This window comes from Mobula hypostoma, chromosome 11, assembly GCF_963921235.1.
Source record: "Mobula hypostoma chromosome 11, sMobHyp1.1, whole genome shotgun sequence".
NCBI classification, from domain to species: domain Eukaryota; kingdom Metazoa; phylum Chordata; class Chondrichthyes; order Myliobatiformes; family Myliobatidae; genus Mobula; species Mobula hypostoma.
In genome coordinates this window covers 57,314,847-57,603,204 of record NC_086107.1, presented here as the reverse complement: position 1 = coordinate 57,603,204, position 288,358 = coordinate 57,314,847, and the positions used below count along the sequence as shown (strand labels likewise).

The following is a 288,358-nucleotide window of genomic DNA, read 5'->3' as shown; positions in this document are numbered from 1 at the left end:
TTCCCAGTTTACACACCCATGTTCCTGCCTAATAGCATCATAATTCCCAAACTCTCCACCTCTGTGGGTCAGCCAGCTCCAGCTCTGTTTCCCTAACAGTCTGTAAGAAGCTCTGCTGGATGCACTTCACACAGATGTGGTTGTCAGGGAGATGGGGGTGGGGGGGTGTGGTCTCCCAGAGTTCCTACACTCAACATGAAGAACACACCACTCACCCTGGACCCATTCTCATTACACCAGCTATGCAATAATAGATGGAGAAAGAAACAAACATACCATAAAACTACCTTAACCTCCACCTCTTTTCTCCAAAGCCTCAAGCCCTCCATTCTAACTCTGTCCACTCACACAATGGCTGCTCCAATTAAAACTTGCTTCTTTTTATAAATCTTTTCTATAAGTCTTTGCCAAGTGCCCAATAAATTGCAATCTTTCCCGCTAAAGAGCTCGGAAAGTCCTCCATCGCTTCTTAGATTTTGCACTCACTCTCCTCTCCCAAAATGCGACTCACCGCTTAATCTACTGAACCACCCAATCAATGAACTTGCAACCTCCAAATCTGCCTTGTGGTAGGTAAGGTAAACTCAGTGAAAGCATTGCAACTGGCCTGCAGTCTTACAGTTATTAAGGTTTATGTTCTGATCACAGAGCAACGATTCTGCTGGAAAATGGCTTGCCCATTGAAGACAGTAGTGATAGAAGTGTGTTATTCCAACAGTAAATTCATGATTAGTGGTGTTCTACAAGAACCAAAGGTGGGGCTCTATTGTTTCTGATATATACAAATGACTTGATGAAAATAGGTGGGTGGATTAGTAAAGTTACAGATGACACAAAGATTGTTGGAGTTGTGGCTGTAAAAAGGATACTACAAAATAAAAATCTATTACAGAAATTGGCAGAGGAATGACAGATCGAGTTAATCCACGCAAGTGTGAGTTGTTGTGCTTTGGGAGGTCTAATGTAATGTTAAAAGTATACAATTAATGGCAGGGCTTTTAACAGCATTGATGTGTAGAGAGACCTCAGGGTCTAAAACCATAGCTCTCTGAAAGTGGCCACACAATTAAATAGGTTGGCAAAGAGGGCATGTGGCATGCTTGCCTTCATTGGTTGGGCATTGTTTTAATAGTCAAGCTGCCATTTTGCACTTGTATAAAATTTTGGTTAGACTACTCTGGGGCATTGTGTGCAGTTGCAGTTACCCCATGACAGGAAGAATGTAGAGGCTTTGGAAAGGGTGCTGAAGAGATTTACCAGGATGTTGCCCAGATTCGAGAGTATAAACTACAAGGAGACATTGTACAAACTTGAGTTGTCTTCTCTGGAGTAGATGATGAAGGGAGACCTGAAAGAAGTTCAGAAAACTATGTTGAGTCAGAGAAAGGGTAGACAATCAGAGTCTTTTTGCCAACATAGAAATGACTAGAATTCAATCCAAAAGTCCCCAACCAAGAATCCCAGCAACTGAGCTGAACGTGGCAAGGCCCACATGACAGGAGGTCCAGGATATCATCAAGATAGCAGTCATCTGTTGCCCAAGATCATGGCATACCTTACAAGGTATATAAGAAATGCCCAAAATTCCTCCGGAAATTATGGAAGATAATGAGGAAGAATTAGACCAAAGGCTTTATCGCACCAAGCTTGAAAATGGCTGAAGGGTGCTTTGTTCCCAAGGAAGAAGATTCCTCCACAATCTTCCTCCTTAGCATAGAGTGCAAGATAGCCTTCTCGATGCTTGTGAGAAGACTGACTGATCTCTTACTTAATGGAGAACCACTATATAAACACATCCACCCAGAAAGGTGGCATCCCAGGTTTTTCTGGGTGCCTTCAACACACCTCAATAATCAGCCTGTTGATCCGCGAGGCCAGGCTGAAGAAAGGTGACCCAACTGTCATCTGGTTAGACCTTGCAAATGCCTATGGATCAATTGCACACGTCCTCATCCAGATTGGCCTGGACCACAACAATATCCTGCCAGAAATGCAAGACATGATCACCAGGAACCTAGGATGATTCAAGCTATGCTTCACTTCAGCCCACTTTACAATCAGGTGACAAGACCACCAAAAAATGGAATCCAACTGGCTGTACCATCTCCCCCATCTTGTTTGTCATGGATATGAAATTCTTCATAACAGCAACAGCAGATGTAACTCGAGGCCAAATGTTGGAGCCCAGCATATGGCAACCTGCAATACGGGGTTCATGGATGACATCACAGTAACCACTGTAACCCATGTCTAAGCAAGATGGGCATTGGAAACCCTGGACAATGTAGCTATCTGGACTATATAACCTTCAAGTTCAGAAAGTCCAGATGCATGGTCATCAAAAAGGGCAAGGTTACTAGCAAGCAGGTCTTTAAGTACAGGGAGAAATCACTTCATCCATAGAGGACAACCCAATAAAGTGTCTTGGAAAGTGGTTTAATGCAGAAATATTAGACAGTGCTAACATCACTGACACTGTCAAGCAGACTGAAGAGTAACTGAAGAAGATCGACAAAACTGGACTCCCTAGTAAATTTAAGACATGGTTGTACCAACCTAGCCTTCTACAAAGGCTGCTCTAGCTTTTCACGGTGTACAATTTCCTCATGACCAATGCAGAAGGCATCAAGAGTAAAATCAACAAGCACCCACAAAGCTGGCTGGGGATTCTCCCCCTGTTTATTCTTCAGTGGGGCTCTACATAAGATTAGGCCAGCTACAGCTCCCGTTGTCATCAGTAGTGGAAGAGTTCAAGGTGGTAAAGTGTAGTTGTGTTAACACTGAGAACGTTCAATGACCAGCTAATAAATCAAGTAGAAGTCACAACAAGATCAGGAGGAAAATGGGCCACCAACTTGGCCATAGACCAGGCAGTGAGCTCCCTGCAATTGAGAGACATCATTGGCAACCCATACCTGGGACGTCAAGGCCTTTGTTCTGCACACTTCCAACAATGGCAGAGTGCAAGTGCAAGGATCATGGACCAGGCAGAGGTATGAAACCGTGAGGACAAAAGGCAGGTATCAATGGCAGTGGGTTTGGGGGGGGGCGGTCACAGGACACCTGGATGAAATGGGATTTTCCCAAGTGCAAGATCACTTGGGCAAAGCTTTGAAGACTGGAGCCCTTCTGCATTTTTTCCTCCTATGGTCCATGTATGACACTCTCCCTACATCATCACAGCTGCACACATGGGGGTTAAGAGAGCATCCTAACTGCAATCATTGTGGTCAGTGGGGTTCACTGGCACGCACTGTCAGGATGCGAAACAGCTTTAATACAAGGATGGTATAGGTGGTGCCACATCAAGGTCCTGCTGTTCCTTGCTGACACACCGGAGCAGGAGAAGTGTGAAAAGAGACCAGCTGGTAGAAAAGCAAACAGGGCAGTCATTTTCATCAAGGAGAGGGCCACACTAGTTATATCAAAGAGGCCTAAATCCAATCTGCTGCAAACTGCCAAACCATGGGAGATGAGGTTTGATGAAGGGAGGAAGCTGCATTTCCTGGAGGTGGTGCAAACCACACTTTGACCAAATTGTGATCCAACAAAGACAACAAAACCATCCTGGTGGAGCTCACAGTACCATGGGAGGAAGGATGTGAGGAGGGTCTTGACAGGAAGGCACTGAAGTACCAACCTTAGTCCAGGAGTGCAGGGACAAAGGATGGTAGACATGACTATTCCCTGTGGAGATTGGCTGTAGAGGGTTCTTGGCAGGGTCAGCAAAGAGGCTGCTGTATGTGCAGGGTCTCAATGAAAAGAGCAAGAACCAAGCAGCTCACAGGACAGGGGAGGAAGCAGAAAAAGCCTCTTGCTGGATATGGAGCAGGCAAGAGGACTTCAGCTGGAAGTCAAGAACAGATGAGCAGTGGCTTGGACACCACTGCTGACTCACCAACTGGAGAGTGTAGGGGTTAAGGGTCGAAACACTCCATGAAGGTTGGGCAATACCTGACGTCATCTGCTCCTGGCCAAAGGTTACGGTTATCTCATCGGGTAACTGTAGAGAGCACCCTGGTGTATGATGCAAACAAGCTTGAAGAAATTTTTTTTTTACATTTTAGTAATTAATTCTGAAGGTCAGTAATAAACCTTCATGTAGAAAGTCAAGAACCAGGAACAATCAACATGGATTTGTTGAGCCAAGGTAATGACTGAATAACTCAACTGGATTTTTTCAGGATATATCATAAGAGTGTCAATGAGGGCAGAAGACATAAATTTCAGCAAGGCTTCTGAAAAGGTCTCATATGACAAGCTGGTTAAAAAGTAAACATAAATGGGTTCCAAAGGTGAGTAGCCAAATTAATCCAAAACTGGCCAGGCAGCACGAAACACAGGTAATAATTAACAGATGTTTTCATGACTAGAGAATTATTATCATGATGCAGGACTCAAGCTTTTATTCCTTCTTGTATTTATTAATGAATTAGACAAGTATAGGGAACGTGGTAATAACGTTTGCCAACAGGACACAGATTAACATTACGGTTGAGAGGAAGGAGGGAAGCTTTTATTTCAGATCATTATCTGGTCAGTTTAGTAGAAATATGGTAATGGAATTTAATCCAAAGGAATATGAAGTACAAATAGACAAGGGAAATTATTTTAAATTATATCAAATACGAGGGCAATGGAAGGGAAACGGGAGTTTTGGATTACATGTCTATGGATCCTTTAAGAATTCAAAACAAGGACAAAAAGAAATCGGAAACACAAATACAATACTTACAGAATGTAAAAGCAGGTTGTGGGGGGGAGGGGTGTTATGTTTTCCTTGTAAATAATGCTTCTTTGAAGGGTAAATTTACAGTCCTCTCCTTCCAAGGCCAAAATATTTTCCCTAAGGTGTCATGATCAGAACTACCTTAGCCCTCATATGTACTTTGTGTAATCACAGCATAACTTCTATCCCGAGCACTCCATTCGCGCAGATGAAAATACAGGGTTCTATTAGCCTTTTTGATTACTTACTGTACTTTTCCCCTTGTTTAGATAAGGATCCCCAAGTTGCTTTTCACCACTGATACTTCATGATTTTCTTTAGAAAGTACTCTGACAATTTTATTAATCTAAAGTAAATATCTTCACATTTGGCTCCACTGAAATTCATTTGCCACTACTATTAATACTTCTTTGTAATTTAATACTTTCATTGACATTGTGAGCAGAACCTTTAACTTTTCATCATAGATAAACTGAGAGGGATGACTTTCTATGGCTTCTTCTAAGTCATTTATAAATATTATGAGTGGTTACAACCTCAACACAAATCCTTGGGGAACACCATCGTGCCTATTTGACTATTGTCAATACCACCCTCTATCTCTAGCCATTCAGTCTAAGTTTTTTTTAGCTAGATACAGTTAGTGGTATGTTAATGAGCAATCCCTAAGGCTACTAGCGCAGTGGCAGGATATGGTATATGAAAAAGCACTCACTGATCCAAAATAAGACTTGTCATGAGACCTCTATCCAGATCCTCAGAGTGTGAGCTTCCATCCAGATGCTCAGAGTGTGACACCTGACATTGTCCACCATGACTTTGAAAATGATCACCCACAAACATTGCATCCCTCTATGGCTTTTTCTCTTCCTCCTCATGGGGTCTCCTATACAAAATCAATGAGGACCATTTCTTAACGTATGCCGTTTGTTCCAAATTGGGGGTTGTGTGACAAACCACATTTGGTTACGGAGCTTAAGTTAAAAGAACTCTTAGGAGACAATGATCATAATATGACAACATTCACCCTACAGTTTGAGAAGCAGAAACTAAAATCAGATCTATCATGATTACAATGGAGTAAAGGGAATTACAGAGACATGAGAGAGGAGCTGGCCAAAGTTGATTGGAAGGGGGCACTTGCAGGGATGACAACTGAAAAACAATGGCTGGAGTTTCTGAGAGCAATTCGAAAGGCGCAGGATAGATTCTTCTTGGAGAAAAAGAACTATTCTAAGGGAGGATTAGGCAACCGTGGCTGCCAAGAGAAGTTGAAAACAATATAAAAGCAAAAGAGGGGGCATATAATATTGCAAAAATTAATGGGAAATTGGAGGATCAGGAAGCTTTAAAACCAACAAAAGGCAACTCAAAAGCAATAAAGAAAGAAAAAATGCAATACGAATTTAAGCTAGTCAATAATATAAAAGAGGATACAAAAAGTTTTTTCAAATATATAAAGAGTAAGAGATGTGATTGGATATTGGACCTCTGGAAATTGACTCTGGCGAGGTAGCAAAGGGGGACAAAAAATGGCAGATGTACTTAATAAGTATTTTGCATCAGTATTCACTAGCAGAATGACAGAAATGCAAGAGTATCAGGGTGCAGAAATGAGAGTCATTGCTATTACTAAGGAGAAGGTACTTGGGAAGCTGAAAGGTCTGAAGGTAGACAAGTCACTTGGACCAGATGGACTACACCTCAGGGTTCTGAAAGAGGGAGCTGAACAGATCGTGGAGGCATTAGTAATGATCTTTCAAGAATCATTAGATTCTGGAATGGTTCCGGAGGACTGGAAAATTGCAAAGGTCATTCCACTCTTCAAGAAGGGAGTGAGGAAGAAGAACGAAGACCAGTTAGCCTGACATCAGTCATTGGAAGGATGTTGGAATCTATTATTCAGTATGAGATTTCGGGGCACTTACAGACATCTGATAAAATGGGCTAAAGTCAGCAGGAATACAAAAGCAAGGATCTAATGCTTTATAGGGCATTGATCAGACTGCACTTGGAGTACTGTGAGCAGTTTTGGGCCCCTGATAAAAAAAAAACGATGTGCTAGCATTTGAGAAGGCCCAGACGATGTTCAGGAGAATGATCCCAAGAGTGGAAGGATTAACATATGAGGAGCACTTGATGCGCTAGACCTGTACTCATTGGAGTTTAGGATAACAGGAGATCTCATTGAAACCTATCAAATATTGAAAGGCCTAGATCAGGGTTTCTCAACCGGGCTTCCGCGAGAGATCGTGATTTAAAAAAAAATTGTTTTTTGAACTTCGTGTGATGCTAGCACTTGCAGTGGTGGGCAGTGACCAAGTAGTCCCGTTAGCAACCTCGTTAGACGTTTCTCAACCCAGTAGGACCATGTTTATTTGCTTGAGACCATTCTCAGTTTTTGACGCGAGATAGGGGAGGACAGTAGGTTGATAATTGGTGAGTGATGTAATGCACGGAGGGGAGGACCATAAGCTGCTAATTGGTGAGTGCTGTGTTGCACATTGAGGGAGGTAGACTGATAATTGGCATGAAGTGCGTTTTCCAAGCATTGAATTGGTGGTGATGTCAGCCTCCTCCCCCACCCCCAACCCCCCAACTTGCCCTCGTGTGCCGCCGACTGACTTATGGGAGCAAACAAACTACCGGTGGAGTAGAAAATTGGAGGGAAATTTTCATTCTAGAGACAGTCCAGTGTGGTGATCTCTGAAGAGGAGATGCAAGAGGAGGATTCTAGGCCTAGGCCTATGGACAATTCTGATAAGGTTAATGACAAAGAATTACAATCTTCTGTGCCATTTCATTACACTATTGCAACAACGGACATAAAAAAGTCTTTTTTTTACAAAGCTAAGTTTATTTACACAACAAATACCGGTACACAAAGTATAAACATTAAGAGTGATATAAGATAGTGAATAAATTCATATTAAAATGATTACGACTGCCTATAAAACAGTCAATTCCCTGGGGGCGGGGGGTACCGTTCACGTTGTGACTTCATTCTCCCGCTCCAAGGACATCCAGGCATGGAAGAGGAGTAGGCTGTCGGCCCGGTCAAAGCCCTCAAACTTCCACCTAGAACAGTGAATGGCCTTAGCCAGGCCTAGGAGCAGATTCTCCTCGCGACCTGCCCCTCCATACTGGGTGCCCGTATACAAGGAGCGCAGGGCTGAACTGCAACCAGACCCTGAGCAGCAGCCCCTTCAGATACTCATAAAGGGACTGCATCCTCTCACACTCCATATAAGTGTGGTACAGTGACTCCTCCCAGTCACAGGATGGACAGGTGGATGGGGTGTCAGTGAACGTGTTACACGGTACTGCCCGAGGCAACGCCTTCCACTCCAGGTTCTCAATGTACAGGGGAATGACCCCTGCATAAACAGATTTCCACTGGGGACCTCCTCCGCTGCTAGATGGTAAAACTGGCCCCCAAGGCCAGTCTGCAAGGCAGACCAAGTGCAAGAGTAGCTCGTAGAAGAAACGCTTTGGAGCGGTACAGTGGACATCTCCGTGGGACACTCATGTTATGCGTGAGCCTGTCTCCTGAAGCCGGTGTCCAATGAGCACATCCGGCCCATCAGGTGGTGGTGCAGCCTGAACTCCCCCACTTTCCTGAGCCCCCTCGGCACCCACCGTGATAGGATGGGGACCAGCCCCTCTCGCAGCCAGAGCACCGGCTCCACTGGTGCAGATGCAGCCTGTCTGGATGAGACTAGACCCATACCCTCACCAGCTCTCGGCAAAAGTGCTGTGCTGCATCTGATGCTATCCGCTGGAGCTCGCAAGCCATTTCGGAGGATGGTCAACTGTACAGGTTCCTGACGCGGGGAGCCACCAGCTGGGTGCACACACAAAAAAAAACCCTCCCGATCGGAAGACCCAGGACCATAATAGAGACCCAATACCTCCTGTTGCCCCAGAAGTAGTCCATCGGCCTCTTCTAGGTCCTGGAGATAAAAAGCAGTGGGTGGGACTAAAGTACTCAGCTACCATAAGTAGCTTCCATATCTTTACAACGGAAGCTACTTAACAGTGGGTTTTACAATGGACTGGTGATCCAAGTTATACTTGTGTCTAGTCTGTGGCAAACAACTTACAAATGTAGCAATGGCTCTAGCCAATGACACTACACAGATCACAGCCATATGACACGTAAATGTACTGATGATTTTAAATGACTATCGGAATCTCAAAACAAACATTAAAGCTTTTGAAAACAACGTCACAGTCAGCAGAAGGACTCAGGAAGCAAGTTATTTAGTAGCTTTAAGATCAGTTCACTTGAAAATGTTTTAAAAAACTGTAAAAACCTGGACAAAGAGCACACCAATCTCCTCCTGCTACATATAGAAATCCGGTGCTTTAGCAGAGGAGCAGAGGAAGAGTTCTCCAGATGGTGTTTGGGCTGAAAGGTAAATTGCAGGAGTACTTTCAAGAAAATAGTAGGCCAGATTTTGCTAAGTGCTTTGAAGATGAGGAATGGCTGCAGAAACTAGCCTACTGAACGGACATTTTTCATCATGTGAACCAGTTGAACAAGTCTCTGCGAGGCCCTGGAGAAAATGTTTTGACTTCAAGTGACAAGATTCTTGGATTTAAAAGAAAAACAAATCTCTGGAAAAATCATGCTGCAAAAGGAAATCTTGAAATGTTTCACCTGCTGCTAGGGCTTAAAAGTGAGGAAGGAGATCAGAAAGTCTCGACTCTTATTAAAAATCACCTGGAAGAAATGCAGGACAAAATTGAACAGTATTTTCCTCCTTTTCAAAACATCTGTATGACTGGGTGAGGAACCCTTTCTCTGAATCTTCTGCTGAGCCTGAGAACTTGACTTTGAGAGAAGAGGAAGAATTATGAGCTACACTCTGATCATGCACTCAAGATGAGATGTACTAATCCGCCCCTGGGCAAGTTCTGGATTTCTGTGAAAGAAGAGTATCCTGCCATTCATAGGAAAGAAATGAACATTTTCCTGCAGTTTTCAACTTCTTACATGTGTGAGCAAGCTTTTTTCTTGTTTAACAAGCATCAAGAGCAAGGATAGAAATCTGTGTGTGTTTATCTCAAGTTTGACCCAAAATTGAAAAAAAACAATTGTTTTTTAAAACTTATGAATGAGAAAGAAAGAGTAATTTCAAGAAAGGTAAGCTAAGTTTAACTGTCCTTTTTTTTGGAAGAAAAGTTGGCTAAAAGATTATTCTCCACTCAAAGAGCATTGACAATTATTTTTGGATTATTATATCTCCACACTGATCATGCTAAAGTACTGTGAGCTCTAGATATAATTATTTTTATGAGTGGTTCAATGAGACCTGAAAATTATTTCAAGGGTCCTTTCAGGGCAAAAAGGTTGAGAAAGCCTAGATAGTGTGGATATAGTTGGCCTAGATAGTGTGGATATAGAAACATAGAAATATAGAAAACCTACAGCACAATACAGGCCCTTCGGCCCACAAAGTTGTGCCGAACATATCCCTACCTTAGAAATTACTAGGGTTATCCAGAGTCCTCTATTTTTCTGAGCTCCATGTACCTATCCAGGAGTCTCTTAAAATACCTTACCGTATCCGCCTCCATCACCATTGCTGGCAGCCCATTCCACGCACTCTCCACTCTCTGAGTAAAAAAAAACTTACCCCTGACATCTCCTCTGTACCAACTCCCAAGCACCTTAAACTGTGCCCTCTTGTGTTAGCCATATCGACCCTAGGAAAAAGCCTCTGATGATCCACATGATCAGTGCCTCTCATCATCTTATACACTTCTATCAGGTCACATCTCATCCTCCATCGCCCCAAGGAGAAAAGGCTGAGTTCACTCAACCTGTTTTCATAAGGCACGCTCCCCTATCCAGGCAACATCCTTGTAGATCTCCTCTACACCCTTTCTATAATTTCCACATCCTTCCTGTAGTGAGGCGACCAGAACTGAGCACAGTGCTCCAAGTGCTGTGTCCTACCAGCGTCCTATATAGCTGCAACATTACCTCCTGGCTCCTAAATTCAATTCCATGATTGATGAAGGTCAATATCGTATGCCTTCTTAACCACAGCGACAACCTGCGCAGCTGCTTTGAGCGTCCTATGGACTCAGACCCCAAGATCCCTCTGATCCTCCACACTGCCAAGAGTCTTACCATTAATACAATATTCTGTCATCATATTTGACCTATCAAATGAACCTCCACACTTATCTGGGTTTAAATCCATCTGTTTTGCGTCCTATCAATGTCCCGCTATTACCTCTGACAGCCCTCCACACTATCCACAATACCTCCAACCTTTGTGTCATCAGCAAACTTACTAACCCATCCCGCCACTTTCTCATCCTGTCATGGTCCGGTCCGTTAAGTCTGCATCCCGGTTTATGGTCTGGTCCGCGGACTCCGGGTCTTCCGGCTGTCCCAAGCCGCGAGGCCTTGATCACAGAGAGGACTAGGTCTCGAGCCACAGAGCCTTGGTCACAGAGAGGACTAGGTCTCGAGCCACAGGGCCTCGGTCGCAGAGAGAACTAGGTCTCGAGCTGCAGATTCAGGTGCAACCTGTCTGGATGAGACTAGACCAATACCCTCACCAGCTCTTGGCAAAAGTACTGCATCTGATGCTGTCCACTGGAGCTCGCAAGCCATCTCAGATTGTGTTTTACTGCTATCTTGTATGTGCCGTGTGGTTTCAGTTGTAGAAAGCACTAGGCCTCGGGCTGGGGTGTTGCATGTTTGTGGCCAGCCAGAGGAGAGGAATTGAAGTTGGTGCTGCCCTCCCGTGTTCACTTGGCAGAAGACAATCTGTATTGTGCTCCACCGCAGACTGCTACAACACACATGGACTCAGAGACTTGGACTATCTTTTTCTTTGTGACTGTATTTTTTTGCTATCTTATATGTGCCGTGAGCTGTGTATGACTGTTGGTAGTGTTTTGCACTTTGGCCCCGAGGTAACACTGAATCATTTGGCTGTATTTGCGGGTAATCATGTACAGTTGAGTGACAATTATACTTGAATTTCTTCAGCCAGAGGCTGGTGAATCTGTGGAACTCATTGCCACAGACAGCTGTAGAGGCCAAGTCACTGGTAATATTTAAAGCAGAGGTTGATAGGTTTTTTATTAGTAAGGACATCAAAGATTACAGGGTGAAGGCAGGAGAATAGGGCTGAGAGGGATAATAAATCAACCATGATGGAATGTCAGAGCAATCTCGATGGCCTCATTCTGCTCCTATGTCTTATGGTCCTATGGTCAAGTTCAAGAACACAACTGCAGATTACAATAATACAGTTTAAAACACCATTTGTGACCAACTTCAACTGTATACCTGAATCAGAATATTAAATGGTGCCTTGTGCAGTTTTTATAATTGAACACTGCAGCTTTACTCTTGCCCTAGATCTCTACGTAATGCAAATTTGATATGTCTATTAAGGCCCTTATATCCAATTAAAGTGTTTAACACATAAGAAATTTGGCATTGAATTGTTTTAAAGGAATTGTCTTTACTTGCACATTTTACATGGAGCAGAAATACTGTATTTCGTTCTTTGGAGCTGGAAGGTTTGAAGAGACAATTGTCCATTATTAAGTTGAACAAGTTAATCAGCATTTTTGTAAGGGCACATCCTAGACTCCATCTTCTATAGCAAGTTTCTTAAGTCCATAACATGCAAAACCTTTGCACATCTCTACAAATTGAGTCAAGATTTCAAGAGAGACTGTACACCAAATGGATTGAATAATGCTATTAATGTGTACATGATTAGAGGCCTGGAGTTCGGGTCCTGGGTGGATACCAAAGATTGAAGCCTGTAGCTTGTCCAGACGTACAGCTTAAAGCCCAAAGGCCCAATGTCCAGAACCCCGAGTCTGCTGGAGGCTGAAGACAGTCTGTCCTGTGGTTAGAGGACTATGTACGTGCACTGGGAGAACGACACAGGGGTTGTTTTGCTGGTACTGCTTTGTCTCTAGGTATGTTCTGTATTTTTGTGTTCTGTGTTCTATGGAGCATGGTGAGCACATTATTTTGGCATGAGTATGTGTGGCAACACTTGCAGGCTACCCCCAGCACGTTTGGGCATGTTGGCTGTTAACACAAATGACACATTTCATTGTATGTTTTGATGTACATGTGATAAATGAATCTAAATCTAGCTTCAACCTGCAATGTGTGACATCCACTGAGAGGGTCTAGGTACTCATCAGAACGTCATCAATCACACATGACAAAGTCTCAAGCTTCGTCACTTACAAGGGCAAGGGCTGCAATTATTTATGTCCTGTAACACATGCAAGGTAGAGTTAAAGACATACATACTCCACATGCGAAATACATTACTATTTCGTCAATGGTTCCTCACTCACAAGATTAAATCTGCAACATGCATTAAAACATTCATCATCACTGGCTACATCAAGAAGGAATTTATCTGAATCCTCAATGGGATTTAAGGGTTATCATTAGACAATAACCAGACCAGCTTTTCTGACATCATATAAATCTATAAATAATAGTGCCTCATTAACATTACGTATGCAACTGGCTTAGTAAAAAAGTGTCAACATGAATAATCATGCTTCTCAAACCTAGATTAGAATTTCCCACTGTGAAATTCAAATTTAAGATACTGTATATACAGAAATATTACCTCAAATTAAATACCTGAAGGTTTGTCTCAAGTGTTTCAATGCCCAGAATACAAGTGACAATCATTATTGAGAAGATGATAATTTTAAAAAGCTGAATTGAGAAACAAGGTTTATCCTGGGCCTTATAAAAGAGGGCATCAGAAAACTGTTTTAAAGTGAAAATCTGTAATGTTCCATTTGAGTTGCTAATGGTTCCATGCTAAGTTCATTTGCCCTCACACTGTGTTAGAGTTCACCCACTGAATTCATAAAGCATTGAATTCAGGTGGAAGCAGTAACAGAACTGTACAGACAAAGTGAGAATTATCATTCTGAAACCTCCATTCCTATTCCAACAAAAAAGCATACATTAGTCAATGTTACCTTTCCACCGACACATAACTGTAGATGTGGAAGGGAACTTAATCAACATCAGGCTAATTTAAACAGTAGAGATTCTGCAGATGCTGGAAGTGTAGGTAGAATATACTGTGATTAGTGTAAAAGCATATTTGATGGTTGTCATGCACTTGGTGGACAAGAGGATTCAGAATGTTGTTGTAGTACTAATCACTTTATTAATTATTGAGAATATTGCATTGCTGATAATAAACCGTAGATTAGTATTTATAAGATCACCAAAGTTCTTGCGCTTGATTTTGCACTACCTCCCAAACCCATGGTGTTAGGTTTTATATGAGTCTTTTTATAATTACCATTTGGTTTCAGTCTTTTAAAGTTTCTGAAATGGAAACAACAGCTGAATGAAGTTAGTCCAGTGCTCAATGTGAATATCACCCAATCAGACTCTTTATGAAATCAAACACTCAGCAAATGTAAAAGGCGGAACCCCACAACAACCACTATCCATTTGCCAAATTATATTACAAATACTGTTGGTCTTTTCAAGGATGGTCATCATCTTTAGTATTAACTGATGTAGGGAAAATGTGCATACAGGTAGATGTCAAATGCAAATCAGCAATAATGACAGTGCCCACTGACCAACAAGACTGGGTAATTGTGTGTGCAGAGTATACAAAGTATGTGAATGGTAATGAATTTACGTTCATTTTACATTCCTAAAAAATGGCTCCTCATTCTTGTGCTTTAGGAGTGGGCTGTTTCAGTGCTGTTAAGATGGCTTTCAAAATGGCAGCGAAGGCCACAGCACCTGGGTCAGGTCGGGTGAGCTGGGCTGAAGAAATATAACTGGCCCGTCCTGCCTTTGCCTTCATATTTTTCGTAGATTCTGCAGCTGCTTCAGCTTTCTGGAAACAGAAAGAAGAAATGAAAAGACAACAATCTGCAATCTACAATGTAGTCTCTACGTACATTGCTCAACATAGTCTTGGGATCAGTGTAACTGGCCTGCATCAAATCACACTCAGAAAATTTTGCCTTCCATACATCATGTACTGTGTTGACCACTGGTCTGTCCACTTACATTCAAATAATTACAAGCCATCCTTGGGTTATAAACACATAGTTTATAGACAATCGTATATATGAATGGATCCCATAGTACTCAATTCAATAGCCTGACATACGTGTATATGAACAGCAGACATAGTTCCCTTTCTCTCTCTCTCTCTCCACTTATAGCATTCTGATCAGTCTTATGTGCTGTTGATGTCAGTTATTACAATACTGTGGAAATATGGTGACCATATCAAGTAATTTTAATCAATGATTCAATTTAATATCAGAGAATGCATACCAGTATACAGCCTAAAGTCCTTACTCTTTGCAGATGTCCGCAAAACAAAGAAACCCAAATGAATGGCAGAAAATGTTAGAACTTCAAAATGCCCTGCTCCCCTCCCATGCACAATGATCAACCCTACCCGTCCTCCTCCCCCCACCTGCTCCAGCAAAAGCATCAACCCCCACCGTCCACCAATAGCAAAGCCCCCAGAGACCGTGATCTAGACTCCATCAAAACTACTGTCCATCCCAACACTTCAACATCTTACAGGCTCCCTCTCTCTCACACAAATTAAGAGTGTCTGTAAAAAAATAGAACCTGCTCTTTACCCAAAGATGGAAACTACATGTTTTATGTTAGAAATGTGAACATCAGGATTATATTATTTCATCATGGAGCAAAAACAATGAGATTCAAAGGGGAAAATGAAGTTACAGTTGAAAACTATTATTATATCCTTTCAGAGCACATCTTAGATGTACATAAATATTAATACAATGCTAATGACTAAAAGGTATTAATGTATTAGAGGAGAGGGAGAAAGAAAAAGGAAGAAAGAAAGGTGGGGGGGGGGGAGAAAAAGAAAACCTGCATTATTTAACTTCTGATGGTGAAAATTTAGCCCCAATAACCACCTTTCTCATTTTGCCCTGAGTGGTGGAAGACCAGTCAAATGTAGTGAATGTTAACAGGTTCTAAATTGGGGCAAGACGAATTATGAAGGTATTAGATAGAAACTTGCACAGGTTATTGGGATAGGCTGTTTGCAGGTAAAGGGATGTCTGTCAAGTGGGAGGTTTTTATAAAAGTAATACAAAGAGCTCAGACAGCGTGCTCCCACTAGAGTGAAAGGCAAATCTGGCTGTGTTATAGAACCCTGATTTACAAGAATATTGAGACTCTGGTCTGATAAAGGGAAGTGTAAAGTATAGACAGCTGAGATCAATTGAATCCTATGAGTACAAGAGACGTAGGAGAACACACAAGAGGGGAATAAGGAGGGCAAAAAATGGACATGAGAGAGCTTTAGCAGTTAAGGCAGAGAAGTATGTTCAGAGATTCTATAAGTTATTAAGAGCATAAGTGTTACCAGGCAACTACCATTAAAAAGTAATGTGGATGGGTGAGTGTTAAATGAAAATTTCTCTTCTCTATTTACTGTGAAGAAGACCATGGAGGCTCAGGAATTAAGGGAAACAAATAATAAAGTACTGGAACTTTTCCACATTTCAAGAGTGCTGGTGCTCTTAAGGTGGATAAATGCACGGAGCCTAATCAATTGCATCCCAGGACATCAAGGGAAGCCAGGGAAGAAGTAGCAGAGACATTTGCATTATCCTTAACCATAAGTGAGATACTGAAAAATCGGTGGGTGGCTAATTCAATGCCTTTATTTAAGAAAGGTTGCAAGGAAAGCCAGGGACCTCAGGCCAGTGAGCCCAACATCAGAGATAGAAACGCTACTATAATGTGGTTCTAAGCGATCAGATCTATCAAAACTCTGGAAGGGAAAGGACTGATCAGGAATAGTCAGCATAGCTGCGTGCATGGGAAGTTGTGTCTCATGAACATGAATAGGCTTTTTTCTGAAGAGGTGACTAAGAGAATTGACGAGAGCATGATGGTAGATACTATCAATGCAGACAAAAGCAGGGCCTTGCATGATTGGCTGATCTGGAAGGCTAGATCACATGAGATCTAGAGTGATTTAGCCAACCGGTACAAAATAGGCTTAGTGGAAGGACTCAGAGAGTTGTTATTCAGATTAGACGCCTGTGAGCAGTGGTGTGCCACAAAGATCAGTGCTCGGCCCTCTGTCATATGTCATTTACATCAATGATTTGAATGACAATGTTGTTAACATGGTCAGTAAATTTGCAGATGGAAACTGGTAGTGGTCAGAGAAGAAGGTTATCTAAGATTAGAACAAGATCTAGGTGAACAGAGCAAGCAAACCAATGAGTAGCAGATGGAATTTAACTCAGGTAAATGTTAGATACTGCATTTTGGTCAATTAAACAAGGGCAAGATTTATGGAATAAATGGTAAGACCTGGACAGTAGAACAGAAAGAACTAGGCTTAGGGAATCAGGGAACACAGCTCCCTGATAGTAGTGCTGTTAGACAAGATGGTGTAGAAATTGTCTGGCACACTTGATTTCACTAGTCAAGGCAGAATACAGAAGTTGGGACATCCCGTTACAACTGTACAAGTCAGAGTATTATGAGCAATGCTTGTTTATAGGAAGGATGTCATTAAGCTGCAAACAGTGCAAAAAAGATTCATGAGGATGTTACTGGGAATGGAGGACTCAAGTTATAAGGTGAGACTGGGACATTTTTCCCCTGGAGAACGGGAGGTTAAGAGGCAACGTACAGAGGTATATATAATGAGGTGCACACTTAGGGTGGATGGTCACAGTCTTTTTCCCCCGAGTATAGGGGAGCACAGGAAATTATAGAGCACAGAAGGCAACAGGAGGAAAAAGTTTGAAGGAACATGAGGGGAAATTAGACTACAAAACACTGAACAGAATTAGGACATTTGGCTCATTGAGTCTGCTTCACCATTCAATCATGGCTGATTTATTTTCGTTCTCAACCCCATCCTCCTGCCTTCTCCCCATAACCTTTGACAACCTTTCTAACTAGGTGCCTATTAACCCTCGCTTTCAATGCTTCAAAACCCAATGATTTGACCTACATGGCCATCTATGACAATCAATTGCACAGATTCACCACCCACTGGCTAAAAAAATTCTCCTCATCTCTGTTCCAAAGGGATGTCCGAGTATTCTGATGCAATGCCCTCTAGTCCTAGAATATTAGAAACATTCTCTGCGTGTCCACTCTATCTAGATCTTTCAATATTTGGTAGGTTTCAATGAGATCTCCCTCTCATTCTTTTAGATTCCAGCAAGTACAGGCCTAGAGCCATCAGACACTCCTCATACATTAACCCCTTCATTTCCAGGATCATTCTTGTGAACCTCATCTAGACCCTCTGCAATGCCAACAGGTCCTTTCTTAGACAATGGGCCCAAAACTGCTCACAATACTCCAAGTGTGATCTGACCAATGCCTTATAAAGCCTCAGTATTACTGTGGTAAACCATGTATATATGTTGTAACTGGGTTAACTGTCTGGACACGCCCCTCTGCTGGCTCCTCCCACAGAGTCCTGTATAAAGGTTTTCGCCTTGCCCCTTCCCCTCAGTCCGGGGTCAGACACTCACTGTGGAGGTCGTATTGTACAGCGAAGAAAAGCCTTTCAGTATTTTACCAAACCGCAGTATTTTGGAGTTATTGAAGGTGCTTCAATTACACCCTTGCTTTTATATCCCAGTTAATTCCAGCATTGCATTTGCCTCCCTTACTACTGCTTTAACCTGTTGCATCATCCTCCTTCAAAATACTTCTTTATCTTTGGATGGTATCTATCATGTACCTTCTGAATTGCTCCCAGAAACTCCAGCCATTGCTGTTCTGCTGTCATCCCTGCTAACAACCCCTTCCAATCAACTTTGGTCAGCTCTTCTCTCCTGTCTCTGTAACTCCATTTCCTCCACCGTAATATTGAAACATCTGACCAAAGGGTTCCTTTACCTTGAGCTCTCTAAACAAATACTTATTCATATAGAGGGTTGTTAGTGGGTGGAACAAATTGCCAGAGGAAGTGATTGAGGAAGGTATAATAACAACATTTAAAAGACATTTGGACAATCAAATGGATAAAAGGGACCTATAAGAATATGGGTCACATTGAAATAAAAGGCACTAGCTCAGATAAACATTTTAGTCAGCATGTAAAAATTGGACCTAAAGGCTTATTTCCATGCTGCATGACTCAACGAAATCCAAACAAGTCCTTACCTGATACACATGTAGATATTCTCTAGCAAGTGAACCTGATATTGGTCATAACTGGAGCCGCAACTGCTATTTGCTTCCTTAACAAGTATGAGAACAGGTTGTCTCTTACCTGCACAGCCTCAGCTAAAACTTGCAGTACATTGTCACCTTCATCTGTCATATTGCGTAGTATGTCTGCAGCAGCACACATTGGGTCAAGCTAACACAGAGGGGAAAATGAAACATCATTTGGAATACAAGCAAAAATTAAGCCCGTGTGCAGCAAACTCTCGAAGGTTTGGTGTGACCCTTTCGATTCTTTAACCACCAATGTAGTAGTGGTTTAAGTAGAACATTCTTGGTATTTTGGTTCAGACAATTCTTGCTATTTTGGTTCAGACATAATCAACTGCAAAAACCTTGAAAGAGAATTGAGTGCACATATTAGTAGTAAGTTTTCACCTTCAGCAAATATGCTCCACCTATCTGGAGAATTAAACCACTCACTGAGAGAACTAAGGTATCAGTTGCACTTTATGACAGTGAAATATATTCACAGCAGGAACGCTGAATGAACAGCTTTCATCTTCATTGTCTTCGATATACTGCATCTTTGATCTAACTTGGGACCAGCATGTTACCAGCAACCGAATATATGCTCCAGAAAATCTTTCGTGCTGGTATGATGACTTTGATTGGGGGATGTTGAACAAGTACCTTAAAACTGTACACTCAAGGGTTTGCTCTAGGAGCAAATGAAGGATTAAATTTGGTTCTGAAATCTCAAAGCTTTTTTTGACTGACAAATGTAAAACAAAGGCTGTAGAAGCCTAACATTCCCCCTTGATGATTAGAATCAACTCTCTGATAAGCATCTAGATTTAATCAGCAGAACTTAAGCTGGTACAGTGAATGCTACAAATCATGACAGTATACAGGTTTTGCAGACAAACCTGAAAGAAGGCTGTGCTTATTACAACTGGATGTGGTATTCACTGTGGGGAAAACAGCCATTTTTGACTTAGGTTTTTCTCTCACACCAAAGCTTGGTGACTTTGTGTCAAGAACCATAATTTGCCAGTATGTTGGTAGCCGTCACCTTAGCCTTGAAGAAATGTCCAGAAAATTAACAATGTAAATCAATCATGAAATCTAAAATCAGCTCTTCTCAATAATTCAACTTTAATTTCAGGGACATGTTTTTATTTTGGAAGAACCTATAATCACTGTTTGCAAATATTTACTTTAGTATAGGTCATTGACAATGAGATTTACAGGAAGATGTTGTTTCCTGCTTCGCATTGCTGCCTGCCACACCTCCGACAGTGCCCTTAGGTCAGCTGGGGACCACTGCTCATTGATGTTTAACTCCTTAGCCCTGGTACAGCTTCCAATGGGGTTCGTCAGTTCCCCAATCCTTCCTCCTCAGCCACAGCCAAAAGAACAAAAATTAAAGAATGAAATTAAGAAAGGCAAGTTACTGAAAAAGGTAGGTTTTAGAGAGGATATTAGCATGAAGAGCCAAGGGCGGCACAACAAGGCCTGAAATGGAAGTAAGCAAGTAGAAGAATAAACGGTGAAAGGGCTGGAGGAGGTTGTATTTTTGAAAGACGAAGTTATGGAGGCATTTGATCACAAAAATAATTTTAAAAACAAAATCGTTATGCTTTATAAACTTTTGGACCCTTCTCTCCATGAAATAAAAATACTTAAAAAAAATCTTTGTAATAAATTAAATCCTCTTGGCAACTTTAGTTGCATTAAATACACTGGACAAAGATTTTGCTTCCTGAATACTTCTGAGTGTATCTTACGGAATTTGACTGCTGATCATGAAAATCACGAGGTTTCCCTATCATGCACCATTTTAAAAATTGCCTATATTTATTATTTCATTTCATAATTCAAGTCAATTAAAGTGTTGCCCACAATGTAAGCTGGTAAGTTTTTATCTTGGGCAGGCATGCCTGGGCAGGACAGATGCTGCATGACAGGACAGGTTTTAGAAAAAGGTACAAAAACATCACACACAGCATTCAATGCATTGCATTTACATGTATATTGGTTTCTGGTCATGCTGGTGCACATGCTCTACGGTGCATAGCATAGTGTGTATACTCATTATAATAAAGTAATTGTCTTTTCAGGAGTATCTCTGATAGCAAAATGTCTCACCAGTGTTGAAACAGGCATTATACTTTGTTATATTTGTGGCAAGTATACACTAAAATCTCAAAGACGGAGCATGACTTCTTTTATTAAGAAAGCCTACGGGCTCTATTTTGGGTGTAAAATTGGTGACCAAGACAAAGCCTAGGCTCCTCACATTTGTTGCACAACATGCACTGTCAATCTTAGAGTTTGAATCAGAGGTACTCTGAAGTTATTGCCATTTGCAGTCCTGATGATATGGTGAGAGCAGAACGATCATGTGACAGCTCCTTCTGTCTGACCAGTGTATCTGGTTTCTCTTCTAAAAACAAGAAATCAATTGAATACCCCAATCTTCCTTCAACCATGAGACCTGTGCCGCATGATAATAGTCTTCCAGTACCAAAGTCATCAGAGACATGGTGTCTAGAGGAGACAGACAAAGATGCCATAATGCATGAACCAAAATAGAAAATTACACTGACGCTGACACAGATTTTGAACCCTCTATAACGTATGAGCCTCATCTGGTAATTCAATTTGAGTTAAGTGAGTTAAACGAGTTTGCCAAAGGAAAAAGCATAATTACTGGGTTCGAGGCCGCAAGGATGGAATTTGCTGTAACCAGGCACAAAGATTTCCGTGAAGGATTTCAGTATATGAGACTGATGTTTCCTAGATTCCAAGATTAAAGGAGGCATTTTTGTCGGTCTACAAATCAAACAGGACATCAATCACAGGAATTCAAAGAACATCAAGAAGGACTAGAGAAAATCACATGAAGCCATTCGAGGATGTTGCTGAAAAATTTCTTGACAGCTACAGAGCACCAAACTACACGCAGCTGGTTGACTACATGCTTCAAGAATACAAATCCACAAAGTACAACATATCACTAAAGATTCATTTTCTGCATTTTCGATCAGACTTCTTCCCTGCAAATCTTGGCACTGTCAGTGATGAGCATGGTGAAAGGTTTCACCAGGACATTGTACTCATGGAGAAGTGGTCTCAGGGCAACTGGAATCCATCAGTGCTGGATGATTACCGTTGGACACTTAAGTGAGAAGCGTCAGACACCGAATACACATGAAAATCATCAATAAGACATTTCTAGCATTAGCACCATTATGCAATAAAAGTTAATTTCTTGTTTCTCCAAATTCATGTGATAAAAGTAGCCTGAAATTATATTTGTGTTCAGCTTCAAGTGGTCTACCATAACCACAAAAAATTCTGAAGAAGCAACACTTCGAAAAAAATTGCTGTCCAGTGATATCACCTCATATTTATTTTGTCTGGGTTTTTGCACAACGGGGATGGAGAATCAATGTTTGGGGGAAGTTTCTCCACATACCAGGTGTTGTACATGAAGTGTTAACGGGAAAAGAACCTCTATCATCATGCATTCTATGACACCAGACTGAGTGAACCCCAAAATCAATACCATAAAGGATTATTAAACCTGGTGGCTTCCAGGTCTGCACGACTCAGAAACAAGAAAAAATCTGCAGATGCTGAAAATCAAAGCAACACACACAAAATGCTGGAGGAACTCAGCAGGCCAGGCAGCATCTATGGAAAAGAGCATAGTCAACGTTTCGAACGAGATCCTCCAACAGAACTGGAGAAAAAAGGATGAGGAGTCAGAGTTAGAAGGTGGGGGAAGGGGAGGAAGAGACACAAGGTAATAGGTGAAACCAGGAGGTGGGGAGAGGGACGGGTGAAATAAAGAGCTGGGAAGTTGAATGGTGAAGGAGATAAAGGACTAGAGAAGGGGGAATCTAGAAGGAGAGGACAGAAGGCCATGCAAGAAAGAAAAGGGGGTGGAGAAAAGGAGGGAGGTGATGGACAGATAAGGTGAGAGAGGGAAAAGGGAGTGGGGAATGGTGAAGTGGGGGGTGCGTTACTGGAAGTTTGAGAAATTGATGTTCATGCCATCCAGTTGGCGGCTACCAGATGGAATATAAGGTGTGGCTCCTCAAACCTGAGTGTAGCCTCATCATGCCAGTGGAGGCGGCCATGGACTGACATGTCGGAATGGGAATGGGAAATGAAATTAAAGTAGTGTACAACTCAGTGTAGGCAACCCTCACATTACTGCCATTCAAGTAACAGAAATTCAGTCTTATAGAATTCACAAATCACAACTCAGAAATATGAGGCATGAAATAACATTCAGCCTCTTAGAATTTGTACAAAGCATAGTACATTAATCAACAATTTTTTTCCAATTTACATTTCTTGATGCATGCACAAATGAAGAAGCTTCACTTTATGTAAAATCATGATACAAACCACTTTCTAGGAATGTGCTCCCTCCATGGCAGTTGCCTGTACTTACAGTCATTGATTTATCTGACAACAAAGCCACTAGGACTAAGAGGCAGAATATCCCTCTAAGGTCAACATAAAACCAATGGTCTAGATTAAATATCCTTACTGTCTGCTGTAATATCTGTTATTCTCAGTATTTCCCTTTAATTGGATGTCTTCATGTATAAATTACAGAACTCACCATGGTCCTGTCTCCTAGCTCTGCACCTCCATACCTGCCCAGAAATAAAAATATTAGGCATTTTGGACAAGTATTACAGTCACATCAGCAATCCAGAAAGAGGAGTCAAGCCAGAAAACATTTAATCCCAAGCAAAATCCGAAAATAATTCAGCACTACAAGAAGATCTAGAATCTTCAGACCAGGACTGTTTGCTGAATACTAAAATTGAAAAGGTGTTATATTGGTATACACATATTAAAATTCTTGCAGAGGAAATTTTGTTTTTCCATATTTAGTCCCCAAGACTTCATGAATGTTACTTTATTTTATTTTGACAGAAGATTTTAAAGATTCTGTATCAGCATTTCTGCTTTAGGAGACAAAACATTATTTTAAAAAGTAAATAACATTTGTAAAAAAAAATCTCTAATATATTTATGTACTTTAAGGAAAGTGTTAATTAATGCAAAAACAGTTAGCACTGGGTATCCTAAAATAAAGTATTTTACCTAAGAAATACAGTACTGAGCAAAAGTCATAGGCATATATACGCATAGTATATAGCTAGGGTGCTTAAAACTTTTGCACAGTACTGTATTTGTCAATGTGGAGCAGAGAGAGCGCATTTGCAAATCTGGCGGGAGCAAAGGATGTTGTGAATGGTGAGAGTGTAGCACCACGGGAGGGGTGTGAGACAGATAGCAGAGAAGGGGTGCCAGGAATGGGAGGGGGAGGGGGGGAATGCCATTTATGCACACACATCCAGCCCTGAGACACCCAGGCAAGGTTATTTGTTTCCAAACAATTGTATAATTGATCATTACAGTATGTTTTTCCATTTCCCCCCCCCCACCCCATTCCCCTTTTTCCAACCATGATTCCCCTCTTCCTGCCCACTTCCCACTCTCAGGCCACAATAGAAACCCATATCAGAATCAGGGCTATCAGTACTCACATATGTCATGAAATGTGTTTTTGTTTTATGGTAGCAGTACAGTACATAAAAATATTATAGCATTGTGCAAAAGTCTTGGACACCCTAGCTATTTGTACTTTAATGTATATACTCTAGACTTTTGAACAGTACTATAATGGATTGTGTTGTGCCCGTTTTTCCAATACTATGTGATTCAGTTGTAATTTATGATCATAGTCATTGTGAGCTGAGTTCATGTCAGGTGACACTGTATCCTGCACTTCCATCCACAATCCAGTGTGGAGTTTCATGACAGCCATAGAATAGCCTCAGTAGAATAAAATCTTGTTTTGCTTTCCTTAGTATTTCTAAGGACACTCAGTGGCATCAGGAGACCTGACTGCAGAATGTTCAAACACCTTCCACAATCTACAAAGTGTGGTGCAAATAATATTGAGTGTCTTCCCCTCCCCCCCCCCGCCCCCGAATCTATTGCAATATGCATTCAGTCGAAACGAGCAGTGTTGAACGACTGGAGATGCTGTAATGGCGATGGCTGGGTAAACCAAGGTGGACCTAGGACCTCAAGGAAGGAGACATGGACATATGTATGAATTCCTACAAGGATATATCAGTCATTGCTACACCATCAGATAAATCCAATTAAAGACATTCATTCAGCTACTAATATTCCATTCCTATTGAAATGACACCAGAGTTTCTGACGCTAATACTCTATCCACAAGCCCTCCCATGAAGTATCTATACATTGGGAATATCAGCCTAAAATTGCCTAAATAGGTTTTTGCTTCTGGTGCTTAATGGTTCAATATTTGCTTGGTTTTGTTGACCGTTAAAAGTTCCTCCAGCCTGGAGGAGACATTAAGTTTGGAATCCTAAAACTCTTAACTTCATCCTCAGCTACAAAAGCAATATTCACAGTTGCAAAATTTGAAATTATCATCAAATTACAGGTATGCCACCATATACAACCCTAAGATTCATTTTCTTGTGGGTAATCATAGTAAATAGAAGAAACACAAGAGAATCAATAAAAGACCACACCCAACGGCACACACATGCAAAAACAAAACCAAACTCTGCAAGTACAAAAAAAAGAAAATATTAATATTTTTTTATCAGCTCAAGCTGTTAAAACCTGAGGTACGGGCATAGCAAAGGACATTCGTTTCTCAATTGCTAAGAACTTTTGGGCTATTCTAGTGGTTTTAGTATTGTGGCTTTCTGAAGATTTACATAGATACTACTGTGTAGCCCTAATTATTTAATGCCATCGTGTAGTGCCTTTGGGATTATACCATTTGTGCATATTACTATCGGAACAATGTATATATACCCTGTTCACGTTCCAAAGTCTTTCAATTTCCTCTTTCAATTCAGCATATTTCTGGTGTTTTTCATTCATTGATTTCCGTATGTTATGTGTGTTTGGTACGGCTCTATCTATTAAGTAAGTTATTCTTGCTTACTTATCCTGTATTATTATATCTGGATGGTTATTATGAATTATCTTATCTGTAATAATTGATCAGTTGTAACTTGTGGGACTCTGACTAAAACTATAATAATACATAAATAAATAAGCAATAAATATTGATAACATGAAATAAAGAGTCCTTGAAAGTGAGTCCATGGGTTCTAAGAACAGTTCAGTGAAAGTTGTCCCCTCTGGTTCAACAGCCTGGTAGTTGAGGGGTAATAACTGCTTCTGAATTTGGTGCTGAGTCCTGAGGGTCCCCCACCTTCCTCCTGATGGCAGCAACAAGAAGAGAGCATGGTCTGGATGGCAGGTGTCCTTGATGATGGTTGCTGCTTTTTAGTGATAGCATTCCGTATACATAGGCTCAAGTGTGGGGAGTGCTTTACCCATGATGAACTGGGCCGTATCAACTACTTTTTGTAGTCTTTTCTGCACAAGGCCACTGATGTTTCCATACCAGTCTATAACGCAACCAGTCAATATAGCATTCAAACCCTGCCAAAGCTGTCAAGCATCCTTTGGTGATTCAAGTATGGTCCAGAATTGCCAGTCTGTTCAGGAGATGGTTTTCTACCTAGACCTCTTGTACTTAAATTGGTCACCCAACCTGAATGCCACTGATTTAGCCCTCAGCAGACTGCAGATCTCATCGTTCATTCAGGGCTTCTGAATAATTTTCTGCAGACATACTCACCTATGACTGTTTTTTTTTATGGAGTGCATGACAACGTTCAATCAGATCCTCTGAAGAGTCATCGAACACAGCCCAGTCTACCGACTCAAAGCAATCCTGTAGTCGCGCCTCAGCTCCTGCAACCACCTCCTTGTTGTCATTCTCTCTGGAGTTTGTTTTTCAGCCTCTATTTGTATGCAGGTAGGAAGAGGACAGCTGGGTGATCAGACTTCTCAAAATGCAGTCCAGACATGGAACAGTAGTCATTCCTAACATAATGTGACAATGGTTGAGTATGTTGGGACCTCTGCTGCTGCGGGTGATTACGTTGATAGTTGGGCAGAGACTTCTTCAAACAAGCTTGACTGAAGTCTCTGACTATGATTTGAAAGGTATCGGGGTGGGCAGTTTGTTTGCTAATCATGGCATTCAATACATTTGGTGCTTGTTTAACACCCGCTTTTGGCGATATGTAAACTGTGGTGAGGATCACGGAGAAGAACTCTCTTGATAAGTAGAATGGTCAAGAACTTAAGCATCAGATGATCCAGGATGGGAGAACAAGAGTGCGACAAGGCTGTTATGTCCAAGCACAACAGGGAGTTTATCATGAAGTACAAACCCCCACCGTCTGCCTTCTCCGAATCGGCAGTCTGTTCCATCTAGTGAAATCCAGTTGCCATTCCTTAGCCCATCTCCCTGATGCTCAGGATTTGTTTACAATTCATTGTAACCTACTTCACTGTTTACTTCCCAAATTTAGTATTATCAACAGACTTGGCAAAAGAAATGTAGATTTTTATTAACGACCTGGATGTGGGGGTAGAAGGGTGGGTTGGCAAGTTTGCAGATGACACAAAGGTTGGTGGTGTTGTAGATAGTGTAGAGGATTGTCAAAGATTGCAGAGAGACACTGATAGGATGCAGAAATGGGCTGAGAAGTGGCAGATTGAGTTCAACCCGGAGAAGTGTGAGATGGTACACTTTGGAAGGACAAACTCCAAGGCAGAGTACAAAGTAAATGGCAGGATACTTGGTAGTGTGGAGGAGCAGGGAGATCTGGGGGTACATGTCCACAGATCCCTGAAAGTTGCCTCACAGGTGGATAGGGTAGTTAAGAAAGCTTATGGGTGTTAGCTTTCATAAGTCGAGGGATAGAATTTAAGAGTCGCGATGTAATGATGCAGCTCTATAAAACTCTGGTTAGGCCACACTTGGAGCACTGTGTCCAGTTCTGGTTGCCACACTATAGGAAGGATGTGGAAGCATTGAAAAGGGTACAGAGGAGATTTACCAGGATGCTGCCTGGTTTAGAGAGTATGCATTATGATCAGAGATTAAGGGAGCTAGGGATTTACTCCTTGGAGAGAAGGAGGATGAGTGGAGACATGATAGAGGTGTACAAGATAATAAGAGGAATAGATAGAGTGGATAGCCAGCGCCTCTTCCCCAGGGCACCACTGCTCAATACAAGAGGACATGGCTTTAAGGTAAGGGGTGGAAAGTTCAAGGGGGATATTAGAGGAAGGTTTTTTTACTCAGAGAGTGGTTGGTGTGTGGAATGCACTGCCTGAGTCAGTGGTGGAGGCAGATACACTAGTGAAGTTTAAGAGACTACTAGACAGGTATATGTTGGAATTTAAGGTGGGGGCTTATATGGGAAGCAGGGTTTGAGGGTTGGCACAACATTGTGGGCCGAAGGGCCTGTACTGTGCTGTACTTTTCTATGTTTTTTACACAGAAGGCATAACTGATTGCATCATGGCCTAAGCATGAAAATTCCAATGCAGAGGAACACAAGGGGTTGCAGAGAGCCCCTTCGACGAGAGGCGATGTCTCTGGATGGTATCACCTATCATCAGGGTCCCCCAACATCCAGGCCGTGCCTTCTTCTTGATGCTGCCACCAGCCAAAAGCCTAAGGATCCACACCTTAAGGTTCATTAACAGCTTCACCCCTGCTGCCATCAGGTTCCAGAAATAAAATTAAAAATCTGACCACCACCTTGGACTCTCTTAACTATGCACTAACATCATTGTTTATGCTGTTTATTTTGCACACGTGTAAGTGATACATACAAATATACACTTACGTTTGTCCTCATTTTGTACTATGCTGCTGCAGCAAAAAGCTAATTTTCAAGGCATTTTTTTCCTGTATACGTATGCCTATGACAATAATAAACTTGAACTTCAAAACTAATCATTTTACTCCGTTCATAATTTGATACAATGGAACTAGCGAGTCTATGTGCGGGATTTCCTAAAGGTTAACTTACAGGTTGAAATGGCGCTAAGGAAAGTAAATGCAATGTTAGCATTCATTTTGAGAGGACTAGAATATAAAAGCAAGGATGTAATGTTGAGGCTTTATAAGTGCAGTTTTGTGAACAGTTTTGGGCCCCCTATGCACAATAGGATGTGTTGGCATCAGAGAGGGTCTAGAAGAGGTTCATGAGAATGATGCTGGGAATGAAAGGGTTCACATATGAGGACTGCTTGATAGATCTGGGTCTGTACTTGCTAGAGTTTAAAAGAATGAGGGGGGAACCTCATTGAAACTTATTGAATGTTGAAGGTCTAGATAGATGTGGATAGATATGGAGAGGATGTGTACTATAGTGGGGGAGTCTAGGATCAGAGGGCACAGATTCGGAATAGAAAGACGTCCCTTTAGAACAGAAATTAGGAGTAATTTCTTTAGTCAGAGTGGTGAATCTGTGGAATTCATTGCCATAGATGGCTGTGGTGGCCAAGTCATTGGGTAAATTTAAAGCAGAGGTTGATAGGTTTTTATAAATTCCAGATGTATATAAATTCTTCAGCTGCTTTGCTATTTGCCAGTGTGCATTTATTCCCTCATAATAATTATCAACACTTCACAAATATTCCCCAATTTGTTTTTAAGCCCAAGTAAGTCTCAACACAAACTAACCTCTTCAGTGCTCTAATGCCAGAATCCAGTGCCGCAGACCAGTTAGAAGGATTGTTGTTATCTTTGAGATTTTGTGCTGCAGCAATTAAGGAAATACTGTACAGCTACAACAGAAAGGGTATCACATTATAGATGTACTTCCAAATCAAAGTTCAAAATTCAAAGTAAATTTATTATCAAAGTACATACATGTCACAATATACATTCCTGAGATTCATTTTCTTGTGGGCATACTCAATAAAATATAGAATAACCATGACAGAATTAATGAAAGACCATCTAACTAGGGTGTTTAACCAGAGTGCAGAAAATACAAAACTGTGCAAATACAAAAAGAAGAAACACCAATAATGAATAAATAAACAATAAATATTAAGAAAATGAGATGAAGAGATCTTGAAAATGTGTCCATTGGTTCTGGGAACTTTTCAATGATGGTGCAAGTGAAGTTGAGTGAAGTTTTCCCCCTTGGTTTAAGAGCCTGATGGATGAGGGTAATGATTGTTCCTGCACCTGGTGGTGTGAGCCTTGAGGCTCCTCTACCTTTGTCCTTATGGCAGCAGCGAGAAGAGAGTATGTCCTCAGTGGTGTGGGTCCTACGACAGCGTTTTGTATAATTGTGCTCAATGGTTCAATATCAGAGTGCTGAAAATATCATCTCATTCTTAGAAAGTGGAACCGAGTGACCTTTTACATGGGGTGAAATTAATGGTCAATTCAACAAATAATGTTAATTTGCAGAAACAGTGTAAAAGGATGTGCAGATTCTCAATATCTGGAACCCAACTCTAAAGGCAAATTTCAGTTCTCAAATGTTTCCAACATTTGTCCTTTACTGTTCATTCATCACTTTGTGTGGTAGAAGACCTGCCAACTTTGGGGTGTTTACCGACTGTTATCTTTCCATTCTCAGGATCAAGTGTCAAAAAGTCTAAACGATCTAAATTATTCAACAAGAAGTTTCCTTTCTGCTGGACAAAGGGCTGGCCCTAATCCCAGAAGATTAGTTAAATATATCAAGGCACGAGGAGAAAGTTGCCTGTGCTAGATTGGGAAAAGGTACTAATAGATATAATGGCTGACAAGTCATGGTTAGCATTTAACGAAAAAATGCAAGCTGCAGAGAAAAATATACACCCTTGAATTAAAGAAAACAAGGAAAGTGATTCATCAGTAAACAAAAAAGGAAATTAAAGATAATGTGAAAACCAAGGAGGAAGCTTATAAAGTTACCACAAATATCATTAGGTCTGAGAATTAAGAGCATTTAGAAGTCAATACAAAGGGACCACAAATTTGATTTTTTTTTAAAAAATGCAGGATACAATATATGAACAGATTGGCAAGAAACAAAAACCGACTAAGATTGTTTATAAATACAAGTGTGCATTCTTAGAATAAGACACTGGAATTGTAAAATGTGGAATAAAGAAATATTATTGGAATTAAATCAGTATTTTGCATTTGTATTCATAGAAGAAAACTACTAGACATAATGGAGAATAAACAGTCCAAAGAGAATGAAAACTGAATGGAACAAAGTATTCGTCACAAAATTGTTCCGGAAAAGTCAGTGAATTTGAAAACCAAGCAGTCCCAAGAACACACATAAAAAATGCTGGTGAATGCAGCAAGCCAGGCAGCATCTACAGGAAATGGTACAGTCAACGTCTCGGGATGAGATCCTTACATATTGATCTATAAGTTCAGAATTTTGAAAGAAGACATTGAATACCCTATCATCTTCTAAATTTCTACAGATTCTGGAACTGTTAGTCACGGAACTACTGACCTACTGGATTTATTAAAGAAAAACCACGTTGGATTAATCTAGAATTGTTTGAGGAAGTTACTTCTAATAGAAACGGAGGAAATTTAGAAAATATAGAAAATATGGTACATTTGCATTTTCAGAAGATTGCAAACGGTCAATTGGTCAACAATTGGTCAAAGAGGACAGAAATGAGAACTGTAGAGAGGTGGATGAGCTTAGAGCATGGATTGATACCTGGAAATATGATGATGTAGCTATTAGTGAAACGTGGTTGCAGGAGGGGTGTGATTGGCAACTAAATATTTCAGGATTTCGTTGCTTCAGGTGTGATAGAATAGGAGGGGCAAGAGGGGGAGGTGTTGCATTGCTTGTCAGAGAATATATAACAGCGGTGCTCTGGCAGGATAGATTAGCAGACTCGTCTGAGGAGGCTATTTGGGTGGAATTGAGGAATAGGAAAGGGGTTGTGATGCTTATAGGGGTGTATTATAGACCACCTAATGGGGACCGAGAACTGGAGGAGCAAATTTGGAAGGAGACAGCAGATATTTGTAGTAAGCACAAGGTTGTGATTGTGGGAGATTTTAATTTTCCAAACATAGAATGGAAAGCCCATTCTATAAAAGGGCTGGATGGTTTGGAGTTTGTCAAATGTGTGCAAGATAGTTTTTTGCAGCAATACATAGAGGTACCAACTTGAGAAGGGGCAGTGTTGGATCTCCTGTTAGGGAATAAGATAGGGCAGGTGATGGAGGTATGTGTTGGGGAGCACTTCGGGTCCAGTGATCACAATACCATTAGTTTCAGTGTAATTATGCAGAAGGCTAGGACTGGACCTAGGATTGAGATTTTTGATTGGAGAAAGGCTAACTTTGAGGAGATGCAAAAGGATTTAGAAGGAGTGGATTGGGACAATTTGTTTTATGGGAAGGATGTAACAGAGAAATGGAGGTCATTTAAAGGTGAAATTTTGAGGGGTCAGAATCTTTATGTTCCTGTTAGGTTGAAAGGAAAGGTTAAAAGTTTGAGAGAGCCGTGGTTTTCAAGAGATATTGGAAACTTGGTTCGGAAAAAGAGAGGGATCTTCAATAAATATAGGCAGCTTGGAGTTAATGAGGTACTCGAGGAATATAAAGAATGTAAAAAGAATCTTAAGAAAGAAATTCAAAAAGCTAAATGAAAATACGAGGCTGCTTTGGCAAATAAGGTGAAAATAAATCCAAAGGGTTTCTACAGTTATGCTAGCGGCAAAAGGATAGTGAGGGATAAAATTGGTCCCTTAGAGAATCAGAGTGGATGGCTATGTGCAGAGCCAAAAGAGATAGGGGAGATTTTGAACTATTTCTTTTCTTCGGTATTCACTAAGGACAAGGATATTTAATTGTGCAAGGTAAAGGAAACAAGAAGGGTAGTTATGGAAAGTATGACAATTAAAGAAGAGGAAGTACTGGCGCTTTTAAGGAATATAAAAGTGGATAAGTCTCCAGGTCCAGACAAGGTATTCCCTAGGACCTTGAGGGAAGTTAGTGTAGAAATAGCAGGGGCTCTGACAGACATATGTCAAATGTCATTAGAAACGGGGATGGTGCCGGAGGATTGGCGTATTGCTCATGTCGTTCCATTGTTTAAAAAGGGTTCTAAGAGTAAACCTGGCAATTATCGGCCTGTGAGTTTGACATCAGTGGTGGGTAAATTGATAGGAAGTATTCTTAGAGATGGTATATATATATTATCTGAATAGACAGAGTCTGATTAGGAACAGTCAACATGGATTTGTGCGTGGAAGGTCATGTTTGACAAATCTTATTGAATTTTTTGATGAGGTTACTAAGAAAGTTGACGAGGGTAAAGCGATGGATGTTGTCTATATGGACTTCAGTAAGGCCTCTGACAAGGTTCCACACGGAAGGTTAGTTAGGAAGGTTCAATCGTTAGGCATTAATATGGAAGTAGTAAAATGGATTCAGCAGTGGCTAGATGGGAGACGCCAGAGAGTAATGGTGGATAACTGTGTATCAGATTGGAGGACGGTGTGTAGCGGTGTGCCTCAGGGATCTGTACTGGGTCCAATGTTGTTTGTCATATATATTAATGATCTGGATGATGGGGTGGTAAATTGGATTAGTAAGTATGCAGATGATACTAAGACAGGTGGTGCTGTGGATGATGAGGTAGGTTTTCAAAGCTTGCAGAGAGATTTAAGAGTGAGCTGAAAGATGGCAGATGGAGTTTAATGCTGAAAAGTGTGAGGTGCTACATTTTGGTAGGACTAATCAAAATAGGACATACATGGTAAATGGTAGGGCATTGAAGAATGTTGTAGAACAGAGGGATCTAGGAATAATGGTGCATAGTTCCCTGAAGGTGGAATCTCATGTGGATAGAGTGGTGAAAAAAGCTTTTGGTATGCTGGCCTTTATTAATCAGAGCATTGAGTATAGGAGTTGGGATGTAATGTTGAAATTGTATACGGCATTGGTAAGGCCAAATTTGGAGTATTGTGTACAGTTCTGGTCACCGAATTATAGGAAAGATGTCAATAAAATTGAAAGAGTACAGAGGAAGTTTACTAAAATGTTGCCTGGGTTTCATCTCCTAAGTTACAGAGAAAGGTTGAACAAGTTAGTTCTTTATTCTTTGGAGCACAGAATGTTGAGGGGGGACTTGATAGAGGTGTTTAAAATTATGAGGGGGATTGATAGAGTTGACGTGGATAGGCTTTTTCCATTGAGAGTGGGAAGATTCAAACAAGAAGACATGAGTTGAGAGTTAAAGGACAAAAATTTAGGGGTAACATGAGGGAGAACTTCTTTACTCAGAGAGTGCTAGCTGTGTAGAATTGAGCTTCCAGCAGAAGTGGCTGAGGCAGGTACGATGTTGTCGTTTAAAGTTAAATTGGATAAATATATGAACAGGAAAGGAATGGAGGGTTATGGGCTGAGTGCAGGTTGGTGGGACTAGGTGGGAGTAAGAGTTCGGCACGGACTAGAAGGGCCTAGATAGCCTGCTTCCGTGCTGTAATTGTTATACGGTTATAGAGCGACAGGGATTAAGAAAGGATTATCAGACTGAAACCAAACCATGAGAATAAACAGATCAAATACAAGTTTTCCACCTTGCAATTCACATGGCAGCAAACTAATGGCAATGTCAACATAATGGCGGGAGGAGAGTGCAGCGCGCCGCACGTGCGCAGCCCTCTGGTGAAAAATGATATCGTATCTGTTAAATAGGGGCCGTGGACAATTCTGATTTGATGGAGACAGACGTGAAAGCACAGAGGAACATCTGTAGAAATTTCTGAAACGCCCGTTCGCTGCTGTCGTTACTGCGCAATCGTGAATCTTCCGGAGGGAAGGCCTCAAAAGCCCGGCTTAGCCTGCTGTTGGCGACCGAGATTGAGGTCGAATCGCTCTGATAGAGATGGTGCTCGGTACTCAGTGTCGGAGAGCTGATCAGAGGCTCGAAGTTTTCAGACAACTCAGAGTCGGACTGTGGTCAGGCATGGCAGGGAGAGTTTTTCTTCCTTCTCCCGTCTGCGTGAAATGTGGGACATTTGAGAGACTTTGAACTTTTTACCGTGCTCATGGACTGTTGTTCATCAAGTTATGGTATTGTTGCACTATTGTAACTATATGTTATAATTATGTGGTTTTGTTAGTTCTTTCAGTCTTGGTCTGTCCTGTGTTTTGTGATATCACACCAGAGGAAATATTGTATCATTTCTTAATGCATGCATTACTAAATGACAATAAAAGAGGATTGCGTGTCTTCATAATCATATCATATTTTCAAATGTCCAGCGATCAAAAATATATCAAATAAACTCTGATATATTTATGTACATTTATGCTGTAAACTAAAGGAAAACTCTGGAAATTCTGCTGGAATTCTCTGGAAATAACATGAAGTGAATGTCATTAGCAAGTTAAATGAAAGCTTTAATTGTGTAGAAGGGAGATCACAATAGTCAAATTTTGTCTGCAGAAAGAATACATTGCAGCAGTAGAAACTATGATAATGATGATGTAATGTCTAGATTTCAAGATACGCAAGGCTGCAGGAAGAAAAGGACTGTGGTAACACGTTCATAATTTAAAGTGAACAGATGAACTGTATATACTTTCATAATTATGCCAAATGTTTGGGTGTGTTGCCTGACTTAATGGCGGCAGACAAAATTAATCAATCTCTGTGCTTTTATCTTAGCCTCAGGTCATTTTTTGCTACTGCATTTTTTTCCTTCATTAGCTGGTTAGAAATAGAATTACCATTTATTCTTACCGCTCCTGAAGATCCACCCATTTGGTCTCTAATCACTCTGCCTAAGCACAGAAGAAGCTGATGACCATTGCCAGGAACTGCACCTGATGTCAGCAAGTCCTTAATGGCTGAAAGCAATAAAGTGTCTCAGTTACTGACTGAGAAATTCTTTTTAGCACAGTGTTTTGTGCACTAAAAAATAACTCACGATACTCATATTTATGATAAGCTGAGACACTGAGGTACCCAGAAACGTTCAGATGTCAAGCAGCATCCAATACAGATTTTGAGGTCAGTTGTGTAACATTCCATTGTTCACACAGACCACTCACATAACACTAGCATTTCGAAGGTAGGTGAACAAGTACACAAATGAATAGCTTTCAGTCTGATTTTGTTCACACCATGTAGTCCAATATACAAATCTTTCTCTTGTAGATCCACAAATCTTGTTACTCACACTTCATTCCCAATTTCAATTCCTGAGCTCACCATTACAAGATAGTTTTTTCATGCCCATTTATGTACAAAGCCCAGTCTATTGCTCATCACAATGGGAGCCTCAAACTTAGCAGAATATTGGTCAATGTTGTTTTGCCCACTACTTCCTCTCCAGCACTGCTCACTGGACATGCCGTTTGAGAAGCAGAATCATTTCTGGATCACTGATGTTAATTAACAAGCTTTCATATTTTCAACACAAGTAGATTTACAGTATGTTGTATCACTTATTGTAAGATAAATATTTTCCATATCTTCACCTCGTTATGACCTGACATAGCTTATCTTCATTGATATTTACCCCTCAATCCATTTAATCTCTCTTTATCAACAAAACATAATTGTCCTTTCCATTGTCCCAGATGAAACCCATCTAATCAAAAGGAGAATGTACCACTGTCACACAGAAGTCAGGATTGAACCTGTTCTGCTGGAGCTGAGGCTGTTCTTTGGAATCTCTTCCTCAGGTCTAAAGCTTCCCCCTTTACTGTCAGCAACATAGCCTATCTTTGCTCTTTCTCATGTGCTCAGCATTTAAGACTAAATCATGCACAATCAAACATACATGGGATTACTCTATCCTTTTGGCCAACGGTGGTATCTGCAAAACAGTCATTAATTGCATCCTGCCATTGAATCAATTTCAAATCCAATCTGAAATCCTTCTTTGGATCCCACAAGGATTTAATTTTCTTAAAAATAAGCCTGCCCTGTAGGACATTGTCAAAAACATTGCTAAAATCTATGCAGCTACATCCAATGCAATAGCCTCTTTAATCCCACTTTGTACCTTCTTAAAAGAATTCACTTTTGTCATAGTACGAGAACCTACCCTTAACAAATCCATACTGAGTAATCTTTCAAATGAAGGGTTCTACTGTCACTAAAAAGCAATTCCTTTAATTTGTCTACTATCTGCAAATGCTTTGATAATCTCCCTTTCTAAACAATGCTATATTAATAGTCTTACAATCCCCAGAAATAATTTAGGCAGACTGAGGACTTAAAAGTTATACTTGGAATCTCCATAATCTCATCCTTTGTTTCTTCATAATTCACTCATTTTTCAAGGATGCCGAACAACTTTTCCTACTACTGTGATTATCTCAATCACTATTTCAGACATTTCCTTCTTAAGCAAGACTTCTAATATGCATGTGACATCAATTCAGTTAGATGACAGAAACAACACAAGGACCCTTCCTGTAATTCTGAAGGAGGGTCTGAACCAAATTATGTACAAGTATCTTTCTAAATGAGTCGATCAGGGCCATTAAGAAATATCTTACTAAATTGTCTGGCTTAAATTGAGTTGACGGTACAAACTATTGAAGCTTTAGTCATTCAATCACTAGCCATCCAACTAGTACAACGTTTATCTTCAAATTCCCAAGTTACAGACTTTCAGAAACTGACCGCGAGCTGCCCTTGCATGCGTAGTGCCACAGTCACCATCTCCTGCTTCCCGATCCAGTTCATTCAGCTCTCCTTCCATTTGAAGCAAAGTGGTGGAAACTGTATTCAGGACTGAATGTACCTTATCAACAAAAGGACCTGTAGAGCAGTTGAAATTAAATGCTTCATTAACAGACAGCACCATGCTTCAGCTACCAACACAATGAAAAATGTAATTACTTATTTCAGATTATCTACAAACTCCATTTCCAGAAAAGTTGGGATATTTTCCAAAATGCAATAAAAACAAAAATCTGTGATCACGTGAACCTTTATTTAAATGACAAAAGTGCAAGGAAAAGATTTTCAATAGTTTTACTGACCAACTTAATTGTATTTTGTAAATATACACAAATTTAGAATTTGATGGCTGCAACACACTCAACAAAAGTTGGGACAGAGTTAAAATAAGATTGAAAAGTGCACAGAATATTCAAGTAACACTGATTTGGAAGACTCCACATTAAGCAGGCTAATTGGTAGCAGGTGAGGTATCATGACTGGGTATAAAAATAGCGTCCATCAAAGGCTCAGTCTTTGCAAGCAAGGATGGGTCGTGGCTCACCCCTTTGTGCCAAAATTCATGGGAGAATTGTTAGTCAGTTCAAAAGGAACATTTCTCAATGCAAGATCGGGAGTACTTCCGAAAACCATTGTCACTCAACACAGTCCGTCGCTGCACCCAGAAATGCAACTTGAAACTGTATTAACGCAAGGAGGAAGCCATACATCAACTCCATGCAGAAACGCCGGCGAGTTCTCTGGGCCCGAGCTCATCTCAGATGGACCGAAATTCTGTGGAACCGTGTGCTGTGGTCAGATGAGTCCACATTTCAGCTAGTTTTCGGAAAAAACCGGCGTCAAGTTCTCCATGCCAAAGATGGAAATGACCATCCAGATTGTTATCAGCGAAAGGTGCAAAAGCCAGCATCTGTGATGGTATGGGGGTGCATCAGTGCCCATGGCATGGGTGAGTTGCATGTATGTGAAGGTACCATTGACTCTGAGGTGTATATTAGGATTTTAGAGAGACATATGTTGCCATCAAGGCGACGTCTCTTCCCGGGACATCCATGCTTATATCAGCAGGACAATGCCAGACCACATTCTGTACAGGCTACAACAGCGTGGCTTTGTAGACACAGAGTGCATGTGTTTGACTGGCCTGCTGCCAGTCCAGATCTATCTCCTAATGAAAATGTATGGCGCATCATGAAGAGGAGAACCAGACAATGGAGACCACGGACTATTGACCAGCTGAAGTCTTATATCAAGCAAGAATGGACAAAATTTCCAATTGCAAATCTACTACAATTAGTATCCTCAGTTCCAAAACGATTAAAAAGTGTTACTAAAAGGAAAGGTGAATGGTAAACATGCCTCTGTCCCAACTTTTGTTGAGTGTGTTACAGCCATCAAATTCTAAATTTGTGTATGTTTACAAAATACAATTAAGTTGGTCAGTAAAACTATTGAAAATCTTTTCTTTGTACTTTTGTCAGTTAAATAAAGGTTCATGTGAATTAGCATATCACAGATTTTTGTTTTTATTGCATTTTGGAAAAAATCCCAACTTTTCTGGAAATAGAGTTTGTACATTTGAGCTCAAAAATCTGGATTTCTCACATTCTCAGTTTATAAACTCAGATTTCCAACTACCCCAGTATTTTGCTTCAGTATAGCACATCATTTTCATCACTGTGTGTACAATGTAGCTTTGTGAATTATTAAAAAAATGGAGGGAAGGCTTTGGCTAGAGGTCTTTATCAACTGTGAGCAACTGATGCTGAACCTCCAGACTAACAGGGAGAGGCTGGTGGGAGAGGGGGTTGTTGCAAATGGGGACAAAGGCTAGAGATCCAGAATAAGGCGTACTTTAAGGACTATACTTCATATGTGCTAAAATGCTCCTTGAAGACTCCTGGAGGCCTATAGGCCACTAAACAGTGATGTAAGGTAAATGGAAGAACTTGCTCTGATAAGCATTTGAACCCCACAGTGCTGTCTCCTCTAATATCCAGAGATCACTGTCAGCTTGAATATCTCCCTACCTTCGGCATCACGCATAGGTAAGAGTCCAAATAAAAAGTCATATTATTGTTTATGTCCAGCAGACTAATTCTTCTAATTGCCTCACATCCCTGTCCGAAGCCCCAACTGACCCCTAACTCCCTTCACTGTCCCCAAAACCATCCCCACAAACCCAAAAAAAATCACTACTAAACAACTAAAACTGAGTCGCAATCTTAATTGAGGTCAAGCTTGGTGTTACTTTCAGTATTAAACTAGTATAGGTATCTGGGAAAAATCAAAGGCCTCATTTTAAATACAGCCGTTAAATTCATAAAGCCATGTACTTGAGTTTCCATTTCCATTTCCTTCCTAAATTGGGGTATTAAGCTGCTGCTATAGAGATTCTTTTGCAATTGAACCACATACTACCATTTCTAAAAGCCTGAAAGCATGAAACTGAGTTTGGTAGCACCCACTGATTGAACACCCACAGGGAATCTTTCGGGAGAAAATGATACCCATGGTGCTCATGCAATTTCAATGTAGATTTGAAAGCTGCAACTATGAAACTCAAAACTCAAGATGATGGTTTCTCTTCACGATGGAATACAAGTTAAATATCAGAAAGAAGCCTCACATCACTTCCAACTCAGCATTTTAAGGAATTATAAACAACAGACTGCTAATCTGAAAATACTTCCATAAATACCCTCCTTTGTGTTTCTATCCTTTACCCAGTCTTCATGCCAAGTGACAAATTATCCTGACCGCAATGAGCATTTATTTTATGTATCAACCTCTTGACAATCTAGTGGTTCTTCCTTACCTACACATTCAGTTACATGCCCAGAAAAGCCTTTTAAAATGTTAAAAAAAAACATGATTTTCCCTTCATAAAAACATTTGTCTTTGCCAAATCACACTCTACTTTTTTTTTTAAATGCCCTTGTACTATGTCTTTAATGATGAACTCCAGCAGTTTGTCAGCAACAGACATTAGGCTAACCGTTCCTTTTAGCTCCTCATTTTTCCTAGTCTTCATTTCTTAAAACAATGCTATTAAGCTTGCTACTTTTCAATGTTCCAGAAACCAAGCAATTTTGGAAGGATCTATGGAATTTTGAATGTAACTAGGGTCGTTTAGCAAACATGCACTACATGAAACAATCCTGAATCTTAATTCGCTCAACATGCTTCACAGAAGAGGTGGACGACCTTTTGACTAATATTTAAAGTGCAGTCACTATCCTTTTGAAAAAAAGTTCCCTTAAACAGAGTATGATAAATTGGTGAATAATCTGCGATAGTGTTGGTATTAGTCAAGGGAGGATTGTGAACCAAGACCCCAGGAGAAATCCTCATTTTTCTCCACATCCTTTACATTGACTGAATGCACACATTATGTCTAATTTACCATTTAACATAAATGTACATTCTCCAACACTAGAACGGCCTCATAATTGCCTTTATTATATGCTTAAAACAATTGTGGCAACTTTTATACTCTAACCTTTGAGTTGTGTATCTGACTCAAAGGATAGAATATAGCAGTTGGTACCGCTGAATTCCTAGGTTTTATTATCAGTGCAAGAGGATTGTGGTTTCTCCAGAATTTAAAGGTGACGGCATTGCTTGGTGGACTGAGTTAGGCTTTTATTGCTTGAACAAGCATGGGCTGCTTTATTAGGCACATTTAACATTTTAATTTTTTTTCATGGATTGTTAATTTTAATATTTGTTGCTTTCTCGGTTTTATTTTTGGTTGTGTATTGTCAATTAACTTTTCACTGCATATGTCGTAATCTACTTACCTGGTTATTAAACTTATCTGATACTTCCAAAGTAAAATTCCATTCACAACTAAGATGTCATAGTCATAGTCATACTTTATTGATCCCGGGGGAAATTGGTTTTCGTTGCAGTTGCACCACTAATTCCCTCAAAATGAAGCAAATTACATAGGTGTCCAATGGTGACAAATATTTATGTTATTACAGAGGAAACAGACTTGACATGTACTAAAGACTGCCATCAAAGCCTAGATACACATCAATGATATCTTGAAAAGGTTACTTTCTGCACTAACCCTGTGTTACTTAATTTGAATGATGCAAAGTATTTATAGTACTTCTTTGTTTACTTTTGATCTCCTACTGTGTAAGCATTCTTCCTCTCTCTTTCCAATTACTCCAGATCTCACTAACTTTACTCTTTCTTTCTCTCAGTCACTGTGTTATTACCCTTTGTTATCTATTTTTAAGTCATTTTTGGATTCTATTGAATATTGCTTTGTCTCTCCAGGAACACCTCGCATGCTATATAAACAATATGAACCGCATCTACCTGATCCAGGAAGTATATCTGTATTCTCAGGTTCCAGATGAGGAATATTTCGGGTCCTGCATCTTTTTGCCAAGGTGCTCGTTGATACATTAGGCCAGCCAGAAGCTGAAGTAGGTGAGTCTGTTGAAACAGAATAGTGCAGAATCCTGCTACATCAAAACAGAATTACAAACATGCAATAGAACTCCAGATTCAATAAACTGCAAAGGTGCATGACAATCAGATATCACAAAGCGAGTCTGTTAAAAAAAATGGACGACAATCTTCAAAAATTCCGTTGCACAGGGATAAACCACACAGACCAAAAGGATTTAATGTCTCTGCTTTAGCTAATTGTTTTCAAGAGTATAATGGAGTTGCCACAAAAAACTGCCTGACCTGGTGCCTTTTGCTTTTCAAAGTAAGCAAATGGAGATTCTTGGTGATATTGAAGAATCAGGCTGCTAACGGTGCCATGTTCCTACCCTACAGTTCCCTTAGACACTTTAGGTTCAAAATGAAAAATACCCTTGTGAATGCTGTTCCAGACTGTTCAGCTAACCATGTGCCTTAATGAAAAGAAGAGCAAAAGGAGAAATTACTTCAGGAGAATAAAGTCTATAAATGACAAGTAATATTTAATCACAATGAATTATAGATCTTGGTTCAGCTGCACCCTACAGTAGCACCTGGACTAATTAAGATGTGATGATTTGAGGCGGCTTGGTAGCATATTGTTAACGTAATGTTATTACAGCACCAGTGACCTACGTTCAATTCTACTGCTGTCTATAGGAGTTTGTTCATTCTCCCCAGAATGGAATTCCTCAGGGTGCTCAAGTTCCCTCCCACATTCCAAGACACACGGGTTAGTAGAGTAATTGGTCACGTGAGCTCACTGGGCTCCAAGTGTCTGTTACCATTCTGTTCTCTAAATAAAAATAAAAATAAATGGAGAGGGATGTGATAAGTGTTTAAAAAGGTACAATATTCATGATCAGAGGCCTTTGAAAGCTCCGGGCGTTTGTGAGAATGATCATCTATTAACATTGTCTTCTAAAACACAGCAATGACATCCCTGATCAACAGAAACCCAATTTAGTGGCTTTCCACTCTATCTTGTACAGGTAGTCAAATCAACTGATCAATTTTTCACTAACAAGTAGCAATGATGGACAGAGGCTACTACACAGGACATATACTTTCATTTCATAATCCCAAAATACAGACAGTATGAATGACAGTGCCCACAACTAATGCAGTTGTCAATGCTGTTGCACAGAGTAATCTGGAAGTAAATATTCAGAAAAGCAACTGAAGAAAGGAAATGCCTCAACGTAACAGATGTAGAATAGTAACAAGAGATATGAGAAAGAAGATGCTGTTTTGAAAACAGATGCAAAGATTCTGATGCAGCAAAGTTCTAAATTGTGTTGGAGAAAACAAGTGATGCAGATAAGCTAGGCTGGACTCCAAGACATAGGTAGGTATTTTGAGATGGAATCTTTGCTGCACCTCCTCAGGTCTTAGACCATTAAATGCAAATAAACCCTCCCCAAGATACCAGCAAAGTTTTTCTCCTCTTGAGGATCAGAGGACTGGTTCCAAAACTGACTGTAGAACAGCACCCCTAGAATTTCAGCTAATGAACATATAAACTTCTCTCTGTGAGAGAACAGTCTGGAATAATTAATGCACCTGAAACAACCTAGCAAGAGGGTCAGAAATGCATACGTTATAGAGAAAATGTCACCCAAAAGCACTCACCCAGGAACTGCAGTTGTTCAGAATCAACATGCATCATTGTTAGGGAAGTTCCTCCCATTTCCAAGGCTGTCATAAAGGATCCAACATAAGCTCTTTCAATAATAACCTCCTTACTCTCTGAAAGAAATATCCAAAACAACGATGTTACAATATAATTCTGCAAAGATAAATGCTTAAAGAACCCCTTTGATACAATACCTCCATCTAGCACTGCATTTGGCAAATTTGTTTGAGATTACAAAGCATACAACAATACCACAAAATAAAGAAAGCAGGGAACAAAAGTAAATTGGTGATAGGGATGTACCTTTATGACCTTGTTACTTATTGCTTCATTTTTATGGAATTTGATATTGCCATACATGTCCTTTTATTTCTTAGGGCTGGATTTAATCAAATATGTGACAGAAAACAAAGCTACATAAAAGAAAACAAAAAAGACTATATGTGCTGAATCTGTTCAATAAACACAGGAGGAACCCAGCAGATTAGGCAGCATTTATGGAAAATGAACAGTCAACATTTCAGGTTAAGACCATTCATTTGGATAAAAATGATTTGAATATGCTATTGGTCAATCCTGAACTGCAGTTTATTCGGGAAAGTAGGTTAACAAAAACATAGGAACACTGGTAAACCACTGTTGTTCAATTCATATCTGATTTGTACTTCAACCTTACTTCATCCTGAGGAACTGAAGTCCAATAAAAATCAAACAAATTTGGTCCAAAGACATTGAGGAGAAAATTGTTGGAGATTTCTAACTTTAATGTATAGCAACGCTTCTTGATTTTTAATTGGTCTCTCTCTTATATTAAGACACATTTTTTCTGAAATCCCTTACTGAGGAAATTGTTTCTCTGTGGTTACTACAATAACTTGTCTGTTCATATGCAGTCTGACCAACATAGTATTCTAAACTCATAGCTATATGGTTGACACATAACTGCTCTCTGAAAGAACCTAATATATTGTTCCATTGTCACCACCGTCTTCTTTCTCAAAGATAAAGTGTTATCCAGCTGCTTCAGAGCTATCAAGAAATTCAGAAAATACTTTATGCATGGGAAAATAATGAAAAAGAACATTGAGTGACTTTTAAAAATTTCAACTCAAATCATAATGTGCTCAACTTGAAAGTTATGCTTATCAAGCTATTTTTAAAAATTAAAAAAAAATTAGTTGTTGAGGGTAAGATTGGGCAAGATGTTTTTTGAGATTTGGAGTTCTGATTTGATCTCTTTTGGTGCTCATATTTGAAGCCAACAAGGCTGATGGGAGTAAACATTTTTCCCCCTGTAACAGTTCAATGTGAATTAAAACTGGAAAGTCTCAATTTAGTTCCTAACTGAGTTCAAGAATTAGGATAAATTAGTGTAAGTGTGTTTGTAGGGAGCTTGGGGAAGCAATTAAGAGGAACTTGGAAAAGTTTCAGCTAATACAGGACAGCTGGCTAGCATGGATTTGTTGAAAATAACATGTTTGACTGAGATGATTGTTTTTTTTAATAATAGAGAAGCGTGTGCAGAGAATGTCTTCATTAATTTTTAGGAGACGTTTAATGTTATGACCATAAGACCATACGAAATAGAGCAGAATTAGGCCATTTGGCCCATCGAATCTGCTCTATTTCATCATGGCTGATCCAATTTTCCTCTCAGCCCTAATCTCCTGCCTTCTCCCAATATTCCTTAACGCCCTGACCAATCTATCACCCTCTGCCTTAAAAATACATAAAGAGTTGCCTCCCATAGCTGCTTGTGGCAAAGTCATCCACAGATTCACCACTCTCTGGCTAAAGAAATTCCTCCTCAACTCTGTTCTAAAACGATGCCCCCCCAATTCTGACACTATGTCCTCTTGTCTTAGACTCTCCCATCATAGGAAACAACCTCTCCACACCCACTCTATCAAGGCCTTTCACAATTCAATAGGTTTCAATGAGGTCACCCCTCATTCTTCTGAATTCCAGTGAATACAGACCCAGAGCCATCAAGCACTCTTCATATGACAAGCTTTTCAATCCTGGAATCATTTCTGTGAACCTCTTTTGAACCCTTGCCAGTTTCAGTACACAAAAATCCCAGTGAGGCCTCACCAGTGCTTTATAAAGTCTCAACATTACATCCTTGCTTTTATATTCCAGTCCAAATGAAATTAATGCTAGCATCGCATTTTCCTTCCTCACCACGGACTCAACCTGCAAATTAACCTTTAGGGAAACGTGCAGAAAGACTCCCAAGTCCCTTCGCCCCTCAGTTTTTTTGAATTTTCTACCAAAGTTCATAACCATATATTTCCTGACACTATGATCCACCTGCCATTTCTTTGCCCATTCCCCTAATCTGTCTAAGTCCTTTTGTAGTCTATTTCCTCAAAACTACCTGCCCATCCCTTATTTTCATATCATCAGCAAACTTTGCAACAAAAACATCAATCCCATCATCCAAATCATTGATATATAACATAAAAAGAATCGATCCCAACACAGACCCCTGAGGAACACCACTAGTCACTGGCAGCCAACCAGAAAAGGCTCCTTTTATTCCCACTCTTTATCTCCTGCCAACCAACCACTGCTTTCTCCATGCTAGAATCTTTCCTGTAATACCATGGGCTCATAGCTTGTTAAGCAGCATCATGTGTGGCACCTTGTCAAAAGCCTTCTGAAAATCCAAGTACACATTATCATCCGGTTCTCCTTTGTCCATCCTGTTTGTTATATTTTCAAATAATTCCAACAGATTTGTCAGGCAAGAAGTTCCCTTGATGAAACCATGCTGACTATGGCCTATTTTATCATGCGCATTCAAGTACCCGAGCCACCATCTTGATAATCAACTCCAACATATTCCAACCCACTGAGGCAGACTACCCAGCCTACAGTTTCCTTTCTTCTGCCCCTCTCCCTTCTTGAAGAGTGGAGTGACAATTGCAATTTTCCAGCCTTCCGGAACCACTCCCAAATCTAGTGATTGTTGAAGAGTGATTACTAATGTCTCCAGAATCTCTTCAGCCACCTCTTTCAGATGCCTAAGTTGTACACCATCTGGTCCAGGAGATTTATCTACCTTCAGACCTTTCAGTTTCCCTAGAACCTTCTCTCTAGTAATGGTAACTTCACATACTTCATGACCCCAACACCTAGAACTTCTGCCATACTGGTAGTGTCTTCCACAATGAAGACTGATACAAAATACTTTTTCAGTTCATCTGCCATATCCTAGTCCCCATAACTACCCGCTCCAGCACAGTTTTCCAGCGGTCCGATATCTACTCTCACCTCTCTTTTACACTTTAAAGTATCTGAAGAAACTTCTAGTATCCTCCTTAACAAAATTGGCAAGCTTACTTTTGTATTCCATCTGTACTTAATGACTTTTTTAGTTGCCTTCTGTTGGTTTTTAAAAGCTTCCCAATCCTATAACTTCCCACTAAGTTCTTGCTCTATTATATGCCTTCTCTTTGGCTTTTATGTTGGCTTTGACTTCCCTTGTTAACAATGGTTGTGTCATCTTTCCTTTAGAATACCTCTTCCTCTTCGGGGTGTATATACAGGTGTTCCCCTGCTTTTCGAACGTTCACCTTACGAAACCTCACTGTTACGAAAGACCTACATTAGTACCCTGTTTTCACTTTCAGAAGGTGTTTTCACTGTTACGAAAAAAAAGCAGAGCGCAATAAAAAAATCAGCATGCGATAAAAGGCAGTGCGCGCCCCGAGCAGCCACTCTCTCCCGGATTCGGAACGGCATTCTCACTGACATTGCTGAAACACGTGGCTGTGAGCAGTCGTTTGCAAGATGAGTTCTAAGGTATTGGAAAAGCCTGAAAGAGCTCGTAAGGGTGTTACACTTAGCGTAAAACTAGACATAATTAAGTGCTTTGATCGTGGTGAATGAAGTAAGGACAATGTGAGTTTGGCTTGTGGAAGCTGACGAACATGATGTTGAACAGGTTTTGGCATCCCATGACCAAGAACTGATAGATGAAGAGCTGATGCAATTGGAAGAGAAAAGGATAACAATCGAAACCGAATGAGTAATGATAATTTTGACTTCAATTTTGAAAGGGTACATCGGTTTAGGAGATATTTGCAGTATGGTTTGAGTCCTTACAAAGAACTGTGTAATAGAAAAATGCGCGAGGCTCAGCAGTCAAGCAAGCCTTCCACATCAGCCACAGCAGGCGACAAACCTCGACTTTCGACATCGAGACGGGCAGAGATAGAAGATGAGCTGCCTGCTCTAATGGAAACAGACGATGACGAGATGACACCCCAGTGTCCCACCACCCCAACCCCCAGGCCATGGACAGATACTGTATCGATTCGCGGAGAATGTAACAGTAGCCGGGAGGCACACAGCACATCTTTAAGAAAAAAGCCTAAATAAACATGCTAATTAATTAGGTGCCGCCGACACGTAATTGTTAGCCCAGATCAGAGGTGATGCAATTCGAAATCAGCACTGATCTGGGCTGACAATTATGTGTCGGGTGGCACCTAATTAATTAGCTTGTTTATTTCGGCTTTTTTCTTAAAGATGTGCTGTGCACCTCCCAGCTACCGCTGCATTCCTGCATGCTTCGCAGCAATGTATCGCTCAGTGGCCTGGAGGGTGGGGGCCACTGCACCATCCCAACCTGCGACGACTCAGTCTAACACACCATCATCAGTGTGCTCGGCAAGCTAACCTCCCGATTCCCGTAAGTGATACTACACTGAACATTATTTCTACTTTATATAGGCTGTGTATTTTTACGTGTTATTTGGTATGATTTGGCAGCTTCATAGCTTAAAGGTTACTGGAGAGAGTGTTCCTGCCAACAGCGCTTGCGTGAGATTTTCTGCCGATGGCGCTTGCGTGAGATTTTCGCTACGGAGAACAGTTCAGTAATGATTGTGGAAAAGTATTTCTACTTTATATAGGCTGTGTATTTATCATATCATTCCTGCTTTTACTATATGTTACTGTTATTTTAGGTTTTATGTGTTAATTGGCATGATTTGGTAGGTTATTTTTGGGTCTGCGAATGCTCACAAAATTTTCCCATATAGATAAATGGTAATTGGTTCTTCGCTTTACAACATTTCGGCTTACGAACCGTTTCATAGGAATTCTCTACCTTCGGGTGGCAGGGGAAACCTGTATCCTGTGCTTTCTGAATTGCTTCCAGAAATTCCAGCCATTGCTGCTCTGCTGTCATCCCTGCCAATGTTCTTGTCCGATCAATTCTGACCAACTCCTCTCTCATGCCTCTGTAATTCCCTTTACTCCACTGTAAAATGATACAACTGATTTTAGCTTCTCCTTCTCAAATTTCAGGATGAATTCAATCGTATTATGATCACTTGCCCCTAAGGGTTCTTTTACCTTTTGGTCTCCAATCAATTCCAGTTCTTTACACAACACCCTATCTAGAATAGCTGATCCCCCAGTGGGTTCAACCTTGAGATACCCTAAAAAGCCACCTCATAGGGACTCTAGAAATTACTCCCAATCTACCTGCATATTGAAATCTCCCATGACTATTTTAATATTGCCCTTTTGACATGCATTTTCTATCTCCCATTGTAATTTGTAAACAAAATCCTTACTACTGTTTGGAGGTCCATATACAGCTTCCATCAGGGTCTTTTCACCCTTGCAGTTCCTTAGCAATGATACTTCGTGCACTGAAATATACAAAGCTCAGGACACTAGTCACACCGTGCTCAACCTCTCGATTCCTAACTTTGTCTGAGGACTTACCAACATCATCCTCCACATCCTCTCCACTAACTGTTCTGACACTCTGGTTCACATCCCCCTGCAACTCTAGTTTAAACCCTACCATGCAGCATTAACAAGTCTTCCTGCTAGGATACTAGGCCCCCTCCAGTTCAGATGCAAACTGTCCCTTCTGTATAGGTCCCACCTTCCCTGGAAGAGAGCCCAATGAAGCATTATGCCCTCCCTCCTACACCAACTCCTTAGTCATGTATTAAATTGTACAATCTTCCTAGTTCTGGCCTCACTAGCAGTGGCACGGGTAGCAATCATGAGATCACAGCCCTGGAGGTTCTATCCTTTAACTTAGCACCTAACTCCCTGAGCTCTTCACTCATCGTATCCATGTCATTGGTACCTGCATGGAGCATGGCCAGGCTGTTCACTCTACCACTTAAGAATGCTGAAAATTCAATTGAAGTATCTCAGATACTGGCACCCGGGAGGCAACATACCATCCAAAAATGGTGTTCTTGCCCACGGAACTTCCCGTCCATTCCTCTAACTAATAAATCCCCTATCACCTCAGCATGCCTCTTCTCCCCTTTTCCTTCTGAGTCACAGAGGCCAACTCAGTGCCAGAGACCTGACCACTCTCGACTCTCCTGTTAGGTCAACACCCCCAAATAGTATCCAAAGTAAATATACCTATTGTTCAGGGGGATGGCCACAGGGGTACTCTGCACTGGCTCCTTATTCCCTTTCCCCTTCCTCGGTGTCACCCAATTTCCTGTGTCCTGCACCGTGGGTGTAACTACCGTTTTATATGTCCTATCTATCACCCCTTCAGCCTCCCGAATGAACCAGAATTCATCCAGCTCCAGCTCCAACTCTAATGTGGATTGTTAGAAGCTGCAGCTGGATGCAGTTCTCACAACTGTGGAAGAGATTAGCAGTGTGCCAGAGGTCTGTGACTGTTAGGGAGCAGGAGTGAGTGCCATTACTACTACAAAGGAGAAAGTGTGAGGCAAACTCAAACGTCTTAAGATGGATAAGTCACCTGGGCCAGAGAAATTACATCCCAGAGTCCTGGAGAGATTGCTGAAGAGATAATGGATGCATTGGCCACAATCTTTCAACAATCAAAAGGGCGGAGCTTCGGATGACGGCACCTAACAGCGACTCCTCTGCTTGCACCTTCGGAAGCAGCTCTACTTCTATCTTTGATATCCCTTTTTTTCCCTTTCAAGGTTCTTTTGAAGACCCTGACCTGGAGTTACACGCTGACTTCGGTTCTTTGTGGAAATAGGACTGCTTTTTGATATGCCAAGGATGTGGCCTGGAAGACTGGCGTGCGCTCAGGGAGCTGGATTTTTGTGGCTCTGGAGTCGAGCTGGTGCCATCGACTGATGCATTGTGGGAGTACATGGAAGATCAGAAGCAGTAAGCTTGCTGCTGGTTGTGTGCCCAGAGACAGGGCTCGGAAGAAGCGACGCAGCAGACTTTTAACACCATAAATCAGCAAGTTGTTTTGTTAAGTCTCCCCTCTCGCTGTGAAATGGGGACACCCCTTTTTCTCTTAAAAAAGAGAGAGCCTGTGGTATGTCAAACTAGTGGGTGAACAAGTTGTCTCTGGGGTACTGCAAGTCTGCGTCTTTCTTGATTGCTGCAATGCTGGAGTGCTCCGTGGAGGGTGCCGATACTTTTTTGCTTGTGGGGGGGGGATCATTGCTTTGCTGCTGCTTGTGCATGGGAGGAGGAGCTGGACAGATGGACTTTGGGGTTCTAACATTTAACTGTCATTCATTCTTTGGGGCACTCCTCTGTTTTCATGGAAGTTTGCAAAGAAAAAGAATTTCAGGATCTATATTGTATACATTTCTCTGACATTAAATGTACCGATTGAAACCAATTGAAACAATCACTTGATTCTGATATGGTCCCAGAGGACTGGAAGATTGCAAATACCACCCCACTCTTTAAGAAGTGAGGAAGGCAAAAGAAACTAAATTATAGACCAGTTAGCCTAACCTCAGTGGTTGGAAAAGTGCTGGAGTCTATTAAGGATGAGGTTTCGAGGTACTTGGAGACGAATGATAAAATAAGTCAAAGTCAGCATGGTTTTGTATAAGGGAAATCTTGCCTGACAAATCTGTTAGAGTTCTGTGAGGAAGTAACAAGCAGGGCGGACAAAGGAGAGGCGGTGGATGTCATTTACTTGGATTTTCAGAAGGCTTTTGATAAGGTGACACACATAAGGCTGCTTAACAAGATAAAATCCTATGGCATTACTTGAAAGATACTGGCATGGATAGAGGAACGGCTTACAGACAGGGAATAAGAGGGGCCTTTTCTGGTTGGCTGCCAGTGACTAGTGGTGTTTCTCCAGGGTCATTACTGGGACCACTGCTTTTCACATTGTTTGTCAATGATTTAAATAATGGAATTGATGGCTTTGTGGCAAAGTTTGTGGAGGTATTGTCATTGGAGAGAGTCCAGAGGAAGTTCACGAGGATGATTCCGGGAATGAAGGGGTTAATATACAAGTGTTTGGCAGCTTTGGGCCTGTACTCACTGGAATTTAGAAGAATATGGGGTGGGGGAGGAATCTCACTGAAACCTACCGAATGTTGAAAGGACTAGATACGGTGGATGTGGAGAGGATGTTTCCTATGGTGGAAGTATTCAGAACTGGAGGGCACAGCCTCAAAATTGAGAGATGACCCTTTAGAACAGAGGTAAGGAGGAATTTTTTTTAGCCAGAGAGTAGTAAATTTGTGGAATGCTCTGCCACAGACTGTGGTGGAGGCCAAGTCTATACGTATATTTAAGGCAGAAGTTGATAGTTCCCTGATTGGTTAGGGCAGCGGTCCCCAAACACCGGGCCGCAAAGCATGTGCTACTGGGCCGTGAGGAAATGATATGAGTCAGCTGCACTTTTCCTCATTCCCTGTCACGTACTGTTGAACTTGAACATAGGGTTGCCAACTGTCCCATATTTGCTGGGACATCTCATATATTGGGCTAAATTGGTTTGCCCCACACGGGACCGCCCTTGTCCCGTATTTCCCCCGCTAAGGTAGAGCATTCCTATGAAACCTTTCATGCCAAAATGGCGTAAAGCGAAGAAGCAATTACCATTCATGTATATGGGAAAAATTTTTTGAGCGTTCCCAGACCCAAAAAATAACTTACCAAATCATGCCAAATAACACATAAAACCAAGAATAACACTAACATATAGTAAAAGCAGGAATGATATGATAAATACACAAATAGAAATAATGTATGTATAGTATAGTCGGGAAGATTAAGCCAAAACCGATTTGTGGAGAGAGAGAGAGAGAAAAAAAATCGGCACGTACGCGCATGCCCACGTCATGCATGTGCACACAGGTGCCCGCGCAAGGCTTTACGGTCATGGTAGTCTTTCCTGGGGTAAATACAAGTTTCCCGGGATTTGACTGCTACTTTTGTCCCTTATTTGGGAGTGTGAAAGTTGGCAACACTAACTGTAAAAGACATGTTGAGGTGAGTTTAATCCTACTTGAACACCCCCTCCCCACCCCACACCGGTCCACAAGAATATTGTCAATATTAAACCGGTCTACGGTGCAAAAAAGGTTGGGGACCCCTGGGTTAGGGCAGCAAAGGATATGGCGAGAAGGTAGGTGTATCAGGTCAAGTGAGATCCGGGATCAGTCATGATGGAATGGCAGAGCAAACTCAATGGGCTAAATGGCCTAATTCTGGTCCTCTGTCTTACGATCTTACCAAAATATATATACCATATACAGCCTGAGTTTCATATTAGAGATCACCACATCTGAGGAGTACAAAAAAAAAATGCCCTTTTAACATCCTGATTAGATCACACTACAAATTTCAAATTTTGGAATTGTTTTGGTATACACTGAACTTTCCTCAAAGTCAAAACATATCAGTATTTCCTGAGTGCAGATGGAATATAATTAGGTTCTGCATTTCTTATGAACCTTTGAATGCCAATCTCCTTAAGAAAAAGACCCTATCATTATTTTTTTAAAAATACAGTACTTTTTGCTCCTTTTCAAAAATTTTTAATGATTTATGCATATTAACATCTAAAACCAATTTCTTTCATAGATCCTAGAAACAGCACAAAAAAAATTGATTTCGACAATCCAAACTGGATATCTCAAAACTATTTTCCTATTTTTCAGTTCTATTCTTCCTGAAAGGAATCGCCAATTTCTTTGCATCTTATGGCATGTTATTTGTGTTACTATTTATTAATGTCTTCTAAATAAGCATAACCATACATCACTTCATATTTATTATACTGAAATATGTATGCCATTTCTTCAACTTTATTAATATAATTTTGTATTTTCTTGGTCTTCATCAGAATTAATCAAGCAAACAGTTTAACGTCATCTGCAAATTTTAAAATTGTACTTCAGCTTCCAAGTAATTAATGTAAATAGCAATCAACAGTGGTCCCAATATTAGATTATTAGATAGAATAGTACATGCCACCGTGCATCAGTTTGAATAACTACTCTTATAACATAATCACTGCTTTCTCACTGTTGTCCAGAGTGCTAATCATCATCCTTTTGTTTGTTCTTTGTTCATTTCTGTTTTAACCTCAGACAAGAGTCTCAGATGAAAATCCTTAGTAAACTTACCCAGATACTTAATTGCAGAATTGGCCACAATATTCAGCTCCAAGCAGGACAGTCCTCCAAGATTGTTCACAATCAGTACAATATGATCTCCTAGAGGCACAGAGGAAAATGAAATGCCGTATAAGGAAAGCATACCAACAAGTTATGATGGGTATAGATAGAGTGAATGCAAGCAGGCTTTTTCCACTGAGGCAAGGGGTGGAAAAAAACCAGAGGACATGGGTTAAGGGTGAAAGGGGAAGGGGGAAAAGTTTAAAGGGAACATTGGGGGAGTTTCTTCACACAGAGAGTGGTGGGAGTGTGGAATGAGCTGCCAGACGAGGTGGTAAATGCAGGTTCTTTTTTAATATTTAAGAATAAATTGGACAGATACATGGATGGGAGGTGTATGGAGGGATATGGTCAGTGGGACTAGGCAGAAAATGGTTTGGCACAGCCAAGAAGGGCCAAAAGGCCTGTTTCAGTGCTGTAGTTTTTCTATGGTTTCTATAGTTTCTAAGTTCAGCTGAAACTTGTGAAGCAAATAAAGACTACTAAAACCTCTCATAATCCAGGTAGGAACATCAGCTTTAAAGCACTAAACAGCTCAGGGCAAAGCCTGTAACACCAAACTTTAGAATTTAGGAACTAATTCGGTACTTAGTATAACTCTGAAAATAAAACGGTAAAAATTTGTTTATATTCTTTTAACTATTTCCACACAGCATTTCAATGACTGGTATGAATGCTTCAGTAAAGAAACAATTTGTTCCAGTCAAGCTACAGATATTCAACATGCATTCAAGATTTTACAACACAAAATTGCCTCCATCATCTTTCAAGTAAACATTGTCTTTAAATATTAAAACTCATACTTTTTAGAATGTGAACATGAAATCTGGAAAATGAAATTACTTTAGTCTCTCCCCATTTATCCTCCAAGGAAATATTCATATATTGTGCATAATAGTTCCCCAGTTTTCCCCCCAGAGGGACACCTGGACACTGACCAGAGCCCTTCCTTTTCCTCAGACTTATATCTGTAACCAGCAAATAAACACCTTCTTCACTATTACATTTTATATTTTGAATTAAAGTGTGGTTAATTCATGGAAGCAAATATTTTCTATGGAATTTGGCTGAATTTGCAATGCATCAATTCAGAACCATTACTCAGAATCTGTAAAATTGGATTTGTAAACTTGCAAAACAGCATGAGAAGGCTGTGAGCTATTTACCAGAAAGTTCTTAGAAGTTACTATTTTTTTCTGGGTTCAGGTGTTGCTTCTTGGTGACTTCCATACTTTTCAGTAGTGATGAAGGTGAGTAAAATTGTATCTAGAACGATGTACAATACATTAAGGACTAGCACAGATTCACCCCTTCACATAGGATTGGAGGAGTACTTACCTGCTTTCAAACTCAAATGAGATTCATTACAGGGACTTAGCATGTGATCAATAACTTTTTGTATAACTTCATCAGCTGATACCATCTGCAGGAAGAGATAACAGGTGAATATTTGAACAATCTAGGGAATTGAGTGAGAAGTCATTAGCAATACAGAAACAAATGGCTGTACTTTGAAAGAGTTAGGTGAAAAGTAACAATAACAGAGAAGAAAAACAAACCAGTTTGCTTATAGCAAATCCCTCAAATAACACGCAATAACATTAATTGATTTTACTGGTTTAAAGTTCTTGGTTAAAAGTGCTATACCCACCCATACACCTCCTCCCTCACCTCCATTCAGGGCCCCGGGCAGTCCTTCCAGGTAAGGCAACACTTCACCTGTGAAGCTGCTGGGGTCGTCTATTGTATCAGGTACTCCCGATGCGGTGTCGTCTGCATTAGTGAGACCCATCCTAAATTGGGGAACCACTTCGTCAAGCATCTCTGCACCACTGACTAAACATTTAATTCCCATTCTGACATGTTAGTCCATGGCATCCTCTTGTGCCAAAATGAGGCCACCCTTAGGTGAGCAAAGGTATTTTACAGAGATCTTTTCACATTTTGTTTCTTGTACTTTACACCAAACCTCAGAAATGAGGCTTCCTTCCCCAACTGTAGTTCACTATTTAAAGCTCTCTTACCTTTATCCGCTCAACACCAGCTTCTCCATGGATACCTAAATAAAGAATTAACATGGCCTCAGAATAATTGCTGTATTTATTTGAGCATTTCTATTTTCTCAATAAAATGTTGAGTTTTGTTACACAGAATTGCACAACGTTCATTCATCTTCGAATACCTCAATCTTTACATGCCCGAGTAGTGAGTGCTCAATTTAATCAGAAGGGCAGAATCTAAGCCCAGCCCAGTCCACCTTGTTCCATCCACTGTCTGCAGCAATTCACTTCCCAATGAAAATTAAAATTAGATCACAGTTGATAGTTGTCTTTCTAATACTGAGCCTAATATTAGAGAGAAGAAGAAGAATCCATAGATGCTCTGGTCTCACACAAGATGGAAATCTAGTAACTTGACACATAAAACACAGGAAAAAAAATGTTCTATATTGACCCACTCAGCCAAAGTCTGATAGGGAAAGTACTCAAACAGACAACCTAAATCATTCTTACAATAACCAAATCACCGAAACAATATATATCGGAGTACAAATAAGTGAATTGGCTTTCCATTACACAATGCCCAATTATTTTACTCCAGTATCATTTAACTTAAAAATTTCCTATTAGTATTTAGTCCCATACAAGAATGGGATTAAAAGCAATTATGCCAGCTTTTTCTCTACTGATAAATGATTTTAGCTTAGTACTTAGTAAATTTAGATTATTGGAAGACAAATTATATTTAATAAATCTATTTGATTTTTTCACTTATAATTAGCAGAGTAGATAGAGGGCAAACAATTATTGTGGTCTTTCAGAAGTTCTTTGATAAAGTACCACCTGAAACTAGACCACATGGTATTGTAGGTAATGTATTAACATAAATCAGAGATAGATTAATGGACAGAAACCCAAGACTAAAAGGAAAGTAAACAGCTTTACATTGGAAAGCTTTGACAGGGAATCATGCTGGTGCCCAGCAGTTCACAGATTTGGAGAAAGGGATTGAAGATCATATTTCCAAGTAAGCTGATGATCCAAAGCTCAGTGGCCTTATGAGCTGTAAGAAGATACAAAGAGGCTACAGGAGGATATAAATAGGCTAAGTGAATGAATAAGGGCATGGAGAATGAATGATTCGTTGGAACTGTGAGCTTTTGCTGAATAAATAGGAAACAGATGATACTGGTACTCAAAGGAATTTGGTTTTCCTTAGGAAAGTTAACATGCAGGTACAGCAAGCAATTATGAAATTAAACAGTATGTTTACACATTTTGCAGCAGAATCTGAATACAATGGCAGTGGCTTCCATCTCCAATAAGTTGGAGCAATTGTGGGATAGGATCTTGGCACTGGTCTGGTTTTTATCCATAGAAGGATACACTTGTGATAATTCCAGGAATGAATAGTTTGTCATTTGAAGAAAGATTAAGGAGACTAACTTTATATCTCTAGAAGAATGAGAGGTGATCTTACTGAAAGGTGCATATTTCTTGATGAGCTTCAGAAGAAAAATGTGATTTTGATGTTTCCCTGGCTGAAACATAAGTCACAATCTCAAATAAGGAATTGGTTTATATTTGTATCCTGTATGATTAGGAGGTTTAATACCCATGGGTTTATGATTAAATATGTTCATTATAACAATGTAATCCCAATAACTTTGTATCAATATTATGTTATGTTTACTATTATGAAACCAATAAAAAGATTGAAAATGAAAAAAGAAGGGAATTGGTCATTCAGAAGAGGGAGAAGCAATTTCTTCACTCAGAGCAGACTGAATCTTTGGAATTCTCTACCCAACAAGTCTACAGAGATTCAGTCTTAAGGTATATTCAGAAAAGGGATCAATACCTTTTTAGGTATGAAAGGAATCAAGGGATATGGAGATAAGTGCATGAAAGTGGTGCTAAGTTGAAAGGTTCATTGATGATCTAACAGAACAGTGGAGCAATATCAAGTAATAACCTAGTTATGTGTCTATTTTATCATTGATTTCCTAGGTCCAGCTCCACAACTAGTATCCTACAAAGATATCTTTTTGCGACCAAATTTACTGTACTACAGTATGTGATGAATTAACAACACAAAACTTTGTTCTATGAACAATCTCTTACCCAGTCCAAGTTCCAGTTCATCTGTATCCAAATGGAAGGTTGGCCTGGATCCAGGGACACTACAAGGTGACAAACAAATTCCCATTGTACCTAAGGGCAAAAAAAAAATCAACAGAATATGCACATGACTCTGCTGCCAATGGATGCATAACACAGTGACATATATTCAAGTTGAAGTTAAGCAATAGCAGCTGTTCAACCCAGAAACACATTAGAGTGCTAAAGATTTATAGGAATTGAGGATTATAGGAAATTGCATGAAAATAGACTTCAGACCAAAGACTGGATCAGTCACAATAATATTGTATGATAGAACAGATTTAAGAATCTTAATGACATATATTCTAGCTCTTGATTTGTTGGATTAATCTGCCTTCAATATGCTCTACAAGCAAGGTCCAAGTCAGTCCAAGAGATAACTGAGCAGTGCATCATTAGGATGACAGTACACAAGCAGAAAATATGGTTTATAACTGCCCTCTATATTGTCACAGACGAATATCACCCTTGGCAGATATTCATCTGTGGTCTGCATCCTTCCACACCCACCATCCGTGAATGGTATCTGGATGCAAAGTCAGAACACCAACAATGTTGAAATAAGGGATAAATAGCAACCTTTCAATTTCTATAAGAATACATATGTGATAGATAAATTAATTCCATGTTCATTCCTTCAATGCCCTTCTTTTGAAGCAGTTACCACCACCCACTTTAGACAATATTATCCACACTGAATCTGCTCTATAGTTCTGCTTGGCAAATACGCATATCTCACCAATCTGCGTGGCAGATTATTCAAACCAACTGTTTTTTTAAAGTGTAACGTAAACTTCAACAATCGCACAGAAATGCTTTCCACACTGTGCACCACGTAAGCATCATTAGAGGTAGCAGTGAAGTAAAAAACAATTACAGAATCAGGAAGTCTGAAGAAAAAGTACAAAATGCTGGAAATACTCAATAATTAGGCTGCATCTGCAGAGGTGGATCATTTTGATAAAGGGTCATGAACCCGAAAAGTTAACTGTTTCTATAAACTGTTTGGTTTCCACTTACCTAATTTACTTAAAGTGGTATTCAGTTTCTCTAAAATTTCATTGAGTGACTTTCCCATTTCAGACATGGCCCCAGCTATCTGTCAACAGCAAAGATTGGTCAATTAAAAAGAGCCAACGTGGACTTAAACTTAAATACCTAAACATTTTAAATATTTTCTGAAAATATTTGTTTCCCTGATAGAGAAAAACTTTCAAAGGTTTTATCAATACTTCTCTCAAGTCATTACTTTATGATCAGAGGCAATCTCAAAAGACAACAGCAGTTGGCCCGCTATTCACTAACCAATTACTATTGCATTCTTTCACAAGGAAGTATCCAATTATGAAGGTACCTGGCAGCGTTTTGTTTAATTTAAAGAGTCACAAGACAAGGAAGAATAGCTGTGCAACTTGTGACTTGTGGTGTGATGCCCGAGGAGAACATCACTGTCTGATTTGAATAGTTATTGCCACATTTTCAAATTTCAATCTCTAGTTTCAGTCCTTTTTCAGTACAACAAATCCCAACATGCAACTTTTTAAAATCGCAAAGGAAATGCTTTAAACTCATTTTCAAAGCACAAAATTCCCACTCACTGCATTATTATCATTTCCATTTCATAACTTTTACTGGTATCCATTATATACCATCGGCTCATTTTCACCTGTCATCATCAAATACAACACCTTCCATTTTACCATCATTTCCAATGTTACTGCCACTGATTGCCATTCATGTACACCTATTTTGTAATAGTTACTACTTGTAGCAACTATGTAAAGGATACAACCAAAGCCGGATATAAAGGTTGTTCTGAGACAGGAGTTGAGAGAGAAAACAGACCTGAAACAAAAGGCTTCTATTTTAACTTCATGCAATGCATTTATAAATAAAAATCATGGAAATTGAACTGGATTCCAATGAAGTTATTTCATATGTCTGGAACCTTCCATGGGTCATAGCTTCAGGTAAATGGAATACCTAGATACCCACATGATGTCTCCAATTTTCATGAATAACATTTTTCTTAGAAATTCAATAGCCATTAGGCCAAGATATTTACCAGAGCTAAATCAAAGATCAGTTAATTATAACCTATCTCAACCCATTCTTAACAGAAGTATAATATTCATCAGTTTTAGTCCTTTGCCACAATTCTGGTTTCCAAAGAAAGTCAGAAAGTTCCTGGTGATGTATTGGACTGGGTAGAATACATCATTTTGTAGAAATTTCCAGTCCCATTATGTGCCATTGATCTCTTGATATATCAACAAGGCTTCAGACTTAAAACATTCCACCACATGTTCAAATGTTTATCTGCCTCTATCTTCAAGGTATTCAAAGGCTCTGCTTTAATAATACTTTGAAGAGTTTTGGCAAATAGACTTACTTTATGGATAAGTACTGTGCCACACAAACCCCTCCTCCCAGTTTTCTTCTGCTTGGTAAAGGCACAATCATCAGCCACAATAACCATCTCCACAGGAATTCCCTTCATTTTTGTCTCTTCTAGAGCTAAACCGAAATTTAGCCGATCCCCTGTGTAGTTCTTGACAATCAGCAGTACACCAGCTGGATAGAAAATACAGATAAAAAGGTCGCTAAAATGTCTTCTTAATCATCATAACTCCACAGCCAACCAACTAAATCAACTCCCTTCAGATAATTCTTGTAGTTATTAATGAATACAGAACCTGTTATGCAAATAACAAGTAATGTCCCAAAGCATTTCACAGAAGCATTATCAAAAAATAGAGATTACACTGTTTAGAGATAGTTGATTCTGGTTAATTGGGCCATCAGTCAACCAGGGCAGCTGCTTATTTTAGAAAACTCTTAAGAACAAAAACAAATGGAGAAAATAGCAGGGATTCCCTTCATTTCTTTGGGACACTATACTGCTTAATAGGGACAGGAAACTGTAGCCAAACAGCTTCTAACTCGTGTGGACTTTCAAGGCTGTTTAGATACCACACCATGCATCATGGTAAGCTTTTAAATAGCACGAATTGCATGAGCTGACCTTTAGAAAACAAGGCTCAAAGTAAATTTATGATCAAAGTACATATATGTTACCATATACATCCTTGAGATTTGTTTACACAGTAAATCCAAAAACAATCAATAATAAAATCAATGAAAGACCACACCCAATAGGGCAGACAAATGACCAATGTGCAAAAGACACCATACTGTGCAAATACAAAAGCAAAAAGAAATAATAACAACAAATAAATAAGCAATAAATATTAAGAACATGAAATGAAGAGTCCTTGAAAGTTAGTCCATAGGTTGTGGGAACAGTGCAGTGATGGGGCAAATCCTCACTGTTTCAAGAGCCCGATGGTTGAGCAGTAATAACTGTTCCTGAACCTGGTGAAGAGAGTCCTGAGGCTCCTGTACCTTCTTCCTGCTGGCAGCTGTGAGAAGAAAGCATGCCCTGGGTGGTGGAGATCCCTCATAATAGAAGCTGCTCTCCTGCAACAGCGCTCTCTGTAGATGTGCTCAATGGTGGGAAGGACTTCAGCTGAAAAGGACTGGGCCGCATCCATTACTTTTTGTGGGATTTTCTGTTCCATACTAAGCTGAGGTACAACCTGTCAATATACTCTCCACTACACATTTATACAAGTTTGTCAAAGTTTTAGATGTCATGCTGAATCTTCACAAACTTCTAAGTAGAGGCACTGCAGTACTTTTTCTTCAGAATTGCACTTAAGTGCTGGGCCCAAGACAGATCCTTGGATATAATGACACCGATGAATTTGTTGACCCTCTCCGCCTCTGATCCCCCAATGAGGACTCTGGTTTCCTTCTCCTGGAGTCAATAATCAGCTCCTTGGTCTTGCTGACATTGAGAGATATGGCACAACTCAGCCAGGTTTACAATCTCTCTTTGATGTATATGCTAATTCATCACCACCTTTGTTTCGGATAACAGTGGTATCATTAGCAAACTTAAATATGGCATATGAGCTGTCCTTAGCCACAGAGTCGAAAATATGAAGCAAGTGGAGCAGGGGGCTAAGCAATGGCTTTGTGGTGCAGCTGTAATGATGGAAGTTGTGGAGATGTTGGAGCAGCAATTTTTGTCACTGATAGTTGATGAGAATTAAGCAGTAAGACAATTCCGATCTGTTCTTATCACCATGGTTTCAAGTATTCAGGTTTGGAGGTGTCAGAAATTACCAGGAGTGAAAATGGAACCATTTCACTACTTCAACAAATTAGAAACTACGGAGAATTTGGAAGTATCAATAATCATCTTGAGTGTTACAATGAAAATGAAGATTTGGAGGATGCAATAGTTGACAGCAGTTCATCATCTGCACTCTGTGAATGCACTGATTTTGTTCATTTATAATCAAAAGAATGCGACGCAGATGAATTCCTCTGTCGGTAAGCATTAGAAACTATCACACAGCTTAATAGTACTGTACTAGATTTGGTAGTGTTCTAATTTGTTCTTTATTTTATTTGAATACATAATTTTCTATGTCATGTGTATTTTTTCTATACCTTTATAACTATTTCCATGAAACCGGCTAATTGGGGTACTGCTTAACTAAGCCAAGACGTACTGATCCCAATATGTCCCAATTAACCACTGTATTAGAAAATGCCAGTAGGGAGCAGTTGATGTTATATCAGAAGGAAATGGATATATAAAAACCTTATAAAAGACCATAATCATGTTTGGAGCTGGCTACAAATTTCCTTGCAGAAGGTAGCTGTTCTCAGCTGATCATGAAGAAAATTCTTCTGTTTCTACAAAATATGTTTCCACAGACCTCAGCTACCATAATAGATGATGATCTCCCTGGTTGTTTTAATTTTAACCAAAAAATCTAATTATGGCCTTTTGAAAATCAACCTCTATCATTTCCAACTTTAACACACCTTCAACTCTGTTCCCACCCACCCACAGTAATCTTCCATCACATTATCAAGTGTCTGTATACCTTTGTCTTGAAAATATTCAACAGTCTGTTTTACTAATGGTTTGAAGAGAGGTATAGTACATAAATTTACTTTATGCATAAGTACTGTGCCACAAACTCCCTCCTCCTGGAAGAGGTGGCAAGGCAGAGGGGGTCTTAGCAGCAGATTTTAAGCAAAGGAGAACAGAGAAGCAGTGAGTGTAGTACCAAAGAAGCTATGAGGAAGCAGCAAGAAGTAAACATTTGCCTTAAAATATGGTTAAAAATATCAGTGTCTGGTGCTAAAAGGGATAACAGAGCATCAAAGCACAGCTTACATCAGATACACAGAGCTCAGTACAGAAGAAACCCTAGAGGATTCTGGTTAATCCCAGGGTAAAACAAAACAAACAATTAGAAAGGAATAGATATGGTATGAAAATATACTGTCAAGTAAAATTTAAAAAAAATCCAAAGCTGTTTTGTAAGAGGAAAAAAAACCACTGAAACCGGAGAGGGTTCAAAGGAGCTTCACGAAAATGATTCCAGGAATGAATGGCTTGTCATATGAAGAGTGTTTGATGGCTTTGGGCCTGTATTCACTAGAATTCAGAAGAATACGGGGTGACCTCATTGAAAACTATCAAATGGTGAAAGGCCTTAATAGAGTGGATGTGAAGAGGATGCTTCTAAGACTAGAGAACACAGCCTCAGGGTAAGGGATGTCCTTTAAGAAAAGAGATGAGGAAGAAGTTCTTTAGCCAGAGAGTGGTGAATCTGTAGAATTCTTTGCCACATGCAGCTGTGGAGGCCACATATTTACATTAATTTAAAGCAGAGGTTGATATATTCTTGACTGGTCAGACAATAAAGGAATACTAGGAGAAGGCATGTGACTGAGAGAAAAATTGGATCAGCCATGATGAAATGGCAGAGCAGACTCGATAGGCCAAATGGCCTAAATCTGCTCCTGTATCTTATGGTCTTAAGATAACTAGAGAAACAGTGAGGCACTTAAGACTATATGACATAGGTGCAGAATAGGGCCTCTTGACCCAGAGTCTGCTTCGTCATTATATCATGGTTGTTTTGTTATCCCTCTTAATCCCATTATCCCCAGTTCTCCCTGTAACCCTTGTCATCCTTACTAATCAAGAACCTTATCAACCTCCATTTTACATATACCCAATGTCTTGGTCTCCACAGCTGTCTATGGCTGTCTATGAATTCCACAAATTCACCATCTTCTTGCTGAAGAAATTCCTCCTCACTTCTGTTCTAAAGGGACATCTTTGTACTCTGAGGATTTCCCGCTGGTCCTAGACTACCCTAATATAGGAAACATGCTCTCCACGTCCACTCTATCGAGGCCTTTTAATATTCAATAGGGTTCAGTGAGATTCCACACACCCCCACCCTATTCTTCTAAACTCCAGCAAGTATAGGCTCACAGCCATCAAACACTCATTGTACGTTAATCTTTTCATTCTTATGAACCTTCTCCGGACGCTCTCCAATGCTAATATATCCGTTCTTTGATAAGAGCCCGAAACTGCTCTCAATACTAAGTATTGTCCGACCAATGCCATATAAAGCGTCAGTATTACATCCTTGCTTTTACATGAGAACTGAAAAGGTAACCTGTACACACACAAAATGTAGGCAAGACATTTGCAGAGTATTTTGCACGTGTTAACCAAAGACGGAGATAATGCTGATACCATAGTTAAGTCAATGTTTGTAAAATATCAAGTGAAATATTTACGTAAGATGGGATGTATTAAGGAGTTATCATCTTTGAAAATGGATAAGTCTCACGACATTAAAAGATAAAGGTAGGTAATCAAAATAACAACTTCATTAGTGGCTATCCCATAAATATTCCAGGTATTTGTTTGTTTTTTTCTGGAGCTGTAGCATGTCACTGTATTAATGAATAACTTTTATAAAATAATACATATAAATCTAATTATGATACCAAATTTAGTAATAAACATCTCCAACTTGTTGATGAGATAGACTGACTTACAGAATTTTGTTTTGCATAACTGCAATCAGTTCTTTCTATATAGTAGCCCTCAAAAGGGCATCTTGTTGACTTCACTATTTCATTGTGTACATACCTGCTCCTGCTCTGACCACAGTTTGAATCGCTGCTAAAATACTTCCAGTTGGAGGAGAAGTGAAAACATCTCCAGCAATAGCAGCAGTCAACATTCCTGCTCCAACATAGCCTGAAAAAAAAAGAAATTTCCAAAATCCAATGACAGCCTCGAATATAAGAGCCAGAACTCTCAATTTTATTTCTTCTTTATAACTTGCTCTGCTTGGATTTTAACAGTTGAGGTGCATTTTCATATCCAGTGGCCACTTTATGAAGTAGATCTGCAGGTAATCAGCCAATTGTGTGGTAGCAGCTCAATGCATAAAAGCATACAGATGTGGTTAAGAGATTCAGTTATTGCTCAAACCAAACAATGTGATCTAAGTGACTTTGATCGTGGAACGATTGCCGGTGCCAGGCAGGTACATCAGAACCTGTTGATCTCCTTGGATTTTCACACATAATATTCCCTAGAGTTTGCAGAGAATGGTGTGGAAAAACAAAAAAAACCAGAGTGGCAGTTCTATGGGCAAACACACCTTATTAATGAGGGAGGCCAGAGGAGAATGGCCAAACTGGTTCAAGCAGGCAAGAAGACAACAGTAACTCAAATAACCAAGCGTTACAATAGTGCTGTGCAGAGGAGCATCTCTGAACGCACAACGCATCAAAACTTGAAGTGGATGGGCTACAGCAGCAGAAGACTGCATCAGGTTCCAATCCTATTCCTATTAAAGTGGCCACTGAGTGTATACATCTGCAGCCCCAGTGTGTTAAACAATTCCACCACCGGAATTGCTCTGAAGGAATCCATTTTAGAAAAACATTTCTAATGTATATACAATATTTGCTTAATTTTCATTCAAATGAGTATATTTACATAATCTATGGATTAAAAAATTGTCACCTGTGAAAGAGTCCTGCAGTGTTCAGCAACACAGGTCCTGCGAGTTTGTAGTGCTCTGTTATATTTAATTCAATTTTCAAGTTTTGAAGGCTCAGACCAAGGCAATAACTGGAGAAAAGGTGGCAACAATGCCTACATTTTCTGAACTAATTCATCAGATAGGACTAGCAGTAAACAAACCTCCAATTCCTCATTCAAACAGTCCACATTTTGTCTTTCATAAGTTGCTGATCATCATACTTGGCCAGAATGCCAAAGTAAAATTAAACAAAAATCAACAACCCAACCCAAATCAAATCCTGTCAAATACCATACAAACATCGACTATACACAAGGCATTGACTTAGTGTCTGTCTAAACTACACCTGTACTGCTGCTTCTGTCCAATGCTAACCCGCTGAATGAAGCATGGCTGATGTACAATCAATGACCTAACATTTGATCCTTTAGGATGATCTTCAGCAGTAATGGGTCTACCAACAGAGGATATGTATTACATACTTATCTTCAACTGAACAGCAGAACCTGTCACCACTTTGGTGTGATATTCCATTTCTGAAAGAACTTTGAACCACATTTTAACCACATCAATATTGCCCAATTATCATCTCTGTAACATTATCCTATGATCCACATCTTAGCCCTTCTTACCTCCTGATCTGTGGTTTTATTCCTTCTAGCCTTGAACTGTTTAAATGCTCTCCTGGCTGGCTTCCTTAGTGCTCTCACCCATTAATTTGGCTGATGACAGGATGGGGAAGTCACCTGCTCCACAGCCTGTAAAGGCCTATATTCACAGCTGATTCGCTGAGCTATACTGACAGCACAATAAATTTAAAATTTTCATCCGGCTTCCAAATCCATATTATGCCTTTATCCACCTCTGTAATCTTGTCCAATTACTCATAAAATATAAGACCATAAGACATAGGAGCAGAATTAGGCCATCTGACCCATCGAGTCTGCTCCACTATTTCATCATGGCTGATCCAATTTTCCTCTCAGCCCCAATTTCTTGCCTTCTCCCCGTATCCCTTCATATTCTGACTGATCAAGGATCTATCAACCACTTCCTTAACTATACATAAAGACTTGACCTCCACAGCTAACTGTGGCAAAGAATTCTACAGATTCACCACTCTCTGGCTAAAAAAAAAATTCCTCATCTCCATTCTAAAACAACGCCCCTCTATTCTGAAGCTGTGTCCTCTTGTCTTAGACTCTCCCATCAGAGGAAACATCCTCTCCACATCCACTGTATCAAGGCCTTTCACCATTCGATAGGTTTCAATTAGGTCACCTCATTCTTCTAAATTCTAGTGAATACAAGCCTTTAGGATGATCCATTCAATGCTGGAATTATTTTTGTGAACCGCGAATCCCCTCCAGTTTCACCACATCTTTTCTAAGATAAGCGGCCCAAAAAATGCTCACAAACTCCAAGTGAGGTCTCACCAGTGCTTTATAAAGTCTCAACGTTACATCCTTGTATGTATGTTCAAAATACACATTCTTGATGATCACACTTAAATTTAAATGTATAGCTATTTACAGATATTTTATAAAGTCCTGAATAAAAAACTTGATTAGCAAACAAGGTCTGCATAGTAAAGGAGGACAATGCATTTGTGGGACAACACATAAAATACAAATGGCAAAGAGTTAAGATGGTTGTTCACCCCCCCCCCACCCCCCCCATCCCCAAAGAGTGAAGGATCTTGAAGGAAACAAGTCCCAGCACCACTGCTCTTTTGGACATTTTATTAATTACTTATCTATTGGCTCACCAAAATCACCAGATTGTTTCAACACACCTCAAAAGGCAACCAAGAGTTTAAGTTAATATCTCATGTAGAAGATGTTGCTTTAACAAAGCAGCAGTTTTCAAGTATTTGAAATGTGGGATTGTATATTGAGTTCAAAACTACCTAACTCAAAAGTGAAACCATTATCAACTGAAGCAACTGAACTGATTGTACCTGCATGATCCATTATTAGTAAAAGGTTTAAGATCTTATGGAGATTTACTAAGATCAACATTTTAAAATTGATACCTGCATGAGCTGGTTCGTGTCCAGAACCGCCTCCAGACAGCAATGCCACTTTGCCTTTAATGTTCTTTAAGTCTGACCTGATAACGATACGATATCCCTGCACCAGCTGCATTCCTATATTCCAGGCCACAAGTCCTTCCAAAGCATCATCCACACAATGTTCCACAGAGTTTGTCAGCTTCTTTGAATGCTAAAGCAAGATGATAAATTAATTTCTCACTCAAAAGATTGAATATCAGCTTTCTAAGCCATTCAATTTGCATGTTGTGGTGTGTAATCTTCTATCCAACAAAACTCATTTTAGTTTCACTACTCTCAACACAAGAATGAAAATCTGGGGAATTTATTTTCAATCATCCAGCATCCAACACCACCCCAGATGACTCCTAATTTCACCCCTGGGAGCAACCTATTTTCCTCTGCAGATTTGCAAATATACCTCCGAGAAGACCACAACCTTGTCATTGGGTTTGGAGACTTGCACGCCTCAATGACCTGGAGAGCTATGTCAGCTAGAGTCAGGACCTTGTATTTTGGTTTCTGGTAGGATCACCTATGCTAAACAGGTCAAAAGATAGAGGCCAGTTAAAGAGTGGTCCACCAGTCCTCCAGGTTTGGGGGTTCAGCACAGGGCTAACAACCCTGACCGGTTAAAAAAAATTGTTACAGTAACAACAAAGAAACCTTCTATATCTGTGTGCGATGATATAGACAGACAGAGATGGAGTACCTTCATTGCTGCCCTGAACACCAATGGCGTAAGGGACACTAAGTAAGTTGCAAATACAGAGATTGCAGATGAAATTCTTTCACAGAATTCAAACATGCAAGGCCCAATCAGGTCTGATGTCCTCTGCAGCTACAATCAACTTCCAGATTTAGTGAATTTTGCATTCCCTTTAGAGGTGCAGGTGCCAGCATTGTCTGAAATCGGCTGGCTAACAGGAAGCAGATAGTGATCATAAATTAGTTTTTTTCTAGTTGGTAATGGCAAAGGGTATACCACAGGGCCTCGATTTTTTTTTCACAATTTATGTGAACAGCTTAGATGCAGATAGATTCTACAAGGAGGCAATGGAGGAAGATGGAAATGTAGAGTTTAGGTTACTAATAGATCTGCCTTGATCTTCTTGAATGAAGGAATAGACTTGAAGAATTGAGTGGCCTATTTTCTGTTTGTTCATTTGCCTATCATTTTACAAATGCAATAATATAATTGCAAAATAGATTCTTAGTAGAAAATAGTTACTTCACAATAGAAAAAAAAGCTTTTATGTGATACTACTCAAATCCAAAAGGACACTCAGAGAAATCCATGGCCAACAATAGCTTCTGAAAGATACCATTTTTGCAAAGAGAGAGTTGGAAATCATGTTAATCACAGGTTACATCCTAAAGCAACCACCTGTAAAGGGGTTATAGTTAAATAAATGTTGACAGTAACAGCAGAACTGGCTACATTTTATCAAATAGCACCAAAATATATCTAATGTACATCTGAATAGGTTGATAGAGGATTCACTTTGGAATTTCACAGAGCAAGCAGTCAGAAAGTACAGCACTCTCTCAGCATTGCAGTGAAATGTTCATGTAGGCTACCTGATGCCTGAGGCCTGAGGCCTGAACACCTGTTGGCTCAAAAAATTAATCTGTAAGACTGACATTAAAATATTCACTGTTTTGCTCCATGTCACTGTTACTAAAATTTTCACATACTGTACACCCATGACTTAAACATGAAAATCATTATGCCATTATCAATGATATAACCCTCTGCAGCAGGCTATGGAATTTTGCAACGCCGTAAGTTGTTTTTCAGAAGCTACACACGCTGCAATGGAATAACTGTCCAAGTTACTGTAAACTGTTGAAATTAAGAGGGGAATCACCTCAGGAAATGGCAGGTGGATTGGGAATCACACTGCCCCTTTGAGGAACAGTTCTTTGGCCTCTAGGATATAGCAGACCAGGGGAACCTGGTGATTACTCTTCCTAGGTTAGTCAGCATGGAGACCCCCTTTATAGTTGTAATCATTAAGATAGTGATGGTTGCAAAAGAGCTCCCTTAAACCACAAGCAAAAGTCAAAGTTGACGTATTGAAAGGCTTCAAAATGGAAAGTGCTTTTAGCAACGGGCAACACAACAGACGGATGTGGTTTCTAAAATGTACTCTTTAACTTGTCACTTTAATATAGTTTTTCAAAGCCCATGTATTGCAGGTGGTTCCCTTCAAAGGTCCTCTCTAATGTTACCACAATCGTCAGGCGGCGTTCGCCACGGCGGCCGTGCCCTGCAATCAATACCGGCTGGAAGGCCCCACTCTCCCGGTCAGGAGGGCGGCCGCTCCATTTAACCCATCTTCCCCCGGATGCTTACGGGCATCGCTCAGCTTGGTAGAGAGAGATCCCGGGCCGCTGCTTGAAATCAAACGCACTGACAGAGCAATGCACTGCAGACTTTGGTCGAGGGAAGGCAGATTAAAGCAGCGGCGACGTGAGGAGGTGGAGCTCGGGCCCTGCAGGGGTGGAGCTGGAGGCCGAGGCCCGGCGGGGAGCCCGCCTCCCTCGCTCTGGAACTGCTGGACGGTTGGTGGCAGAACCAATTCCGCCGCCAGTGCTGCGGTGCTTTGAAGTTCGGTCAAATCGAGAGTTACCGGCTCTCATCAAACCTCAATAATCTGATCGGACAATCGGTGGGGAAAAATTCATTGGGTATCAACTCAGACATCCCAACCTGCAAAAACTCATTTCAGGGAGGTAGCACCACCACCCCCGCCAACCCCATATCCCTCCCACCGGTCGACCTCCAAGAGTGTATGAATACAGGATATTTGATTCTGAAAGAACACAACAATTTATTTGATCACATATTGAAACCATTTACACACATATTATTTTGTTGGCAGTCTCAATGCTAATGCAAATAGTTTTTCTATTTATTTTGCAAACTTTCCTTGTACTGTGATGTGACAATAGCTGCTGTCTTGGTTGATGAGCAGGCATAGTTTTTTTGCTATTTCTGAATCGGGAAACATTTTCCTGAATCGCTTGCCTGTGTGCTTACACACCTGGAATAGCAGGTTATGCTCAACGATGAAAGATGTAAAGTACACCTCTGCTCTTGTGACCTTCTCTGTCAGACTTTGGTTTTATGCTGAAAAGAATTGTGAAATACCTGAGCAGCCTTCCCTGCACTTAGCCTCCCTAATATGTTGTGGTCCCTAAAATAAATAAAAGCATAAGGTGTATCCTTATCATATTGTCTTATGTAGTACTGAGCCAGCTAGTCTAAATAACATTAGCTATGCTAGTGAACGGATGACACCTGTTAAACTCACCTCAATATGTCTTTTACAGTCATTTAACCCACAAGGGGCAAGAAAAAAATCACTGTTGCAAACAGTACAGCGAGCAACACTGTCATTATTTTTGACCCCTTTTGGACATCAAAAGAAGAATAGGGATGGCAAAAGACACCTTTATGAGAATGAAGAGTATACTGACCAATACTAAACTAGGCATGACAACCCACCTCAGAGTACTGAAATGTTATGTTTATCCAGTTATGTTATGTGGCTCAGAATGTTGGACAATATCTAGTAACATCAGAAAACGAATTGTAGTAGCAGAAATGTGGTTTTTGAGGAGGATGCAAAGAATATCATGGATGAAACGAATAGCTAACGAGGATGTCATGAACAGAGCAAACACAAAAAGAGAAATGAAAGATCATGAAAAGGCAACATAACTTCGTTGGACATGTGATTAGGAAAGAGGAGTTAGAATGCACAGTAATTATGGGAAAGATCGAAGGGAAGAAAGCAAGAGGAAGACAAAGACAAATGATGTTGGAGACAGCAACCAGAGAATTGGAAATGAATACCAATGGATTGATCCACTTGACACAAAACAGGAGTGTGTGGGCCATGGCAGTCAAAGCTCAAACTGGGCATGGCACCTGATGATGATGATAATGATGATTAGGCAGGGGTACACTTTAATGTAGTCTGGGGTGAAGCACGTTTTATATTTTCTTTTTTTTGGAACACTCTGCCATGGCGCTGCAGGACACTAAACTGAACTGATGGACAATGAAAGAGAAAGAGAGGTCAACTGTAAAGCCAGCCCACAGAGGAAACTGATAGATCTACTTAGCACAAAGAGAGACCAACCAGGATTCTCTCCCTCTCTCATTCTCTCTCTCTCTCCCTCTCCCTCTCCCAGTCCCACTCCCACTGTCCCTCTCATTCACTCGCTCTCAAAAAATCGATTTCCGGGATATTGTATATAATTTGGGGGCATCAGGGAGCCACTACCAATATGCGCGAGACTCCCAGAACTTCCAGGAGAGTTGGGATGTCTGTCAACTTGTCCAAAAGCTTGGTGGCATCTCTCAACGGTGGCAGCTCTGCCGATCTTCGCCAGCGGAGAGGTTGTCTCATCGTTTCTTTCCGTCACTGGGCAGTCTCGACCATGGGTAGACCAGCTCCTCTGTGAGGGTTGCTGTCAACACCTTGTGTGAAATAATGGGCTTACTGCATTGATCCCATAAGAGGATCAAGAGCAGGCCATTTGACATTGCTCATCTTTCTTCAATATTTTGTTCCCACCTTCTCCCCATATCCCAATCAACATTCAGAAATGTATCTCCCTACATGAAAAAAATGAATAACTAGGCTGCCATTGCCTTCTATGGTAGAGAATTCATAGTCCTTGCACAGCTTTCACTGAAAGCAACTGTACAGGAAGTAGACAGGAAAAGGAAAACAAATGGCCTTCATTGTAACTTGATTTGAGTACAGGATGGAGGGCATCTTGTGGCAGCTTGTGAGACACCCCATCTTAAAATTAATATGCAGTCTTACTTGTTCTTGCCGTGGAGAGAGCACAATGAAGGTTTATTAGACTGATTATTGGATGAGATGAGGAGAGATTTGGTGGATTCAGCATATATACACTTAAGTATAGAGGACTGTAAGGAGATCTCATGGAGACCTATAAAATTCCAACGGGTAGAGAGGCTAAATACAGGAAAGATGTTTGTGATAGCTGAGGTCCATAACTAGAGATCACAACTTCCTGATACTTAGTAACCAGTTTATACTGAGGATGCTAAGATGAGTACAAATTTTTCATTCAAATGGTGAGCACATGAGATTCTCTACACTGCAGTCTAGAAGCTGGGTACAATTTGTCAAAAGATATTCAGGAGAAACTGGATGGGCCTTATTTTCTGTTACTTGTTAACATATACCATGATGAAGAGTTTAGCAGTACAGAGATTAAGGAGATCTAGAGTCACAGAATGTAAGACAGTTGGCCAGATGTTTGCTATGGACACAGTGCATAGACAACATTGTTTCAGGCCAATGTTTCTACCTATGGTGAGATTTTTAAAAAATAAAAGATTAAAGATGAACTCTATTTGTCGAAATATCCAGTGAAATGCATTGTTTCCATCACAGTCCTGAATATGTGCTGGGGGGGGGCGGGTTGTAAGTGTCTCCATGCATCCAATGTCAACATAGCATGCCTACAATTTACTAACCCGTATGTCTTTGGAATGTGGTAGAAAATTGGAGCACTCAAAGGAAACTCATGCAGTCAAAGGGAGAACAGAGAATTTCCTTACAAATTTCAACTTTGCTTGCTGATGCTGTAAAGTGTTTCGCCAATAGCTTTGCTATCAAACCAGCAGTCGTTTCTCATATTGAAATCTTTTAAAAAATTTTGAATAACAATGTTTTATTTTCCCAGTGTATTAATACTGAAATTGGTGAAATGTGCTCAGATAATCTTTTTTTTGGTTAAGATTCTTGCTGCTGCATTTTGAACAAACTGCAGCCAATTTACATTTCTTGGGCAATTCTGAAAAGAGTGCATTACAGTAGTCTAATTGGCTAAAAACAAGACTGTAGATAAATTTTTCTGCACCTTCTGATGTTGTAAGAAATCAAACTCTTGCAATGTTCCTTAAGTGAAAGAACACAGTCTAAACAGTATGATTAATATGTGATTTGAAATTCTGTTTAAAGTCAATAATAGTGCATAAAATCTTTACCTCTGGTTTGATTTGTAAGGCCTAATGATCAGGTTTATTTCTAGGATTTACACTTCTTTAATTGCTTCCAAACTTTCTGGGTTTTTTTCTTATTTAGTTTAAGGAAATTCAAATTCATCCATTCCAAGCTAAAAGACTAGGATCTATATCACAACTCTCTCACATTGGTTTGGAAGGAGAATATCGCATGAAGTTTAAAAGGTTCTGATATGAAAGCAAGAGTTATATATCAAAATATTGTCTAGAGTTTGATGGAAGTCATGCTAACTTTCTGGTACTTAATCCCTAGCCTGTAAAATTATTTCATTTAAATATTTTTTCACCCTACTTCTTCCCTTTTAAGATTCTTAAAATCTACATCCATAATCAGACCTTTAAACATCTGTCCAAATATTTTGTCGTATAATTACAAATTTTTATCTGAGTTTCATTTGATAGTACTTCTTTCAAACACCTGGAATATTTTATGTTGTTAACACTGAATGAGTTTGGGATACGTACCCACCCTTGATCCTGAGATATTTGTCCAGCCATCTCAAATTAGTGAACTTCATCTAGAGCTCTGCCAAACCCTCAGTGCTCCTAAATGACCAGGCACATTTTCTTGTTTTCACATCCTGATATCATCGTAATGCCATCCTCTAGAAATACCAAACTTCATGCCCATAATAAGTGCCTTGCACTTTCCTTTGCTGCGAGGCTCAGTATTCCCATAAATGCAGTTTAGTACCGTACCACAAATACTTCCCTCCATCTTAAAATTAATCCCTTTGCAGAGAAAGGCTTTGAAGAAGAAGGTAATTTTTTTCTTTTTTTTTGACTAGAAAACATTGTCAAGGGTAACATTTCAGATTGCTTCTTCAGAAGATCATAGTGATTTACCTGCAACGCAGTAGCCTGCTGGCTGATTTAAGTGTCAGGACAGATAAGGAAAGCAGATTTCTTTCCCAGATGGTCATTATTGTTAAAATTAGTTGTTTTTCTCCCTCAAATTCCAGATTATTAAATGAATTTGCACCCACAGCAGCCATATTGTAACTTGTATTTAGGTGTCTGGATTGTCAGTCTAGCTTCTGGATTGTTAGTGCAGTAATTTAACCACTATGCCACCAATAGGAATGATCTCTGTCTGATGAGTGTAAGCAATTCCATGCGTCTACAATTCTGAAGTGTTGTCTCCAAATTACTTGTTCTGTTCTATTGACCAGCTAGTTTACAGACAAGAAGGACCTGTTTTTATATAGCACCTCTCGTGTTATTAAAAATGTCCTTTGGTTCCTCAACAAACTAACATTATTTTTTTTAAATAAGCCTAATCGTGCTTATCTTATGAAGCTAATGTTATAAAAGTAAGCCAGGGCAGGTGTGCAGGTTCTGAAGTTTCAGGTGACAATTGAGAAAAGATTATCAAACAAAGTATCAGTTTCACATCTGAGATAGTTCCTATCATTTTAGCCTTGGAATGGTTGAAGATTATGTGCCTTTCTGCTCTGAATTGTTCTCAGTCTTCACATTTATTATAACAGGTATTTCAAATTTCTGACGTTCTTCTTGAGATTGGACAACATCTGTTGAGGCTGCAGGGTCTAGGCTTGTGTATGCATTTCATTTGGGTTCTTGCCCATGTTGGGCTTGAAGGAAATAAGGTGGCAGACTTCTTGCCAAGCAGTCACTTAAAATTAAGGATATAAATATAGTGGTGCCCTGGCACAAAGGGGAGATGAAAACCATAATTTAAAAAGTCTATTCAATCACTGTGAAAACAAGGTTAGGATAATGATCTCGATGATAACGTGGTTTACTAGATCAGAAATTTGCAGATGACACCATGATTGGGGTGTAGTGGACAGTGAGGAAGGCTATCATGGGTTGCATAAGGATCTGCGTCAGCTGGAAAAATGGGCTTACAAATGGCAGAAGGAACTTAATGTAGACAAGGGCAAGGTTTTGCACTTCGGTAGGACTAAGCAGTGTAGGTCTTACGCGGCACTGAGGAGTGTGGTAGCACAAATAGATCCAAGAATACAGGTTCATAATTCATTGAAAGTGACATCACAGGTAGATAGGGTCATACAAAAAGTTTTTGGCACATTGGTCTTCATAGCTCAGTCTATTGGTACAGGAATGGTATGTTATCTTGAAGCTGCATAAGACATTGGAAAGGCCTAATCTGGAGTATTATGTGCAGTTTTTGTCATCTCCCTAAAGGAAAAATGTAAATAAGATTGAAAGAGAGTAGAGAAAATTTACAAGTATGTTGCCGGATCTGGAGGACCAGAGTTATAAGGAAAGATTGAATAGGTTTTGGATCTCATTCCTTAGAACCTAGAAGATTGAGAGGAGATTTGATAGAGGTATATAAAATTGTCAGGGTAAATGCAAGCAGGCTTTTTCCACTGAGGTTGGGTGGGATGACAATCAGGTCATGGGTTAAGGGTGAAAAGATTAAAGGGAACATGAGGGGAAATTTCTTCTATCATAGGGTGGTGAGAGCGTGGAATGAGCCGCCAGCCCAGGTGGTGCATGTGAGCTCAATTTCAACATGTAAGAGAAGTTTGGATAGGTACATGGATAGTTGGGGTGTGGAGGGCTATGGTCTTGGTGCATGTTTATCAAAGTAGGCAGCTTAAATTATGTCAGCACGGACTAGATGGGCTGAAGGCCCTGTTTCTGTGCTGTACTTCTCTATGACTGAAAGGAAAGGATGACATTTACATAAAATTAAGAGGATGGTGGACACTCAACTGGGAGATGTTTATAAAAGGAGGGAATAAGTTATACTTACATGTTTACTTATTGGACATACTATTGAATTATTCCTTGTTCCGAATTAATATGCATGATGTGGACACTTGTAGGAAATAAACTTACCAGGAAACAGTACAACAAAAATTGTTTGAATGCAAAGGAAATATCTGATTGCTAAATTGAGATCTTTGGGACACAGTTTAAGATGGAAAATTTGTTAGGAAATCACTACCATTGTATTGTACATAAGTGTATATTTACGTTTCTGAAAAACATCAGGCTTCTTGATATTATTTGAGTTTTCTTTTTGGGAGTGAGGAAATCTAGTGAGTATACTTCCCGTCTCTTTGCTCCACGCTTCAACTCGGTAGATGGTGTTAATGCACCTTGCGTTGGCCTACCAACCACCATTAAACTTTACAAGAAAAGGTAGAACAGGACAGGTTTGTTCTAGTCAGACGAAGAACAAGGATGGCAAGGTAAGAGAGCTTTGGATGTCAAGGGAGGTAATGAACTTAGTTAAGAAAAAGGAAAAGTATGTAAAGCTTAGGAAGCTATAATCCCCCGAAGATTATAAAGAAACCAGAAAAGAGGGAAAAGGGAAGTAGGAAAGCCAGGAGGGGCCATGAAAACTCCTTGGCAACTAGGATTAAAAAGAATCCCAATGCATTCTATACATCAGGAGCAAAAGGATAACCAGGGTGAGGGTGGGACCACTCAAGATAAAGGGACATTTGCTTGTATGCGAAGGATATGGGTGAGGTCCTTAATGAATACTTTACATCAGTATTTGCCAAGGAGAAGGACGTGGAGGACAGGGAGATCAGTGCTGAGAATATTAATGTGCTAGGACATTTTGAAGTAAAGGAGGAGGGAGTGTTGGGTCTCTTAAAAAAACATTAAGGCAGATAAGTCACCAAGGCCTGATGGGATATACCTCATGTTATTGATAGAGGCAAGTGAAGAGATTGCTAGGGTCCTGATTGATATCTTTGTGTTCTCCCTAGACACATAAGTGTCCCAGAAGACTAGTGAGTAGCTAAGATTGTTCCATTAGTCAAGAAGGGAACCAGGGATAATCTTGGAAACTATGGACAGTGTAGAGAAGTTACTGGAGGGAAGTCTTAGGGGTAGGAATTATGAACATTTTGAAAAGCATGGCCTAATTAGAGAAAATTCTAAAGGGTTCACAAACTTTCTAGCACCACTGTAGAGTCTGTTTCCCTGGATTGAAATATCTAATACTGGGGGACATGCATTTAAGGTCAAATGAGGTCATTTTAACAGAGATGTGAGGAGCAAGTTGTTTAACAAAGTGAGTGGTGGGTACCTGGAATATGCTGCCTGGGGCAGATATACTAGGGGCTTTTAAGAGACTTTTAAGAGCATGTGAATGTGAAGAAAATGGACGGATATGGACATTATGTAGGCAGAAAGGATTAGCTTAGCTGGCCATTTTATTATTAGTTGGTTCAGCACAACTTTGTGGGCTGAAGGGCCTGTAACTCTGCTGTACTTTTCTATGTCCTATGTTATAAAAAAAAGATAAAATCAAGCAATTATTTTCTTGGCTACAGATGTTAATAAGGTGATGGAAATTCAGGTAAGCCAACACATTCTTTAATTTTATTAAAATTCATAAACACCTTCATCACATTTTAATCAAAAAAATACATCAAACCATTTAACAGTGTATAATATTGAACAAATTATCTTAAACGCTGTAACATTATCTCAGTCATTTGTAAACTAAGTTTGAAAAAACAAGACCAAGGTCTTATTTATTCTTATTAAACACTTAACATGCTATACAAACATCTCAGTAAATTAGTTTCATGTTTCTCAGTTCAGATTCAAATCAAGTCAAATTAGATAACTTTAAGTTTACATAAAATTTTTTAATGTCAGTTTGTATGGAGATAGGCTCTTTACAAACTAAATGTTGCGCTTTTAGCACAATTAGGATTTAATCATTTTATTTCCTAAAATATGAGCGAAGAAATACATCTACGATGTTCTTATGTGGCCATTATTTTTTGTATTTACTTATTTTTACATTATAAGTGTATTCAGAGCAAATTTTGATTTCATAGATATATTTGGGAACAAGTCAGCTTCTTTGAGTCAGAGGAAGTCTGCCTCTGCAGCTCAACGGCTGTGGAGAGGAGGTATTAAAAAGTTGAAAATTGATTTTTTACTTTTACGTAAAAAGAGATACAAGAAGTCGAGATGCAGAGATGTGGAGAGGGAAAATTCCCACTATTGGACTCTCTTGTTCCAAACAGATGCATCATTGACGTTCTGCTAATGCTTCAGGATTACCATCATTTGTCTCTTGCCAGACCTTGAGGTTAGATCAACCAGATTGTCAGTCTTATCTCCCTATCATCAATTATAGAAAGTTAGGTTGCAAAGTGGGAGACAGTGTCTTTCTCTGCTGAGACTGATGATCAAGGTTTGAATTGCCCTGCTGAGACTGATGAAAGGTTTGAATTCAGACACAGGTACAATGTACTGGTGGTGGAAACCCCACCTTAGAGTGCCACAGTTTAATGGAATTGCAAGTATTATGTACCAAGTTTTACTATGAAATATACTTATATACAATACTTCTATGTAGTCTGATCCTGAGCTTTTTATTCATAAAGCCTCCTCTTAAATTATTCACAATTTTGTGTAGATCTCTTTGAAACTGCTTATTTGCACAGCAAGAAGTGCTTCATCTGCAATTTTCTAATGATATTCTAATCTCCTCTTATATATTAACAAATCTCCTTGTATATTAACAATAGGTTAGTTAATTTTATACTTTATTATCAGGCTCTGAACTCAAAGTCTTAGTAAATAACACTCTATATTAACGCTGATTAGCTGCCGGCCAGAGTTCAGCTAATATTTGCTCTTTAAACTAGAGGGACACCTCCACTGTAGCTACTTTCTCGAGGCGATCATTTTTCTAATTTGATTTGAACGACCCTTTGAAGGAAGGACAAAAAGAAGCTGAGATTCCCAACATGCAGCTTTGTCTACCTAGTAGACTAGTGACTGAAAAAACAGAAATTAATTTGCTCAGAATGATTTTTCCACTCACATGTAATTACAAACAGATCATATATAAACAAGCAAGATGAGGCAAATACTAGAATGCCCAGTATGTGACCAGTTGTAAGAATGCATCTGGGTAAACTACACTAAGTACAAAAATAATTTGTTACTGTTTAAAATAGTCTTTTTGTGTTTGCTTTTGTGAAAATTGTACTATGCAGTTTCAACAGATTTAGGATTAAGAGTTCAAAACCACTCAAACCCTTAAGATCCTTGAAGATATCGGGGGGGGGCTAGGGGGGCTGATTCCAAACATAAATTGAACAGCGTATCCAGTGGTGGGAGGCTTAGAGACAAGTAGACGGATATAAATAAGATCTGTGTCTTGCTGTATTTCAATTACATCCTCTAACTTTTTTTTGACAAAGGCTGATAATAATATATACTTCTAAGTGTGAGATAATTTGCATTTGCTTATCACTTTGTCACATCCTTGGGAGTCCAACAATACTGATAACAAATTAATTTTGATTCTTGAAGTGTACACTTATTCAATATAGACAGACACATTAGTTGTTCGTGGCAAGGTGACGCACAATAAATGTAAGGAATGACCAGTTCATCTGGTTTTGCCTGACAAAAATAATTTTAGTCAGGACTTGAAGACAATTAGCACTTGGGATCTTTTGTATCTGTAGAATACATAGAGTGATCTCAGCTTTAAAAAAATTTCCAAATATAATGTGAGAGTTGGACTCTCCTCTTACAATTATACTTGGCCAGGTTCTCCATCTTCACCTCCCACTCCAACCCTTTCTTCTCTTATTCACTTACCTTCTCTGCCCTGACAATGCTACTCCAATCCTCTTTTTATACCCTCTGAAGAATGAAGTAATCTCAGTTGAAACATACAAGATTTTGAGAGAGAGATTGAGACCTTAGGTTCCTCAAACTAATGAATCTGAAATTTGGAGGCAAAGTCTCCAAATAGGGGATGGACCATCTTGGACTGAGAAATATCTTTGATCAAGGAGTTGGAACTCTGCCTTTGAAAATTCTGTCATTCAGTATATTAAAAGCTCGGACTTGTAGATTTAGATAGAAAGGGAATCAAAATATAGAACATGAGCAGGAAAGTTGAGTTGAGGAGGGAAAGGATCAGAATGATCTTATTGGATATCAGAGAAAGCTTGAAGAGCCAAACAACATGTTCTTGCATTTTTAAAATATTTGTTGTTGACACAGTAAAATATATTGTTTGCAGAAATGTTCTTAAAGATAGATCTCATGCTATTGATACATTTAAAATTCACTTAAAACTCTGGTCATGCCCTTCTTGAATATTCTTCTTAAAATGAACTTTTGGCAGAATTTAGTCTTTTCAATTGTAGTTAATGATGCTGTAGTGTATTTAATATTTTAGTAATATTTGAGTAATATAGTAAATATATTGTTTAATTAAGCATACTTGTTTACATAATTTCTTATGGGTCATATGCAAGAAGTACATGAATGGCATACATTGTTAATCCACCACATCATATGTCAACGTCTCACTAAAATGAAAAACTAAGTAGACAAATATCCTGACTCTTGTATTTTTCTTTTGATTAGTTTCTGGAGTTAAAAAAAGTAACAGTGGCAATGAGATCAGTTTAAAATGAACCCTGGACAACTATCTACATGTTGAAGTGCAGCATGTTTTCTTCAGAAGGGGAGAGAGACATTCAAGTTTTTTTAAAAAAGCACAGTATGTTTTTCTTTGGAAGTGTAGAGAGAGAGAGAGAGAGAGAGATGTTCAAGTTAAAAAAAAGACAGAAAAGAACAAAATTAATAAGCAACGTGTATGTTCATAAACACTGAGTAGTGGACGTTGATGATAAAATATTTTAAAAAGCAGAAATGGCTGGCTGCATTGGAAAGATAGATGTGTTCAATTGCACAACAGATAACTGTATGATGTATACCAAATGAATTGAACAGTATTTTGAAGCAAATGAAATAGCTGATAAAAAATGAGTGCCAGTGCTGCTGAGTGCAATAGGTGGAAAAGTATACAGCTTGCTTAGAAGTTTAACTGTTCCACCCAAACCAACCAAAATGAGCTTTACTGATATTGTAATAAAATGAGGAACAATTAGATCCAAAACCATTGTTGATTGCTGAATGCTTTGTTTCATAAGTAGAATCAAAAGTAAGAGGAGTCCATTTTAGCTTGTGTACCTGATTTGAAGAAAATGTTTGAACATTGTCATTTCTGTGATGGGCTCAATTTGATATTGTTTAGTTTGTGGAATCTTCCAAGAAAGCATTCAAAAACAGCTCCTAACTGAAGCACAACTCACATTTTAAAGAGTAGTTGAAACCACTGTATTAAGTGAAACAGCATCCAGAGACACAATTGAGTTGCAGTCAGGAATGAAAGTGAATATAAACAAAACTGCAATATCCAAGTGGAAACCTGGCTGGCTGAACAAATTGTGTTACTCTTGTTGCAGGGGCTCACATACATCAAATCCATGTGGGTTTAAAGGCAAAACTTGCAGAAAGTGCAATAGAATAGGACTTGTATAAAGAGCATGAGCAGGAGGGGAAACAAAAGAGCTACACGTGGACAAGAAAAAGACAAAAAGTCAAATTGTTTCAAAAAGAGTACTAATCCGCATGCTATTGATGTAAAATCTGGTAATGATGAAACTGACACAGGACTACGTAGCCTTTAGATTTACAATTTGAAAACTAATAAAAGACAAACATTGTCTGTTTGTCCATGATTTTGATAATTCACATCATTTGACAATGATTTGGATAATGGAATCGATAGCTTTGTATGATACGAAGTTGGGGGAGGGGGAGGTGGTGCCGAGGAAGGCAAAGTGATTGTAGCAGGACTTAGGCAAAACGGAAGAGTGGACAAAAAAGTGTCAGATGGAATACAATGTTGGGAAATGTATGATAATGTATTTTGATAGAAGGAATAATAGTGCACACTATTATCGAAATGGGGAGAAGGTCCAAATATCTGAGGTGCAGAGGGACTTGGGAGTCCTGGTGCAAGACTCCCAGAAGGTTAATTTACAGGTTGAGTCTGTGGTAAAGAAGGTAAATGCAATGTTGGCATTTATTTCAAGGGGAATAAAATATAAAAGCAAGGAGATAATACTGAGGCTTTATAAGACACTAGTCAGGCCACACTTGGAGTGTTGTCAACAGTTTTAGGCCCTGCATTTCAGAAAGAACATGTTGTCATTAGAGACAGTCTAGAAGAGGTTCACAAGAATGATTCCAGGAATGAAGGAGTTAACATGTGAGGAGTATTTGGCAACTTTAGGCCTGTACTCACTGGAATTTAAAAGCATGCAGGGGCATCTCATTGAAACCTACAGAATGTTAAAAGGACTAGAAAGGGTGGATGTAGAGAGGATGTAGGGCCATCTAGAACTAGAGGACACAGCCTCAAAAATGAGGGGTGACCTTTTAGGACAGAGTTAAGGAGGAATTGTTTTAAAAGGAGAGTACTGAATCTGTGGAATGCTCTGCTGCAGCCTGCAGTGGAGGCCAAGTCCGTGGGTATATTTAAGTTGGAAGTTGATAGTTTCCTTATCAGTCAGGGCATCAAAGAATATGGCAAGAAGGCAGGTGTATGGGGTTGAGTGGGATCTGGGATCAGCCAGGATTGAATGACGGAGCAGTCTCAATGGGCTGAATGGCCTAGTTCTGCTCCTTTGTCTTATGGTCTAAACAATATAGCCTACGTCAGAATTGAATGGCAAATGAATTAAAATGGAATTGGACACTGCCAAAGCTTTTTCAGTCATTCCACAAAATTAGTTTGAATGACATTTCAAAAGATACCCAACTGAAGCCTGCGATATCCAAATAAGCACTTATGCTGGAGAAAAGATAACTCCTGTGGGAATGACATTTGCAACAGGAAAATACAAAAATAACAAGCCACTTTAAGCTTGTCTGTGGTAATAACAGGAGGGCTAGCATTATGGGGCTGTGATTGGCTGAGACAATTATAACTTGATTGGAGGTCCATCCTCCATTTGCATGCCACATACCTGTAGAAGAGTCAACTGAAAGCAAATTAAGAAAGGTACTGGATGATGCCACGGCAGTGTTCAATGATGGCATTAGAAATCTCAAACGTATCAAAGGTAAAATAGTGTTAAACAAAAATGTCACACCAAGTTTTAAAAAGACCATCCGATTCCTTATACCATCCGTAATAAAGAAGCCAGTGAGCTAGTTTGCATTGAGGCTGAAGGAATTCTTCCGAAGGTTGAGTGGAGCCCATGGGCCATGTCAGTGGACCCAGTAACCAAGAAGAATGGGTCTGTCAGGATCTCTGGTGGTTTTAATGGCACCATCAACCCTGTATTGCAGGTAAATCAATACCCTCTGCCCAGGACAGAGAATATCTTTGCAAACCTTTCTGGAGGGAAACACTTAATCAAAGTGGATTTGACTGAGGCCTACTTACAGGTGGAGATGGAAGAAGAGTCCAAAGTGCTTCTCACCATAAATACTCACAAAGGCTTCTTTTCGGAGCAGCACCTGCACCTGCACTCTGGCAGCTATGGACCAGGTGCTTCAAGGCTACCCCGCACTCAGTGTTACTGGTGAGGAGAATGTAGAACATCTCCAAAATCTCAAGACTGTGTTAAAAAGATTAGAAAATTATGGGCTCAGAGCACAACGCAACAAGGGTGAACTCTTTAAACCAAGCATCACTTAGTAGATGGAGCTTAGGAGGATGATGGCGCCTAATGGTGACTCCTTTGCTTCCATCTTCAGAAGTAGCTCTATTTCTATCTTTAATATCTCTATTTTTCCCTTTCAGGGTTCTTTTGAAGACCCTGACTTGGAGTTACAAGCTGACTTCCGTTCTTTGCGGGAATGGGACTACTCCCGGGGTCTCACGACTGGCCATCATTCAATATACGAAGGACACGGCCTAGAAGACCAGCATGCCTTCAGGGTTCCGGGATTTCGTTGCTCTGGAGGTGGGCAAACTCGAGGTCGGTGCCTCGCAGGAAATCAATGTGCCCTGGGAGACAGAAGATCGAAAGCAGCAAGCTGGCTGCTGGCTGCTGGCTGTGTGCCCAGAGACTGGAGATCGTTGAGCACAGAGCTTAGAAAAAGCAACGCAACAGACTTTTAACATCATAAATCAGCGAGTTGGTTCATTATGTCTCCCTTCTCACTGTGAAACGGGGACACCTCTTTTTCCCTTATTAGGAAGAGAGAGAGCCTGTGGTATGTTGAATTATTGGGTGAACGAGTAGTCTTTGGGGTACTGCAAGTCTTTATTGATGCCTTGCTGTATGCTTGAGTGCTCGGTGGGGGTCGCTGATGCTTTTTTGCTGGTGGGGGAGAGGGGATCATTGCTTTGCTGCTGCTTATGTGTGGGAGGGGGAGATGTGGAAGTGGACTTTAGGGTTCTAATATTTAACTGTCATTCATTCTTTGGGGCACTCCTCTGTTTTCGTGGTTGTTGCGAAGAAAAAGAATTTCAGGTTGTATATTGTATAAATTTCTCTGATATTAAATGTACCTTTGAAACTTACTGTGCTTACACCATTGACACACAAAGATTACACAAGCATGCAGAGAAACTTCAAGTAGTGGTGGATGGTCCAAGGCCAAAGAATGTGTCACAGTTTTGGTCCTTTTTAGGATTTGTCAATTACTATAACAGGTTCCTGCCAAACCTGGCTACTGTGTTCTACCCTTTGACCTCATTACTACAGATCGGGAAGAAATGGCAATGGACAAAGCAATGTGAAGTGCCTTTCTGAGAGGTAAAGGAAATGGTGACATCATACACTATTCACACATTATGATCCACATCGTCCAGAGAAGTTTGCCTGTGATACCTCACCCTGTGTTATGTCTCATGTCATGAGTCACAGAAGTCAATGCCCCACAGCCTTTGTGTTACGCTCCCTTACCACTGCAGAGAGAAATTATGCACAGATTGACAGAGAGGCCTTGAGTCTGGTTTGGTAAAACGTTTCAACCAACACTTGTGTGGGAGAAAGTTTACCCTGTTTGCTGATCATCAACCACTGGAGTCTGTTTTCAATCCACAGAAGGGTGTTTCACTAACAGCAACAGCAGAAATGCATGGATGTCCTTTGTTTCTTGGAGAACACAATTGCAAGGTTGTATTCAAGAGGATAACTACCCATGGAAATGCTGATAAGTTGTCCCTTTTACACTTGGAAAAAGAAATACCTGAAAAATTTACAAAGGAGGGCATACCATTTTACATATTCCCCCTAATGCAAATCAGATTCTCACTATTATGCAAAGATGATCCCAAGGGAAACAAGAAAAAGACCCAGTCTACCTCAGGTCTACATGGCAACCCAGATGGCTGGAAAGTGCAGCAGAAGTACCAGTTCTCCCAATTTTACCAGTGCTGGAATGAACTTGCCCTTGACGGGGGTTGCCTTATGTGGGGATTGAGAGTTGTTGTACCACCCAAGCTGAGAACTGAAGTGTTGGACGAGCTACATGCTGGTCACCTAGGCATGGTCAAAATGAAACCATTGGCTTGAAGCTTTGTCCGGTGGCCTGGATATTAGATTAGATTAGATTATGAGAACACTCAGTCCTCTTTTTATTGTCATTTAGAAATGCATACATGCATTAAGAAATGATACAATGTTTCTCCGGAGTGATATCACAGAAAACAGGACAAACCAAGGACTAACACTGACAGAACCACATAATTGTAACACATAGTTACAGCAGTGCAAAGCAATACCATAATTTGATGAAGAACAGACCATGGGCACAGTAAAAATGTCTCAAAGTTCCGAGTCGATCAACTCCCGAGTTCCCAATAGCAGGCGGCAAAAGGGAGAAACACCCTGCCATAAACCTCCAGGCACTGTCAACTTGCTGATGCCCTGGAAGCAGCCGACCACAGCCGACACTGTCCATCTGTCCGAAAACTTCGAGCTTCCGACCAGCCACTCCAATACAGCCTCCCAAGCGCCATCCTCTGTCGAGCGCCTTCGACCTCTCCCTGGCTGCTGAAACACGCAAAGCCGAGGACTTCGGGGCCTTCAGCTCTGGAGATTCCGGTTACCACACAGTAGCAGTGGCAGAGAAGCAGGCATTTCAGTTTTCCAGATGTTCCTCCGTGCTCTCATGTCTGTCTCCATCAAATCAGAATTGTGCACGGTCCCCTACTTGACAGATAACAGATATCATCGCCGAAGTGGCCACATGTGCTGCCGTCGCGCTGCCATCTTCTCCTCCCTCCCGGGAGCAGATTGAGCAGTTTGCTATGCACTGTTTGGGATGCCAACATATCCAGAGGATGCCGAGAACAACACCTTTCCATCCCTGAGAATGGCTTGCATTGTCCTGGCAGAGGATTCATGTGAATTTTGCCATAGGCACAAAATTCTTGCCAGTAATGGATGCAGCTACAAAGTAGCCAGGAGTTCAAAATAGCCTCAACTCTAGCCTCGCACACTACTGACGTGTTGAGCAGACTGGTGTTCCAGGGCACCTATTGACAATGGATCACAGTTTGTTGTGGAATGGTTTCAGTCATTCCCGAAGATGAATGGAATAAGACAGATTATGTCTGCACTGTACCATCCGGCTACAAGGAGCTAGGTGGAAAGGTTTGTCTAGAGTCTAAGAAACTGTAAGCAAAGTCAGCAGCACACACTACACTGACACTGAATCAGAAGCTCACCAATTTCCTCTTTGCATGTCGCAATGTAGCACACTCCACAAGCAACGACTCTCCAGCTATGCTGTTCCTGGATCTTTCTATGTGCTCATGCTTGCCACTCCTCAAACCCAGTTTCAGTTGTATGCAGGACACACAGCTGAGACAAGTTGAGGTCTCCTCAAACAAGGAGGTTACGATGTTTCACTCCTGGAACTGCTATCCAGGCGAGGGACTACAGAGGTAATTATTAGAGAAGAAAGGCATTCCAGAGCTATTAGAACTACTTCCTGCGGTCCCAGAGTCAACTTCAACAACCGCCCCAGAACCTGAGATTGTTTCACAGCCACAAGTCTCACCCGAAAAGCAGCATGACTCCCTTGTCAGGAAAGCCATTGTCCTAATAGAGAAAGAAATCCTCCACAGCGATTAAATCTCTAGGCCTGAATGGGACAATATAAAATTAACTCTGCTGTGGATGTGTATATTGTAGCAGTATTACATCGTGTACTGTGTATATAAGATAACTAGAGAGCAATACATTACATAATGGAGTTGAGATGCATTCTATATTGAGTTAGTGTTTATAGTTAAGCAGGGAGGAGTGTTGTGTACTTAATATTACAGTAATATTTTACTAATATTGTAAATATATTGTTTGATTAAGCTTGCTTTGTTTGTTTACATAATTCATTATTGATTATATGTAAAAGTACGTGAATGGCATACGTCATTTTGCCACCATGTCATATGTGAGCACCTCACTAAAAAGAAAAACTAAGTAGACAAATATCCCAACTCCTGTGTTTTCCTTTCAATTAGTTTCTGGAGTTACAAAACAGAACAGATGCAAACTAAATCAAGTATGCTATTTAATGAAAATGGCTGCAAAGGATCAAATTTCAATTAATTTACATTTTACAGCCTGCAGTTGCAGCTCAGAAGATCTGTTTCATTTAACTATTGTTTATTCATACTAAAATCTGTTACATTCACTTACTTCAGCTAGATTCTTTGTAAGAACTACAAATATTTTTGGCAAAGCATTGTTTTCTTTTTGATTATCCAATATAATATGTACCATCCATAAAGCTGAAAGGGTCCATTTTACCTCAAGAATGCCACAGCATTTGTTATGTTCCAATACCTTCTTCTTGATGACCATGCATTCTTTTAAAAAGAGTTTGTAATGGTTTTCTTAATTTACTGGAAAACATTCTGTTACTTAAGTACTGGCATTAGGTAGCATTTCTTCGTATTGACTTTCTCTGTAAGAATTAAAAAAAGATTTAGCAGACTCCCCTATACTTAGCAACAATTAAGGATGATAATCTGTTCTGTTAGCAACACATCTTTTTCATGCTAAAGCTCAAGATGAGCTCCATTACTGCTGAAAAATGAAATAATGTCAAACTTTTCTTCAAAACACTGACCTCAGCTTTCCCCAGCCCAGATACACCATGTGTAAAAGCAGATTATATCTTCCCATATTGATATTCAGTTGCACCCTACTCTAACATGAGAAGATTGCCCCCTACTGGTAAGCCAAACACTTAAATGTCTAATTAATCTAATTGAGAACATTTTATGCTGTTACAATATGTCTCTTCGGCATTAGACTGAAAATTCTGAATTGTATTGTGTTTTGAGAAAAACCTTAAATAAAGCTTTTGTTCCCTTAATCTTGAGTTTGAAACTGAATTATACATAAAATATGGTCATTATATGTGAAAACTTAATCTAACAAAGGCTGCATTCTACTTTTTTCTGCATTGTAGTATGCTCTGTTCTTGATATGTTGTAAATCTTTTATGATATTATTACCAAGGGTAATTGTCTGCAAATCATTACCTGGAATTTCAAAGTGATCACATTTTTGTTGTAAATTTCAGTACAACTTTTCATTCCTTGACACTACACATATTGATTCCTGTGTTTGTTCTGAGACATTCAAGTCATTCCAAATTTGGGATCAAATAGCTTATCCTTCCCTTGAAACAAAAATGGGTTCCTATCCACTCACGAAGCTTTAGAAATACTATAATTACTTCAATTTTCAATCACAATTAAAATTAACAGGGATGTTTTAAATTGTCTGCTATATAAAAGCTCTACTCTTGAGGAAGAGAGGGCAAGGTTTAATCTACCAACAGACTCCACACAATTGATATTAGGTGTGGACACCTGTTAAGAGCAAGAACACCAAATTTCCTGCTAAATGGTATACAGATCCCCAGGAATGAAATTCTTTCACCTCCACCATGATAAGTCTACACTGATATGTCAGATTAGAGTTCATCATACTTAGGTCTTTGCGATATTTTATATTAGATAAATTGCATTCTGCTCTTTTCTGTGCATTTTAATTGTTTCATTGAATTGCCATAACATCAAGTGCTACAGGGAGTTAACATTGTCGTGCAACAACTAAGAAAGTTGCAGTCAGCAAAGATAGTTTATAGCTGTGTATCACAACAAATGGCTTCCTTTATAATTAAAACATGGTTTGGGAAATTTCAGCTGTTCTGGAATGAGTAGATAATTTCTTCAGTTTGTGCTTGTTCCTACATACTAGGCTACATTTATTTCAACTATGAGAGTAGGAGGGGAAGTGGGGTACTATATATAGTTTCAAAAAATGTTAGCTGGCAGTAATCTTAAATTCTATATTATTTTGGTGCAGATTCTGAACATAGGAGTTTGTAAAAGACACGTATTCCACATTGTGCAATCATTCATGTTTCAATAGATAAAAATGAACAATAATTGCATCCTGTTACTGCCAATTCCCAAATAACATTTTTAGAGACCCTAGAGATGGTCTGCTGAACCTCCAGGCCAAAGTTGTCATTGGGCTCAAAAATAAATAAAAAAGTTACTTTCATAACAAAATAAATAAATAAATATTTAAAATATACATGTATAAAACACATTTCATCAGTCCTTACAATACAGCACAATGTAAATATATTAAATAATTTTCTTAATTATATTCTTGGAAAAGTAATAATTGTTTCCTGTTTTGATATGAATAGATCTGTACTTACTGATTGTGAATACAATTGGTGCTGAAGGAAAGAAAATAATATATACCGAGCACCATTTGTTTTTCCACAGGAGTATCGTAAAAATGTATGGCAATGTCTTCCAAACAACTTTCAGAATTGTTTTTGGTAAGAATTTTTGCGGAAGGAACATTGAACAGGAGAATTGTAAAGCAGTTTGATGGGAATTTAATAGCTGAATGGCTCATTTGATGGGATAACATCATTGATCCTGGCAACATCACTTTAGAAACTGAAATGAAACACCTGCATCTCATATGATGTGAAAATATCTAGTTAGACACAAAATCTTTATGCACTCAACAGTACACTGGTATCTTGCTTAGTGCTGCCCTGCAGAGTGTTGAAATATTTGAACACTTTTGTACTCCAGTCTGAACATACACAGGCGTGTTCAACCCTCTTCTTCCTGCCAGAAATCTGGGCATATTCCTACTTCCACAGGCATTTTTTCCTCACTGTTACACTCGTGGCATAGTGTGGAGAGGGTACTGGTGAGGCCTGGATGTCGTGGGGAAACCAAAGTGAGTGTTGCAGCCATTTGCCACTGAGGAGTGGGGCTCAAGGCTGCTTCCTAGGCAGCACAGTGAGCACAGGCTGGTTCTGAGGAAAGGCAGCGTTACTCTAAGTTCTGACAGAGTATTTACATCTTACTGTCTCATCATCTCCTCTTTGATATGATAGAAGCTTGAGCCCACCAATCAAATTGGCTGGGCAAGCTCAAAGGCCAAAAACCACCGCTGAGCTTGTTACCATAAAGAAGCCTCTGGCCTGGAGAGAGACTGTGCTGCTGAATAATCAGAGGCAAAGGTCATCAGTTTCCCTCATATCCAAAACATGGTGTTGGTGAGAGAGATGGTAGGATCTGGACAGTCTAACAATGGTCTGCCCTCACTGTCCCAAATGAGCCACAGTCCTGAATCCAACATCTCAATGCTCAATGGCCACCACGCTCACTATAGCCCACTCAACATCACCAACCCCTCCCCACACCCCACCATCTCCTTCCTCCAAAGGCAGCCTCCACATATTGGTTAATTGCTGGATTCACTCCAAGTTCCTAGCAGTCAGTTTCCAAGCACAGCAGCACCTGGATGCAGGGAGTGTGGAGGTTGCTCCAGTTTTCTGGCACAGCGACATTTTGAATTAGAAATGAACGGTCCATAATGGTCCATTTTAGTAGAAATTCTATTTGTCCTCTTATTCCTATTCCTCGCAACACATTCTGAGAGCTAAGTGAGGTACCAGTGTATCTGATCTCTTAACTCCTGCACAATTGATAAACTGTAAAACTGTTCTCTAAGCGTATGAAGGCTAGGGTATTGCAAGTCAAGATCGCCAACACAGAAACATTATGGTTGAGAACCATACTCACACACACATGTACACATCAGCATCATTTGTCTGATGAATAACGTAAAACTATGATTATAAAATAGTCAACAAGACTGTTTCTGTCACTTTGGTCCACGGCTGGATCCCTGTCACTCATTCTTCTGCTTGTTGGGATAACTGTCTTTCACACAAGCTCAGGGCATGGTGCACAAACTGATACTGTTCACATGTCTGGATCATACCTCCCCTACAAAAGAATACATCGTCAATATCAACTGCAGTTCCTGTAAAACCGCAAAATATTTAAATTTATTTCAAACATCAAAGAAATCTGGAAATTCTATGGTAGCTAATAATGTTTGGTGCAAGAATCATGAAAATTAATACTAGGAGATTCAAGGATTATTGAATATCACAGTTTTCTACTGGAAACTTTCAAATGCACTCTCTGAACTCAACTGTTTTGCAATTCACTCTTACATTTGCCAAGGAATTGATTAAATTGCACAACCATTCTCCATCAACACATCTGACACTCTTCTTCCCATTTGGTGCATGAAAATATGAAGTTGTAAATATTTGATGTCGTGGCATATTATCCCATTACTTCGGCAAAATGGACAAATCTATTTGAAGGGAATTTACCACTAAAATTCCAAAAATTGAAATTAATATGGAGATATAAGAAACATCAGCTGATGAAAACAGGATCAACACAAAATGTGCTAGAGGAACTGGGCATGCAGTTACAGCAGGTGGTGAAAAAGGCGAATGGTATTCTGGCATTCATAGCAAGAGGTTTCAAGTACAGGAGCAGGGAGGTACTACTGCAGTTGTACAAGGCCTTGGTGAGAGCACACCTGGAGTATTGTGTCCCCTAATCTGAGGAAAGACATTCTTGCCATACAGGGAGTACAAAGAAGGTTCACCAGATTGATTAAAGACTGGATTGACTAGGTTTATACTATACGTTGGTATTTAGAAGGTTGAGGGGGGATCTTATTGAAACGTATAAAATCCTAAAGGGATTGGACAGGCTAGATGCAGGAAAATTGTTCCCGATGTTGGGGGAAGTCCAGAACGAGGGGTCACAGTTTGAGGATAAAGGGGAAGCCTTTTAGGACCGAGATTAGGAAAAACTTCTTCACACAGAGAGTGGTGAATCTGTGGAATTCTCTGCCACAGGAAACAGTTGAGGCCAGTTCATTGGCTATATTTAAGAGGGAGTTAGATATGGCCCTTGTGGCTAAAGGGATCAGGGGGTGTGAAGGGAAGGCAGGTACAGAGTTCTGAGTTGGATGATCAGCCATGATCATACTGAATGGTGGTACAGGCTCGAAGGGCCGAATGGCCTACTTCTGCCCCTATTTTCTATGTTTCTATGTTTCTAAGTCAGACAGCATCTATGAAGGGAAATTGATTGTCAACTTTTCAGCTCGAGGTCCTTCAATCTAGACTGCTATGACTTAAATATCCTATTTATCCTATCTATGACATAATATCCAATTTAAGTCACAGATCTAGTTAAATTTCAGAATAGCACTAGATGGAGCTTGAATGATGGATGATGATTGCCAAAATCAATTGTTAAACTCATAAGTTGGAACCTGGAGAAGCAAATGAATGACTATGAAAAACTGAGGTTGGAGAGGAAGTAAATAAATGATGAGGAAAGGGTGGAAGTGTGATGGATATTCACTTCCTGGGCCAGTGGGCCTCTTGGTTTTGTTTGCCAAGCTCAGCTTTCTAAACACAGAAGCTGCCCCTTGTAAGATCAGTTAAACTTTCAACTATATGCTTTGTTTAGCTTCTGGTTGTAAATAGGAGTCAGTCTTCAGTTCTTAAAATGTAAATGGCAAGCAGTAATTAGCTTGAAGTTAAAAACACAACTTTGCAAATGAAGCAATATCTGTGGTGCAGACTGCCAGCTCGCAACATCTGTCTTATTGCTCAAGAGGTGCAGTGTAGGATAATGGGTTATTTGATTTAGCTTGTTTCAAACAAACAAATTGACTAATTTGCTTAGTTCAAGGAAGCTTGCAGACGGATGGATAGTATCATTTAGTACATCAATAACTTGTAGCTTATAGATGGAGGTTTATGTACTGAGAGAAGTTAGCTTAACAGCATTAATTGTGGATAGCTAGGAACTGTGTCTCCAAGAGTCTTTTAGACCTTTTGCATAAAATGGGTATCTGAAGAAATATCAAATATGTATGAAGTCACCCACGTGGCAAAGAAACTGAATAAATGTAAAGAGCAGTTCAGGCTTATGAGGTATGGGGTAAATAACATCAAGAAAAATGAAGGAAGCACGGGGTGGACTGGAGTCCACTCCTCTGGCTTCAATTTCTGCAACAGATATTTTGTTTGTCTGTATCATTGATGTGTCTTTTGAGTTCATAGGAATGCTACCTGTGTTTTGGAAATCCTTTGTGTTTTGGAAATGGTTTGTAATTTGGAAATGTTTAAGATAAAATTCCTCTGCGAAATTTAAATGTGTTTTAAGAATATTCTTTGGATTTAAACATGTATCACTGAAAATAGATGTACTGTGTTTTAAACTACTTTGTTAGCTAGGGAGGGGGGCATCCACCGATCAAATAATGGTTGCTATCAGCCTAACTCGCCATGAAGAATAAACAGGGAAGTTAAAAAGCTTTTGAAGGTTGGGTAGTTATAGTATAATTTCCCTTTACAATCATAAAGTCATAGAGGTACAGCACAGAAACTGGCCCTTCAGTCCATCTAGTCCATGCTGAAACCAGTTAGACTGCCTACTCCCATCGACCTGCACCAGGACCATAGTCCTCCACATTGCAACTACCCATATACCTATCCAAACTTATGTTAAACATTGAAATCGAGCTCACATGCACCACTTGTACTGGTGTCTCATTCCACACTCTCATGACCCTCTGAGTGAAGAAGTTTCTCCTTATGTCCCCCTTAAATTTCTTACCTTTCACTCTTAACTGATATCCTCAGGTTGTAGTCCCACCCAACCTCAGTGGAAAAAAGCCTGTTTGCATTTACCCTTTCTATACCCCCCATAATTATGTATACTCTATCAAATCACCTTTCAATCTTCTACATTCTAAAGAATACAGTCTGAACCTAATCAATCTTTCCTTATAGCTTAGGTCCTCCAGTCCTGGCAATGTACTTGTAAAATTTCATTTTTGAATTCCTCCCACTTATCAAGTACACCTTTGCCAGAAAACAGCATGTCCCAATCCAATTTAGAATCTCAACCCATGGACCAGACCTATTTTTTTGTATATTTACTTTGAAATTAATGGCATTGTGATCACTGGATGCAAAGTGTTTCCCTACACAAACTTCTGTCACCTGCCCTGTCTCAATCCCTAATAACAGATTCAGTATTGCATGCTCTCTCATTGGAACTTCTACGTACTGATTAAGGAGACGTTCCTGAACACATTTGACAAATTCTTTCCCATTTAGTCCATTTAAATTATGGGATTCTCAGTCAATATGTGGAAAGTTAAAATCACCTACTACAGCAACCTTGTCATTTCCTACAACAATTTGCAATCTGTTGATCTGTTTACAAATTTGTTCCTCTAAACCCTAGGGCTATTGGATGGTCTGTAATATAGCCCCATTGACGTAGTCATACTTTTCTCATTTCTCAGTTCCACCCATAGTACCTCACTAGTTGAGTTCTCCAGTCTGATCTGACTGAGCACTGCCGTGACATTTTCCCTGGCCAGTAATGCCACCCCTCCTCCTTTAATCCCTCCTGCTCTGTAATGTCTAAAACAATGGAAGATTGAGCTGTCAGTCCTGCCCTCCTGCAACCAAATCTGATTACTGACTACAACACTTGGAGTATTGTGTCCAGTTCTGGTCACCTCACTGTAGGAAGGATGTGGAAGCATTGGAAAGGGTACAGAGGAGATTTACCAGGATCCACATCTTTTGGTTTTTTCTCATAATACATTTGTGCTCAGAATATGTGCATGCATGACCCCTGCTGTATTCATTTATGACCAAGGAAAGTAATCATATATTTATGGTGATCTTGTTGGCTTCTGGATTACCCTCCTCCCTAAAAATACAAAGTTTAGCTGGCAAAGGATTTTTATATCCCTTTCAGATCATTTTCAAATTATTTGTGAACACATTCAGAAATATTCTTATTCCAAGCAGTTATAATACAAGTTCTCAATCAGACTAAAAGCATTGTACAGAATAATTACTATTGTATTCTTCAATGAACAAATCACACTGCTCTTCTTATCATTTCTTTGTCAAAAAGCAAATTGTGTTTAACTAGTTTGCTGGAGTTGATACTGTTAACAAGGTCAGTGCAGTTAAAGTGTATATGGACTTTTGATAAAGTGTAATATGATAGGTTCCCAGCAGGGTTGAAGGCCATGGACTAAAAGAGGCAATATAGATAAGAAATTGGCCTGGGGACAGAAAACAGAGTCAAGGTGAACAGTTAATCACAAACATGAGAAAGCCTGCAGATGCTGGAAATCTAAAGCGGCACACACAAGACGCTGGAGGAGCTCAGCATGTCAGGTGGTATCTATGGAAATGAATAAACAGTTGACATTTCAGGCCAAGACCCTTCTTTAGAACTGTAGAGGAAGGAGGGAAGCAATAGAATAAAAAGGTGGGGGAAGGGGAGGAAGTTAGCTAGAAAGTGATAGGTGAAGCCAGGTGGGTAGGAAGGATAAAGGGCTGGAGAAGAAGGAATCTGATAGGAGAAGAGGTGGACCATAGAAGAAAGGGCAGGGGGAGGGGACCCAAGGGGAGGTGATTGCCAGGTGAGAAGAGATAAGAGGCCAGAGTGGGGAATAGAAGAAGAGGGGAGAGGGAAGGAATATTTTTATGCAGACGGAAAGAAAATCGATATTCATGCCATCAGGTTGGAAGCTACTCAGACAGAATATAAGGTGTTTCTCCTCCACACTGAAGGTGACCTCATTGTGGCACAAGAGGAGTCTATGGGCTGACATGTCGGAACAGGAATAGAAATTGGAATTAAAATGTTTGGCCACCAGGACGTTCCGCTTTTGGTGGATGGAGCAGAGGTGCTCAATGAAGCAGTCCCCCAATTAGCGACAGGTCTCACCAGTGGAGGGAAGGCCTCATCGGTCATACCAGACACAATAGACAATCCCTGCAGATTTACAGGTGAAGCATTGCCTCACCTGGAAGGACTGTTTGGGGTCCTGAATGGAGATGAATTGGCAAGTGTAGTATCACTTTGTCTGCTTGCAGGGATAAGGGTCACGAGGGAGATTAGTGGGGCGGGACAAAAGGACAAGGGAATCATGGAGGGCGCAAACACTGTGGAAAGCGGGGGGTTCTGGAAATGGAGAAGGTGAGTGTGAGGGCAACATCAATGCTGGAGGAAGGAAAAGCGTGTTCATTGAAGAAGGGGGGGGATATCTTTGATGTCCTGGAAATGTAAACTGCATCCTGGGAACAGATGTGGTGGAGATGAAGGAAAAAGGGAAAAATCTCCCTTTTGGAAGTAACAAAAGGGAATAGCATTTTTACAGGAGACAGGGTGGGATGGGGTATTGCCAAGGCCCTCCCCCATTCTTTCTCCCTTGGCCTCCCGTCCGTCCCATGATCCTCTCATATCCCTTTTGCCAATCAACTTTCCAGCTCTCAGTTCCATCCCTTCCCCCTCCTGTCTTCTCCTATCATTTTGGATCTCCCCCTTCCCCTCCCACTTTCAAATCTCTTACTATCTCTTCTTTCAGTTAGTCCTGACGAAGGGTCTCGGCCCGAAATGTCGACTGTACCTCTTCCTATAGATGCAGCTTGGTCTGCTGCATTCACCAGCAATTTTTATGTGTGTTGCTTGAAATTCCAGCATCGCAGATTTCCTCGTGTTTGTGTTTTTAAACTATGGGAATCAGGTTTATAAAAGATGTCGGTTGACAGTTTGTCTCCAGAGATGGAGGCAGACAGATCGAGGAAGGAGAAGGAGATATCAGAAATGGACCAAGTGAGTTTAAGGGTAGGGTAGAAGGCAGAGGCAAAATTGATGTAATTTACGAGCTCTGTCTGGGTGCACGAAGCAGCACCAATGGAGTCATCAATGCAGCGGAGGACGATTTGGGGAGCATTACTAGGGTTGTTGTTTTTCAAATTAAAGTCACTGCTGTTCTCAAGAAAGCATTGCTGGGAGGACTGTTTTTCATGATATGTATTAATAACTTAAATTTGGTTGCATAGAAATAAGTTTCAAAATGTGAAGGCAACATAAAACATTGAAAATTTGTGAACAATGAAGAGTATAATGTTGGCATTAGGTGAATGTACCGAAAATGAAATTTAACACAGAAAATTGGTGGTATATTTTGGTAGGAAGACGTGAAGGAAGGCAAAGTAAGTATAATAGTGCAGGAACAGAGACACCAATGGGTAAAAGTGCATTTACCTTGAAGATGGCAGGACAGGTTGCTAACCTGATTAATGTAGAATACAATAAGATTTCATAGTGTTGGCGTGAGGACAAGTGGTTAAGGCGTTGGTCTAGTGATCTGAATGTCGCTAGTTCGAGCTTCAGCTGAGGCAGCATGTTGTGTCCTTGAGCAAGGAACAACCACACATTGCTCTGCGACGGCACCAGTGCCAAGCTGTATCGGCCCTAGTGCCCTTCCCTTGGACAACATTGGTGGCGAGGAGAGGGGAGACTTGTGGCATGAGCAACTGCCAGTCTTCCATACAACCCTGCCCAGGCCTGTGCCCTGGAAACCTTCCAAGGTGCAAATCCATGGTCTCACGAGACTAACGGATGCCTATATAGAAGATTTCATAAAATGCTTACTGGCCAAAATTTGATCCAATTCTTTAGAGCAAAGAAAGTTAGGATGTGAAGTGTTCGAAATAAAAAAATAATTCCAGAGGACAAAAAGAAACTGTTTCTAAAGAACACAGGTTTAAAGTGGAAATATAGATATAAAGAACTAAAGGCAACATATGGAAATACTTTATACAAAACAATACAGCGCAAATGGTTAGCATTTGAAAAGGACTGCAGAGAGGTTGTTGGAGGGTGATTTGTTCATAGGTCTCAAAGGGAAATTGGATAAGAATGAAAAAGAAGTAGTGAGATGTGGATAATTGACTCTTAGTTTAGCCATCATTTAATCCAATACTTGTAATAGTAGTTACTCTCCATCTTATTTTCAAACTGTTTGAACAGGCATAGTGCCAAAGCCATTAGATGAATTATGTTGAGGCATGATAAGAATTTCTACAAAATAAATTCATTAATCAATGGTATTTTGTACTTGCAGTCTTTGCTTATGTTCAACAAAATTTTTGCAGTGCGTTGATGAATACAATGAGGCATTTATACATTTGTTTTATTCTGTATGCACCATTATTGCAAATCTTTTTTCATATTCTGTTTTATCTTCCAAAACTTTTAATGCCTACAATTATCTTTCACAATTACCTGTCTATCCTGAGCTGACAAGTTGTCCTCAGTACATCAACCATGCCAGCATACTTGAGCTCTCGGTAACAGATGCTGGTGGCAATGAAACAACCTGTTCTCCCTATGCCCGCACTGAAAAACAAAAACAAGTAAACCAAATAAAGAGCTTATTCCATATCAATTGATGGCACTCTAGATTTTGCACTGCTAAGACAACAAGTATGTGAAGCAAAATGAAGAATTTGTTAAGAGCATCTGTTTTTATAGGCATCTCACTAAGGTAATCATTCTAGAGCTTGCTTTAATGACAGAGAAGTACGGCGAAGAACCATGTCAACCAAATCTTAGATTACCACGAAAAAAGGAAGAATAAGCAAATCAAGAAGCCAAAATTAAATGACTTCACATGTTAATGTTTAAATCTCCCAGGTGAAGGTGTTGGAATTCTAAGAACGAAGTTCATGGGAAAGATTAGGTCTGGAAAAATACAGTGAGGTTCCACCTCTGAAATCGTATAAATATTTTCATTCTACCTGCAGTGGACTATAACTGGTCCACTGTTGTCCTTCTTTGCTTGCATTCTGGCTTCTTCCACTTCTTGCACTAGTTGTAAAAGTGGTCGAGCATTGTCTGGTGTCTTCTGATCTGGCCAGGATGTGTACCAGTAGTGCTTTAAATGTCGTTCCTCAAAACCATCCTAAAACCAAAAAAAAGTTTGAAAACTATTGTTTGGAAAAAGTTAGCCTGTCAGCCTATGGGGTGTGATAATTAAATTTCGTTATGTTAAATGGTTATAGGATTAAATCCATAATTAGGGATATATTTGTACATGAGAGAGTGTATGTAAATTATAGCAGCAGAAAGAAGAATAATTTATAGAAATTCTGAAAGGAATGCACCATATAATTATTCAAGTGAGAGGTGAATGTTCTGCACAAAAATTAATTTTGTGTTTATTTATGTTTTTTTTAATTTATGGTATAAAATTCTACAAATTTCCCTATTAATTTGTTATTTGCCAGAAAGAAAGTTGTATTCAACTTTATTCCCTGATTTCTTTGAATATGATTAACCATATTCTTCATTCTATGAAAACTATTTCACTTCATTCCTTTCCCAGTGTATAAAAATAACTTCAATTTAGAATTTTGTATAGAAAACTGTTATCATGAAGAGGCACTAGTTGTTTAGATTCAAGGAATGTGGATTTGGTTGTGTTTATACTGGGGGATATACAGGTCCATGACTACAACACATCGGTTAAAACTAGCAGTCATTTTTAGTTGTGTGGTTGACACAGCCAGTCATCATGGTAGAGCAGCAGGTAAAGCTACTGCCTCACAGTTCTAGCAGTCTGGATTAGTCTCTTGTGTTGTCGGTGTAGAGTTTGCACATTGTCCATGTCATTGTATGTGTTTCTCTGGGTGCTCTGGTGTACTCTCACATCCCGAAATTGTACTATTTGGTAGGTCAATTGGGACATAACAAATAATTTCTAGTGTAGGCAGACAGTAGAAAAAGCAGAGTAGAATTGAAGGGCATGAGAGGGAGAAGAGATTATAGGGTAATAAGGTGGGAATGGGGTTTTTCTGAGGGCTGGCAAAGATTTGGTGGACTGAATGGCCTCCTTTTATGCTGTGGGGAAATGTACAATAAGTATAGATCACCACTTGGAGTAGGATGAATGTCAACATCCTAAAAGAGTACAGCAAATTTGTGCCACAAACCCACTGCATCTTCTATCGTAATTTGCTGAAGGACTGATAATCTGAACTGCTGTAACACTCTTAAAAGCTCCTAGAGCCTGGACTAGAGCCATGACAGAAGTTTAAGCTTCTCCTGCAGTGCACAGATATTGGTGGCTACCGCTTTTGCAGCAATCATCTTTGATTGGGTCCCTTGATTATCCAGAAATAACAATCAGTGTTCATGTGTCAATAAGACACTCATGTCCTCTGTCCCTGACCATGGCTTTGGTTTCAACAGGGAATACGGGGATAATCGTGGACAGTTAAAAAAAAGTCAAATTCACTTTGACTTTGCATTGACTTCTCTGGAAAGAAAAATTGGTTTGATATGCACCACTGCTTTGATGTCTCTGAAATTGAGGATGGCCCTATTGTGTCTGCCTCCTCAGAAATTGTGCACAGGAGTGAAGAAAATTAAGAATGACAGAAGAACATCAGACACATTAGGTTCTTCCTTTTTTTCTGGATCTCAATCTTCTAATCAATTTGGTCAATCTGTAGTATCCGTTCAAGTGTGTTTCCCTATTTACTTAGTTATCCTTTAGTTCCAAGGTTGTCAAGCTGAGGGGTGGTAGTGGGGACAAGCTCCCACTACCTAAAAGTGCTCCTCACGGCATGCACCTCAAATAACCTCTGACAACCTAGTCCAACTCCTGGCCTTCTCGTGTGGCTTAGCCTCTAAGCCCGGTGGAACTGTTTCTACTGACAGGAGAAGGGGCGAAGGCAGGTCCTGGTGCCTTAAAACCAGTGCTTTGGGTAGATGGAGCTCGTCAGCCTGGGAAGGCAGTCCATCTAAGAGAGGGAAAACTCTGATTTCAAACCTCTGCTGCCTTGTGGCCATACCCACTCATGGGAAAAGCTTTGGGGATAAACCCTGAGGACAAATCCGGAGCCGGAGTCCCTAAGTCCGACGTTGCCTTCAACCTCATTCTGGCAACTCCTGCAACAATACTGGTGCCAAGCTGTATCGGCCCTTGCCCTTCCTTAGGACAACATCTGTGTCGTGGAGAGGGGAGATTTGCTGCATGGGCAACTGCCGGTCTTCCATACAACCTTGCCCAGGCCTGCGCCCTGGAGAGGACAGTCCAGCGTCACCTCACTGCAATAACAGACGCTGCTCTACCAACACAGACTGAAGCAAGACTTTCCAGGAGCAGATCCATGGTCTCGCGAGACTAAAGGATGCCACACCTTTACAAATGCATCAACTGAAATCAAAGTTCAAAGTAAGTTTATTATCAGAGTACTTACATGTCAGCATATACATCCCTGAAATTCATTTTCTTGTGGACATACTCAATAAATTCGTGAACTCATAATCGAATCAATGAAAAACTGCACCCAGCAGGGTGGAAAATCAATGTGCAAAAGACAACAAACTGTGAAACTACAAAAGAAAAATAGGAAATAATAATAATAAGTAAGCAATTGGTATCAAGACTATGAGATAAAGAATCCTTCAAAGTGAGTCCATTCATTGTGGGAACAGTTCAGTGGCGAAGTAAGTGAAGCTGTGTGAAGTTACCCCCTCTGGTTCAAGAGCTGATGGTTGAGGGGTAATAACTGCTCATGCGCCTGACGGTATGGATCCTGTAGCTCCTGTACCTCGCTCCTGATGGCAGCACTGAGAAAGAAGCTTGGCATGGGTGTTGGGTGGGTGGTGGTCCCTGATGATGGATGCTGCTTTTCTGTGACAACTACTTCATGTAGGTGTGTTCAATGGTGGGGAGGGCTTCACCTGTGACGGACTGGGCTGTATCCACTACTTACTTTTTGAAGAATTTTCTGCTGCGATGCTACCAATCAATAACTCCTCTATAGAAGTTTGTCAACGTTCTAAATGTCATGCCAAGTTTTCTTTTTAGTTTTGATTTCCTCCAACGTGTGAGCTCTTCAACAGCGTATCTGCTGTCTGAAATAATCCTAATAATTTATTTCGGAATTTTCAAAACTCCTGTTTGACCACCTACAATTATTTTTAGTTTCCTTCTACATTGTTTATATTTTTATGTCTTTCATACTTGGAGCCATCTACAGTATATGGCATTGTGCGACAGGGCATATTGCACAATGAAAGGGCATTGGAAATATTGTTAATGCCGTAAAAGAGATGGAAAATTATAATATTAATGGAATGAATAAATAATATTCTTCAACCATAGTTGATCCAACAATAAAGGTAGAGATCAAATTCTAATAGCCAACATTCTCTCACCTTCAGGGTGATGTTTCTCAAACTGTAATCATCTGCATGTAGGACGTTGTTGACAATGACTTCGATTCCTTGATAATTGGCTTGATACTCAGGCCAATACACTGTACATTTCTGAAATAATGGAACAGAGGAATGCATTTGAAAGAGAGCCGTTGAGGACAAACCAGCATTCTGATCTGTTATGTAGCTGCTGCTTCCTGTTGATTTCATCTCCAGACTGACTGACACTCCTCAGCTGAGTTACAGGAGTTCAGCCTCCTGGATTTTATTTTGCTAAATCCATCAAGTATGTTGTGTTTTGCTTCCTATCAGAAAGACTGCCTACACAATTAAAAATTGAGATTGTAGTTCAGTAGAGAAAAGAACAGTACTGCTCTTCGGTAAGTAGGGTGTCTGCTGTGCCACTGGGTATGCTGACTATGAGGAGTCAATCCTTAATTTAATTAGAGTTAACCATCCTGGAAAAAACTGATAGTATGGAAAATGTGGGGCAGGTGCGAATAAGATGCTCGCACTCACTGAGTAAACTAACAGATGTATAATGCTTGTGCTTAAAAGTGCTGGAAGGCATGAAAGTAAAAACATTTTCTGATTAATACAAATTGTCTTGTCTGGTAATTTTCTTCAGTTTTACAGAATCAATCTGGTGCCAGCTATCGCAGTACCTCATTCTTCTCTTCCAGGTTTGTGATCATGACAACAATGGTTGACCTTTCCTGCCAAATCATTGTCCAGAAATCCGACACGGTGTTCACAATTGGTCCCTGAGTAGCAATGTACACCTTTTCCTCCCCTCCATAGCCCTGTAAACGAAAAACAATGTCAATTTAATAGTTGTATTAATGGAAAGAAATACCATAACACAGTACAGTCTGCAATTCTCCTGTCGTTATACAGAGTAGAATGTACTGTAGCGGTTCAATTAGTCATAAGGAAGGGTGCAAGAAAACTAAGCTGTCAAATCTGTACTTAGTTCCTGCAGAGTCCAGAGAAGCAGACAATGAGTTCGCCATCCAAAGGACATTCTACGTAGACTCATGAAATAGAACAACTTGTTCCGATGAATTATTAATTTCTCACTGTCAGGTTTTGTACTTGACCCTGCAAAATTCTGTAAGATTGTTAATGCAACTCCCGCATTGATTATGCGTTAAGCAGTGGATTGAATGCACACAAGGATTGGCCAAGGGCACTTCAGTGTTTTACAGTACTTGTGGATACATCACTCAAAATAAATCAGGAATGGCAGTGTTGTATTTTAAACATTTATAGCAAGTAAAGGACAACTGGCTCACAATTATACATCAAACAGTATTCTAGGCTGGGATGTGGAAGATGGTGATGGAACAAACTGACACAGATGAAGAAGTGAATGGAGATGCCTGAGAAGGACAGAATTGCTTTTTGTTTTAAATTGTTGTCCACATCCTCACCCACTTTGCATGATGACTGAGGTGAGCCTGAAGTTGGATAAAAAAAAGTTTTGTATTCCAATGGGTCCTGTCACCTTAACACCAGATGCGGGCATTGGAACACATTAGACTCATCATGTACATTTCATCTTGGGTATCCTAGTGTAGTGGTTCCCAGTGCCAGATTTTGTAGGAGCCACAAGTAAAAACAAAAAACTGGGAGTCACAGGAGTTTCTGAATGGACCATGATATGTTCACTGTTTTGATGAAATATTACTAAAATCCTGTCTGTAAGTTAAAAGAAAGTGAATATATGTAATTTAATTGGAATGCTGAATGAAATAAATGGGAAAGCATGCTAGCTGATGCAAGTGAAGCAGCCAAACAGCTTAGTCGGTGTGTGTTGGGGGAGGGGTTGTGCAGCAAGTCAGTTGTTGTCTCTGTTGATGCTTGACCCATGTACAAACCAGTATTCACACCCTGCAGGGCGGCCTGCTGAACTCTGCTGAACATCCATCCCCAAATCACTGAATATACAGTGAGCAGGCAGGCTTGACCCAGCAGGTTACCTTGCAACGTGCTCCACCGGCTAGTGATTATGATTACTTAGTTATAGATAATTACATGTTAATGGGGAACCTTCCACATCTAATTCCAACTGATAGACTGTCAGAAGTTGCCAGGTTTTCCATCAAAACCCTCATCAAAAGGGGATTAATATGGAGAGCCTGGCATGGCCTGTGTTGTAGTAATCCAATTAAAACAGTATGAATATCATGAACAAGCTGAAGGCTGGATGGGGCTCTCTGCAGCAAGGCCAGTCAGCGAGGATGCAGCAGGAGGCTGGTTCTGTTTTGCCTTCTACTGACCCATGTGTGTTATGAAGGCTTAACTTACTGCGGTGCCAGAAACAGCTAAACTGCAGAGAAGCAAGAACAAGTGAAGTTTAGCACTGCATCACTATCTACCACTACAACTTCTATTAAATCCCTGATACCTAATCATATTTTGAAAGGGTTTAATGCGCTTTTCTTGGTGAGTGAATACTTCTTATCGCCACATAGAATTTGCATATATGATAGCAGTTTTAAAAAATTGCCTAAAAATTAAATTATTTCTAAAAAATAGTGCGTAAAAAGCTAGTTTTATTTTTATATGTATATTCAGTGCCAATATTTCTTCACATGAGATTATACTTATTATAATTCTTCGACATTTACTCATTTTCTATAGAGCCTACGCACACAATTGCATTGTTGGTATTGTTTATATATACAAAATCACTTGCATACATACAAACATTTGTATATATACACACATCAGAATCAGGTTTATTATCACTGGCATGTGTCATGACATTTGTTAACTTAGCAGCAGCAGGTCCATGTAATACATGGTAACATAGAAAGAAAAATAAACAAATTACAGTAGGTGTGTATATGTGTATACTGAATAGATTAAAAACAGTGCAAAAACAGAAATACTATATATTTAAAAAAGTGAGGTAGTGCTCATGGATTCAATATCCATTTCGGAATCAGATGGCAGAGGGGAAGAAGCTGTTCCTGAATCGTTGAGTGTGTCCCTTCAGACTTCTATACCTCCTTCCTGACGGTAACATCGAGAAGAGGACATGTCCTGGGTGATTGGGGTCCTTAATAATAGACGTCGTCTTTCTGAGGCACCACTCCGTGAAGATGTCTTAGATACTACAGCGGCTGGTACCCAAGATGGAGCAGACTAACTTTACAACTTTCTGTAGCTTCTTTTGAGCCTGTGCAGCAGCTCCCCATACCTGACAGTGATGCTGCCTGTGGACACCCATAGACGTTTGAGTGTTTTAGTTGACAAGCAAAATCTCTTCAGACTCCTTATGAAATATAGCCACTGTCTTGCCTTCTTTATAGCTGCATTGCTATGTTGGGACCAGGTTAGATCCTCAGAGATCTTGACATCCAGGAACTTGAAATTGCTCACTCTTTCCACTTCTGATCCCTCTATGAGGATGGGTTCGTGTTCCCTTGTCTTACCTTCCTGAAGTCCACAATCAGCTTTTTTGTCTTACTGACGTTGAATGCAAGGCTGGTGCTGTGACACCACTCAACTAGATGATATGTTTCGCTCCTGTACACCTGCTCATCTCCATCTGAGATTCTAGCAACAATGGTTGTATCACCAGCAAACTTTGAACTATACCTAGCCACACCATCATGGGTATAGAAGGAATAGAGCAGTGGGCTAAGCACATACCCATGAGGTGCGCCAGTGTTGATCGTCATCAAGGAGGAGATATTATCACTAATCCACACAGATTGTGGTCTTCTGATTAGGAAATCAAGGATCCAATTGGCGAGGGAGGTACATAGACCCAGGTTCTCTAACTTATTCATCAAGACTGTGGGGACGATGGTGTTAAACGCTGAGCTGTAGTCAACAAACGGCATCCTGACATAGGTATTTGTATTGTCCAAAAGAGATATGGCCTTGTAAAGAGCCATTGAGATTACGTCTGCTTTAGACCTCTTGTGGTGATAGACAAATTGCAGTGGGTCCAGGTCCTTGCTGAAGCAGGAATTCATTCTAGCAAAGACCAACCTCTCAAAGCATTTCTTCATGGTAGATGTGAGTGCTACTGAACAATGGTCATTAAGGCAGCTCACACTACTCTTCTTAGACACAGATATAATTGTTGCCTTTTTGAAGCCGGTGGGAACTTCCAAACATAGTAATGAGACGTTGAAAATGTCCTTGAATACTCCCGCCAGTTGGCTGGCAGAAGTTTTCAGAGCCTTAGCAGGTATTCCATCACAGACTGCCGCCTTGCAAGAGTTCATCCGCCCTAAAGACAGCCGAATATCGGCCTCTGAGACAGAGATCATAGGGTCACCAGGTGCAGCAAGGATCTTCAGAGATGTAGTTATGTTCTCCCTTTCAAAATGTGTGTATATATATATATATAAAACACACACACACACACACACATATATACAAATACGTATATATATATACACATGTACATAGGTATATTTTGTTTTCATTTTTTATGTAAGATTACTGCGGCAAAGAAAAATATCAGCAATATCCCATTGAGTTGTGATGTAACAGCTAAAGCAAAATTTAAACACAGCAAGCAAAATTCCTGTATAACTAGAGATATGCAAAATAAGTTTCCACAGCTCTTGGAGAGAGCAAAGTTGTTATTAATTTCCCAATTATCTAATTGAATATGATCTTAGTCAAGCTCCTCACTTGCTATTAAAAGCTTGTAACTATCTTGATGCTGTGAGAAGAGGCGATCTTCAATTATCTTTAACCAAGTTAAACCGGACATTCAAAAACTCGTTAGCTTGCATTAATCACAAGGTACTCACTAAGTACTGGAAGTAACAATATTAAGCAGTTTTTCATTGCAGGTTGGAAGAATATTATATATATTATAAATAAAGTATCCTATTCAGAGCCTTGAAATAGTTTTATTTTTAATATACAACTGTAACATTATATTTAACACATATTACCTATATCCTGTTAAAAGATAAATGTTGACTGTAGATGGGAATAATTAGCACAGTTGACCAAAAGAAAACTTTAGTATCTAACAGAGACTATGGAGGGTGGGGCTACAGAAGTAAATGATAGTCTCAAGTGGGCCACAAGCAGGAAAAGGTTGAGAACCATTGCCCTAGTGTAATCCTTGGCACTAACAATTCAGATTGTTAGCTCTTGTGAATTATACAATGCATAATTTCTACCCAGCAGATTTGCAGTCTTGATGTTGTGCATGGCCTTCAATTGTTTTCTTTTTAAATCTTTTTATTAAGTAAGTATACAAAAAAGGTAAGCCATATAAACATTAATACAATGTTAAAGTATAATAAAATTCCAAAAGATAACAATACCAAAAAGAAAATACTACAAACAATGTAATTTAAGCATAAGAAACCAAGATAACATAATAGTATACTAAATTTTATATATATCAATGGAAAAAAAAGAAAAAAACCCCCCCCAAAAAAACCCACCGTGCAGCTAACTAAAAGCAAAGCAAAGCAATGGGCTAACTTGAAACCAAACAGAGTTAAACTTAAAATCACATCCTCAATCCCGACCTCCATTATAACAGTGAAAAAAAAACAAGAAGGGTAAATATTACATTAAATGAAAATATCGAATAAAAGGTCCCCAAATCTGTTCAAATTTAAATGAAGAATCATAAAGGTTACTTCTAATTTTCTCCAGATTCAAACATAAAATCGTCTGAGAAAACCAAAAAAAGGTAGTTGGAGCATTAAGCTCTTTCCAATGTTGTAAAATACATCTTTTCGCCATTAAAGTAAGAAATGCAATCATTCTACGGGCTGAAGGGGAAAGATTACTAGAAATTTTAGGTAGTCCAAAGATAGCAGTAATAGGGTGAGGAGAGATATCTATATTTAATACCTTAGAAATAATATTGAAAATATCTCTCCAAAAAGTTTCCAAAGTAGGGCAAGACCAAAACATATGAGTTAAAGAGGCTATCTGCCCCGAACATCTATCACAGAAAGGATTAATATGCGAATAAAAACGCGCTAACTTATCTTTGGACATATGTGCTCTATGAACCACTTTAAATTGAATTAGGGAATGTTTAGCACAAATAGAGGAAGTATTAACTAATTGTAAAATCTGCCCCCAATCATCCACAGAAATGGTAAGCCCCAATTCCTGTTCCCAATCTACCCTAATCTTATCAAATGGAGCTTTCCTAAGTTTCATAATAATATTATAAATCATAGCCGATGCACCTTTCTGACATGGATTAAGGTTAATTATCGAATCTAAAATATATATAGGAGGAAGCATTGGAAAGGAAGAAAGTATAGTACTTAGGAAATTTCTAACTTGTAAATATCTAAAAAAATGTATTCTTGATAAGTTATATTTATTAGATAATTGTTCAAAAGACATAAGGGAACCATCTAAAAATAAATCCAAAAACCGTAAAATACCCTTAGTCTTCCAAGTTTGAAAAGCGCGATCCGTAAAAGAGGGAGGAAAAAATATGTTACCTAAAATAGGAATCGCTAACCCGAATTGATTAAGATCAAAAAATTTTCTGAATTGAAACCAAATGCGCAAAGCATATTTAACTATCGGGTTAGAGACCTGCTTAAGGCGTTTCGAATCAAAAGGAAGAGAGGAACCTAAAATAGAACCAAGTGTATAACCCTGAACAGATTGTAATTCCAATGCTACCCATTTAGGAATAGATAGTATGTCCCGGTCAAGTAACCAAAATTTCATATGTCGAATATTAATAGCCCAATAATAAAATCTAAAGTTAGGTAATGCTAAACCTCCATCTCTCTTAGCTTTCTGTAAATGTATTTTACCCAGTCTCAGATTCTTATTCTGCCAAATAAATGAAGAAATTTTAGAGTCAACTTTATCAAAAAAAGATTTAGGAACGAAAATTGGTAATGCCTGAAACACATATAAAAATTTTGGCAAAAAAAACATCTTAACTGCATTAATACGACCAATCAAAGTTAAATATAAGGGAAACCATTTAGATGAAAGTTGAGTAATATGGTCTATTAATGGTAAAAAGTTAGTCTTAAATAAATCTTTATGTTTACAAGTAATTTTAATCCCAAGATATGAAAAGTAATTATTAATCAATTTAAATGGAAATTTATAATATAAGGGAAGATGTTTATTAATCGGAAAAAGTTCACTCTTACTAAGATTTAATTTATAACCTGAGAAAAGACCAAATTGTGCTAATAACTCTAAAACAGCAGGAATGGATCTCTCAGGATTAGAAATATATAAAAGTAAATCATCAGCATAGAGTGATAATTTATGGGACTTTAATCCCCGAGTTATCCCAGTAATATTTGAAGATTCTCGAATAGCAATTGCAAGAGGTTCTAATGCAATATCAAATAATAGGGGACTAAGAGGACAGCCTTGTCGAGTACCACGAAAGAGAGGAAAAAAAGGTGAGTTTAAAGAGTTAGTACGAACCGAGGCTACAGGGGAGTGATATAACAGTTTAATCCAGGATATAAATTTCAAGCTAAAATTAAACATTTCAAGCACCTTAAATAAATAAGGCCATTCTACTCTATCAAAAGCTTTCTCGGCATCTAAAGAAATAACACACTCAGGAACATTTTGTGAGGGAGTATAAACGATATTTAACAATGTACGAATATTATAAAAAGAGTAACGACCTTTAATAAAACCCGTTTGGTCTTCCGAAATAATAGAAGGAAGTACTTTTTCTAGTCTATTTGCTAATAACTTAGAAAAAACTTTAGAATCAACATTTAATAAAGATATTGGTCTATAAGATGCACATTGAGCAGGGTCTTTATCCTTCTTTAGTATTAAAGAAATTGATGCTCTATTAAAAGATTCCGGAAGTTTACCAAGTTTCAAAGAAGCCTCAAAAACCTTATAGAGCCAAGGAATCAATAAAGAAGCAAAACATTTATAAAATTCAACGGTAAACCCATCAGGGCCAGGAGCTTTCCCCAGATTCATAGAAAAAATAACATTCTTAATCTCATCCATTGTAATGGAAGTATCTAATAAAGAAGACATATCCTGTGAAATCTGAGGGAAGTCTAACTTATCTAAAAAATCATTCATATATTTAGAATCTCGAGGAGACTCTGATTGATATAAAGAAGAATAAAAATCACAAAAGGTTTGATTAATCCCCACATGATCCAATATCAATCGATCATTTTGGTTATAAATCTGATTGATTTGAGATTTAACATAATTAGATTTCAATTGATTAGCCAGCAGCTTGCCAATTTTATCACTGTGAACATAAAAATCACTTCTTGTTTTCTTTAATTGGTTTACAATCGAGGACGAGAGTAGTAAACTGTGTTCCATTTGAAGTTCAGTTCTTTGTTTGTATAGCTCCTCAGAAGGAGCCATAACATATTTCTTATCAATTTCTTTAATCTTGTCCACAATTGCCATCTCCTCCTGCTTCTGTTTCTTCCTCAAAGCAACGGAATACGAAATAATCTGACCCCGAATATAGGCTTTAAAAGTGTCCCAAAGAGTGTTAACCGAAATATCTTCTGTATGGTTAATTGTAAAAAAAAGCTCAATCTGTTCATTCATAAAATTAACAAAGTCCGAGTCCTGAAGCAACAGCGAATTAAAACGCCATTGTCTATTGTTTGGTATATTGGCCATAATTTTAATAGAAAGCTTAAGTGGAGCATGATCCGAAATGGTTATAGAATCATAATCACATTTAATCACTGAAGGAATGAGACGAGAATCAATGAAAAAATAATCAATTCTTGAATAGGAATGATGAACATGTGAAAAGAAGGAAAAATCTTTTTCCTGAGGATGCAGAAAACGCCAAATGTCCGTCGACCCAGAATCAGAAAGGAAAAAATTAATCAAATTTGCAGATTTATTAGGTAAAGTCCGTAAAGGAGCCGAACGGTCCAAAGCTGGAGATAAACAGGTATTAAGATCTCCGCCCCAAATCAATGAAAACTCGTTCAAATTCGGAAACTGATCAAACAATGATTTATAAAATTCCGGACAATCCATATTAGGAGCATAAACATTAACCAAAACTACTTTTTTATTAAATAGTAAACCACTAACCAATAAAAATCTACCATTCGGATCAGAGATAATATCCTGTTGTATAAAAGTAACTGAGGAATCTATAAAAATAGAGACGCCTCGAATCTTAGCATTGGAGTTCGAATGAAATTGTTGTCCCTTCCAGAATTTGAAAAAACGTAGTCTGTCCCCCCTCCGTACATGGGTCTCTTGTAAAAATAAAATTTGTGCTTTAAGTCTCCGGAACACTTTAAAAACTTTTTTCCTTTTAATAGGATGATTAAGACCATTAGTATTCCAGGAGACAAAATTAATAATAGACTCCATAAATCCTAAAGTCAACCCACAACAAGGAGGATTGACAATAGGCGCGACCCACAAACCCGGAGAGGAAACAGAACATACAAAAGATACCGGGGAAAAGGACGCAACCAGTACTTCAATAATGTATATAACCCAAAGAGAAACAAACTAAAACGTGAAGCCCCTCCCACCACCCCCCACCCCAAGACCCCAAGGCAAAATCTAAAGCAGACCCGCCAGAAAGAAGCAAGCGCTAAAACTACCCCCATGACTTCCGGTATACGCTCCCTAAAAAAAAGGTATAAATATAAAAAGGATCAGCTAATTGTAAAACAGTAAAAAAATAAGTAAAAAAAAGTTAGCTCAATTAAAATACACACAGAACAGAACAAAAGCCGGAAAATATATATTAAAAAAAAACCACAATAAACCTCAAACTCATGAATAGACACAGCAACAAAAAAAAATAGGATTATTAACATAAAGTGATTATAAAAAGCAAAACAGAATAAAATTTAAAAAAACTACAAAATTTAAGGCCGCACAGGAAATACGTAAGATGACAAAAGGGAAGTAACCACCCAGAATCCCCTGGGAAAAGAAAGAAATGACGCAGTTAAAAAGAAAGTTTAGCAGCCATATTAAGAAATCAAAAGTAAACTTTTCTGCCCAAATAGGGCACAGAAAAGTTAAAACCAACCAATTCACAGCCTCCGATCAACGGAGATAATTGAAAAAAAAGGCAATTAAGATGTTGAAGATGAAAGTTGATCCAGATAACTCTGGGCATCCGATGGAGAATCAAAAAAACGAAGGGCTCCATCTAACATGCGAATCCTTAGACGTGCAGGGTACAGCAGCGCTGGTCTTAAATCCATCTTATAGAATTCCGACATCACGGATCTGTAACGGACCCGTTGGTCCCAGATTGGTTTGCTGAAATCTTCCACGAATCGGAACTTAAGATCCGAAAAATCAATGAAACCTTTAGATCGAGCGAATCGAAACAGTCTCTCCTTGTCTTGAAAATAATGAAAACGTAAAATAACATGCCTAGGTCTATCTGACCTAGACGAGTATGATGGGATTCTGTGAACACGATCCAGTAGCGGTGGTTGGTCAGGAAATACAGTAGGGAATGCATCTTTTAAAAGTTGAGAGAAATATTTCATGGGGTTATTGGCTTCAACAGCTTCCCTCACGCCAATCATTCGTAAATTCTGCCGTCGCATTCTAGATTCCAAGTCAGAGTTTTTAAAAGTCAAAAAGTCAAGTTTCTTCTTCATTACATTAATTGTTTCTTCGATTTTCCCCATCTTAAGCTCACTTTGTTGCGCGAATTTTTGAAGATCAGATATAGCCGACTGATGTTCCGCAATACATGTTTGCATCTTATCAATTAAATCGGCAATTTTCTGGAAATTAGTTGAGATTTCCGTATGAATCAGGTCTTTAACAGAGCCTGCAATTTCCGTACGAATCATCTCCCTAACAGAGGTTGAAATTTCCCTCTGAATTAACTCCGATATCGCTTTCAAAGTCACCGGTGATTCAGTCGGGGGGAGATCCGTAGCTTTCGGTTTAACCGGAGGTTTACCATCCTTGCCGTTTTTCCCGTTCTTAGACATAGCAGATCTAAGTATCATCCAATTGTCAGAGAATTCAGTTTAATTCAAAGTATTGTAAAAATTGATGCCTTAATGGTTAATTAAAGTATAGCTGACCATAGAGAAAAAAAACTCAGAGGTAATGGAGCGAGTCAAGAACGCGACTTCACTCCATGAGCGCTACCGGAAGTCTCCCGGCCTTCAATTCAATTCAAGTTTAATTATCATACAACCATGCATGAATACTCATGAAAACAGCCAAATGATACAGCGTTACTCTGTGGCCAAGGTGCAAAACACGGTACCAACAGTCACACACAGCACAAAGCACACACAGAATGTATAAGGTAGAAAGATACAGCTATGCAAGACAATACAAGAGTCCAAACTTGAGCTATTCAATGCTGCAGAAATTTGCAGATGACCACAACAGAGTTGGTCTTCTGCTAAGCGAACACTGGTGGGAGGGGGAGGGTAGGAGGGCAGGAGGGCAACACTGGCCTGGACTCTGTGCCACACCACCCCCAATGGAGCGCATCGTCTCCGACCAGCTCTAAAGAAATTAAGCTATTTTACCATGGCATCACTAAAAGTGGCCATTACTCCTTCCTGTATCCACTAATGTGCTGCTGAAACTTTCATCTCTCTAACCTTGTTTCTTTATAGTTCTTAGACTCAATTATTCCAGTAGACATTCAGACAATTTCTTTTGGAAGACAGGCAGTTGTTTCCACTATTTTAACTTGCACCATCCCTTTCACCCATCCGCCCTCTGCTTTCTGACCATCTTCTTTACTTCTGGATCAGCAATGGTTAATTTCTAAAAATATCATATTTATATTTGAGTCTCTCCATGGCTGTACCTCTCCACTTCTGTAACCTCATGAAGTCCTTTCATCTCCTGAGATATCAGTGATGCTTTTATTATGGCCTCTTGATAATCTCCAGTTGATTCTCCTCACCACTGAGATCATGCCTTCCGCTGCTGGATCCCTCAGCTGTAGGATTCTATCCTACTTCACAGCCTTCCCTTTAAACTGTTCCTTGACCAAACTTTTGGTCATCTGCCATAATGTCTAATAGTGGCTTTTCATTCAATAACACGGTTATGATATGCCTTTTGGCATTTTACTATAAATGTTATTGTTGCAACATAAAAAGTAGTTCTAGAATTTCACCACAGGACATCCTACTCTGCTAAGCACTCCTGAACATTGGTAGTAAATAGCCCTAAACCTTATTTAACAAACAATAACAGTAATTATGTGGACAATTATAAACTAGATCTGACTGAGTATTAGGTATTCCACAGTACACCATAATTGAAGTAATATAATTTTAATTATTAAAATGTTATTTTTGAGATTAGCCAAGGTATCCCCAGAGTTCCCTTGAAGCTGTATCTATAGTTATTGCACTTACCCTAATATAGTTAGCATTAATATATGAACTAAGTGGATCCTCTGATGATTTAATAGTAAGGCACACTCTGCTGTGGGGATCTGAAAATTAAAAAAAAATCAAGATCATTCTGTTATTGAAAGCGATCATTCTAATTTACAAGCATAGATTACTCAACATTGTGATAGAAGCAAATATTATTCATTTAAAAAGTACAATAGAAAATTAGTTCCCAAATAAATATTCCTGATCTCTTCAAAAATTAGAATTATCAATGCACTTACTTGAAAATATTGGAATTACTTATTGAAGATAAGGTTTAATAGAATATGATCTTAGTCAAGCTCTTGACTATATTTTCTAAGTATGTAATAAGCAGGGTGAATGAGAGAGAAACAACTGGATTAACGGTAAGTTCAAAGTACATTTATTATCAAAGAATGTATATATTATACAACCTTGAGATTTGTTTCTTTACAAAACAAGAAACCTAAAAGAACCCATTAAAAAAGACTGACAAACACTGATTGTGAGGAGAGAGAAAAAGAATCATGCAAACAACAAAAGTAAGCAAGTCGCATTTGCAATGAAAGTGGGTCCTCAGACACAAAGCCCGGAGCTGGCCAACAGCCTCAGTGCAGTGAAGGGTGGAGTAAACATACAGAACAGTGAGCAGAACCAGTCCAACCCTTGACTCTGGTCCCAACACCTTGTCTTTTCAATCCATCTGGCTGGGCATTTATATTGTCCAAACATCAGGTCGTTCGTTACTCTAACTCCTGGACCCTGTCACATCAATACGCTCTGGGCCTGGGCCTCGTTGCCACATTTCAGCCCATGCCTGATCTTTCCAAATCAGCCTGGTACTTGGATCAATCAAAGGTTTAGGTTTAGGTGGATGGGGCCTGAATCTGCCTCTCCATCGTTCTGGCTTTTTTCTGCTTCCCTCAGCCTGACTTGGCCTTGAAAATGCCTTGACCTCACCCTGACTTCACCTTCCACTCACACACTTCTGAGTCAATCCTCGACTTAGCCTCGCCATTGCTTGCCTCTTCACTGTTTGTGGAGATCATATACTATAATTTTTTTTACAGAAAAGGTATTATCAATAAAGTATTAAGTTGTATTTCTTGTTTTCTTAATCATCAGTAAGTTGTCATTTTTCATCTTACTGCAGCACCATCTTAAATCAGAAGTAGAGGAATAGGAATACTGGTAAATCATTCAGCCCTTCAAAATTGATCATAATTCAGTAAGATCCTCTATCATAATGGCATATTCCTACTCCCCATAACCTCTGAGGTCATTCTCCTTCCTAGTTATATTTAGTAATGGTCTCCACAGCTTCTATGGTGGAGAATTGCACCACTTTACCAACTTCTGAGTGAACACATTTCTCCTGAAATCTTTCTTAATTTTCTTATTCTGTATTCTGAGACTGAGGCTCCTGCTTTTAAATCTCCTACAGTAAGAGGAAACATCCTCCCTTCACATAGCGTGTCAAGCCTTTATGCTTCATTGAAATGTCTTATTCTCCTCTCAAGTGAATACATGTTGAGTCAATTCTGTTCTTCCTTGTGCAGTCTCACCATCCAGCGAATCAGTTATAGTCGCAGGCACAGTCGGGTTTGTCTTGTCAAATGCACAGGTATACACATGTACAGGTACAATGATAAACTTGCCTGCAACAGCATCATAGGCACATAGATAGCATCATATAATCAGTATTCACAACAAAAACATAGACTTATATTTTTACAAGAAAAAACAGTGAGTAGAAATAGCAAACAAAAAAGCAAAGATAAACAAAGAAAAGAAAAGAAAGCTATTTTAGTACGAAGTTATCAAAGAGGTCATAGTGTTGCTGAAAAATTGTGATTAGGGTTTTGCTAGTTGGTTCAAGAGAATGGTTGAAGGGAAGTAGCTGGTCTTGAACTTGGTGATGTGAGACTTCAGGCTTCATTAGCTCCTGTCCAATAGTAGCTGCAAAAAGATGGCATGGCCTGGATGGTGGGGATCTCTGTTGATAGATGTTGCCTTCTTGAGGGAATGCTTCCTATAGGCACCATGAGTATTGAGGAGGGATGCGCCCATGTTGTATTGGGCAGGGTCCACTCCTCAATTTCTCCATCACTGGCAGTGGTCTAGCCACCGTCAAAGACATATGTAGAGGAAAGTGCCGGAAACGTACCAGTAACATCATGAAGAACCCCACTCACCCTGCTGGACTGTTTTACCCACTCCCATCAGGGTGGAGGTGACGTAGCATCCACACCAGGACCACCAGACACAAAAACAACAACTTTCCCCAAGCAGTAAGTTTGATCAACACTTCTACCCACTAAACACCTCACATCCTCCACCACCACTACTTAATAATTTCCTGTCAGAGTCACCTTATGTACAGACACTCCTGTGCCGAGCATCACATTATGGACATACAATTAACCTATGTATAGAAGCTATCTCGTGTATTGATATTTCATCATCATCATCATGCCCAGTTTGAGCTTTGACTGCCATGGCACACACACTCCTGTTTCGGGTCAAGTGGATCAATTCATTGGTATTCATTTCCAGTTCTCTGGTTGCTGTCTCCATCATCATTTGTCTTTCTCTTCCTCTTGCTCTCTTCCCTTCAATCCTTCCCATAATTACCATACATTCTAACTCCTCTTTCCTAATCACATGTCCAATGAAGTTACGTTGCCTTTTCATGATCTCATACATTATTTCTCTTTTTGTGTTTGCTCTGTTCATGACATCCTTGTTAGATATTCGTTTTGTCCATGATATTCTTTGCATCCTCCTCAAAAAACACATCTCTGCTGCTACAATTCGTTTCCTCATGTTTCTAGATATTGTCCAACATTCTGATCCATATAACATAACTGGATAAACGTAACATTTCAGTACTCTGAGGCGGGTTGTCATGCCTAGTTTAGTATTGGTCAGTATTCTCTTCGTTCTCGTAAAGGTATCTTTTGCCATCCCTGTTCTTCTTTTGATGTCCAAGTCGTACCTGCCATCTGATGTCACCCAGCTTCCCAAGTAGCAAAAGTTCTGTACTTGTTTTATGTCTTCCCTGTTTATTCTCAGCCTGCAGATAGGATTCTCCTTCTTTTTAGATATCACCATACATTCTGTCTTTTTGCAATTGATAGATAGACCCATTTTTGTACTTTCTTCAACAATTATATCGATTAAGTTTTGCAGTTCTTCCTCCATACTTGCAATTAACACAGTGTCATCTGCATATCTGAAATTATTGATGTTTTCACCGTCAACTTTGATTCCCAAGATGTCTCTTAGTTTTTATAATATTGTTTCACTGTACACATTAAATAAATTAAGGGAGAAAACACACCCTTGTCTAACGCCTCTCTTGATTTTCGTAAACTGAGTCACTTCTCCATCTATTCTTACAGCAGCAGTTTTTTCCCAGAACAGATTTCTGATTTGGTGGAGGTCTTTCGAATCTAGATCTAGAGTTTCCTATAATATTTCAAATAACTTATTGTGCTTCACTTTATCCAATGCTTTTGTGTAGTCGATAAAACAAACAAACAAATCTTTTTGCACTTGAATAGTTCGTTCTGATAGCATCCGTAACATCAATATTGCATTTCTTGTACTTTTGTCTTTCACAAATCCACATTGCTCTTTGCCTATTTCACCTTGTATCTCACTTTTAGCTCTTGTCATCAAAATTCTTAGAAGCATCTTGGTGATATGACTCATTAAACTTATGGTCCAATGTAATTCACATTCTATTGCTCCAGCTTTCTTAGGAAGAGTTTTTCATCTCTACGGGTATTATTCCAGTCTCATAAATGTCATTGATTAAATCAGTAAGTTTTTCAATTCCGTTCGATTGCTAATTCAACAGGACCTGCTGCCTTTCCTTTCTTCATCTTATTTATTGCATTACGAATTTCAGATTTTAAAATACTTGGACCTTCAATGTTTTTCTTAATTTCTGGTGTTTCGGCTCGATCGTCTTCAAACAATTCCTGAATATACTCAGTCCATCTGTTCATAATCTCATCTTTTTCCATGATAATGGTACCGTCCTTTGCTTTCAAACATCCACCTGAAGAACAGAGGAGCTTTTTACCAGTGATATTCTTGATTTGTTGTTGTAACCTTTTTCGGTCAGTTATAGGGATTCTTTCTATTTGCTCACATTCCTGGTTTAACCAATCCTCTTTGGTTTTTTAACATAAGCTTTTAACTTTTTTATCTGAAGACTTATATTCTATAGGATTTGCTTTCTTTCGTCTCTTTTCTTCTATTAGAATTATGATTTCATCTGTCATCCATTTATTCTTTGTGCTTTTTTTCTTTTTTAGGAATCACTGACTTTGCTGATTCTACTAAGGCATCCTTTAGAGAGTTAAATTTCATTTCTACATGATTGCTATCATCTTCAACAGATTCTATTTCTAGACTTTGAAATCTATTCCTTACTTCAATTGTAAGTTTTTGTCTTAGGTTTTCATAGTCATAGTCATAGTCATACTTTATTGATCCCAAGGGAAATTGGTTTTCGTTACAGTTGCACCATAAATAATAAATAGTAATAGAACCATAAATAGTTAAATAGTAATATGTAAATTATGCCAGTAAATTATGAAATAAGTCCAGGACCAGCCTATTGGCTCAGGGTGTCTGACCCTCCAAGGGAGGAGTTGTAAAGTTTAATGGCCACAGGCAGGAATGACTTCTTATGACACTCTGTGCTGCATCTCAGTTGAATGAATCTCTGGCTGAATGTACTCCTGTGCCCATCCAATACATTATGTAGTGGATGGGAGACATTATCCAAGATGGCGTGCAACTTGGACAGCATCCTCTTCAGACACCACCGTCAGAGAGTCCAGTTCCATCCCCAAAACATCACTGGCCTTACGAAGGATTTTGTTGATTCTGTTGCTGTCTGCTACCCTCAGCCTGCTGCCCCAGCACACAACAGCAAGCATTAGAGCACTGGCCACCACAGACTCATAGAACATCCTCAGCATCGTCTGACAGATGTTAAAGAACCTCAGTCTCCTCAGGAAATAGAGACGGCTCTGACCCTTCTTGTAGACAGCCTCAGTGTTCTTTGACCAGACCAGTTTATTGTCAATTCGTATCCCCAGGTATTTGTAATCCTCCACCATGTCCACACTGACCCCCTGGATGGAAACAGGGGTCACCGGTGCCTTAGCCCTCCTCAGGTGTACCACCAGCTCCTTAGTCTTTTTCACATTAAGCTGCAGATAATTCTGCTCACACCATGTGACAAAGTGTCCTACCGTAGCCCTGTACTCAGCCTCATCTCCCTTGCTGATGCATCCAACTATGACTGAGTCATCTGAAAACTTCTGAAGATGGCAAGACTCTGTGCAGTAGTTGAAGTCCGAGGTGTAAATGGTGAAGAGAAAGGGAGACAAGACAGTCCCCTGTGGAGCCCCAGTGCTGCTGATCACTCTGTCGGACACCAGTGTTGCAAGCACTTGTACTGTGGTCTGCCAGTCAGGTAATCAAGAATCCATGACACCAAGAATCGCTGTCAGCTTCTCCCCCAGCAGAGCAGGGCGGATGGTGTTGAACACACTAGAGAAGTCAAAAAACATGACCCTCACAGTGCTCGCTGGCTTGTCCAGGTGGGCGTAGACACGGTTCAGCAGGTAGACGATGGCATCCTCAACTCCTAGTCGGGGCTGGTAGGCGAACTGGAGGGGATCTAAGTGTGGCCTAACCATAGGCCGGAGCAGCTCCAGAACAAGTCTCTCCAGGGTCTTCATGATGTGGGAGGTCAATGCCACCGGTCTGTAGTCACTGAGGCCTCTGGGGCGCGTCTTCGGCACAGAGATGAGGCAGGATGTTTTCCACAGCACAGGAGCCCTCTTTTCTTCTTTAATTAATTGCAAGTAGTCAAGGGATTGTTCAGTTTTTTGCTTCTTTAGTTTTACTTTTACATGACATACGACTGGGTTATGGTCACTATTACAGTCTGCACCTGGATATGTTTTGCATTGAGTCACTGAGTTTCTAAATCTTTGGTTTATAGTAATAAAGTCAATTTGATTTCAAGTGTTATCACCTGGACTTTTCCAGGTCCACAAGCAACTTGGATGGTTTTTAAAGTAGATATTCATAATGACCTGATTATTCATCTTGCATCATTCTACCCATTTCTCGCCTTTTACATTTCTTTCCCCTAGTCCAAATTCTCCAATGGTATTTCCATCCGCACCTTGTCCTACTTTAGCATTTAGATCTCCCATGGCAATAACAATATCTTGAGATTTGCATCCATTCTTTGCTTGTTCAAGCTCTTCATAGAATTTATCTATATCTTCATTTTTTCCATCTGTTGTTGGTGCATATAACTGTATAATTGCTAAATCAAATGATTGTCCTCTGATTCTAACAAAAAGCACTCTTTCTGATATTGCCCGATGTCCTAAAATACTTTTTGCCATGCTTTCATCCATAAGAATTCTTACTCCATTCGTATCGGATGTTCCACAAGAATAAACTAGTGTTTTATTTCTAATCTGACATGTTCCAGCACCTATCCAACGAACTTTGCTAATTCCCATGATGTTAATCTTTAGTCTGTCCATTTCATTTATCACATTGTCCAACCTTCCTGCTTGATATAGGGTTCTTACATTCCAAGTGGCAATAATTTTCTTTTGTGTTACTTGATTTTTATGAGCAGTATCTTGATGACGGCCGGGGATCCCCTGCTGGCCAGAATTAACCCTACTGAGTGAAGCATCTTCAGAGTCGTCTTGAAGATCCTCTTGACACTGTTGTTGTGTAATACATTTTGTTAGTTTGACCACAGTTTTCTTAGCAAATAGCAATGATGGTTTGCTATTGCCTACCGTCGGGCGAGCTACAGAAATCGCCATTTCTCTTCCCAAATGTTCATCCGCCTACACTATAGCCGTTGACGTTTGAGGTCGTAGCGCATCCACCTTCTCTGTCATAAGTTCAGTTACTGAACCTGCCGGATCTGCCGTTGGCCTTCGCTCCTATCCTGAGCAGGAACACTTGCAGGTGCTACCGTTCCAGGTCAGAGCAGCCCTGGGAGCAATGAATGACTAAGAGGTATCTCCACTTTCCCCAAAGCTCTGAAAGTCACCAATCAGAACCTCATCACCGGTTGCAGTTTGGAGTCATACCCAGGACACCATTTATATTTTCAGTTTTTATTATTGTGTTCTTTGTCTTATTGTGTTTATTTTAATTGGATATGGAGCCTCAATTACTTTATACTTGTGTCCTGGAAATGACATTAAACAATCTTGAATCTCACGTTCTTGTGCATTTAAGTTACAGTACCTGGCCACTTACTTGTCAGAACACTTACGATAGAAATTCGTTAGTGTGTTTGGTGACATGCTGAGTCTTGTTAGCATCTGAAGAATGTAAAGAGGCTGGTGGACCCAGGACAGGCCATCCAATATGTTCAGATGCAAAGGTTTAAAGCTGCTGACCCTCTCCACTCCAAATTCATCAATGGAGATTGGTGCATGTTCCTGAAGTCAACAATTAGATCTTTATTTTTTATTGAGTTTGAGTGAGAGGTTGTTGTTATAGTTATAGACGTAGTCATACTTTATTGATCCCGGGAGAAATTGGTTTTCGTCACAATTGCACCATAAATAATAAATAGTAATAGAACCATAAATAATTAAATAGTAATATGTAAATTATGCCAGTAAATTATGAAATAAGTCCAGGACCAGCCTATTGGCTCAGGGTGTCTGACCCTCCAAGGGAGGAGTTGTAAAGTTTGATGGCCACAGGCAGGAACGACTTCCTATGACGCTCTGTGCTGCATCTCGGTGGAATGAGTCTCTGGCTGAATGTACTCCTGTGCCCAACCAGTACATTATGTAGTGGATGGGAGACATTGTCCAAGATGGCATGCAACTTGGACAGCATCCTCTTTTCAGATACCACCGTCAGAGAGTCCAGTTCCATCCCCACAACATCATTGGCCTTACAAATAAGTTTGTTGATTCTGTTGGTGGCTGCTACACTCAGCCTGCTGCCCCAGCACACAACAGCAAACATGATAGCACTGGCCACCACAGACTCGTAGAACATCCTCAGCATCGTCCAGCAGATGTTAAAGGACCTCAGTCTCCTCAGGAAATAGAGACGGCTCTGACCCTTCTTGTAGACAGCCTCAGTGTTCTTTGACCAGTCCAGTTTATTGTCAATTCGTATCCCCAGGTATTTGTAATCCTCCACCATGTCCACACTGACCCCCTGGATGGATACAGGGGTCACCGGTACCTTAACTCTCCTCAGGTGTACCACCAGCTCCTTAGTCTTTTTCACATTAAGCTGCAGATAATTCTGCTCACACCATGTGACAAAGTGTCCTACCGTAGCCCTGTACTCAACCTCATCTCCCTTGCTGATGCATCCAACTATGGCACAGCACCATTCAACCAGGTGTCCTATCTCGATTCAGTAAGTTGACTGATTACCACCTGTAATTTGTCCAATAGTGGTAATATTGTCCACAGACCTGAAGGTGGCGTTAGAGCTATGCTTAGCCACATAGGTTAGAGAGGCAGGCTAAGCATGCAGCCTCTGGTGTTGATGATTACTGAGGAGATGTTGTTACCAGTCCTCAATGAGTTCTACTGATGGGAACAATGAGTATCCAGTTGTAGAGGGTGATATAGTGGCCCAAGTCTTGAAGTGTCAGGTGAACCTTTCATTCATCCTGTCCATGGCAAGTATATTTTTTCATGGTTAAGGAGAACAATACGAGGCACAATCCTCCAGATGTGGTCTCATCAAAGCTTTTGCAATGAAGATCAGTTTAACATTTGCCTCGTTAACTGCTGCACCTGCATGTTTAGTTGTCAAGACTGGTGCACTCATTCATCTTTGGGAAGGTATTAATGCACCCAATGTAAAACCCATGTGGTAGTGGAGAGGGATCTGCACACACCACAGCACTTAGAATCAAGCCAGGATCCCTGAAGCTGTGCCACCATGATGCTGGTGTGTTAGAACAACACTCTGTAGGAGGATTAAGAGGCACCAGTTATGACATTTATTTGATTGGAACTAAGATGGCCTGTGCACCAGCTGAAGCTAACTAATGCCAGTTGCATGTCATGCCAGAGGAGGTGAACGCTGAATGCAACCATTGTCACAAATCACCAAATGAATGAGAGAAATACTGAAAAGGAAGCAACACAGATACCCCAATTCACTGATGCTGACCTGGAGATTTCTGTCAGAAAGGCAGACAGTAGGAAAGGCATCTTTTAAACTCAGCAGCACAGATAGCTACCACAGGTTGAAGTGGGGTGGTGGTTAAGGCCAAAAGTGATGACTAGGACAGGTTCAAGAGCTGGATGAAGTTATGTGTTTGGTCAAAGTCAGTGGAAATAACCATTCTATGTTGTTATTTGTCAAGATCCTACCTTCACCAGTTCAACAGCATGTGTATGCATACACATACAAGTTCACACTCACTCATACATGTATTCTCATGCTCACATTCACTTCCAGAGCCTGTTGACACTTTCAAGGGAGCTTGAGATCATTTGGGTTACTAGGTAATAAAGAGAACTTAGGTTTAAGCAGAACAGCCATAATACGAGTGGGCCAGTGCTAGAGTGGGTAGTTGAGGCTTTGGCTCAAGGGACTTTGGCAAGAAGAGGAGGAAGCTAAGGTACATTTCTGCTAAGTTTCTTTCTTTATTACTGTACAGTTGGAGTAGTGGGAATGACAGTCAGGACAGTGGAGTGCCCCTCTCATGGAATGTGGGAAGGCACGGAGACCTCCAGTATCCCTGATGACTATAGCTGCAGCTGAGGCCAAAGTTGGAATATCGTGTACAATTCTTGTCACCTACCTACAGGAAAGTATCAATATGATTGACAGAGTACAGAGAAAATTTACAAGGATGATGCTGGGACTTTAGTTATAGGGAAAGGTTGAATAGGTTAGGACTTTATTTTCTGGAATGTTGGAGAATGACAGGAGGTTTGATAGATGTACAGTAAATTATGAGTGGTATAGGTAGAGTTAATGCAAACTGGCTTTTTCCTCTGAGGTTGGTTGAGATAGAACGAGTGTTCATAGGTTCAGGGTGAAAGCTGAAGTACTTAAGGGATGGCTGAGTGGGAACCTCATCACTCAGAGGGTTGTATGAGTGCGGACCGAGCTGGCAGAGGAAATGATGGATGCAGGTTCAATTGCAACATTTAAGAGCAGTTTGGATAAATACATAGATGGGAGGGATATGGCTGGTAGGACAATGGGACTAGGCAGAATAACATATAGGCATGCACTAGATGGGCTGAAGGGCTGTAGTGCTTTATGACTGTATGACTCTAACCAGTACCTAGATATGGTTGGAATCTATTCTATAGACAGTGGCAGCAGAGGGGCAGATGTCAGTGATGGATGGGGAGCTCAGAAACTGCTGATCTCCTTGGATTTTCATGCTCAACTGTGTCTAGAGTTTACAGAGAACTTTGCGAAAAACCGAAAAAAATCCAGCAAGCATTAGTTCTGTGGGTGAAAACACCCTGTAAATAAACTAAGTCAAAGAAAAATGGCCAGACTGATTCAAACTGATAGGAAGGCAACAATAGCTCAAATAAACACGCATTACAAAAATGGTGTGCAGAAGAACATCTCTGAATACACAACACGCCGAACCTTGAATTAATGGCTGCTGCAGCAGAAAACCACAAACTAAATATTCACTAAAGGTACAGACAATCTATTTCACAAGCTAAATATTCACTATTCTTGAATGAGAATATGAATTTAAAATTTCATTGCTAGATATCTAAAACAATCAAGTAAATGCCCGATTAACCTGGCATAATTTCCTACTCATCAAATTTAACTATCTGTTCTTCCATATGAAGAATTAATTTGCACCACTGTTCAAAATATACCAAATGTTTCAATACAGGACTTCCCCCATTTGCTGATTATCTTTCTGATGCACATGTCCTTACCAACAGAGATACAAATTCTGATGATACCATTCTCTACATAATGATCTCACAAACTCTCTCTCAAACAGATATATTTGTTTACATATTGACTAATTTCTCAAGCTATCATTTTATGGTGGTGGAAACTGCTTCAGGCTGAAAAGGCAGAGCTTTCTCCCATGAGATTTATTGAAATGCAATATTCTACTTCTTGCCATTCACAATCATCCCAACCAATATGGTTTTCTTTTTGTTTGGCTGTTTGAAGAAAAGTAAAATCTTTATATTGTTGAAGTTCTTAGTGTCAGCAAATATTAACTCAAACAGCAAAAAAGAAATTGACTCAAGTACTAATTGAGACCTGAGTTAAAAAAAAAGCTAACTAGGTAATCTACCATGAACATGCCAATAAGCTTGCACTCCTTCTATTTTACTCACTTGGTAGGATAGTCTTGTAACGATTCTTCAATCCAAAGCCTGGAATATCAAATTCATTTGGATCAACAAAATTCATTGGTATTTCCTGAAATAGAGAAAATACTGTCTTAATTTCTGTTAAATATGTAATGCTCAAAAACAGATGTGACTGCCATCGTCTTCGGTTCTTAGGTTGAAAGTGAATACCTACGCATCTAACGATCTGATATCCACTCTCAGTGAAACAACACAGTTTAGGATCCAGAGTGTGGAAAATTTCCCAGTGTTCAAAATTTCCCAGCTCCAAGCAGAGTGTTTGTTGACAGCATCACTTAATCAGCAAAGCATTGCATTTGGTGATAGCATAGTTCCCATGATTAAGGCACAGAGGAGCTGAGTATGGAAACCAGTAATGTTTCTAATGGAATGGAATATCAAGGAAGGAAAACAAAATAAGATATCCCAACATGTATTTTGAACCAAACTAACAATCATTTAGTGGAGGCCCGCTACGCAAATTCTGTTGAGGTAGTGAAGAGCAAAAATAGAGAGAAAAGGAGACAGTGTTATCCAGTTCTTGCAAAAGAAATGTTTTTTTTTATTCCCCATAAATGAAAAACATAGCAAAGATGCCAGCAGGCTCATGTGTTTTATTCTGGCTCTGTGAAGGAGCTCTCTGGTTAGTTTCACACATTACAATGCACTTGAAATTTATTTAAACTTTTCTGGAATTTAATACTGGACCTTCTACCATAACTGTTTAGGAGGTGTTTTCCAGATAACAATATTTTTATTGCTCTATTGTTCTAATAAAATCTCACGCACTTTTCATCTTGCTTCTGGGTCCTTTACAATTCACTGCGATCTATAATTATTACTGCTTCTGTCTTGGGAGTAGTTTTCCCTCTCCATCAAACCACTTTATATTTTTTTAACATCTGCATTAAATTTTTACTAAATGAAAACTGAGAGATTGCATTTTTCCACGTATGGAGGTAATATGAAGAATGCATTTAACTTGGAAGTACTACAGTGGAGAGCTGAGCATAGTCAGATGAATAGGCACCAATCATAGGCCAAATGCAGAGTGCAAGCAGGATGAATGTATGTAGAGTTGGCTAAGTTCTAAAGGAATCTCATTGAATGATTACAATAACAGATAGAATGAGAAATGAAACTTCTTTGGATTTTTGTCCTGACCTCATTCTTTCACGTTACTTACCAGGAACTCTCTCTGAAGTGTGAAAGAGTCCATGGCTCGCTCATGCAGTTTCTGTGAAGTGAGTAGGTTGGATGCTGTTTGCAAGTACTCCCGAGCTGACTGTTCCCTGGGCGACAACAGCACTCCATCAGCGTCTTCACTTCCTGGTGTACACATGTCAAGGGTCAGTGATACATTTGAGCCTCTCCTTTGGGACAAGGAGAAAAAAAAAGAGTCCTTTGAAGACATTTGATTTCTTGTCACAGATTTACAGCAGGAATCTATTATACCTGAATGTGAAGTGTACATTAGATCAAAATCAAATCTCAGTTTCTTGTCAGATTCACAAGGACACGTATGCAGAGGTGCAATGAAAAACTTATTCACAGCCATATCATAGGCACAAAATATCATTCAAGACAAAAAACATCAATGTTATTTTTGCACAATGCTTACAATAAAGAACACAATTAAAACAAAAGTATCAACTTTAGTGCAAGGTGATCAAAGTGGTCATAGTGGTTCTAAACTATAATGATTAGGATTTTGCCGGTTTGTTCAAAAGCCAAGTTGAAGGGCAGTGGTTATTTTTGAACCTGCTGCTGTGGGACTTCTGTACCTCCTACCTGATGGTAGTTGCAAGAAGGTGGCATGGCCCAGTTGGTGAGCATTTTTGATGATGGGTGTTGCAGATACTACCAGTGGTGGCGAGGGATGTGCTCATGATGTAATGGGCTGAGTCAACTAATCTCTGCAGTTTCTTATGTTCCTGTGCATTCAAATTACCACCATATCATATCATGATGTGTCCAATCAAGATACTTTCAAAGGCACATCTGTAGAAATTTATTAAAATCTTCAGTGACAAGCCAAATCTCTTTAATCTCCAAAGACCATAAGACACAGGAGCAGAATTAGGCCATTTGGCCCATCGAGTCTGCTCCATCATTTCATTATGGCTAATCCATCTCTCTCAGCCCTGATCACTTACCTTCTCCCCATAACCATTCATGCCCTGACTAATCAAGAATCTATCAACCCTTGCTTTAAATATAACCAATGACTTGGCCTCCACAGATGCCCGTGGCAATGAATTCCACAGATTCACCATTCTCTGGTTAAAGAATTTCCCCCTTGCCTGCATTCTAAATGGACATCGCTTTATTCCGAGAATCTGTCCTCTGGTCCTAGACTCCTCCACCATAGGGAACATCCTCTCCTCATCCACTCTTTTCAGGCCTTTCAATATTCAATAGGTTTTAATGATTTCCCTCCTCATTCTTCTGAATTCCAGGGAGTACAGGCCCAGAGTCATCAATTACCCCTCATATGATAAGTCTTTCAATCCCAGAATCATTCACGTGAACCTCCTCTGAACTCTCTCGAATGTCAGTACATCTCCTCTTAGATAAGATGCGAAAAACTGCTCACAATACTCCGATGAGACCTTACCAAAGCCTTATAAGGCCTCAACATTGCATCCTTGCTTTTATATTCTAGTCCTCTTGAAATGAATGCTAACTTTGCACTTGCATTCCTCACCACCGACTCAACCTGCAAATTAACCTTTGCATTTCAGATTTCTGAATTTTTTCTCCTTTAGAAACTAGTCTACCTTTTTATTTCTTCTACCAAAGTGTTTGACCAGACACTGTGCGCCACTGTATTCTATCTGCCACTTTCTTGCCCATTCTCATAATGTCTAAGTCCTTCTGCAGCCTCCTTGTTTCCACAATACTATCCGCCCCTCTGCCTATCTATGCATCATTTGCGAACTTGACCATAAAGCCATCAATTCCATCATCCAACATAAAATGAAGCGGTCCCAAACACAGACCCCTGTGGAACACCGCTAGCCACTGGCAGCCAACCAGAAAAGGCTCCCTTTATTCCCACTCTTTGCCTCCTGCCAATCAGCCAATGCTTTATCCATGCTAGTGTCTTCCCTGTAAAACCTTGGGCTCTTAACTTGTTAAGCAGCCTCATGTGTGGCACCTTGTCAAAGGCCTTCTGAAAATTCAAGTACGCAACATCCATCAATTCTCCTTTGTCCATTCTGCTTGTTATTTCTTCAAAGAATCTAACAGATTTGTCAGGCAATTTTTGCTTAAGGAAGCCATGCTGACTTCAGCCAAATTTATTATGTGCCTTCAAGTACTCCGAAACCATATCCTTAACGATCGACTCCAACATCTTCCCAACTACTGCAGTCACGTTAACTGCCCTATAATTTCCTTCCTTTTGCCCCTCTCCTTTCTTAAAGTGTGGAATGACGTTTGCAATTATCCAGTCCTCTATTGGTGTTAAATACCAAGCTGTAATGGATAAAGAGCGTCCTGATGTATGCACCTTTGTTGTCCAGGTGTTCCAAGGTTGTGGCATTGGGATAGCATCTACTGTGGACCTGTTGCTTCAGTAGGTGAATCAGAGCGGATCCAAGCTGCCACTCAGACAGGAGCTGAGATGCTTCGACACCAGCCTCTCAAAACACTTCATTACTGTGGATTCGAGCACCACTGGGCAATAGTCACCAAGGCTAGTTACCATGCTTTTCTTGGCCACCAGTGCTATTGAAGCCTGCTTGAAGCAGATATGTACCACACACTGCCAGAGTGAGAGTTTGAAGATATCTGTGAATATACCAGCCAGTTGGTCAGCACAGGTCTTCAGTACCCGCCCAGGTATACCATCCAGATCGGATACTTTCCTTGGATTCACTCCCTGAAGGCAGTCCGCACATCATCTTCAGGTACTGAGATCAAAGGATCATGGGGAAACATGATGGTTCCTCCCTGTTCTGGTCATCAAAGTGAAGATAGAAGATACTGAGCTCATCTGGAAGTGATGTTCTGCAGTCCCCTATGTCACAAGATTTAACTTTGTAGGAGGGTATGGCATTCAAACCCTGCCACAGCTGTCGAGCATCCCTCATTGATTCCAGTTTAGTCCGGAATCTCTGCTTTGCTTGAGAGATGGCTTTGCAGAGATCAAGCCTGACCTCTTGTAGCATTCGAATCCGAATTGTCAAAATGCAATCTCGTTCGAGGTCTCTCAGCCCAGTGTGGCAGTGCGCAGTAGGACCGTGTTTATTTGGTTGAGTCCATTCTCAGTTTTTGACACGAGATAGGGGAGGCCATTGATAATGAGTAAGCGCTGTATTGCACGGAGCAGAAGACAGTAGACTGATGAGGAGCATGGTGTGTTTTCCGAGCATTGAATGGGCTCTCCAAACTTGGGTTATGACATCAGCCTCTCCCTCCGAATTATCTCCCCCACCTTCCTCTTATGCGCCACTGACTGACCTATAGGAGCGAACAAACACTACCAGTGTAGTAGACAATTGGAGGGAAATTTTCATTCTAAAGACGGTCTAGTGTGGAGATTTTTGAAGAGGAGGTGTGAGATGGAAGAGTAGGGTTCTAGGCCTTGGTCTATGGACAACTCTGATAAGGTTAATGATGAAGAATTACACTCTTTTGAGTCTTTTCACTGCACTAATGCAACAATGGACACAAAATAATCCGTCTTTACAATGAAAGCTGCTTATCAATGGACTGGTGATCCAAGTTGGCCTATTCCATTGTGCCTAGTGTGTGACAAACAACTTACATATGTAGCAATGGCTCCAGCAAAATTGAAAGGACACTTAACTACAAATCACAGCCATGTGACATGCAAAAGTGTTGATTATTTTAAACAACTATTGGAATCTCAAAACAAACAGTACAAAGGTTTTGAAAATAAAGTCACAGTCAGTAAAAGGCTTCAGAAAGCAAGTTATGTAGTAGATGTAAGACCAGTTCACTAGAGAATGTTTTAAAAGCTGTGTGAAACCTCGACAAAGAACATTCCAATCTCCTGCTACATACAGAAATCTGGTGGCTTAGCAAACTAAGTTCTCAACAGGGTGGGTTTGAGCTGAAAGGTGAATTGTGGGAGTATTTTCAAGAAAATAGTAGGCCTGATTTTGCTGAGTGCTTTGAACATGAAGAATGGCTGCAGAAATTAGCCTACTTAACGGACATTTTTCATCATGTGAACCAGCTGAACAAGTCTCTGCAAGTCTCTGTAGGAAATGTTTTGACAAGTGACAAGATTCTTGGATTTAAAAGGAAACTAAATCTTTGGAAAAATCATGTTGTAAAAGGAAATCTTGAAATGTTTCCACTGCTGCTTGGGCTTGAGAGTGAGGAAGCATCAAAAAGTCTCAAGTTTTATTGAAAACCACTTGGAAAAATTGCAGAACAAAATTAAACAGCATTTTCCCTTCCTTTCAAAATAAGTATACGGCTGCATGAGGGACCTCTTCTTTGAATCTTATGATCAGCCTGAGAACTTGACTTTGAGAGAAGAGGAAGAACTTTGTGAGCTGCACTCTGATCATGCACTCAAGATGAGATTTACTGACCTGCCCCTGGACAAGTTCTGGATTTCCGTGAGAGAAAAGTATCCTGCCATCCATAGGAAAGCAATGAACATTTTGCTGCAGTTTTCAACTTCTTACATGTGTGAGAAAACTTTTTCTTGTTTATCAAGCATCAAGAGCAAGGATAGAAATCATCTCATTTCAGTTGAGGGTGAAATCCATGTGTGCTTATCTCAAGTTCAACCAAGTATTGAGAAATTTATTATGTTTGCCTTATGAGGGTTTCAAATTTATGAAAGAGAAAGAAAGATTAATTTCAGGAAAGGTAAGCTATAAGTTCATTCTCAGTACATTCTGTTCTATATCTCCATGAGAGCTTTAGTGGCAGCCTGTGTGAGAATGGAAATCAGATGCAGAGAAGCTTTTCATGTGTTCCTTCTGAAATTAGAACCTTTGCATTCGCTTGTGTCCTTCCACTAAGAGCTAGATCTTTAAGTTGGCATGAAGAAAGCAAATCACACAAATATGCCCCAACAAGATTCCAAAGCACGCCTGTGAGTTTTGAGCATTGGGCATAGTTTGCCTCCCGCTATATGTGCAGAGCTCAGATCCTGTAGTATAGCCCCATTTAATCATGTCAGCCCTGACTGTGGCTGTGGCAGGAGCCTGGGTTATTTGAAGGCAGGGGGTTGAGGGTAGGTGGTGGCAGGAGCTGCAACATGGATTGCTGGTGCCGAAGTTGCTCAGTATGACGTGCAGAATATGCTCCACAGCCTTCCATGCTGAAAGATAGACCAAAGACTACATCAGATAAATATTAGTAAAGTAGAAGATGTTTCAGCCACTGTGAATATATATTTGGTGTGACTATTTAAAACTCAGCCTCTTTGCTCACAGCATCATAAGCACGATCTTGCAGGGAGGTTGAATGGAACAGTCAGCATCTCCAGTCCAGTTTTAAGTTATAAGGTTGGTGGACCTCTGGAATTCTATAAGGTAGTGTTGTCAAGGTCAGATGAATTGGGTACTTAATAAGTATGTTTAGGCAAGGCTGGGATTAGACAAAAGAGGAGTTAAGCTCCAGGTCATAACAGCCGTGATTATATGGTAGTGGGATATTTTGTAAGGAACTTCATTACCATGGGCACCACCATAGCGTAGTGGTTAGTGTGACACTATTTTAGCTCAGAGCATTGGAGTTTAGAGTTCAATTCCAACGTCATCTGTAAGGAGTCTGTACGTCCTCCCTGTGGAAGGCCTGGGTTTTCTCCAGGTGCACTGGTTTTCTTCCAAAGACATACTGGTTGGTAGGTTAATTGGTCATTGTAATTTGCCCTTTAATTAGGCTAGGGTTAAGTCGGGGATTGCTGGGCAGCACAGCTCAAAGGGCTGCAAGGGCATATTCTTCGCTGTATCTCGATAACTAATTAAATATTCTGCCAGAGTACTGCTATAATCCAGCAGGACACCTGCAAATCCTTCAGCTTGGCTCTCCTTTAAGTCTCAGTATTTCAGGAGCAGCAATAACTTAGGAAGCACAAGAAACAGTTCAGATTTAGATTCAGATATATTTATCTATCACGTACATTCTAACATAAGTGCAGCATTTGCATTTAGAATTAACACAACCCAAGGATGTGTTGGGGGCAGCCACAAGTTTCGCCACCCATTCCAATGGCAATATGGCATGCTACAATGTTCAGAAGAACAACACAGGCAACAACAGCAAAGGAAGCCGTTTTCTTCCCTCCCACCCATGAGCACACCCAGACAGTCCTCCAACGCCGCCCCCGCCCCCCCCCCCCGGCCCCCGGACAGGGCATCCCTGGGCCTCCAGCCATCAGTGGATTTGTAGACTCACAGACATCGGTCCCTGGGCCTCCAGCCGTCTGTGGATTTGCAGACTCGCAGACATCGTTCCTCTGACCTGGGCTTTGGCATTTGGGCCTTGACTTCCCGGCTTCTGATCGACGTTCGAGCTTTGATCTTCGGTATTGACCCCAGGACACACTGGTGACAGGACCACAAACTCCAGGCCATAAATTCTGGATGTGCTGATGACTCACTGATTCTGAACCGGCCTTCAGATATGGTGAGTGTAGTGGGTGCCTAGATTCCAGCCTGTCCTCTAACTCCCCCGCATCGCTCTTCCTGAACTCTGACCTTACCCCTACTCCCCTCTCTTTCCCCAAAACCATCCCTATGAACCTAATACACAACCAAGTCTGAACCATAGCCTCAACAGTAACCGTAGCTCAGCACCATCTTGATCAGAAAATATCAAGGCAAGTTATAGAAATAAGAGACAATGGCTCACTTTGGAAACATCTCCAACTGATACCTAGAAACTCTTTATAGTCAAGAAAGCAGTTGGAGTGGTAATAAAGGTAACATGACGCAGCCTTGCCGTGAGAGCACTGGACTCAGAGGATGGAAAAGGGACCCCATAGGGTTATAACCATAGAGTTGTGTAACATAGAAATGAGTCCTTCAGCCAATCAAATATACTTTGATCATAATCCCCATCTCTGCTAATCTCACTTACCTCTTTTAACTCAATATCCCTTTATGTGCAGCTCATATGCCTCTTAAAGTTTTTATTTTCCTGCCTGTATTATCACAGCTAGGAGCTCATTGTGAAAAACTAATAACTAATAACTCACTGTGTCATACTAACAACAGTGTGAAAAAATTACCCCTCAGGTCCACTTTAAACTTCCTTCCTTACATAGTAAACCTATGCCCTCTAGTTTTAGAAACCCCTACCAACAGAAAAAGACTTTGGCTGCCTATCCTATCTCTGCCTTTCATAATATCTATCTCTACGTTGTAGCCTCCCAGCTTCCTTAGCTGCGGATCAATCCCATCCAATTTCATCTCCTAACTCAAGCACCTCCAATCCAGGCAACATCCTTGTGAATCCTTTCTAGATTAAGTGCATCTCTCCTGTGCTGTTGTAACCAGAACTACGCACAATTCTCCAAGCGCAACCTAACCATCTCCGTCAACCCAAGTGGCCACCTCCAGGGAACTACATACACTACTTCCACCCCAAGGTCTTTCTGTTGAACAATACTTCCAAGTGGCCTGCAAATCACTGTGTATATCCTGTCCTGCCCTGGTTTAACTTCTCAAAATACATCATTGTTCATTAATCTAGTTAAATCCCATCTGTCATTCCCTTGCTAACTTTTCCAATGATCTAAATCTTACTGTAACTGTAGAGAACTGTCTTCACTGCCAGTTTTGGTGTGAAACACAGACTTGCTAATCATGCACCTACATTCTCTGGTAAAATATTAATATCCATGAGAAACAACAAAGGACCCTGCACTGATCACTGTTGCATACCACGGGCCATAAAGCTCTAAAATGAAATACAACTCTCCATGACCATCCTCTATCTTCTATCAATAAACTAATTTTGTATCCAATTTCTTAGCTTGCTGGATCCCATGTGTTTCGCCTTTAAGACCAGCCTATTCTGCAAAATTTTGTTAAAGGCCTTGGTAAATTTCATGTAGATGATGCCGTCAGTCTTGCCCTCATCAATCCTCTTCATCACCTCATCAAAAAATTCAGTCAGATTTTTGAGACATGATTTCCCATGCACGAAGCTATACGGATCATTCCTACTGAGGTCTGCCTCTCTCTCAATAGCTGTCTCAGCAGCTTGTAGTTTGCTGGCTTAACTGTGTTGCCCCTCATCTGTGAGACAGTACAGGAAGAAATAAGCAGTCACACACTACCTGAACCTGAATAGGTTTTACATAGATTGGCAAATTATATTTTCATTGTCCCAGTATGGTCTTTAAAAAGATTCATTTGATAATCTCTGGGAGAGTGAGATTGAGGAGTCTAAGTTGAGAGCTCTGGGTCACCTCTTCCGAACATAATATATTATTCACTCAATAAATATTGATTGAAATAACAGACTGTTTTGAGGTGGTTTATTGAATTTTTCCACAACAACCTTGAATGGCAATGCAGGCTTGAGGGTCCAGATGGCTTACTCTTGCTCCTAAATTCTTTCCTACTTGTGTAATTTACTTTGAATGGAGATTTATGCAAGATCACAAACTTGTTGCTGAAGTTCCCAGCTGATCTGTCACAAAAAGAACTTTGCTCCTGAACCAAACTTCCAAAAATATCCAAAGTTAGTGTATGTAAATAATAGATCAACATTATATGACATATAGTGTATAGTACACTGTCTTCTATATTGGTCATTGATTAATATGTTAAAATGCCGTACAGGATAAATGGGCTATTGCAATGTTTTTTGCTAATTTATTCTCAGTTGTTAATGGAGCTGAAACCACAGAAGTTCTACAGTGCTTTAACTCCTCAAGCAATTTCAACTTTTCCAGCACTTTTTCAGAGTTTCTTGACATTTCCCAGAGGCTTTTTTCTGCAACAGGAATTTCCAAGGTTCATTCCTGAGTTAACTGGCCCCAGCCAGTAAAAGATCAAAAAGCTGGACTGTAAAATTTTAAACCTTTTCAATGAAGAAGAATTTTAAATAAGATTTTGCACTTTAATTGCTTCCACTCATGCTTGATACCAATGTACTGGACTTCTATCCCAGTGATAATGGAAGTAGTTTGAGTTGCTGATTTAACTAGATGAAACTTTTATCAGAGCAACATGGACATGTCTGAAGGACAATGAAGAGAATGGAGACCAGTCTATAGACAGCTGAAGTTTCAAATCAAACTCAGGTAATATTAAGTGGGACTTTCAGGAAAATAGCAATGGAAACAGGAAGAAAGGAAAGGATAGAAAAAAAGAAGAGGAAGATGCTAGGAATAATAAAAGGAAATCTTTGAATAAAGTCGGGAGCAATGTTTCCTCTAAGGTGTGTGCATGTGCGTGGGCACACATCTTCTGCCACTAGCCCACAAAGGAATTTAAACTGCGCACAAAATGTAGTTGCCCTCAACCTCATTGGCATATGTTTCAATATAGTACACAATCACATTTCCTTTTCCAATTTCTGATGTGGACGGTGTTGACAACATGGAGTTTGCAATGATTTATCTGCAGGTTTTATAACTGGCTTATTTATACTGTTTTTATTGAAGAAATTATTCAATGCGCACATGTCATTGTCACTGGGCAAAAAATTGCACAGCACAAGATTTTTGTGCACACTGGTCATCGCAAATTAGAGCGAACATTGGTCTGGAGAGAGAATAGGGAAACAGTATGGGCAGGAAAGGAGAGGAGGACATTGCATTGAAAGAATCATGACAGAGGATAAACATTTGCAATCTCTTGTCAGTTATGGCAAACAGGGAAATTCCAGAAAGGAATAGGTGAAGAACAGAAATAGTGTGCTACCCTAAAATATGGAGCTTGATAAAGGAGATTGAGAGCTTTAATTGGAAAAATCTGAGGTAAAATTTCTTTCTTTAAGTAGATCAGGTATGTTATGCAAAATGTGGAGTTAAGTCTCAGATTGTGCTGTTGGGCTTCACATAACAAGAGCAGGGAGCTAGAGTGAGAGGCTCAAGAGTTTAATAGCTGATGATGATGACATTGACTCGGACCTGAGAGCCCAGCATCGGGCATTTTCATACCTTACAAGGTGCAGTTCGAAAGGCTGTGTGGGACACCACTCCTCACACAGACATTTCGCAGTATTATTTTACGAGGCCGAGTTGCGAGCTCGACATCAACCCGGCACGGATGGAGAGCACACATGGGGACGGTCTGTCACTGGATCGAACTCGGGAACCTCCGTTCTCGAGGCCGGCGCTGATCTCACTGTGCCACCAGCCAATCAAAACAGAGGTAGGTCTCAACATTGCTGGTCAGCTTCACTTAACAGGACTCTAAGGGACACGTTCTCAAATTGTCAGTTAACAGTTGTGTAGCTAATAAACTAGTTAACAGGAGCCAATAAAAAGAAGTTAGGGGCGTGTGGAGTGAACATTTTGAGAGAAGTTGCTGGTTTGGTGAATATTGGGCTGCAATGAGAAGGGTGAGTAACACCAAATAAGGTGAGAGTGAGGTTGCTCCCCCTCTCAAAGCTTTTTAGTTATGGCAGATGAGCTTAAACTTGTTCCGCGATCCTTCTATGCAATGTGGGAACTCTGGGAAGTTGCCAGAGTCCCTGATGACTGTGTGTACAGGAAGTGTGTCCAGCTGCAGCTCCTGACAGACAGCACGACAGTGATGGAGCTGTATGTGGATTCACTTTTGAACATCTGCAGTGATGAATGAGTTGGACACACTGCAGTTTAAGGGCTGAAAGAAAGATAGGGAATGGGTGATCAACAGGTGTAGCAGAAGCAGGAAGGTAGTGCAGGAGTCTTCTTTGATCACCTTCCTGCAAAAGAGGGATACCGTTTTGGACACTATTGGGAGAGATAGTTCGGCAGGGGAAGGCAGAGGCAGCCAAGATCATAGCACTGTGAGTGGCTCTGCTGCAAAGGACAGCAGAGGGAAAAAGAGTGACAGAGTAATGGGAGGGGATTACATGGTATGGGGAATAGCAGAACGTTCTGTGGTTGCAAACAGGAATCCTGGTTGGTGTGTTGCCCCTTAGGTGCAAGGGTCAGGGATGTCTCAACGTGGCTGCAAGGCATTCAAAAAATGAAGGGTTAACAAACAGCTTGGGTAGCAGGGCCTTAAGTTGGCTTAAGGGTGTGGTCGACCCTTCCCTTGCGATTCGCCCCAGGTCCAGCTGACCCGGCTGGTAGCACCTGGTAAGGGTCCCTTGCTCAGGGTTACGAGCGATGGCCAACGGCGGACCCAGCAGGAGACTGGTGGGGAAGGCGGAAGATCTACAACCTTGGAAGACAATGGTTGCTTTGCAAGCAGAGGATCTACTAAGAAGAGAGGTTGTGATTTCTTTAAACTCACCAGGCAGGAGCAAAGGTCACTGCTGTAAACTGCCAAGTACATGATTTCTTGATATGTCAGTCTCAATAAAGGATCAAAACAACGACGTTAACGGAGCCACGAATAACAGTAGTGGAGTCGCGTCTGGAAACAGTAGGAATGAGGCTACCAGGGTCGTCATCAAGCGAAAACCTCATGTCATGCTACGTGGAATATTAGATCTCTTCTTACACGAGGTAAACTAGAAAATGTGGTTATGGAAATGAAAAGACTGAAGATAAACATACTCGGACTATGTGAAATGAGATGGACAGAGGGGGGATGGCTCAAAAGGGATGACGGATATCAACTGATCTATTCAGGAGGAAGTGAACATAAGCACGGAGTTGGAATCTTGGTAGACAAGTAAACAGCGAGAACTATCAAAAGCAGTGTATCCATTAACGAAAGATTGATGATGATTAAAATCTTGGCTAAACCATTTGACATTAATGTCATACAGGTCTATATGCCAACCACGGACTATGACGATGACGAAGTCAATATGGTCTACGGAGAAGTTGAAAAGCTAATGAAAAAGACTAAAAGCAATGAGGTAATTGTGACTCTTGGTGATTTTAATGCCAAAGTTGGCAGCGCAAAGAGGAGTTTTGACTGTAGGACCCTTCGGGCTTGGGGAAAGAAACGACCGCGGAGAAAGACTGGTTGAATTGCAAAAACTATCAAACTAACAATTGCGAACTCCTGGTACAGTCTGCCAAAGCGGAGAGTGTACACATAGACCAGTCCTGATGGTTCAGTAAAAAACCAAATTGACTGTATTTCACTACCCAATCGGTTCAGGAATGGAGTGAAGCCGGTGAAAACGTACCCTGGTGCTGACTTTTATACGGATCACAACCCTGTGGTATTGGACGTGAGTGTGCATTTGAAGAAGATGAGAAAGGCCAAACCATCAAATAAGATAGACTTTGATTTACTCATTACAGATGAAGCAAAAAAGATTGAATAGTTGGTCGAAGCAGCGATTAGATTTTCAGTCTTAGATGATGAGGGTAGCAACATGGCAGTGGAGAACATCTGGGAAGAGTTTAAAAAAACAATGACAGAAGTTACAGAAAAGACTTTGGGTTATCGGAAAAAGAGCAAAAGACATAACCCTTGCTTCACCGATAAGTTGAGAAAGTTAACTGAAGAAAGAAGAAAGGTAAAAATTCGAGATAATGAACGCTACAAAGCCCCACACCGCTTGATTCAAAGAAAATGTAAGGAAGCGAAAGAGGTTTGGATGAATGAACAGAGCGAAGAAATTGAGCAGTATGAACGAAGTCATGATTATAGAGGCCTTCACCAAAAAGTAAAGCATATGACGAAATTAAAGAGGACCATGCCATCAGCTGGGTGTATCGAAGACGGTAGTGGTGATCCATGCTATGAAACAGAAGAGATCATGGACGGATGGGTTGAGTACATCTTGGAATTATTTGAAGATAGCAGGATTGAGGATTTACCACAATTAAATCAAATGACTAATCAACCTAAAATATTGATGTCAGAGATGGAAAGTGTGATTTGGAGTCTAAAAGTCAGAAAGGCGGCCGGTGAAGATAAGATTTCCACTGAAATTCTGAAATCACTTGGTCTGAAGGGAAAAACAAATCTTCTAGCAATATTAAACAACAATTATATGACAGGAAATCTTCTGGAGGACTTTCTCAAATCGGTATTTATTGCCTTACCAAAAAAGCCAAGGACGATAAAGTGTAACGAACACAGGATGATAAGCATAATGTCTCACTGCATCAAGTTACTGTTGAAAATAGTGTTTGGAAGAATAAAAGGTACAATCAGCGATGAAATTGGAGAAACACAGTTTGGTTTTTGTAAAGGTTCAGGAGCAAGGGAAGGAATATTTGCATTGAGAAACATCATGGAGAGATGTATTGGGGCACAAAAGACCATCTACTTATGCTTTACCGACTATGAAAAGGCTTTCGATAAAGTAGGACATGAGAAAGTAATAGAGGTGCTGAACAAGTACGATCTGGGATGGGAGAATGTGCAAATAATACGGAAATTGTATTGGAAACAAAGCGGGGGTCAGGGTAGAAAATGAGCTATCACCATGGGCATGTATTAAATGAGGCATAAGGCAAGGCTGTGTTGGCTCGCTGGATTTGTTCAATCTCTACAGAGAATGGATTTTTCGGGAATGCAACCACCAGGAGACAGGTATTCCAATCGGAGGCCGGAAGGTGGATAACATCAGGTATGCGGACGACACTGCGTTGTTAGCTGACAGCAAATGCAAACTGCAAATTATGCTGAATAAAGTGAATGAGAAAAGCCTTGAATACAGACTAAAAATCAACCCTAAAGAAAACAAAATCGATGGTTGTAAGCAAAACAAACACTAAAGACTCATTTATGATGGTATCATTACAAGTGAATGGACAAGACATTGAACAGGTACGAAAGTTTGAATATCTTGGCAGCTGTCTGACAGATGACGGGAGATGTGAAGTTGAGATCAGAAGGAGAATAGATATGGCTAAGACCCTGTTCATGAAGATAAAAGATCTACTATCCAATAGGAAGGTAGATATCCAAAGTAGAAACTGCTTCCTCGAGTGTTACGTATGGTCAGTGCTGAGCTATGGATCAGAAACATGGACCCTGAAGAAGAATGACATGAAATGAATTTATGCTTTTGAAATGTGGTGCTATCGATGAATGTTGAAGATCAGCTGGGTAGAGAAAGTTTCAAATGAGAGGGCTTTGTCTGAAGTTGATAGACCACGGATACTGCTGGAGAAGATCATGAAGTTAAAAGTTACTTATTGTGGACACATTACATGGAGAGATAACATCTTGTCGGACTTGCTATATGGAAATGTGGAGGGAAAGAAAGGAAGAGGAAGCAAAGAAGAAGAAGAAGAATATCTTTATTGTCATTGTTGTGGAGCAATGAAACACAGTTTAGCAGCTCAACGTTTTGCAGCATGACAAAGAATATATACATAAAATAAACTCTAAAACCTCAGGAGTGCAGTCCAAAATTAATAATATATGGATGGCGGGGTAGGACTATTGCACACCTGCCATTCCTGGAAGTGTGATGCATTTAGCTGCCGCCGTCTTAGGAGGGGGGCAGGAGAAGGGAAGGGGGTGTTATACATTTCACTACTTGTGGGTAGAAGCTGTTAAGGAGTCTCTTTGTTTTCGAACTTAATGCTCTGTATCTCTTCCCAGAAGGTAGAGGGGAAAACAGGTGATGTCCAGGATGAGTGGGATCCTTTGAAATACAAGTAGCCTTCTTTTGCAGTCTGCCAGTACAAATATCTCTGAGGGAGGGTAATGTTGTGCCAATAACCTGCTCTGCTACCCTCACCACCCGCTGCAAGTCCTTCCTGTTCTGTTCTGTGCAGCTGGCAAACCACACTGCACAGCAATACGTCAGGAGGCTCTCTATAGTTGTCCGATAGAAGTTGATCAGCAGGTGATGAGGGAGGAGAGCGTGCTTTAGCTTCCTTAGGAAGTAGAGCCTCTGTTGGGCCTTCCCCACCTGACAAGAGATATGGGCAGTCCAGGTGAGGTCAGCTGAGATGTGGACGCCGAGGAACTTGAAACTCTCTACTCTCTCCACCTCTTTCCCGTATATGTGCAGAGCAGAGTGCTCGACACGCTTTGATTTCCTGAAGTCTACTATCAGCTCCTTGGTTTTTGTGATGTTCAAGTCCAGGTTATTATGACAACACCATTCTATCAAATGCTGTACCTCCTCCCTAAAGGCTGTCGCATCACAGTCTGATATGACACCTATTAGGGTGGTATCGTCAGCAAATTCGACAACGATGCTGGTGGAGTGAATGATAGAGCAGTCATGGGTGAAAAGAGAATAGAGGATGGGGCTGAGAACACACCCCTGGGGTGTACCGGTGTTCAGGATGAGAGTAGATGATGGGTGTTCTCCCATCCTGACACTTTGGGGTCTGTTACTCTGAAAATCCAGTATCCATGAGCACAGTGAACTGACAAGGCCCAGGTTGCTCAATGTCTGCACCAGTTTGTAGGGGATGACTGTATTAAAAGCTGAGCTGTAGTCCACAAACAGCATTCTTACATAGCTGTTATCCTGATCCAGGTTTGTAAGGGCTGTGTGGAGAGCTGTGATGACTGCATCCTCTGTCGATCTGTTTGCACGATACGCAAACTGGTATTTATCAAGGTCAGCAGGTATGGCAGACTTAATATAAGACAGTATGAGTCTCTCAAAACATTTCGTGATGATAGGAATTAGAGCCACTGGGCGATAGTCATTAAGGCAGTTCACTGTACTTTTCTTTGGTATGGGTATTATTGTGGCTGACTTCAGGCAGGTGGGGACTACAGGCTGTAGTAGCGAGAGGCTGAAGATGGTAGTAAATACTCCCGCTAGTTGATCTGCGCAGTCCTTAAGAATTCTTCCGGTGACTCTTTCTGGGCCAGCTGCTTTCTCGCATTGACTCCGTGCAGGGCGGATCTGACCTGGTGTTGGTGTAATTGTATAGGGTCATCCTTCTCTGCTAGTGCTGACTGGATGCTAACTTCTCCATTCTGACTGTCAAAGCGAGAAAAGAACTGGTTCAGATTGTCTGGCAGTGTCCTATCTGAGGAGTTTGTGACTGTATAGAACAACGTGGCTGGATAACATCAAGGATTGGACCAAGCTGAACAAGACTAGGGATGTTGTGGACAAGTATCGGGACAGAGCGGCATGGAGAGAAATCGTCCACCAACTGGAAACCCCAGATGCGACCTAACGATGACAACAAACAACCAGCAGGTGTGGTGCATGTAGTTACCAGTGATATATGAAAAAAGTGGGATGAAGTCCAACAAATTTATGTATCCAAAAGATAAATTTAAAAACAAGGAGCTCAAAGATACTAACCTCAGGATTACTAGCAGCAATCTTAAACAGCATGCAATTGATCCTACAAGGGAAAACCCTATCTTACATCAAGCCCTGTGTAAAGAGACAAGTTGGGGATCCTCTTGGAAAGAGTGATCACAGTATGATTGAATTTATCATACAAATGGAAGGTGCAATATTTTGCTCTAAAACTAGCCTATTATGCCTGAACAAGGGGACTATAGTGAGATGGGGGAGGAGTGGCTAGCATGCATTGGGCACAGAGGTAGTATGGTGGGATAGTTGAAGAACTTCAAGGAGAATTTCCATAGTCCTTGACAAAAGTACATTCCAGTTAAAAACAAGGACAGTAGAGGTGAGGAGAGTAAGCTTCAGATAATTAAGGAAATAAACAATGGCATCAAACTAAAACTTCATACATTCAAGGTCACCAAGAGCAGTAGGAAACTGGAGGACTGGGAAAAATGTTTAAACAAACAACAGAGGACCACTAGGCAAGCAATAGTTTATTTATTTATTGAGATACAACATGGAACAGATCCTTCCGGTACTTTGACCTGCGCCGCCCAGCAATCCCCTGATTTAATCCAAGTCTAATCATGAGACAGTTTGCAATGACCAATTAACCTACCAAAGTGGGTTACCTGGGATACCTAAATTTAACCTACCAACTGGTACATCTTTCAACTGTGAGAGGAAACCGGAGTACCCAGACGAAACCCATGCAGTCAAGGTGAGAACATACAAACTCCTTACAGACAGCAGCTGGAATTGAATTTAGATCATCTGTACTAAAGGCATTGTGCTAACCAAGTCCCTTGGAAGGCAGTTGGTAAGGAAGATGGGGATAATGTATTAGTGTGGATTAAGGATTGGTTAACCAATAGAAGAAAGAGATTTGGGATAAATAAGATTTTCTCTGATTGACAATCATTAAATGTTGTAGAGGTCTGCTGTAGCTCCACAACTCTTGACAATATACAACATCAATTTGAAAGAAGGACCAAGTGTGGCATATCAAAGTTTGCTAATGACACTAAATTGAGTGGAAAACAAATTGTGCAGAGGATGTGGAGAGTCTGTAGAAATATAGCTGGGTTAAATGAGTGGGCAAGGGACTGGCAGATGGAGTACAATGTTCGAAAATACAAGGATAACCACTTTGGAAGGAAAAATAGAAGATCAGATTATTATTTAAATTGAGATAGTTTTGCATGTTGTTGAGCGGAGGATGTGAGAGTGCTTGTGCGTGAACTGCAAAAGGTCAATTTGCAGGTGCAGCAGATTTTCAAGGCAGTGAATGGAATCTATGCTAGTGGGACTGAGCAGGGTGTTTATGTTGCAACTGTACGGGGTACTGTTTCGGAAACACTGCCTGCAGTTCTGGTCTCCTTAATTGAGAAAAGGTATATTGGCTTTAGAGATGCTGCAGAGCAGGTTCACTAGGCTGATTCCAAAGATGAAAATGTTAGCCTATAAGGAGAAATGAAGTTGCCTGGGACAGTACTCATTGGAATTCAGAATAATGAGAGTGGATCTAAGAGAAACATACAAAGTTGTGAAAGGGATAAAAGAGTTTGAGACAGGAAAGTTGTTTTCACTGGCAATTGAGACTAGAACTAGATGATATATCTTCAGGATTTGGAGGAGTAGACTTAAGACAGGTGAGGAAGAACTGCTTTTGCCGGAGAGTAGTGAATTTGGAATTCTCTGCTCTGAGAAGCTGTAGAGGCTACTTCATTAAATATATTTAAGACTCAGTTAGATACATTTTTGCACAGTCGAGGAATTGAGGTCCTGTGTTTGCTCACCTAAAACTACTGATAAGACCCAAAGCCGGTAGATGGGACAAAGCTGGAACTTGAAATATTCCTTTATTCAGTAACACCATGCAACTACAAATCTCAAACTCAAAAACTTTATTGTACATCCCAAAGCATGACCATTTAAATGGTTTATCTGAGAACATTAAAGACATTGATTGGAGCAATAATCCATTTATGTACACCAGCCTGGGTTTGGTTGTCAGCTGACCAATAAGCATTAGGTGTTTCAACTTGCTGTAACACAAGGGTTAAAAGAAAAAGGCAGGTAGGTGGACCTGAGTACATGACCTGATCAGCTGTGACCTTACCAGTTAGAGCAGGCTTAATGGGCTAGACTGAGCCCAAACACCATCTTATGTAACAAATCCGATCCTACTAATAACAACACTATCATTCTATTCTCAATCATCAACAAAATGATGGAAGATGTCCTTGGCTGTGCCGTCAAAGAGTACTTACTCCACAGTAATCCATTTCCATAACCCATTTTCTGTGTTGCCAAACCCCCAGCTCCAGACTTCTATAGTCTAAATATAAACTAAACTGCTGAATTTTTGAAGTGAGGTAAATATTTTTTGCTTTATACATCAAGGAAGTATTTGGGTGAATGTGGCTTCAAAGAGCTCTGGGAAAATTGGAGTGGTTATGCATCAAGGGGAAAATGCTTTGCTGGTTTCAATCACACTTCACACAAAAGAAGATGCCTACAGGTTTTTTTTTGATGGTCAATCATCCCAGCTCTAGAATATTACTGCAGGGGTTTCTCAGGACAGGGTATTAGGCTGAACCACCTTCAGCTGCTTCATCAGTGTTCTTTATCAGAAGATTAGGTAGTCACCAATAATTGCATAATGCTCAATTGTATTCTCAAGAAGAGAATGGGTGATGGTAGAAATGGAAGACTTAACCAGAGCATGGAGAGGGATCAGTTCCTTCAAAAATAAGAAAGGGTGGGGAGATGAAGATTCCCTTACTAGAATTTCATTGAAGATGCCAGACATGAAGGAAGATGATTGGTTGATTTGGAGGCTGATGGTGTGGAAAGTGAGGACAAAAGAAATTAATGGGAGAAGCAGGGATTGACAGCAGAACTGCAGCAAATGAGACAAACATGACTGACAGCCATGTCAATTATGGTGGAGAGAAATCAACAATTAATGACAAAGGGGACACCCCCCCCCAACAGAAGTATATATACAGCATCTCCAGTTTCTTTTTACGTTGTGACTGGTTATTAGGAAGCTATTATAGTGGAATGTGAATACACTGTCTCCACCAGCCATAAACATCATTGTCTCAAGGAGTTGAGAAAAGAACATTTACAAACATAAAACAATTTGGTCCCTTGTGGTAAAGCTCTACATATCCGCAGGACCTCTTGCATAGAAAAATAGATTGGGTTGAAACAAGCACAACCCATAATTCACACATTCTATATTTTTTAAAATAGAATGTGCCTCATTATACAATTTTGAAAAGGTGGCCATCCTGCTGCTTGCAGTACTTTATCTACTAGCAATTCCTTCAGTTGATGTTTGTGTTATGTGTGAATCATCAACAGAGACAACAGTGGCAATACACAGACACGTACCTCTCCTGAAGTCCCACCGGTTTAACAGCAAGTGTTGACTGATCCACTGACTCTGACACCAGATCTGTGGAGCCCTCAAGGGTTTGAACCTGAACCTGATTCTCTACCTGTTCCTGCTCCTCGGGCTGGTAAAAGACTTGGCCCTCAATATCTTCTAGATCAAGATCTTTGAACTCTGGGTCAGGGATTTCATCTGTTGTCTCTTCAGGCCATTCAAAATAGGTGAAGGAGGGCTGCCGGCTCATCGACTGCCGTCTTGCCTCTGTTGAGAACTGTCGGACAACTGTTTTAAGACAATAGAGGATCTGAGAAAGAGAAATTATTTACATTTTAATGAATTTTGGAGGTCAGTCTGTTTTTAAAAAATGGCATTATTTATATTTTGTTAATGTTCAAACAAGTTAAAATGAAGGATTATTATGGCCTGATATTAGCTTTAAAACAATTAGTCATAGTCATACTTTATTGATCCAGGGGGAAATTGGTTTTCGTTACAGTTGCACCATAAATAATAAATAGTAATAGAACCATAAATAGTTAAATAGTAATATGTAAATTATGCCAGTAAATTATGAAATAAGTCCAGGACCAGCCTATTGCAGGTTAGTGAACAGCACGTAAACTTCTTATACATGTTTTTATATACTTATTTTATTTAATGTTACAGCACACCTAGTCTGTACCGAACTGTTATCCTTCCTAGTTCCATTGACCTGTACCTGGACCATAGCCATCCATACCCCTCACATCCATGTACCTATTCAAACACCTCAAGTGTTGCAGTCAAACCCATTCACAGCAGTGCCACTGACAGCACGTTCTGCATGCACAGCACTCTCTAAGCGAAGAAGTTCCCTTAAATATTTCACCTACAATCCTGAATCTATGATCTCTAGTTCTAGGCTCACTCAGCCTCAGTGGAAAGAGCCTACCTGCATTTATCCTGTCTATACCCCTCATCATTTTGTATACCTTCATTAAGTCTCCCCACATTCTCCTGCACTTCAGAGAATGAAGTCCTGTCCTATTCAACTTTTCCCTATTACTCAGGTCCTCAAGTCCTGGCAACATCCTTGTATATTTTCTCTGTACTGTTTCAATCTTATTGATATCTTTCTGGTAGGTAGGTCAACAGAATCAAAGTTAAAAGCAAGTTTATTATAAGTGCATATACACTCAGTGGGCATTTTACCTAATGAAGTGACCACTGGGTGTGCATTCATGGTCTTCTGCTGCTGTAGCCCATTCACTTCAAGGTTCACCCTCCTATCAGCTTGATCTAGTCTGACCATTCTCCTGACCTCTCTCATTTACAAGACATCTTCACCCACAGAACTGTTGCTCTCTGGATGTTTTTTATTTGTTCTTCACACCATTCTCTGTAAACTCTAGAGACTGTTGTGCGTGAAAATCCAAGGAGATCAACAGTTTCTGAGATACTCAAACCACCCCATCTGGCACCAACAATCATTCCATGGTCAACGTCACTTAGATCACATACTTGGCTGATTTTCTATTTGCATTAATGAGCAAGTGTATAGGTGCTCCTAATAAAGTGGCCACTGAGCATATGTTACCCTACACTATTTTGAGATAAATTTTCTTGCAGGCATTTACAAATCACAGAACAAATAAGTACAATAGAATCAATGGAGTAATAACCACATACAAAGACTGACAAGCAACCAATCCGAAAAAGAAGATAAACTGTGTAAACAAAAATAAATGAATGTATCAATCAATCAATAAATAATCCTGAGAACTTGAGTGTAGAGAATCAGTTCAGAATTAAGATGAGTGAAGTTATCCACACTGGTTCAGGAGGCTGATGACTGAAGAATAATAACTGTTCTGAACCTTATAGTGTGAGACCTAAACCTCGCGTATCTCCTTGCCAACGGCAGTGGTGGGAAGACAGCGTGGGCTGCATGGTGGGTGTCCTTCATGATGGATGCTGCTTTCTTGCAGCAGTACTCCTTGTAGGTGTGTTCTCTGGTGGCATGGACTTGCCTTTGATGGACTAGGCAACAATATTCCAACTTTGGTCTCAATGATGTCTTATAAAACTTCAACATCACATCCCACCTCCTGTACTCAACACTTCGATTTATGAAAGCCAACGTACCCAAACTCTATTTTTGACCCTACCTACCTGTGACACCACTTTCAAGGATTTAAGCACCTCTGTTCTCAGATCCCTTTGTTCTACCGCATGGAACAGTGTACTACTGTTTACTGTGTAAGTCCTACCCTGGTTTTTCCTCCCAAAGTACAACAATTGACTGAATTAAATTTCCCAGCTCATTTTTCCAGTTACTCAAGATCTGCTACAAGCTTTGTAAGCTTTCTCACAGTCCATTACACCCCCAATCTTGGTGTCATCCACAAATGTGCTGAAGCCAGTTGACCACATTGATATAGATGACAAACAACAATGGATTCAGCACTGTCCCGCATGGCATGCCTCTAGTCACAGGCCTCCAGTCAGTCAGAGAGACAACCATCTACTACTACTCTCTGGCTTCTCCTGCTAAGCCAAGGTTGAACCCCATTTACTACTTTATTATAAATGCCAAACAATTGAACCTTCTTGATCAGCCTCCGATGTGGAACTTTGTCAAAGGCCTTACTAAAGTCCACGTAGACAATGTCCATCACCTTTCCTTCATCAAGTTTCCTGGAACCTCCTCAAAAAACTCTTAAATTTCTCATAAAGGATTGGTTAGACATGACTTAGCATGCACAAAGCCATGTTGACTATCTCTTATCAAATTCTGTCTATGCAAATACTTACACTGTATATCTAGTAGAATAATTTCCTATAATTTACCCACTACTGACTTCAGGCTCACCAGCCTATAATTTCCTGGCTTATTCCTAGAGCCTTTCCCGAACTGCAGAACAACATTTGCTATGCTCCAGTCCTCCAGCCTTCACCCATGGTTAAGTACACACCGAGGGCAAGTCCCTTAGCAGAGCTGATGAGCGGAGGGATCCTGGGGTCCAATCTCATTGCTCCTGAAAGTAGCTACACACGATGTGATAGGATGATTAAGAAGGCATTTGTTGGTTGAAGCACTGAATTCAAAAGTCAAGAAATTAGGTTGCAACTTTATAAATCGCTAGTTAGGCTGCACCTGGAGTATTGCATACAGTTCTGGTCTCCCCATTATGGGAAGGATGTCAAGCTTTGGAGAAGGTGCAGAAGAGGTTTACCAGGATGCTGATTGTATTAGAGGGCATGTGCTCTAATGAGAGATTGGACAAACCTGGGTTGCTATCAGCGAAAGTCTGATAGAGGTTTATAAGAATAAAAAAGGCATAAATAGAGTAGACGGACAGTATCTCTTTCCCAGGGTAGAATTGTCTAATACCAGAGGGCATGTGGTAAGGTGAAAGGGGGTAATGTCAGGCACTTTTTTTGATATACACAGAGAGTGGTGGGTGCCTGAAATGTGCTGCATGGGATGGTGAGAGAGGTAGATACATTAGGGACTTTTAGAGACGTTTTGATTGGCACATGAATGTAAGGACAATGTTCTAAATACCTTCGCAAGAGCTCCTGCAATTTCTGCACTAGCCTTCCACAAGGTCCAAGGGGACACCTTGTTAGGCCCTGGGGACTTATCCCCCCAACTTGCCTCAAGACAGGAAGCATCTCCTCTTCTGTAATCTGGATATAGTCCATGACCCCACTATTCTTTTGACTGAGTTCTATAGAGACTCTGTATCCATCTCCTGAGTAAATACAGATGCAAAAAATTCCATTCATGATCTCCTCCATCTCTTTTGGCTCCTCCTGGTTTCCCTCTCAATTATTGTCTTCCATGTCTTACATTTCTTAAACTCGTAAAGAGTAGGTAGGTATTTGATGTCTATGGGAAATCCACCCAAACATTTGTCAAATTTATGGCAGAAAATTAAAACTAACATGGAAGTATTAGATGAAGCCTTTAGATGTCAGATAAAGACTCTTCCCACTGTAAACAGAAAGTTAATTACACCGGGAATGAATCAGGAGTAACCCAGTGAGAATCTAATAGTACATGAAATGGGGATTATATATTTGAAGCCATGAAGAGCAGATTGCTATAGTTCCAAATGTTTTTCAATTCAAGTTTCAAATAGAGTTTCCTAGTCTGAGAACCCTAGTCTGAGTTTGGATCATTTCTGAGAAGAAATAACAGGAATCTTTGAACTAAGGGGAAAATGCTCCAATTTCATGGAAGGCAATCTAAGTATGAGTAAAATGGAAGTGTCATAAGAATGGTCATAAAGGTAGGTATTAACGAAGGAGTGAAAAGCAGAGAAAAAGTAATTGTAAGTTGAGAATTCCAATGTATTGTAGAAGGCACAGTGGCCTGCTGTAGAATAAAGGGGAAGGATTTTTTTTAAATGCCAGAACTTGAGAAATGGACGGCTCTTTGGAAAGAAAGTTGAAGAGGTTAGAGGTAGAGGTTGTCATAAAAGGAATTAACTGGAAATTGGAAGTATTTGACAGATTTAGACCTAATCCAAAAGAACTAGAATGGGATTGAGTGGAATTTAGGTCAGATTGAAAGACCTGACATGATTTTGAGTTTAGAAGAACAAGGCAAAGAACAACTCATCAAAATCACAATATTCTTAATTGGCTTATCTATTTACAAAAGATGTTGTTTCAATATTTTCCCTGAATGGCCTGTCTAATACCACATTTGGTCCTAAAATAATGGGATGGCTATTAGCAGAAAGATGAGAAGAAATGTATTTGTCTAAAGGGTGATAAATCTTTGGCATATTCCTCCTAAGTGGGCTGTAGAGACTCATTTACTGAGTATATACACAAGGCAAGGACCAGTAGATCTTTCGACAGTAAGGGATGTGGAATCAGTAGTACTTGGGTAAAAGCTCAGCCATAATTTTATTCAATGGCAATGCAGACATAAAGAGTGTAATTGCTCATATTTATTAGGTTTCATATCTAAAGTCTGAATAGGCTATTGCCTTCTAGTATATTTTTGCAAGCCATCTGCACCAAGAGACCCACTCTGTTGTTCAGCTCAATGCAACAGTCTTTCTTGACCCTAGCACCCTCCACCTCCCTTTTCTACTTCAAAGTTCTCTTTCAAACTATTTCTCCAGATTTTCCCCACTTCCTTTACGGAACAGACATGGACACTCAGAAAGAGCTTAGTCTCACTCACCTAGCTTTCTGCAGATACCCTTTCCTAATCTTACTCAAAGCCTAGCAGCAGGAAGGGTTTAGTGGTACACTGGTTAGTATAATTATAGTGAGGATATAGTAATTGCACAAAAACTTGGACCGTCTAAAGTCTTACTTGAATTGCAGCAGTTGGGAATCCACTTTTAAATAGTTAAGTAATTCAAAAATAAAAGGCTGGAATTAGGATTGGTGACTGAGACTACAGAAAATTTAAAATCTCATCTTGTGTCTTGGGCCATACCTATCATTCTATTGTCTTAACTTGGGGAGGGGTAATGACTGAAGACTTTACAAATTGTAAGTGAATTAGCCAAGAATTGTTTTATAAATGCTCTTGTAATTGGTTGTCAGGAAAATACTGTAGATTTCAAAATAAAATAAGTTATTTAGAAGAAGTATTACTCACCCCAGAGCCTGTCAGCACAGTTCCCAGTATAGCTGTTGCCAAGAGAGGACAACAGCTCCCTGCATCCCACAGTACTTGCTGAAGAGACAAAAGACCCTAGAGACAAAGGCAAGCAAATCTTAAAAAAAAGACACGTAACAATTTTTAAAATATTTTGTTCAGTTTCTTATGCGAAGCTTCTGTGATAGTCTTGAACAAAATGTAATAACAAGTAGCATTATTGTTTAGCTTTGTTAGGGGCTCTCATTGTCTAAGCCGGGTAAACATGTGGCCCTGCATTTTAAAGGTCATATTCACTTTCCATGATAAATGTTTATTCAGTGGGATGAACTGAATTACCTTGAAACCTTGTATTAAAGTAATAAACTCTAAAAAAGCAACCTTGGCATATCCTTGGGTGATGGGAATTACTTCCCCAAAGATAGTGAAGGGACAACAAAGCAGTAGAGAATCAAATTTACATTCTTTAAAAATGAAAGCTACAGAAACCACAAGATTGATCTCCTTCTAAAAACAGCGATATTTATTTCTGCAGCCAAACACCATATCATCTGTGAATTTGCCAATGACACATCTGTTGTTGGCAGAACCTCAGATGGTGACGAAGATGCACAGAAGGTGTACAGGAATGAGGTAGATCAACTGGTTGACTGGTTTCACAACAACAATCTTGCACTCAACATCAGCACGACCAAAGAATTGATTGTGAACTCCAGGAGGGGGAAGCCAGGAGGACATGTACCAGTCCTTATTGAGAGATCAACAGTGGAAAAGGTGAACAGCTTCAAGTTCCTGGGTGTCTGCGTTTCCAAGGATCCTGGGCCCAACATATTGATGCAATCATGAAGAAGGCCCTCCAGTAGCTCTACTTCACTAGGAGTGTGAGGAGATTTTGTATGTCACCAAAGACTCCAGCAAATTTGTACAGATGTACCATGGAGAGCATTTTGACTGGTTACGTCATTGTTTGATAGGCAGACTCCAATGCTTAGGATCACATGAGTCTGCATAGGGTTGTAGACTCAACCAGATCCATCATGGGCGCAACCTGCCTCACCGTCATCTTCCTTCATGAAGGTGGCATCCATCGTTAAAGACCCTTGCCATCTGGGATGTGGCCTCTTCTCATTTCTACCATCAGGAGCCTGAGCTTTAGGAACAGCTTCTTCCCCTCTTTCATCATATTTCTGAACAATCCATGAACACTACTTCAATATTCCTCTTTTCAGCAATTTGGGGTGCTACAGTAGCGTAGCAGCTAGAGCAAAGCTATTACGGCTCGGAGCGTCGGAGTTCAAAGTTCAGTCCCTGCGTCCTCTGTGCGACTTCCCTGTGCAATGTGTGGGTTTTCTCCAGGTTCTCCAGTTTCCTCCAACAGTGCAAAGACATGCCAGGTAGGTTAATTGGACTTCGTAGACTGCCCCATGATTAGGTTAGAATTAAACCAGGTTTGCTGAGTGGTATGAATCAAAGGGCTGGTAGGGCCTATTCCTGGCAGCAGTTCTGAGTAAATAAATAAATAAAATTCCTTACTTATTGTAATTTGAGATATCTATGGACTTAGACAGCATCCCAGTAGTGTTGGAAAACTGCAAAACTAGCTGCAACTCTAACCAAACTGTTCTAGTTATAACATTGGCATCTACCTACCAAGCAGAAATTTGCCCAGGAGCTTTCCATTGATAAACAGCAAGTTGAATCAAATCTTGTTATTTCCATCCGTTCAGTCAACTCTCAATCATCGCAAAGAAATTGTAAAATTGCACACTCTTACTGATAACATACTGATAGATGTTCAGTTCTATAGATGCTCATTCTATAGATTTGTTGAGTATGCCCACAGAAAAATGAACTCAGGGTTATATGTGGTGACATATATGTAGTCTGATAATAAAACTTACTTTGAACTTTGACCCTTAGGCCCAGTAACACTGCTTCATTTGGCTGTATTCATGTGTGTTGTACCAAAGAAGTGAGGTGAGACTGACTGCCTTTGGGAAGATTTGACTGAGTGTGCCTTGAAAGCACCTTAATAAAATTGAGGTCAGTAGTCATGAAAGAGAAAATATTCCAGTGGCTGCAGTCGTACCTGAAAATGCAATGATGCTTGCAGTTATTAGAGGTCAATTATTCCAGCCCTTTCCCAATGATATCATTGCAGGAGTTTCTCAGGGCAGTACCTTTGGCCTAATCATCTTCAGCTGCTTTGTTGATGACCTTCTCTCCAGCATTAGTGGGAAGATTTACAAATGATTGCACAATGTTTAATTCTGTTCACATTTCCTCTGCAAATGAAGCAGCCCGTGCTGATGCATGGCAATATCAAGACCTCATTCAGGCGAGGCTGATAATCAGAAGTAACATTTGCTGCCCCATTGAACCAGAAATGGCTAATGGGCAACACATCTCCACTTCTTCCTGAGACCTCCATCTTCGCAAAAGTCAATGAATTCAGTTGTTTTTCTCAATGGAAAATTCTTCGCCAAATTTCCAAATGGATTTTTCAAGATCATCTAGTTTCCTCTCATATCTTAAGAACAGTAGGTTGAGTAGTTAATTGACCACTGTCGATTGTCCGTTGTGTATGTGAAGTGAGTGGTAAAATATCAGACAAGTTGATGGCTTTGAAAGAAGAATAAAATGGGACTGGTTGGCAAGTGGGTGGTATGGCATGTTAAATGAGGGGCCTGTTTCTGTGTTGGAACCTACAGCTCTAGGAGCATTAGCTCCACTAACAAGGGGAATGATCCTCCACTGAGATTCAAAACAAACCCTCTTCTTTCATTTCAATTAGATATGCAGAGGGCATCAGGCCAGTAACAGTTGAGGAAACAAAAAATAGCAGAAGGAATGCGTCATTTATCTCTTTGAACCTGCTGTGGCATTCACTATAATCATAGCTAATCATCCACTTTCGTACCCGGTTACTAACTTCTCCTTTTATCTTGTGATGCATTTTGTTTCGAGAAACATAAGTATTTCAACCTGAGATTCATTTTCCTGTGGGCATACTCAATTAATCTATAGAATAGTAGCTGTAGCAGGATCAATGAAAGATCAACCAGAGTGTAGAAGACTACAAACTATGCAAATACAAATGTAAATAAATAGCATTAATAACGAGAACATGAGATGAAGAGTTCTTGAAAGTGAAATCATTAGTTGTTAGTTGTGGGAGCTATCAATGATGGGGCAAGTGAAGTTGAGTGTAGTTATCCCCTTTTATTCAAGAGCCTGATGTTTGAGGGGTAGTAACTCTTCGTGAACCTGGTGGTGTGGGTCCTGAGGCTCTTGTCCATTCTATCTGATGGCAGCAGCGAGAAAAGAGCATGACCTGGAGATGGGGATCTCTTCGTAAATGTACTTGGCATATTGGCCTAAACAGATCACTGTGATGGAGAATTCCACAGATTCACCACCCTCTGTGAGGAAATATCTCTTCCTAAATCTCTCGCCCTATCACTGTGACCCTTCATTCCAAATACACCAGCCTTGGAAAATATTTTCCACTAATCTATTTTGTCTAGCCCTGTAAGCATTAATTAGAATTAAATTCATGCACTTGGAGTATGTTCCTGGTCTTCTGCTGCTGTTGCCCAACTACCTCAAGCTTCAATGTGTTGTGCTCTTCTGCTTACTTGAGTTACTGTCAGTTTGCACCAGTCTGGCCATTTTCCTCTGACCTCTCTCATTAACAAGAAGTTTTTGCCCACAGAACTGCTGTCCACTGGATGTTTTTTTTGTTTTTCACACCAACCAAGATATCTTCGAGGAGTGGTGCCTCAGGAAGGTAGCATCCATTATTATGGACCCCATCACCCAGGACATGCCCTCTTCTCATTATTATCAACAGGAGGCACACACTCACCGAACAGGAAAGCTTATTCGCCTCCGCCATTCAATTCCTAAATAGACATTGAACCCATGAACATTATCTTACTTTATTAAAAATTATTTCTGTTTTTGCACTATTTTGATTTAACTATTATATATATACTGTAATTGATTTCCTTATTTATTTATTTTTCTATATTACCATGTATTGCATTGTATGGCTGCTGCTGCTGCTACTAAGTTAACAAATGCCAGTGATATTGAACCTGATTCTAATTCTGATTCTGATTCTTTGTAAACTCTAGAAATTACTCTGTGTGAATATCCAAGTAGATCAGCGGTTTCTGAGATATTGAAACTACCCCGTCTGGCACCAACAATCATTCATGGTCAAAGTCACTCAGATCACATCTCCTTCCCTTTCTGATGTTTTGTCTGAACAACAACTGAATCTCTTGACCACGTCTGTATGCTGTTTTGCAATGGATTGCTGCAATATGATTGGCTGATTAGATATTTGCATTAAAGAGCAAGTGTACAGGTGTACCTAATAAAGTTGTCACTTAGTGTATACTTGTCACGTGTACATCAAAACGTTCAGTGAAATACACTGTTTGTGTTAAAAACCAGCACAACCTACGGATGTGCAGGGGCCAGCCCACAAGTGTTGCCATACATTCTGGTAGTAACATAGAATGCCAACAATGCTTGGCAGAGCACAACAGGCAACAAAACAACAACATCAATAGTAAGCTCCTTTCCTTCCTCCCAGCTACCCACCCACCCCCACATCCACACAATCTTCCAATCCCAGGACGGGCCACCGGGCCTCCAGCAGACTCTTGTAAGATGGACCTCTGAATTCCCCATTGGGCTTCAGGCTCATACGTCCAGAGCTTCAGCCACTGTACCTTGAATTTTGGATTTCTGATTGACCTGCAGGATTTGATCGTTGCAATTGACCCCAGCACTACTCAATGACAGAACCCTAAACTCCAGACTTGTGTTGGTAGGGGTTCATCAGCTCTCATGCCCTCTTGCCATTTGGACATCTGATCCTGGAACACACTGACATGGGAGGATCAGCAGACCCAGTGGGCAACCAACCCACTGGTCCTTATACACAATGCTTGCCAGCCCGACATCCACAAATGTCCGTTGCCACATGTCCACATCGCTGGCTTTTAGGTACGGAGCAGGCCCAGACTCCACATGTCCTTCATCCCAAGGTTACATCACTGGCCTTAGAGTATGGAATGAAGCCTAGAATTTGGATGTCTGTCATCACAAGTCCATAGGGCCGGCCTTCCATCACAGACCTCTAGTGGAGTTAGACCTCTGGAGTTAGCCAGACCTCTAACTCCCTTAATTCCCTGTCCCTAAACCATAACCTGACCTGTAATTCCCCTCTCTGCCCCTAAAGCCATCCCTATGAACTTAAAAAAACAACTGAAACTGAGCCACAACCTCAACAGAAATCACACCTTGACAAGAGAGAGAATTAACTTCCCTCTCATTCTTTTAAACTCAGATCAATACAATCCAAATCCTTCTCCATCATCCCAGTCTAGTGCATATATGCAGCACTCCCTCTTTGGCAGGTATATCTTTTCTTCTGTGATGAGAACATCACTGCACATTGCAATTTGCCTATTGCCACAATAGGTCAATGGCAGATGCAATCTCAATGGCTCTTCAAATGGCTTTAGACCCCCTGGAACACAACCACCTATGTCAGGATGCTGTTCATCAACCATAGCTCAGCATTTAATACCATCATTCCCACAATCCTGATTGAGAAGTTACAGAACCTGGGCCTCTGTACCTCCCTCTGCAATTGGATCCTTGACTTCCTAACCAGAAGACCACAATCTGTGCGGATTGGTGATAACACCTCCTCCTCGCTGACGATCAACACTGGTGCACCTCAGTGGTGAGTACTTAGCCCACTGCTCTGCTCTCTCTATATACCCATGACTGTATGGCTAGGCATAGCTCAAATACCATCTATAAATTTGCTGATGATACAACCATTGTTGATAGAATCTCAGATGGTGACAAGAGGGTGTACAGGAGTGGGATATACCAACTAGTGAAGTGGTGTCGCAGCAACAACCTGGCACTCAATGTCAGTAAGATGAAAGAACTGATTGTGGACTTCAGGAAGGGTAAGACGAAGGAACACATACCAAGCCCCATAGAGGGATCAGAAGTGGAGAGAGTGAGCGGTTTCAACTTCCTGAGTGTCAAGATCTCTGAGGACCTAACCTGGTCCCAACATATCGATGTAGTTATAAAGAAGGCAAGACAATGACTGTACTTCATTAGGAGTTTGGAGAGATTTGGTATGTTAACAAATACACTCAAAATCTATAGATGTACCGTGGAGAGCATTCTGTCAGGCTTCGTCACTGTCTGGTATGGAGGGGCTACTGCACAGGACCGCAAGAAGCTGCAGAGGGTTGTAAATTTAGTCTGCTCCATCTTGGGTACTAGCCTACAAAGTACCCAGGACATCTTCAAGGAGCGGTGTCTCAGAAAGGCAGTGTCCATTATTAGGGACCTCCAGCACCCAGGGCATGCCCTTTTCTCATTGTTACCATCAGGTAGGAGGAACAGAAGCCTGAAGGCACACACTCAGTGATTCAGGAACAGCTTCTTCCTCTCTGCCATCCGATTCCTAAATGGACATTGAACCCTTGAACACTACCTCACTTTTTAATATATATTATTTCTGATTTTTGCACAATTTTTAATCTATTCAACATACGTACACAGTAATTGATTTACTTATTTATTTATTACTTTTTTTTCTTTCTTCTATATTATGTATTGCATTGAACTGATGCTGCTAAGTTAACAAGTTTCACGACACATGCTGGTGATAATAAACCTGATTCTGATTCTGATTCTGACAATACTTCAAATGTGGCCTCTCAAAGGCCTTGTGTAATTGTAGTAAGAGATCTGAACTCATTGTACTACACTTGCCATATTTTACACTTGAAGCCTCTGTATCTTCCCTACAATTTGTACCCTCACCCAGTCATAGAGTCTTGAGTAAAACAGCATGCATACAGGCCCTTCAGCCAATCGAGTACATGCCAACAATGTAAGAATTACAGTTGCTGGCAATCTTTGAAATTTTGCAATTGGTTCTCACACTCAGTGTGCAGAACGTATCTAATTTACAAAATGTTATAAATTGCTAAGACCTGAGCACTGATTTCGGTGGTACCTCACTAAATACCACCTGTCCCTTCAAAAAGACCTATTTATTCTTAACCTCTGCTCCCTGTTTGTCAATTAATTTTCAGTCAGTATCAATATCATATCCCAATATCAAAGGAAAAATCCATGTGTAAACATTGCCTTTCCCTTATTTTTCAACCAGTTACATACTTGGAAACTTAATTGGGTTTTTATTGTCACATGCACTGAGAAGCTTGTCTTGCATACTGTTCCTATAAATGAAAGCGTTATAGTCATCCTGTCGGATTCACCTCTATAATAAGCAAATGCTTTGAGAGGCTGGTCAAGGGCTACATCTGCAGCTTGCTACCACCCACACTGGACACCTAAAATCCGCCTACCAACGCAACCGATCGACAGATGACACAATAGCCACAGCTCTACACAGCTCTTCTATACATCTGGAGAAGAAGGATGCTGATGTGAGAATGCTGTTCTTGGACCACAATTCAGCATTCAACACCATAATTCCCTCTTGGTATAACAAGAAGCTCAGAGACCTCAGCCTTCATCCTGCCTTGTGTAGCTGAATCCTGGACTTCCTGTTAGATCACCGGCAGGTGGTAAGAGTGGGCTCCCTCACCTCTGCCCCTCTGACCCTCAACACAGGAGCCCCTCAAGGCTGTGTCCTAAGCCTCCTCCTTTACTCTCTGTATACTCATGACTGTGTCGCCACCCACAGCTCCAATCTATTAATTAAATTTGCAGATGATACTGCATGGATTGGTCTCAAATAATGACGAGGTAGTCTACAGAGAAGAAGTCATCACCCTGACACAGTGATGTCAAGAGAACAACCTCTAACTCAATGTCGTAAAAACAAAGGAGCTGGTTGTGGTCTACAGAAAGAATGGAGACAGGCTAACCGCTGTTGACATCAGTGAGAGGGGGAACAGCTCTAAGTTCCTCAGTATACACGTCACCGAGGATCTCATGTGGTCTGTACATACTGGCTGTGTGGTGAAAAATGCACAACCGCTCCTCTTTCACCTCAGACAGTTGAAGAAGTCTTACATGAGTCCCCAAACCCTAAGGACTTTCTACAGGGGCACAATTGAGAGCATTCTGACTGGCTGCTTCACTGCCTGATATGGGAACTTCCCTCAATTGCAGGACTCTGCAGAGAGTGGTGCAGATAGCTCAGCGCCTCTGTAGATGTGAACTTCCCACTATTCAGGATATTTGCAGAGTCAGGTATGTAAAAAGGGCCTGAGGGATTACTGGGGACCCGAGTCACCCCAACCACAAACTGTTCTAGCTGCTACCATCCGGGAAATGGTACTGCAGCATAAAAGCCAGGACCATCAGGCTCTGGGACATCTTCTTCCACCAGGCCATCAAACTGCTTAATTCAGGCTGATGTAATTGTATTTCTAAGCTAAGTTGCATGTTACTAATACAAATTACTATAAATTGCACATTACACGTTTAGATGGAGACGTAATGTTAAGATTTTTACTCCTCATGTATGTGAAGGACGTAAGGAATAAAGTTAATTCATTTCAAAAAAATTCAATACATTGTGGTAAATCAAGATAAAACAATAACAAAATGCAGAATAAAATGTAACAACTACAGCGAATGTGCAGTGCAGATAAACAATAAAGCATAACATTATAATGAGGTAAATTGTCAGGTCACATGTCCATCTTATCGTACAAGAGGTCCTTTCAAAAGTCTGATAACAGCAGGGTAGAAGCTGTCCTTGAGCCTGGTGGCACGTGCTTTCAGGCCTGATGAAAGAGGGGAAAGAGAGAATGTCCAGGTTGGCTGGGGTCTTTGATTATATCATTCATGGCTCCATCTGTCTAAATAGACAATGGATGCGCCTGTTCCGGGGCGCAGACCTGAGCGATAAATATGGCTGCCCAGATATCAAGATCCCTCTCTCGGCCTCGCAGATGTGGTCCAAAGGAATGTGAAGCAGTACATTTGGCATCAGCTTGGCTGCAGGAGCTGCCAGGAGGTGACATGATACGTCATCCAACCGCCTTAGGGACTCCACTCCGGATTTGTGTAGGGTTTACTCCTCAGCCTCCTCTTCTCCCGAAGATACCCACAAGGCAGTGGGATCTGTAACCCTGGATACGGATTATATAATTATATGCTGGCTGCTTTACTGAGGCAGTGAGAAAAATAGACATGGAAGAAAGGCTGGTTTCCAAGCTGTGCTGAGCTGTGCCCACAGCTTTCCTCTACAGTTTCTTGCAGTCATGTGCAAAGCAATTGCCGTACCAAGCTGATTTAAATAGAGAAAAGGATGCTTTCGATTGTGCATCAATAGAAATTGGTAAGGGGTGACAGGCACATACCAAATTTCTTTACCCTCCTGTGGAGGTAGAGGCTTTAGTGAACTTTCTGGGCTGTGGCATCTATGCAGTTGGAACAAGACAGGCTATTGGTAATGTTCATTCGTAGGAACTTGAAATTCTCAACCGTCTCAACCTCAACATCATTGATATAACCAGGAGCATGTGAACCGCCCCCTCTTACTGAAGTCAATGGCCAGCTTTTTTATTTTGATGACATTGAGGAAAGGTTGTTATCATGACACAAAGTTACTAAGCTCTCAATCTCCTTCCTGTACTCTGACTCAATGTTGTTTGGTATATGGCCCACTACAGTGGTACCTGCAAACTTGCCAAAGGGGTTAGAGCAGAATCTAGCCATGCAGTCGTGAGTGTACAAGGAGTAGAGAAGGGGGCTAAGGACACAACCTTGTGGAGCATCAGTGTTTAGAATAATCATAGTGGAGGTGTTGCTGCCTCTCTTTATAGATGGTAGTTTGTTGGTCAGCAAACCAAGGATTCAAACTCAAGTAGGGTTGGCAAGCACAATTTCCCTTTCTGACGTTCTCTCTCCCTACTGATATTTTTCAAGAGTTCTGCTATCCTTTGCAATATTGTCTGTTATTCTTCACACTATTGAGATTAGGCTAACCAATCTGAGGTTTCTTAATCCCTTTCCCGTTCTTCTTTTATGCAATTCTAAAAGCCATTACAGAGAATTTGTATGTTAAATGCAGGTTCACTCTTGTATTCTATTTTGTTTTCTTAGTTAATTATGCTTTGATGCTGAAACTGCTGCAATTCTTCTTTCAGATTTTCTACTCTGTCTGGCAATCTTAAACTGTATGACTGCTCTTTGGATTTAATTCTATCATTAACTTCTTAAGTTTGCCATTGTTGGGACCCTTTTGATTTTGTGTTTTTATGCTAAGTAGAAATGCATAACTATGTAGTTCGTTTTCATTCTTTAAATACTTGCCATTGCCTATCCACCATCATGCCTTTTAATGGAACACCCCAAACTTTGAACTGTCAAAGCCAACCCACTCTTCGTACCTTAATAGTTTCCTTTGTTTAGAATGTTTGCTCATTTTCACTTCTCAAAGTCATGCCATTTATGATAGAGTCATGGAGTCATAGAGAAATACAGCACAGTAAAAAGCCCTTCGGCCCATCTAGTCCATGCCAAAACCATTTAAACTGCCTACTTCCATTGACCTGTACCAGGACCATAGCCCTCCATATCCCGACCATCCATGTACCTATCCAAACTTCTCTTAAACATTGAAATTGGGCTCACATGGACCTCTGGTGCTGGCAGCTCATTCCATATTCCCACAGCCCTCTGAGTGAAGAAATTTCCCCTCATGTTCAGAGGTTCAAAGGTTCATCTATTCTTCAATTCTCTGGATAGCCATGAAACCAAGAAAGGTAGCATAGCCATCAACCGCCAAATCCCACCTCAGCAAAAAAAAGTGAACAAAAATGGAACAGGCACCATCTTCCCCTTAAACTTCTCACCTTTCACCCTTAGCACATGACCTCTGGTTGTAGTCCCACCCAAGCTCAGAGGAAAAAGTCTACTTGCCTTTACCCTATCTATACCCCTCATAATTTTGTATACCACTGTCAATCCTCCTCTCAATCTTCTATGTTCTAAAGAATGCAGTCCTAATCTATTCAATTTTTCCCTATAACTCAGGTTATAAGCCTCCAGACCCAGCAACATCCCTGTAAATTTTTTCTGCATTCTTTCAACCTTATTTACATCTTTCCTATAGGTTGGAAACCAAATCTGCACACAATACTCCAAATTAAGCTTCACCAATATCTTATACAACTTCAGCATAACATCCCATCTTCTGCACTCAATACATTGATTTATGAAGGCCAATGTGCCAAAAGCATTCTTAATGACCCTCTCCACCTGTGATGACACTTCCAATAAATTATGGACATGTATTCCCAGAACTCTCTGCTCTAACACACTCCTCAGTGCCCTACCGTTCACTGTGTAAGACCTACTCTGGCTGGTTCTACCGAAGTGCAACAGTTCACACTTGTCAATGACTACTTGGACTATGGTATTAATGGATTTGTGGCTAAATTTGCTGATGATTCAAAGATAGGTCAACGAGCAGGTAGTGTTGAGGAAACAGAGAGCCCGCAGAGAGACTCAAACAGTTTAGGGAATGGGCAAAGAAGTGGTAAATGAAATACAATGTTGGAAAGTGCATGGTCATGCACTTTGGTGGAGACTATTACTTAGATGGGGAGAGAATTCAAAATGCAGAGGTGCAAAGGGACTTGGGAGTGCTTGTGCAAGATACCCTAAAGGGGTTGAGTCGGTTGTGAAGAAGGCGAATGGAATGTTGACATTCATTTCTAGAGGTATAGAATATAAGAGCAGGGATGTAATGTTGAGGCTCTATAAGGCACTCGTGAGGCTACACTTGGAGTATTGTGTGCTGTTTTGGGCTCCTTATTTTAGAAAGAATATACTGACATTGGAGAGGGTTCAGAGAACATTCACAAGAATGATTCCAGGAATGAAAGGGTTACCATATGAGGAATGTCGGGCAGCTCTTGGGTTGTATTCCCTGGAGTTCAGGAGAATGAGGGGGGATCTCATAGAAACATTCTGAATGTTAAAAGGTCTGAACAGATTAGATATGGCAAAGTTATTTCCCATGGTAGGGGATCCTAGGACAAGAGGGCACAGCTTCAGGATTGAAGGATGTCTATTTAGAACTGAGATGCAGAGAAACTACTTTAGTCAGAGGGTGGTAAATCTGTGGAATTTGTTGCCACGAGCAGCTGTGGAGGCCAAGTCATTGGGTGTATTTAAGGGAGAGATAGATAGGTTCTTGATTAGCTAGGCCATCAAAGAATATGGGGTGAAAGCAGGGGAGCGGGGATGACTGGAGGAACTGGATCAGCCCATGATTGAATGGCAGGGCAGACTCGATGGGCTGAATGGCCTACTTCTGCCCCTATATCCTATTGTCTTATGGTCTTGTCTTCATTAAATTTCATCAGCTATTTTCAGCCCATTTTTCCAGCTGATGAAGATCCCTCTGAAAGCCATGATAGCCTTCCTTGTTGTCCACTACATCCCCAATCTTGGCGTCGTCCACAAATTTGCTGATCCAGTTAACCACATTATCATCCAGATCATGAATATAGATGACAAACAAAAAAGGACCCAGCACTGATCCCTACAACACATCATTCGTCACAGGCCTCCATTCAGAGAGGCAATCATCTACTACCACCTTCTGCCTTCTCCCACAAAGCCAATGTCTAATCCAATTGACTACCTCATCTTGGTTGTCAAGTGACTCATTAGCCTATAATTGCCCGGTTTATGTTTAGAGACTTTTTAAAATGGGGAATAACATTGGCTATCCTCCAGTTCTCTGGTGCCTCTCCTGCCACTAAAGATCTCGGCTAGTGCCCCAGCAATTTCTGCACTTGCCTCTTGTAGGGTCCGAGGCAACAGGCTCTGGGGATTTATCCACCTTAATTTGCCTCACAGTAGCAAATACCTCCTCCTCTCTAATCTGTACAGGGTCCATGGAGTTGATGCCACTTTGCCTCACTTCTGTAGACTCTATATCCATCTCCCGAGTAAATACAGATGCAAAGAATTCATTTACCATCTCCCCCATCTGTTTTGGCTCCACACATGGATTACCATTCCGGTCTTCCAGAGCAGCGGTTCCCAACCATGGGCCACGGACCGGTACTGGGCCGAGAGGAAATGATATCAGTCAGCTGCACTTTTCCTCATTCCCTGTCATGCACTGTTGAATACGCCCTTGTCCTGTATTTCCCCCCACTAAGGTAGAGCGTTCCTATGAAACCTTTCGTGCCAAAATGGCATAAAGCAAAGAAGCAATTATCATTAATTTATATGGGAAAAATTTTGAGCGTTCCCAGACCCAAAAAATAACCTACCAAATAACACATAAACCTAAAATAACATTAACATATAGTAAAAGCAGGATTGATATGATAAATACACAGCCCATATAAAGTAGAAATAATGTATGTACAGTGTAGTCGGGAAGATTAGGCCAAAACCGATTTGTGGAAAAAAATCAGCAAATCACACATGCGCACACAGGTGCCCGCGCAAGGCTTCATGGTCATGGTAGTCTTTCTCGGGGCAAACACTGTCATGTATTTGACTGCTACTTTTGTCCATTATTTGGGAGTGAGAAAGTTGGCAACCCTAACTGTAAAAGATATGTTTAGGTGAGTTTAACTCTACTTGAACACCGCTCCCCCTGGTCGGCTGGTCCGCAAGAATATTGTCAATATTAAACCGATCCACGGTTCGAAGTAGGTTGGGGACCCCTGTTCTAGAGGACCAATTTTGTCCCTTGCAATCCTCTTGTTCTTAATTTATCTGTAGAATCCCTTCGGATTCTCCTTCACTTTGTCTGCTAGAGCAATTTTGTGTTTTCTTTGAGCCTTCCTGATTTCTTTCTTAGGTGTTCTCTTGCATTCCTTGTACTCCACAAGCACCTCATTTGTTCCATTTGCCTATACCTGCTATGCACTTTCTTTTAACTACGGCCTCAATTATCTCTTGAAAACCAAAGTTCCCTACACTTGTTATCTTTACCTTTTATTCTGAAAGGCACATACAAGCTTTGTGCTCTCAAAATTTCATTTACAAAGGCCTCCCACATTCCAACTACGCCTTTGCCAGAAAACAGCCCGTCTCAACCCACACTTGCCACATCATTTCTGATACCATCAAAATTGGCCTTCCTCCAATTTAGAATCTCAACCCGCAGACTAGACCTATCTTTTTACATATTTCTTTGAAACGAATGGCATTGTAGTCTCTGGATTCAAAGTGTTCCCCTGTCCAACTTCTGTCACCTGCCCTATCTCATTCCCTAATGGCAGATCCAGTATCGCACTCTCTCCCATTGGGACTTCTATATACTGATTAAGGAACTTTTCTAAGCACATTTGACAAATTCTTTCCCATCTAGTCCTTTTACAGTATGGGATTCCCAGTCAATATGTGGAAAGTTAAAATTGCCTACTATAACAACCTTATGTTTGTTTCTTGCAAGTCGGCGATCTCTTTACGAATTTGTTCCTCTAAATCCTTAGGACTTTTGGGTGGTTTGTAATGTAACCCCATTAATGTGGTCATAACCTTTCTTATTTCTCAGTTCCACCCATAAAGCCTCACTGGATGAGTTCTCCAGTCTGTCCTGATGGAGCACTGTCGTGACATTTTTCCTGACTGGTATTGCTACCCCTCCTCCTGAAGTCCCTCCAGCTCTGTCATATCTAAAACAATGAAACCCCAAAATATTGAGCTGCCAGTCCTGCCCCTCCTGCAACCAAGTCTTACTAATGGCTACAATGTCATAATCCCAGGTGTCAATCCTGAGTTTATCTGTCTTTCCTACGATACTTCTTGCATTGAAATATACACAGCTCAGGACACTAGTTGCACCATGCTCAGCCTTTTGATTTCTGACTTGGTCTAAGGTCTTACCAACATCTGCCTCCACAACCTCTCCATTAACTGTTTAGGCACTCTGGTTCCCACCCCCTTGCAACTCTAGTTTAAACCCCACTGTGCAGCATTAACAAAAACCCTCCCGCTAGGATCTTAGTCCCACTTCCAGTTCAGGTGCAAACTATCCCTCTGTACAGGTCCCACCTTCCCAGGAGGGGAGCCCAATGATCCAAAAATCTTATGGCCTCCCTCCTGCACCAACTCCTTAGCCACGTGTTACCCTGTATTATCTTCCTAGTTCTGGCTTCACTAGCACGTGACACAAGTAGTAATCCTGAGATCACAGCCCTGGAGGTCCTGCCCTTTAACTTAGCACCTAACTCCCTGAACTCTCTATGTAGAACCTTGTCACTTGTCCTACCCATGTCATTGGTACCTATATGGACCACGACCACTGGATGTTTACCCTCCTACTTAAGAATACTGAGGACGTGATCTGGACCCTGACACCCAGGAGGCAACATACCATCTGGGAATCTCGTGTCCATTCACCTAACTAATAAATCCCCTATCACCATAGTGTGCCTCTTCTTTCCCCTTCCCTTCTGTGTCACAGAACCGGACTCAGTGACAGAGACACAGCCACAGTGACTTTCCTCTGTTAGGTCAACTCCCCCAGTAGTATCCAAAGTGATATACCTGTTGTTGAGGGGAATGGCCATACAGGTGCTTTGCACTGGCTCCTTAACCCCTTTTCCCTTCCTGACTGTCACTCAGCTTCCTGTGTCCTGTACCTTGGGTGTAACTCCCTCTGTATATGTCCTATCCATCACCCCTTTGGCCTCCCAAATGATCCAGAGTTTATCCAGTTCCAGCTCCAATACAGCTTGTTAGAAGCTGCAGCTGGATGTTCTTCTCACAGTTTTAGTCATCAGGAACACCGGAGGTCTTCCTGCCATTCCACATCCTGCAAGGGGACTTTGGGGGTAGAGCGAAGTGACAATGGCATTAAACAGTGACTTCTTTGGTTGCGTCTTTGGAAACAGCTCTATTTCTATCTTTGATATCTCATTTTTTCCCTTTGCAAGGTTCTTTTGAAGACCCTGACCTGGAGTTACACTTAGACTTCGGTTCATTGTGGGAATGGAACCTGCTCTCAGGGCCTCACGAACGGCCGCTTTTTGATATCCCAGGGACATAGCCTAGAAGACCAGCACGCCTTCAGGGTGTCGGATTTTCATGGCTCTGGAGACGGGCTGATTCAAGGCCGGTGCCCCTGACTGAGGCGTTGCGGGAGAATGCAGAACATCGGGAGCAGGGGGTTAGCTGCTGTAGACTCTTTTTCCAGAGACTCGAGCCTTTTTGGAGACAACTCCTTGGACACAGAGCTCATTAACATCATAAATCAGCGAGATGCTTGTTATGTCTTATTGGGGAGAGAGAGAGCCTGTGGTATGTCGAATTACCAGGTGAATGAGCAGTCTGTGGGGTACTGAAAATCTGTGCCTTTACTGATGCTTTGCTGCATGCTTCAGTGCTCAGCGGTGGGTGCTGATGCTTTTTTTGCTGGTGGAGGGGGGTTGCTGCTGCTGCTTGTGTGTGGTGGGGGCGCTTTGGGGTTCTAACGTTTAACTGTTATTCATTCTTTGGGGCACCCCTCTGTTTTCGTGGATGTTTGAGAAGAAAAAGAATTTCCAGATGTATATTGTATACATTTCTCTGACATTAAATGTGCCTATTGAAACCTATTGAAGGAGCATTCAACTATCTTGCCTGGCATTTCTAACATCCTAACTGAGCAGATATAAAGAAGGAAAGGGAAAAAAATCCTTACCTTGATCTTTTCTTTGACTTGTCTCACTGAAGCCTCTCGTTGCTGATGCCTCAAACAGCTAAAGCATCAAGATCACCACTCTGGTTTTGTCCGCTTAGACTATGGCCGCTCTGATAATGGCTGCCCCGCTTGGCCCTGCCTTCCTTCAATTTTCTGTTGCTATTTAATCCCAAACGTGGTTTGTTTGCTAATCAGAGCTCAGTTACACTACTGTGATCCGCTGCTACCTTCTTCTACTCGGGCAGTGGACCTGAGTGAAATCTCCTCCTCTCAAACTTCCAATGTCCGGATTGGTCACTGGTCAAAGTTCAATTACCTGTCTTTGGACTGAAAAAATGTCTTGACTCCTTGTGAATGCACTTTTTCCCATCCTGTTCAAGCTATGTTATGTGCATGCCGAAGGATTCCTTCACATATAATGGTAACATTTCCAATGCAAGACTCACATTCACATCATAGCTCTCACATTAGCAGAATTTCCCAAAGCACTTGGGAGAAAATGAGTTATTATTGTAAAAAAATGCCTCAGATTTTATCTGTTATTTCCTTTGTTGTCTCCTTTATGTAAATAGAATTTGGCCCATCGAGTCTGCCCAACCGTTCAATCATGGCAGATCCTTCTTTTCTGTCTCCTCGTCAACCCCAGTACCCGGCCTTCTCATTACCTTTAATGCCACGTGCAGTCAAGAAACTTTCAATCTCTGCCCTAAATATACCCAATGACCTGGCCTACACAGCTGCATGTAGCAACAAATTCCACAAATTCACCACCCTTTGGTTAAAGAAATTTCTCCGTATCACTGTTTTGAAAGGGTGCCCCTCTATCCTGAGGCTGTGTCCTCTTGTCCTAGACTCTCCCACCATGGGAAACATCCTTTCGACATCCACTCTGACTAGGCCTTTCAACATTCAAAAGGTTTCAGTGAGATCACAGCCCCCCATCCTACTGAATTCTTGAGAGTACAGGCCCAGAGCCCTCAAACATCCTCATATGATAACCCTTTCATTCCTGGAATCTCCTTGTGAACCTCCTCTGGACCCTCTCCAACGCCAGCACATTTTTTCTAAGATGAGGGCCACAAAACTATTCATAATACTCAAGGTGAGGTCTCACCAGTGCCTCATAAAGCTTCAGCATCACATCCTTGCTCTCGTATTCTAGACCTCTTGAAATGAATGCAAACATGGCATTTGCCTTCCTCAGCACCCACTCAACCTGCAAATTAACCTTCAGGGTGCTGTGCACAAGGACTCCCACATCCTTCTGAATCTCAGATTCCAGGATTTTCTCCCCCTTGAGAAAATAGTCCACACATTTATTTCTACTACCAAAGTCCATGACCATGTATTTTCCAACATTTTACTTCATTTTCTTGCCCAGTCTCCTAAACTATCTAAGTCCTTCTGCATCCTACCTGTTTCCTCAACACTACCTGCCTCTCCATCAATCTCTGTATCATCTGCAACCTTGGCAACAAAGCCATCTATTCCATCATCTAAATTATCCATATACAGCATAAAAAGAAGTTGTCCCAATACTGACCCCTGCAAAACACCACTAGTCACTGGCAGCCAACCAGAAAACGATCCTTTTATTCCCACTCACTGCCTCCTACCAATCAGCCAATGTTCTAACCATGTTAGTAACTTTCCTGTAATACCATGGGCTCTTAACTTGGTAAGCAGCCTCATGTGTGGCACCTTGTCAAAGGCCTTCTGACAGTCCACTGCATCCCCTTTATCTATCCTACTTGTAATATCCTCAAAGAATTCCAGCAGGTTCGTCAGGCAGGATTTTCCCTGAAGGAAACCATGCTGACTTTATACTATCTTGTCCTGTGTCACCAAGTACTCCATCACCTCATCTTAACAATTGAGTCCAACATCTTCCCAACCACTGAGGTTAGGCTAACTGGTCTATAATTATCTTTCTGCTGCCTTCCTCCTTTCTTAAAGAGTAGAGTAACATTTGCAATTTTCCAATCCTCTGGCACCATGCCAGAGTCCAATGATTTTTGAAAGATCATTTCTAATGCCACCACAATTCCTAACGCTACCTCTTTTAGAACCCTAGGGTGCAGTTCCTCTGCTCCGGGTGACTTTTGTTTTTAAGCCATTCCTGTGTAGCTTTGGCTTTATGCTTGGGGTCAATGTTTGCTGGAAAATAAATCTTCTCCCAAGTCGCAGTTTTCATACAGACTGCATCAGGTTTTCCTCTAGGATTTCCCCGTAGTTTGCTACATTCGTTTTACCCACTCCCTCCACAAGCCTTTCAGGACTTACTGCAGTGAAGTATCCTCACAGCATGATGCAGCCACCACCTGCTTCACAGTAAGGGTGGTGTGATTTTGATGATGTGCATTGTTTGGCTTATGCTAAAGTTAGTGTTTAGCTTGATGGCCAAAAAGCTCAGTTTCCATTTCATCAGACCATAGAACCTTCTTCCAACTAATTTCACACAGCTGCCCCCTTTTTCAAAAAAGAGGATCTCTTCCATGTCCACCACTTACCCAACAAAGCATCCCCTTCTGTGTTTCATTAAGCTTTTCATTCCTTTGGGTTGACTTTGCACTTCTAGGCAATGAACACTGCTCCTTAAAGTAGTGTGGGCAGGCACCGGTTCATATTGCTCCAGTACTGTGGTAAACCATATATATGTTGTAACTGGGTTAACTGTCTGGACACGCCCCTCTGCTGACTGCCCCTGTGGCTCCTCCCACAGATTCCCGAATAAAGGTGATTTCGTCTTGCCCCTCCCCCTCAGTCCGGAGGCAGACACTGAGCATGGAGGTCGTATTGTACAGCGAATAAAAGCCTTTCAGTCTTTTACCCAACTTCAGTCTTTTGGAGTTATTGAAGGTGCTTCAATTTTATTCTCTGTAAATTTTAAAGCATGGAACACGTTCTGAGACCCGACGAGTTAGGCCTCGATCCGCAAACGCCTGAAGCTGGAAACGCTTTCGAACTCTGGCTGGCCTGCTTCAAAGCGTACCTAGAGGAGATTAAAGTGACCGACCCCGTAGCAAAGCACAGAGTTCTACTCTCCAGGGTCAGTCCACGGGTCTATTCACTGATCAGAGACCAGCCGAGCTATGACGGTGCGATAAGCGCACTCAAAGGACAGTACCCGCGGCCGATAAACAGTGTCTACGCACAACATCGCTTAGCGACACGGCAACAACGGCCTGGGGAATCAAGTGCTGAGTTCGTCCGAGCCCTACGGACACTCATGCGCGCCTGCAGTTACCAGGAGCTGACGGTGGCGCAGTATGCAGAACTCCTGGTGAGAGACGCCTTCGTCACGGGAGCAGGTCAGTGTATGTGCGCCAGTAGCTGTTGGAAAATGCCAATCTTACCTTAAGTTCGGCGATCAAGCTGGCTGACACACTGGAGGCCGCTTTGCATAACTCCAAGGCTCTCCAGGCACGCGATCCCCCAACGGCCTTTCATGGGCGCTGCAGACCCCGCAACCCGCCGGCGAATCGACCTCGGCTGCCGCCAGTCACGAGTCCACGAAGTGCTACTTCTGCGGACTCGAGAAGCACCCCCGGAAATGCTGCCTGGCTCGACAAGCTACCTGCTCCAGCTGCGGAAAGAAGGGCCACTTCGCCAAGGTCTGTAAGTTCAAACTGCGAGCGGGATCGAGCAGTGCCACGTGCGAGACATGGGGGTTGCCATCTCCCCTACACGCCGCCACCATGTGCGAGTCGTGGGGGTCGCCATCTCTCCTACACGCCGCCACCATGTGCGAGACATGGGGGCGGCCATCTTGGTCGGTGCCCCCGCCCACCGCCTACGACCAACGGGTGCTCACGGGGCATCCCACCGCGCCGGACCAAGACAGCGACTCAACGCTGGCTTTCGTGACCCTCGACCAAAGCACTCTCCACCAATGATGGACATCCTGGTGGAGGGGCGCAGGACAAGCTGCCTGTTTGACACAGGCAGCACGGAGAGTTTTATCCACCCGGCCACGGTGCAGCATTGCGGACTCATAATACAGCCGGTAAGTCAGAGGGTCACCATGGCTTCCAGGTCGCATACAACAGACATCCGGGGGGGTTGTGTAGCGACGCTAGTGGTGCAGGGCACAGAATATTAAGACTTTACGTTACTGGTCTTGCCTCAACTGTGTGCCCCTGTGCGATGGGGCTCGACTTCCAGAGCCACCTGAAAAGCGTGACAATGGAGTATGATGGGCCCCTTCCACCAATCACTGTCGGAAATCCTCAGTTTTGTAGGAATATGTCACATACCCTGCTACTGACCACACACACACACCGACCCGCACATCCCACCCAACACCATGCCAACTGCCGCACTACCGACGCCACTTGTGGCCTCTCCACCCTCAAGATCCCTCCCCCACCGCTATTCGCCAGCTTGACCCCCTACTGTAAACCTGTGGCAACTAAAAGCAGGAGGTACAGCGTGGGAGACAGAGCCTTCATTAAGTCGGAGGTGCAGCAGCTGCTCAGGGAGTGGGTCATTGAGCCAAGCACAAGTCCTTGGAGGGCGCAGGCGGTCGTTGTTTGGAACGGAGAGAAGAATAGGATGGTCATGGACTATAGCCAGACCATCAATAGGTTCACGCAGCTCGACGCGTACCCTCTACCCCGCATCGCGGATATGGTCAATCCAGATAGCACAGTACAAGGTGTACTCGACCATAGACCTAAAATCCGCTTACCATCAGCTCCCCATCCGCCGGGAGGACCACCCTTACACCGCCTTCGAGGCGGACAGCAGGCTTTATCACTTCCTGCACGTCCCCTTCGGTGTCACGAATGGTGTATCTGTCTTCCAGAGGGCAATGGACTGGATGGTGGACCAATGCCAACTGAAGGCCACGTTCCCATATCTAGATAACATCACCATCTGCGGTCACGACAACAACCTCCAAAAATTTCTCCAAGCGGCCAAAGCCTTCAATCTCACCTATAACAAGGACAAGTGTGTATTCAGGACCACCCGACTTGCTATCCTTGGGTGTGTCGTGGAGAATGGAGTCATTGGCCCTGATCCCGACTGTATGTGCCCCCTGTTGGAACTCTCTCTTCTCAACGCCCTCGGAGCCCTCAAAAGGTGCCTGGGTTTCTTTTCATATTTCGCCCAATGGGTCGCCAACTACGCAGACAAGGCCCGCCCTCTGGACAAGTCCACCACATTCCCCCTCTCAGCCGAGGCCCGCGCGGCCTTCAGCCGCATAAAAGGGGACTTTGCCAAAGCAGCAATGCATGCAGTGGACGAGGCCATTCCTTTCCAAGTAGAGAGTGACGCTTCTGATTTTGCACTGGCTGCTACCCTCAACCAGGCGGGAAGACCCTGAAATTCACCACTCCGCGGTGGAGAAAGAGGCCCAGGCCATAGTGGAAGCTATTAGGCACTGGAGGCACTATCTTGCTGGCAAAAGGTTCACCCTGCTAACTGACCAGCGCTCAGTCGCATTCATGCTTAGTAACCAACAGCGGGGCAAAATCAAAAATGATAAAATTCTGAGGTGGAAAATCGAACTCTCCACCTACAACTATGACATCATGTACAGGCCTGGGAAGCTGAACGAGCCCTCCCATGCCCTATCCCAGGGAACATACGCCAGCGCGCAGATCGACTGGCTATATGTAGATCTACATGTAGATCTTTGCCACCCAGGGATCACCTGGCTTTTCCACTTCGTGAAAGCTCGGAACCGGCCTTACTCCCTTGAGGAGATCAGGATGATGACCAGGGACTGCCAAGTCTGCGCAGAGTGCAAACCGCACTTCTACCGACCCGAAAAGGCACAACTCATCAAGGCCACCCGCCCTTTTGAGCAACTGTGTGTTGACTTTAAGGGCCCCCTTCCCTCCACCGACCTCAATGTGTACTTTCTGAACATTATCGACGAGTATTCGTGGTTCCCCTTTGCCATCCCCTGCCCCGACATCACTACCACGTCAGTTATAAAAGCCCTGCGCAAGCTCTTCACTCTGTTCGGGTACCCACGCTATATCCACAGTGACAGAGGGTCCTTGTTTATGAGTGACGAGCTGTGCCAATACCTACTGGCTAGGGGAATTGCAACTAGTAGGACCACGAGCTATAATCCCAGGGGGAATGGACAGGTGGAGAAGGAGAATGGCACGGTGTGGAAAGCCACACTCTTCGCCCTCAGGTCAAAGGGACTGCCAGTCTCCCACTGGCAGGAGGTCCTTCCCGAGGCACTCCACTCCATCCGCTCCCTGTTATGCACGTCCACCAATGCCGTCCCTCATGAGCGGCTCTTTTCTTTTCCCAGAAAGTCGACCACTGGAACCACCCTACCAACTTGGCTGAAGTCCCCAGGGCCAGTGCTGCTCCGGAAACATGCGAGGAGCAATAAATACTCCCCGATGGTCGAAAGAATTCACTTATTTTATGCGAACCCCCAGTATGCCTACGTGGTTTTACCTGATGGGCAGGAGGACACGGTCTCCATCCGCGACCTGGCACCTGCAGGAGCACCGGGCCCCTACCCTGAACACTCCATGGTGACTATTAACCCCATACCCACCGATATATATACCCATGAGACACCACGCACTCCAAGCCCTACACAGACACTTTCATACTGGGCGTGACGCACACGCATGAGGGATTACCAACGCCTAACGTGCTGGCACCTAAAGTCAGGCCGGAGCCAGCACAACCACCGTCGCCGATGCAGTCACCACCGGTGCTACGTAGATCACAGCGACGGACTCGACCGCCTGATAGACTTGACCTGTAAATATACTTGTTTTAAATATTGTCAGTCACTTCACCCCATGGGACTCTTTTTAAAAAAAGGAGGGGTGAATGTGGTAAACCATATATATGTTGTAACTGGGTTAACTGTCTGGACACGCCCCTCTGCTGACTGCCCCTGTAGCTCCTCCCACAGAGTCCTGTATAAAGGTGTTTCGCCTTGCCCCCTCCCCCTCAGTCCGGGGGCAGACACTCACCGTGGAGGTCGTATTGTACAGCGAATAAAAGCATTTCAGTATTTTACCCAACTTCAGTCTTTTGGAGTTATTGAAGGTGCTTCAAGTACGCATGAAATTGCACTGCATGGATATGAACTAATGCAACAAATAGCAGGGATGGTGCTGACTAAAGGTGGGATCATGATAGCGAAGTGGAAACATGAATTTAATATGTATCCTGCTGTGTGTCAAATGGACACAGCTAGACTGCATATTGCAGTCTAAGCACCATTCAATTTCCCCCACTGTATGTACATTCCTTTATTGTTGATTATTTATCAATCCATCATTTTCTGTGCTGTCTGGTGCAGAGCCAGATATGATTATAACAATGAACCAGTTTCTACGGCCTGTTGGAGTTACTGCAACTGAGTGTTTAATTGTTTCAATTCAAACTGACGTAGTCTAATGAGGGTTAAATTCACAGGAGCATGATATGATTAAATCCATTAATGTTATAATGCTTCATGAACCATACATTTTCATATTTGTTGTATCTTCAAATGTTCAAGAGTAAATTAGGTTTGACATGAAAGCTAAAAATGTCTTAAGAATACTGCAGACTTTTGAATGCACCCAGGTCATGCCCTCTTCTCATTGTTACCGTTGGCAAGGAGGTAACAGCTTCTTCCCCTCTGTCATCTGATTTCTAAATGGACCTCACTACTTTTTAATTTCTTTTTTTTGCTCTACTTATCTTAATGTAACTAATAGATATATGTAGATATACACACACACTTACTGTCATTTAGTTTTTTCACAATATTTATTTATTATGTACGTTGCACTATACTGCTGCCGTAAAGTTAACGAACTTCACAACAAATGCCGATGATATTAAACCTGATTCTGATTCTGCTTTGAGACACTATTTTCTCTTTCTAAAGCAGTTGGCTGCCATTGATTGTAAGATAGCAACTGTTCAGCATGGCAACACATACAAAATGCTGGAGGAACTCAGCAGGACATACAGCTATGGAAGAGAGTAAACATTTGACATTTTGGGCCAAGACCATTCTGCAGGACAGTTGAACGTAATTCATAATGATTTGCCACATTATTTTGTGGGCCTTTTATATAAGATTAATATGCATTTGTCACCACATTTTTTGCCTCCATTTTTACTTAGCTGTCCATAACTGGAACTGTGAAACACAATCGTTCAAAGAAAAAGTTTGAATATTAGTAGGTTGTTCTGCATTTGTAAACTGGTGCTGTAGTGGTTATTTAGGACACGTGGAACAAAGGGGTATAATGCTGAAGGGGACACATCAGGCACCGCAAACATAGTTAGAAACAAAGGGAGAAGGACGGAAATAAAATATACTGCATATAGGGAGGAACTAATGTAGGGCTGTGTGGCTGCATTAAATAATTAGTTTGTGTCAGGCATACCATCATGTTATTCAAAAACCTGCCAATGGGAAATTTAGAAGCATAAGGTCCAAGGTTTTCTACATCACAAATGACGTAATCACATACATCACATAATCAAATATTTTCTTTCTGCCTCCTCTTTGCTGGCAATCAGGTACGTCACATCTTTGGGTCTAGCTCCAGGAATGCAGAAGAGGGAGAGTTGGAAATGGGTGGGGCTTTCATGCATTTCAAGAGGGATTGAAGCTCATTCGGACTGATTTGTAGGTAGACAGCGACGGTGAGCTCTGACTGCTGGCTTCATTGCAGGAGAGACGGATATTTTCTAGGGGAATTGGTTGTTGGTGCAGGGCTGAGTGACTCAGAATGGATTCAGGTCAGGTTGGCAGATAATTGGATGAATGGTGGAAAACAATTTCAAGATGCTGGGGGTCAACATTGCTGAAGATAGATCATCGGTCCAACGTATTGATGCAAACATAAAAAAAAGCACAATAGCAGCTATATTTCATTTGGAGTTTGAGGAGATTTGGTATGCCATCAAAGACACTTGCAAATTTCTGCAGGTGTACCATGAAGAGCATTCTGACTGGTTACATCAACATCTGCTCTGGAGGGGCCACTGCACAGGATCAGAGCAAGCTGCAAAAGGTTGTGAACTCAGTTAACTTATCTCAGCGAGACACTAACCTCGCCATCATCGAGGACACCTTCAAAAAACGATGCCTCAAATAGGCGGCATCCATCATTAAGACCACCATCGCCCAGGGCATGTCCTCTTCTCATTGCTACCATCAGGAAGGAGATATGGGAGCCTGAAAACGCACTCTCAATGTTTCAGGAACAACTTCCTCCCCTCTGCCATCAGATTTCTGAATGAACAATTCACCCATGAATGCTACTTCACTATTTTTGCTCTCTTTTTGCACTACTTAATTTAATATTTTATATATATATTTCTTGCTGTAATTTATACTTTTTAAATTACTATGTATTGCTGGCACAAAACAACAAAATCTCATGATGTATGTCAATGCTATTAAACCTGGTTCTGAGTGGTATGGGATCAGGTGGTCAGACCAACAGAGAGTTAATTAAGGAAGATATGGGTCAGGGTGACTTTAAAGGAATAGTAGAGAGATTCATACCAGGAATTGGGTAACAGTAGAGAACCCAAGGCAAGCCAGGTTCCTTAGATCAAGGAGAGTTATCTGAGGCCAGTTCCAAGCCTTTGTGTAATGCTGAATTGAGCATCTCAAGGATGTGTGAATAGAAAGCAGAGAAGTAGTATTCAGATGTTAATGCACACCTTTGGATACCATTTTGTTTATTTAGAATTCTCTGTTTATGTGTATTAGATGCACAGATGACTCCAAAGGAAAACTGCATGTCCTGCAACTCCCGATAGCTCCTCACTTTCTACTGTTTAATTCCATTCCTTACAAAAATGTGATTTCAGTTCACAGGTAATGTTGACAGTTGACCTTTGGGCAATTTTAGGTAATATTGATATCTACTGAATATTCGCTCTAAATAGTTAAAAGTTGGTGACTTATCTTTTAAAAATAACCAGCCACAAATTTCGATCATTATGCAGAAGAACAAATACTACAATGTTCAAAAAGCATTTTGAGCCCTTAATAACCCAGTACACATAATAGAGTACACCTTGTGCATTTCATAGGGAGACATATGAAGAAAGACATACTCAGACTGGAATATCTTATGGGCATTGAAAACTTTTGTTAATTCCAGACCTCATGCTGTTTCATAACTACCACAAAGGCATTTCTCTTACCCCTGTATCCATTGATATGACTGGGAAGGAAAGTGTCGGCATTAGCAGGTACTGCAGGAGGCTGAGGACTCTTTGTCCAGCTGCAAGCACTCCATGACCTTGATATAGATATCCAACCCAGAGAACCTACAGTGCAACCAGACATACAATCACGAACCATCCATGCGAGGTGGTGATGGTACTGCAAACGAGGAGTAGATAATGACAACAGAAAACAAAACTAAATAGCATCAAACTTAACAACGAGTTCAGGCATCCAATCAATTTTAAATATCCTAAACATCCACCCTATTTTATTCTAAATTATTAAGTTATATTCAAATTGCAGTGTGCCTAGTGTGGAAGATGAAAAATACCCACTGGTGGAAAAGGAGGCATTTTTAAAGGGTGGGACAGAGACATATATTGGAGGCAAAGCAACAGATCTCCATTCCACCATATCAAGCACCCCTGATCATTCTGCGTGCAGAATATCACCCTTTCTATAATTTGTTATTATGTATTAATTAATCTTGCAGACATTAAAAAAAGTGCTGTTTAGAAAAATGGTTATTAGCGTGTGTTGTCCTCACCATAGGGAACAATAGCTGAGGATAGATTTTTCATTCAATAGTTGAGGGTAAATTTTTTCATTCATTTGAATGAGGTTTGCCAGGACTATTCCTGACTGATCACGAAGGACCAGTTTGGACCTGCAATGGGTAGTGAGTGAAGCAGAACAAATATACTTGAACTCCCTGGTCTACTGTGAGCGATGAAAATGATCTCTGCAAAGTACATATGCAGATAAAGCCCTGTATTCATATCTTTCATCACTGAAGTGAAGGAAGTTGTCATCAACAATGCAATTAGCTTCAAATTGCTCACCAATATATCAGATTTCAGTCTCAAAACTCTGGCCTCGCTGTGGCAGAAACCTGGGTTCAATAATGACCTTGGGTAAAATCTGTGCAGAGTTGCATGCTCTCCTTGTGATTTCAATTTCCTTCCACAGGTTTGTGGGTTAATTGGCCAGTTAAATTCCCCCTAAGTGAGTGATAGAATCTTAAGGTTAGCTGATGTATAAGTGAGGATTAATGTTGGAAAAGTGTAAAAGAGTAGTTGATAGTTGGCATGCATTATTGGACTGAAGGCCCTGGTCTTGGTCTCTAAGACTTCAACATGCATTGTACCTGCTCAAAAGCATTGGACAGTAATGTCAGGCACCCAGACTGAAAGCTAGTTTATTCATCAGCAATGATTTTCTGCTATTTGGTTAATTTATTAAGGGAGAAGTCCCTGAAAAAAAATAAGGAACAACTTAATCATGCTTAATTGCTAGGCAAAGAAGCAACATTCTGCCAGAATATTGAGCATGGACAAAGTTAAAACACTAAAGATAATTTGTCTTGATATCCGTTCTAGTGGAGGGAAGAGGGGTAGGGAATTTTTAGCAGGAGAAGGTGAGAAATGGCCATTTTCCACCTTGAAATACTAACTGGATGATGCATAAAGCAGATTACTTAAATATAAGTCCATAAAATATAGGAACAGAATTAGGTCATTCGGTTCATAGAGTCTGCTCTGTCATTTCATCATGGCTGATCCATTTCTCTCGACAGCATGGGAGCAAGCTATTCAGCATGTTTTTTGTTGCTCCACTTCGATCTTCCCATCATTATATAACTATCAGCTTATCTCCCTTCATTTCCTCACTTACCCTTCCCACAGTGTTTGTATCTTATCCAATTACTTCTTGGGTAGCTTGGTAGCAACTTCATATTCTCACCACTATCTGGGTAAAACAGTTTCTTTTAAATACCTATTTGACTGCCTGGTGGTGATTCTTTTTCTTATGGCTCATAGCTTTGCTCATAGGCACAGTAGCGTAGTGGTTAGCACAATGCTTTACACTACAGGCGACCCATGTTCAAATTACGGCCACTGCCTAAAAGAGTTTATACATTCTCCCCAGGACCATGTAGGTTTTGCCTGGGTGCTCCGGTTTCCTCCCACAGTCCAAACACGTACAGGTTGGTAGGTTAATTGGTCATTGTAAGTTGTCACATGATTAGGCTCAGATTAAAACAGGGAATTGCTGGGTGGTACAGCTCGAAGTACTGGAAGGTCCAATTCTGTGCTGTATCTCAAAAAATTCTTTTCAAAAATGGAAACTCACTCAAGAAGAGTGCCTACTTGGTCAATACTTCCACAGCTTTGTTAAATGAAGGAACTAGATGGTGTGCACTAATTGCCTAGAGCAACTGGGCAATAAAGTCAGTATGGATAAGATGGACCAAGGCCTTAAACACCGCCAGGCAGTCAAGTAGGTATTTAAAAGAAACTGTTTTACCCTCTTGCCTCTATGACTGTGAATCAAACCCACATGTTTGCAGTAGAGGACAGCTTAAGCTATGCATTAATAAGGAGGTGGGCCTAGATCCAGAGCCAGGTCCTTAGCGGGGGAAGCACAACAGACCTGGAGAGAGTTCCCATTGAAGGGTAGCCATACTGTTTGTCTGTATTTCTTTCCGATTGCTGGGCAGCAGAAGAGTTGCTTATGCTACGCACACAAAATGCCAGAGGAACTCAGCAGGCCAGACGGCATCTATGCAAACGAGTAAACAGTCAACGTTTCAGGCCAAGACCTTTCATCAGTTCTGATGAAGTGTCTCGGCCTGAAACGTAAACTGATTACTCTTTTCCACAGATGCCATCTGGCCTTCTGAGTTCCTCTGGCATTTTGTGTGCATTGCCTGGATTTCCAGCATCTGCAGATTTTCTCATCCTCAAGGTGTTAATGTTGGCAGGTTTATACTGATGAATTGTAATAATTCATAAATACTCAAGGTGTTTAAAATCTGTTAAAAATTTAAATATTCTATTGACATTTAAAAATATTTAACAAGGGTTCTAAATCAAAACACTAGTAAACAATTAAATGCATTTGAAACTCATTTTTTAAAATGCTAGTTACCTGAGATTTATACCTCTCTCTTGTAGACATTCCTCTAAAGCAGGAGTTCCCAACCTTAGGTCCACTGACACTTTGCATAATGGTATTGGTCCATGACATAAAAAGAGTTTGGAACCCCTGCTCTAAAGCAAAGCTCCCTTTATACTGGGACTGGCCTGTGGCAGGTTCAGTAAGTAACCAGGGTCTAATAACAACCCTTGAGTAATGACAGAGGTAATACTGAAACTTTGGATTTCATTCTTTGCACGTGCATATGTGGAATACCCTTGCTCATCACAATTCTGAGTAAATGCCACAGACCTGCTCTGGCTTTGGAAAATTTGTGCCACTGTGCTGGATTTGGGTGTACAGGGGAAATTAAGAAATTTACAGAAAAAAAACTTGTAAGTGTTGTGAATAATGAAGATGATAATGGTAGGCTTCAGGAGGACATTGATGAGGTTGTCGAATTGGTGGAGGAAATTCAATGCAGATAAATGTGATTGTATATTTTGATTTAAAGTAAAACAAGGAGCGTCAATATATTATAAATGGGATGTCCATAAAAAAACTACAGCCAGAGAGACTGGTACATGTGGTTGTAAAAGGCTGAAGGTGTCATAAGGTGGTGGCTGGGAACAGGCCCAAGTGCAAGACACAGACACTGAAGTACTAGGGACAGGACTAAGATACAGGGTGGGGGCTAGGACATGGACAAGAAAACCTGGAACCCGGATCAGGACTGGACAAGAGAGCTAGGAGCCAGGGCTTGGACTCCAAGCCAGAGACTGGACAAGGACCCAGAACCTAGGTCTTGCCTCTGGCTCAGACCCCAGAACTAGGCAAGGAAGTGACTTGGCTGGCAGGCAGGACGAGGCTGGAGTCTTCAGGCTTGAGGCGAGGCTGGAGACCGGAGGCTTGAGACTAGAGACTTGAGGCGAGGCTGGAGACCGGAGGCTTGAGACTAGAGACTTGAGGTGAGGCTTGAGACTAGAGACTTGAGGCTTGGGGTCTTGAAGACTGGCTTGGAGCAAGGCTCGAGGCTTGGGATCTCGAAGCTTGGCTTGGGGCGAGGCTCGAGGCTTGGGGTCTTGAAGCTCCTCCTGGGCAGGCGCAGTACTCCTGGGCAGGCGCAGTACTCCTGGGCAGGGCGCCAATCACCTGGGCAGGGCGCAGTACTCCACCCGACAGAGGTAAGGGACAGGAAGGGACAGACCCAACCGCAGGGTAATGGCAATACGGCCTGGCTTACCTGACGGAGGCAAGGGACAAGAAGGGACAGAACCAACCGTAGGTAACGGCAAGATGGCCTGGCTTACCCGATGGAGGCAAGGGACAGGAAGGGACAGAACCAACCGCAGAGTAACGGCAAGACAGCCTGACTTACCCGGCAGAGGCAAGGGACAGGAAGGGACAGAAATAACTGTAGGTAACAGCAAGACGGCCTGGCTTACCCGACAGAAGCAAGGGACAGGAAGGGACAGAACCAAACGCAGGGTAACGGCAAGACAGCCTGACTTACCTGGCAGAGGCAAGGGACAGGAAAGGAGCTAGGTACAGGGTGGCTCCAAGACAAGACTACAGGCGAAGCGAGGCAAGAGTTGCCAGAAAGAGAAGGCAAGGCTTCAGATGAGGAAACAGAAGGCAGGGGAAGGGATACAAGGAGTAAGGACAAAAAAACAATCCAGCAGCTATGCCCTGCTCTCTGGAGGTATTTATGCAGCCAGCTCCAATGAGAATCAGCTGCCTCAATTAGTGCTCAACAGGGACAGAAACAGGGTAGACAGGAAAACCTGGAGCAAGGGTCGATGGACCGGACCGTGAACCGGAATGTGGATTTCACGGACTGAACCATGACAGAAGGAAGATTTTCAGTTGCTTTGAAGGTGGTAGAGCAGGTTAAAAGACAACTAAAAATGCATATGTGGTCCTGCAGTTACACCTTTAGGGGTAGGAGTGATAGCAGCAAGGACATTATTAGAGATATAAATAAAACACTGTTTTGACCACACCTGGGATACAGAGTCAAGCGCTGGTTACCTTATAGGAGAAAAGATAGAAAAACTTTAGGAAGGATCTATTGAGGGTCTTAACATATGGGAAAAGGCTGGAGATACTGGAGTTTTCATTGTAGAAAGAAATCTGAAATAAAATGTGTTGAAGAAGATCAAAATTAAGAGGTGTCTAGATAGAATCCTATAGGAGGAAAAGATGTGAAGATTTAAAACGATAAACTGCAGGCGACCTGAGGATATTACTTTTTGCAGCCAGTTATTTGGACCTAGTTAGAGATAGATTAACTACTGACTTTCAAAGAGAATAAGAACTGCAAGACTGCTGGGAAAGGGTGAGAGAGAGTGACCAGCTGCATTTATCTTGCAGAGATACCATGGGCTTGAAGGGATGAATGGCCTCTTTCTGTGCTGTTAGCATTCTTTGATTCTGTGAAATGAAACATTCATTATCCTCATCTGACTACAATAAGAAGTGAATTGAGTCAGTTTTTTTTCTGCCAATAAATTGTTGTTGACCCTCAAAATGCCAAAGCAAGTGATTCCCCCCACACCCAAATGATTTTTAGAAGCAAAAACAAGGTGCAGGAAGGACTCAGCAGGTCAGCCAACATCTGAGGAGGCAGAGAGATGGCCAGCATTTCAGACTGAAGTCCTGCATCTGGTAGGATCTGGATCTGAAATGTCAACCATCCCTTTGGCTTCACATATTCTTCCTGATCTACTAAGTCCCTCTACCCGTTTGTGTTTCTCTGCTTCAGATTACAGACAACATCTGCAGGGTGTTGTGTCTCCAAGTGATTTTTTGATCGTTTTACCATTTCCCTTGCTCGCCCAACCGGAAGACATGACAATAACCTCAGTATACCAGGCTTCCAACTTATTAACTTACTCCTTGGAGCTTGGCACGGCTACTGCTCATACCCAAAGACAAGACAGAGGGGTTAACAATAAAGGTTAAAACAGGGAAATGAAATGAGGGAAAGATGGGAAATGGAATGAGGTAAACTATAACAACTTTCAAAACATCGAATGACATTGAATTTTAAAAATTCCTAAGACAAAATTTATCTCTTTCTTTCAAAACAGTTGACAAAGGACAAGATTGGGAAGTGGATATCAGAAATAACAAAAATGAGTCACCTTTAGATATTCACAGTCCACAATAGTGCAATAACAAGGAACTGCAGATCATACTGTGTCAATCAGCTTCCTTTGCCTCTATGTTTCTTTTCACTGTAGATGTCATGCCGGTTAATTGGGCCATTGGTTGATCAGGGCAGCCAGTTATTTGGGATAACTACTAAAGAACAAAAACTAATCAAGGAAAATTGCTGAGATTTCCTTTGCTTAATTGGGCCAGGACACTATTGCCGAACAGGTTCCAACTAGCATCAGTTGCATGCACTTGTGTGGCCATTAGACACTATACAGTGCTTAGAGCAAGCACTTTTTAAATAACATCAGTTGTGTGTGTTTGTATTCAAAAAGCAGTTATTTTTTTCACTGATATATGGGGACAAATAAGCAGTAAGATAATTTTGAACTGTTTTGCTCACTGCGGTTTCAATTGAGAAATGCCAGAGAAGTCCGGGAGTGAAAATTAAACAATATCACTACTTCAGGAAGTTAGAAACTACAAAGAATTTGAAGGTATTGACAATCATTTTGAAGGTTACAATGAAAATGAAGATTTGGAGGATGCTATCCTCGACAACATTGTATGAAGGCAGTTGATTATCTGCATGAGGTACCGTGATGATGTTTCTCATGTACACTGGATGAATTCCTTTGTCGATAACTACTTGGAACTAATACACAGTTTTATAGTACTGTAGTACTATTGGTGGTGTTTTAATTTGTTCTGTATTTAATTTAAATGCATAATTTGTTACTTAGCTTGCCTTTTTTATATCTTTTTAACTATTTCCAGGAAACTTCAGCTAATTGGGGAAGCTGCTTAATTGGGCCAAAATGTACTGGTCCTGATGTGTCTGAATTAACATGAACCCACTGCATATTGTTTCCAACAATACAAAACCACTCCTTTATTTGTAATAATTATGAAACCTATTCTCTCTCTATGGGGCTTTTTCTTTTATTGGCTGTTGGTATCATTTCTGCTCATTCCCAGTAACTCGAGCTATATCTTATTAATGAAATCAGATTTGTCCTTAGCTCACTATTAGTGGTTGCAGCAATTCTAAATGTTATTTATACATTAATTCTTCATATTTATTAAAGTCATTGTTATTCTCAATGGGCTGCTGCGTTTCTACACCTTTGTCAGTGAATATCATCCATTCCTGTGATTTTAGTGCTATATGCCTGTGATCAGTTCTCCAGAATTTTTTTTTAAGGCTGCTTGCTTTGAATATCATGGCCTTCATAAAGGTTGCCAAGCAACAATGCAGCATCCAGGATACTGCCCTACTGCCTGTAATCCATGTAAGGTATGAGATATTTCAGAAATGTAATCAATATGAACCACTGAACTGTACTTATATTCAACCCCAACCCTCCTGCCCCACCACCTTTCACCTTTCACCTTCAAACAGTGCACGACACCATGGGTTTATTACTGACATAGTAATATCAATCTGACAGCTGTATCTGGCATCATGCGTTGTGACAGTAAATTCTTTGAACATTATTCCTGCCCAAAGCCTTACCAGAATCTGGAACATTACACAGAAGAGAACAGTGAAGCTCACTCTCAGGCAGACTCTCCTCATCCAACTCCACCGATTTTCCTTTCTAAGCTGCAAGGAACTCTGGGATTTTTCTGGGTTGTCCATTACTTCTTCCTGGGGGCTGCAGTGACTCTGAGCCCTCATCAGCCTTCTTTTCTAGCCGTGCTTCAGGAGGACCTGCAAACATGAAGAAGAGGACTTTGAAGTCAGAAGTTAATCAGGATTCATCCAGAGTGGCCAGCTGCTCCCACACTCGATGTGATGGCTCGTTCTTTACGGCTGTTAGTGATGGCTCAGTCCCAAGTAACAGATGCAAGGCTGTGTTCAATTGTCATGTTTAATTTATTGACTGCTGCTGCTGCTTCCTTTGGAGACAAAAAAAATGAACCCACACATGAGTGGGAGGACTACGCAATTGAGGAGTAATGGAAAATTTTACACCAAGGTAAAGGCAGACAGCCAGTGATGAGTAGAAATGATGGAGATTGTAGAGAAAAAGATGAGTGAGAGATATTGAGAGAGGGAAAGCAAAATACCTACAGAGGCATTCAAAGCAAAGGCAGATGTTAAAATATCAACCTAGGGAATGTCAGATTTGTACAAAAGCAAGGAATCAACCATAAGCAGAAAGGAAGACAGAAACATTCATGAAAAGAGAGAGAGAGAGAGAGAAAGAGAGAGAGAGAGAGAGAAAGAGAGAGAGAGAGAGAGCGAGAGAGAGGGGAGAGCAAACAATAGAAATCAAGAGAAGGTAACATAATCCTAAACACGATGTTACTAACTGTGTCAATATTTCGAATGTACCGAGGATTTGGTTTGACTGCCCTCGCATTGTGATTTACTCTTGACGTTTGACACCTGCATACATTGCTAATGCTGCACAGGCTTCCGACTGCACGGCATCTTGAGGAAGCTTTCAGGCAAGGACTTCTTTAAATGGTAATTTAAAGAGCTCCAGCAGCATTTTAAATGATAGTATCTGAGTGCATTGTAACAGAAGGGTTTGAGGAACAAAATACCTGCACATTCCTGCTTCTGCCTGTTGAATTGCCACATTCCCTGCAATCATTCCAAATACTGTCCAGTGATAAGCATGTTAAACCCACTGCCCCTCCCCCCACAACTAGAGAATCTGCAGCAAATGGACAAGTTGAACATTTTTGAAGAAAGGGTAAGGACACAAACCTTCTCCCAACACAGGTAGCTGCCCTGATTATGCATTGTCTTAAAATATTTCCAAAGCCCCGGCTGTCACTGCTCCATTAGAAGCAAATGGAAGAAGAAATTTAGTTCCCTGGTTCCATTCATGGTGCTTCAACTTGCAGCAAGCTGCTGCGTCTGCCACATCTGAGCCATCATGGCAAATCAGCAGTGAGTACTCACTAACGAGGGCTCTCCACTGACAGCACTCCCATTGACTTCAGAGTACAAGCCATGTTCACATGCACAGAATGTACTCAATTAAAATTGTATGGATTAGGATAGAGGAAATCAACTGTGTGCTGAAACCTTTTTTACTGCCTGGATCTTGCGAAGATAAATACACTGATATCCCTACCCTCCAGCTGTGCTAACTTTATTTATTAATTGGGATACAGCATGAAATAGGCCCTTCCAGCCCTTCAAGCCATGATGCCCAGCAACCCCAAATTTAACCCTAGCCTAATCATGGGACAATTTACAATGACCAATTAAAACCCACCAACCGGTACACATTCTTTCTCTCTCTCCTTTTTCTCCCTCTGTCCCTCTGACAATACCCCTTGCCCATCCTCTGGGTTTTCCCCCCCTCCCCCTTCTCCTTCTCCCTGGGCCTCCTGTCCCATATCCCTTTTGCCAATCAACTGTCCAGCTCTTGGCTCCATCCCTCCCCCTCCTGTCTTCTTCTATCATTTTGGATCTCCCCCTCCCCTTCCCACTTTCAAATCTCTTACTAGTTCTTCTTTCAGTTAGTCCTGACGAAGGGTCTCAGCCCGAAATGTCGACTGTACCTCTTCCTAGAGATGCTGCCTGGCCTGCTGCGTTCACCAGCAACTCTGTGGTATGTTACCTGAGAATATTGCTGCATTTGGTAAGGATATGTCATTTGATGCCGCATTCACTGACCTTGGCCACCTCTGTCAGTTATTCATCTCCCTCCATCAATCATTGTCTTTAGGCATAATTTGTGACATTAATTTCTATGCTAGCTTTCCCTGCCTTTTGAACATCTCTCTTAAGGGTGTTGTGTCACCTTGTAGAAAGAAGTTATTTTCTTTCTACCTGCACTACACAGGTCTACTACACAGTATCTATAAACCTAGGAACTATTGTTCCTCCAGCTGTGCCTTTCTTGTTCTGAATTTCAGTCAGCATTTTCTCCAGCCAGATTGCAACTCTCCTTTAATTACTATGGGCTAGTATCTTCACTCAAAGTATTGGCCTCTTCCAAAAGCACTCAGGTAATAAACAACACTGTTAGGATGCCTTACACATTACAATTAAAAGGCACTTCTTAAATGTGAATCTTAATTCCTTTAATTATTTTCAAGCAGATTTAAGCTCGTGAACATTTGTTTCGAGTAATCGCTTTTCACTGTGCGGCTCAGAAAAAGAATATTTTCACCCTGCTACCTCAAAGGGGCTTAATACTCCAAATTCTACAATATAACCTCTCTGCAGCTTCCTCTTGGAAAGTCCAAAAGAGTCAAGGGTAATTCATTCTTGTTCTGGACAGTTCTGAGGTAGCTAACAAGGCCAGTGTGGGAATTGCAAGCTCTTCCATAGAAAAGGTGAGTAACAACTACTGGGGCAGATGAGTGGGCCATTTGTGATGTAATCTATACCTGCTGGGTCTCCTGCATGCCTCTTCCCCAATAGACGTCCCCAGGTCAGAGCAGTGATGTTGCTTTCAGGGGGGCTTTCAGCACACCCTTGAATCTTTTTTCTCTCCACCTGGTAACCCCTCTGGTGACCGAGCTTGGAATGGTGTGAATGTTTTGGGAGTTTGGCGTCAGGGAAGCGAATGATGCGAACCACCCAATATGACAAATTGAGTGTAATTAAAGCCTCAGTGTGAGGGTTGTTGGGCTGGAGGTGGATACTGTCATTGTTTTGTTTATCATTGAATTTGGAAGAACTTACAGAGTGGTAGTTGCAGTAATCATTACTGCCAACTAGACCATGAGATTTGTGCCAACTCTGAAGTCTTCAATTTTGTGTATAGCTTTACTCAAAGGATGAAAGGCACTGGCATACTAAAAATAGTAGTGAATTTCACCATTATTGTTTCCCTGTTCTATATGGACCTTATACTCAACATCCCCGAGACATTCTTCCTCTGTTACACTACATTGTCCTCCAGTAATAAAAGTTCACAGCAAAACCTTGGGAAATAACTCGGCTTCCTATGCTTTAGCATGAGGAGGATAGTTTTAAGGTGCTTGGGAACAGGTACAGAGGGGATGTCAGAGTGAGGTTTCCACACAGAGTGGTGGGTGTGTGGAATGCACTGCCAGCAGCAGTGGTGGAGGCGGATACAGTAGGATCTTTTAAGAGACTCTTTAATAGGTACATGGAGCTTAGAAAAATCGAGGGCTATGCACTAGGGAAATTTCTAGGTAGTTTCTGGAGTATGTTATATGGTTGGCACAACATTATGGGCCAAAGGACCTGTAATGAGCTGTAGGTTTCTATGTTCTTAGCAGATATTGATGATGTAATAGTTATTAATTTACTGAGCCACATAAGCAGTACCCGCATGTTAAAATAGGTGTTGCTAAAACTCAATACATTTCAAGACTGTTCTATTTGCGGTGTTAGATGGTAAAGGAAAAAAGGAAGCAGACATGCACTGAAGAAATATGAAGCATGTATTTTGCGGGACAAAGATTAGTTTGATTGGATGTGATAGCACTTAGAGTGAAGGGATGGAGGAAAACAGGGAAGAGGCTTTCTCTAAGATTAGGGTTATTGCAGATATGCTCCTCTCATGTTTTACCTTACTCAGGTTCCTGCAGCCAAGCCCTCATTGTGTACTTCTGGATATAAAACCAGATCTCCTCTGAAATGTTCTCTTCTGTCACACTGCCTGGTTTTCTCATCATTCATGCTTATTATCCCTGTCCTCCCTCCTTCTGTCCTATCTAAGGCATTGTAGTCACAATTGAAAACAATTTAACAGGTAGAGTTTGATAAGTGTATTGTAACATCTCTGCAGAATTGTACTCTCGTACTTGAATCAAGATATCTTATTTATTTTAATTGTTAATCACCTTATCTCATTTTGAAAGTAAAAATGTATTTTAATGATCCTATTCTAATTCAAAAATCAGTCTATTTTGCTTTTTCACTTTTTCTGTTTTATAAAACAAAATTCTGTTCCCCATTTATTTACCTGCTGATCAGCTTTTACATCCTGTTGCTATTCTCTTCTTTATTATTTAACAAATTAAATGTTTAGCAAGTTTATAAGTAATTTGACATTTACTTGACTTACACATGTTAGAAACGGTATGAGTTTCAGCATTGGCCAGTAAAACGACACAGTTGCTGCCAGACTAACCTCCTCCTGTCAATTCTTTTTTAACCATTTGGATTAATTAAGTCCTGAAACTTTGCTAATTATTTTGTGCAAATAAAGATAACATGAATGGATATCTTTGTATTTTATTGCCTTGAGTTTATGCAACATCAGCACACCCTTGATGCAAGCCTTTCCATTCAATTTTTTTTCAATTTGCCCTGGGCATGAGTAGCACTTAAGTTGTAGAAGTAAAATTAGACTTGCTATGCCAGTGAATTTTAAGTGTGTGAGATGTATGGTTTTACCAACAGCACCTGGTTGATTTTCATTCCATGAAACTTGATGGATTCTAAAACAGGCTTGTGATTTATAAAGGTAGGTTATTGTTCAGCTTGTAAAAACAAAAGTCTATCACAATGTATTTTACTCTGTCACTTTCACACAATCTGCAGTTTGCCACTTTTATTTATTTATGGTGGCCTCTTCTGCAGATGTGTGGAATCCTTCTTAATAATGCTGTTTTGCTTTTTTGTTGATGTTAGACTAGTGGTTGGGTTAGGATATTTTACAATTGAGCTGCTTCAACCTTATAGAACCTCCATAGTGATGACCATCTCCCAACAAATTTCCTTCCTCTCTCTTCACAACACTATAAAATCATAGAACTTGGTAAAGATTAAAACTGTTGCTGCTATTTTTTTGCCTCTTTAATATTTTCCTAATTTCTTCATGAACATTGTGATATTCCAATAAAACTTGCACGCTAACTCCTTTGATCCTTTCCTTTTAGAATTAACCATGAGTTTATGTTCCTTTGTTAACTATTCACTGATTAGGTATTGATGGTCTGAAGACCTTATGAATGATTCCTCACAGAGATGACTGGGAGCCTGCTACATCACAAACAACAAACCACTGAAATTTCAAATGTCTTGTTGGACAACAAGGCACAGAAATTGCATTAAAAATTTTGTTCATTTTCCTTTGACTTATTTTAACTAATCCTTTGCCGTACTCTTCCTCAAACCATTATATAATCTTGGGCATTGTGCAACATTCTCAGCTGCGCTAAATTTGACTATACTTTAAGTCTCTTATTCTAATTGTTTTCTTCAAACCTTTTAATTCTTCATTGCAAAGTTCTATAACACAACATTGAAAATAATACCAATACCTTCATACTTTTATCTTCAATTTCCATAGATTAATTTCAGCAAGTAGGCTAATCAATATTTAAAATTACTAATAATTAATCAAATTTTATAAATTTAAGCCTAGAAATTAGTCCACCAAGTGCCTGATTTTTTGTGCAGTGCCAAGACCCAAATTTCTAACAGCTAACTCATTGGTGGTGAACAAAAGTTAGCCACCCTTTGAGTTATCAAGTCATACAGCATGCAGTTAAATCCTTCAGCCCACCAAGACCTTGCCAACTATCATTTGGTGGCATATATGTACTGTACTTTGAACTAATCCTACAACAATCCCATTTTGATTCACCTCACAGTCTCATTGGCTTCCCACAGATCCTACCACTCAAGTGCACACTAAGGGATCTTTACTGTGGTCAGTTACCTTTGGAATGTGGGAAGAAACTGGAACACCTGGAGGAAATCGACATGATAATAGGAAGAGCATGCAAACAGCACCCAAGGTCAGGATTGAACCCGGGTCTCTCGTGAAGTTGAGGTAGCAGGTCTACTGGCTGCACAAGCTTCATTTCTTGTTCTATTATCGCCACAGCACGAAATAAATATTTGAAAGCGGAGTGCTGCGAACACTGGAAACATTAAGTAAGAATATGGAGAATGCACAGAATCTCAAAGACACAGCAAAAGAAAATGAGCTAGCTATCCCTTCGTTGGATAAAGCACAAGAGATTTCAAGAGTGTGTAAGCCTAGAGGGGTTTACAGAAAAATTAAGGATGAATCTCAAGATAAGATCTGAACGCGAGGCTGAAAATTTAAATAATGAGGTATTCCTGACTTGGAGGCCCTGAGGGTGAGCCCTGACAGTGGAACTGATGAACAAATGTTTCACCAGAAACTACAGACATTTTGTTTTGTTTATTTTTCTTTTTCTTATTTTAATGCTATAATTAACTTGTACGACTGTAAGGTGCTTTTGATTCAGTTTATTACCCCTAATTTTATTTTGACCTTGTTGAATTGTTTGTAAATTTGACTTGTTTTTATATGTCTCTGACGGTCTGTTGTGGTGCTTCCAAATCTCTCGTACTAAGACCTAGTAGGTGTCGATGGCCCATTCCACCTTTAAGGATGGCAGCCTGTTACTGAGGGTCCGCTAAGTCATTCGTTTGCATCAGAGTTAAATTAGTACAGACAGATTGGATTACAGGAGCAACACAAAATAACACTGAGGAACTCAACCAGTCAGGCAGCATCTGTAAAGAAAATGGACAGTTGGCCCAGCTGGTGGCGCAATGACCTCGGTGCCAGACCCGGCAGCGGTGATTCCCGGGTTCGAAACTAGTCAGGTCCGCCCCCAAGCACGCTTTCCATCTGTGCCGGGTTGAGTGTCAAGACCGCAACTCGACCTCGTAAAACAAAGGGAAAATACTGTGAAAATGTCTGTGTGAGGAGTAGCACACCACACAGTCTCTCTCTTGCTCTACGCCTTGTAAAAAGCCACGAAAAATCCATCATCACACACGCACGCATGGACGCGCAGACACACATGCACAGACCCGCACACATGCAGGCACACGCCAAAAAAAAAAAGAAAATGGACAGTCAGCATTTTGGGTCGAGCCCTTCATCTGCACTGAAAGAAAGAAGGGAGATAACCAGTATATAAGTGTGGAGGGAAGAAGGGCAGGTGACACGTGGAGTACGATGAGAGGGGTGGGATGTGGGTGAGATGAACGGGTGATGAAAGATGGCAGCAGGAATGATGTCAGAAGCTGGGAGATGGATTACTCCAGATTCCAGCATCTGCAATTTTCTCGTGCCTTCAAGATGGCAGGAAGCAACTTCAGGCAGTGTTGTACAATCACATGCAGTCCAATCCAGCCCAGTAGTTTGAAAACAAATGGAAACAAAAGGAATAGAGAAGTATTCAGAAACTTTGCTTAGATAGTATAGTTAAAAGAAGATTGCAACCTATTAAAGTAATTAATCAAAGAATGAAAAATGTGGCAGGAGTACAGAGCACTTGTAAAACAATTACAATGAAATTCAAGAACAAATTTGGTTCTACAGATGTAACTTGAAAGCCATTACTGAAACATGACTAGGAACTAAACAAACAATGTAATGAGGTATAAGGAAATATTGGAGAAGTGTTAGAGGGAAGAAAATGTTATGAAAATCAGAATGTCATGTTGCTGCAGCTGTATAAAATATAACTAGGCCACATTGGAAGGAACAGGAAGGATGCGGAGGCTCTGGAGAGAGTGCAGAATAGGTTCACCTTGACATTGACTGGGTTAGACAGTATTGGCAAAAGGGAGAGATTGAAGCCAATGCACACAAAATGCTGAAGGGACTCAGCAGGTCAGGCAGCATCTATGGAAAGGAATAAATAGTCAACGCATCAGACTGAAAAGAAAGGGGGAAGATGCCAGAATTAAAAAAGTGTGGGGGGGGGAGCAGGATAGTTAAAAAGTGATAGGTGAAGCCAAATGGGTTGGAAAGTTAAAGGGCTGGAGAAGAAGGAATCTGATAGCAGAGGAGAGTGGACAATAGGAAAAAAGAAAAGAAGGAGAGGATCCAGGGGAGGTGATGGGCAGATGAGATGAGGTAAGGGGCTAGAGCAGGCAATAGAAGAGGGGAGGAGGAGACGTTCATGGCAAAAATGAGTCCATCAGGGCCAGGGAATTGAAAGCCACTAAGGAGATCAAGAGCATGAGAAGTGTCACGGATGTTGAGTGCCTGAGAAGTGTTATGGACAGGAGAGATTGGACAACCTTAGATTGTCTTTTACTGGAACACTGGAGACTCAGCGACATGACAGAAGTATATAAAATTATGAGAAGCATAGATAGTCAGAGTCTTTCTCCCAAGGTTGTCAGTCAAATACTAGAGGACATGGGTTTCAGGTGTGAGAGAGAAAGTTTAAAGGAGATATAGGAGGCATTTACATAGGAGCCTGGAACGTGCTGCTAGGGGAAGTGGTGGAAGCAGATAAATTAGCAACATCTAAAGGTAATTTAGACACCCGCATGAAATGTCAGGGAATGGGAGGGTGGGGTGGGATACAGCCAATGTACAATCAGATGTGCAGATTAAGTTGGCATCCTAGTTAGCTTATAGATCATGGGTCGCATGACCTTTTCCTGTGCTATACTGTTCTATGTTCATGCTTGCATGTAACAATCTTGTTAGCAGTTTTAAGTGATAGAATATATGAATACTGTAGTTAGACAACTACATAATAAAGGTGGAATGGATTTAAATGTAGGAAGCAGCAGTGAGCCGAATATAGTTAAAAGATGAATTGTGCATAAACATTTAACTAAAATGATCTCAAGACACAAAAGCATAAAATTATGGGAAGAGCTCAATAGGTCAACCAAAAGCACACACACTAAATCCTGGAGGAACTTAGCAGGTCAAGCAGCATCTGTAGAAGTGAATTAACAATCCACAATTTGGGCCAAAATCCTTCCTCAGGAATGAAAAGGAAGGAGGAAGATGCCAGAATAAAAGATGGGATATGGTAGGGGGGAAGAGGGCTAGCTAGAAGGTGATAGGTGAAGCCAAAAACAGGAGAAGATCAGCAGATGCTGGAAATCCAAGCAACACAAATAAAATGCTTGAGGAACTCAGCAGGCCAGGCAACATCTATGGAAAAGAGTACAGTCAACATTTTGGGCTGAAACCCTTCGGCAGGACTGAAGAAAAAAAGCCAGGTGGATGGGAAGGTAAAGGGCTGGAGAAGAAGGAATCTGATAGGAGAGGAGAGTGGACCAAAGGAGAAAGGGAAGGTGGAGGGGACCTAGGAGGAAGTGATAGACAGGTGAGGCGAGGTAGAAGGCCAGAGTGAGGAACAGAGGAAGGGAGGAGGAGGGAATTTTTTTGAATAAGGAGAAATCGATATTCATGCCATCAGTTTAGAGGCTACCCAGATGGAATATAAGATGTGCTCCTCCACTCTGAGGGTGGCCTTATTGTGGCACAAGAGGAGGTCATGGCCATCAAGCAGAATCTGCTTCAGGTTCAGATCCTGCATTGGGACAGAGGGAGAAAGCCAAGAAGTAAAAGTGCAAGGAGGTCATGACTTAGAGACTGGTGGGTGATAGGGGGAATCATTTGGGCAGGGGAGGGTGTGTGGGGATGGAAAGCAGATGGAGGGGGAGTAGAGGACTGAGACAGAGGCTGATAGGTGATAGGTGGAATCATTTGGGCAGGGGAGGGTGTGTGGAGATGGCAGGCAGATCGAGGGGGAGGGGAGTGCTGAGACAGTGAGCAGAATGAACCAAATTGGATAGAAAAGGTGAACCATGGGTGAAGAACTCCAGCTAGGTGTGTACGTGTGTGGTGGGCAGATGGAACCAGGTGGGGGCGGGTAATGAGTGTAAGCAACAAAACTTCCAATTTCATGGATATCTCCTTGTGCTACATGGGAGGGTTTAAACTAGTCGGAGTGGGGAGAACTCTGAGTAGTAGCAAGTTATGGGATAAAGCAGCAAGCACTGAGAGCAAGTTCAGTGATCAGGATAGCCGGGAGCACAGTAAAAGGAATCTGCATTTGTGGATTGGTGCTGGGCACTGGGATATTATAACCATAACAGAAATATGGCTGAGAAAGTGTATTTCATTGCTCCAGGATGCAGATGCTACAGGTGTGACCAAGATACATGTAAGCAGGAGGGGTGCTGCCTTTCTGATAAGAGAGGGCTTGCCAGCAGTACTTAGAGATGACTTTCTTGGCGATCATCCGGGGTGGCCATATGACTAGAACTTAGAAACAAGAAGGGGAGGGTCCCTCTAGTGGAGCTGCATTACAGAACTCCTCCCTCGCTCCCCAATAGTCTGTGTGAACTTGTGGAGCCTCTGTGCTGAGAAATTGTTTATAGTTGTAAGAAGAAAAGAGTTGTATTAGCAGGTTTTAATTTTGACTGGTTTTGATTGGGTTACCCAAAGTGTTCAAGGCCTGGATGTGATGGAATTTGTCAAATGTGTGTAAGAAAATCTTCCTGTGTCAATATATAGATGGCCCTCCTTGGGAGGGAGCAGTGCTGGAATGAGACAGGGCAATTAATTGAAATGGCATTCAGGGTGTACGTTGGCTCTAGTGACAATAAATCTATTAGTTTAAAGATAGTGATGAGAAAGGATTGGACCAGTCCACAGGTTAAAGTCCTAAACTGGAGCAGGGCTAATTTTGGGGGAAATTAGACAAGATCTAGCAGAAGTCAGTTGAGTGAGCCTGTTGAAGGGAAAGGAATGAGCAGCAAGTGGGAGGCTTTTAAGAGCAAGGGTACCAAGAGTCCAGGGACAGCATGTTCCTGTTAGGGTGAAGGGTAAACCTGGCAAGTTTAGAAAACCTTGGATGATGGAAGATGCTGAGGCTCTGGTCAGGAAAGGAAAGAAGGAAGCATGCATTGCGTTTAGTAGATCAGGGATGAATGAATTCCTTGATAATTATTAAAAAGATTTAGAATACACTTGAGGGAAACCTGGGAGACAAAAAGAGGGTATGAGCTGGATATGCCTAATAAGCTAATGAAAATCAAAAGAGGTTTTGTAGCTATATTAAGAGTATGAGATGGTCCCCTTAGTGATTAGCAGGACTGCTTATATCTTGTGTCATGGGAATTTGGTGGGATTTTTAACAAATATTTCTCCACAGCATCTACCGAGAAGAAAATCATGCTTGGTCAGCAGAAAAGGGAATCAAGCGAGATGTTTTGGAGAACATTCATTTTTCCAGGAAGGAAATAGTTGTAGCCTTACAGAGCAATAGGGTGAATAAATACCCAGAGGCTGACCAAGAGCCAACTCAGATTTGTGAGAACCTAGAGAAGAAATTGTGGGGGCTTTTGCAGGGATATTTACATCATCACTAACCAATGGTGAAGTTCCTGCAGACTGAAAAGTGCCTAATGTCATTCCATTATTTAAGAATAGAGGCAAAGACAAGGTAGGAAACTACAGGCCAGTCAGTAAGTGTACAGATAAGACTAAATTAGGAAACACTGTTGATAGTGAAGAGGTTTATCATACAAACGTTTGTAGATTACAGCTTGATTGGTTAGGAAACTAGGCAGGGGAATGGCCAGTGCATTTCAATCTTTGGGTGACCTATTGGGGAAAGCCAAAGCAATCAGGTCTCTGGCACTGAGTCTAGCTCTGCGGCTTAGAAGAGGAGAGTGGTGGAGAGAGTAGATTCAATAGGGCAGCAGACTACAACTCTCTGACATTTACCATAGCCTTGGAGAGAGGAAGAAGCGAATAGAATTTAGTTGGGAGTGTGGGAATGATGCTATTAGGCAGGAACATGGGAGCATAAATTGGAAACGGATGTACTCAGGGAAATGCACAATGAAAATGTGGAGATTGTTAGAGAGCACTTGTGTGGGGTTCTGGATAAGTTTGTCCCATTGAGGCAGGGATAGGATGGTAGGGTGAAGGAACTATGGTTGACAAGAGATGTGGATTATCAAGTCAAGAAAAAGAAAGAAGCTTACTTAAGGTTTAGGAAACAAGAATTAGGTAGGGCTCTAGAGAGTTACAAGGTAACCAGAAAGGAAGCTGAAGAATAGACATAAGAGCTAGAAAGGGACATGAGAAGGACTTGGCAGGTAGGATTAAGGAAAAGTCCAAGAGATTCTACACATGTGTAAAGAACAGGAGAATACCTAGAGTGAGGAGAAAAACTAGACTGATCAGGCTTAAAAGATGAAACATGTGGTGTTCTGCATAGGTACGTTCCAATGAGACAGGGAAAGGATGGTGGGGTACAAGAACCATGGTGTACAAAGGCTGTTGAAAATCTAGCCAAGTAGAAAAGAAAAGCTTACGAAAGGTTCGAAAAACTAGGCAATGATAGAGATCTAGAAGATTATAAGGCTAGCAGAAAGGAGCCAAAAGGTGTCATGAGAAGGCCTTGGCGAGCAGGATTAAGGAAAATCCCAAGGCATTCTACAAGTATGTGAAGAGCAAGAGGATAAGATATTAGAGAATAGGACAAATCAAGTGTGACAGTGGAAAAGTATGTATGGAACCGCAGGAGATGGCAGAGATACTTAATGAATACTTTGCTTCAGTATTCACCACGAGAAAGGACTTTGGCAATTGTAGGGATGACTTACAGTGGATTGAAAAGCTTGAGCATATAGACATTCAGAAAGAGGATGTGCTGGAGCTTTTGGAAAACATCAAGTTGGATAGGTCTCCAGGATCAGATGAGATGTACCCCAGGCTACTGTGGGAGGTGAGGGAAGAGATTGCTGAGCCTCTGGCAATGATCTTTGCATCATCAATGGGGATGGGAGAGGTTCCGGAGGATTGGAGGGTTGCGGAATTTGTTTCTTGGTAGTGGAGGGATTTTGGGGTCTGAATCCATAGGACACTCAAAGCTGCTGCGCAGGTTGACTCTGTGGTTAAGAAGGCTTACGGTGCATTGGCCTTCATCAGCCATGGGATTAAGTTTAAGAGTGGAGAGGTAATGTTGCAGCTATATAGTACCCTAGTCAGACCCCACTTGGAGTACTGTGCTTAGTTCTGGTCACCTCACTGCAGGAAGGATATGGAAGCTATAGAAAGGGTGCAGAGGAGATTTACAAGGATGTTGATTGAATTGGGGAGCATACCTTATGAGAACAGCTTAAGTGAACTCGGCCTTTTCTCCTTGGAGCGACGGAGGATGAGAGGTGACCTGATAGAGGTGTATAAGATGATGAGAGGCATTGATCATGTGGATAGTCAGTGGCTTTTTCCCAGGGCTGAAATGGCTAACACAGAAGAGCACAGTTTTAAAGTGCTTGGAAGCAGGTACAGAGGAGATGTCAGGGGTAAGTTTTTTATGCAGAGAGTGGTGAGTGTGTGGAATGGGCTGTTGGCAACGGCGGTGGGGGTGGATACGATAGGGTCTTTCAAGAGACTCCTCGATAGGTACATGGAGCTTAGAAAAATAGAGGGCTATGGGTAACCCTAGATAATTTCTAAAGCATGTTCGGCAGAGCATTGTGGGTTGAAGGGCTTGTATTGTGCTGTAGGATTTCTCTGTTTCTATGTTCCACGCTTCTAGAGTCAGAAGAGGTAGGGTAGATTATTGATGAATACTTTGCTTCAGTAGCGAGAGGGCCCTTGATGCTTGTGAGGACAGCATAAAACAGATTAATAAACTAGAACATGTCAACGTCAAGAAACAGAATGTGTTGAATGTTTTGAAAGCCATTTGGATAGATAAGTTTCTGGGGCCAGGTTACTATGGGGATTGAGGGAAGAGATTGCTGCACCTTTGGCAATGATCTTTGCATTCTCATTGGCCACAGGATTAGTCCCAGATGATTGTAGTGTGGCCAAAGTTATTCCTTTGTTCAAGAAAGGGTGAAGGGATAACCCTGGGAATTATAGCGCAATGAGCCTGTGGTGGGCAAATTATTGGAGAAGATTCTTAGCAACAGGATTTAGGAGCATTTGAAGAGGTATAGTCTAATTAGAGATAGTCAGCATGGCTTTCTGAGAGGCAGGTCATGCCTCACATGCCAGACTGAATTATTTGAGGCTGTGACATCCTCAAAGTGGTGAAAGTGACATGAAGAAGATAGAGCCGTGGATGTGGTGTATGTGGATTTAAGTAAAGTGGTTGATAAGGTTCCCTGTTGCAGGCTCATTCAGAAATCCAAGGAAACTTGATTGTGTGGGTACAGAATTGGTTTGCTCAGAGAAGGCAGAGGACGGTTGTAGATGGAGCATATTCTGCTTGGAGGTTGATGACCTGTAGAGTTCCACAGGGCAGGGATCTCTTTTGGGATACCTGCCTTCTGTGATTTTTATAAATGACTTGGATGAAGAAGTGGAAAGATGGGTTCGGAAGCTTGCAGATGACACATGGGTTAATGCAGTTGTGGGAAGTGTGAAGTTTGTTGTAGGTTGCAGTTGGACATTGACAGGATGCAGAGCTAGGCTGAGAAGTGGCAGGTGGAGTTAAACCCGGATTAGTGTGAAATAATCCACTTCAGAAAGTTGAATTTGAAGACAGAATATATGATTAATGGTAGGATTCATAGCAATGTGGAGGAACAGAGGGATCTTGGGATCAAAGTCTATAAATCCATCCAAGCTGATAGGATTGTTCAAAAGGCATATGGTGTGTTGGCCTTCATGAGTAGGGGGACTGAGTGCAAGAGCCACCAGGTAATGCTGAAGCTCTATGAAATCCTGGTTAGATCACACTTTGAAATGTTGTGTTGGGTTCTGTTCTCCTCATTATAGGAACGATGTGGAAGCTTTCGAGAGGACGCAGAGGAGATTTACCAGGATGCTGCCTGGACTAGAGGGCATGTCTTACAAAGATGGGTTGATCGAGTGAAGGAGGATGAGAAGTGACTTGATAAGCCAGATGTCGTGGTGCACATCGGTACCAATGACATAGCAAGGAAGACTGAAGAGGTCCTGGACAGTGAGTATAGAGAGCTTGGTAGGAAGTGGAAAAGCAGGACCTCAAGGGTGGTAATCTCAGGATTGCTACCTGTGCTAGATGCCAGTGAGGGTAGGAATAGGATGCTCTGGAGGAGGAACAAGTGGCTGAGGAACTGGTGTAGGGGGCAGGGTTTCAGATTTCAGGATCATTGGGACCTCTTCTGGGGCAGGTGGGACCTGTACAAGAGAGACGGGTTACACTTGAACCACAGGGGGACCAATATCCTTTCAGGGAGGTTTGTTAGTGCTATTGGGGAGGCTTTAAACTAGATTTGCGGGGGGATGGGAACCAGAGTGCCAGAGCTGACAGTGTGGCTGGGGTGAAAATAAATGATATTGAAAGTTTAAGCAAATCCGCTGATAGAAAGGTTGTGAGTGGTGGTAAAAATCTTCTGAGGTGTATATATTTCAATGCTAGGAGTATCACGGGGAAGGCGGATGAGTTGAGGGCGTGGATTGACACGTGGAATTATGACGTTGTAGCAATTAGTGAAACTTGGCTACAGGAGGGGCAGGACTGGCAGCTTAATATTCCAGGGTTCCGATGTTTCAGATGTGATCGAGGCAGAGGAATGAAAGGTGGGGGAGTAGCATTGCTTGTTAGGGAAAATATTACAGCAGTGCTCAGGCAGGACAGATTAGAGGGCTTGTCTACTGAGTCCTTATGGTTGGAGCTGAGAAACAGGAAAGGTATGGCCACATTAGTGGGATTGTATTACAGACCACCCAATAGTCAACGAGACTTGGAAGAGTAAATCTGCAGAGAAATAGCAGGCAACTGCAGGAAACATAAAGTTGTGGTGGTAGGGGATTTTAATTTTCCATACATTGATTGGGACTCCCATACTGTTAGGGGTCTAGATGGTTTAGAGTTTGTAAAATGTGTTCAGGAAAGTTTTCTAAATCAATATATAGAGGGACCAACTAGAGGGGATGCAATATTGGATCTCCTGTTAGGTAACGAATTAGGGCAAGTGACAGAAGTCTGTGTAGGGGAGCACTTTGGTTCCAGTGATCATAACACCATTAGTTTCAATATGATCATGGACAAGGATAGATCTGGTCCTAGGGTTGAGGTTCTGAACTGGAAGAAGGCCAAATTTGAAGAAATGAGAAAGGATCTAAAAAGCGTGGATTGGGACAGGTTGTTCTCTGGCAAAGATGTGATTGGTAGGTGGGAAGCCTTCAAAGGGGAAATTTTGAGAGTGCAGAGTTTGTATGTTCCTGTCAGGATTAAAGGCAAATTGAATAGGAATAAGGAACCTTGGTTCTCAAGGGATATTGCAACTCTGATAAGAAGAGGGAGTTGTATGAAATGTATAGGAAACAGGGGGTAAATCAGGTGCTTGAGGAGTATAAGAAGTGCAAGAAAATACTTAAGAAAGAAATCAGGAGGGCAAAAAGAAGACATGAGGTTGCCTTGGCAGTCAAGGTGAAGGATAATCCAAAGAGCTTTTACAAGTATATTAAGAGCAAAAGGATTGTAAGGGATAAAATTGGTCCTCTTGAAGATCAGAGTGGTCGGCTTTGTGTGGAACCAAAGGAAATGGGGGAGCTCTTAAATAGGTTTTTTGCATCTGTATTTACTAAGGAAGCTAGCATGAAATCTATGGAATTGAGGGAATCAAATAGTGAGACCATGGAAACTGTACAGATTGAAAAGGAGGAGGTGCTTGCTGCCTTGAGGAAAATTAAAGTGGATAAATCCCCGGGACCTGACAGAGTGTTCCCTCGGACCTTGAAGGAGACTAGTGTTGAAATTGCGGGGGCCCTGGCTGAAATATTTAAAATGTCGCTGTCTACGGGTGAAGTGCCGGAGGATTGGAGAGTGGCTCATGTTGTTCCGTTGTTTAAAAAAGGATCGAAAAGTAATCTGGGAAATTATAGGCTGGTGAGTTTAACGTCAGTAGTAGGTAAGTTATTGGAGGGAGTACTAAGAGACAGAATCTACAAGCATTTGGATAGACAGGGGCTTATTAGGGAGAGTCAACATGGCTTTGTGCGTGGTAGGTCATGTTTGACCAATCTGTTGGAGTTTTTCGAGGAGGTTACCAGGAAAGTGGATGAAGGGATATTGTCTACATGGACTTCAGTAAGGCCTTTGACAAGGTCCCGCATGGGAGGTTAGTTAGGAAAATTCAGTCACTAGGTATACATGGAGAGGTGGTACATTGGATTAGACATTGGCTCGATGGAAGAAGCCAGAGAGTGGTGGTAGAGAATTGCTTCTCTGAGTGGAGGCCTGTGACTAGTGGTGTGCCACAGGGATCAGTGCTGGGTCCATTGTTATTTGTCATCTATATCAATGATCTGGATGATAATGTGGTAAATTGGATCAGCAAGTTTGCTGATGATACAAAGATTGGAGGTGTAGTAGACAGTGAGGAAGGCTTTCAGAGCCTGCAGAGGGACTTAGACCAGATGGAAAAATGGGCTGAAAAATGGCAGATGGAGTTTAATACTGACAAGTGTGAGGTATTGCACGTTGGAAGGACAAACCAACGTAGAACATACAGGGTTAATGGTAAGGCACTGAGGAGTGCAGTGGAACAGAGGGATCTGGGAATACAGATATAAAATTCCCTAAAAGTGTCGTCACAGGTAGATAGGGTCGTAAAGACAGCTTTTGGTACATTGGCCTTTATTAATTGAAGTATTGAGTATAAGAGCTGGAATGTTATGATGAGGTTGTAAAAGGCATTGGTGAGGCCGAATCTGGAGTATTGTGTTCAGTTTTGGTCACCAAATTACAGGAAGGATATAAATAAGGTTGAAAGAGTGCAGAGAAGGTTTACAAGGATGTTGCCGGGACTTGAGAAACTCAGTTACAGAGAAAGGTTGAATAGGTTAGGACTTTATTCCCTGGAGCGTAGAAGAATGAGGGGAGATTTGATAGAGGTATATAAAATTACGATGGGTATAGATAGAGTGAATGCAAGCAGACTTTTTCCACTGAGGCAAGAGGAGAAAAAAACCAGAGGACATGGGTTGAGGGTGAGGGGGGAAAAGTTTAAAGGGAACATTAGTGGGGGCTTCTTCACACAGAGAGTGGTGTGAGTATGGAATGAGCTGCCAGACGAGGTGGTAAATGCGGGTTCTTTTTTAACATTTAAGAATAAATTGGACAGATACATGGATGGGAGGTGTATGGAGGGATATGGTCCGTGTGCAGGTCAGTGGGACTAGGCAGAAAATGGTTCGGCACAGCCAAGAAGGGCCAAAGTGCCTGTTTCTGTGCTGTTGTTTCTATGGTTCTATGGTTCAATGGTTCTATAAAGGTGTACAAGATGATAAGAGACAGATTGAATGGACAGCCAGAGACTTTTTCCCAGAATGGAAAAGGCTAATGCGATGGACATAATTTTACAGTGATTGGAAGAAAGTAGAAGGGAATGTCAGAGGTAAGTTTTTTTTTTACACATAGAGTCATTGGTGATTGGATCACACTGTCGGGGTGGTGGTAAAGGCAAATACATTAGGGACATTTAAGAGACTCTTAGATAGGCACATGCATAATAGAAAACTGGATGGCTGTATGGGAAGCAAGAGTTGGATTGATCTTAAATTAGGTTAAAAGGTCGGTATAACATCATGAACCAAAGGGCCTATACATTTCTATGTTCAGATAACTGTGAGGTGATGTACAGTATTTTGGAAAGTCAAACCAGCATAGGACTTATATTATGACTGGTAGGACAGTGGGGAATTTAATTGAGTAGAGGTTTATAGTAATACAAGTATGCTGAATCTAGCATTACAGGTATATGGGATAGTGAAAAAAGCATCTGGCACGCTGGCCTTCATCAATTAGGGGATCAAAAAGGGAATTGTGACGTTCCCTATTTGTGATCTTCCCCCTTCTTTCTCAGTCCTGAAGAAGGGTCTCAGTCCGAAACGTCGACTGTTTACTCTTTTCCACAGGTGCTGCCTGGCCTGCTGAGTTCCTCCAGCACTTTGCGTGTGTTGGTTGGGACATTATGTTGCAGTTGTACAAGTTACTGGTGAGGCCTCACTTTGGAGAACTGCATACATTTTTGGTCACCCTGTCATAGAAAGGCCATGGTTGAGCAGGGAAGAGTACAGGAAAATGTACAATCATGTTGCAGGACTAGAAGGCCTGAGTTATCAGAAATAATTGGTTAGGCTAGGATGGTAACAGTCCTTTTCCCAACAGTAGGGGAGTCCAAAACCTGGGGAGGTTGTGGAGGGGGATACATATAGGTTTAGGGCAAGATTGGAAAGATTTAAAAGAGACTTGAGAAGCATGCAGAGATTTAAGATTTTTAATACCATTTCCAGTACACATGTGTAACAGAAAACAAAATAATTGTTACTCCAGATCCGATGCAACATATAAAAACACAATAAGACACAATAAGATAAAGAACATAATAATTAAAAAATACAATAAATATAAATACATGAGGTAGCTTCTATACATAGATTGATTGTATGCTTATCCAGTGACACTGGGCACAGGAGTGCCTGGAGTTGTGGTAAGTAATGGAACAAGTTGCCACTTGGATAGGTGGAAGGAAGGGCAGTTCTTGCAGGATATGAGCTGAACATAAGAAATTCAGACAAGTTAGTTGGCCACCACGGTCAGCATAGACTGGTTAAGCCACATGACCTGTATCTGTGCTGTGATGATCTGTAACTTTAGGAAGGAATAAATATGACACTTTACCAGTTTATTCTATCCCTATAGTTCAAGCGTTCTACTGTTGATAAAATATATATTACCAAAGGATGGCTAATGCATTAAAGGACAATGTAAAACAAACATAAAAATTAAAAAAATATATAAAACTTTGAACTGATTCTGTACCAAAGAGTGAGGGAAATACCGAACAAAAGAGTACAAACAGGCAGTATGAATTGCCAAATAAGCTTATGAAAAGAAATTTTCAAAGAATATCAAAAGTGACTCAGGACCAGATACAATTATAGGGATAAAAACATAGCGAGCCCCTTGAAAACTGATAAAGGTGACACTATACAGTACATTAAAACAAAGGAAAAGCAGACATGTTAAGCAATTACTTCAATTAGTATTCATGGTGGATATTCTTGATATCCTAGGAAAAAAATAAGTTTAAATTGGGGAACTCATCTAAATTAACAGTAAACAAACCAACATTAATAAAGAAAATAATGGCACTAAGGAATGATTTAAAACCCTAAGGTGAAATGGTTATCATGCCAAGATCTCTGAGATGGAAATATTGCAGCTGTCCTGATGTTTTCCTTTGAAGTTCCCTTAATCTTGATTAGAATATTGCAAGTAAAAGATGAAAGTAAGAGATGAGGGACCTGGGTGGAGGGTGAGCACTGGGGATAAGAAGGACGGTAAGTGGATCAGAGTGAGTAGGTTCAGAGATCAGGGTCAGTATTGCTGGGCAAAGAGATCAGCGCGCATTAATGGATTATCTGATCACTAGGTGGTGGGGTTGGATCTGATCAGTTGGTAGAGCTGATTGGCAGGTAGATGGACTGGAACCTAATGGTAGGTAGTAAATTTGGAGATGAACTGAGTGGGAGCTGATTATTAAGAAGATGATTCAGGCTCAAATAGGTAGGCAGAGAGTCAAGGCCATATTAACAGTAAGAGCGTTTAGGCTTAGGTTTGCGGTTGAAGTTGGACATCAGAATGACCAGTGGCAGGGAAGGATTTCTGCTTCTAATTCCTTCAAAGAATCTTGAAAGGGAGATCATGGATCAGAAGGATGAGCTCCCAAAATCTCTACAACCTGTTCAGTCACTAGAAACAGAAGAACTTGAAGCAGTGGTTTCCTGAAAGATAAGTTCGAGGTCATTACATAAAGGAGCAATGTAATAAGTAGTACTATGACCAGAAGAACCAATATGTAAGTTTCTTGTCCTTACAGGCATAGGAGTGACCTGAAAGAGTTATATATAGAAGGGATGGTCCTCAAAGTGCATTTTACAGAGAATCTCACTGCAGTCTGCAGCCTGTAATTTCCCTTTAAGTGATGTACTTTAGAACCCACCTTAATGACTAGCAATTTCATGATCTTCTGAAGGACTCAGCAGACTTAACTCTCAAAAATGCTGGTACGGCACCTTTAAGCAGACAAAGGTACATCACCATGGCCGTAAAGGAGGGAGGAGGGAAAGACTCCAAGTCAGACTAAAATGCCGGGATATGGAACGTCCTCTACCCAGTATCTTGCAGCAAATGTACAGTCGCTGAAAAACAAAAATGAGGAACTAAGGGCAAGATTGTTGTATCAGAAGGATACAACAATTCTGCATTCTGTATTTCACGTAAACATGGCTAACTCAAAACATGCTGAGTTCAGTGATCAGACCTGAGGGATTCTTGAGACACAGTATGGACTGGACTGCTGATTCAGGAAAGGCAAAAGCTGGGAGGTCTGTGTTTCATGATAAACACATGTGGTGTTTGGACGCATTGGTCTTATCACACTCTTGTTCCCCAACCTGGAACATTTCATTATTAAGTGCGGACCATTCTACTTAGCAAGAGAATTCTCTGTGATCCTGACCGCCGTTAGCATGCCACCAAGGGCTGATACTAAGCAGGCACACATGGTACTGAGTGCCACCCTCAGCAAAGAAGGAACAGCCTGCCCAGAAAGCTTTGCCCAATTATCATCAGCCATCACCTGCAGCACCAGGGGTCCCAGCACACTTGCCTACTGTTTGATCTCCCGAATGCACTTTGGGAAATTTGATCATTTGGCTGTCTCCACCACCCCCCCGCCACACCCGCTTACAGACAGAGGTTAAAGGAGCAAGGCTTCGTAGGTAAGGACAACAAAGATGTGATCGCAGAAGTCAGAGGAGTGACTATAAGATTGTTTCAAGTCGGTGGACTGGGCTGTGTTCAATACTCATCAGAGGATCTGAACGAAACCACAATGGTCGTTACAGATTTTATAAAAAACAGTTGTAGATGAGCGTGGCCCCACAAAATCTATCAGAGTGTTCCCCAACCAGTAGCTCTGGATGAACTATGAGATTTGCAAACTGCTGATCAGATCAGTTGCATTCAGGTCGAACGACCAAGGAAAATACTGATTGTACAAGAGGTCACAGGTATGATCGCTGGAGAGTCATCTCACATGCGAAATGGCAATTCCAAACCAAACTTGAATCACTGAAGGATGCTCAACAATTGGGTAGGGCATGAATGCTATCACCTCCCATAGCAACAAGGTTTCACTCCCCGATAACTGAATTCCTTTTATGCTCTCTTTGACCATCAAAACCTGGAGGCAGCTTCATAGAAACATAGAAACATAGAAACATAGAAAATAGGTGCTGAAGTAGGCCATTTGGCCCTTTGAGCCTGCATCGCCATTCAGTACGATCATGGCTGATCATCCAACTCAGAACCCTGTACCAGCCTTCTCTCCATACCCCCTGATCCCTTTAGCCACAAAGGCCATGTCTAACTCCCTCTTAAGTATAGCCAATGAACTGGCCTCAAATGTTTCCTGTGGCAGAGAATTCCACAGATTCACCACTCTCTGTGTGAAGAAGTTTTTCCTCATCTCGGTCCTAAAAGGCTTCCCCTTTATCCTCAAACTGTGACCCCTCGTTCTGGACTTCCCCAACATTGGGAACAATCTTCCTGCATCTAGCCTGTCCACTCCCTTTAGGATTTTATACGTTTCAATAAGATCCCCCCTCAATCTTCTGAATTCCAATGAGTATAAGCCTAGTCGATCCAGTTTTTCATCATATGAAAGTCCTGCCATCCCAGGAATCAATCTGGTGAACCTTCTTTGTACTCCCTCTATGGCAAGAATGTCTTTCCTCAGATTAGGGGACCAAAACTGCACACAATGCTCCAGGTGTGGTCTCACCAAGGCCTTGTACAACTGCAGTAGTACCTCCCTGCTCCTGTACTCGAATCCTCTTGCTATGAATGCCAGCATACCATTCGCTTTTTTCACCGCCTACTGTACCTGCATGCCCACTTTCAATGACTGGTGCACAATGACATCCAGATCTTGTTGCACCTCCCCTTTTCCGAATTGGCCACCATTCAGATAATAATCTGTTTTCCAGTTCTTGCCACCAAAGTGGATAACCTCACATTTATCCACATTAAATTGCATCTGCCATGAATTTGCCCACTCACCCAACCTATCTAAGTCACCCTGCATCCTCTTAGCATCCTCCTCACAGCTAACGCTGCCGCCCAGCTTCGTGTCATCCATAAACTTGGAGATGCTGCATTTAATTCCCTCGTCTAAGTCATTAATATATATTGACATTAATATATTCATGAACTCTCACAGCCCCCAGTGACCCTGAGGAGGGTGAACCCACAGAACGCATTCAGCCCAGATGATTTACCAGACCAAGTACTAAAGACCTGTGTTGATCAACTGGCTGGAGTGTACACTGATATCTTTAACCTCTCGCTTCATCAGTGTGAGCTAACCACCTGCTTCTATCAGGATTTAATTATAATGGTGCCTAGGAAGAACTTGGTAACCTAGCTCAATGACTATCACCCAGTGGCACTTAAATCCACTGTGATTAAATGCTTTAAGAGGCTGGTAATGAAACATATCAACTCCTGCCAGAGAAGTAATTTGGATCCACTCCAATTTGACTACCAACACAACAGGTAAACAACAGATGTCGTTTCTTTGGCTCTTCACTCAACCCTGGAACATATGGACAGAGAAGATGCATACATCAGGATTTTTGTTATCGACTATAGCTCAGCATTTTATCATCCTCTCAAAACGAATCATAAGCTTCAAGATTGAGGCATCATTACTTTCTTGTGCAACTGTATCCTCAATTTCCTGACTTGCAGACGCCGTCAGTTTGGATTGGCAACAACACCTCCTCCACAATCACCTTCATCACAGGTGGACCACAAAGCTCTGTGCTTAGCCCTGTGCTGTACTCGCTTTATACTTATGAATGTGAGGTTAAGTACGGCTCCAAATCCATATTAAAATTTGCTGATGACACCCCTGTCATTGGCCGAATCAAAGGTGGTGACAAATCAGCATACAGGAGGGTGATTGAAATTCTGTCTGAGTGGTGGCAAAATAGCAGCCTCTCACTCAGTGTCAGCAAGACCAAGGAGATGATTATTGACCAGGAGGAGGAAACTGGAAGTCCATGAGCCAGTCCTCTTTGGGGGATCAGAGATGGGGAGAGTCAGCAACTTTAAATTCTTCAGTGTTGTTATTTTAGAGCTAAAGCTTGATCAGTAAGGAGAACAGAGCTTTGCTTCCAGATGAGCTCAATGCCTTCTATGCTCACTTTGATCACCAGAACAGGGAGGAACCATCGCACACCCTCGTGTCTCCTGAGGATGCTTTGGTCTCAGTATCTGAAGAGGACGAGCAGGCTGCCTCCAAAAGAGCGAATCCAAGGAAAGCATCCAGTCTGGATGGAGTACCTGGCCAAGTGCTGAAGACCTGTTCTGACCAACTGGCTGGTGTATTCATGGATATCTTCAACCTCTCGCTCCAGCAGTGTGTGGTATCCATCTGCTTCAAGCTGGCTTCAGTCATACTGGTGCTCAAGAAGAGTGTCTTAACCTGCCTCAATGACTATTGCCCAGTGGCACGACCACAGTGATGAAGTGTTTTGAGAGACTGGTGTTAAAGCATATCGACTCCTGTCTGAATGGTGACTTGGATCTGCTCCAATTCACCTACCAAAACAAAAAGTCTACAGCAGATGCTATCTTGTTGGCTCTTAACACAACCCTGAAACATCTGAGTTGCTCTTAATCGATTACAGCTCGACATTTAACACCATCGTCCCCTCAAAACTAATTAGTAAACTCCAAGACCTGGACCTCGATACCCCCTTGTGCAATTGGAACCCTGATTTCCTCACTTGTAGATCCCAGTCAGTTCAGATTGCCAAAAACATCTTCTCCACAATCTCCACCAGCTCAGTAACACCGCAGGGATGTATACTTAACCTCCTGCTCTACTTGCTTTACACCTATGGTATCTGTGGTAAAGAAGGCAAATGAAACGTTGGCATTTATTTCAAGGGGAATAGAATATAAAAGCAAGGAGATAATGCTGAGCCTTTTTAAGCTGCATTTTGAGTATTGTCAACAATTTTGGGTGCCACATCTCAGAAAGGATGAGTTGTCATTGGACAGAGTCCAGAAGAGGTTTATTGAGGATGATTCCAGGAATGAAGGGATTAACATATGAGGAACGTTTGGCAGCTTTGGGCCTGTATTCACCTGAACTTAGAAGAATGCGAAGGGATCTCATTGAAACCTACCGAATGTTGAAAGGACTTGAGAGGGTGGATGTGGAGAGGATGTTTCCTATGGTGGGGGTATCCAGAACTAGAGGACACAGCCTCAAAATTGAGGGGCAACCCTTTAGAACAGAGGCAAGGAGGAATTTTTTAGCCAGAGAGCAGTAAATCTGAGGAATGCTCTGCCACAGACTGTGGTGGAGGCCAAGTCCGTGTGTATATTTAAGGCGGAAGTTCCTCATTACCTGACTGGACAGAGCATCCAAGGATATGGTGAGAAGGCAGGTGTATGGGGTTGAGTGGGATCCGGGATCAGCCATGATGGAATGCCAGAGCAGACAATAGGCTGTATGGCCTAATTCTCCTCCTATGTCTTATGATCTTATGACTGTGTGGCTAAGTACCAGCTCCAACACCTTATACAGATTTGCTGATGACACCACTGTTGTGGCCCGTATCAAAGGTGGTGATGAATCAGGAGATTGAAAACTTGGCTGAGTGACATAACAACAACCTCTCACTCAACGTCAATGTCAATAAGTCTAAGGAATTGATGGTAGACTTCCGGAGAGGAAAACCAGAGGTTGATAAGCCAGTAATCATCAGAGAATAAGAGGTGGAGAGGGTCAGTAACTTTATATTCCTGAGTGTCACTACCTCAGATGATCTGTCCTGGACCCATCATATAAATATTATTACGAAGAAAGCACGACAGCACCTCTACTTCCTCAGGAGTCTGCGGAGGTTCAGCATGTCATTGAAAACCTTGGCAAACTTCTATAGATGTGTGATGGAAAGTGTGCTGACCGGCTGCCTGATGGCCTGGTACGGGAACACCAATGCCTTTGAGCAGAAAATCCCACAAAATGTAGTGGATTCGGCCCAGTACGTCACAGGTAAAACCCTTCCAAGCATTGAGCACATCTACATGAAATGTTGCCGTAGAAAAGCAGCATCCATCATCAAATGTCCTCCGCACCCAGGCCATGCCCTTTTCTCTCTGCTGCCATCAGGTAGGAGGTACAAGAGCCTTAGGACTCACATCACCAGGTTCAAGAACTGTTACTATCCCTGTGCCATTAGGCTTTTGAACAAAAGGGGATAGGTACACTCATTTAAGGACTCTGTTATATCGTTATTTCATGCTAATTATTTATTGCTCTTTATTTATATCTGCATTTGCTCAGTTTGTTTACATTTAACAGTTCCTGATGTTTATAGTTTACAGTCATTGTTCTATAGATTTACTAATTATGCCCGCAGAAAAAGAATCTCAGGGTTGTATGTAGTGACATGTATGTATCTGAAAATAGATTTTACTTTGAACTTTAGAGAATCTGGCCTGGATCCAGCACTTAAGTACGTTTGTACATTATGAAGAAAGCAGGGCAGCACCTCTTCTTGCTTAGAAGTATGCCAAAGTTCAGCATGTCATCTAAGACTTTGACAAACTTTTATAAATGTGCAGTGGAGAGTATATTGACTAGTTGCTTCATGGCCTGATATGGAAACACCAATGCACTTGAACAGAAAAACCTACAACAAGTAATGGATACTGCCCAGTCCAGCACAGGTAAAGACCTGCCCATGATTGAGCAGTTCTGCATGGAGCGCTGTTGCATGAAAGCAGCATCCATCACCAAGGACCCCTCAATCCCGGCCATGCTCACTTCTCACTGCTGCCATTAGGGAGGAGGTGCACGATTCTCAGTACTCACTCCACCAGGTTCAGGTACAGTTATCACCCCTCAACCATCAGGGTCTTGAGCCAGAGGGGATAACACCACTCAACTTCACTCATCCCACCACTGAACTGTTCCCACAACCTATGGACTCACTTCTCATGTCCTTGACATTTATTGCTTATTTATTTACATTATTTTTTTATTTTAATTTTTGCTTTCTTTTTGTATTTGCACAGTGGTTATCTTTTTTCACATTGTTTGTTTGTCCATCCTGTTGCATGTGGTCTTTCATTGATCCTATTGTGTTCCATGTACTTACTGTGAATGCCCGCAAGAAAATTAATCTGTGGTTGTACATAAATGGTGACATATAAGTACTTTTATAATCAATTTATTTTGAACTTTAAACTTTATGGTAGAGATTTTCTGTGGCTCTAGGCAATATATTGTCCAGTGATGCAGAATCTAAAAGGAAGATCCAGAGTCCATGCAACCTGTGACCTATTTTTTCAAAACAGAATTATCTATAGTCCCTGCAAGACAACAGAATATCCACCAGGAGGAATGACCAGAGGTTGTTTGCATATAGGAAGGAAACTGTGTTGTGAAGAAGAAAAAAATGATGAAGAGAAGTTAAGTGTGTGGACAAAAGTCTGGCAAATGGATTATAGAATGTAGAATTGCCCAATTAACCTGAGAAAATAAAGGCATTTTCTCTAATTGATGTGAGATTATAGATTGTAGATCATTATGCACTTAAAGTGCAGAATGATCTGGGTGTTCCTACAAAAGGCTATTACGCAGTAGTTGCAAGTAATTGGGAAAGTTAATGTTATTGTTTATTATGAGGGAAATTGAAAACAGAAGTAGAAGTAGGGGAGGGGGTTATGCTTCAGTTATATTAGACGATTGAAATGGCCCAAATCTGGAGTACTGTGTAGAGCACTGGTTTAATTTTATGAAAGATATACTGCACAGTGCCAGTTCAGAAAAAAAAGCTTTCCAGATTAACATCTACATTGAGTGGATTGTTTGAAACGGAACGATTGAACAAACGTCTCAGGAAGTAACAGAAGAGTCAGAATGAAACAACAGAGTGGCGAAGTGGAACTGGGGAGATGGCATGTTTAATGAGGTACAACATAAAAGTTTGCTGCACAACATAGAATACACATAGTCAGTTAGTTTTACTATATTGGCGTGGGAAAAAGTTGTGGAATTATTCAGAAACAGACCCTTCAGCCCATCATGTTCATGTCAGCCATCAAGACCAATCCACATTGATCCCATTTACCAGCACTTGGTCCATGTTTCCATGCCTTGGCATTTTAAGTACTCATCCAAATATTTTTTTTAAATATTGTTTGAGTACATGCTTCCACCACCCTATCAAGTAGTGCATTCCCTCTGGGTGGAAAAAAAATCCTCAGAATGAGAAAGCAAATTATTATTGAAATGAAATGACAGTGTAAAATATTGAAGTAGAAAAGGAGCTGAAAAAGCGTAAGTCACCTGGACCAGATGGACTACACCTTAGGGTTCTGAAAGATGTGGTTGAAGAGGTTGTGGAGGCATTATAAAGGATCTTTAAAGAGTCACTAGATTCAGGAATGGTTCCAGAGAAAGGGAAAGTTGCAAATGTCACTCCACTCTTTAAGAAGGGTGGGAGGCAAGTGACAGGAAGTTATAGGCAATTAGTCTGACTTCAGTTGTTGGCAAGATGTTGCAGTCCATTATTAAGCGAGGTTTTGGGGTACTTGGAGGCACATGAAAAAATAGGCTGAAGTCAGCATAGTTTCCTTAAGGCGAAATTGTACCTGGATTCTTTGAGGAAATAACAGGCAGGATAGACAAAGGAGAGTTAGTGCAGGGAAGAGCAGAGTAAACATCGTGGAGCCTGCAGTCACAAAGCCCGGAACAGCCGGAACAGCCGGAACAGCCGGAACAGGCCCACAGCCTTGGACTCAGTGCAAGGAAGAGCAGAATAAACGTCGTGGAGCCAATAATCACAAAGCCCGGAACAGGCCCACAACCTCAGACTCAGTGCAGAACGAACGAATAAGCATCGTGGAGTAGCAAGCAGAACTGGCCAGACCCTTGCCTCTGGTCCCAGCATCCTATCTTTTTAATCCATGAGGCCTAACATTTAAAATGTTCAAACATCAGGTCGTTCCTTGCTCTAAAACCTGGGCCCTGTTGCATCAATACGCTTTGGGCCTGCACGCCACCTTTTTTGGCCCGTAGCCAACCTGAATCTACCTCCTCTCCGCTCCGACTTTGCTTCGCTCCACACACCCTAACTCTGTTTCAGACATGCCTCGACCTTGCTCTGACTCCATTTTGTGCATGCCTGACTTACTCCCACACACTTCGAATTGATTCAGCCTCGCCTTTGCTCACCTCTTCATTCTTCGCAGTGATCATTTACCATAAATTTTTTACAGAAAACGTGTTTTTAATGAAGTATTTAGTTGTTTTTCTTGTCTTGGAAACCACTAGTAAGTTGTCGCCTGCCTTCAGCAGCACCATCTTAAACTGGAAGCCTGGATTTTCAGAAGGCCTTTGACAAGGTGCCACATATGATGTTCTAAACTAGACGAGGGTCATGATATTACTGGAAAAGTACGAGCATGGATAGAAGATTGGTTGACTGGGAGGCAAATAAAGGGGGCATTTTCTGGTTGGCTGCTGGTATCTAGCTGTGCTCTGCAGGATTTGGTCTTAAGGACACCTCTTTTCCCATTATATATCAATGACTTGGATGACAGAATTGATGGCTTTGTGGCCAAGTTTGTGATACAAAGAGGAAGAGTGTTTTGTTTTATAACTTCAAAACATTAAACTAATTCAAAGGAAGATACGGGAGTCCAGGAATGTACCCTAACTTCATGATTACTTTAAACAAGGTGCACACATATCACCTGTAGCGCGATGATGTTTGCAATTCATGTATTTATACCATATAACCTACAATTAATTATTTAAACAAACATGAATGTTTAATCAAGCAATATACAGTATATACAAGACTATTCAAATATTATTTAAATATTAAATACACAATACAACTCCCTACTTAGCTATAAACAACCCAATCTAGAATATATCTCAACTATATACACAGTATACTATATAATACAACTACTATATACAGACATCCACAGAACAGTATAGCTTAAATTGTCCCATTCAGGCCTAACGATGTAATCGCTATGGAGGATTTCTTACTCTTGAGGGATAACATCTTTCCAGACAAGAGGATCACTCTGCTTGGCTGTGAAACAATCTCAGGTTCTGAGGACATTTCTGTAGAGGTTGTAGGAGTTGACTCTGAGACTGCAGGAAGTGTGTCTGATAGCAGCAACTTCTTTCTCTAACAATTGATTCTGCTCTCCTCAACTGATCAATATGTTGTCTCCAGATGACATCAGGTGCAATCTCCACTGTGTAGGAGAGTGGTCCAGTTTTGCCCTTAATCATTATGAGTACCCATGTTAAATCACCTCTGTAGTCTAGAAATAGAATCTGCTGAAGATGATAGCAATCATGTAGAAATGAAATTTAACTCTCTAAAGGATGACTTGGTAGAATCAGCAAAGTCAGTGATCCCTAAAAAAGAAAAAAGCACAAAGAATAAATGGATGACAGATGAAATCAAAAATCTAATGGAAGAAAGGAGACGGAAGAAAGCAAATCCTATAGAATATAAGTCCTTAGATAAAAAAGTTAAAAGCTTATGTCAAAAAGCCAAAGAAGAATGGTTAAACCAGGAATGTGAGCAAATAGAAAGAATCCCTATTACTGATCCAAAAAGGTTACATCAACAAATCAAGAATATCACTGGTAAAAAGCTTCTCTGCTCTTCAGGTGGATGTTTGAAAGCAAAGGACGGTACCATTATCATGGAAAAAGATGAGATTAAGAACAGATGGACTGAGTATATTCAGGAATTGTTTGAAGACGATTGAGGTGAAGAACCAGAAATTAAGAAAAACATTGAAGGTCCAAGTATTTTAAAATCGTAATACAATAAATAAGATGAAGAAAGGAAAGGCAGCAGGTCCTGATGAATTAGTAATAGTACAAATTATCACCCTTGAAGATTATGGAATTGAAAAACATTGATTTAATCAATGACGTTTATGAGACTGGAATAATGCCAGAAGAGATGAAAAAATCAGTATTTATCACTCTTCCTAAGAAACTTGGAGCAATAGAATGTGAATTACATAGGACTTTAAGTTTAATGAGTCATATCACCAAGGTACTTCTAAGAATTTTGATGACAACAGCTAAAAGTAAGATACAAGCTGAAATAGGCAAAGAACAATGTGGTTTTGTGAAAGACAAAGGTACAAGAAATGCAATATTGATATTAAGGATACTATCAGAATGAGCTATTCAAGGGCAAAAAGATTTGTTTGCTTGTTTTATCGACTACACAAAAGCATTTGATAATGTGAAGCACGATAAGTTATTTGAAATATTACAGAAAACTCTAGATCTAGATTTGAAAGACCTCCGCCAAATCAGAAATCTGTTCTGGGAACAAACTGCCATTGTAAGAATAGATGGAGAAGTGAGTCAGTTTACGAAAATCAAGAGAGGCGTTAGACAAGGATGTGTTTTCTCCCCTGATTTATTTAATGTGTTCAGTGAAACAATATTACAAAAAATAAGAGACATCTTTGGAATCAAAGTTGGCAGTGAAAACATCAATAATTTCAGATATGCTGATAACACTGGGTTAATTGCAAGTACGGAGGAAGAACTACAAAACTTAATTGATATATTTGTTGAAGAAAGTGCAAAAAGGGATCTATCTATCAATTGCAAAAAGACAGAACGTATGGTGATATCCAAAAAGAAGGAGAATCCTATCTGCAGGCAGAGAATAAACAGGAAACATATAAAACAAGTACAGAACTTTTGCTACTTAGGAAGCTGGGTGACATCAGATGGCAGGTGTGACATGGACATCAAAAGAAGAACAGGGATGGCAAAAGGCACCTTTACGAGAATGAAGAGTATACTGACCAACACTAAACTAGGCATGACAACCCACCTCAGAGTACTGAAATGTTATGTTTATCCAGTTATGTTATATGGCTCAGAATGTTGGACAATATCTAGTAACATAAGGAAACGAATTGTAGCAGCAGAGATGTGTTTTTTGAGGAGGATGCAAAGACTATCATGGACGAAACGAATATCTAACGAGGATGTCATGAACAGAGCAAACACAAAAAGAGAATGTATGAGATCATGAAAAGGCAACGTAACTTCATTGGTCATGTGATTAGGAAAGAGGAGTTAGAATGCACGGTAATTATGGGAAAGATTGAAGGGAAGAAAGTAAGAGGAAGACAAAGGCAAATGATGATGGAGACAGCAGCCAGAGAACTGGAAATGAATACCGATGAATTGATCCACTTGACCTGAAACAGGAGTGTGTGGGCCATAGCAGTCAAAGCTCAAACTGGGCATGGCACCTGATGATGAGTCACTCACAAGGTCTGCTTGTTTAGGAGCGAAACATCAAACCTCCTTGTTTGAGAAAACCTTAATTTGTCTCAGCTGTCTATCCTGCATTCTCCTTCTGAGATTGGGTTTGAGGAGATCCAAGCATGGTTGCAAGGGACAACCCAGGAACAGCATAGCTGGTGAGTTGTTGCTTGTGGAGTGTGCTGCATTATGATATGCAAAGAGGAAATTGGTGAGCTGCTGATTTAGTGTCAGCGTAGTGTTTTCTGCTGGCATTGTTCGTAGTGTGTTCTTTAGACTCTGGACATACTTTCTGGCCAAGCCATTTGTAGCTGGGTGGTACAGTGCAGATGTTATATGTTTTATTCCATTCATTTTCAGGAATGACTGAAACTGTTCCACAACAAACTATGGTCCATTGTCGCTGACTAAGTGTTCTGGAATACCAGTCCTTGAGAAGTGGCTTCTTAACACATCAACAGTGTGTGAGACTATAGTGGAGGCTACTGGAAACACTTCTGGTCATGTTGTAGCTGCATCCACTACTACCAAGAAATTTGTGCCCATGAATAGTCCAGTTAAATCCACATGAAACCCCTGCCATGGAAATGCAGGCCATTCCCAGGGATGGAGAGATATTGCTCTTGGCATCTTTTGAACATGTTGGTACCCTGAACAGAGCATGGCAAGCTACTCGATCTGTTGATCTATCCCAGCCAAAGCTTTGAGCTAACGTTTTCATTTCAATCATGCCTAGATGACTGGAATGTAGCTCCTCCAACATTTTAGCTCTCAGCTAGGATGGTACAACTCTCAATCCCCACATAGGGTGACCCCCATCAAGTGCAAGTCCACCTCAGCAAAACTGGGAAACTGAAGTTTCAGCTGCACATTCCAGCCATTTTAGGTAACCATGTAGACCTGAGACAGTGTGGAGTCTTTTCCGGTTTGCCTTTGGATCATTTCTGCCGGAATAGGGAGACTTCAGATTTGTGTTAGAGAATACATGAAGACGAGTGTCCTTAGTAAAAAAAAATTTCCACTATTTTATTTTCTAAGAGTAAATGGGACAATCCTTCAGCAATTTCAGGATTAGTCATCCTCTTGTATTCTATCCTGTAACTGTCTCCGCCAAGTAACAGAGCCCATCTCTGCATTCATGCTGTAGGTGGAACACCTTTCTGTGGATTGAAAACGGACATTAGTGGCTGATGATCAGTAACGAGGGTAAACTCTCTCCCATACAAGAACTGGTTAAAACGTTTTATAGCCCAAAATCAAACTTAAGCCCTCTCTGTCAATCTGTACGTAATTTTTCTCTGCAGCAGTATTTGTACATGATGCAAAGGCTATGGGGCATTCACTTCCATCACCCATTACATGTGACGTGAATGTACCATAAGGTGAGGTATCACAAGCAATCTTCACTGGATGATGTGGATCATAATATGTGAGTACAGTGTTTAATGTCACCATTTCCTTTGCCTTTTGGAAAGCCACCTCACTTTGTTTTCTCCATTGCCATTTCTTCCCAATCTTCAATTACGAGTTCAAACGGTGGATCACAGTAGCCAGGTTTGGCAGGAACCTGTTATAATAGTTGAAATTCTGAAAAGGACCGCAACTATGACATATCCTTTGGCATTCAACACTGCTTGAGTTTTCTCAGCACACTTGTGGAACCCTTTTGCATCAATAGTGTGACCACAGTAAATGATGCTTGGTTTAAAGAATTCACATTTGTCATGTTGTGCTCTAAGCCTGTAATCTTCTAACCTTCTTAGCACTCTCATCAAGTTTTGGGGATGTCCAATGTCATCCTTACTGGTAACAATGATGTCATCCACATAACACTGAGTGCCTGAGTAGCCTTGCAGCACCTGGTCTATAGCCTTCTGCCAGAGTGCAGGTGCAGGTCCAGATGCCCCAAGAATAAACCTTATGATAGCGATAAAACCCTTTGTGAGTGTTTATGATGAGAAACACTTTGGTCTCTTCTTCCATTTCCATTTTCAAGTAGGCCTCATCTAAGTCCTCTTTGCTGAAGTATTTTCCTCGAGAAAGGTTTGCAAAGATATCCTCTATCCTGGGCAGAGGATACTGATCTGCTTTCTGCATTGGGTAGATTGGGTTAAAATCACTACAGATCCTGACAGATGTATTCTTCTTGGCTACTGGGACCACTGGCAATGCCCGTGGGCTCCATTCAACTTTGGAAAGCATTATTTCAGCCTTCATGCAATCTAACTCTCTGGCTACTTTATCACAGATGGCATAAGGAACCTGATGGAATTTGCAAAACTTGGGGGTGGCATTTTAATTTAACACTATTTTACCCTTGATACGTTTTGAGTTCCAAAGCCATTCTTTGAACACTGCTGTGGCATCATTCAGTGCCTTTCATGATTCACTTGCAGTTGGCTTCATTGCAGAGGATGTGGCATGTACATGGTGGATGGATCTCCAATCAAGTTGTAGTTGCCTAAACGAATCATGCCCCCAAAGTGCTGGTCCTTCTGTTCTTACCACATACAAGCCGAATGTGGCTTGTTGTATTTCACAGTTACCAATGTCATTCCCACAGGAGCTATCTTTTTTTCCAGCATAAGTTTTTAGTTGAATATCTGCAGGTTTCAGTTTGGTATCTTTGAAATATCATTCAAACTCCTTTTGTGGAACGACTGAAAGAGCTGATCCAGTGTCCAATTTCATTTTAATTAATTTGCAGTTTACTTCTGGTGTAAACCTTATTTCTTGTCGATTGTAAAATTTCACACTGTAAAAATCAAGACTACACCTTCCTGTGTCACTTTTATCATTATCAGAATTTTCATCAACAACCTGCAGATTAATGCTCTTCTTGAAACAGCAATTTGACTTTTTAGCTTTTATTCTTCTCAGAGCAGTTCATTGATTATTGCCTATCAACATGCTCTTTGTATGTGTCCTACTTTGTTGCATTTTCTGCAAGTTTTACTTTTAAACCTGCATTTGTTTGGTGTACGTGAGCCCCTGCCACAACAGTAACGTAATTCGTTTGGCCAGGCTGGTTTCCCTTTAGATGCTGCAATCTTGTTCATTCTCACTTTCATTCCGGACTGCAATTCAATTGCATCTCTATCTGCAGTTTCTATTGAAACAGTGATTTCAACTGCTCTTTTAAATGTAAATTGTGCTTTAGTTAAGAGCTGTTTTTAAATGCTTTCTTGTAAGATTCCACAAACTAAGTGATCTCTTAGTGCATCATTTAGCGCATTACTGAACTGATAATGCTCAGACAATCTCTTCAATTCAGACACGTAAGCTGAATTAGATTCCCCTTCTTTTTTATTAAACTTTTGAAACCTAAAACTTTCTGCAATTAGTAATTCATCACTTTCACTATATCAGCAAAGTTCATTTTGGCTGGTTTGGTTGAAACAGTTAAACTTCTAAGCAAGCTTTATGCTATGTCTTTAAACCCAAAGCACTCAACAAAATTGGTATACATTTCTCACGGCTGTTCCATTTGCTTCAAAATACTGTTGAATTAGCTCAGTATACATGAGCCAGTTACCTGTTGAGTAATCAAACATATCAATCTTTCTGATATAGCCAGACATTTCTGTGCTTTTAATGATTACTATCATTCGGTACTCATTCTTTATAAACCCAGGAATTCTTAAGTTTACTGCCTTTTTCTTACTTGTTATTCCTCGCTGCACTTTGATGGATTGATAGCAGTCTTGCATTCATTTTAAAAATGCCTCGTTGCCTGTGTTATGTTTGTACCTTCAAAAATTAAATTAATTCACAGGAAGACACAGGAGTCTGAAATGTGAGTCTATCTTCGTGTTTACTTTAGGTGAGGCACATAAGTATTGCGTAGCGGCACATTGATTTCGATTATGAGGACACTCAGTCCTTGTTTATTGTCATTTAGAAATGCATGCATTAAAACATGATATAATGTTCCTACCATATGATATCACAGAAACACAAGAGAGACCAAGACTAAAACTGACAAAAACCACATAATTATAACATATAGTTACAACAGTGCAAAGCAATTCCGTAATTGGATAAGAGCAGACCATGGGCACGGTAAAAATTAGTCTCAAAGTCCCGATAGCCCCAACATCTCACTCAGACGGTAGAAGGAAGAAACTCTCCCTGCCATGAGCTTCTAGCACCGCAAACTTGTTGATGCAGCATCCTGGAAGCTCCCGACCACGGTCCGACTCTGAGTCCATCTGAAAACTTCGAACCTCCGACCAGTCCTCCAACACCAAGCACTGAGCGCCATCTCTGCCGAGCGCTTCGACCCCAGCCCCGGCTGCCAAGCAACAGGCAAAGCCGAGGATTCCAGGCCTTCCCCTCTGGAGATTTCGGATCACATAGTAGCAATGGCAGCGAAGCAGGCATTTCAAAAGTTTCACCAGATGTTCCTCCGTGCTCTCACATCTGCCTCCATGAAGTCAGAATTGTGCACAGCCTCCTACTTGACAGATTACAGATATTCATCACCGGAGTGGCCGCACGCTCTGTATACAATGTATACAATTCACGTATTTATACACATAACTTGTAATAAATTAATTAACTGAACAAGAACGCTTAATCAACCAAGATATATACAAGCTTCCTCAAATATTTCTTCAATATTAAATACTCAACAAGAGGAATGTAGTTCATGTCTCATCAGGCCACAGCTCTATGGAATTCTCTGGAGGATGCCTCAAGGTGGTGATTGACAGAAATTTGAATTGGAAGGAAGATAGGTGAGAGTATGGGGTAAGAGTGAAAAAATGATACTAAGGCAAGGGTAGATCACTCTTGATCCTATTGAATGGCAGAGCAGACACAGGAGTTGATTCCCTCTTCCTTTTTCTTATGAGGGGCTGAATGGCCTACTTGCCTTCTAATTAACAAAAGTAACCAGAGGCTTGAAAGAACACTGTCAATAAGACACAGACAAATGGTACTTGAAGGCTGCCCTCTCTGTCAAATTATTGAAAGAAGGGGGTTGGAAACTATGGTTGGATAGGTGTAAACTTGTGGATATAAGATGAAAGCGATGGTGAATATTAAACATAAATCCAGTCGTATATTGCCACTGTATAGTATAGCAAAATTTATGAGAAGTAAGAATCAAAATTCAACAACTACATAGGCATTATGAATCACTGTGACGAGGAATTCATTTCACCTTGGTATAATACATGAATCATAATTCATATACGTAATGCATATATTCCTTTTCATTTTATACTTCTTAACAAAAACATAACAGCTCAAATGGCTTTTGAAGGCAAGTCTTCTAATCAGAATCCAAAGAGTTAAGGCGTAGAGTAAGGCTAATTACCATGTAGTGTTTGGATTAATCTTTGTCAATAGTGTTCCAGCAGTTAAAGTGATTAGAAAGGCATCAATGATATTATCTTTTTCCAGATGACACTCAGAATCTGGAAGGTTGTACTAGTACTGTTTAAAACATTAGTTCATTTCTGGCCATCGCAAGAAAGATATCACTGTAATGTGGTGACGCAGTAGCTGGGGATATCGGATTTCAGAGTTCAATCCTGGTGTCCTCTGTAAGGAGTTTGTACGTCCTTCCTATGGATTGTATGGGTTTTGTCCACATGCTCTGATTTCCTCCCACAGACCAAAGACATACTGGTTAGTAGGTTAATTGGTTATTATAAATTGTCCCGTGATTAGGTTAGGGTTAAATCGGGGGTTGCCGGGCGACGCAAGAGCCAGAGGGGCCTATTCCATGCTGCATCTCTAAATAAGTAAATAATGGAGAGTTTGCATTGGTTACTTAGGGGATATTGCTGGGAAAGAAGAATTTTATAACTGTGAAAAGATTGGATTTGCTTTCTTTGAAACAGAGGAAACTGGGGCAAGACTCAATTAACATTTCACGCCATCTTGTCAAAGTGGATCGGAAGGCCTTTTTGCCCTGGACAGAGAGATCAGTGACCAGGGTATGGATATAAAGTAATTGGGAAGAGGGTAGGTGGGGATAGCGTTTTCACCTGAATAGTGCACTTTCCAAAGGGATAGTAGTTGCAAAAAGTGCCAAGGCTGTGAACTAGACAGGAAACTCAAAATCAACCGTATAGGTTTTATTGCTGGCAAAGAAACACTAGTTGAGTGGCCTCCTTCTGTGCTTCATATTTATTTGATTCTTTGTTTTAAACTCTTCCATTTATTGTAGTTTGCAATTATTAATAAACTTCTAAAATTTCTCTCCATTGGATCTAATGTTTATGATCTTGCATCTCCTCATATTTAATGCCATACACCACAGTTACCCACTCACTATATATTAGTGTGATATTATTATCATATATCACTTTGTACCACAACAGCATTTTGGAGATGTTACAATATAATATTCCACGTTTGCTATTTCAATGGCTTATCCAAGTTCCTCCAATAAGATTTTTCATTGAATGTTATTACATCAATAAATAAGCTCCTCCTACCCAGTATTTACAGTTCATGCATAGGATCAGAAAGACTCTCATAGTAAATACAATACCAGATAAAAATCAGCTCTTCTCTTTAATCTGTTGTGAATTATACATGTAAAGGAATTAAACTCGAATAGCACTTAGTTATATACAACCAGATAGGAATTATGTGTTCTTCATTCCACTGAACAAGGTTAAAACTTGGAAAGAATGGCACAAAATCAAACTTGGACACGTTTTTTAAAAAATCTTGTGTATATTGTGTATGTACATGACCCAAGACAATGACTGACGTTATATAGTATAATTTAATCTGACATAGTACGAAGCACCAGGATGTGCCTGCAACATATTCCATATTATAAACTTGTTGTTATAACCCAATACAACATAACATTTCAAGAGTGTTACTTACACGAATATTAAAAAGACTTTCAACGGATACCTACTTCTTGGTAAAATACTGTTACTACGGTGAGGGAGAGGAATGGAAACTTGGGATGTGACAGAAATGAGTTTGGGAGGAAGAAGCACAGAAAGGCAAGCAAGAGCAAAAGGTATCAGCAAGGCAGAAAGAGAAAGGAAGAAATTAAGATAGAATACTAGCCCGAAAGCTATACATTACTTTACAGATATGTACAGTTATAAAAGAAAATTAAGGAAACTAACCTGGGGCAAAGGAGAGATAAGGCAACAAAAAGATAAGGAGATTTTGAAAGAAATACAGGAAAAAATTAATGTAAAATAGAGGCAGAATTAGATAGAAGACCCCTGAGCTACATACTCCATTATATTGTGTTTTACCTTATCTATTCATTTCTGGGATATTATGTAGACAATGCGTTGTATTAGCGCTTACCATATAATTCTCTTGATACTAAACAGACTTGAGCCGAACCAGCTGCAGTTCACCCCGCACTATGACCCACATTTTAGCAAAGGAGCGACTTTCAATCCTGTGTGACCAATCACCTTCTGCAGCAGTGCCATGTGATGAGTGGTCAGTCAATGAAAATGTCAGCTGAGATTAAACCCATTTTCACAGTACAAGAGCAGCAGCTACTTGATTGAGAGAATTCCACCCCCTTCCAGACACTGATATTAATATGGGATTATAATAGGATTAACTATAGATGAGAAGCATAAATAATGTGAAGATAATATGAGTAATAAATCATATTTTTTGTCATTACAATCCTAACTATATGAAGCTTTCCCTTCTGAATTTTAATATTTGCTGTGTTGGAAAGCTGCTTGATTAAATGGTACCTGCAATACAAATACACAGGGCCCAAGGCTAAAGTGGAGATCATTGCTTTTCACAAGACAAAAATTGCTCACATTCCTTCCAACATTCATCATTCCTTCAGAATCCTATTAGTCGTTTCCTAATGTGGAGTAAGGTTTTCTCTCAGGGCCCATTAAAAAATCGAACAATAGTTTTACTCCCTTCCTTATCTTATTTTACTATAGATGCAAACAATTACCAGAACACTGTTTCTTACGTCTGATTTCAGCCTCATGCTAAAATTTACATCATGAATAAAACAGATAGTGTCGTGAGGGTTGATGCTTGCTGTCAGTTCAACTTAGTTTCTGACTATCCCAGATGAATTTGGTAAATGAACCAGCACGGGATAACTGGTGTGCATTTCAGCAACTATATATAAGGCAGCAATACAAAGGGACTAATAGGCTGTGAGAGATACCATGTACCATATCCCCATGTGTCATCCATGGGGATTTAATGGCCATTTGCTGACATTTGATGCACTTGGCAGAATTTCTATATGACATATGAGGAGAGAGGGAAAAATACTGAAGGTAGGCTTCTTGGTCCTTGAACAATGTCAATCTAAAGGTGATCACAAGGAAGTGTAGAAGAACATGACAATACATGATCCCACTGCAACAATTTCCTAATCTTACCGGTCCTCCTCAACCAATTTAGTGACAGTGGAGCAGTCAGTTGGATGTTTGGGATTGGGATATCATTGGGATCTCTCCAGAGATAGGTATGAACTTGAAAAAGACCAATATGCTTGCAGGCAGATTTGCTGGACCTGTTGGAGAGGGTTTGGGATGGGCTCGGGAGTGGGAACCAGAGGATGGGACAGCTGGTGTAAAGGTATATGCAGTCTGTAGAGAGACTGAGAAGAAGCGTAAGCAGCGGATGGGGAAAAATTGCAGTCAAGGACTGGGATGAAATGTGACCATTTTAATACTACAAGTGTGAGGAGCAAGGTTGATAAACTGAGAGCATAGGTCAGTACAAAGAACTACAATGTTGTGACCATTACAGAGACTTGGCTGTCACAAGGGCAGGAATGGCTGCTGGATATTCTGGGGTTTAGATGTTTTTAAAGGGGACAAGGAAGGAGGTAAAAGAGGTGGGGAGTGCCATTACTAATCAGAGATAGCATCACAGCTGCAGAAAGGGAGGATGTCCTGGAGAGATCGTCTGCTGAGTCCATAAGACCATCTGACATGGGAACAGAATTAGGCCATTCAGGCCCATTGAATCTGCACTGCCCTTCCATCACGGCTGGTTTATTATCCCTCTCAATCATACTCTCTTGCCTTCTCCATATAACACTTGATGCCCTTACAGATCAAAAACCTATCAACCTCCATTTTAAATATTTCCAATGACGTGGCCTCCACAGCAGTCTGTGGCAATAAATTTCATAAATTCACCACTCTCTGGCTAAAGAAATTCCTGTTCACCTCTGTTCTAAAAGGATGTCCTTGCATTCTGAGGCTGCGGCCTCTGGTCCTAGACTCCTCCACTGCTGGAAACATCCTCCCCATGTCCACTCTATGTAAGCTTTTCAATATTTAGTAGATTTCAATGAGAACACCGTTCATTCATCTAAAATCCAGTAAGTATAGGCCCAGATCAAATGCTCCTCATACAGTACCTTAGCCCTTTAATTCCTGGAATCATTCTCGTGACTCTCCTCTGGACCTTCTCCAATGCTAGCACATCCTTTCTAAGATAAGGGCCCCAAAACTGTTCACAATACTCCAAGTGTGGCCTGACCAAAGCCTTATAAAGCTTCAGCATTACATCTTTACTCTTATATTCAAGTCCTCTTGTAATGAATACTAACATTGTATTTGCCTTTGTTGCCACTGACTCAAATGGCAAGTTAACTTTGAGGGATTCCCAAATCTCTTAGCACCTCTGGATTCTGAATTTGATCCCTTTTTAGAAAGTAATCTACCCCTTTATTCCTTCTGCCAAAGTGCATGACCATGGAATGTTATGGTGAGGTTGTATAAGGCATTGGTGAGGCCGATTTTGGAGTATTGTGTGCAGTTTTGGTCACCAAATTACAGGAAGGATATTAATAAGGCTGAAAGAGTACAGAGAAGGTTGTTGCCGAGACTTGAGAAACTGAGTTACAGAAAAAGGTTGAATAGGTTAGGACTTTATTCCCTGGAGCGTAGAAGAATGAGGGGAGATTTGAAAGAGGTATATAAAATTATGATGGGTATAGATAGAGCGAATGCAAGCAGGCTTTTTCCACTGAGGCTAGGGGAGAAAAAAACCAGAGGACATGGGTTAAGGGTGAAGGGGGAAAAGTTTAAAGGGAACATTGGGGGGGCTTCCTCACACAGAGTGGTGGGAATGTGGAATGAGCTGCCAGATGAAGTGGTAAATGCGGGGTCACTTTTAACATTTAAGAAAAACTTGGACAGGTACATGGATGAGAGGTGTATGGGAGGATATGGTCCAGGTGCAGGTCAGTGGGACTAGGCAAAAAATGGTTCAGTACAGCCAAGAAGGGCCAAAAGACCTGTTTCTGTGCCGTAATGTTCTACGGTTCTATGGTTCATACATTTTCCCTGCCCTATATTTCATCTGCCACTTCTTTGCACATTCTCCTAATCTGCCTAAGTCCTTCTGCAGACACCTTGCTTCCTCAATTCTCCCTGCTCCTCCACTTATCTTTGCAAACTTAGCCATAAAGCCATCAATTCCATCATCCAAATCATTGATATATAACGTGAAAAGTAACAAACCCTCTGCGGATCACAACTAGTCACTGGCAACCAACCGGAAAAGGCCACCTTTTTCCCCATCTTTGCCTCATGCCTGTCAATCAATCCTCTATCCCTGCAGGTATCTTTCTTGTAATACCGTGGGCTCATATCTTGTTTAGCAGTCTCATGTGCAGCACCTTGACGAAAGTCTTCTGAAAATCCAAGTAAACAACATCAACTGACTATCCTTTGTCTATCCTGCCTGTAATTTCCTCAAAGAATTCCAATAGATTTGTCAGGCAAGATTTCACTTTAAGTAAAACATGCTGACTTCGGCTTATTTTATGATGTGCCTCCAAATAGCGGACACCTCATCTTTAATAATGGGGATGGTGTGGGTGCATGTCAGAAATGGGAAGGGAGAAATCACTCTATTGGGAAAATTCTGTAGACCCCTCAATAGCTGCAGACACTGAGAAATAGATTGGGAGGCAGATTTTGGAAGGGTGCAAAACGAAAGGGTTGTTGTCATGGGTGATGTCTACTTCCCAAATTCTGATTGGTACCTCCTTAGTAAAAAAAAGAGTTTAGATGGTACGGAATTTGTTAGGTGTGTCCAGCAAGTATTCATGACACCGTCCAGAGTATTCTGGATTTATGTGAACTTGGCAGATATTAATTCCAGCAAGAACTAGTGTTCAGTTCTTAATGCAAATTGTAAATTGCAAGCAGTAAATTAAAGTTAAACATACACCCTTGCAAAGATACAAAATTGTTTGTGGAGCATTGGCTGGCCTGCAGCAGGATGATGGCCGCTCAGAAGGTGAAACATAAGACAAGACAAGGATTATGTTAATTCATCTGCATCAAACCAGGCAACATGAGATAAGTGAACCATTGCAACTTGTGTTCAAAATCACAGACCAGACTGAAGTTGTCTCTTAGCATATCAAATGTGATCAGAGATATACGCAATCAATAGTTGGGATATCTGTGTACTCAGTCAGCCGTAAACAACATTAATTTGGGTGTCTGGAATCTCTATCCCCAAAAGTTTTTTGACCATCTATATAAATTACTTTGTCCCAGCAAAGGTGTTTGAACATTAAGAGGCATCTGCCACTGTAAATATGTAATTTAAAGGAAGTATTGGTAACCCAAAATATACCCTTAAAATCAAAGGTAACAGTTGGTGATTCAACGTAATTTGAATAGTTACAATGACATTGTTTACTTCAATACTTTGGGTTACCAAGTCTTCCTTTGAATTACATATGTTTAGTGACAGACACCTCTTAATGTTAAAACTCCTTTATTGAAACAAAGAAATTCGGACAAATGTCTAAAAGCTTCTGGGAGCCAAGATCCTAGACACCCAAATTAATGTTGTATAGGGCTGAGTATACAAATATCTCAACTATTGATTGTTGCTATGCCTGTAACCATGACTGATATGTTAAGTGACAAAATCAGTCTTATATGCCAGCTTAATCACAAGTCAAAATGGTGCTCACGTTGCCTGGTTTGATGCAGGCCAAATAATATAAACTATTAGAGACACAATATGTAAACAAACTAGCTAAAGGAGAGGCCATACTGGACCTTGTGTTAGGCAGTGAACCAAATCAGGTGTCAGATATCTTGTTGAGTAAGAATCCCAGAGAGTAACACAACTCTCTGACCTTTACCATACCCTTGGACAAGGATAGGAGCTGACTGTATTTAATGGGGAGAGGGAAGATGATGATGCTATTAGGCAAGAATTAGGGAGCATAAATTGTGAACAGATGTGTTCAGGACAACGCACAACAGAAATGCAGAGACTGTTTAGGGAGCATTTGCATAGGGTTCCGGATAGGTTCATCCTACTGAGGCGGGGAAAGGATAGTAGAGTGATGGAACCGTCAGTCAGGAAATTTAGAGGAGATTTGACCTAAACACAGAGCAGCAGACAATTTAGCAGTAAATTATATTCTACTAATAAACTGCAATAATAACAAGCCATGAGGAGCCACAAGGCAAATGAGAACAGATGCTTAACATGACAGGATAACTGAAGGCTAGGGACAAATGGTTTAGGCTGCTGGTTCATATGAGTGAATGAGCATTGTGAATTAGAGCTGGATTTAAGTAGGCTGCAGGTGATGGTTTGGAAATGAATGGCAGGTGACTTCTGTTAGCTGGGTGGAGACTGAGAGGAGTCTGCTTGTGGACCCTGACAGGAACCCACACACTCCCCTCAATGGCGGGCATTCAGACTGGGCCACAGGAGCTCTTCGATGAGTGTGAAACTCTAGGGCACCCAACACCTCTCCTCTGGGTCATACCCTTCCCAATCAACCAGGTACTGCAAACCGCATCCACGATGATGTGAATCTATCAACCGGTGAACAGTGTACACTGCACCACCTTCCACCAGCGGAGGTGCAGGCTCAGGTGGGCTCAGTGGGCATGGGCAATGGGCTTGAGGCAGGACACATGGCGTGTAGGTGTGATCTTGGGGGATGGTGGCAGTTGGAGATGGTAAGAGAATGGATTGATGTGATGGGTCATTTTAAAAGGACCAAATGAACTAGGGTGAGAACTTGTGGGAGTCAGTGCGCAGAGGAAGATCTCGTGTGGAATAGCCAGCTGCAGTCCCCAGGCTGGAGTAGTCTGGCTGGGCAACCAATGACAGTTAGTCTGGTGCCAGTCAGCACTGTTAACTTCCAGGATGACCCTCTGTCCTGGCATCATCAAACTAGGACCCTGGCAGACAGGACCTGCACCACTGGCTTCTCTGTGGAGAACAATGGACTTGGTAGCCATGAAGCACTCGAAAGGGTGGCATACATATGGCAGAGGAGGGGTGTAGATAGTGCGTAACTTGGCCCAGAGCAGATACTTCTTCCATGTGGAAGAGCTGGCGAAGCATCACAGAAACTTCTCCACTTGCTGTTTAGTTCTTTCTGACTGCCCATTGGTCCGCAAATGATAGCCAGAGGACAAACTCACTGAGATGTGGAGAAGGGAGCAGAAGGCTCACCAGAAGCAGGTGACAAATTTTGGGCCCCAGTCTGATACAATGTCCTGGGGGAAGCTGTGGATGCAAAATTCATGTTGGAGAACCATGTCTGCTGTCTCAGCAGCTGATGGACATTTGGGGAAAACAATGAAATGGGCCACCTTGGAGAACTGGCTGTCCACTATCATCATCACCATGGTCTCATTGGAAGGTGGAAACCTGTGATAAAATCCTTGACAATGTGGAACCACAGTCATCGAGGGGTCAGCAGGAGCCACAGGAGCCCTGAAAGCCACTGGTTTGAGGAACTGGACTGGGCAGGTTGATGGCAGGCAGCAACAAACTGATGTACATCTATGACCATGTTGAGCCACCAGATCCATTATATGCCTGGATGGCTGGAGAGGGATGAGAAGTTGATCCACTGGTGTGCTTCAGAGCGTACGGCCACCAGCACCTACATATGGTTATCAAGTGTGTTGGTTGCAGGAGGTTCATGCTGTAGGATCTGCCAGGTCTGATTCTGGAGGTCCCAGACAATTGTGGTGAGGATCGGAAGGATGGAATGATGGGCTGAGGGTCAATCTCCATTTCAGCTGGGTCAAACTGCCGTGACAGGGCATTTGTCTTAGTGTTCTTGGAGTCAGATTAGTAGGAAATGGTGAAGTTGACTTGCTCAAAGAAGTGGGCTCAGCAAACCTAACACATTGAGTTGACAGGTCTCCTGAATGAATATGAGGTTCTGGTGGTTGGTCCAGATCAGAAAGGACTCTGTTTCCCATCAGCCAATGTCTCCATTCCCTCAAGAACCATTTGATGCAAGTAGCTCCTTGTTTCCTATGCCATAACAAAGTTGAACTTGCGTGACAAGTCACAAGGGTGTCTTCTCATCTGGTCCTTGCTGGGAGAGGATGGCCCTGGTGCACCCGTCAGATGCATCCACCTCTAGCACAAAAGACCTAGAGGGGTTTGGATGCCCAGGAATGAGAGCGGTAGTGAAGTGTCTCTTGAGCTCCTCGAAAGCATGGCCCATGGCACTGGACCAGGTTACCATGAAGTAGGTGATTTGGTGAGGGACGTGAGTGGAATGGATATTTGGGTGTAGTTGTTGTTGAAATGGCGGTAGAAATTGGAGAAGGCCAAGAAGTGTGGTAGCTGTTTGAGGGAGTATGGTCAGGGCCATTCAACAATGGTGTGCACTTTCTCTGAGTCAATGCCTTGGGCTGAAATGATGGAATCTAGGAAGGAAATGACGGGGTGTGGAAATGGCATTTTTCTATCTTGCAGTGCAGTTGGTTTTTGAGGAGATGCTGAACGACTGAACAGACATGACAGACATGGTCATGGGGATCCTTGGAGAAGATGAGGTTGTCATCGAGATAGATGAGAACATACCTGTCTGTGTAGCATGGATGTCTCAGAGGATCTCATTGATGAAGACTTGGACAACAGCTGGGTAGTTGGAAGATCCAAAAGGCATTACCAGGTATTCATAGAGGCTAATTGGTATTATGAACACTGCTTTCCACTCATCTCACTGGCGGATGCAGATCAGTTTGTACGCGATACATAAATCCAATTTGGTGACGATCTGGACCCTGCGGAAGGCTTCAAATACGCTACCAATCAAGAGAAGAGGGTAGTGATTCTTAATGGCGATTGCGTTAAGTCCACATTAGTCAATGTATGGAAGGAGACCTCCATCTTGCTTTTTGTCAAAGAAGAATCCTGCACCAGCTGGAGACTGTGATGATTGAATAAAGAGGAGCTATAGTGATTTGGCGATATAGTCATTCACAGCTGGGTCTCAGCAGGTGAGAGGGAGAACAGATGACCTCGGGGACAGGGTGGTGCCTGGGAGGAGGTTGATTGATCAGTCGTGTGGTCTGTAAGGTGGCAGGATGCTCACTTGACTTTTACTGAAGGTAATGGCTAAGTCATGGTATTCCTGTGGGAGTTTGGTGAGGCCCAGGTCTTCCTCCATCTCCATGGATTTATGGGGTGAAGTTAACTGGGGATGCAGGCAGGTTGTCCGGTAGTGGGACCCAATCTCAGCAGAGAATCACTTAACCAGGTGAAGTGAGGGTCATGAACGGAGAACCAGGGGTAACCCAAGATGAGAGGTGTGTTGCACAAGTCAATAAGGAGGAATTGGATGGACTCGCTCATGTGCGTAGGCTGAGTGCATGGTCTGACCAACCCAGACCCCAAGAGACGCCCATCAATGGCTCTGGTGTAGAAGAGGTGAGAAATAGGCTCAAAAGGGAGTCCACATAGAGTCTGGTCCAGAAAGTTGCCTGCTGTGCAGGAATCCATCAAAGCATGGAGATGTCACGGTGTCGGGGAGGACAGAAAGAGTGAGTTGAGCTACAGAGCTGGAACAAGGGTCCAAGGGGAGCTTACCAGATAGGAGGGCATTCATCTCTACCTGGTGGTACCCTTTTCTGGGGCACAGTGGGCAATTGATGCATGGGTGATCAGCAGCTCTGCATTATGCACACAGGTTGTTTCTCCATCAATATTCACTCTTGGGGGTGGGGGTGGGGGGTTAAGGGAGCTCTACCTAATTGCTTGGGTTTTAAAGGTGTTTGTAATGAGGATCCTGCAGCATTGATGGATACTTTGCTTCAGAATCACCAGTTAGAGGGATGTTGGAATTTGAAAAGATGGTGTAAAAAAGGTTGATATGCTAGGACATGTTGACATTTGAAACAGGATACGTCAGAATTTTTGAAAAAAACATTAGGCCATATATAGTAAATCCTTGGGGCTGAATGGAATATACACCAGGAAGAGTAGGAAGAGATTGGTGCACCTTTTGCAATGATCATCTCTGTCCATGGAGGTAGTACCAGGTGATGAGAGGGGCAAATTTATTCCTTTGTTCAAGAATGGGATTAGGGATAATCATAGGAATTGTATATCAGTGAGTCTTACCTCAGTGGTGGGCAAATTATTGGAGAAATATTTAGAGACAGGGCTTACAAATGTTTGGAGAAGGATAGTCTGATTATGAATAGTCAGCATGGCTTTGTGAGGGGCAGATCATGCCTCACAACCCTTGTTTAATTTTTTGAGGATGTGACAAAACACATTGATGAAGGTAGAGCAATGGATCTGGCGTACATGGATTTTATTGAAGCATTTGATAAGCTAGCCCATGGTAGATTCATTCAGAAAGTCAGGAGGCATGGGATCCAGGGAAACTTGGCTGTGTGGATTCAGATTTGGCTTGCCCGTAGAAGACATAGAATAGTTGTAGATGGAGCATATTCTGCCTGGAGATCAGTGACTAGTGGTTTCCGCAGGAATCTATTCTGGGACTCCTGTTGTTTGAGATTTTATAAATAACTTGGTTCAGGAAATGGAAGGGAGGATGCATAAGTTTTCAGGTGACATAATGATTGGTAGAGTTGTGGATGGTGTAGAAGGTCATCGTAGGTTTCAGTGGAACATTGACAGGATGAAAGCTGGGCTGAGAAGTAGCAGAGTTCAGCCTGGAAAAGTGTGATTTGATTCACTCAGGAAGGTTGAATTTGAAGGCAGAATACAGAATTAATTGCCGGATTTTTAACACTGTGGAAGAACAGCATGATCTTGGGAGTCCACATCCATAAATCCCACAGTTACCATGCAAGTTGATAGGGTTGTCGTTACCCTAAAAAAATTGTACGGTGTGTTGGCCTTCATTATTCAGGGGATTAAAGAGGTGTGCAGTAGTGTTATAACTCCATAAAGCCTTGGTTAAACCTCATTTGGAATATCGTGTTCAGTTCTTGTCGCCTTATTCTAGTATGATGTAGATTTACAGCAAGTCCAGAGGAGGTTTACCAGAATACTACCTAGATTAGACAGCATGTCTCATGAAAGCATGTTGAGCAAGCTAGGAGTTTTCCCTTTGGAGAGGAGGATGAGAGGTGGCTTTATATGGGTGTACAAGGGTACAAGATGGTAAGAGGCATAGATCAAGTGAATAGCCAGAGACTTCTTCCCACAGCAGAATTAGCTAATGCTAGGGGACATAATATTGAGGTGACTTGAGGAAAGTATAGGGGCAATGTCAGAGAGAAGATTTTTTTAACACTGAGATCGGTGCGTGTGTACCAAAGATGGTGGTGGGGCATTAAAGAAACTCTTAGATAGGCATATGGTGTAATGATGTAGGTGGGACAGAGGCAGCGACAGTGTTGGTCAAATGACTTCAAACTTTATTTCAACAGTCAGAAGCACTCAGTACAATTGTCTTGCCATAATCACTTGTTTAGATTCAAACTGTAACACACAGGGAAGTTAAGAGTTCACAAAGAGTATAACAAAAAGGCTTTGGATAAGCTGTCTCACAAGATCAAAGACTACAAGTGAAAATCGGGCAAGCCAGTCTACAAAGCAAAGAGGTTGATTCCACAGGCTAGATCCCAGGTAAGTCTCTTCACAGAACCAGCACAGGAGAACGACTAACTCTAGTTGTTGATTCTAACCAGCAGAGTGAGTATCAAGACTGAGCAACTGGTAGGTGCAGCCTCCTGCCTTAAACACCTTTCGGTCAGTCTCAGGTGTGTCTCGTAATCCAACTGAGATTCCTCCCCATGAAGAGGGGTGAAGATCTCTGCCCAGAAAGGTGACATCACTGGAGGCATCAATGCTGCCTGCTGGGTGTTTCAGGTGTTACACGTGGATAATGGATAAAAAGGAGCCCTATGTCGGTACAAAGGGTTAGATTGATCTTAGAGGATCAGAAAAACCTCCTGGGCCAAAGAGCCTGTATTTTAATGTTCTATGTTCTATGAATTTCCCCTTAATAGAACTGCCAGCAGTACACGCTAACAGCTAGCAAAATGGTTCAAAGCTGATTTTTCAATGAGGACTGGAACATAACAATACCTTGAAAAGAAATGTGAATTTCACAGTTCCTAATTATGCTGGCATTAATAAACTCAGTTCTCTGACAGCGATGTGCCATTGTCTTCCTACTGTAATAAAGAGCTGGAGACAGCACTTCGCATATCATTGATGATCTGTGACTTACCCCGGCTGTCCTCTGTATCCTTCGTATCCTTCACTGACCTCACAATCCTCCAGGATTTCGGGACTCGGGCATTTCTGTTATCCAGTACAGCAGCTGTGCCTTCAGCTACTTTGGCCCAAGGCTCTGGAGTTTCCCCAAGGTCATTCGGCCTGCCTACTTTTCTCAGCTTTATCAAGAAGCTCCTTGAAATCTACTGTTTGATCAAAGCTTGGTTACTGTTTCAATATCTTTGTATCTGAATCTTTCACAGTTTATGAAGCTCCTGACACAGGTTACTTAACTAAAGTTATAACAATGATATAAATTGTTGATTCTTGACACATAAATTATATCAGCATTCATATCACAGAAAGAGTAATTGCTAGGTTGTTGTATAATGAGCTAATGTAAGAAAACAAAAAAAATGTAGAATCAAGAGAATTCCTTAAATTTCTATTCTACAGCCTCTGCCTGTCAGTTACTTTATGCTGATTTCTTCATTTGATACTGGACGACATTCCCAGATCATTAGTGGGACCTTTCTACTTTAATGGTTTAATTCTGAGATTTCCATTTATCATTTGTCTCCCCTTTTAATATTGGGCTTTCTACTCTGAGACTGTGAGGAAGGATAGGCAGATAGGCAGATGACAGGGCAAAATTGCAGTCTGTGAGGTGGGTTCAAGTGTAATATGGGGCAAAATAAAAAAACTGGTGATGAATACAGGGCTGAAAGTGTTATATTTGAACGCAAGTAGTATGCAGAGAAAGGTAAATGATTTTGTAGCATAGTTAGAGATTAGCGGGTATGACATCATGGGCAACACTGAGTTGTGGTTGAAATAAGATCATAGTTAGGAGCTTACCACCAAGGTTTCAACTCGTATCAAAAGAATAGGTAGGTGGGCAGAGGAATGGGGTGATTCTGCTGGTAAAAAATGAAAACAAATCCTTAGAAAGAGGTAACATAGAACTAGAAGATCTAGAATTGAAGGTAAAGTATAAAAAATTGTAAGGCTAAAAAGCCCCTGATGGCAGATATAAACAGGCAGCCCACCCACACCTCCCAAACTGTAGCCAGGTTGTTGGATATAAATTACAATAGGAGATAGAAAAAGCATGTAATAAGAGCAATGTTATGATAGTCATGAGGGATTTCAATATACAGGGAGATTGGGAAAATCAGGTTGGTGCTGAATTCCAAGAGAGGGAATTTTAGAATGCCTACAAGATGGCTTTTTAGAGCAACTTGTGAATGAGCACACTAGGGGAAAGGCAATTCTAGATAGGGTGTTGTGTAATGAGCCAGGTTTGATTACGGAGCTTAAGGTAAATGAACCCTTAGGAGATAGTGATCACAATGTGATAAAATCCTTTCTGCAATTTGAGAGGTAGAAGATAAACCCAAATATATCAGTATTACAGTAGAATAAAAGGAATTACAGAGGCATAAGAGGGGAGTTAGCCAAAGTTGATTGAAAGGGGACACTATCAGCGATGACAACAGAACAGCAATGGCTGGTGTTCCTGCGGGCAATTTGGAAGGCACAGGATATATATATCCCAAAGAAGAAGAGTATTCTACAGGGGGTATGAGGCAACCGTGGCTGACAAGGGAAGTCAAAGAGAGCATATAAGCAAAGAGAGAGCATGTAATATAGCAAAAATTAATGGAAGTTAGAGGATTGGGAAGCTTTTAAAAACCAACAGAATGCAACTAAAAAAAACATAGAAGTGAGAAAAAGATGAAATATCAAGGTAAGCTAATAAATAATATAAAAGGGGATACCAAACTTTTTTCAAACATATAAAGAGTAACAGAGAGATGACAGTGGGTATTGGACTGCTGGAAAATGACGCTTGAGAGGTAGTAATGAGAGACAAATAAACTTACTTTGTATCAGCCTTCACTCTGGAAGATATTGGCAGTATGTCGGAAATTGGAGACTGTTGGGGGGAAGGTCTGAAGTGGGTTTAGTTACTATTACCAAGGAGAGGACGCTTGGGAAACTGAAAGGTCTGAAGGTAGATAAATCACCTGGACCAGATGGACTTCACCCCAGGGTCTGAAAGAGGTAGTTGAAGAACTTGTGGCGGCATTAGTAATGATCTTACAAGAATTACTAGTTTCTGGAATGGTTCCGGAGGACTGGAAAATTGCAAATATCACTCCACTCTTTAAGAAGGAAGGGAGGCAGAAGAAAGGAAACTATAGGTCCTTTCGCCAGGCTTCAGTGGTTGGGAAGATGTTGGAGTTTATTTATAAGGATGAAGTTTCAGGGTACTTGGAGGCACGTGACAAAATAGGCCAAAGTCAACATGGTTTCCTTAAGGGGAAATCTTGCCTGACAAATCTGTCAGAATTTTTTGTAGAAATAACAGACAGGATAGACATAGCAGAGTTAGTGAATGCTGTTTATTTGGATATTTAGAGGAAAGGTGCCGCACATGAGTTTGCTTAACAGGCCCACGGTATTATGGGGAAGATACTAGCATGGACAAACAATTGGCAGGTGGGCAAGAAGCAAGGAGTGGAAATTAAGGGGGCTTATTCTGCTTGGTTGCTGGGGACTAGTGGTGTTCCACAGGGGTTGGTATTGAGACCGATTGTTTTCACTTTGTGGTCAAGTTTGAAAACAATACAAAGATAGTTGGAGAGGTAGGTGGGTGATGAGGGAGCAGGGAGTCTGCAGAAGGACTTAGATGGATTGGAAGAATGGGCAAAGAAGTAGCAAATGGAATATAGTGTAGGGAAGAATATGGTCCTGCACTTTGGTAGAAGGAATAAAGGTTTAGAATATATTCTAAACAAGGAGAAAATTCAAAAATCAGAGGTGTAAAAGGACTTTAAAGTCCTTATGCAGAATTTCCTAAAGGTTAACTTGCAGATTGAGACAGTGGTAAGGAAGGCAAATGCATTCATTTCGAGAGGACTAGAATCGAAGAGCAAGGATGTAATGCTGAGGCTTTATAAGGCATTGGTCAGACGGCACTTGGAGTATTGCGAGCAGTTTTGGGCCCCTTATCAAAGGAAAGATGTGCTGGCATTAGAGAGCATCAGAGGAGGTTCACCAGAATGATTCCGGGATTGAAAGGGTTTCTGCATTTGATAGCTCTGGGCCTGGACTTGCTGGAGTTTAGAAGAATGAAAGGGAGGGAGGAATCTCATTGAAATATTGAAAGGCCTGGATAACGTAGATGTGGAGAGGATGTTTCCTATAATGGTTGAGTCTTGGATCAGAGGGCACAGCCTCAAAATAGTGCGGCATCCATTTAAAACAGAGATGAGGAGGAATTTCTTTAGCCGGGCGTGGTAAATCTATAGAATTTGTTGCCAGGGACAGCTGTGGAGGCCACGTCATTGAATACACAGTACTTAAAGCGGAGGATGATAGGTAACACAAAGTAATATGCAGATGCTGGGGTCAAAGCAACACTTACAACACGCTGGTGGAACTCAGCAGGTTGGGCAGCATCCGTGGAAACAATGAGTCGGTATTTTGGGACCGAACCCTTTGTCAGGACTGTTTAGTCAGGGCATCAAAGGTTATGGGGAGATTCAGAGAATGGGGTTGAGAGGGATAATAAATCAGCTATAATGGAATGGTAGAGCAGTGTCAATGGACAGAGTGGCCTCATTCTGCTCCTATGTCTTATGGCTTATAGTCTTAATATTAAGCTCATCATTAAAAGATAGGTGTTTTGTCAAACACAGATACCCATTGAAAATAAAGCTGAATCCCCAACGTGATGTTTAGTACATTAAGATTACAGTTTCATACAGTGTTCAGAAATTAAAAATGAGCATCTTCTACAGTGCTGGGTTCATCATTAATACCGAGTTTCTTGTTTAACAGAGAATATGTTTTCATACATGTCATCAGCCAAGACCCTTTACTTATGATGAGTAAAATGACATCTCCAACTAATATAGAGCATGCAGTAATATAAAATTTTGATGTCTAAAGCAAAGCAGTTTACATAATTCTGAAATCCTCTATTAGTGAGATTGCACAAGACAGCTGCATGTCAAGATCCACACCACCTATTACAGCATTCAATATTTAAGCAGAACTCTTTGGTTAATAGTGAGCTCACCATTCAATATTAAATTAATGATGTAACTGTTTAATACTAAGTCCATTGTTTACTCACTGACTAATAACGATACACAGGCTATTACAAATATCAACAGATATGCCCTTGTGTCTACCCATTTGCTTATAACTTAAGTATTTGTTTTTTTAAATTTGTTGCTTTGGAGGTGGGAATTGATTGCTAGACTAGTATTTATTGCTGATCCCTAATTGTCCATTGGAAAATGGTGTTCCTGGACTTGGGTAATAATGAAGGGACAATGATTTATGATATAAAGAATAATGTGTAACTTGAAGGTTAACCTGCAAATAGTTTCCAAACCCTATTTCCCTTGTCCCATTTGGTGGCAGTGGTCACAAGCTTGAGTAGAGCTGCCGTTCCTACACAGTTTTGAGAAATGCTGCTGCAATAACTGTATTGTGAATTCCTTATTTAATACTGAGCTTCCCATTTAACACCGTGCATGTTGTTTCATTCTGAAGGTATAACATAATATAATACTTTCATCATTCAATTTTGACTTCAAAAAGCTGATACTTGAACACTGTTTCAGAAATAAATGTGTCCATCTTATTTATTGCAAGCTATTGTCACCAATTCTTCAAAAGATGTAAAACAATGTTTTTCGAATGTGGTGGCCAGGTACGGGGTTGGTAAAACAACATAATCGTCATTACTTAACAATGTCCCATGGATCACATGGAATTTCACATTCCTTTTTTTAATTTGTGATGCTAATGTGTCAGCCAGAATTGGATGAGGTGCGGTGGTGTGCTATCAACCTAATTGATTCTCTCTTGCTGGAGAGCCACACAACCTGCTAGCACTCTCCACTGAAGCACAGCGTGAATAGTATTCACTTAGCTGAGTTAAAGGTAGTTAAATGGCATGAGTGCCCCACTAAAAACTATCTTCTTTACGGGGTGGGGTCTAAGGAGAGAAACCATTCAGATGTCACGAGCCAGGCACTGGATTTTTCGAAGGCTCATTAGCTACCTTTCACATTTCCTTCTCTCCTTTGTAAAATGGATGTAAATTAGGTTAATGGAAGCCGATCCACAAAGATGTATTTACATAAATATAAATGATTTTAATCTAAACTCTAACTTGCTGATCCATACCAAACAAAGCCTGTCCTTCACTGCTTACTCCCACTGAACGCCCACACTTCTTCACTTCATTCTCTGTTTTTTTTCTCTCTCCAGTGGCCTAATAAAACACATCTGAGGCTGAAAGCTTATTAATTGTATTAAAAGATACAATCCGCTTTTCTGTTCTCAGCCGTTGCCAGGCTGCTGTATCTAAAGTAGATAGATCCAGCATAAACGGGTCTCTAATGGAGCAAATCCACTTACTTTCTTCCGCACCCTCTTCTTATGAGCGAGGTGGCCTATTTTATACCATAGCCTTCTAACATCATGTTCCATTTTTTTAAAAATGAAAAAATACTAGAAGCATTACATACTCTCAAACAGAACAAATAGATATTTACTCATTTTCATTTGCACAGATTAAAATCCTTCCTATAAATCATAGAGGTGACTTCATATATGATCAGATATGCACTGCCCATAATAACTAAACCATGCAATTAAATAGAAAGTAGAATATAGAACAGTACATCATACTTCAATTTAATTTCAGTTTAGAGATACAGCGCAGTAATGGGCCTTTCCAGTCAACGATATTGAGCTGACCTTTTAACCTACTCCAAGGCCAATTTAACCTTTCCCTTCCTCGTTGCCTTTTATTTTTCTATCATCCATATCCCTTTCTACGAGTCTCTTAAATGACTCTAATGTACCAATGTGTCCCACTCTCTGTGTAAAAACTCTATCTCTAACCTCTCCTTGATATTATATATATAGGCATCAGTTAGTCTCATGAGACCATGGATTTGCGCCTTGGAAGGTTTGTATGGAAGACCAGCAATTGTCCATGCTGCAAGTCTCCCCTCTCCACGGCACCAATGTTGTCCAAAGGAAGGGCATTAGGGCCAATACAGCTTGGCACCAGTCATCGCAGAGCATTGTGTGGTAAAGTGCCCTGCTCAAGGACACAACACGTTGCCTCAGCCAAGGCTTGAACTAGCGACCTACAGATCGCTAGACGAACGGCTTAACTACTTGGCCAACGCCAACACCCTTGGATATAATATCATCTTTAAACTGTAGGGCAAATATCTCATGTAAGGAAATGAGACTCATTTTGATTTTGATGCCCAAACACAATAACAAACAATAGCCAAAGATCTCTCAGATTTCACAAGGATATTAGAACATAGAACATAGAAATTTACAGCTTAATACTCCTTAATATTCTCCTACAATCACCTTAAAACTATCTTCTCTTGTATTAGCCATTACTGCCCTGATAAAAGGCACTAGATGTCAACTCTATCTATGCCTCTTATCATCTTATCCACCTCCATTAAATTGCCTCTCATCCTCCTTCACTCCGAAGAGAAAAGTCCTAGCTTGCTCCATCTTTCCCCATAAGACTTGTTCTCTAATCCAGGCAGCATCCTGATAAATTTCCTCTGCACCCGTTCTAAAGCTTCCATATCCTTCCTATAATGAGACAAGAACTGAATGCAGTACTCCCACTATGGTGGTTTAGCCAGTTTTATGGAACTGCAGCACCACCTCACTGCTCCAGAATTGTACTATTCAGATCAGGATTGGAGTGCAGTGTCTTTTTCTTACCCTTCTCTGTTCCCTACCATTTCTGTTTCATTGTGCCTTGCTCTGGCTCATCTAGCTCAGCTAGGAATTTCATAGTGAATGGTAGGGCCCATAGGTACACGAAGCGGCAAAGGAGGCTTTTGGCATGTTGGCCTTCATAAATCAAGCATTGTTTATAAAAGTTGGGAGGTACAGTCGTACAGGACACTGGTGACGCTACACTTGGAGATTTGTGTTCAGTTTTGGTCACCATCGTTATGTTATTAAATTGGAATCAGCACATGTGCACCACAGGGCAGTGTGCTTGACCCCCCCCCCCCCCCCGCAACTCTACTCACTTTATACTTATGATTATGAGGCAAAGTACAGCTCCAATGCCTTATTGAAGTTTGCTGACAACACAACCGCTGTTGGCTGAATCAAAGATGGTGATGAATTGGCATATAGGAGGTGATCGGGAACTTGGTTGAGTGGTGCCACAATGACCACCTCTTACTCAACACCAGCAAAATAAAAGAACTAATTATTGTCCAAAGGAGGAAGAAACTGGAGATCCATGAGCCAGTCCTTATCAGGTAAACTTAGGTGGAGGGGGTCTGTAATTTTAAACTCTGTGACATCAACATACGTATCAATGGATCTGTCTTGAGACCAGTACATAAGTATCATCGCAAATCAGGCACGACAGCACCTCCGCTTTCTTAGGAGTTTGTATAGATTTGGCATGTCACCAAAAACTTTTACTCAGTTCTGTAGATGCACAGTAGAGCCCATCCTGACTGGTTGCATTACTCCCTTGTATGAAAACACCAATGTCCAAGAGCAGAAAAAGCTACAGAAAGTGACGGATACACCCCAGTCCAACACCATTCAGTGCTGCAACAAGAAAATAACCCCAGCATCCGCACCATGGCCTCTTTTCAATACTACCATAGAAGCCTTGTTCCAACAGGAACAGTTATTCAGCTACAACCATTACGTTCCTAAACGTGTGTGGATAACTTCATTCACCACTGAATTGATTCTACGATCCACAGGCTGACTTTCAAGGACTCTTTACAACTCATGATCTCAGTATTGTTTTTATTTTCACGGTTTAGTTACTAAGAATGATAGAAACATAGAAAACCTACAGCACAATACAGGCCCTTCAGCCCACAAAGCTATGCCAAACATGTCCTTACCTTAGAACTACCTAGGGTTACCATAGCCCTCTATTTTTCTAAGCCCCATGTATCCATCCAGGAGTCTCTTAAAAGACGCTATTGTTTCCGCCACCGGCAGCCTATACCACGCACTCCCCTCTCTCTGTGTAAAGAACTTACCCCTGACATCTCCTCTGTACCTACTTCCAAGCACCTTAAAACTATGCCCTTTTGTGCTAGCCATTTTAGCCCTGGGAAAAAGCCTCTGACTATCCAGACAATCAATACCTCTCATTATCTTGTACACCTCTATCAGGTCACCTCTCATCCTCCCCGCTCCAAGGAGAAAAGGCCGAGTTCACTCAACCTATTCTCATAAGGCATACTGCCAAATCCAGGCAACATCTTTGTAAGTCTCCTCTGCACCCCTTCTATCGTTTCCACGTCCTTCCTGTAATGAGGCGACCAGAATTGAGCACAGTACTCCAAGTGGGGTCTGACCAGGGTCCTATTACTGCAACATTATCTCTCGACTCAAACTCAATCCCATGATTGATGAAGGCCAATACTCCGTATGCCTTTTAACCACAGAGTCAACCTGCGAAGCAGCTTTGAGTGTCCCATGGACTCAGACTCCAAGATCCCTCTGATCCTCCACACTGCCAAGAGTCTTGCCATTAATACAATATATTCTGCCATCATACTTGACCTACCAAAATGAACCACCTCACACTTATTTGAGTTGAGCTCCATCTGCCACTTCTCAACCCAGGTTTGCATCCATTCAATGTCCCGCTGTAACCTCTGACAGCCCTCCACACTATCCACAACACTCCCAACCTTTGTGACATCAGCAAATTTACCGACCCATCCCTCCACTTCCTCATCCAGGTCATTTATAAAAATCACAAAGAGTATGGGTCCCAGAACAGATCCCTGAGGCACACCACTGGTCACCAACCTCCATGCAGAATATGACCCATCTACAACCACTCTTTGCCTTCTGTGGGCAAGCCAGTTCTGGATCCAGAAAGCAATGTCCCCTTGAATCCCATGCCTCCTTACTTTCTCAATAAGCCTTGCATGGGGTACCTTATCAAATGCCTTGCTAAAATCCATATTCACTACATCTACTGCTCTATCTTCATCAGTGTGTTAGTCACATCCTCAAAAAATTTAATCAGGCTCATAAGGCACGATCTGCCTTTGAGAAAGCCATGCTGACTATTCCTAATCATATTATGCCTCTCCAAATGTTCATAAATCCTGCCTCTCATGATCTTCTCCATCAACCTACCAACCACTGAAGTGAGACTCAATGGTCTATAATTTCCTGGGCTATCTCTACTCCCTTTCTTGAATAAGGGAACAACATCTGCAACCCTCCAATCCTCTGGAACCTCTCCCATCCTCATTGATGATACAAATATTATTGCCAGAGTCTCAGCAATCTCCTCCCTCACTTCCCACAGTAGCCTGGGGTACATCTTGCGTGGTTCTGGTGACTTATCCAACTTGATGTTTTCCAAAATCTCCAGCACATCCTCTTCATTAATATCTACATGCTCAAGCTTTTCAGTGCACTGCAAGTCATCCCAACAATCGCCAAGAGCCTTTTCCGTAGTGAATACTGAAGCAAAGTATTTATTAAGTATCTCTGTTATCTCCTCCAGTTCCATACACACTTTTCTCTGTCACACTTGATTGGTCCTATTCTCTTATGTCTTATCCTCTTGCTCTTCACATACTTGTAGAATGCCTTGAGGTTTTCCTTAATCCTGTCTGCCAAGACCTTCTCATGGCCCCATCTGGCTATCCTAATTTCATTCTTAAGCTCCTTCCTGTTAGCCTTATAACCTTCTAGATTCCTATCATTACCTGGTTTTTTGAACCTTTCATAAGCTCTCCTTTCCTTCTTGACTGGATTTACAATGGCCTTTGAAAAACACAGTTCCTGTACCCTAATTCCTTTCCTTGTCTCATTGGACCGTATCTATGCAGAACCCCACACAAATATCCTCTGAACATTTGCCACACTTATTCCGTACGTTGCCTTGAGAACATTTGTTTCCAATTCCAACTTACAAGCTCCTGCTCTGCCTGATAGCCTCATATTTCCCCTTACTCCAATTAAACATTTCCCTAACTTGCGTGTTCCTATCCCTCTCCACTGCTATGATAAAGGAGATAGAATTGTGATCACTATCTCCAAAATGCTCTCCCACTGACAGACCTGACACCTGACCAGGTTCACTTCCCAATACCAGATCAAGTAAAGCCTCTCCTCTTATAGGTTTATCTACATATTGTTTCAAGAAACCTTCCTGAACACACCCAACTAACTCCACCCCATCTAAGCCCCTCACTCTAGGGAGATGACAATCAATATTTGGGAAATTCAAATTTTCCACCACATCAACCCTGTTATTTTTACTCCTTTCCGGAATCTGTCTCATTATCTGCTCCTCGATGTCACTGTCACTATTGGGTGGTCTATAAAAAACACCCAGTAGAGTTATTGACCCCTTCCTATTCCTTACTTCCACCCACAGAGACTCCATAGACAACCCCTCCATGTCTTCCTCCTTTTCTGCAGCCATGATACCATCTCTGATCAACAGTGCCACGCCCCCACCTCTTTTGCCTCCTTCCCTGTCCTTTCTAAAACATCTAAAGCCTGGCACTTGAAGTAGCCATTCCTGCCCCTGCACCATCCAAGTCTCTGTAGTGGCCACAACATCATAGCTCCAAATGCTGATCACCGCTCTAAGCTTATCCGCTTTATTCATAATATTGCTCGCATTAAAATAGACATCTCAAACCATCGGTTTGAGTGTGTCCCTTCTCTATCACCTGCTTATCCTCCCTTTTGCACTGTCTCCAAGCTTTCTCTATTTGTGAGCCAACCTCCCTTTCCTCCGTCACTTCAGTTCGGTTCCCACCCCCCAGCAATTCTAGTTTAAACTCCCCAATAGCCTTTGCAAACCTCCCTGCCAGGATATTGGTCCCCTCAGATTCAAGTGCGACCTGTCCTTTTTGTACAGGTCACACCTGCCCCAGAGGAGGTTCCAACGATCCAGAAATCTGAATCCCTGCCCTCTGTTCCAATCCCTCAGCCACACATTTATCCTCCACCTCATTCTATTCCTATACTTTTTGCACATTGGTTGGTTGTTTTTGTTTATGTATATTTGTTCATAAAATTCTGCTGTATTTCTCTATTTCTGTTAAATGACTGCAAGGAAATGAATCTCAAGGTAGTACGGTGGATTCTAGTTAATTGGGATACATCAGAAACAGTACACTTTGGCCCAATTAGCTGAAGTTTCCATAGAAATAGTTAAAAAGCTACAAAAAAGACGAACTACCGTTTAGTGGAGTAACAAATTATGTATGTAAATAAAATACAGAACAAATTAAAATACTGGAAATGCTACTGCAGTACTATAAAATTGTGATATTATTTCCCAATAGTTATCAACGGAGGAATTTATCCAGTGTACGTTGTTATCTATGAGGTGTCCAGGGAGGGGTGGCACCCCAGGTGAAGGGGTTTGTTATGTCCATTCCGGGACAGCTCAATCACCTTTGGCCCCCACCAGACACTCAGCTCTCACCTGCAGCTCCAAGTAGGTAAATGTTTGTATGTGACAGCGGCCACACCCCGATAGACTGCTTCGACAGGCAGAATAAACCAGGTGAGGCCTCAACCTTCACAGAAATAAGGACAAGCCTGTTCTAACATGTGAAGGCAACTCCAACGGACTGGAAATATGAGATCAACAGTGAGATTCAATGATCAAGAAGGCAGTTCTGTAACACTCTGTGGAGAGCAAAGGCCATGATAAGGCATAGAAGTCATGGTCATCCACTGCAACTTAGTAAGATAGCAGTTTGTTGAAGACTACTCGTACCACTGCATCCAGACCTCTGAGGTCAAGAGAGTGGAACTGTCCCAGTGCAAAGGCTTTTCCACTTTAAAAACTCTTCACTATCATCATCCGATATGACAGACAATATACATGCTGCTATGCTCTTTTGATTGACTGTAAAAAAACAAAATTAGTTCTGACATCTAGTGCAGATAATAGCTGCCTTCATACAATGCTTTTGACGATTGTACCCTCCAGATCTTCATTTTTATTGTAACAATCAAGATGATTGTCAATATCTTCAAATTCTTCATTGTTCCTAACTTGTAGAAGTAGTGAAATTATTTCTTTTCTGCTGGCGATTGTTTCTGGATCTCCAAATCTGAACACTTGAAACCATAGTGAGCAAAACAATTTTGAATTGTCTTACTGCTGATTTCTTGCCAATTATCAGTGACAAAAGTCACTGCTTTTTGAACACAAGCACACACAAATGGTGCTATTTAAAAACTGTGTGTTCTAAGCACAGTGTAGTGTCTAACAGTCACACAAATTCATGTGACTGACACTAGTTACAAACTGTTTGGCAACTGTCTCCTGTTCTGATTAAGCAACATAGTGTCCCAAATAAACAAACATAATTCCAGTTACTTTCTTAATTAGTTCTTGTTCTCTGAAAGTTGCCTGAACAACAGATGGACCACTTTACTGGAATACACTGTATGTGGTAACATATTCATACTTGGATAATAAATTTACTTTGAACTTAGCATGCAGAAAACATTTACAAACATTTTGCCAGAAATTGAGGGACTGAGTTATGGGACAAGGCTGGACTGGCTGGGACTTTGCTCTTGAGAGCATCGAAAATTGAGAGGTGATCTTATAAATATGTCTGACTCAGTCTTTTTTTCTGAGTTGAGGAATTAAGAACTAGAGGTCATAAGTTTAAAGTGAGAGGGCAAAGATTTAGTAGGAACATGAGGGACACTTTTTTTACACTAAGTATCACATTTATGTGGAATCAGCTGGCAGAGAAAGTGAAATAGGCAAGCACGATGACAACTTTTAAAAGATGGTAGACTGGTAGATGGATTGGTAAGGTTTAGAAGGTTATTGGCCAAATGCTAGCGAATGGGATTAGTCTGGATGGAACATCTTTGTTGGCATGGACAATTTGGGTTGAAGAGCCATTTTCTGTGCTATGTAACTCAGTGACTCTGTAAGCTCTATTTATACTGTTTCCTTGTACATGGGCACCTTTGATGCAGCATAAGGAATTGTTGGAGTAGAAATTATGCTGGAATTGATCATTTGCAGAGAGGCCCAACTAACTAATTGTGAGCAATGGAACATTTCATCCGAGCACCAACAACCGAAACAGTTACTGCTGCACCAGTTTGATGCTCTACTGGCTATAGTAGAATCTCTGTATTACAAAGAGAGAAGAATAATATACTAAATACCATCTATAAACAATAGAGCATCAGGTGCACCTAGAAATAGAATGCAGAGAAACAAAAGAACATTTCACAGGGATTAGATAGTCTGTAATTATGTAATGCTGTATTTGATTGGAGAGGGAGGGAGGGAGGGAACATTGACTCAGACCATGAGAGGCCTGCGTCGGGCATTTTCATGCCTTACAAGGCGCAGATTGGAAGTCTGTGTGGGGCGCCACTCCTTGCACAGACACTAGAGCAATGTGTGGTTAAGTGCCTTACTCAAGGACACAAACACGCTGCCACAGCTGAGGCTTGAACTAGCGACCTTCAGATCACTAGATGAACACCTTAACCACTTGGCCACGTGCCCAACACAAATTTGACTTTATAAAATTGTGCTGAAAGTGGAAGATAATTGTCAAAAGATGAAATAACTGATAAAAAATGGAAAACCATTGCTTAATGAGAAACTAAGTTTATCTAGGCTCCAGTTGGAAGTATTTTTTCTTGGGTTCAGAGCATATAAATCATAATGTCAAGGTCAAGGTCATGAATTCAGGCCAAGCATCTGAAGTGACTCATCTCTAAGATTAGCTGTGGGTTTTATTTATGAGCAATGTTAGTGCTAAGATGGTTGGGGAATGGATATAATTAGATAATGCGACATTGTATGTTTTAGTGAGAATCAGCCTTATCTTGACGTAAGATCTTTAATTTTTTCATTGCAGCAGAGGAATTCATTGCTGAAGCATTGCCTCTCTTGGTAACCATGATCCTTTGAAGTTTCTCTGAGAATATGGTTTGATGGTATGAAGTCTTTGAGGTCTGATTAGGAGCTCAAAACCTGTACAACCTTTTATGGAGAAATGAGTGTATTAATCATGACCAGATCTGAAGTAGTTGTTGAATATCTATTGTTTGCAAAGAAAGAGTACCCAGTTTTGATTATTATTGAGCGGCTGATATTCGAATTAAATATGAGGTATTTCTTGTGAAACTGGACATATGTTTGGACAACAGCACCCAGCACAATGGAACAGAGACCAAAAGAGACAGATCACTGACTCTCAAGTACAGCAATGAGCTGAGAAAATGAAAGCGTGACGGCTTTCACTTCCATTGGGGAAGAAGGGTATGAAGACATATGATATAATGGACAGGGAATAAGGAATAGGTAACAGGAAGGAGCAATGCTACTAAAGTACTGGTACCATGAGAAGCTCAACAATTTTACAGCAGTGGTCAAGAATGCACCTCACAAAAACACTTCTGGTATCACATCACCTAATTGCATCCATTCCCCGGTAATCTTAGCACTAACATTTAACCAACTAACTCTATTCTTTGTCTACAAGAAGTACTCATACTCTAACACATCTCAGGGCTCTTCAACTTCACAAGGTATCATTTGTACTTATAAACGTATCCTTCAGATCACGTTGATCATTCTTTATATTGTAGTTCATGGGGATTTTAATCTTGCTCAAGAGATCTGTTTATTGGATAAGGTTAAAAAAATCAGTTGTGCTAAATATGTCATAAGGGGGGGCATTGATGCAGACCCAAATGCAAGACACAGGCACTGAAGTACTAGGAGCAGGACTTGACTAGAGAGCTGAGTTAGGGACATGACTGTATGCAAACTAGGAGCTGGGACAAGAACACAGACTTGGGCTAGGCAAGTGGGACCAGGACAAGGAACTGGGAACTGGGAGCCTGGGCACGGACTCCGAGCCAGAGACTGGACAAGGACCCAGAACCTGGGTCTTGACTCGGGCTCAGACCCTGGAACTAAGCGAGGACATGACATGGCTACTGGACTAGACATGGCTTGGGTTCCTCAAGGCTTAGGCTCTTCATGGCTTGGGTTTGGACTCCGAGGCAGAGACTGGACAAGGACCCAGAACCTGGATCTTGACTCGGGCTCGGACTCTGGAACTAGGCGAAGACATGATATGGTCTTGGGAGACAGGAACCTCGGAGCCTTGGACGAGGACTGGATGCTCAGAACCTTGGAGAAAGATGACAGGAATGCAGAACACAGAGCCTTGGTCTTAGGAGAGACAGGAACACAGAGCTTTGGTCTTGGGAGAGACAGGAACATAGAACACAGAGCCAGGACCCCTCCTTGGAAACAGGACGTGGGGTCGGGACTCATACATAGAACACTGAGAGACAGATCTCCACTCAAGGTAGCAGAAAACAACTGGACCTACCCAGTGGAGGCAAGGGCACAAAGAGACAGTTCCCAACAGAAGGTAGTGGCAAACAGCCAGACCTATCTAGCAAAGGTGTGGACACAGACAGTTCCCAACACTAGGTAGCTGCAAACAGCCAGACCTACCTCGTGAAGGCATGGACACAAAGACAGTTCCAAACAACAGACAGTTTCTTATCCTGACATAGCAAGGCTCCAGTCTTGCTCCAACAGTTGAACTTGACAGTGGTGCAGGCAAAGGTTGCAGGTGAGGCAAGGCAAGGCAAGGCAACGCTTCAGACGCAGGTTGCAGGGGCATGGCAAGACTTCAAGAGGAAGGGGCAGAGAAGGGATTCAGACAGAGGGTTAGGACAGAAACAATCCAGCCACTGTAGCTGAACCAAGGAATTACTAATGTAGCCAGCCCAAAATGTGAATCAGCTGCCTCAATTCGAGCTCCCAACAGAAAAAAGGGAAAACCAGAAAACCTGGAATAAGGAACGATGGACCAGACCGTGAACCGGAATCCGGACTTCACGGACCAGACCATGACAAAATAAGATAAGGGTGTAGAAATCTAGTGAGTAGTGGGTATCTAGAGAGCACTCTAAATTTCCAGAGAACAGGGACTATAGTCTTGCCTAACTTCTGGATGGTGACTGAGGTACTGAGTGAGAGGCAGCTTGCAAAGGTGTATCCAATCTGGAATGATGAAGTGAAGGGGGAGCGATGGGAAACAGGTGACCACCAGAGAATGCTGTGTTCTCAGCTTCAGGTAAGTACCGGGCATTTTCAGACAGGTTCGCTTTTACAGTACCGTCTCTTTTATCCATAAGTTGAAAAGTACTCCAAATGGTAACCATATCTCTGCAGCGGTTCCTTAAGGTCGTTATAGCCGTGAGTGATAGTTCCCACTACCTATTAAATGCTCTCAGTGGTGTGTGACTCAAATAGCCTTGGTCCTTCATGTGTGATTTATCTACTAAGCCTGGTGGAATCATTTCTGCTGACAGGAGAAGGGACAAGGGCGGGCTACTGGCACCTTAAGCCCAGTCACTTCGGGCAGATGGTCTTGTCAGCTGTGGTTGGCAGCTCACCTAGGAGAAGGAAAACTCTGATGTCAAACCTCCACTGCCTTGTGGCTATACCCACTAACAGGGAAGGCTTCCAAAGTAAAACCTAAGGGAAAAATTTGGAGCTGAAGTCTCTAAGGCAGTCTTATGTTGAATCCAACACTGACTGGCAACTCCTGCAATGCTGCTGATGCCAAAATGTATCGGTCCCTGCCGTTCCTTTGGGTACATCAGATGCTTGGAGATGGAGAGCTTGCAATGTGGGCAACAGCTTACTCTCCGTATTGTATTGCCCTGGCTTGTGTATCTAGACAGCTAGGACGCAATATCCATGTTAGTCCCAGACAGACGTGGGCTTCATCTCATCTCTCTGCAGTAATGTAACTAATGGTTTCAAAGGTGGATAAGGCTGAAAAGATCGAACAATTACTAACAGTAGACAGAGGAAACTCTGTCATTCAATGAAGCAAATATAAGTACATACATTGGACTTTTTGAATTTAATATTCTGGCCAATTGTTCATATGTACAGGTGTACATAAGTTGGAAGTTCTTGATCCATGGACGGCTTGTAAGAGATTTGAGTAAAAGGTCATCACCTGAAAGGTTACTCTTCTCAAACATTGTCTAATTTTTTAATTTGTACTTTGTTTTTAAGTAAATTATAGGAGCTTTCTTGGCAATTGTATTGTGAAAATTAATTATGTGTAAGTAAAGGGTCATATGAAAACCTATGACTTAGCCAGCTAAAGTTGTGCACTAGTTAGCTTTGTAAACCTTACATATACTTCCTTTTCTTTTCGACTATTATTACAACGTATCTCATCATCTAAGATTCTTCCTCAAATGTGCCCTTGTTGGGTATAGTGAAAGAGTTGATTGCAGAACTCAAGCAGGGAAAAGCTGGAGAGGTGGAAGTAGTGCTGAAATAACACTTTCAAAGATTATATTTATTTCTTTAATTACAAAGTAAAAGTAACTATTTTCATGCTGTTAACAACACAACTACATTTCACATAACAAGAAAATCCATTTTTTAAAGACACTAATATAACATCAATCTCAGGTTACAGCTGTTGGGACTTTTAAATATCATAATTCATTAATTCAGTTGTGAAATGTGCAGTTTTTGAGAAAAAAATGTTTATTGGCAACTGAGAGAAACCAGATTTAGTAACAAGGCTTTCATCCACTTGTAAACTCTGCTGGATGCAAAGTAATGAAAATGTTATTTTAATAATGGAAATTTGACAAAAATAGCTAAAAGACATGAAACATATGGTAGCATACCAATAATAAACCCAGGGTTATCCTCTTGGAGGACTTGGCAGGAAGAAGTTGTGGGATTTTGAGAAAATTAAACTAACAAATTATGACTATTACAGAAAAAGAAATAACACAGGACACAAAAGAGAAACTCCATATTTAACTCCGTTGTAGCCATTCAAGGAATTTTTCATGTGAACGAACCAAATATATTTTTGTAATGCTTTTCAGTTTTACTTATCATTTACAGAGTCCCCAGAGAGCTACTATTGTGACTGTAACCAAGTCACTGGAGAAACTGGAGAAGTTATAGATGTGATGGTCTTGATTCATCACAACAAATATTCTCCTGGAAACACACCCAGTAGAGTCGCCCATACTCAAAGAATATCACATTCTTATACCCTCAAGATCAAAAATAACAGTAAGTGATACAATACAATTTGAATGGTTACAATGACATTGTTTACTTCAATACTTTGGGTTGATAACGCTTCCTTAAAATTACAGTATATATCTACACCTCTGTTCAAATACTTTGGATGGGAAAAACTAATTGACAGCTTCCTTGAACTTACACAAAGTTCACAATTTTACAATGGTGTAAATTCCTTAAAACCATAGTTGATTCAGGGCAATTAACACAACCCTGCTAACAACATTTGGCTGATGCGTATGCAAATATGATTCCTAATCACCATTTTGCAAACCATATCCCGTGGTCTGTGCTATGCAGACAGTACTGTTTCCTTGCAAAGTTGTGCTTTTAACTTCAATTTTTTGATTGCAATTTACAAACTACATTAAGAACTGAAGACTGGTTCTTGTTTGAATTAATATGTTTACATATATTCTATATAGACTCACTTCCTAAAGCTACTATCTTTGAAAGGAGTGTAGGTCAGAAACAGGGATGGGAGATTACAGAATTTCATTTCCACAGTTTGGATGAAAAAACCAGCTGCAAATTAAAAAAATATCAAAACAATACAAATGTTCATGGCTTTAGATTTATTATATCATGGTTAAAATAATTTATGAATAAACTGCACATGATATTTAATAATAATCAAATTGTTAAACCTTAGATTTTAATAAGCACATTCTGAAAGGAGTAAATGATGCAAAATATTGAATATATAAATGATTATAAATTGACTTCACAAATTATAATGCCAAGGGAGATAGCATCATCTATAATGACAATTTCATTGCCTCCTTCAAATGGAAATTCATTCAAACCATTCAGACCAATATGGAATGAAATATAATGAAAGAGAATGATAAATATTAGCCTTTGAAAGCCTTCAAGGAGACCGTGCCATAAAGCCTTAAGACTGAGTATAAAAAATCAGAATCTGGTTTAATATCAGTGGCATATGCCATGAAATCTGTTGTTTTGCATCAGCAGTACATCGCAAAACATAATAATCAAAATTATAAATAACAATAAGACATATTGTTAAAAAAAAAGCTGTTCCTGAACTTTTGAGTGTGTGTCTTCAGGCTCCTTATGAGAAACGGGCACATCCTGGGCAATGGGGGTCATTAATCATGGATGCCATCTTCTTGAGGCATTGCCTTTTGAAGGTGTCTTGCATGCTGGGGAAGTCAGTGCCCATGAAGGAACTGGCTAAGTTTACAATTTTCTGTGGCTTTTTCTGATCCTGTGCAGTGGCCCCTCCATACCAGACAGTGATGCAATCAGTTAGAATGCTCTCCACGGTACACCTGTAGAAATCTGTGAATGTCTTTGATGAAATACCAAACGTCCTCAAACTCCTAATGAAATATAGCTGCTGTCATGCCTTCTTTGTAACTGCTTCAATGTGTTGGGCCCAAGATAGATCCTCAGAGATGTTGACACCTAGGAACTCAAAACTGCTCCCCGTTTGCACTTCTGGAGTTGGTCAGCTCCATCTTGGGTACTAGTCTCTGTACTATCCAAGTCATCTTCAAGGAGCAGTGCTTCAGAAAGATGATATCCATTATTAAGAACCCCCATTGCCCAGGACATGCCCTCTTCTCACAGTTACCATCAGGAAGGAGGAATGGAGGCCTGAAGGCACACACTCAATGATTCAGAAACAGCTTCTTCCCCTCTGCCATCTGGTTCCTAAATGGACATTAAACCCATGTCACTACATCACATTTTTTATATATGATATATATATATTATTTCTGTTTTGCACTTTTAATCTAATTATTTAATATACCTACATATACTTACTGTAATTGATCTACTTATTTATTTATTTTTCTCTATATTATCATGTATTGCATTGAACTGCTGCTGCTAAGTTAACACATTTCATGACATATGCCGGTGATAATAAAGCTGATTCTGATCCCTTGATGAGGACCAGTGTGTGTTCGCTTGACTTCTTGGCTTGAAGTCCACAATCAATTTCTTGGCCTTACTGATGTTGTGTGCAAGGTTGTTGCTGCAATATCACTCAACCAGCTGATCTATCTCACTCCTGTGCACTGCCTGAAGTAAGCTGAAGATAACTCTTTTTTCCCCAAGCTTTGGGCTAACATAATCATCCTCTCTTAGAATCCTGGAGGAACTTAACAAGTGAGGCAACGGCAATGGATAAGAATAAACAGTCTTCATTTTGAGCCATCCTGTCCCCCTACCTCTTGTTCTGACTTCTTCCCCAATTCTTCCCATTTCTGATGACAGATCTCAGCCCATGATGTTGACTGTACATTCCCCTTCATGGTTGATGCCTGACTTGCAGAGTTTCTCCATAATTTTGGATATGTTGCTCAAGAATTCCAAAAGAATCTTCTGTGTTTACAATCCTCCTCTTGGTTGTCACCATCATATTTTAACAATAATTCACAAAAATAATTTGGAGGTAGATTTTTTTAAATCAAATGATAAGCATCCAAAACATTCAGACAGGCTACACAACTTATTTACCCTTGAATCTGAGGAGATATTTTGTCCCACTTAATGCAAACTATATTCATGTAAATAATTATCCTAAGAGAACTGCCCAATGACAATGGTATTCTCCAATGCTCAGTCAGAATTTGATAACGATAATTCACAAAACAGTACCCGAGAATACCATATCTCTTTCTGTCTGGTAGCCGATCCGTAAAGTCAATATCAGAGATGGCAGGAAAGGGTTGAATCCAGGGCTGAAAAATGACATGTTTGTTTTAAACTGCCTGGTTGTCCTGTTCTGGTCCCTGTGTCTCGTACTGCTATCCTACAAGATGTACACATTGCTTGCAGTTCGCATCCTACACACTTATCAAAGCACTCAGTGCACTGGCAGTGAATCTCAGCAGAGCTTTACATCAGCATTGCAGCTCTTCACAGCTTCATTTGCACAACATAACCTTTAAAATATAGCACAGGCTTCTGAACAAAACTTGTCATTCAAATTCAAATTTCCTGTGCTAGTCACATTGTGAGCTGAACCAGGCCATGCTGCACGGCACCTAGATCAATTAAACGTAGGGAGTTGTTTGAATAAACGCAAGAAATATTTTGCCAAATTGAGAAAAAAAAAGAAAAATAGACATCATTATCAGTTGAAATAGTCTCTGTGACTATTTTGCGGCATGGCAAAGTAATATCAAATGGATATCTGAATTGTGACCACTCTTGTCTGCTGGAGAAGCAAACTTCCTATAGAGGCAACTTAGTGACAATAAACATCAATTAAATCCTTTAATTAATCATTCCCTTCCCAGTTGCCACCATCCTCACCCCCTCCAATCACCATCCTCAATTCCCAAAGTTACTTGGCAAATGGAAGCAAGTTTGAACTTTCCATTTCAACGTAGGTCACAGGTCCGAAATGCAGTTTGTGTTTATCTGAGTTTGGACAATATGAGAGACATTAGAATTAAGCACAGCATTTCTGAGTTAGGAAACACAAGATTATATAGTAGGGTTAGACTCTTCACATCATACAATGATCAGAGAAACAATAAGCTTCACCTAGAAATTGCTTGTACAGTATTTCTTACACAACGAAACTGTTATTAGTTGAGCTATCATTGTGAAAGAGACTGAATTTCATTTGCAGTATAGCATTTTTTGTGTTTCACCAGTGCAACACTACACTGATAATGACATTGTTCACTTCATTGTAACACTCCCAATTTGTGCATTACAAGTTCTTACAGCTGTCACTACTTATTCAGCATCTGTGTTCTTAGCAGGCAGCTTTTAAAGAGATATACAACAATAGAAGCAACACTCTCCGCATGCGGAGCGTGTTGTCAGTGAATGAAAAGCTGCTGTAGTAATGGAGAGAGATTGGAGTAAGATGGAGAGTGCTTTCAGGGTGCCTAACAACACAGCCAATTTAGGCATACTTTTTTTTATAAGGGGAAACAAGGATTTTCCATGTCTACTGCCAGAAAGCCCTGGAAGAAAGTTACCAGACAAAGGACATGTTGACAATTATGATAATTAAATTCTGCCTTTAAGGTCAGCTGGGCAACAACATCTCCAGATCCTTAGGTTGTGAGATCTTCTTCGGGCTCAAAGCATACTGTTGCCATCTTTAAAAATCAGACTTTCTGATATGGACATCAAACTGATAGTGGGAGGAAGAACTCAAAGCAAGATCAATATGACTCAGTCAATATGACCTCCTGTTGATCTACTGATAGTATGAGGAGAGTCCTGTGCCCCATAGTCATTTTGTTCAGCCGTACTTGCGGCATTGAAAGCATCTCAAACAGGACTCAAATGGAGGCAGCGAAATATCTCCAAGAATCAAAGCGCCACATGGGAACCATCATGAATGGACAAAATACACAATATAGTTACCAAAAAAATAATGAGCCAGAATTCACTCTGCCCCAATAAAAAGTATACACAAAACATGTAAAGGTACTTAAACCACAGAAGCACACACCAAATGCTGGGGGAAATCAGCAAGTTAGGCAGCATCTATGGAGGGAATAAACGGTCAAAGTTTCAGGGTCAGACCCTTTGTCAGAACTGATCTGGAATTATAGCCAGTCATAATTAGAGTCCAATACAGAACCAGTTACAGACAAGAGAAAATCTGTAGATGCTGGAAGTCCAAGCAGCACACACACAATGCTGGAGGAACTCAGCAGGCCAAGCAGCACCTATGGAAAAGAGTAAGCAGTCGAAGTTTCGAATTATGTTCTCCATAGTGCTTGGCACTCTGGGATGCCTCACTCATCTTATATTGAAGATTTCATCAACAGTTATATTGCAAAAAATACATTTCCATATGTATACAGGGTGGAAGTTTTGCCCTGATCCCATTCCCTTCCTGTACAATGACATTCAGCTCCTACAGAAATTCTACAGCTGTTGTACTCTTCTTGTGTGTATCCTTCACCTTATGGTTTAGGACTCTGCAATGTGGCATAATACATGTCTGCTTTGCACAGTTTATTGTATGGGCAATTAAATTTCAGGCAAAACAGAGAACAATTTTTACCAAGTTGATCGTCTTCCAGCGGCAATTAGAGGGCAAAGAAGCAGATCAGAATTCAGCATGCAGTGGAATTTATCGCCTGGGTACTGAATGCCTTTGCATTGTTTGATGTAGTTGTAGCTGGCCATCAGCATGAGGCAGTGACACTCACAACACGCTGAAGGAACTCAGCAGGTCGGGCAGCATCTGTGAAAACGATCAGTCAATGTTTCGGGCCGGAACCCTTCGTCAGGCCTGAAGAGGGAAAGGGCAGAGGCCCTAAAAAGAAGGTGGGGTGACGGTGGGAAGGAGAAGGCTGGTAGGTTCCAGGTGAAAAACCAGTAAGGGGAAAGATCAGGGGGTGGGGGAGGGGAAGCAGGGAGGTGATAGGCAGGAAAGGTGAAGATGGAATAGGAGAAAGCACAATAGGTAGTAGAAGGAGGCGGAACCATGAGGGAGATAGTAGGCAGCTGGATGAGGGGGCAGAGTGAAATAGGGATAGGGGAAGGGAGGGGGAGGGAATTACCGGAAGTTGGAGAATTCAACGTTCATACCAAGGGGCTGGAGACTACCCAGACTACCTAGATGGTATATGAGGTGTTGCTCCACCAGCCTGAGTTTAACCTCATCATGGCAGTAGAGGAGGCCATGTATGGACATATCCGAATGGGAATGTGAAGCAGAGTTGAAGTGGGTGGCAACTGGAAGATCCTGTCTGTTGTGGCAGACAGAGCGGAGGTGCTCGATGAAGCAGTCCCCCAATCTGTGTCGGATTTCACCGATGTACAGGAGGCCGCACCGGGAGCGCCGGATGCAATAGATGACCCCAACAGACTCACAAGTGAAGTGTTGCCTCACTTGGAAGGACTGTTTGGGGCCTTGAATGGTGGCAAGAAAGGAGGTGTAGGGACAGGTGTAGCACTTACGCTTACAGGGATAAGTGCTGGGTGGGAGATCCATGGGGAGGGACGTGTGGACCAGGGAGTCACGGAGGGAACGATCCCTGCGGAAAGCGGAGAGGGGTGGAGAGGGAAAGATATGCTTAGTGGTGGGGTCCTGTTGAAGGTGGTGGAAGTTGCGGAGGATAATGTGCTGGATCCAGAGGCTGGTGGGGTGGTAGGAGAGTACAAGGGGAACTCTGTCCCTGTTGTGGTGGCCGGAGGATGGGGTGAGGGCCGAAGTGTGGGAAATGAAGGAGATGCGGGTGGGGGCATCATTGATGACGACAGAAGGGAAACCACAATCCTTAAAGAAAGAGGACATTTGAGATGTCCTGGAACAGAAAGCTTCATCCTGGGAGCAGATGCGGCGCAGACGGAGGAACTGGGAATAGGAAATGGCATTTTTGTATGTGGCAGGGTGGGAAGAGGTATAGTCGAGGTAGTTTTGAGAGTCAGTTGGCTTGTAGAAGATGTCAGTGGACAGTATGACTCCAGAGATGGAGACCGAGAGATCAAGAAAGGGGAGAGAAGTGTCCGAGATAGACCAAGTTAATTTGAGGGCTGGGTGGAATTTTGAAGTAAAGTTGATGAAATTGAGGAGCACAGACTGTTCCACATAACCAACGAAGAGGCAGGCATAGCTGGGGCCCATACATGTGCACTTAGCTACACTCTTGGTCTGAAGAAAGTGGGAAGATCAAAAGAGAAGTTATTAAGTGTGAGTACCAGTGCTTCGTTGGTTATGTAGAACAGCCTGTGCTCCAAACCTATTCTGGTACTGCTCCCCAACTTTTCCTTCACTACATTGATGACTACATTGGTGCTGCTTCCTGCACCCATGCTGAGCACATCAATTTCATCGACTTTACTTCAAAATTCCACCCAGTCTAAACTCAGGTCGGAGGAGCAACACCTCGTATACCATCTAGGTAGCCTAGGTAGTCTCCAGCCCTTTGGTATGAACATTGAATTCTCCAACTTCTGGAAATTCCCTCTGCCTCCCTTCCCCTATCCTTATTTCACTCTGCCCCCTCCTCCAGCTGCCTACTACCTCCCTCATGGTTCCGCCTCCTTCTACTACCCACTGTGCTTTCCCCTATTCCTTCTTCACCTTTCCTGCCTCCCCTCCCCCACCCCTTGATCTTTCCCTTTACTGGTTTTTCACCTGGAACCTACCAGCCTTCTCCTTCCCACCGTCCCCCCACCTTCTTTATAGGGCCTCTGCCCCTTCCTTCTTCAGTCCTGACGAAGGGTTCCGGCCCGAAACGTTGACTGATCATTTCCACGGATGCTGCCTGACCTGCTGAGTTCCTCCAGCATGTTGTGAGTGTTGCTTTGACCCCAGCATCTGCAGAGAATTTTGTGCAGCATGAGGCAGTGTTGGATATGTTTCTCAACGCTTTCTCTGGAGATTTACATGTCACAGGATCTCAAACAGTATGGCACAACACAGGCCCTTTGGCCCATGATCTTTTCTCAAACACCTGATAAAGTCAAAGTCAAGTTCATTGTCATATGCACATATACATGTAGAATATGCACAGGTGCAACGAAAAACTAATGCACGAAAGCATTACAGGCATTTGGCCTCATATGAGCAATATTCACAAGACAAACATAAGTTAAACACAAATTAAACATATTTTTTACTGGAAAACACAATTAGAATAAAAAAAAATGGAAGCTGCCAAGTTGACCAATTCAGCGCAGAAGTGAAGTAAAGGCCAGACCTGCCCCACATATAACACACTATAACTTAGGAGAGTAAGAACTAAATCTACTAATGAATTACGCATAGATAAACACAATAAAATGCATAAATTAAGTATTGTAGGGTACAGTACAAATTAACCGGTGATACTTCGAATGTGATATGGCAAGGAGTTTAGAAGTCTAATGGCCTGAGGGAAGAAACTGTTTCCTGTCCTGGCCCGTCTTTCTTTATGCATCAGAGTCTCCTGACTGATGGTAAAATGTTAAAGAGGATGTTGGATGGATGGGTGGGATCCTTGGTAATATTAAGGGTCCTGTGTGCACAGTGCTCTTGACAAATCTCCCCGATGAATGGTAGGGAGATGACTATAATTCTTTCAGCCACTCTCACAGTCTTTTGTAGGGACTTCTAGTCTGATGCCCTACAACTCCCATACCAGATTGAAGAAGCAGTTTGTCAAGATGTTCTCAATGGTGCTCCTATAAAATTCAGTTCAGATGAGGAGAGGCCTCGCTTGCCTTAATCTTCTCTGGCCTTCTTATCCAGGAAGGTGATCTTGAGGGACCAAGTGAGGTCTTCTGTAATGTGAGCTCCCAGGAACCTGGTGCACTGAACTCTTTTTATGGAGGAGGTTCAACTGCACCTTCCTAAAGTCCACAATGATTTCCTTGGTCTTCTCCATGTTCAGATTTAGGTTGTTGTTGTCATACCAGTTCACCAGCCATTCACTTCCTCTCATCGTTGTTGATGTTGTGTCATCCGCAAACGTGATGATATGGTTTGAGCTGAATTACAGTCATGCGTCAGCAGAGTAAACAGCAGCAGGCTAAACACACAAGCCTATAGAGTGCCATTGCTCAGTGTAATGGGACAATTGATGCCTACGTGGACTGACTGTGGCCTTTTTGTTAAAAAGTCCAGGATCCAGTTACAGAGTGAGGTGTTGAGACCCAATGAGGACAGTTTCCCCACAGTTTCTGGGATATGATGGTGTTAAATGCCAAACTGAAATTTATAAACAGTAACTTGGCATATGAGATCCCATTTTCCAAGTGGGTCAGGACAAAGTGGAAGGCAGAACCTATGCATCATCAGCAGATTGATTCAAGTGATAAGTGAACTGGAAAGTATCCAAAGCATAAGGTGGACTTGACCTGTGCATTCCTAATATACTGTAAGAGATCATTATGGTGGTAAAACGTGTCACATGTAAGAATGTGATTGGACAGAATTCTAAGCATGCTCAGAAATGAGAGAATGATCTAGAAAGCATGGCTGTAAGAAACATGGTTGCTATTTGCTGTTGGAAATAAAAGTTCTAGTTTTAATTCTTCCAGAATATGGCTTGTTTTTAGTAACCCACGATATGTATAAAGAACACAAAAATCATTAGCTTTCTTTTGTATATTGAGCATATTGGTGATCAATATTGAAAGAAAAAACAGGAATATTTTCAACTTTAATTGCTACCTACTAATGAGAATTCATTTCCAAATGTTGATTTGCTCCTCAAATTCCATTTCAAAAAGTTTGTCCAGTTTGTCAAAAGTTTTGCCCTAGACAAATCCTATTAAGCAAATGACCACTTTTATCATTCCCAACGTGAGTGGTCATGTCCTCAGTTGGTTGCAGCTATTTAAGTTCTTGCTGGATTTGGCTCAGCCCTGATCTGGTGCACCACCATTTCAAGAGCAGGCTTTATCTGATTGGTAGGCTTTGGATGAAACATTGAACTCAATATCAACTGATGGGTTTATCAACATTTTCCATTCTTTTGTGTCTCCTGTTTCTGTTTGCAGATGAGGGTAATGAAATTATTCATGCCGTGGATCCATACATTTTCAGCAGAACTAAATTCATTCATCCCCTCGTGGTCAAATACAATTCAGTTGGAAGCCATTGCTTCTGAGAGTTTTACCATAAGGCACTGCTTTCTGCTGTCACGTACCCCACAACAGGTTAAAGAACCAGCAGAAATAGAAAACATCTTGGAGTCCAGTATTGCTATTAACTAATAATATTTATTAGTAACTACGCAATACGGTAATGTAAATGCAGATAAATCAAACAGATTAGCAACGATTATATATAAGTAAGTATATCAATAAGTGTGGAAATATATGAAAACCAAGCTTCTTCAAGTCTAGGGGTAAATAGATACAGTCTTACGATGATGAGTAAAGATCAGTTCAGTTCGTGGTATTGAATTGAGTAGTGTTGAAGAGAGAGTGAGATTTGAGTCTTCAGGTGAGCTGACACCATCGATCTTTTCGTTGTCCTCTGAAATCCTTTAAAAGTCACCAACTGTGACCACAACAAAGGGAACCATTCATCTGTGGTGGAATTATCAACCCAGGCGAGGGTTGGACACACAAATAACTCCCCACCGGTCACACCCTGTTCACACTGCAAGAGCAACTGATCAATCTGCCAAATCAATCCTCCAAAAACCCACTTTTTCTGTGGGCATAACAAAGCTCATTTAGTGTCCGAAACCATGTGTGTCAGGTCTCTCATCTGACCTTCTATTTATCTCACCACACTGAATACTAGCTGTCCATCAAACAGCTCCTCCCCTCGCTCTCTGTAAGAATACAGAAGATGAAACCAGTTTCCTTGTAAAAAGTAAACACGCTGCAGAGAAACCATAACATCGATTGTCCATCAAATAACGTCGCCCTCAGTCACTATGACAACCCACGAGCTGCTCGATGCCCTCTCTCTCTGAACTCAGCAGAAATCCAAAAGTTAGTCTCAGTTCTTTCTTGTGCCTTAAAGTGACAGTCCAGAGAAAATATGAACCTTAGGGGTTCATAACACCATCTCAAAGCAGTCTTCGCCTCCCTCTCTCTTAATAACAAGGTGTTTGTGTTGGGCACCTCTCTCTCTCTTTTCAAAAGTACAGTTCATAGGGGTAATTGAGCACAGTTCATAGGGGTAATTCAAGACCCCGTCACACCCCCGTCCTTCAGAAAAAAATTTTGACGAAGGCAAAATTTTTGTTTAACTGGAAATTTCAGAGTTTGAAACAATACATATATAATCATCAGATGACAAAGCAAAATGTGTACAATTTCCAATTTAACAACTGGATAAACAATCATCTATAATATTGTCAGTACCTTTCACATGTTTGATTGTCAGGTCATATTCTTGCAATATCAGACTCCAATTTAATAACCTTCTATTCTTATCCTTCATTTTAGTTAGAAACAACAACGGATTGTGATCCATTTAAACCACAAGTGGTCTCTGAGAAGGACAAACATGGACTTCAAAATGTTGTAAAGCCAGAATAAGTGCTAGCAATTCCTTTTCAACAATGGAATAATTTATCTGATGCACATTAAATTTCTTTGAGAAATAGGCTACTGGGTGTTCAATGTCATCCACTCCCTTCTGTAACAGTACTGCCCCTGCCGCTTTGTCACTAGCGTCTGTTTTTATAGAAAATGGCTTGGAAAAATCAGTTGCTTTGAGCACAGGATGATAACACAGGATGGTTTTCAGGCGTTCAAATGCCTCCTGGCAAAAATCACTCCATATAAATCTTTTACTCTTTCTTAGAAGATTTGTTGGGGAAAGCGATGTCTGCAAAGTTCTTACAAAACATACGATAATACCCAACCATTCTCAAAAATCTTCTTAAAGCTTTCTTGCTGGTGGGAACAGGAACTTCAGCAATAGCTTGAATCTTGGCCTGTACAGGAGCCAGTTGGTCCTGGCCTACCACGTAACCCAGATATGTAACTGTGGCATGACCAAGCTCACTTTTAGTGAGGTTCACAGTAAGATTTGCCTTGGAATGTCTGTCGAACAGTTTTTCTACCATTGCAATATGCTCTTCCCACGTGTCATTCCAGCCTACTAAATCATCAATATAAGCCCCTGTGTTTTCTCAACCTCTAATCACAGAATTGATCATTCTTTGAAATGTCCCTGGAGCATTTTTCATCCCGAAGGGTAAAACATTCTATTCATACAGTCCAGATGGTGTCACAAATGCTGATATCTCTTTAGCCCTCTCTGTCAAAGGAACAGCCCAGTATTCTTTTAACAAGTCAATCTTTGTAAGGTATATAGCCTTCCACACTCTATTAATACAGTCATCCACTCTCTTTCATTGGTCCTTCTAGTTTCCAATTTCTTGTTCAACCATTTTACTTTCCTCTAAATTTATTTTGTAAGGATGCTCTTTGATGGGCTGGGCTGAATTTATAATGGTGTCATGCTCTTCAGCTATACACCATCTTAGACTGTCAGGAAATAAATCTTTATGCTTGCTAATTAATTTCTACAATTGTTTTTGTGGTGTAGTATCCAACTGATGGACCTTATCAGTAATATTTTTCAAAACAATGGAATTCTTACATCTTGTTGGTACTAGGTTCAGTGGGTAAAAATTATTTTTTTCCCCCATTATCAGATTCCACAGTCTTTTCGGCTCCATTTGGTTACATAACAGTTCTCCCAGGTGCCATCCTACCAAACAAGTGTTTTATTTTAATTTGAATATTCCACAAACTTTCCTTTGCAAGGTCACAAACCTTATTAAGTCTCTCCCAGAATTTTAGAACATAATTAAGCACACTGACACACTTCCAAATCAGACCATAGTTCTCTAAGTAGAGTCAAAGTTCCTATTGGCCTGTGACCGAACACAAGTTCAAACAGACTACCCTCCAATGATTTTTGAATCAAATTTCCAACGGTAAGTAAGAGTAGGGGAACCCTCTCATCCCAGTTTTTCCTATTTTTCACACAATAATCATCCCAGTTTTTCCTATTTTTCACACAATATGTTTTAATCATGGTCTTAAGAGTGGAGTTGAACCGTTCCAAGGCCCCCTTGGACTCTGTGTGTTTTGCAGATGGCACAATGTACCTAGCTCCCCATTCTCCAACTATCCCCTGGAATGTTCCCGAAGTAAATTCACTACCCTGGTCAAATTAAATTTCTTTGGATAGACCTACTAGTGTGAAAAACTTACTGAATGCTTTTACCACAGTCTTGGCCTTGAGGTTTCAGGGAACCTAGACACAGCACACATAATTGTTAACAGTGTTACGAGAATACACATAAAATTAAGATGTTTGCTGGCCTGGGCTAGCATCAGTGGCATCAGCAGTTGGTCTGCCACCTGCCCTCAGGGGAAGGAGAGATAAGGAACAATGGAGCAGCGTCTGGAGATGTGTAATGAAGGGATGTGGGAGAGAGAGCTGTCTGGAGCGGCTCCCCCCCTTTGAACCCTGAACTGTTTGAAGTGATGGACAGGCGATACCCCAGCAGGGGGATAAAAAGGGACAGGTTCGCTAAGACAGGCACACACGCCACCCGAGGTAACGAGACCCTGGAAGCGGTACGCTTCTCACGAGTGGGTGAGAAGTACCAGACAACGACCAGGGTGGAAAGGTACGATCAGCGGGAACCCGGTGTGTGTCCGCCCTTGCCTGGGTGCCGGGTTCACTGCAGAAGATCGACCGCATCTGGAGGAGGGGTCACAGTCGGTGACCTCAGGTGACATCACCAAGGACCCGCCCAAAAGTTGCTTGTGAGCCATCCCGCTGGTCTGTGAGTGAAGCCGTTCTGAATGATCAGTTGTTCCTGTTCTCTCTGTCTCTCTTCCCCCACCTTGTCCATCGCCATGGCAACGATTACTGCGAACTGAACTACTAACTGGACTGAACTTTGAGTCATTTTGAAATTGGTCATTTACCCCTAGACAACGATAGAGCTTGATTGATGCTGTTATCTTACTTCTGTGCACATGTGTGTTTATCATCACTGAATTGTTGCATTTATTATCCTTTCGATTACTGTGTTGCTTGTTTCTTTAATAAAACTTTCTTAGTTCTAGTACTCCAGACTCCAACTGAGTGATCCATTTCTGCTGGTTTGGCAACCCAGTTACGGGGTACGTAACAACAGATACTGATGACCAGCTGCAGTCTTTAGCAATGGGCCTACACAAGGCACTATGACCCTAGAAAAAGGTTCACCAAAAGCAGATATCGGTTTAAGTGGTGTTACTTGATAACCCGATTAAGTTTCTCCTTAACCTGGCAGGTATGGCAAGTTCTGCAAAAATTCATAACATCCTCTCTTAAATTAGGCCAGTAGAATTCCTTCATAATTCTGTTCACTGTCTTTCTCACTCCAAAATGTCCACCTAAAGGCATACTGTAAGCCATGTTTAAAATTTCAGCCCTGTAAACTTTCGGAACCATGACCTGATGCACAATAGCCCAATCTTCACTTGCAGGCACAGTGGCTGGTCTCCACTTTCTCATTAACACTCCATCTTTAAGATAATATCCCACTGACTCTTTCTGAACCTCCTCTTCTGTGAGAGCTGTCTCCTTTAAAGCCACCATTTCAGAATCTTTATTCTGTTCCTCTATAAATTCCTTCCTCCCTATAAGGACAAACCTTCCTCATACACCTTACTCTCCAAATTCTGTTGTAACATGGAAGGTAGAGAAGTCTGTGACACATCACCTTGGAGAGGTGTCAACCTCCCCCCATTGATTACTAAACTTAGCGCCATCACCAGACTTATAAGAACCATGTATACATTGTGGAAGAGGCCAAACAATCCATTTATCTCATTTTTACGACCTTTACTTCGACTTGTTTCCATAACAGCATCCACCAATGGCATCTCAAAACCATAACAAAGTTCCTTCTTCTCCATAACATCATCGTGAATAACATCATAACCTTGCAGGTGCTTACCTCCAAATGTCCAAACAAAATTCAACAGAGCAGCACATTCTTCCTCAGCAAGCCTTTGTCCTGCAAGCAGGGTCAAAGGTCGCACAACTAATCCAACCTTTACAAGTACTTTATTCAAAAGTCCAGGAACAACACTTTTCCCATTACCTTCAATAACATTTATCTCATCAGTAACTTTTAGAACACTGTCTAATACAAGTGACTGAGAATGATCAATTTCCACTGGTACCAAGGTTAACCCCTTCTTCACTGAACCAAAACCATCTGACACAAAAGAACCGCATGTCTTTCCAACCAAGTCAGACATCTCAGACCTTAACTGAGCTTCAACACAAGGTTCAGTACCCTGTGAATTCACAGGTACTTCAACAACCTGAACACAGGCAATCGGGACAGCTGCCTCTTCTGGGCTTTCATCACTTGCCCCAGTTTCAAATTCAAGGTCACCCCGAACCTTCCAACTACTCTCTGAGTAACTCTCATCTGGAGTAAACTCAACCTCAAGGGTTAAAACAACTTTGTCTGCTTTCTTAGCAGACCGCCGCAGGGTGGCGGCATCCTCTTCATCTAGGTATGTCCTTACATCACCAGGAACACAACATTTAAATTAATGAAACAAAACAAGTCCTTCTGAGCTGTAAAAATCAGCCGGGTCCGACACTAAACCTCTCAGCTGCCACATCTCCCTCGCAAACTGTCTCTGTCGTTCTGCCTCTTCTCTCTGTTTTGCTGCCTCTGCGCCCTCGAGATGTTTCAGTTGCAACTCATACTGTCTTTTCCTATCCTCAGCCTCCAGCCTGCCTTGCTCCACCTGAAGCTGAATCTCAGCCTCGGTAAGTTTACCTCCAGCAAATAAATCTAACACCTCCTCTCCAAACTTTCCCTTAATTATATAATGCTGGGTTATTACCATCTGCATCTGGGCTCTCCTCATTTTAGTGGTCACCTTTAGTCTTAACTTTTGAGCAATTGCCAACAGCACATCCCTTTTAGCATCATCCAACGCCTCAGGGGTTGATTCCAACAGAAACTTCTCAACACTAACGTCCAATTCTGCTGTATTTCCACACATGCAAATCAACAGGGATTTTCCCCAATCAATTTAAACAAGCCTCCCACACAATTTGTTTATATCCCGGACGCAGGCACCAATTTTGTCACATACCCTGTGACGGGTTAAAGAACCAGCAGAAATGGAAAACACCTTGGAGTCCAGTATTGCTGTTAACTAATGGTATTTAAATGGTAATATAAATGCAGATAAATCAAACAAATTAGCAATGATTATATATAAGTAATTATATCAGTAAGCTTCTTCAAGTCTAGGGGTAAATAGATACAGTCTTATGATGATGAGTAAAGTTCAGTTCAGTTCGTGGTGTTGAGTTGAGCAGTGATGGAGAGAGAGAGAGAGATTTGAGTCTTCAGGTGAGCTGACGCCACCGATCTTACCCTTGACCTCCGAAATCCTTTAAAAGTCACCGACTGTGACCACAACAAGGGGGAACCGTTCATCTGTGGTGGAGCTATCAACCCAGGCGAGAGTTGGACATACAAATAACTCCCCACTGGTCCCCACTGTTCACACTGCAAGAGCCGCTGATTGATTCGCCAAATCGATCCTCCAAAAACCCACTTTTTCTGTGGGCACAACAAAGCCCATTTAGTGTCCGAAACCATGTGTGTCAAGTCTATCATCTGACCTTCTATTTATCTCACCACGCTGAATACTAGCTGTCCATCAAACTGCTCCTCCCCTCTCTCTCTGTAAGAATACAGAAGCTGAAACCAGCGTCCTTGTAAAAAGTAAACGCGCTACAGAGAAACCATAACATCGATTGTCCATCAAATAACTCTGCCCTCGGTCACCATGGTGACCCACGAGGTGCTCAGTGCCCTCTCTCTCCAAACTCAGCAGAAATCCAAAAGTTGGTCTCAGTTCTTTCTCGTGCCTTAAAGTGACAGTCCACAGAAAATATGAACCTTAGGGGTTCATAAGACCATCTCAAAGCAATCTCCACCTTTCTCTCTCTTAAAAACAAGATGTTTGTGTTGGGCACTCTCTCTCTTTTTTTAAAAGCACAGTTCATAGGGGTAATCGAGCATTGTTCATAGGGGTAATCCAGGACCCTGTCACACTGCCATCAAAGATCTTTGAGACAGAAGACAGGGAAATTTGAAAGACTATGATATTATGTATATCCTAACAAAGAAAAGTGATTTACAGATCTTAGGTTCATCGGGGTGTGATAATATTGCTGTGCTATCTTTTTCTTCAGGCTGATGATGAAGAAGTTCTATCCATGGGACATTCTCCTCTGTCACAGTTTCCTTCATGAACATCTTTAGAGATTGAAGAACCCCTTGATACTTATTTGATTATTGACCATAAGCACATCAGGGAATCAAGCTTTTGTTCATCAACCTTTACAATCCCCTTTAAGATTCTCTATGATGCCTGAAGCCATCATTTATTCCATTTGGCTCCCATATTCCCATGACTAATCTTCTTGGCTTTCTTAAGGTGCCATCTCTCCAGCAGGAGACAGCAGCCAATGAAGAATACCAAAATCATATTAGTTGAAATGGTCACATTGACACCATAAAGGATTTTACTGATTTCACCAGGGGTCTGAACATCTTGCCTGGTTTGCTGTCTGCTCTGCCTGATTATATGGCTGCATGGACAAGGCAGTAAAAATTATTGCCCTGAATGACCACCTAGACCTTCTTTTCTGCTGCATGGAGAATAGAATCCAATCCTGCTCTCAACTCTTCCCTTACTTCACCGAGGGTAGATTTGGTTTCTGGCAGTAGATTACTCCAGCTAGAGAAATGTTGCCTTCCAACAAGAGCATTGGCCAGATTGATGAAATGGGGCTATTTCCAGTAGCTGTTGAGATCTAACTTTTGCCTGAAAGCACAGCTGCCTTGACCCAGTGAGATACAGCATAACCTCAACACATCCTGTGTTGGTACTAACATTTTAATCAAAGTATGTACATTTCAAGTGGTGTTAGGTCACAGTGAGTATTGAGATCCACCTTAAATGATTAACAAAAACTTGAAACCATTGACAAGAGACACTACCCTTAACTTTAAACAAAGACCTATGAATCAGGCAGAAAAGATGAGCCAAATAATACTCTACAGTGAGGCAGCTTTGAAAGTAAAAGAACCTGATTTAAACAGTGTGTCAAAGTTCAAAGGTCAAAGTAAATTTATCATCAAGGTCCATATATAACCCTGAGATTCATTTTCTTGTGGGCATTCACAGTAAATACAAGAAGCACAACAGAATCAATGAAAGACCACACCCACCAGGACAGATGAACAACAAATGTGCAAAAGACAACAGACTGTGCAAATCCGAAAAGAGAGAAAAAGATAAATAATAATAATAATAATAATAATAATAATAAATAGATAAGCAATAAATATCATGAACATGAGATGAAGAGGCTTTGAAAGTGAGACCATAGGTTGTGGGAACAATTCAGCGATGGGATGAGTGAAGTTGAGCAAAGCTTTTTTCCCCTCTGATTCAAGAACCTGATGATTAAGGGGTAATAACTGTTCCTGAACCTGGTGGCAAGGGTGCTGAGGCTCCTGTACCTTCTTCCTGATGGTGACTGTGAAAAGAGAGCAAGGCCTGGGTGTTAGGGATCCTTGATTATGGGTGCTGCTTCCCTGCGACCACGCTCCGTGTAGACGTGCTCAATGGTGGGGAGTGCTTTACCTGCAATGGACTAAACCATACCCATTCCATTTTGTAGCATTTTCTGTCCAAGGGATTGGTGTTTCCATACCAGGCTCTGACGAAACCAGTCAATATACTCTCCACCACACATTTATAGAAGTTTGTCAAAGTTTTAGATGATATGCTGAATCTTCACAAATTTCTAAGAAAGTGGAGGTGCTGCTGTGCTTTCTTCATAACACCACTTACATGCTGGACCCAGGACAGATCCTCTAAAATGGTAACACCAAGGAATTTAAAGTCGCTGACTCTCTCCACCTCTGATCCCCCAAAGAGGACTGGCTCATGGACCTTCAGTTTCCTCCTCCTGAAGTCAATAATCATCTCCTTGGTCTTACTGACACTGAGTGAGAGGTTGTTTTTGAAAATCAGCTAGATTATCAATCTCCCTCCCATCTGCTGATTTGACACCATCTCTGATTCAGCCAAAGACAGTAGTATTGTCAGTGCACTTAAATACAGCATTGAAGCTGTACTTAACCTTACAATCATAATTACAAAATGAGAAGAACAGGGGGCTAAGTACACAGCCTTGTGGTGCACCTGTGCTGATGAAGATTTTGGAGGAGATTAGATTAGATTAGATTATGAGGACATGCAGTCCTCTTTTATTGTCATTTCAGAATGCATGCATTAAGAAATGATACAATGTTTCTCCAGAATGATATCACAGAAACACATGTCAAACCGACTGAAAAGCTGACAAAAACCACATAATTATAACAAACATTTACAGCAGTGCAAAGCAATACCTAATTTGATAAAGAACAGGCCATGGGCACAGTAAAAAGTCTCAAAATCTTTCGAAAGTCCCATCATCTCATGCAGACGGTGAACCTCCATAGCTGCAAACTTGCCGATGCAGCATCCTGGAAGCACCCGACCACAGTCCGACTCCAAGTCCGTCCGAAAACTCTGAGCCTCCGACCAGCTCTCTGACACTGAGCACCGAGCACCATCTCTGCCGAGCACTTCAACCCCGGACCCGACAACAGGCAATAGGCAAAGCCGAGGATTTCGGACCTTCCCCTCCGGAGATTCTCGAACGCACAGTAGCAGTGGCAGCGAAGCAGGCATTTCAGAAGTTTCTCCAGGTGTTCCTCTGTGCTTCTCATGGCTGTCTCCATCAAATCAGGATTGTGCATGGCCCCTAGTTAACACATACGATATCATTGGGAATGGCCGCGCGCGCTGCGTCTCACCACCATCTTTTCCTCTCTCCTCTTGTTGCCAATCCAAACAAATATGGCATTGGAGCAGGACTTCATAAATAGCTCACTGCTGAAGTAAGGAAAATTGATGGCCTGAATACCTTTAAAACCAGCCATTGCAACTCAAATTGCATATGTCTGTTTTAAAAGGGACAGAACACACAGGCGTGCCATTTTAATTAAATGTAGCATCTATTTTGCATACATTTTACTGGTAAAGCATTGAAATGCATGCTCTCTTTCCTATCAAGAAAGCCATAAAAATCTGGTTCAGAAAATGCAGCAAAAGATTGAAGACTTAATTATCCAACAAGTTACATGTGAAGCTGAATAAAACATCCATTTCATATTGATTTTGGTAACTTTTAGCAATGGATTTTACATAGTAACTATGAATAGTAGCTGTCAAAACTGGGGGTCCACTCTCAATTTTCCAAAGTTAAGTGGATGCAAGTCTCAGCAAAACATGAGGATGGTTTGAAACCAGCAACAGCGTTAGTTAAAGCAGACTTTAAGATGTTTTACAGTAATTTTTGCATTTGCTCTATCTCTGAGCTGCAGTTGTAATTAAAGTGGGAAGTGCCTTCTGCTCTGCAGCAGGAATAAATCACTGAGTAGAATGGTGACTTCTCCATTCTCCTGCTGGTTTCAAACCATCCCAATGTTCAAGTCTACATGTTTAATTGTGGCCTGAATGTACTTGACCTATCTTAGGAGTCTACTTACAAAGCCATATTACACTGAAAACTTTGCAATGAGATGACGCACAGTTTTCTTGTTCTATCACAGCAAATTTAATAACCTATGCATTTGGATTCTTCCAAGCCCCTACTTGGGACATGCGCTAAATTAGCCAGTCAAGTTTGTCTTCCACCAAACAGGTAGAAGTACATTACTTGCTTGAGGAGAACAATCAGTGTATTTCCAAACTGCAAGATGCAACAACTGAGAAGGCACAGCAGGTTGGAAAGGCAATCAGCTTTCATACAGCACAGAGACCACACAGAGTTCAACAACAGAGACTAAATATACAATTTAACAAGAAAATTTTCATTCCTTCAATTTTAGCATGTAAAGATCCCTCATTGTGCAATTCATGCATTTAATTATTTGACTACTTGGGATCACAGATCCAGAAGGATCATTCTTAGATTTCATTTTATCAGAATTTCATTCACTCGTTCCTGCTTACCACACCATTCCACCTCCTCAATCTTTCAGTTAAAACTGCATCAGCAGCAATTCCTATTAAATTCATTGGAAATTATCATTGATAGTTTGCTAATTTTTACCAAAATACAACCCTCATAATGTCCTTAGCTTCATGTGATAATTTTCATTTTTGTGTGATCACCAGAATGGTGTCATCCATTTTAGCTCATACACAAAAACTCATTTCTCAAGATCTTTACAGAGTTGTTTAGTGTCATAATTTTTATTCCTATTGTCATCTTAATTCATGGGATGATAACAAAAATGTAATACAGTGGGTTCCAGCTAATTGGGCCAGCTGTTAATTAGGGCAGCTGATTACTTGGGACGACTCTTAATCAAAATCAAAAGCTAATCAAGAAAATAGCCAGGATTCCTTTGTTTATTTGGGACAATATGCCACTCACTTGGGACAGGAACAGCTGCTGAAGACACTACACCGTGCTTCCAGTGAACAGTTTTTAAATAACCTCAGTTGTATCTGTTTGTATTCAAAAAGCAGAGATTTTTTATCATCGATTGTTGACGAGAAATAAGCAGTAAGACAATTCAAAACTATTTTTCTCATTGCGGTTTCAAGCATTCAGGCTTGAAGATGCCAGAAACGACCAGGGGTGAAAATGAAATGATTCCATTTCTTTTTTAAAATTTTTTTATTAATATATAATCTTCTACAGCTATAAAATACAAAAGATCAACAAATTAGTATATATATAACAAATAAAGCTGAAAAAAAACTTATATATGCTAATGAAAAAAATTTATATAAGAAAAAGAAGGAAAAAAGAGAACCCTAACTAACTAAAAAAAAACCCTCCAACTACAAAAGGAAAAAAAACCCATTAGGAACCAACTCCCGGAGCAATATGTCTTACAATCATCTATATATATATATATATAAAAGAAGGAAAAACAACAACCGCCAAATCACATTTATATAACATAAAATTGGAAGGAAACCATATAAATTAATTCAAATTAAATGATAATATTTGGCAAAAGAGCCTCACCCTCTCTGAAAATTGAATCGGGGATCAATAGTTCTACTTCTAATTTTTTTCAAACTAAGGCATAACGTTACTTGGGAAAATCATTGAATTAGTGTAGGAGCAGAAATATCTTTCCACTTCATTAAAATAGCCCTTCTTGCCAACAATGTAACGAATGCAATTACACATTGGTTGGAAAATGAAATACACTGAATATGATACGGAACTATTTAAATAGAACAGTCAATGTATTAGGTTGTAAATTAATTTTCAAAGCTTTAGAAATTGTAGAAAATAAAGATTTCCAAAAAGATTTAAATGAGGAACATGACCAGAATATATGTGACAAAGTAGCTACTTCATTTTTACACCTATCACAATAGTTGTCTATATTAGGAAATACAAAGTATTTTGGATAGCCTCTCCTTTGTTAAATAATAATGGTGAACAATTTTAAATTGAATTAAATGATTCCACTACCTCAACAGGTTAGGCACTATGAAGAATTTGAAGGTATCAACAATCATCTTGAATGTTACAACACAATCATTGACAGCATTGTATGAAGGGAATTCATTATCTCAACTCAGTGTATGCACTGATTTTATTCATTTACAGTCAAAAGAATACAACATGGATGAATTCCTCAATCGATAAGTATCAGGGACTAATACACATGTAATACCCTAGTTAAGATTTTTATTGCTATGCTGAAGGCATTTCATTTTAGCAGTTCTGTAAGAGCAGCCTGTTCTCCATTCAGCTTGTTTAGGTTTGAGCTGTGATAAAGGGCTTTGTTGTTTAACCTAGGAATGTGGTGTCAGCCAATCAGGATGGTGGAATTGGGAGAAGTTCTAGAGAATTCAGGGCAGTGAGGTTTTGTGAGGGACACTGGTGAGGATCAAGGTCTTTTTTGGTGGGAGCTAGGAGAAGACAGGAGGGAAGATGGGTGAGGATGCCATCCCTGTTGAACAAGGTGCTTTGTGCAGATGAATGGCTCAAGGAGGAAAGCCCGTGGGAGAGCCCATTTATTTGAGATGGATTTTAAGTGACATTTGGAAGGTGTTGTGTGCTTTCATGCAGACCAATGGTCCAGCACGTGAGTTACAAATATCTTCAAGATGAGCTCCAGCTTATGAGCACATTTGACTGTTTAATTATAATGGGCCCTTTAAGTTTGTTTGCTTTTTTTCTTTAATAACTCTTTGGTTAAGTTAATGTTCATAAATATACTTTCTTTATAATTGTATGCAGTGTACAATCTGTTATTCCGTGGTGCCGGGCAATTGCAAAGGGGCAGTAAACCACACAGCATTAATAAAAACCAAGGTTTGGGTGGGCAAGGCATCCCTATCTCACAGGTTTGTCGGGACCAAAGTCGTATACACCCTGGATGTATGGAGCCTGAGAAGGGGGGGAGGTTTCTCACCACGGAGTCCAGTGTTAGAGAGGGGCTAGCAGGCCATGTTTCTAGAGTCGCCCAGTCAGAAAGGGTTTCACATAGTTTTGTAGTACTGTGGTAGTATTGGTAGTGTCCTAATTTGTTCTGTACTTTATTTAGATATGTAATTTGTCACTCAGTTAGATTTTTCTGTACCTTTTTAACTATTTCAATGAAACTTTGGCTAATTGGGACAGCCTCCTAATTGGGCCAATATGTACTGGTCTCAGTGTAACCCAATTAACCAGAATCCACTGTAATCTGAACACACCTTCTGTGTCGTCAGTATACACCTACACTCTTGGTTTACTTTATATGGAATTTTACTTCCATTAAATTGTGAGGATATTTCACATCAGCACACGAATCCGCTATAGGCTAATAATGTGACCATAATTTATTTTCTTTAAAATTACAAGTATATGCTTAGTTTCGATAAGCAATTCCCAAAAATTAAGTCCAAGTCCCAGACTATCATTATACTCATCAGCTTGCAGAAGAACTACAGATAGTTTCTGTTTGTCAGGTTCAAACTCAGCAATGAGGTAGTGTGGATGAGACTAGACTCCTCATCAAAGATCTTTTGATGAAGATGATCAGTGGAAAAACTCAGTAATAAATCCACATCACCATATCATAAACCACGAGCGAAAGTGAAAAAAATGAGCTTGTTCATTCTTGTAAACAAACAATACCAACATGTGCTGCTCAGTTTACAGTTTGGAAATTTCCAGACAGCCAACTCAAAGAAATAGTCAGACCATGGCTCATTCAGGAATTGCCTTTAACCTAATGTGTCTGACATCCACCAAGTAATAAAACAAAATAAATCTATCCATCGACCAAACTACATCAGTGCTGACAAAATCTCCAAAATGTTCTAACCCAGGTTATCAGCAACTGAATCAGATGTGCAGTAACATCCTTTATATACCATAACCAAATTCCCTAGTTGAAAGACCGATATGTCCAATTATACCGAGGCTGAAAAATTCACATGCTGCTAATGTTATACTTATGGAACGATAATATTTGGACTGATTAAAAGCTTCACACAGGTTATTGCTTTAAGGGTTAAACTGTATGTTTGCTTTTGAATGATGCCTTATGGTGCCACCTGTAAAGGTCCCTGTAACAAGAGCAACACATTAAAGAAAGAGATCAAAGAAATGAATATTTACCATTTGCAGAAGTTGGCCGGGCGACCTGCTTTACCTCATGTTGAACAGGGTTAATCACCGACTACACATGCGAACTCTGTCATCCATTTATACTGGACCACTCTCTTCTGAGCACACGTGGCTGACTGTGCCAAGAATTTGTGGCAGATGCTGTGGTGATGACTGTTGGGGTGGAGGAGTTGTGGAGGGTTAGGGGGTTGGGGCGTGGTGGGGGATGCGTCAGAAGTGAGCAGTGCACTGCTGTCCGTGTCTATCTCCGAAACCAGAGGAGACAAAGCATGTTCATTCTGCCCAGTGAGCTGGGATACTAATCAAGGTTGAAGGAAAAAATGCTGCGGATATCACGATTCATCGACAAGTGTTTCAGAGCAGCTGCCGTCTTCACGCCCACATCTCTGATTAAATAGTGTAGGCTATTTTTTCATTCTTCTTCTCTTTTTGCCCCTATATTTCAAGCTCTCGCCTTTTCTTTTCAGCTCAGTGCTTTCATAAACAGGATACATTCAAAGCCCACCCACACTCTCACACACACATATGTACATGTATACAGCTCATGCTCTCTTAAAATCAGCAGCAACATGAATGGAAAGAGCAAAAGAGAAAAGAAGCAAAAAATAATGCCAGGAGGAGTGTATAGAATATAAACAAACGGCTTCTAGGTGCACTAGAGCAAATTTAGACTGCACCAAAATAGCCCCAGTAAATCCAAACTGCGTCTCTGTCGCATACAAAATCTCATTACTGCTGCAGGAGAATTATACACAGCCTGAATATTAAAAAAATATATATAATGGACTCATTCCTCAAAGGAACCACTGAGCAGATGTGCTGGAGTGCATCCTTAACCACTTCTTATGTTTGAATCCTACTATTCTGATTAGAACCCCAGGAATGATCAAAGTGAAGCTGTGGCTCACAGCAGAAAATCGAAGTTCAGGGAGATGTGAGAGAGATGAGTAAGAAATAGAAAAGGATTTTTTTTTTCCAATTTAATCCAATCGTTTCCTCAGATTTGATTTTCAAACCTCATATGACTTTGTCTGTATTTTACATAGTCACAAAGTCTTATAGCATGGCTATAGTCTCTTCGGCTCACCGAGTCTGTGTGAACCACCAATTTCCACTAATTCTATATTAATCTGATTTTATTCTCCATTAACTCTGCCCAGATTACATGCACGTTAGGAGCAATTTATATTAAACCGTTAAGACTATTCAAGCAGAGTTTATTGTTATATGCACAAGTCCATAAGTAGATGCAAGTTATAGGTGCAGTGGTAAATTCAGAATCAGAATCAGGTTAAATATCACCGGCACATGTCGTGAACTCTGTTGTTTTACAACAGCTGTACAATACTCTACACAATAATAACAAGTACAGATTACAATATGAAGGATATATCAAAATGGAAACTAATTAATTGGTGCAAAAATACAGGAGAAGAACACTGAGGAGGTGTTCGTGGGTCCATTGTCCGTTCAGAAAACTGATGGTGGAGGGGAAGAAGCTGTTCCTGAAACTTTGAGTACGTATCTTCAGACTCCTGGACCTCCTCTTTGATGGGAGTGATGAGGAGAGGGCACATCCTGGGTAGCTTATTGGTTTATTGGTGTCCCAACCTGAGGCCGAATAAAAAGCTGGGATGAAAGGCCTAATTTTGCTCCAAAGACTTACGATCTTATAACCTTAAACATTAATTATTACAGTGAATAAAAAATAACTGTGCAAAACAAGAAAATGTAGGAAAAAACAATCAGGGACAAGTTCAGGATAGTGCAAGAGGTGGTTGATAGTGTTCTATTGCTGAGATAGGATAAGGATTGTGTGACAAGAGGCCTAGGTGAGGATAGTTAGGACCCAAGCGTGGAGTACCCGAGACTAGAATCGAGACAAAAGACTGAAATGAAGACAGGGTTCTAAACTAGACACTAGACAAGAATCTAAAGTTGAGCTGATGACTGAGCGCTGAACCTCAGTTTAGGTGCTCTTTAAATATGGCCGCCAGTTAGTGAGGCCAGCTTGAATCTTTAAGGGGGCTGTGTCAGCTATCCATATTCCAGAGAGTTAGACCATCTAAACCCCAGAGGCTGGCACGGTTGGGTGTGTATCGTAACAGGACCCCTCCCCTGCAGATGACTCCTGACAGCCCTGGCTGCTCAGAGTGATGGTGATGGTAGTCATGGATGAGAACCGGATCCAAGATGTCTCTTTCAGGATCCTCGGGTCTGAATCCTTCCCAGTCCATGAGGAACCACCAAACACCCCAAACAGTTCATGAATCCAAAATTCTTTATATGGCAAAGTCCTTTCCCCATTGACAAACCTGGGTGGCGGAAGGACTGGTGGTGTTGGGGCTAAAGGACTTGTGTTTCCAGGTTTCAATTTGGAAATGTGGAATATAGGATTGATCTTGAGGGGAGTTCCAAGGTGTATGTCAACGAGCTCACTTTCCATTTTCTTGAGATCCTTGAAAGGTCCAATGAATTTGGGCGCCAACTTCCTGGACTGTACCCGGAGAGGCAAATCCTGAGTATACAGGCGGACGTTTTTCCCAGGCTGCAAGGCTGGACCCTGTCTTCTCTTGTGGATAGCCTTCAACTCATAGTTACAGGTAGAGGCCAAAAAAATTTCCCTCACTCTAGTCCATTTCTCCTTCGCAGCTTTAAACAAGATCTTTGGCCGCAGGAACCCCAACCTTGGCCTTCTGCTCAGCGAAGAGTGGTGAAGAATACCAAATTGACATTCGAACAGGGACAACCTGTCGACAGAAACCTGTAAAGTGTTTTGGGCGACCTCTGCCCACACCAAATGGTCGCACCACTCGTCTGCTTTTTCTGAAGCCAGCCATCTTAGGGTTCATTCCATATCCTGGTTCACTTCATCTAGCTGTTGGACTGCGGGTAAAACCCAAAGGAAAGGCTTAATGTTGCCCCAGTCAGAATGCCCTCCAAAAATGTTATGTGAATTGAGGACCACAATCTGATACAATGTCCACCTGAAATCCAGGGATCTTGAAGACCTGTTGCAAGACAATTTCGGCCATCTCCGCCGCACGTGTTAGTTTGTCCAAAGCGCTGAATTTTCAGGCCTTAAAAAAACAATGTATAATTAGCATGGAAAGTGGAAGACCTGTGACAAAATCCATGGAAATGTGTGCCCATGGTCTGTCTGGAGCTGGCAGAGGGTAAAGGAGCCCTTGAGGTTGGATGGGGGAGGGGTGGCTCCTTTGTCCAGGTGCACTGCACACCTCGCATGCCTGCACATATTGATAGACCTCTCCCACCATTCCAGGCCATCAATATCCTCTCTTAATCTCAAGGGCTCTGGCAACCCCTGCATGAGCGATCATTCTTGATGTGTGTCCACAGTGAAGTACCTGATGGAATTCGGGACTAGAAATGACCTGGAGGACATTTTTGGGAATTCCCCCTTGCACCTTGGCCTTGCGTACAGGAGCTTTGATTCCCCAGTGAATTGGTACTATCACCTGATTTTGGGTCAAATCGGCAGTAGGTTGCTCCTCTCTTTTGGGTTCATCAAGGCATCTGGTTTCTGATTCTTTAACCCCAGTCAACAGGTCAGGATGAAACTTAAGCGGTTAAAGAAAAGAGACCATCTGGCCTGCTTGGACTTCAGTCTTTTGGCCTCCTGAATATAAGCCGGGTTCTTGTGGTCTGTCCAGACATTAAAAGAGTTCTTGGCCCCCTCAAGCCAGTGACACCATTCCTCCAAAGTCAACTTGACCACAAGCAGCTCTCTATTTCTGATATCATAGTTCACCTCTGCCAGGGGTAGCTGCCTGAAGAGGAATGCACATGGGTGCAGTTTATCGACCAAAAGTGTCCATCGAGACAACATTGCACCTCTCCAATGTCTGAGGCATCTACCTCCATGATGAAGGGAAGGTCTGGATTAGGTGAAACCAAAATGGGAACTGTTGTGAACCATTGTTTGTGCTCTGCAAAAGCATCCTTCGCTTTAGTCCAAACAAAAGGGCCCGTGAATCTCTCAGTTAGTGCTATCAGAGGAGCCGCGATTGAGCTGAAGTTCTTGATGAACTTTCTGTAAAAGTTGGCAAATCCAAGCCTCCCTCCGAGGACAACTCCTGAGGCTCCTGAGGTAGGGGCAGTGATTCGGCAGACCTCAGAGTCTCTTCCATAGGTTCACTGGAGTCTTTAGTTGAAACAGAGACCAAATCAGGGTCCCAGTCCTCATCCGTACACTCAGACAACAGCAATGAGGTGCTACAAATGGCCTTTCTGTTTCTGGGACTAGCTCCACGTGTTTACATTTAGGAGTCTTTCCCTTAGACAGGACTTAGGCCTGACTGCTAGATCCCCAGACTACTTAGGTACCTCCTTGGCTTGCTCCTGAACCAGAGACCCCTCACTATCTAGTTCCAGCACACCCCTGAGTACACAGAGTCAGGACTCAAGTGGTCCTGTTGGCCGGAGCCAGTTTGTCTGGCCTTGGAGGAAGGACTGGGTTTCCCGAAGACTCCAGGTTACCTCTTCTTTGGCTACTGGTCTCAGAAGAGTCTGGTGTTTGGAACACCAAGCCAGAAACATTCTCTTTCAACAACTGGACCATGCAGTGATCCTCTATTCCTTCCAGTTCTCAGAGAGGTTATGCTGAGACAGCCAAAGGTGCCCGAGGATCAGGGGTATGTGAGGAGGAAGAATGATATAGAAACCAATGTCCTCTGCATTATTCTCATCCAGAAAACCCATGTCTGCTGTAGGATCGCCCGAAACCAAGTGGACATCCGTCCTGGCTGCTGTTGGCATGGGTTGGCTCTACTCTTGCAGGGGCACGTTAAGCTGACAGGCAGTCCCCAAGTCCAGGAATTTAACGGCTGACCAGAGTTCGCAAAGGCATTCACCTCTCGTCAGTTCTTACCCCACGAGATCTCGACCTTGAGAGTGACACCAGCATCATTAGGGATGGGAGTAGTGGCTGTTACCATCACATTCCTCCCGACACTGGACAGTGTCAGCAGTGATGGCAGCATCTTCGGACATTCAGCCCACAGGTGACCTACTTGCCCATAGTAACAGCACCAACCTCAACTCCAACCCTGAGACCTGTTGTCGGCGGAGAGTCTTGTACAACTGATTTGCATCGGCTCGACAGGATCCTGAGCAGGAGAAGGGCCGGTCATTGTGCAAGGTCAGGAAGTGGAACTACGATGCATTGTGGCCTGGCTTGGGCTAGCCCTTGTTGTCCTCTTGAGGTAAACCCACTCTTGCTCCACCAGGCGATTATCGAGGTCGATCAGAGCCTCTAAGTCTTCTACCAGCTCTCCCAAGGCAAGGGCATCATATAGTTCGCCTCGAAGACCATGGCAGTACAGAGTGGCCAAAGCATCCCCGTTCCAGCCACTCCCCTCAGCCAAAGACCGAAACTCAACAGCATAGTCCGCTGCTGACCGACTACCTTGACGCACCTTCACCAGACGGTCTGAGGTTCTGGTTGCTCTGACGGAAGAATGGAACATCCTCTTCGTAGTGCCCATGAACTCCTCCAAATCTGAGCGAATCTATGACCTCCATTCCCAACATGCGGTGGCCCAAATCAGGGCTCTTCTGGCCAGTAGAGATATCAGGGCCACCTTTCTGCGCTCTGGTGGGAACCAGGACGGCTGGAGTTCAAACACCAATGAACACTGAATGAGGAAGCTGCAGCAAGAGCCAGCAGCACCACTGAATCTCTCCGTGGTCAAAAGCGGGACTGGCTCTGCAGAGCGCCTGACAGTCTCACTTGAGCATCTCTGTCTTCCTCCTTGCGGTAGTTGGCGCACTGCGATCTGGAGGTCATACATCTCCTGGCTCGATCTGGAAATCTGCTCGCTCTGGCTGGCCATAGTTGACGGGATGGTCTAATACCCCACAGGGTCCACGTTAGGATCAGTTGTGTTGTGACGAGAGTCTTAGGTAGGATGGTTAGGACACAAGTGCTGAAGTATCTGAGACTAGAATTGAGTCACAATACGAGACTGAAAAGAAGGCAGGATTCTAAACTAGACACTGGTCGGTGACCAGTGAGACATTGATAGGATGCAAAACTGGGCTGAGAGGTGGCAGATGGAGTTCAACCCAAATAAGTGTGAAGTGGTTCATTTTGGTAGATCAAATATGATGGCAGAATATAGTATTAATGGTAAGAGTCTTGACCATGTGGAGGATCAGAGGGATCTTGGGGTCCGAGTCCATAGGACGCTCAAAGCAGCTGCGCAGTTTGACTCTGTGGTTAAGAAGGCATACGGTGCATTCGCCTTCATTAATCGTGGAATTGAATTTAGGAGTCGAGAGGTAATGTTGCAGCTATATAGGACCCTGGTCAGACCCAACTTGGAGTACGTACTCAGTTTTGGTCACCTCACCACAGGAAGGATGTGCAAGCCATAGAAAGGATGCAGAGGAGATTTACAAAGATGTTGCCTGGATTGGGGAGCATGTCTTATGAAAACAGGTTGAGTGAACTCGGCCTTTTCTGCTTGGATTGACAGAGGATGAGAGGTGACCTGATAGAGATATACAAGATGATGAGAGGCATTGATCATGTGGATAGTCAAAGGCTTTTTCCCAGGGCTGAAATGGTTGCCACAAGATGACACAGGTTTACGGTGCTGGGGAGTAGGTACAGAGGAGATGTCAGGGATAAGTTTTTTACTTAAAGAGTGGTGAGAGGGTGGAATGGGCTGCTGGCAATGGTGGTGGAGGAGGATATGATAGGGTCTTTTAAGAGACTTT

At 41.2% G+C, this 288,358-nt stretch overlaps 2 protein-coding genes across 5 annotated transcripts; both read right to left on the bottom strand.

The window, feature by feature from the left end:
- Positions 1-11,545: 11,545 nt before the first annotated feature.
- On the bottom strand, positions 11,546-70,796 carry tkfc (triokinase/FMN cyclase). 3 transcript variants are annotated; one of them, XM_063062135.1, is made up of 17 exons: positions 70,567-70,720; positions 68,263-68,452; positions 65,321-65,431; positions 60,668-60,849; positions 59,296-59,374; positions 58,237-58,326; positions 56,137-56,171; positions 55,451-55,535; positions 54,062-54,151; positions 43,682-43,798; positions 41,936-42,055; positions 37,541-37,678; positions 35,645-35,751; positions 29,587-29,690; positions 23,581-23,614; positions 19,042-19,131; positions 11,546-14,622 (listed from the first exon to the last, which is right to left on the bottom strand). In XM_063062135.1, exons 2-17 carry the CDS (start codon positions 68,372-68,374, stop codon positions 14,449-14,451), a joined length of 1,668 nt encoding a protein of 555 aa, XP_062918205.1. In that variant the 5' UTR covers positions 68,375-68,452; positions 70,567-70,720; the 3' UTR covers positions 11,546-14,448. The 3 variants fall into 3 exon arrangements, with proteins under 3 accessions (XP_062918205.1, XP_062918206.1, XP_062918204.1); XM_063062136.1 differs by lacking the exon at positions 70,567-70,720 and adding an exon at positions 70,152-70,455; XM_063062134.1 differs by having other exon boundaries at positions 11,547-14,622; positions 70,640-70,796.
- Positions 70,797-91,916: 21,120 nt separating this feature from the next.
- Positions 91,917-281,735, bottom strand: ptpn5 (protein tyrosine phosphatase non-receptor type 5). Of its 2 annotated transcripts, none has more exons than XM_063063225.1 (12): positions 281,606-281,735; positions 188,193-188,390; positions 153,714-153,809; positions 148,102-148,406; positions 128,576-128,762; positions 127,375-127,459; positions 115,967-116,046; positions 104,288-104,425; positions 103,623-103,733; positions 100,193-100,356; positions 99,678-99,791; positions 91,917-92,468 (listed from the first exon to the last, which is right to left on the bottom strand). In XM_063063225.1, the coding sequence occupies exons 2-12, from the start codon at positions 188,355-188,357 to the stop codon at positions 92,375-92,377; spliced, it is 1,539 nt and encodes a 512-aa protein (XP_062919295.1). In that variant the 5' UTR covers positions 188,358-188,390; positions 281,606-281,735; the 3' UTR covers positions 91,917-92,374. The 2 variants fall into 2 exon arrangements, with proteins under 2 accessions (XP_062919295.1, XP_062919294.1); XM_063063224.1 differs by lacking the exon at positions 281,606-281,735 and adding an exon at positions 180,574-180,699 and having other exon boundaries at positions 188,193-188,259.
- Between the last annotated feature and the right edge of the window lie 6,623 nt (positions 281,736-288,358).

Coding starts and splice junctions, on each gene's coding strand:
- ptpn5 (XM_063063224.1), bottom strand. CDS start 188,255: ATGAGGAGAGTCTGCCTGAGAGTGAGCTTCACTGTTCTCTTCTGTGTA. Junction 116,047..127,374: donor TTACAAGACTATCCTACCAA/GTGAGTAAAATA, acceptor TTTAATTTTCAG/ATCCCCACAGCAGAGTGTGC. Junction 100,357..103,622: donor TGAGAAACATCACCCTGAAG/GTGAGAGAATGT, acceptor TTTTGGTTTTAG/GATGGTTTTGAGGAACGACA.
- tkfc (XM_063062134.1), bottom strand. Junction 43,799..54,061: donor TTCTGCAATTAAGTATCTGG/GTAAGTTTACTA, acceptor TATTTCTTTCAG/AGAGTAAGGAGGTTATTATT. Junction 14,623..19,041: donor TTTTAGCTGAGGCTGTGCAG/GTAAGAGACAAC, acceptor TTCTGTTTCCAG/AAAGCTGAAGCAGCTGCAGA.